The following is a 288,358-nucleotide window of genomic DNA, read 5'->3' as shown; positions in this document are numbered from 1 at the left end:
TCATCTTTAACAGCATTCATTGTAAACACCTCTGGTGTCCCACATGACATTCCCTGGCCCCTGCTCTGAGTCGCAGTCATGCTGGACAGTGCTCCTGGGGCCAACCAGGCACGTGCCACGTATCTCTCAGGGCCTTGTCGAAGGCCACGCAGCTTCTTCAATCAGGATGCTCACTAAGTGGTCACGTTTCCAAGGGTTTCTGTCAATCAATGGATGACAAGGGCAAGTTTCTGGTTCTGCTTCTAAGGGAGTTAGAAGTAAGACAGTTGATGATAAAGTTGACCTAGAAACCACAGTGAGGATGGGAGACCAGCATTCGACCACTCTGCAGTCAGGCGGCTACAGTGACCACACTGTGACTGGTAAGTGAGCTAGGAATACTACAGGAGGCGAGGGAGGGGTGATGCTTTTCATAAGTGGGGAGGTGAGGGAGGCTCTTTCAAAAGCCCTGATTTGTGATATGTGAGGGTCATTTACAACTGGATGTTGAAGGATCAGGTCATGTATCACCACTAGCAGTCGAATAAAATAGGGACAATGGGCATCATGAAGATTGTGAATTTATCTGGTTTTGTGAATGGCTTTGAATTCATGGAGGAAATGAAGACAATGATAGACTCCCTTCTCTAAGCAGATGGTGATTTTTTGCAGCCAAGGAAAGGCTATTGGGGGCTTAATTCTCTAAAATGACAGCACTGCCAAGGGGGTGTCCACAGTCATGGTGGACAGTGCCCTCCGGGGCCAACTAAGCACATATACCACATATATCAGTGGTGTCACTCCCAGTGGGCCAATTATGTCAGTCAGAAAATGAATAGGCAAGTATCTGGACTCTGATATTGGGACAGATACAGATGGGTGAATTGCCTGAGGACTTTGAGCTCCCACACGTGCCCAAGTTCCACATCGTTCCTTCATCCTGCTCCTCCTCCTTGGTGGAGCCGTGGAGCCGAGGCTCGAGATTCTCGAGAGTCCAAGGTTTTGCTCCCTCATGGAGTTCAGCCAATAACCAGAGTCATGGCAGAACTTCGCCCAGGAGGGAACTATTCTGGCTGTTTCCAACCCTAGGATGAAATAGGTTTTTTAAGCTGATGGACTGGTAAGAGTTGATTAGTGCTCACAGGCAGTGGAACATGAACAGGGGTCGGGGGTGGTGAAAGTGTTCAACCAAGTGGGGCAGAGTGCAGAATGAAAGGCTGGGCCAGGAGATCTGTTGACCTAGGAGCGCTTTCCTCTGCCAGGGCAATGTAAGCCCCTCCTAGGTGCCTCTACCACGACTCCCGGAAGCCTGGGTTTGGTGATGGGCTTCAGTAAACGAGTTGAAGCTACCATGACTGTCTTGCTGACATGTGGGGTGGGGTGGGTGGAGGAGGGGGAGAGAATGTTAGATTGGTTTTATTACATGGGATCAGAAAATCCACTTCTTCACTAAGAAATCCCAGAGGACACTTTCTTTAATGAAGCCATGAAGAATGAACTCCAGTGGGACACACTAATATTGTGATGCTTAGTGGTGGCTGTCCCCTGAAGGCTAGTGTTGACAATTGAGTAGACTGCCATGGGACTGGGTGGGCAATGACAGGTGAGTGGAAAATCATAGGCCATGAGGAGACTCTTAGGCATTAGAGATAAGTCATCTACCGTCACCACAATGAGCTGCAGGGTTAGAATGGCAGTCAGGTGGCCTTAACTTACAGGGATCTCTGGTGATGACTTAGACTACGGTGTTTCTAAGATGAGAGATGAGTTAACTAGGATATTTCTTGACTTGTAGATCCAAGAATATAAGAGTGAAATAAAATAAAATCAAAAACTAGCAGGAGGAAATCTCTTTGCTAATGGCATAAATAGAAATGTTAGTTTCTCATCCTGTTTCAAAATTAGACCCAGATGTCAAACCATCTTGCAATCAATTGAAAGCCAGGTCACCTAGAGGAGAATTTTGTAAATCATTGTAGAATATGTATTAAATATACCCTATTTTCTCCAATGAGACTTGAACTAGTTAACTATATATTGGGGGACTTTTGATGGATGTGAGATGCAGGGTTCCAAATGGCACGGATACTGAAAGAACCAGACTGCTATCATGACCATGGAATATAGGAGATAATGGAACTCATTGACAATGCATGTAAACGAGTCCACAGCCCTCCTGTCCGCTGTCTCCTAATGGAATTTCAGGGATTAGCACTTTCTTCCAACTTAAGAGACACAGTGGCTTTAATCCATACCCATTCAGCTCACTTTCTCGGTTTGTGGAAAACAGGTAAATCATAGCATCTGTGGGTGAACTACTGTAATCTTAACCAAATTGCATCCGCAATTGCTGCTGTTGCACCAGATGTGGTATTTTTATTGGATCAGGAAACATAGGCTGTGGTTCCTGATATACGACCATTGATCTGGTAAACATGTTTCTTTTAATCTATATTAGTAAACAGAATCCAAAGCAGGTGTTTTATGAGAGGAAAAGAGAATGCATACACTTTCTTCTCTCACAGCTATATCTGTGGCTCCTTGTCACATTGTAGTCTGCAGTCTCTTTGATAATTCTGACGTTCAACAAAATTACCATGGTCACTGTGGTGATTATACCATGCTAATCAAATAATTGGAAAGAGGGCTGGGGATGTGGTGCAGTGGAAGAGCCCTTGCCCAGCATCCTCCAAGCCCCGGGTTTGATCACAGGCACCACAAAAGTAAATCAAATCAGATAGGATGAAAGGGATGCGGCCAGTATCCTGGATGCCTTATAAAATATATGTGTACAAGGATGGGAGACGAGCCCTGTAAAAATGGAGGGAATTGCCGAATTAATGAAATGAGGGGGATGTCTTGTGGCTTTCTGGAATATTTCCTCAAGGTAAAGGACAAATCATGACTTGCACTACTTAATTTTTAGAAAAATAAACAATGTTTGGCTTGGTGCAACTGAGCATATCTGGATTCTGGAGGCACTGCCTACCACACTTGGGGATATCCCCTTTAATGATTATTTGATCATTTGAAAGTTTTACAGCTTTGAGTGAGGTTCGATGTAAGACAGATTCTTCATCAGATCTACGCTATTGGATACGTTTTCCTGGTACTCAAAGTACAGCACCCAGCCATTCCAGTGGTGTCATGTGGAGAAAGAGAGAGAGAGAGAGAGAGAGAGAGAGAGAGAGAGAGAGAGAGAGAGAGAGTTGTTGCCATGTCCCTGGCCACCTGGAGGAAGCTGATACCTTTAACAAGAAAAAAAACACCATTTGACTGACCAAGTACAGGGATCCAGTGGAGGCTTTGTAGTGGCTGCATATCTTCCTATGATGCATCGAGTAACTGTGAAGTTGGAGCTGCCCACTGGGAGAGAGGTCTGACAAACATACCAAGTCATAGATCTGCCCGATACAGGAACAATTCATGGCAGGCTGGAAATTACTTATCAGGGTTTGGGTCTAAACAGGATGAAAGGATGGTGTGTCACCATTGTACTAAGACCTTTCATCTGTTTCTGCCTCATGGAGATTTCTCTTCAACTAGCTGCTGAAGTGGGGGAGAAATTGGGCCAATATGTTAGTGCCAGCCAAATATGGGATCCTGATACACTGCAGCCCCACACGGGAGTAGCTCTAAAAGATATTGAAGAGAGGAAATCTTTCCATTAGCGGGACTGTGAACACCACACCTGGTTTTCTCTTTTCTTGGAGGGAAAAATAGATTGAAGTAAGACTGTCTACAGTTTCCTGTGCAAAAGTTTCATGGTTTAACTCCTTTTTCAAGAATAAATAAGCAAGCTATGTCCTGCAAGTCAAACCTGGCCCACTGCCTATTTTTGTATGGTCTATGAGTTTTAAATGTCTTTTATATTTTAAAATGTGGGAAAAATTTTTAAAAAGAATATTTCAAGTGGTATGAAAATCATAAAATTTTTGTATTTGTAAAGATTAATTAAAGCATCACTACGCTTATTTATTCAGGTAATCTACACAGCTCTTTTTGTGCTACAAAGACAGAACTGAATGGTTGAAGAAGAGACCAGAAAACCTAAAACATTTACTAGGTGGCTTTTACAGGAAAAGCCTATGGATTTCAACAAGGGCTTAGGAGAAGAATTAACAGGGTATTATAGGCAGGGACATCTGCATTGACTTTGGGAATAGATACCGACTTCTTGTGTCTCATGTGAATGCCTGATAAAAAGCATACACTTCAGAGGAGGTACGGAGCAGCCAGGGTGGGGATGATCCCTCTGTTCTGTGTCACCCAGACTCTGCGCTCAGCATATGCTTGCCCTGAGGGTCCACACACTGAACAGCCAGGTGTGCTACTCACTTTCCATTGCTGTGGGTAAAGTACCTGAGACAATCAAGTTAAAGGAGGAAAGACCATGGTTGGTTGGACATGTGGTGAGGGAGCACATCTGGCATGGAGGGTATAGTGAAGCAAAGTTGCTACCTCCTGGCAGCCAGGAAGCCAAGAAAGAGAGAAGAAGGGCAGGGCTTCCACTTTGGCCTTCAAGGGCCTGCCTCCAGTGACCTCACTTCCTCCCATCAGGAGGCCCAACCTTCTAAACTTCCCACCTCTGGGGGACATTTAAGATCCAAGCCATGGCACCATGATAGCATATGTGAAGACTCTTCATGGGTCCAGTCGTATTGACTTTCTCCTACCAAGGACTCTGTCTTTGCTACCTGGCTTATCAGCCACACAGTCCAGTTCCGTATCATTGGTATTATACGGTGTTGGCAGACCAGCATGGTGGGGCAGGGATCTACTCTTACTGAAGTTGGTACCCACTCCAGATTTGTATTTGCCTGCTCCACCTGCAGCATGGGACACTATTTTCAGGTAGTGAAACTGCAAGAGTTTCCAGAATGTCAGACTTACTGATGTGGGAACCACTGAAGCAAATCCTCAGACACTGCAGCAGATCTGTTGTCAACAGGCACTCTGTTAGAGCTTTGGAATGGCCTGTTGAAATCACAGCTTGTCTGCCTGGGGATGATGTGACACAAGGCTTAGCTGCTGTCCTTCAGAATGCCTTTCACTTGGTCAGACTTCCATTGTGTATGTCAATATCTTTAATAGTCAGATTATGAGGGTTCAGGGACTAAAGGGGATTGACCTTTCATAATACGATTGTAATGACCCACTCTAGAATTTGTGCTTTTTGTCCCCATCACTGTAGCTTTATGGATTAGAGAGAGCTTCTGGTTCCCAAGCTTGTCATCAGAGATACACTAAGGATTCCACATATACTGAAGTCATGACTATCGGTGGAAACTGATAGTTCCCCTTCACTGACAAGAACCCTCTGTTATAGGCCTCAGTATTCTAGAACTGGCAGTGAAGGAGGAGAAATTATGGCTTTGCACTCAGCGCTGGCTCTGGGTACTGTGGATTACTGCATGAAATCTTCTATGTCAAGAAGTTTTGGAGGTCGGCCACCAGTTTGAGAAGTTCTTGACAGAGTGGTTTTGAAGTGCGACGGCAATGGAGAAGATGGGTCTGATGGGTGGAGTCAGATCCAGGGGCCCACATCCGATTTGGGCCACGATCCGATCGACTGAAAGCTCTTTGCGAGTTCCGACTCCCATTGGCACTTAGGTACCAACTTAATTGTGAGGTGTGTTTCTCTCCACATCTCTTTCTTTGGTCACAGGAACTCAGTCATTATACAAATAAAACCTCGAAGTGGGGGGAGTCAGTGCTAGGAAGTTGACCTCCAGCCAAAAGGGGGCAGGGACAGTGCACAAAGGCCCTCTCCCATCCTTCCATAAAGAAATCCAGGGAGGCAGGATGGGAAACTGAGTGCATTGCCTGTCACATCAGTCCCATCCATCAGTACCCCATGTCATTGAACTCACCTCCCGTCTCCCTCTTCCTCATTCAGGTTCTCCGAAATCACTTCCAAAACAGATATCCTACCCTGCAATTCAGTGCAAGGCACGTGCACAAAGCTTTGTCTTGACTTTCCTTCCAAGTAATTCAAACCAGGATACTATCACGTAAAATACGGAGAGTTAGAGAATTTCTGGGTGCTCAGAACTACGATTCTTTTCCTTTGTGACTTGTGTGTTGTGTTTTGAAGGTGAAGCCCCAATACACTTCAAGATTATGAGGATCTTTGCCTTTATTTTCTTTTAATATTTTTATAGGCTTTTCTCTGGCTATTGCTCACTTATTTTTGTGAATTTTATCATATGAATTTAGCATTATTTTTCATAAATTTGTAGCCAGCTATCTGTTTGCCTAGTTCCTTTTCTTTACAAATTGGATTTGAATGTTGCTTGCAAAGGATATGGAAAATAGGCCCCAGAGAACTTCCTTTATCCACAATAGTTCCCCTACCCACCCTCCTGCCGTGTGTGGAGAGATGGTTTGTGGTAAATTGGAGCTTTGTCTTTGCAGCAGACGAAATAGAATTCTGGGCCTCAGCTGGAGGGAAGGCAGGAAGGGAAAATAGAGAGTACAGAAGGGGCTCACACCTGGCCCTGCCTATAGCTGAACTGGCTGTCCCCAGTACTGAGCCCCAATAATCTCTATCCACACCCTTTGAAGGACATGGAAAATAACCACCCTCCAGCGGAAGGGGAGAGTAATGGGCTCTGAACTTGTAGCGATTTTCCTTATCTACAACCATTCCCCTGACGGCCAAGGTTTCTCTCCAGCTGTAATCAACATGTTTCCTTCTAGGACTCTAAACCCTATAAAAGTCAGACCCTTGTTGTAGCCAGTTGCCATTTTTCCCTCTTGAAAATGTGTCCCTCTCCTGCTTAATAAAGCATTGCTGGTCCCTTGAGCTCGGCCTTCATTTCCTCTTTCTTTTTGTATTCTTTTTCATGTGCTTCTAGCTTGTAGACATGGTTCTAACCTACGTTTTATTATGATTTTTTTTTGTTCACATCACAGTATTTTAATTCTTTACAGTGCATTTTGATATCTGATACAGTCTGCATCTGCTGAGTGACCAGAATCATGTCCTAAGACACACAGTTAGAATCAGCAAGGCTCAAAGTCAAGGAGTCAAAAGTTCTAGTCAAGATTCAGGAACCCTGAGAAGATTCTCTTTCTGGGACAGAGTGTTCAGCTTGGAAGGCAGAGTGGAGACCATCAAAGGCTGGCATGGCCAGCTGGAGAATGAGGTGTGCTGGCATCATGCTGTGGTAGACCCCCTCCTGATGCTTCCGGAACGCTCCCCACCTTCGCAGGGTTCTGGGCACCTTGTGTCCAGTCACTCCAGGGTCTATAAGCAAACTGTTCATGAAAGCATTTTATTTTGTCTGTCAACAGCTCTGAGGAGTTTGCACAGAAAGGCAATACGGAGCATTGTTAAATGATTTAAGTGTTGAATATAATTGGCTGTTAATAATAATAAGTAAAGTGGAAGCTCTCCAAATTAACTTCTCATCCCTGTTAATTACCACTTTGGGTAATAAGGTGAGATGATTCTGACTCTCCCACAGATATATGGATTTTTTTTGAGAAGTAGAATAATATAATTACAAATCAACTAACCTAGCTCTTCAGTATCAGGTGATGTCTATCAACTTTTAGTGCTAAGAATAACTCAAGAGCCTATGGTTTTATATATTAGCAAAAGGAATTATTTGTACTAGTCTTATTATAATATATGAATAATATAATTTAGAAGATTTTTTGTTTCAATAAACACCATGTATATGCTTATTTATTGCAAAGATAATGACAGGCAGGGGTAGGTAATTGTCAGAAGAGATAGGAATCTATCTATCACAGATTAAAAGCAGGAAGTGAAGTAGTATCTGCCATACTAATTGAAGTAAGCAAATGGGTATAAAAAAATGTGTGAGATAATGAGTTTATTTCCTGACACAGCAGTATAGTCAAAGAGACTCTAGCAAAAGTGCCATGAGCCACGTGAAGCATGAAACCAGAGAAGAGTTTAGTCACCCTTGACAGAGTAAAAATTGTATTGGGTAGAGCCAGCTGCAGAGAAAATTTAAAAACAGAAATTGATGCACAGAGAGGATAATCAATGAAAAACTATCATATTGAGCAGGTGGCTCACTAGTCTATAATAACCAGAGTGAGAATAATTAAAGATGTTTGTATTCAGTACTAACAAGAATATCCCCATCCTGGAAAGAAAATAGTAAAGAGAATAATGAGCATGCAGAGATAAAGCTTCTCATTTTATTTTATTAGAGAGATGAGCTGTAAATAAAATATTAATAAAATAAAGGAAGAATGAATTAAAGGTATTGATATTATGAAATAGTACAATTACAAGTACAATTTAATGAGAATGAAATTCTAGGGAAATAATTATGACATTCACACATTAACACTGGTTCATCAACATTAATTCTTGTATTCTAAACACCACCATATGAAAAATTATGGCTCATTGGTTACTTTAAAGCATTTGGAAAGAAGTCTATTTTAATCAGCTTTTTAAAAAATTCTAATTTGTTATATATGACAGAAGAATGCATTATAATTCATATTACACATATAGAGCACAAATGTTCATATCTCTGGTTGTACACAAAGAAGAGTCACACAATTCATGTCTTCACATGTACTTAGGGTAATGATGTCCATCTCATTCCACCATCTTTCCTATCCCCATGCCCCCTCCCTTCCTCTCCCATCCCTTTGCCCTATCTAGAGTTTGTCTAATTCTCCCATGATCCCCCCTCCCAACCCCATTATGAATCAGCATCCTTATTGATATCAGATGGCATTTGGTTTTTTGGGATTGGCTTACTTCACTTGGCATTATCTTCTCCAACTCCATCCATTTACCTGCAAATGCCATGATTTTATTCCCTCTTATTTCTGAGTAATATTGCATTGTGTATATACCACATTTTCTTTATCCATTCATCTACTGAAGGGCATCTAGGTTGACTCCACAGTTTAGCTATTGTGAATTGTGCTGCTATAAACATTGATGTGGCTGTGTCCCTGTATCATGCTGTTTTTAAGTCCTTTGGGTATAGAACTAAGAGTGAGTTAGCTGGGTCAAATGGTGGTTCCATTCCAAGTCCAAGGACTCCCCACACTCCTTTCCACATTGGCTGTACCAATTTGCAGTCCCACCAGCAATGTGTGAGTGTGCCTTTCCCCACATCATCACCAACACTTATTGTTGTTTGTATTCTTAATAGCTGCCATTCTGACTGGAGTGAGATGAAATCTTAGAGTAGTTTGATTTTCATTTCTCTAATTTCTGGAGATGTTGAACATTTTTTTCCATTTATTTGTTGATTGATTATATATCTTCTTCTGAGAAGTGTCTGTTCAGCTCCTTGATCCATTTATTGATTGAGTTATTTGGTTTTTTTTTTTTTTTGGTGTTAATATTTTTGGAGTTCTTTATGTATCCTCTAGATTGGTGCTCTATCTGATGTGCATGTGGTAAAAATTTGCTCCCAAATGTAGGCAATCTATTCACATCACTGATTATTTCTTTTGCTAAGAAGCTTTTTAGTTTGAATCCTTCCCGCTTATTTATTCTTGATTTCAGTTCTTATACTATATAGGTCTTAATAAGGAAGTTGGGGCCTAATCCAACATGATGAGGAGATTTGGGCCAACTTATTCTTCTATTAGGCACAGTGTCTCTGGTTTAATTCCTAGGTCCTTGATCCTCCTTGATTTGAGTTTTGTGCATGGTGAGAGATAGGGGTTTAAATTTATTTTGTTGCATATGGATTTCCAGTTTTCTAGTACCATTTGTTGAAAAAGCTATCTTTTCTTAATGTATGTTTAGGCACCTTTGTCTAATATAACTGTAATTATGTGGATTTGTCTCTGTGTCCTCTATTATGTACTATTGGTCTACACATCTATTTTGGTGTTAATACCATGCTGGTTTTTTTGGTTTTTTTTTTTTTTTTTTACTATTGCTCTGTAGTTATAGTTCAAGGTCTGGCATAGTGATGCCACCTGCTTCACTCTTGTTGCTAAGGATTGCTTTTGCTATTCTGGGTCTCTTACTTTTCCAGATGAATTTCATGACTGCTTTTTCTATTTTTGTGAGGAATGTCATTGGGATTTTGAATGGAATTGCATATCTGTATAGTGCTCTTGGTAGTATGGTCATTTTGACAGTATTAATTCTGTCTATCCAAGAACAGGTAGATCTTTCCATCTTCTAAGGTCTTCTTTAAGTTCTTTCTTTAGGGTTCTGTAGTTTTCATTGTAGAGGTCTTCACCTCTTCCATTAAGTTGTTTCCTAAATATTTTTTTTGAGGCTATATTAAATAGGATAGTTTTCCTCCTTTCCATTTCAGAGGATTTGTCACTGATATACAGAAATGCCTTTGATTCATGGGAGTTGATTTTATCATTTCATTTACTAGTTCTAGAAGTTTTCTGGTGGAATTTTTTGAGTCTTCTAGATGTAGAATTATATCATCTGCAAATAGTAATAATTTGAGTTCTTCTTTTCCTATCCATATCCCTTTAATTTATTTCATCTTTGTAATTTCTCTGACTAGATTTTAAGAACTATGTTAAATAGAAATGGTGAAAGAGGGCATCTCTGTCTTATTTCCGTCTTTAGAGGGAATGCCTTCAATTTTTATCCATTTAGAATGATGTTGGCCTGGGGCTTAGTCTGGATAGCTTTTATGATTTGAGATATGTTCCTATTATCCCTATTTTTCTAGTGTTTTGAACATGAAGGGCTGCTGTATTTTGTCTAATGCTTTTCTGCATCTATTTGGAAGATCATATGTTTCTTTTTGTTAAGTCTATTGATGTGATGAATTACATTTATTGATTTCCATCAGTTGAACCAAACTTGCATCCCTGGGATGAACCCTACTTGGTCATGGTGCATGATCTTTTTGATATGTTTTTGTATTCTATTTGCCAGAATTTCATTAAGAATTTTTGCATCTATGTTCATTAGAGATATTGGTCTGAAGTTTTTTTCTTTTTCTTTGTTGTGTTGTTACCTGGTCGTGGGATCAGGGTGATATTGGCCTCATAAGATGAGTTTGGAAGTGTTCCCTATTTTTCTATTTCATGAAATAATTTGAGGAGTATTGGGGTTAGTTCTTCTTTAAAGGTCTTGTAGAACTCAGCTCTGTGTCCATTTGGTCCTGGGCTTTCCTTGGTTGGTAGGCTTCTACTTCCATTCTTGAAATTGATCTGTTTCAATTGTGTATATCATCCTGATTCAATTTGGGCAAATCATATGACTCTAGAAAAATTTTAATGTCTTCAATACTTTCTATTTTATTGGAGTACAAGTTTTCAAAATAATTTCTAATTATCTTCTGCATTTCTGTAGTGTCCATTGTGATATTTCCTTTTTCATCACGAATGTTAGTAATTTGAGTTTTCTTTTCTTTTTCTAGGGCTTTGAGATGTAATGTTAGGTCCTTTATTTGTTGATTTTTTTCTTCTTTTAGGGAATGAACTCCATGCAATGAACTTTCCTCTTAGTACTGTCTTCATGGTGTCCCAGAGAATTTGATATGTTGTATCAGTGTTCTGATTAAAAATTCTAAGAATTTTTTAATCTCCTTCTTGATGTCTTTTGCAACCCATTGTTCATTCAGTAGCATATTATTTAGTCTTCAGGTGTTGGAGTAGTTTTTATTTTTTATTTTATCATTGATTTCTAATTTAATTCTATTATGATCTGATAAAATGCAGGGTAGTATCTCTGCTTTTTTGTATTTGCTAAGAGTTGCTTTGTGGAATAATCTATTTTAGAGAAGGAGCCATGTGCTGCTGAGAAGAAAGTGTATTCACTTGTTGAAGGATGAAATATTCTATATATCTCAGTTAAGTCTAAGTTATTGGTTGTATTATTGAGTTCTATAGTTTCCCTGTTTAGCTTTTGTTTGGAAGATCTATCCAGTGGTGAAAGAGATGTGTTAAAATCACCCAGATTGTTCTCTTGTGGTCTATTTGACTCTTAAACTTGAAAAGAGTTTGTCTGATGAACATAGATGCTCTATTGTTTGAGACATATATATTTATAATTGTGGTCTTGTTGGTGCATGGTCCCCTGAGCAGTATGTAATGTCCTCCTTTATCTTTTTAAATTAACTTTACCTTAAAGTCTACTTTATTTGATATGAGGATGGAAACCCCTGCTTGCTTCCACAGTCCACGTGAGTGGTATGACTTTTCCCAATTTTGACCTTCAGTCTGTGGATGTCTTTTCCTATGAGATGAGTCTTTTTGAGGCAGCATATTTTGGGGTCTTTTTTTGATCCCATCTGCTAGTCTGTGTCTTTTGATTGGTGAGTTTAGGCCATTAACATTCAGGGTTATTATTTAGACATGATTTGTATTTATGGTCATATTTGTTTATTTTTGGTATTTAACTTGACTTGATTTCTTCTTTGGTTAGCTTTTCCTTTAGTGTAATACCTCCCTTTGTTGATTTTAATTGTTCCTTTTTGTTTCCTCCTCATGGAATATTTTGCCAAGGATGTTCTGTAGTGCAGGCTTTCTAGTTGTAAATTCTTTTAACTTTTGTTTATTGTAGAAGGTTTTTATTTCATCTTCAAATCTAAAGCTTAATTTTTCTGGATACAAGTTGGCATCCATTTTCTTTCAGAGCTTGATGTATGTTGTTCCAGGATCTTCTATCTTTCAGGGTCTGGGTTGAAAATTTTGCACACAATATAATTGGTTTCTCCCTCTATGTAAGCTGATTTCTTTCTTTTGTGGCTTTTAAAATTCTGTCCTTATCCTGTGGGCTAGACATTTTTGTTATAATGTGCCTCTGTGTGGATCTTTGTACATTTGGCATCCTGTAAGCATCTTGTATTTGGTTTTCTAATTCATTTTTCATGTTTGGAAAATGTTCTGATTTATTTCATTGAATAGATTGTTGTTTCCTTTGGTTTGGAACTCTATGACTTTCTCTCTCCCAATAACTCTTAAATTTGGCCTTTTTATGCTATCCTGTTTCTTGAATGTTCTGCTCATGGTTTCTTACCATGTTCACTGTGTGGTCTACATTCTTTTCAAGATTATATATTTTGTCTTCATTGCCTGAGGTCCTGTATTCCAAGTGGTCTAATCTGTTGGTGATGCTTTCAATTGAACTTTTAATTTGGTTCATTGTTTCTTTCATTTTAAGGACTTCTGTGTTTTTGTGAACCTTGGGCTCCCTATTGAAGTAATTTTTTGCTTCCTATATTTGTTATGTAGCTCTTTATTCAAATGCTTTTTTGCCGCCTGTATTTGCTATTTTTTATCATCCTTTAGTTCACAGAACATTTGAATCATGTACATCCTGAACGCCTTCTCTGTCATTTCTTCTGCTGTGCTGGCCATGGTTTTTAATCATGTGGTAGCTTGGTTTGTTTGGGGCACTTTTTTCTCTCGTCTTTTTCTGTTTTTCCTGTATCTTCCCTTCTAGCTCTGTGGATCCGAGACATTACCACTCTTCCCTATAGACTTATAGTGCCTCTGCAGGGTGCCAATACCTCTCCTTTGGGGGGAAGGACAATGTTAACAGATCCCAGTATGTACAATATACAGCCTTATACCAAATAGTTGCTATTAAGACATTTACAGTTTGGTTATAATATACAGAAATGGTGAATTCAATTATTATCTACATTACAAACAGTAGGTTTGCAAAAGGATTTACAGTTTCTGATGGTGAACAAAGAACAGGGGCTGAGGTGTTGGATGATATGCTGAGGAGGTAGGAGGTGAAGATATAGAGTTATCATATCTTAGGAAGTGTGAAAGAGGAATCTAAAGAAGAAAGTAGCAGGAGAAGAGAGAGGAAGTAATTTTGAGTAGACAAGTAAGCAGGAAGACAGTAGAGTACATAAAATAGACACACATCAATATTAAGAAAAATAAAATATGTAAGAATAGTAAAAATAGGAGAAATTAGGAGGATATAAAACACAACTGTTATATACTATTCAGAATTAGGATACTGGGGTCAGTATCCTAATTCATGCAAAGTACTTGGTTTCATATATGTTGGGGATGTGAGGGTAGGAGAATAGAGAAAAAAGAAACTTGAAGAAATAAGGGTTGTTTAGGTTGGAGATCAGTATCTTTCCTGCTTCCCTTCTTATGTGCTCATCTGTTGTTAGCTAGTATCTCCACCCTCAGGATGGTGCAGGTTACCAGGGTGGGGGTGTTGGTCTTGTGTGCATGGCACCAGGAAGTGGGGTATGTCACCCACCAACCCAGATGGGAGACTGCACCTCAAGGATCTCCTTTGGGGCCCGCTGGTGTGATGTGCATGCCTGGTCTTATCTCCTTATCTCGCCTGTAGACGTCACAGTTCCTGGTCTCTCTTCATTATTCTCTAAACTGTATTATACTCACCCTCCCCTGACTACTTCCTAATCAGGGACCTTTCTCTCCAGAGGTCTTGTGTGTGGTGCTCTGAGGGCTGTGCACCTGTAGCAGAGGGCTGTTTGTATTGGGCAGTCTCTGGGCTGGGTTAGCAGCTGCTGGGGAGAAGGGGGAGTTAGAAACAATGGGTACCTGGCCAGCCAGGAGTTCACCAAACAAGTTGGTGATGAAAGGGACCGAAGATGGAGGTGGCTGTCTTCAGCCATGGGGTGTCAAGTCGGGTGTGGGGAGCTGGGCAATGGTGCTGGGTGATGTGTTCAGAGGTGAACCCTGTAGTAGAGCTGTGGATGTCTTCAGAGCCTGTGCCATGTCCCCAGGTGCAGGCAGCCTACCACATGCCGAGGATCAAGGCAGTTGCTTCAGAGTCCCAAGATGGAGGCAACTGGGGGAGCCCCACGTTGGTAGATGAGGGTCTACACAGGAGTGGTGGTTGGCGTTCCTGTGGTGGGTAGCTGCCAGGTGTCCTTCATGGGATCAGCATCCTGGATTTCTGCACAGGTGGGTGGCCCGGAGTTCTGTACAGGTGCTAATGCTGGTGGTCCTACTCAGGCACCTGGTCGTCCTGCATGGGTGAGTAGTCAGGGGTCCTACTCTGACACTGAGGCCTAGAGCCCTGCACCGGCACAGCCACCACGATTCCTGTGCAGTTCCCACTACTTGTATCCCAGGTCATGGAGCGACACAGAATGCTGCCTCCCTCTGGCCCGACATTTTGGATCTGAGCTTTTTTTTTTTTTTTTTCCCTTGATGCTGCAAACAAAAGAACTGACAAGAACAATTTTAAGGAGGGATAGTTCATTTGGGGGCTCACAGTTTCAGAGGGGGTTAACAGATGGTTAACCCCCTTCATTGGGGCCTAAGCTGAATACCGTGGTGGAAGTCTGTGGCTAAGGGAAGCAGCAGGGGACATAGTACCAGGAATCAGAGAAGGAGAGATAAAGACTTCTCTCACCAAGGACAAATATACAACCCAAAGGCACACCCTCAATGTCCACCTCCTCCAGCCACACCTTGCCTGCCTAAATTACCTGTTAATCTCCATCAGGAGTTAATACACTGATTAAGGTAAGAGTCTCATAACCCAGTCATTTTATTGCTAAACATTCTTGCATTGCCTCACACATAATTTTTTTGGGGAGACATTTCATTCTAAACCATAAGAAGGTCTTATTTATAAATCAAATATATTATGCAAATCAGAATGGAATTGTTACCAGTAAAAAAAAATTATGGTCAATTTTAACAATAAATTGAATGCTAACATTGATCATTAAGGTATTGCTTTCTTTTGCCTATTCAAGAAAATATTTAGGCTATATATTTGAGGATAGAGACTTCATTTTTTATCAGGAAGCATTAAAATATTTTGTGAGCTGAGGTCAGATCCTGTGCCATAATTAATGAACAATTTTCAAATTAAACTAGTGTTGCAAAGATTCAAATTTCTTTTGAAAAGACAGAATCAAAGTGATCAGCACTTATGAATAATTAGCTTTTATACATCACAGTAATGCCAGAATGCTCATGTATGGGAAAGAACTGTTTCTAATTCTGACAGAGTGGCATCTACATCATTGGTCATGCATTGCAATTCAGTTCTACAAGAATTTTCTACAGGGAAGATGGCAAAACTTCTTTCTTTGCTGACAAATGCATAGATGGTTATGATAGCTTGGTTGCCATCAGTGCAGAAATGGCCCGTCCTTTTTGTTGTTTTGTTTCTAGTTTTTATACTTATTGAAGTTCCATCAGCACTGGGAAGGCTGTTTTTTTACAGAAGATACTACAGATCAAAATCAAAACCACGAGGCCAAAGATCTCCAAGCTTTATTAAAGCCAAAGCATTGCATGTTCTCTGCTGGACACTCAGCAGGTTTCCACTGAAGGAATGAGAAAGAGTACTCTGTCCCCGAGCTGGGCCCCACCTGCAGTGTGGAACTTCAGCAGGTCCTCTACGTTCTCAAGAGTCCCACCTTCTCTCAGCTAATTCTCTTACCATTAGTATGCACACTTAGATAAATGCTTAGCTCCTACCAACATCTGAGTACGTCTCCAGTACTCAGAAATCTGTGAGTGATCTCTTGACCACAGCACAAGTGATAGCCAAATGACAGACAGGTAATTGAAGAAGGCAAATCTTTATATTGCAATATGATCAAACTTGTCTGAAAATTTTAGCAGCGTTTTACCAAACCACCTGTAGCAGCAAAAATGCAATGTTGTCTTCCCCCAAAGTAGGAGAATGGCTAACATGGAAGGTGTGGAAAATTAACGGCAGTGCCAGCATGAGGAATGAGGTATTCATGAGTATGTGCAGGATATCAACAGAAAAAGATCATGAAATTTCATCTAGGCATCCATAATTCTATAGTTGGATTCCTGAAAGACTTGTTACCAAAAGTTCTCTCTCATTTGGGAAAGCTGAAAGATGTCACCTTCATAGATGAAGAGAGTAGAATGGAGGTCACTAGAGACTAGGAAGGGTAGGAGGAGGCAGGGAGAGAAGGAGGTTGAAAGACACGTCCCAGAATAGGGAGGAATTGCTTCTAGTGTTCTGTAGCACATGGATGTAACCGTTAGTAGCAGAAAGACCGCATTCATAATGAAATAGGTCAAAAGCCAATGTTATGGTTTGGATGTGAGGTGGCCCCCAAAAGCTCACGTGTGAGACAACGCAAGAAGGTTCAGAGGAGAAATTATGGGATTGTGAGAGGCTAAACCCAAACCAGCACATTAATCCCCGATGGGATTAACAGAGTGGTGACTGGAGGCAGGGGGTGTGTGGCTGGAGGAAGCGGTTAATTGGGGGCATGGCTATGGAGTGTATATTTTGTATCTGGAGCTGGAATCTCTTTCTCTGCTTCTTGGTCACCCTGATGTGAGCTGCTTTCCTCTGCCACCCTCTCCAACGCGATGTTCAGCCAAGGAATGGAGCTGGCCTTCTGGACTAAGACCTCTGAAACCGTGAGCCCTCAAGTAAACCTGTCCTCCCCTACAGTTGCGCTGGTCAGATCCTTTAGTCACAGCAGCCAACAAGCTGACTAAACAATCAACATGTATACACACATACCACGACAGGTGGTGGATTGGTAATTCTCTGCCACCAGCTTTAGGACTGCCTTCATCAGAAATACTGTGGCAGACAACCTAATTTTTTGATGAGATCAATCAAAACTGTGATGGGTCACCACTGTATATTCTGTCACCCAAGATGCTGAGATTCTTGTGACATTTTACCTTTCAAAAATGCAGATGTCCAAAAGGGACATTTTACCACTTACTGAGGGAGTTTCAATGTTCTCATGTATATGCATATACAAAGCTAACACCGTGATAATGACCTTCCAAATTTTCTTTTTTTTAATTGATTTTTTAAAATTTAGATACGACAGCAGAATGCATTACAATTCTAATTACACATGTATAGCACAATTTTTCATATCTCTGGTTGTATACAAATTATATTCACACCAACTCATGTCTTCATACGTGTACTTTGGATAATAATGTCCATCACATTCCACCATCATTTCTAATCCTATGCCCTCTCCCTTCCCTCTCACCCCTCTGCCCTATCTAGAGTTCCTCTATTCCTCCCATATTCCCTCTCCCTAACCCACTATGAATCAGCCTCCTCATATCAGAGAAAACATTCGGCATTTGTGTTTTGGGGATTGGCTTACTTCACTTAGCATTATCTTCTTGAACTCCAACCATTTACCTGCAAAGGCCATGATTTTATTCTCTTTTATTGCTGAGTAATATTTCAATGTGTAGATACGCCACATTTTTTTTATCCATTCATCTGTTGAAGGGCACCTAGGTTGGTTCCACAGTTGAGCTATTGTGAATTGTGCTGCTATAAACATTGATGTGGCTGTGTCCCTGTAGTGTGCTGTTTTTAAGTCCTTTGGGTATAGACCGAGGAGAGGGATAGCTGATGGCCTTCCAAGTTTTCAAAAAAATAAAAAATAAAAATAAAAATGCATGAAACAAATTAGAACCCTCACAAAGCCTTCATACTTTCAGTGTGGGAATTCACTTTAGTCAGTTTTTTTTTGCTGCTGTGACCAAAAGACCTGAGAAGAACAATTAGAAGAGGAAGAGTTTATTTGGGGGCTCATGGTTTCAGAGCCCCTAGATAGCTGGATCCATTTCTTGGGGCTTGAGGGAAGGCAAGACATCAGGGCATAAGAGTGTGGTGGTGAAGGAAAACACCTCTGGTCATGATGATCAGAAGCAGAGAGAGGCTCTGCTCAACAAGAACAAAATATAAACCCCAAATGCATACCCCCAGGGAACCCACCTTTTCCAGCCACACCCTTACCTGCCTACAGTCACCACCAACTAAATCATGATCAGGAGATTAATGCACTGGTTAGGCCAAACCCCTATAATCCAATCATTTCATCTCTAAACTTTTTTGCTTTGCCTTACATGAGCTTTTGGGTACACTTAATATCTAAACCATAACAGAATCAGTGTGATGAAGATATTTACAGCACAGAAAATTATAAAAAGAGAATGTGGGTAATTTAAATTGATAGCAAAATATCTTTTAAAAAGACAAAATGAGGGGCTGAGGTTGTGGCTCAGTGGTAGAGTGCTCGCCTAGCACATGTGAGGCCCTGGGTTCGATCCTCAGCAACACATAAAAATAGATAAATAAAATAAAGATATTGTGCCCAACTACAACTAAAAAAATTTTTTTTAAAAAGACAAAAAGAACACAACAAAACAACAACAAAACTAAAAAGGAAATTCAAAATATGAAACAGTGTATTGCAGGAGTAGGTTAAGGGCATTGCACGGTGGGTCTGGAGCTGGCCCAGATCACTGTGTTCACACGATGAACAGCTGCTTTTCTCCTCCCGATGTTTCTGTCTTGGAAGAAGCTTCTCCACCTGTCCACTTGACTCACTAATCTCTGGAAACTTTCTCAGAAACACACTCAAACTGCTAGTCACATTGCCACTGTCAAGAGAACAACAGAAAATAGGCTAAACACTTGCAGAGAATTTGGTATTCAACCCGCACATCTACCTTCCTTTTATTCCCTGCAACAGGAATGGCACTTTTGGGGATTTTGACTTTCAGAATGTCTCCATTGTAGATTTGAATATTTAGGGATTGTGATTTTCAGGATTTTAGACTTTAGGAAATTCAACATTTGAGATTATGGCATTGAGATGGTGTCTTTTGAGAAAATGATTGGCACTGCTCTGACACAACATAAAAACAACATAATTATGTGTATTGTTTTTGCCCTTGAAGTACAAAGATATGATAATATCATTTTAATAAAATATAGCATCAAAATAAATTACAATAGAATTCGCACTTTCCAAAGCTCGACAAGAACCACATTTATACAATTTGATCATTCAGTTTCTGGAAGTAGCCGTGTGGGACTAAGCAGGACATTTCTCCTGTTTGTTTCATGGACATGGTCAATTAACGGGGAACAACAGTAGTCCCTGTAAAGCAAGTTTTAATTTAGAATTAATCTATTTGACTAGCTCTGTAGGTATGATGTTTGATTTAGATATGAGGTATCCCCCCAAAACTCATGTGTGAGAAAATAAAGAATGTTCAGAGGTGAAAAGTTGGGTTATGAGGGAGTCTTAACCTAATTAGTGGATTAATCCACTGATATGACTTAACTGGGTGGCCACCGTAGGCAGGTAGGGTGTGGTCAGGAAGCAGGTCACCAGGGTGTGCCTTCGGAGTTTATATTTTGTCCCTGATGAGCAGAGCTGTCCTGCTTCCTGGCTGTCATGTCCTGAGCTGATTTTCTTTCCCTCACCTTTCTGCCATGATGTTCTGCCTCACCTTGGGCCAAGACCTATGGAGTTGATCAACCATGGACTGAGCCTCTGAAACCAGGAGCCAAAATAACCTTTTTCTTCTCTATGTTGTTCTTGTCAGGTCTTTTGGTCAACAATGAAAGCCTTACTAACACATATTTAAAAGGCTTACACTATAGGAGACACATTTTGGTGTGGTAAATTTTGTATTTGGGTTTTGGTTTCAATGATAATTGGATGTTTCTATTAGTCTATTTTGGCATGTGGATTGACACTTCATAACTAAGTCCTCCATTCTTCCTTCTAGTGGAGTCTTTGATTTCTTGTCTATGATTACACTAGGGCTTGAAAACTACCTGAAGAGACAGGAACTTTACTTTCATATGTTCCAGGGCACTTTGGCTACTGCTAAGTTGACATATCCTAAAATCAAAATGCTAATATTCAACATCCACTATGGTATTCATATGTAATTATATTTATCAATTACTTCAAAACTTTATTCTCTGCAATAATTTACAATTGACAGCTGTTTTCATAAACTTTGACTTGATTTTTAAGTCAATCAATTCAGACTCTGTTATGACAAAAATGGCTTGGTATAACAGAGCAATTTGTAACAGGCTAATGAGAAAAGAGGAGAGGCAAATTTGATCTAAGAATGAGGCACTTAAGCCAGAGGAAGTCCAAAGAGCTCCACAAGGAATTATTTTAAACAGGTTTCATGTTAATTTGAATAGGGAAGAGCTGTGAAAGAATCACTAGAGAAGTATTTGTTATACTAAATTTAAAAGACCTGTGTTTTATCATTTAGTACTGCATTTATGTACCAACCTCTGTGATGGTTCATTAGCAGTAAGTGTAATGGCACATTTTCAGTGAAGAATTTTCAAAATGACATTTTATAATTTATTTTGGTATACATTCTCAGACTGGCCCATCAATATACTGGAGTAATATATGTTAAAAGCTCATTATTTAGATCTAGCAAAGAAATTCTCTCTAAATATGAAACTAGTACCATTAATTTTAATTTTATTAGATAAATAATTTTGGTTTTGACTTTCATATATTTTATCCATGAGCTATAAATAGATTTATTATTGGTTTTATGCTTATATTTATTGTAGGATACATTATAATAAAAGTAGCATGTCAATACTGGAAAGCTGGTAGAATTTTTCCTTCTAAATGTATTTTCATGTATTTGTGTCTGAACTAGGAGGTAATAGAATATTTTAATGCTTCAAGCTTAATGTTAGGAAATTCCATGCCTGTGTATTTGTGTGGCTGTAGTGTCAAGTAATTTTGTCTTGGGAACCACTGTGAGCTGGTTCCTCTAGAATTATATTGGGTGATTTTTAGAAGAAAGACCAGGAAGTTATAGAGACAGGAAAGAGGGTGGTAGCATACCTAGAAAACACTGTTGGTACTTCAATCAATCAATATGTGAATGAAAAGGTCATCTGTGATCAAGTACAAAAGGTATTTGATAGAGTAGTTCTCTGTCTTAAACAATAACCTGCTAAGATGGTCCAAAGTACACTCATTTAAAAAAATTTTTACATTTAAATTATTTGGAAAAGCTATTTTCTAACTTATTACCCATTCAGAAAATCCTTGGAATGGGATTAAATATTTTGAACAGATCTAAGTTGTGAAAGAGGTCTTCAGTTTTTTTTTCATCCAAAAATAAAAGATTGAGGTCAAAGGATAAAGGACAATATGGTTTGGACTTTAAATGGAGAAAGAACAGAGACAAAGGGAAAATGAGCTGGCATTATATGCCCACATGAATGGCAGTAATTAAGCTCTGCAGTATCATTAGATATGATAACAATAATTTGTAGTCTTTCATGGAGTTTCACATGCAAGGCATACAGAACCACAGGATAGCAGGACCCTTAATATTTTTCATTGTTATTTTTCTAAGGAAATAATGGCATTCAATTGTCATGAAATGGGGAGATACACAACACAAATTTGGATTCTCATCTCTACAGAAGAAAAGATTGGGTATTTTATGCCTTTTAACCATCTGAGAAATGTATGGCAGCAATAAAATGCTAACAAGGTATTGAGGCGAATACTTCTAAGAGTACAGTATTTAAATTTATAAAAATTAATTTAGCATTATATTAAACATTGAGTTAATGTTACTACCAACTTAACACCTGAACTGTGACATATTATGCCGTAGTGTTAAATCTAATCAGGAATATTTCAATTTTTGATTGTGGTAAATCAATCATTAATTAAATCAAAGTTTCTAGTGCTGTGGTTAGTGGAAACTCCTGGATGGATACTTTAGAAATGCATAGTCCATGGCAGGAAATGATAGATATCTTAAATTGTTAAATATTTTATTTAAATCAATATAATGGTCTAACCTAGTGGGTATATGTTTATTTTCTCTCTTGGTCATTCAATTAAAATGAAGTTCTCATTTTTATTTAGTTAGGTACTTTATGAGAGTATTCTAACAATTAAATTAGATTTTTTTCCTTAAAATTAGAGCTCTGAGTCTTCAAATGCCCCAGTTGATCATAGTGAATAACAAATTCCAGTTTCAAATTGAATTTTCAAATGCAAATGTTGAAGGAGTTAGATTCTTTAGCATAGTGCTAAGAGATTTCCCAAACATACCAGATGCCCGTGTTTGAGGGCCTGCCTTAGAAAAACTTGACTGCAGTCTCCCAGGACCTGAAGCAAAGGTGGAGAGTGTCATACATTTAAATAGATTGTAAGAGTTACAAAAGGTCATGGAGCTAATTGTACCTTCCTCAAGGATAGCCAGAGAGTGACCTGCTGTGGTTTATGCTCAGGTGGGATTTCTATTCATCTCATACCATGATTTTCATTGTCTGGCTACTTCCAGTTTAGATAATCTTCTGTTGATGTTCTAGCCAGTAAAATACAACAACAGATCTGCCCTGATGTTATCTGGTTCTTACATTAATTACTGGATACTCCACTTTTAGCCAAATTTCAAAATTTCTTTCTACCTATATTGATAACCACTCTAAAAATATTCCAAGGTTATGAGAATACAATTAGTCTCTCCTTTGAAAATAAAACTTGAGCTTCACAGAAGAAGGTCAGAAATAGTTCTGGTATATCCATTAGAGGCTGTTAAACTCAGAATGTCATCCAAAGAGTAGCACGTGTACCTGCTAAACAAGGAGATAGGCTGAATGTGGAACACAGGACCCGAAATACCTGTGTCTATCTGATTGGGACTTCCAGAGTTTGGGAAGTTCAATCCTTTTTCTTCCCACTGTTTTTACTCTGCTACACAGGCCTATGTGTCCCCCACTTCTGACGTTTTTGCAGTCTGGCGCATTCTTGATGATTTGGAGAATCAGCTCTGAAGCCTACTAACATACCCGTGCATTCTCCTGCCTTGTTCCTTGTTAATCTTTTCAAAGATACTTGGTTAGGGGATAAGCAATGTAGTAGTCCTGGGAGTGTGGGTATTAAACTGGATTCCATGGTGTTGTCATGATGCAGAGAGGACATGGAAACATGTGGGATGAGAGTCAGGGGTCTTTGGAGACTGATTGGATGGATAGATAGAGTACTCAATAGCAATGTAGAAGAGCATGCCATTTGTGAGACGGAGACCTTGAGGAGGAACACAGAGGGCTTGGGATAATGAGTGAGCAACGTGAATTCAGATAGAGTCCATAGGTTTGAGGACTCTGCCGCATTCTAGTGGAGATTCCACAGGCCCCGTGATACGTAGGCTTGTGAAAATGGCCTTGGCTGGAGGAATAAACTTGGGATTCATGAGTCTAAGAACTGGGGTCCCAAACTAATGGAGCAATAGACCAATTACAATGTGTATTTGGCAGCATCACCACTAAAAGAATGGGCAGAGGAAGATCATCTTGAAGGCAGGTTCCAGATGACCTTGGGCAGCCCAGCTCTTCCCCCTCTGGCTTGAAATTCTCAGGCAAAGTGTGCCAAGAACGAAGCACACTGAGAAAAGGGGGACACACCCAGGACAACCTGGCCTGTGCTCTCCTCCGAGGCCCAGTGGGTCTAGGGTACGTGGGGCTCCTGAGCTGCAGTGAGATGTGGGGCATGGTTAGATGTGACGCTCTGGCCTGGGCAGCTTTCCTGAGCTGGGTCACCAGCATGCCATGGATCCCGGGCTCCTGTTTGTTCTTGGTGCCTGTCTGTGAGTAACAGATCTGCTTTGCCTGACTTGCGTGCATGTTTCGTCCCATCAGACTTGTGTCATTGGTAGAACTTCCACAGAACGATGGAGAAAGGTCCTGAGAGAGAGACCATTGATGGACTACAGGGGAACCTTGTCCAAACCCAGATCCCCTGCCCCGGCCCGTCTCGCCCTCAGGTTCCAGACCTGGTTTGGGAAGACGTGGCTGATCACCCTTCACCCCAGGGGAGTGAACCTGGTTTCCCTTCCCCGGCCATGGGGATCATTCCTCTGCAGACTTGCTTAGGATCCCTACCAGGGCTAATTACAGTGTTCTCTTTCACTGTGAGGCTCACTAAGTCTAAGGAGGGAATATTTATTATCAAATTTTAAGTGACTGAAAGCAAATTTTCCAGAGTACCTGAGAATGACCAGCTGACAATGTTCCCTCCATTGTCACGAGTGTCCTGAGGGCCCAAGGCCTTTGTGGTACCCTTAACTGTAAAGCAGGGGTGATAATATTGACCTTGTGGGTGGAGATTATGACTATCCAAGGACAAACATGGAAGGATCTAGCACGGTCTCGATACGTATCAGACTCATGTTGAGAGACCAACATGACGGTACTTATTCGCTCTTGGTAATCTCAGTGTTATAGGGAGCCACTCAGAAAACACTCAAAGACCTAATTTGAAACAAATTAGAAAGCTTTATTTACCTGGCCAGGGACTGTCACCCGTAGAGACTGACACTCTGTGGGAGAACAGCAGTTTTCTGGCCTGTGTCTTGGGAACTTAAGGACGAAGACCATGGCTCAGGGACTTTTTGAGCATCATGCAAGCAAGGCAACCACAGAAGCTAAGACAGCAGTGAGCAGGCAACTCGGACAGCACGTCTTGGGTTTAAGCAGGTGTTAGACAACGTCCTGGGTTCCAGCAGGTGGTCAGCAGAGACGAGAATCTACCTCAATGTCATATAGGTCACCAAGACCACCGTAGCCTGGGTTGAGTACATTTTGTGGGGTTCAAAGCACAGAAGGCAATACACTGTTCTGAATTTAGCAGAAAACAGGTTTCATTTTGTCTATTCAGAATTGGGTCCTGCAGCTGTCTCTTCATGGGAGCAGTGACAGAAAAATTAAGGTGGAGTCTAGAACAGCTAGATGGAGTCCCTACCGCCACCTGTTTGCTCCCATAACCATAGTGACTGCATTCTTGCTACTCCAGCAAGGAGGGAGCTGTTACAAGAGGTCAGATAGTTTTACCATGGCAATTGCTTTCCATAACCAGTACTAGTAACTTATTTAATGCTTACTTAAGACTATAGTTAACTTATGGCCCCCACACACATATTTACCTATCATTTTATTTCTGTTATCTTACCTTACCTTACTTATCAAAATCTTATTCCTATAATCTATAACCTATACCTATAACTTATTGATTGTATTGATCAGTCCACACCAAAACATCAGGACTTTGAAGATTTTCCAAATATTTTTCAGTGGAGGAGAGTTCAAATATAGATTAAATGTGGGAGCGATTAAAGCAATGCATTAGCTATCAGAAATATAATAGAATTTCCATATAATCTGGATCCTTGAGTTATTAGCTTTCTTTAAGGCTCTTGGTTACCCGAAGACTTATAAGATTTTTTCTTTTTTCTATACTGACTTTTCCAAGTTGGCTAAGTTTTTCATTTTTCAGACAATTACCTCTTCAATGAACTCCAGGCCCAGGGTTAAAGTGAGTGATACTGAAAAAATACATAGAGATGAAGACAAAGCTGCACACTCAAAAAGCAGGATTTATATCTGAAATCGTCTTCCAAGTGAGTGAAAGGAAACCATTTAGGTATTTCTACAATGTTATTTGCCTTCCAAGTTGGCAGCTTGTATTACTTGTAGATCTTTTTGCTAATGATAAATTTATACTTGGTAAAGATAAAAAAAATAAAGAAAAAGAAAACTAGTTTGGGAAGTTCTGAAGTATTTCAAATATGTTTTCTTCAATTGCACCTAATCTAGACTGTGTGTAATGTTTCTTATTTCTGTGTTTTTCTCTATTGTTACTAATGGGATTTCTTACCATTATTCAGGCTAAGAGAATTAATGCATAGTCATGATGGGTTGGTTCTTCTTTAGGTTATTTATTATAAGATGGTGTATGTACAGTGCTGATTATTTAAATTGAAAAATTGTACTTCCATAACATGCAATTTGACAATAAAGGAAAAACCAATTTTAAAAATTTTCCAACAATTTAGGTTCCTAGTGTATCTTGAAAAATGTTTGTAAGATCAAATTTTTATTAGCTAGAAGAGTTGGCAAACACGCCTCTGTAGGTAGGATGTTAAAATTAGGAAAAAAGTGAAGTCAGGTTGCTTTGATCATTTTTGTTATGGTTTGGATCTGAGGTCTCCTCCAAAAGCTCACCTGTGAGACAATGCAAGAGGGTTCAGAGAGAAGAAATGATTCCCTTGTGACAGGCTGTTTTATTAGTTTATTTATATATGACAGCAGAATGCATTACAATTCATATTACATATATAGAGCACAATTTTTCATATCTCTGGTTGTATATTCAATTCGTGTCTTCATACATGTACTTTGGATAGTAATGATCATCACATTCCACCATCATTAACTACCCCATGCCCCCCCTTCCTCTCCAACCCCTCTTCCCTATCTAGAGTTTGTCTATTCCTCCCATGCTCCCCCTCTCTACTCTACTATGAATCAGCCTCCTTATATCAAAGAAAACATTTGGAATTTTGTTTTTTGGGATTGGCTAACTTAAATTAGCATTATCTTCTCTAACTCCATCCATTGGCCTGCAAATGCCATGATTTTATTCTCTTTTATTGCTGAGTAATATTCCACTGTGTATATTTGACACATTTTTTAATCCATTCATCTGTTGAAGGGCACCTAGGTTGGTTCCACAGTTTAGCTATTATGAATTGTGCTGCTATAAACATTGATGTGGCTGTGTCCCTGTAGTATGCTGTTTTTCAATTAGATGAAAGAAATTAAAGGGATACACATAGGAAAAGAAGAACTCAAATTGGCACTATTTGCTGATGATATGATTCTATACCTGGAAGACCCTAAAAGTTCCACCAGAAAACTCCTAGAACTAGTAAATGAATTCAGCAAAGTAGCAGGATATAAAATCAACACCCCCCCAAAAAAAAATCAACACCCATAAATCAAAGGCATTTCTGTATATCAGTGACAAATCCTCAGAAAGGGAAATGAAGAAAACTACCCCATTCTCAATAGCCTCAAACAAAACAAAACGAAACAAACAAAAAATGACAACTTGGAAATCAACTTAACAAAAGAGGTGAAAGATCTATATAATGAAAATTACAAAACCTTCTGTTTTTTGGTGGTGGTACTTGGGGGTTGAACCCAGGGCCTTAGTGCATATGAGACAAGCTCTCTACCACCTGACTATGTCCGCATGCCTGGGCTGTGAGATTCTTAACCAATCAATGAATTAATATCTGATGGGATTAACTGGGTGGTAACTGGAAGCAGGTGGGGTGCAGCTGGAGGAAGTGGGCGTGGCTAGGAGGTGTACATATTTGCAATCTGCAGTGGAGTCTCTCTCTGCTTCCTGGTCACGGTGGTGGGAGCTGCTTCCCTCCACATACTCTTCCACCACGGTGTTCTGCCTCGCCTTGACCCTGAGCAATGGAGCTGCCTTCTGTGGACCAAGACCTCTGAGACTGTGAGCCCCTAAATAAACCTTTCCTCCTTTGCAGTTGTTCTGGTCGGGTGCTTTAGTCACAGCAGTAAAAAGATGACTGAGACGGTTTTGAAGGCATAAACCCGGTCAAAGTCTTTAACCAAAGAAGAATGAGCGTTGATAAGAGCATTTAGCTCTTGATGATTACTGGCAGAAATGAGGGGCCGGAGGTGCAGTTCCTCAGGCAGTTGTGGCCCTGTGGTCTCTAGGCCCTCCTGCAGTAGCCCCTGACCTGAAAGCTCAGGTGCCGTGTCCATGGCTAGACTGAATGTGTCATCACTGGACTGTGGAATAAGATCCACACAGCTGATTCAGGGTTAGCTGTGGGAAGCAGTGATCTATGCTAAAGAAGAGGCTTGTCAGGTCACTTGTGATGGAGAAGGTCAGCCCTAGGTCCCGTCTAAAGGAAAACAGGGGTTCTGAAACCTGGCACCATCAACCACGTCCTGTGCCACATAAATGAACCAGTTAGCCTCAGAAGCCAGTTTGCTTGGGAATATTATGCTTTAGTACTTCCTTTTTTTGTTGTAAGACACAAAGAATCAGCAAGATTTCAAAACAGAAGATGGGGAAGGGGGTCTTACCTGTTATGCTGGCAAGATTTTTATACCTGTGAATTAGTTTTGCTGAGCAAACATATGATATGTTACCAAATGCAGTATTTGAAAAGATCCCAAGGGCAATCCCAACAACATACGAGTGTGCTTTCCCCCTCATTCCCCCAAATTCATTATTATTTGTATTGATAATTGCTGTTCTGACTGGAGTGAGATGAAATCTCAATGTAGTTTTGAATTGCATTTCCCTGATTGCTATTTTATTAAAATTTATTTATTGGCCATTTGTATTACTTTTTTTTTTTTTGGAGAAATGTCTGCTTAGTTCTTTTGTCCATTTGTTAATTATTATTTTTTTGGGGTGTGTGTGTGTGTGTGTGTGATGTTTTTTGAATTCTTTATATATTATGGATATTAATGGGCTATCTGAGGAGTAGGGGGCAAAGATCTTCTCCCATTCTGTAGACTCTCTCTTCACACAACGTTTTTACTTTGCTGTGCAGAAGTTTTTTAATTTGATGCCATCCCACTTACTGTTTTTTGGTTTTATTTCTTACACTTTAGGAATCTTCCTAAGGAAGTTGGTGTCTGTGCCAATATGTTGGAGTATTGACCCTACATTTTCTTCTCGCATTAGCAGCATTTCTTCCAATTCCCAGATCTTTGATCCACTTTGAGTTGACCTTTGTTAGTGTGAGAGAGATAAGGGGTCAAGTTTCCTTCTATTTTTTTAATATATATTTTTTAGTTGTAGTTGGACACAATACCTTCATTTTATTTACTTATTTTTATATGGTGCTGAGGATTGAACCCAGTGCCCTGCACATGCCAGGTGAGCGCTCTACCACTGAGCCACAACTCCAGCCCAAATTTCCTTCTTCTACATATAGATTTCCAATTTTTTCCAGCACCATTTTTTTAAAAAGTCTACCTTTCCTCCAACATATATTTTTGATACCTTTGTCTACAGTTAACTGTATCTATGTGAGTTTTTCTTCTGTTCGGTTTTCATGTCTGTTTGGGTGCCAACTTCACAAGACTAAAAATAAAGAAATAAACAAACAAATAAATAAATACTGGGATGTTACTCAGTGATAAAGCACCCCTGGGTTCTATCCTCAGTACCTAAATAAATAAATAAATAAATATCGGTTAAAGAAATCCAGATTTCAGAATGATTAAAATAATTTCCCAGGGATTTTATAAACTTTAACCACTTGTAAGAAATTTATCAACTTTTTCTTACCACTGTAAACAGTTTAATATGACGACTAGATGCATGGCTATATTGGGCAGATGAGCCAGGTTCATTTGATGTATTCTCTTGGATATTGGGTTGAGATGTAGGTGCATTGATCTAACTTATCTGAGTGCCTACTGTGTACCATGCTCTGAAGTGGATAAAGGATTGCACAGTTAATGAAACAGACAAGTTCAATGGTCCTTTCTCAAACAGAGAGAAACAAGAAAGAGAATATCGTTTCAAAAAAAATGTGGTAAATTAAACAAGGGTGTGACTGCTATAGTCCAGATCTCGAATGTCCACCAGGGGTCCATGTGTTAGGGCACAGGGGTTGGTCCTGAGCTTGGTGCTCTTGGTGCCTTTAGGAGTTGGGGTCCTGAAGTTGGAGGAGGCCAGGTCATTGAGGGCGTGTCCTTGTAGGGGACAGTGGGACCTCTGCCGCTTCTTGTCTCTCTTTTCCGCTTTCTGGCTGCCATGAGGTCAGCATCTTTGCTCTCTGATGATATTCTGCCTCTCCTTGGGCCCCAAAGCAATTGACCATGGGTCTCCAAAACTATGCCTGGACATAAACCTTTCCTCCTTGAAGTTTATTCATCTCAGAAATTGTCACAGTGATGGCAAGATGACTCACACACGGTTAGAGATTGAAAACACTAAATGGGGAATTCGGGAGGCACTTTCCAAGGAGATAACCTTGGCCAGAGACCTCAGTTTTAGGAGGGAGCCAGTTCCATGAAGCCTGGAGGTGCTTCCAGGGGGGAATGTGTTGGAATGGATATGAATGTACATGGTATGTATTGGTAAGCAATGACACTGAGGCAGGAAAGAGCCAGCGAGTGTAAGAATTAGGCAAGCCTCACTTAATCAAGCCTAGGAGTACTTTCTGACATATAAAGTTTAAATCGGATAGTTTTTTGCAGTAAGGTGATGGCTTGGCGTTTTCAGGAGCAGGTCTCTGTATCCTATTGAGCACTGCTGTGTAGCACTGGCTCCCGAGAGGCAGTCAATGCATTTGCAGGAATTTGCAAGCTACTTACTAAAAAGAGAGATTATTAAAATTCAACTTTTTTTGAATTAGCAACCTGTGTTAAAAACAAAGATCAAAGCACTGAAAACTCATCATTGCCTGATCACTTTTCTGTATTTTGCTCATAGCCACGCCCCTGAGGTTGCTTCTGTCCATTGGAACTGTGTGTTGGAAAGGCCATTGATGACCTGCCCACTGCACCTCTCCTCCTAACTTGATGCTGCGTAAGGTCACACCATCAGCTTTACATACTCTGTGGTGGGAACAAGGACACCCAGGAGATGGGCAAATGCTACCCGTGAGGGCACCCCTCTTCTTTCCTGAGGGTACCCCTCTTCTCCTATGGGAGCTGGCTGTTAAACGTGCCACAGCAAACTCCTGCTCTTGAGCTTCTCTCTGTGGCGGCTGCAGGTCTGCTAGGGTCTCTGTTCTGACTTCCATGCAGGGAGGGAAGGGGGAAGTTTTGGGGATGGGGAAGGAGTGAGATAGGGGTGTGGTTAAAGATGACTCCTGAATCAGAAAAGCCCAGACAGAAGCTTCACAAGGTGATGACTGGCAGAGGGGGCGGGAGCTGAGAGTGGACAGGCCAGTGGGGGCTGCCTGAGTTTTGAGGAGTGCGGGTCCTGGGACCAGAGGACAGGAGGGAGAAGGCTGCGGATGGGGAGGGCGAGGAGCAAGGAGATCAGAGCTCTGGTGATTGGTATTCGCCCTTCTGTTCAGTACCCGGTGGATCTCTTCATACTTTGTTAAATCTTCTTCTACCACACAATCTCCAAGACTTCAGAGCATTCTGTGCGTTATTCAGTTCCTTGACTAAAGGGAATTCACTTAATGACTTAGAGTGTCTTAATATTATTTGGTTTTCAGTATTTACTATTCATGATCCACAACCCAGGCCACATTTACTGGTGCTTCTGGGGGAGGGGGGGTGGAGGGACAAGAGATAATCTGGTTAAAAGGAGAAATTGGAATTATTGTCGGGGGAAAATGGCTATTTTCAGGTTTTGATTATGGTATTTCATCTGGGAAGTATAAAGGAAAAAATTAGAAAATAAAAGACAAATTTGACACCTTAGCCGTAAGCTTCTGCATTAAAATAAGAGGAAAATAATGTTCATCTATCAGGGGAAATAGGTTACAAGCCGAAGCACGCAAGCCTCTTCGCACAATCAAATGTACTGCCCAAAAGGAATTAATGGACTTCTCCTTATTTTCATTGAAATAAGGTTAGAGACTCCAGCTCTGGCAAAAATTTAGCAACTGAATGCCCAATTGAATTAATTGAACTTCCCTGGGAAGGAGAATTCTAGTTATTGCTTTTCTATTTTCCTAAACTTATTGCTGTTAAATTACAATAGGCACTTAAAACCCAGGCAAGCATTGGCTGTGGCACTGAGATTTCCCAAGCTGCTCAGTTCCTGGGCCAACTACCTAGGAGAAAAGGTCTCTGACTTAGCTACCTGTCCAAGTTGAAAAGTCCATCAATTTTAGAGCTTTGCGTTTCGAAGAATGAACATAAAGAAGGGTTTTAATGTGGGAAGCATGAGGTCTTTCTGTTTCAGAGTATATATTTTTTTTCCTTTCCTATAAGATTCTTGTAACAATTGAGCAGTGTCCAACCTGTCAGCAAAGATAATTTCTAGCCTTAAAGAAGACTGATCTTAAATGCATGCCAGGGGAATGATGGGTCATGAAAAATCAGGATGAAGGTAAATGTTGCTCATCTCTTCCCATTGAGAAAGAGTGCCATTTAAATTAAAGAATCAGGTTCTCACCGCTTTTCAATGAGGTGTCAAAGTAGGGCAGACTTTTCACATGGGACCAGAAACGTGATGGAGTCAAGATTTTTTTCCCGTGTTGTCACCAACAGGTTGCCTGAAATAAATACTCCATTTTAAAAAGAAATCTGACTGCTATCTGCTCTGTGCTTTTTAAATGATCATTTCATTTTTATTTCGTAGAGTTCAGCATTTTCTCTGCAAGGGCTACATTTCTGGTCAGAAAGAAAATCTTAAAGTGGGATCCAATAGTGAGAGAATGTTAGAGAAAGTCCTGTACATATCATTTCAGACGCCAGAATTACAGATGATGTGTTAACCTGTGACATGCTATTCTGTTCTTACATTTTTCGATAAGTCAGGAATTCTAAGAATAATATAAGTGTGAAAATCATAGACAAATTGTTTCTTCTGAGAGATTTTCCATCTACCTAGTTGCAGTCCAAAGAGAATGAAGACCCCTGCAACTGTTACCTCTTTGGAAAACTTCTTGACATTTCTCTTAAAAAAAAATGATTGGCTGCATTTTGAATTTTTTTTACGTTACTTCTCCAAATCATTTATTGGATGTTTAAAATGTGTGAGCTATTCTTCCCAGCTCTTTATTGGCATTGTCTCATTTAATCTTCACAACAATTTTACAAGATAGTAATAGTCTTTCTTACAAATGAAGAAATTGGGGCCTGAGGAGCCTTATCCGTGCTGCACAGCCAATGAGCAGTAGAATTCCAAGACAGCTCATTCTTGGAGTCATTACAACGTATCGTTTTCCAACAAAAACCATACAGGCAAAATGGTAGGAAAAAGAGAGCTGTATTACAATAAATCCACCATATATTGGGCTAAACCCTCACCATCTGAGTCCTTGGTTCACATTAATATGGCCAAGAGGTGGGAAGGGGTGGGGCCAGACCCTGTATGGGTTTGTGTGCTTTTACCAGGGAGTGGAGAGGACATGCAGAACCCATGTAGAGAAGAAAGGGACTAGGAAGCCAAGAAGAAGATTGGACTGTGTGGATTTTAATAGCCAAAATGACCCAGAAGCAATTTTGAAAATGTCTATATCCTGCAGGAGGCAATGGCTATGGGTGGGTGTTATCTACGTATGCTGGCATCTAAAGCTCTCAACAACACTCATGACTCATTTCCAGATTCTAGAAGTCCTAGAGATCTCTCTCTGAAGAAAAGAGAGGACTCCAACTATTTTGGATTTCCTACCAGTCTAGAGGTTGTGCATAGTGAACTGATTTAATCAGGGTAAAAAACAAATGGCATTCTTAAAAAAATTTTGTATGCCATAATAATAATAATAATACATGTATTGATTTGTGTGTGTTGAGCCAACCTGGCATCCCTGGGATGACCCACTTGATCATGGTGTATATCTGGGAAATAATGTCTTAAATTCTAAGAAGAGTACAGACCCTTCCCTGTTAAGATTAGTGGCCACAGGACAGCCTGGGGTGCAGTGACTTAAGAAAATGGACAGAGAACACAGAAGATGAAGAAAAACTTCTGCTGGACTCTCAAGATCTTTGTCAAAGTAGATGGTACCTTTTCTTGGGAAGCCAACCTTAGCAATGTCATGCTGGCTTTACACGGCAGACTCCACTCCAAAACATTGCCATGTTTTACTTTGGTGAATGGTCTACGTTTTAACATTGAGTCTACTTCTTGCATTTGTATATGGCTTTCCTCATAGCAATGAAAAGTTCTTTACCAATATATGCAGAAAAATAAGAGCTCATTTGTATTTACTATAGAAACTTGTTGGAACTTGTGAATTAGGTGTGATTAAAAAAATCAATAAAATTAGGCAAAAAAAACACCCCAAACCCCAAACTGACAGCTAAAAAACAAATTTTTATTATTATTTTTATAATTTCTAATTTAACATATAATCATTATACCTATTTTGGAGTAAAATATATTTTTATTATGAGTAATTATAGATCAGAGCAGATACCAAGCTTTTCAAAGAAGAATGGAGTTTCCCAAGAGAAATCACGATGAAGAAAGAGATGTGAGAATTTTCCAGAAGGAACTGGGCTGAGGATCACTTAAATCTCTGCGGCACGTTCCCTGTGCTGGGATAGATGCAATTAGTAAGACAGAAGTTCAGTGCAATGTCTGTCCCCAGCAGATGTACTGTGGTGTTTGTGTCACACGAAACCAGGAAATGGAGGAGTAACTGTTTCATGAAATTGCAACATTTGGGGAAAAAAAAAATGGTCTTAAATATCAACCAAAATATTAAAATGTCATATTTTTTTCCTGTTAATTTTTATGGAAAGTTTGTCTTCTTAAACATAAACACCAAACTTCTAGTAACCCTGCAATATCCTATTTCTACCTTTTGCAAAATTTCCCCTAAATTATAAAATGTTAATAGAGAAAATGAAGGGAAATATCAAATAGTAATATAGCACTTGAAACTTTACAAATCTCTCTATTGGAAAAAGTTAAAAATCCGTCATTTTTGAAGCCAGCATTTTGAGTAAATTGTGAACTGTGTCTGTTTTGCTATGTAGCAGAAATATTTTCTTATGTGTTTATGGGTATCAACATATATGGGAACATCTTTGTGAACTATTGTGCCGTTTTAAAAAGAAACAAAGAACAAGGTAATTAAATGATGGTATTAGTCCATATGCTGATTTGTTTAAGAAAAATCTATAGCTTTGGAATAAGAAAGGTAAAACAAAATGCTATTATTGTGAATATATTATTAGCTACTAATAAATTTAAAAGCATAATTAAAAGACCAGAATATTCTATAACAGCTATAGATTTGTGATACTTTAGTTAATAATATTCAGATAAAATGCAACTGATTCTAACGTATTTAAATCAGGGGTTTACACTGAAAGTGTGGAAAACTGGGCATTCACATTAGGGTGTACATAGTTATGATCCAAAGTAAAACCCGGGAATTTCATGAACCTTTTCTTGACTGTGATGAAATAAAAGACTTGACCATCCCTGGGAAGAAAAATAAATGGATCCACCATATTTTTTTGACCACAATTCATTTCAGGCTTGGGTTGATGGACTTTTCTCCCTGAAACACAATCATGGGGAAGAAAATGAATTTCTTTCTCTTTGGGTAGGAAAAAGGAAAATTAAAAAACAAAAACAAACTTTTGGGTGAATAATGAGTATGGTCTAATTCAAAGAGAAAAGGAATAAATGTTTATGTGCTATTGACATGGTAGAGAAATTGCCTTAATACCACTAAAGTTTCTATATTCTTGCACATATGCACACACAAATATAAAACTTATGCATCTTATAAATAGTCACAAGAGGTGGTCTTTTTAGGATTCTTTAAATGGCTGTGTATATCTAGTGTCCTTTTCAGACGTTAAGCATGTTTGGGATGTGGTCTGTGCTGCACTAGCCCTTTAAAATCATGAATGGCAGGTGTCCTGACTTTCATCCAACTCCAGATATATCTGCATGATGATCTTCTGTATTCCAGTGTTGACTACAGAGTGCTGGTGAGTGAAGTTGTGAGGATCTTGACACTAAAGACATTAAACTTTGGGATTTTTTTAAAAAAACTTTATCCCTACTTTTGCTCAGACTGAGTATAAAAATAGATGGCACTTAGGAGAAGAGCAGCTTGCCTTTGGGGATCATCAGGTCTGAGCGCCCTCACGGGTTGCATGGCACTGTGCAATACATGGCTAACATCTTGTCGATTTTTTCCATGCTTCACGTACCTGACTTCATAGGTGGAGTTTTTCTCTAGAATGGTTGAGCTACTCTTTGGAGTCACACAGGGTAAAATTCCAGACCCATGCAGTCCTGTGTGCTTGTGCCTCCATTAGAGACAGTCACGCTGGGCCATAATTTCCTCTAACATTGTGGCTTGATGACGTGCGGGTTGACTTTCTTCTTAACAGACCTGGGGGAGGGGAGAAGAGAAGCAATTTGGGGTTTGATGAGGTGCCTGGCTGACAGTCAGGCCTGGATTTCTAAAATGTCCTGAAGCTAAATTCAGAAGAAATAGAGTTGATTTTTGGTAGGTTCCTGCTGCCTTTTGAATGGCACTTTATCCGCTGCTATTGGTTTTGATAGGACTATTATATAACCTGTTATTATTAAGTTCTATAACCTTGGGCAGTCTGTGACTGTGAACTTTCTCCTGATAACTGGTTCAGATGCTTTTTTACTATTTTAGTCTTGGGGCAGACTCAGGATCATACTCTCCATAAAGTTCTGCTTTATCAATTTTCACTAATTGCTCTGAATTGCAATTAAAATTTATTTGGACATGGAAGAGCCTTGCACATTCCTAAATGTCCAGCTAAGGCCATTTATTAATGATTAAAATGTCATAGGATGCCAAGAGCAAACAAGAAGAAGATGAATATCTCCTATGTTGGTAACATTTTCTTCACCTTCCTGTCCTATCATATAGATTAATGTGTTGTTTTGGGAAAGGGCTGAAATTGGATAATACTCAGAAAGGCTGAGCTGAGGAGAAAAGGCTTTCTTGGAACCTATATGTCTTCATAAAAACATGTTGACTTTTGAGACACGTGGGAGTGTGGCATGGTCTGTTTTACTGTGGCTCATAGGCTGCAGAAAGGCTTTGTGTCTCCAAGGTTGCTGCCGTCCAGAGCAAGCTTTGCTTTTGTTACAGTTACCCTAGACTAACAGCTACACTGTATGGGTTGGTGACAGAGGAGCCACAATATGGAATGGAAAATCTAGTTGAAATAATACCCAACTGAACTGCAAATTAAAGCAAGTAATATAAATACCAAGCTCACAGTTCCTCTTGCCTAATCAGTGCAGTGTTTAGAGTAGGTGAAAGATGAGCAAGATCACAGCATGTGTGAAGCTGTTCCTTCTGAAGACAATGTCTGCTACAACTGAGCTCATGACGTACTATGAACTAGGAAAGATGGTCACATATGCAGTAGTGGAAAGATATTCTGAGTTAAATAAAGAGAGTCTAGTGGAAATAACAATAAATGAAGGAACCAAGACAATTAAAACTGGCCCTGGTGAATGTTGGAGGGGAAACTTTGGCTTGTATCTTATGCTTCAAAGTTTTCAACGAATGAATAAGTTTTTAGGGCTGAAGCATATACATTTGAAAAGGGTTGGTTGCAAAAAGTGAAAGATACTTACCGTATTAGAAAGCATGAGAAGTAAATACCACTTTGACTTAGTTAGACATTTTAATTTTTTTGGCACCCAGAGGCACTTTACCACGGAGCCACATCCCCAATCCTTTTTGTTTTTGATTTTGAGACTGAGTCTAGCTAATTTGCCAGGGGCCTCACTAAGTTGCTTCCTGAAGCTGGCCTTGAACTTACAATCCTCCTACCTCAATCCCCGGAGTCACTGTGATTACAGGTGTGTGCCATCATGCCTGGCTTTAAACCGATTTTCAAATTACATTTATTACCTTGAAAAATTGGTAGTCCAGAGTTAAGGCTCCCCAATGGTCCCAATCAATGACAACTCAGTTTCCCCTCTTAGATACTCTTTCCTTTTTAAGAGAGCTGCGAGATGGATTGAATTACACTGGCTTCGTAAGCAGGAAAGCCTTCAGGGGGAAAAGAAGCTGTTCCTTCTGAAGAGCAAGGTGTGGTGTCTAAAACGTGTTTGGAACCTCCCTTTCATGTCATTGGAGAGACAAGTGCATCGAAAAAACACCCCAAGTGGATGAGGGTGGGATTGGCGTGAAATCCACAAGGTGCCCTGAATTCCATGGGCTCACGTGTGAGAGACAACAAATAAACCAATTTGGAGTCATTTGGAGGAGTTGGATTCTGCTGTGATAACAAGCAGCTTTGAATTCTCAGGAGCCCAGTGCCAGCAGGTCTGATTTCTCCCTCGCTGCTGCACATCACTGAGTCCTCGCTCTGGGAGCCAGGCTGCAGGAGCACCTCCCGTGGGGAGCAGTGCTGGCCTTGGGGAACTACACTGGCTTTTCAAAAACACACGTGATTTCGGCATAAACTGCATGCGATCATAGGCACCAGTGCAAAGTATTAAGAGCAGTGAGTTTTCATCAACGTCTACATCTGGGAGACGATTCCATGATCAAGGTATAGAAACTCTCCTCCATCCCTCTTGACCCTCTCAGGCCATCCCTCCCTCCACTCCCTGTATCAGGTGACAGACTGCTTTGATTTTTGTTATAGATGCATTTGTATGTTCTAGAAGTTCATATAAATGGAAGAACACAGAATGTTCTCTGTCTGGCTTCTTTCATTCAGCAGATTTGGAAGTTCGCCCTGCTGTGGCAGGTGTCAGTAGTCGCTTCTGCTTTGAACTCTGTGAGCTGATTTGTGTGACCATGCACCGATGCATCCCATTTTGTTTATCCCTTCACTCAACTTCAGGTAATTCCCTGTCTTTCTTATTTTGAGTAAAGCTGTGATGAATGTTCATCTATGCACGGATGCATGCTTTCTTTTCTCTTGAGTATGTTCAGTGGAATGACTGGGTCATAGGATGGTTTTTTGTTTAATTCGGAAGAACTGCCGGTTTTTCAAAGTGGTCTTACAGCTCTACATTCTTGTCGGGCATGGTGGTACAGGTCTGTAATCCCAGAGGCTCCGGAGCCTGAGGCAGGAGACTCTGAACTTCAAAGCCAGCCTCAGCTATTAAGTGAGACCCTGTCTCAAAATAAAAGAAAAAAAGGGCTGGGGATGTGTCTCAGTGGTTAAGCACCTCTCCCTTCAATCCCTGGTGCCAAAAAAAGTAAAAGAAAGAAAGAAAAAAAAATTACGATCTTTATATTCTCACTCTCTGTGAGTGTGAGTTCATTTTTTTTTCTCATATATTTTACCAGCACTTCATATTGTCAGCCTTTCAAAATCCAACCATTCTAATGTATGTCTACTATGGTTTAAGTTGCATTTCTCTAATGACTAATGATTTTGAGCATCTCACGTGTTTACTGCCATTCACATAATTATTTATGTGAAGCCTCTGTTCAGTCTTATCACTCATTTCCCCATTTTGTCTCAAGTGCTACTTGCTATGGTCAGAATTTGCATGGCTTCTGTGGTTTCATTATTTTAAATGTTTTGAGACTGATGTTATGGGCTCTTTAGCCTGTCGAATGTAGGAAGTATACTTGTGCGGTTTGGGGCCGGTGACAGTATGGAATGCCATATACATGAGGCTAACACACATGGGCATCTACAGAGGGTCACGTATGTTGGTGGCGGTGTTTGAATCCTGTCGTCATTGATTTTTGTGTGGATGATTATTCAGTTGCTGAGAAAGTTGCATTAAATTTTTTCACTCTGATTATAAATTTGTATATTTCTCCCTTCGATTCTGTCAAGTCATGCTTTATTTTGAAAATTTGTCATTAGATGGTTATGCTGTCTTCTAACTAGTACTTTGATCATTGTGAAGTGCCCCTCTGTGTCTCTTAGCAGACATCTTGTCTTAAAGTGCATTTCCTCTAACCTGAAGACCGCCATGCCTGCCTACTGAGGCTTACTACTTGCACAGTATATCTTCTTCCATGGTTTAATTTCAATATATCTATGTCTCTATTTTTGAAGTGTGTCTCTATTTTTTTAGAGAGAGAGAATTTTTTAATATATATATATATATATATATATATATATACATATATATATTTATATTTAGTTTTTGGTGGACACAACATCTTTATTTTTTTTTAATGTGGTGCTGATGATCAAACCCAGTGCCCTGTGCATGCCAGGCGAGCACATTACCACTTAAGCCACATCCCCAGCCCATGTCTCTATTTTTGAACTGTGTCTCTTGTAGAAAGCATGCAAATGGTTCTTTTTTTCCCTTCCCTTCTGAAAACTACTGCCTTTAATTGGAATAATTAATTCCCTGGCTTTTTTTCCTCCAGCAGTAGGATTGAACAGGGTTGCCTTACCACTGAGCTACCTGTCTAGCCTTTAAAAAAAAATATTGACAAAGACAGGCCTTGCACTTGTGATCCTTGGCCCTGCAAGTGGCTGGGATTATAGATGTGGACATTGCACATGACAGTTCCTTAACATTTAAGTAGTTATTGATATGGATGACTTAAGTCTATCTTATTTCTTCTATTTGCTTTGAGTTTTTTGTTTGTTTGTTCTTCTATTATTCATTAACTATATATTGTTTGAATATATATTAGAATTTTATTAAATTTCCTGTTAGATTTAGATATTGCTCTGCAATTTTTAGTGATAGCTTTAAGACTTAAAATACATATTTTTTAACCTCTCATAAGTATACTTGTATAATATTTTAACACTTATTACCTGATGTAGAAAACTCCTGACCACAGAGATAATGTTTATACCTCTGTGACCATTGTCCTTTATGTTGGCAAAGTTAGTAAACTTTCATGTTATTAATCCCCTAATATGATTATTTGCTTTAAAATTCATATGCATTTAAAAGAGATTATAAGCAAAATATAATTTATAGTTTCATATTCACCTGAGATTTATTATTTCTGATGCTTTTCATCTCTTCTTAATGACCCAAGATTCCCTCTGGTACTATTTCTCTTTAACCTAAAGAGCTTCTTACAGCATTTTAAGAGGGGAGTGTGATTTGGTTAGTAGTAAATCCTCAGGTTTTTTTAATGGGAAAATTCCTTTATTTGTCCTTTATTCATTATAGATTTTTGATGGGTGCAGATATCTTTTATGACTTTATAAAGATGCTGTTTCATTTTTTTCTGACTTCTGTCATCTTTGATTAAAAGTCCATTAAAAATGTTGTTTTTCCATATGTGATATGTTGATTTTTCTCTGACTGCCTTCAAAAATTTCTCTTTATTTTTGGTTTTTACCATTTTCTCTGGATGAAGCTTGGTATGGTTTTCTTTGCATGCATGTACTTTGATAGTTACAGGGCTTCTTGAGCAGGTAAATTCATGTATTTCACCAAACTTAAAAAATTTTCACCATTATGAATATATGCTTTCATTCCCATTTTTTATTCCTCTCTGTGACTCCAATTGCATGTGTGTAAGACTTTGTAAATATTTTCCCTGAAGTTCTGTTTATTTTTTATTTTTTTCTGTAATTTTCTTTTAATTGGATGTTTTCTCAAATATTATAACTGCTGTGATGTGGAAACTCTGGATTCTCTTACATTGCTCCAAAAATACTGGTATTTTTATTTCAGGAGAAGATAGTTTTCCTATATTCAATTAGAAAATTCTAACATATTTAGTGAGTTGTAGCCAAATCTGTCTTTTGTTTCAGGTTAATTATAAGCTTGTTTGAGTCTATGCTGATCAGTCATGCTTTAAATATCAGACAAAGACTTGGAAAGGGCTTATTCTCAGAACCTAGAGTTTCTCTTACCTTCTCTCTGTCCCTTGGTTTCCCTTTTGCTTTCCATTGTTATGGTGGCTCCAGGCTCTGTCCTCTGCATTTTCAGATCAGAAAGACAGTAGGTTCCTGACAAAGTTTACTTTCATGCTATGACTGTGATAGGTCCTCAATGTTGGGCTATAATGATGTGAACCCATCTGGGCATTGTCTTTTCTTTGAAGCTTTGACTCATTTAAAATTCATTAGCTTTTTTGTTTGTTTGCTGTTAATCTGGAGCTTTTGGATAATTCTTTTCTTTTAGTTTTGTTGAGGGCTTACAGTAGTTATCTATTTATTTTTTAGTGCTGAGGATCAAACCCAGTGATTAAATAACTTCTTTGGGCTTCCAAAGAATAGTATAAATATTCTTCAGTAATTTATAAACTATAACATAATAATTATCCCCTAATAGGCCTTGTAGAAGCATATTCCACTGTATCAGAATAAGAAATCTGCTTTAGCTTAAAGCTTCTGCCTGAAACTGACAAAATGACTTAAACTCACATTTCTCTTCCTAAATCAAATTTCCTGGAGGCCCATGTCAAAAAGATGTCCGGGATGGTGATTCTGCAGATGTGTCCAGTGGAAGACAAGGACCGCATGCTTTTAAATAGCCTCGAAGACTGTCACCTCTCAGAGGTATGGAAGGTGGGTATGTCCCCGAAGGTAGGAAAATGTGAGATGCAGTGGTCACGGAGAGCCAGTCCTATGTCAGGTTTCAACTTTGTGGAACATATTCATGCACATTTGTATACTAAGATCATAAATTTTAAAAAATATTTATTAGTTGTCAATAGATTATTTATTTATTTAAAGAGCTGAGGATCAAACCCAGGGCCTCACACAAGCCAGGCAAGCACTCTATCACTGAACCCCAGCCCAAGCTAATACATTTTTAAGGAGATAAATCTGAATACTTGGAAAAAGAATCAAAAGGCAGTAGACTGGCAGCAAAAAGATTGTTTTCATAGTAACTTACAGATCCTATAGTTAGACTATCTTCTTATTCTCTAGTCTGCTGATGAAAGAAATATTTGATAAATATGAGAAAGAATAATCCTGGAGTGACTATAATGGTTATAAAATAAATTTTAATTATAGTAGATATTCATAAAAATTTTATTTAGAACATTCTCTTAAGAGAATTTATGGTATACATCAGATGTAATTTAGAAATTATTAGTTTAATGAAGTGTAAAGGCCAAGTTTAAGTGTCTAATAGTGATTAAATAACTTATTTGGGCTTCCAAAGAATAATATAAATGTTCTTCAGTAGTTTATAAACTATATAACATAATAATTATCCCCTAATAGGACATAATATGCAAAATCTAAATTTAGAAATAAATGCCTTTATCAGATAAGGTTTCTAAAAATGTATGTCCATCTCAATCTTTCCAAATAAGTCTTTTGCAAATTAAAGCTCAGGCTGAATTTCTTAACTGAGGTTTTCATATTTTGCCAATGATATCAATATGACATCAGATCTCATACTTTATTACTTACGTTTTAGTTATGTGTACTGAATTGTGTCTTTTTATATCTGTCTTTATTAAGGAGGCTCTATGAATTACTTTGTCTTATCTTTTGTTCTTTTTTCCTGTTGAGGTTTTTTTTTTTTTCTTAATGATTTCTTTTTTTAAATATATATTTTAGTTGTTGATGGACCTTTATTTTATTTATTTTTATGTGGTGCTGAGAATCAAACCCAGTGCCTCACACATGCTAGGCAAGCACTCTACTTCTGAGTTACAGGGATTCTTTGTATATTCTGAGCCTTAGCCATTTGTCAGCTATCCCTATTGTAATTATTTTTCTTCACTGTGGCTTTTCACTTGACATTACTTATGTTCTTTGATGAACAAATTTTATCATATTATAGGGTCAATTTAAATCAGTATATTTTCCCCGCATAGATTGTTTTTATGTACCACAGTAATAAAATTTATTAAGATTTTTCTAAAACCTTTCCTAAATATCTAACAGTTTTTCCTGCCCATTTTTTCTGTGGTTAATATGCCCAGGTTTTATTCTTTTTGGGTTGTGTGTAAGGGACCTACAGCTTTGCATTTGGGTAAACCATTATCTGAGCAATTTTTCTCCAATGTGCACATCCTTGCCTGCCCCTGACTTAGGGAACCAGCTCAGATGAACACCAATTTCTCCCAGAACCTTGTGTATGTGTGTTGGCTCTACCATTTTCTCTCTTTAAATTATTGGAAATTTTCTCGAGGAGAAATGTATCCCCTCCGAATTACATTCTTATAGTACTTTCCCATTGACTGTGAGACGTGTGACTGTGAGATGTGTTTAATCACTTCCCAGGAACAGAACACAGCAGAGATTATGGAAAGGCAGTGACTTTCATCTGAGACACTCTCCCACTACCCATTGCTCAAGGGAAAATGTGCATTCAGAGAGCCTCATCCAGGGTCTTTGTCAAGGGATGGAGGTCTCCAGTCAGTAGCCAGGGAGAAGCCAAGGCTGAAGAACTCCCAAGCATGAAAGCGTGGAAGCCAGTTGTCCCCCAGGTGAGCCTCAAGTACACCCAGCTCCAAACATATCTTGATTTCACCTGAGTAGGGACCTTGAGCCTGACACACCGGTTCTATCACACTCAGATATCTGAGTAAAGAGACTGAGGTTATAAATGTTTGCTCTTTTATGTTGCTAAATTTGGAGGAAATTTGTTATTCACCATATATTACTAACGTAACTCCTCTTTCTGTTTTCAACTACAACCACCATCTTAAAAGTGGTGTTCTTAGGAGAAGAAGAAGACTTTGATATAAAGATAGACTCTTAGGCTTCTATCAGACCTACTGAATCAGTTTTCAGCTTAACAATTTCCCCAAGTGATATACTACCAATGAAACTCCACCTCATATATAACCCCAAGAATGGAATCCCAATTAGAATGTTATACTCCATATATATATATATATATATAATGTCAAAATACATTCTGCTATCATGTATATCTAAAAAGAACAAATTTTAAAAATTGGGTAGCTAATAAAATATTTGAGATGTTCTGGTCTAGGAAGAATTGTTGTTTTCCAGAGGTAGTATAGTTATCAAAAACTTGATTGGTCATAAATAAGTCAGGACTAATGATAATAGATGATATTTCTCAGAATAGAAAAATTAAATATGCTGCTGCAAAATTTTCCCACTGGGGACCGACTGTCATGCCATTAACCACGGAGAACTGGAACTTTGAAATGCAAAAAATCAATGGTGAATTCATTAATTTACTTCCATGAAGTAAACTTTGACAAGATAAGTGATAGAGGAGCAAAACACAAGGAGGCAAGGATTTGATGATGCATAGAAGAGCTGTTTGAGACTGAGAAACGCCATTTGTTAACCTTGGAGATAGGAGAAACAGGAAAAGCAATAAGCATAATACTATGAGCACATATGAAAGGGTTTCTTCTCTGGTATGTATTTATGCTCATAAATGCCAGGCGTTGACCACCATTGCATTGATTTTTGTTCTTGAATTGAGTCTGTGACAGCCAATGTTTTTTGATATGTTCCATTCTGTCAGGACCTCTAAGGCCCCACTCTCTAAGGATGCTGTGTCAGTCTTATTCTTTGTAGCAAACTAACAACTTTGGGGTCATCTTAACGCCTGCCTTTTCTGAGTTCAGAAAAAATGCCGATCATGGTCATTTTTTCTTATATGCAAACCATTTGCTTAAATACAGTCTTTAGAAAGTTAAAGTTTTAAATAACTACCACTTCAATGTCTATGATTTTGAGAAAGAATATAATTATGTTTATAATTTTTCTCCTTTAAGTTTAAGGTTCTTATAAAAATGCATGTTTAAAATGATTTGTTGAAGAAATGTATGTCTCTTAATAGAGATTTAGTTAAATGAATTATGCTACTCTGTATAATGGAATACTCAGCACTGTTGAAGACATTAAATTAAAATAAATTATAAACTAGAATGAATGGCACAACATCATGGCATGAATATCATGATCTTGTTAGTTTACGTCTCTTGTGGCATTACAGATGCTTTTATACTTTCATCCATAGTTGCTAAATGTTTCATTCATATTATTTAAATTTTTTTAAAAAATTCTATATTATATGTTTTCTATATTTATAGTAATGTATAATTATTATGAACCACAAGCTTAATATTATATGTTGTCATTGCCTTTTTAAAATATTACTCCATTTAGTTGCCAAAAGATTTCATTTTTTCCAAGATGGGATTGTTTATCCTCCATGTGTCTACTTAGCATTCTTTATATATGTAGCTCTATACATAAAAAATAAACTTGATAAATATTCGCTGGCCATCTAAATACAGTTTTATTGTTTGTTATGGTAGATTTCATACATAAAAGAAAGTGTCATATGACAAAACTACGAAATTACTGTAAAGTCACAAATGCATTCTCTTTTGTGAGAAGCGCAGATGCATTGAGTAGCAAGCCAGTCATAGCTTGAGTATCTTAGACCTTTCCCAACGAGGAAAAGCAGGGGCTGTCCTCACTGGGAAGTCATTATTCTGGCTGTGGCTTTGCTCTCCTTGATTGCTGTGATCTTGCCCAACCATTACTTTAGCTGTTGTCTTGTCATGACACACAGCCCGGGGACAAGATGGAAATGAAGGCCAGAGGGTAACTGGTTCACCATGCACCCTGTTAGGGTTAAAATGTGAGGTGTCCCCCAAAAGCTCAGGTGTGAGACAGTGCAAGAAAGTTCAGAGGTGAAATGATGGGGTTATATGAGAGCCTGAACCTTTTCAGTGCGTCAATCCCTGATAAGAATTAGCAGAGTGGTGACAGTAGGCAGGAAGGGTGTGGCTGCAGGAGGTGGGTCATTGGGGGCGTGCCTTTGGGGTCTATATTTTGTGAGGTGAATTCAGTCTCTCTCTGCTTCCTGGTGGTCGTGTCCTGACCTGCTTTCCTCCACCACACTCTCCCACCCTGGTGTTGTGCCTCACCTCGAGCCCCAAGCAACAGAGTCAGCTGTTTCTGAACTGAGATTTCTGAAACTGTGAGCCCCTAAATAAACTCTTCCTCTTCTAAAATTGTTCTTGTCACATCTTTCGGTCACAGAATCAAAAAAGCTTACTGAAACACACCCATTCTGGAGAGGCACCCCCAACCCAACACCGACATCTTATTTTCCATGGTAAGTTGAATTCCTAAGGTAGAATTCATACCCATGGTAATAACTAGTGGAAGAGCAGGAGCTCTGTGCAGACAGCAGTGCTGAGGCCTGGGAACGTCCACAGTGACAGGTAGGTGGGTTCCTCCTGCAGAAGCCTGCCTCGCAGAAGGGCAGGCTGGAGACCAAGGGAGTAAAGAAAGGGTGGTGAGAAGGAGGGCCATGAATACGACTCTGGACTTGCTATCACTCGGAGAGCAGATACTGTACGTCTATTTAAATTGATCATTTGCTGTGGCAGGAACATGTTTATAGTTTAAACTGAATTTTCCTTTTTTTTTTCTAGTTCCTCTTCCTTGCATAGAGCATATTTGTAGACATTAATTTTTAAATTTCATTTTTTGGGGGCAATAAGAATATCAAGACACTTTGTAACAAATGAAGTTAGATGAAGACCATTTGGAGATTTTGAACTTGACCCTGGAGGCCAAAAATGATGTGATCTTTTGTGAGAATGTGCTTTTTGTTTTATTAGGGTTGATTCCATTGCATTAAGTGGGATTTTTTTTTAAATACTTTTATGTGAAAAGAAGAATACTGATGATAGTTTCTAAAAGGAATGGAGTTTTTTTGGGAGAATTCAGATTATTTTTTGTCTTATCAAAGTTGCAACCAATATCCAGACAATTTTCTACCTCATGGGTTTGACTGGAGGCAGTGAAATCCTCTTAGAATAAAACTAAAAACAACACAACAGAACCACTAACGGCCACAACCAAAGTACTCACTGTCCTGCTCTCCTTTGTAACGACACTCGCATGGGATCAGGCTCAGCAAACCAGAGGCAGCCATTCTGTATTTTGAAGCAAGTGCTACTGTACGGCTGCACAAAGAGCAAGAGAAATGAAACAAAAAATGGCAGGAAAAGAGCAAAACAACAACAAAATCCCAAGCAAACGAATGAAGATGAGTTTTGTGATCACCACAGCCAGCAGCTGTGCCCCGTGTCTGCAGCGCAGGAGTGTGCACAGAGGTGACCAGGGCTGGCATTGTGGCCACCATGTGCCCATGTCTCCAGCCTCTTTCAGGGTATTGCTTCTTCTAGTGGTTAAGGCTGTTTCTTCTTCCATTCTTTTAAAAGTTCTTCATTTCCTTTTTTATAAAAAGCCATCTCTGACAGTAAAAACAAACAAACAAAACAAACAAACAAGACAACTATAAGATAGTGCAAAATGTATTTTCTCTGTACACTTTGAAGAAATAAATGCTTTTTATAAATAACCACAATAGAATAATAAAACCATGAGGCTCACATTGATATGCCGTTACTATCTGATGCTAGGCCCCACTTAAGTTCATCACCATCCCAGGGCTTTGTGGAAAGAAGGTACTGTCTGGCAGAACATATTGTCTCTGTTCTGCATTTCTCTTTAATTTCCTTCTGTTGGGGACAATTCCTCTGTTTTTTTTTCTTTCCCTTCATGACTTTGAAACTTTTCAATAAAAGTTATTTGATAGAAATGCTCCTTAATGTTTATTTGTCTGGTCTGTTTGTCCTTATGATTATGATTAGTTTCAGGCTGTGCATATCCTAGTGGACAGCATACCATTTCAATATGTTCCATTACTGGTGAGGATAATTTTGATCAGTGGAATAAGGTGATTTCTGCGGGTCTTAGAAAGTTAGCTTACTTTATGAAATGAATACTTAATAAAGGAGTACATTGAGACCTTGTGAATATCCCAGGAAACTTTCATTTAATCATTTATTTATTAAATGGAATATGGATGTATGCATTCCTATTTTGATGGATTTGGATTTTAAGTTTTTTATTTGTTTTGATTGTCTTTGATCTGGCCAGTGAGAGCCCTTTTCTAATGATGACGATGATTTTCTTATTATTTCAGCACTTTCTTCTTTTCTGGCATTAGAAGTTCTTTCAAGCTCATCAATGACTCTCTTTGCTCAAACCTTGGAATTCACTTTTTCTCCAGTGCTTTTTGTTCCCTTTAGTGGGAATGATACTTAGAAACCAATTCAGTGAGTTTATATCTTGCCTTGGAGTCTGGCCTGCTAGGAGCAAATAAGAGAGGGTGGAATTCAGCACTGCTCTGCAAGTTCGCAAAAGGATCAAAACTAGTTTATTTTGTCTGTCTAGGAGGGAAGAAGTGCAGAGGACTTATTCTTAGCAGTTTGAAAGCCCCTCCATGGATCTAGGTTTTCTCAGGGAAGCTTTATTTCTTCGAAGAGTAAACAAGAAAGAAAAGGGCAGGTGCCCCCTTACAGCTAGCACTGTTTTGTGTCAGGGGGGAACGGTATAGGGGCAAGGCTTTCCTGCAGGAAGGAGGCAGGGTGTGAAGGAATCAGCCTTCAACTTTACAGCTTGTGCCCAGGGGCTCATGTCTCTCTGGTCGCATAGCAAGTATGGCAAACAGGTGACAGTCTTTCCTCATCAAAACCTGGGAGAGGCAAGAGGTTCCTCATGCTTGCAGACAACAAAGCAAATGTACAAAAATGATGTCGAGTGAAAAAAAAGACAATTAGAGGAAGAAACAAATCTTTAATATCAAATCCAAAAGAAATGGAGATTTGTGAATGCCTGAACAAAATTTCAAAATAATCATCGCAAAGAAGCTCAGTGAGAGGATAGGAGAACAAAGATTAAACAATGGAAGTTTAAAATAGTGCAAGAATGAAATGAGAATATTGATACAAAGATGGAGGTGATTTTTAAGAAAAAGTGTCAAAGATTCTGGAGGTAAAAATTCAATAATTGAAACAAATAAGTGATGACGGGGCTTAAAGGCAGACTTGATCAAACACAAAACAATCAGTGAACATGAAGTTATCAGAAAGGAACACAAAGGAGAATAAAAACGTTCTAAATCTGGAGGGAAAAGGAGATGTCCATGTTCCTGAAGTCAAAATGTGCCACAGTCTGGCTGGGCACAAATCACGAGCCACTGAAGCAGGAACAAACTTTATTTCTGAACTCCACCAGCACACTCCACACATGCTGCCTGGGAACCCTCCCAAACGCCACCCACGAGGCTTCTCCAGGAACCACCAAACGGAAATCCCTCCTCCAGCACTTCCCCAACCAATGGGAACTCTCCAGGAATCCCCGCAAGAACTCCAAAGTAGTGGCCCAGGTGGACAGTAAAGTTGTAATATACAATTGAATCAATCCAGCATCATCTTAATGCCTCACCTCTCAACCAATACTATCGACAAAATGCCAGGGGCCATTCCGACTCTGCTGTGGCTCTCAGCGAAAATGACTTTGACTAGGTCATGTTTAAAGAGAGACCATAATAATCAAAATTTTAAAAGTCTTGAAGACAGCAAGAGAAAAGCAACTGTCACATGAAAGGAAACCTCCATAAAACAGAGAGAACTGCTCAGCAGAGATCATGTAGACCAGAAGACAGTGGGATGATATATTTAAAGTGATACGGGAAAAAATCTGCCAACAAAGAATACTAGACTCAGCAAGAGTATCTTTCAGAACTAGAGAAGTGATAAAGACTGTACCCACCAACAAAAACAGAGGATTCATTGCTGGTAGACCTTCCTTACAAGAAATGCTAAAGGATGCCCTTCACCCTGAAATGAAAAGATTCTAATTACCAGCAGGGAACTATACAAAGAATAAAACTTATCGGTAAAGTGCATATTCTGTCAGTCATAGAATATTCTAATAGTATTATAATAGTACATGTTATTATCTAGTATAAAAGTTAGATGTCAAAAGCATTTAGAAATTAGAACTATAATAATTAATGGGTGCACAATAAAAGGTGAAAATTGCATTTTTCACTAACAAAGTGTGTATAGTTGGGAAAAGTAAAAGTAGAGTATTTATGTGTAATTGGTTATGAGATTAACACATTTTAAGCAAACCTCTTGGTAAACACAAAATATGCACAGTAGATACACAAAACACAAAGGGAAGTCAAAGCATTCTACCACCCAAAACGAAAAAATATCAAAGGGGAGAGAGCAAGAGGGGCATAAAGAAACAGTTACTAAAAAACAGTTAAAGTTATGAATGAAATGTCCATAATAAGACCTCACCTATTAATAATTACATTAAATATAAGTTGAGTAAATTCTTCAATCAAACCATACAGTAGCTGAATAGACAAACAAACAATCCCCCCAAATGGACCAAAACAAGGTCCAGTTTTATACCACCTGCAGGGGATTCACTTTAAGGACACATAGTGAAAGTGAAGGGTAAGAAGATTTCATGTATACATAGTAACCAACATAGAGTGGGAGTGGCTATTCTTAAACAAGACAGTCTTTCAGTCAAGAAGTGTCACAAAAGACAAAGAAGGTCATTATTTAATGATAAAGGTCAATTCATACCAGGAAGATACAATAATTATACATATATGCGTATCCAATATTGAATTCTCTAAATGAAGTCAAGTCAATACTAACAGATCTAAAGGGAGAAATAGATACCAATAAGATAATAGTAGAGAACTTCAATACCCCACTTTCAACAAGGGATAAATCATTGCAGACAGAAAATCAATAGGGAAATGTTGGCTTTGAACGACTCTAGACTTAAAGGACCTACCAGATACACACGAACACTTCACCCAGCAGGAGCGAAATGCTTATTCCTCTCCATGCACAAGGAGTATTCTTCAGGAGAGCTCCGATGTTGGGCAATAAACACACTGCAACACATTTAAGAAGATTGAAACCACGTCAAGCATGTTTAATGACCACTGTGGTTTGAAACTACTTATCAGTAATAGCAAGAAATTAGAAAATTCGCAAAAAATGTGGAACCTGAATCATACACTATGGACATCCAGTGAATAAAATAAGAACTTAAGAAAGGAAATAAAAATATTGAGAACAAATGAAAACAGAAATGCAACGTACCATCGTGCATTGGATGCAGCAAAAGTAGTTTTAGGAAGAAGTTTTAGCAATGCACACCTAAATAAGATTACACGATGAAAATTATTTGCCATAAGGGAAACAAATCTTTTCACTGTGGCAACACAGAAGAACGTGGAAGACTCTTTACTAAGTGAAAGGAGCCAGACACAGACAAATATTACCTGATCCCACTTACATGTATAATCTAGAAAAGTGAAAAAAGTTCAACTCAGAAGCAGAGTACAATGATGACTTCCAGGGGCTGCAGGTTGAGGGTGGGGAAAGAACACCAAGTTTGATTATGTAGAATGTGGTAAGCTCGGGAGCTCTGGTGTACGTCATGGTGACTACAGTTAATAACGCTATACTTATACCTAAAAACTTCAAGAGACTACATCTTAAGTATTCTCAACATACAAACACCAAAAGCAATTATGTGAGATGAAGGATATGTTAATTAGCTTGATTGGGGTAATCATTTCACAATGCATATGTATATCAAAACATCATGCTGTACAATTTAATATATACAACTTCTATTTGTCAATCATACCTCAATAAAGTTGGGAAAAGAAACACGCCAGCTATCTGCTCTCAGTGTTCTAAGATTCACCTTGTAATTATTGTCTAAGAAGAAATAAGTGCAATAAAAAATAAATATTTGAAGAAACACCATTACATTGACAAATCTACAAAGTTAAACAGAAAATCGTCCCCAGAGAAAATGAAATGCAAGAAAAAAGAAGAGAAGGTTAAGGAATTAATCTAATTTGTGACTGTGGGACATGAGGTAATATTTCATATATAAACCAGAACAAGTTACTATGAAAAAGCAAAGCAAGAAGGAAGGGGAGAAGAAAGGACTACCACCTGGGTTTTACCTAGAACAGGGAGCACATTGGTGAAGCTTTTCTGGAATTCCTGTTGTTATTTTTCCCATTCCATAGATGAGCAATGACCAATTTTTCCTCTCAAAGCACGCATCTAGTTTCTTTACACATTAATACCCTTAAACAGAAACAAATAAATAACAACAACAACAAAACCCCACAACTATAACTTGTACATAGAGAAAATTGGCATGGTGGTAGAAAATGCAGGCTTTGGAGCGTGGGATCTGACTTCTTGGGTTGGAATACATGCTCTATCAGCTTTAGATGTGTGAACTTGGCACATTACTTACCCTCTAACTTTGTCTTTTTTTGATAACTTCCACATCTGTGAAATGGGGACTATTTTGTAATACAGCTATCATTGTAATGAAGTGGCAATATTGGTTTGCTAATGAGTGCTTAATGTGTGATAAGTTCTGCTCTAGTATTATAACAATGTTAATTTATTTATGGGCTCAGAGCATACATCTGCTATGAATTTTCCCTAATAATATATTGTACAATTTCGATTATACAGTCGAAATTTCCAAAGGTGTGTTAATGGATATGAACACATTTCAAAGTTCTAATATATTATTCCAGCATGCTAGAAGACCATTTTTCACCATCTCTGGGCTGGGTGTATCTGTGGACCAGTGATGGGGAGCAACAACATAGAGCTCTAGCAAGACAATCACCTCCAAGGGATTTTAGGGCTTCAATAGGAGGAGGTTGACAAAGCAGGCAAGAAATCCACAACACAGGCACAAGCCACCATGATTCAGAAGCAATTCAACTTTTTGCCCAAGTATTTGACATCAGGAAAGGGACAAATTCTCAGACGTGGTTCACTTTGTTGGTCAGGCAGGTAGACGTCAGAGGAAGAACTGGCAGTACTAAGAGGAAGGGTGGAAGAAAGGAAACTGCCTGGTGTGGCAGTTTGATGGCACACCTGACACCTCCCACAGGTGGGAGACCTGCCATCACGTCCCACACGCCACCCTCTGGACACCCACAGCATCACTGAGATCGGTTTTACTTTCCCACTAATATAACTGAGGACGTATGAAGATTTTTCCAAATGACACCTTGTAGAGATCTATGCTAAAGGTTTGGTTTTGGACTCACCTTCCCAACTCCCATCCCAGTAGCATTGACATAGCATGTCATCTTTACATCACGCACCCATATTACATCCCTATTTTCTTTGGTTACATTAATCTCTCATTCTTTCTCACACAAACATACCCGTGGGTGAGCTATGCTTTCATGATTCAATTTTCACTGACCATTTAATCATTCTTTAAAATATTTACCTTCCATGAAAAAACAATGTAGGGTAGGTGAATGATAGTTTTATAATTAATCACTATTAATGATGAAGTCAAAGAATTTGTAATATTCTTTGATATCCCTTGTTATTAATTTGAAACCAACTTTCAAGTGCATTCAACCTTGAGTTAGAAAGTTCAACCTGGGGGAAAGCCACACAATCTCTGTCTCCCTCTGTCTCTGTCTCTCTTTCACACACACATCCTCTACATCATTTCTGTTGACAGGAAATTTGAGATAAAAACCCAAGTATGTTCTTTTTTTTCCTTTAAACACAATACCTTTATTTTATTTATAATTACGTGGTGCCGAGTATCGAACCCAGGGCCTTGCATGTGCTAGGCGTGTGCTCTACTGCTGAGCCACAACTCCAGCTCCCCCAAGCATGTTCTTTAGATGCCTGATTCAGTTCTTAAACCTGGGATGTTGACAGAAAACAGTACTAGAAGTAAATTTAAATTTCATTTGTTTATCACCTCTCTCACAAACCATTGGTTTCTTATGGTTTCAAATAATTGTCATTTGCTTAAGAGAAGAATTGATCAGGTAGGAGGAAGACAAGAGGAGACATGTCCCTCCTGAATAATTTATAGTATTATTCTTCTACATTCCAAGATTACTATGATGATTATTAATTTGTCAGTCAAGTAAAAATTGTTATTCATGTTTCTTTTTGCATGTCAAAGTGCATTGCTAATTTATAAGCATAAAGCTATATTAATCTGTTTTCCCACCTACACAGTGTCAATAAGATCTCATTTTTGGCCTTGCAAATGGAAAGCACAGCTTCACTAATTGGTTGGATGAAACTGCAGTCCTAATACCTCAAGGTATTCAGTCAATCGCTTTTCATTTCAGTAAAGGTCAAGAATATGTACACCCATGCAAATGTGTTTTTCACATTGGGAAAATAGATGGGTTAAAGTGATGCAGTGGTTAGAAATGTTGAATACTGGTAGTCTAGTAAAACGTTGCTAGTAAATATTTCATAATAACCTTCAAACAATGGCCATTATTAATAGGATTTTAGTGATTAATATCTTCATAATCCATTTTATCATCTTTAATGAAATTGCTCATGGAAGAAATGAGAATTTTAGATATAAAAAGCTTTATGCCTTTCACGCATCTGTGTAGACATGTGACAAATTCAATTTTTGTTTTCATTTCTTTTAATTTGATTTACTTAGTTGACTTTTATGTTGACATATGATCTTAATGTTTACCTGAAACTAATCAATGATAATCTTGCTGCATATTTGTAGCTAAGAAACAACCACAGTAGGAAGGGATTATTGATTCTCAATATTCATATTGCCTTAAAACTTCATTTATTAATGTGGAAATTTCTGAAGTGATTGTGCAAGGCCATGTGTGCGTTTCTCTCCTTTGGGGATTTAGTGCAGCATATTTCAACACATTAATTCTCATAGAAATCACAACTCCTTGATAACAGATGGTTCTGCATCTTGACTCCTGCAATGACCGATCCTCACATTTCTGAGGCTGTGAACATTTCCTCCTCATTCAGCTCTTCAGATGTGTCTACCCAAGGGTGCTGGGCTGTTCAGGGTGCAAGTGACAAAGGCCAACCTCTTCCTTCAGTCCTGCAGGCAAGCTCCCTATCATTATCTGAACTTCCGTATCTTATGCAGATGATAGTCCACCAAATCAGCAAGGCCTTTGTAAACAGGAGCTCTAGAAATAGGCTTGATAACAGCTAGGAGCAGCAAGTTCCATGTACTGTCTTTATCCTTTGCCATGAATCAAGGTCTGGTGTTTAGAGGTGCCCATAATTCTTCCTCAAAAATTAAGCACAGAACAATAATAAAATAATCTCTAGATACAATTACAGCTGACATTTCCACACATCTCTCAAACTTAGTGCCAGGTGTCTTAGTCAACTGGGGCTGCCCTAACAAAATGTCATAAATGGATGACTTAGAATAAACATTTGTTTTTCTCGGGTTTGAAAGGCAGAATATCCAAGCTCCAGGTGCTAGCAGATTTGCTGTTTGGAAAGAGCCCATTTTCTGGTTCATGGATGTTTGTCATTTCTCTGTGTCCTCACATAGCAGAAAGGGCAACACATCCCTCTGGGGACCCGTTTATAAATGCACTGATCCTGTTCATCAGGATTTTCCCTCATGGCTTAACCACCTGTCAGAGCCCCACCTCCACATACATCACATTCAGGACCAGGTTTCAAGCTATGAATCTGGAGACGACATATTCAGTCTATGGCACAGGAAAAGATATTTTTGCCCAATTTCATAGATTTGTTTCTCTTTGTTCTTGCCTACTTGCCACCTACTCAGAAAAGCTGGTCTACCCAACTTTCATATTTCAAAATTATCAAACTACATCCACATATGGGTGCTCCCCACTTCACCAAGCTGAATCACACCCTTTCTGCTACCTTTGCATCCTACCTGAGCCAGCAGCAGAGCTCAGCACAGCGCCTCGCAGGCTGGATCCCATCCTCCTCTGGTTTCCTCTGCAAGGCACCATCCTGATTTTGCAACCACATTTTGATCACTCATTCCTCATTTCCTCTGCACAGCCTCATCTAACTTCAGAGTTGTTCAGTTCTTCAGGACATGACCACGTCCATGGATATTGTGCAGTGAAAGTCCCATCTCTGTGTAGATAACTCTTGAATTGGTAACTCCTTTCCTATCTTTCACTGGTTCCCAAAGGGAGTCTGCTTGTCTGTTTGACTTCTTCACATTCATGTCCCTCCAGAATCCACTTGTGCAAACCTAATCCCCAACATGGTGGTATCTCCAGGTGGGTCCTATGGAGATGATATGTCATGAGGATGGAGTCCTCGGAGATGGGGTTAGTGCCTTTGTAAGAGTCCTTAGGAAATGTGTTTCTTCCACCATGTGAGGACACAGCCAGAGGTGCCATATTTGATAAAAACAAAACCTTACCATATGCTGAACTCACTGGCACTTGGATCTCCTACTTCTAGCAGCTATTCACAATACGAGTCTGTTTTCTATAACCAGTCTAAGGCATTTTTTTATAGAAAGTGATACCAGGCTTGGAGATCAGGAGTGGGCCCTTGTTCCCTGGTGTTGAAGAAATGCCTGGGCAAGCGGAGAAAGCAAGTTCCACTTAAGAAAGTGATAGAGACAGACTTCTCTGAAGAGAAGGGGCTCCAGAGGTGGGAGTCCATGGGAGTGGGTGTGTCTTGCTCTTTAATAGACCCAGAACTCCTGCCTTCTCTTTCTTCTCCATGTAAGTGCCTAAGGGCAGGAAGGAACAGGAGCCTGGGGGTAACTGTTAGCAACCCATGGAGCTGGGAAGTGTGATCCTGGAGGTTAACTGTTAGTAACCCATTGTCTTTCCTTGGATAACCAGCCCTCATCCTCCCAACCCCCATCATTCATTAGACACTCACTGCCTCACTTTCATCCTCTGCCTCAGTTTGCCTAGGAATGTGAGTATCCTAGCCAGGTAAGGGCTGTAAGCAGATTGCTTTTTTGCAAAGAAATCGTGTGGAGAGTCGGCACGGGGGGCTTACTTTATAGAATTATTCTCTTAACCTCATGTTCCCATCATCTTCATCAATCTGTCTCCTTACAAAAGTACTAAGGCAATATTCATAACTTTTCTTCCCCACACCTCCAGCCTAGCACCTATCTCCCCTACCCCACCTCTGCTGCTCAGTATCTTGAGGGTTAGTTACTACATGCCAGACAAAGTACTCAGAGCCTCATCAAAGTCTTAGGAAGTAATAGTAAATGAGATGGAGATGATTCTAGCTCTCAAGCTATTCATATTTTAAAGGAGAGACAAACGAAACAAAACAGAGGCAAATAAAATAGTTATCATAGTTCACAATTATTTCATGAAGAATTGGGAAATGGAGGTAAGAGCTGACATTGAATATTATTTAAAAATAGAAAAGTTTTCTTTACTCCTGATTTCTTTCTTTTTTTTTTTTTTTTTTTTTTTAATTTTTTCAGCCTCTGGCTTCTTTCCACCTTCCTTGGTTCTGTCTTAGGAGCTGTTGAGTTCAGCCCAATGCATGGCCATCTGCCTCTCTCCGGCCTTCCTCTGGGAAGCACACTTTACTGTACTGAAGGAATCCTCATGATGTGCAAGTTTGGAAGCAGGTTCTGTCCTGGGGAAAACTTGCTTCTGCTTAACCCCTTCCCTTCCTCCTGCCTTGAGATACCTCCTGTCTGTAGGGAGCAGAGCTCTTCACAGCTCACTACCTCCCATTTTAATGGCATCCCTCCTGCTTTCCCTAGATAACAGCTGCTCCTGGTGAGTTTGGAAAAGCTTTCAGATTTGTGGCTGTGATCTCAAAGACTTCAACATCTAGAGCAGAAATTGGCAAAAACAGCTCATGGTTTAAATTTGGTCTATGGCCTGTTTTGTATTTTAAAGGTTGCATAAAAAACAGATGAATATGACACTGACATTCCACATGCCTTGCAAAGCCTAAAATATTTACTGCCTGGACCTTTAACTGCCCCCAACCCCCCAAATGTTTTTTGACTCTAAAAATGGAGCCAGGAATCTTGAAAAATAAACTGGTAATAAAATTTTAGAAGAATAAAATACATATGTATAAATTTGGCTTCTGGCCAACCAAGGTGGAGATTTTGAATGTTGGTGGTGTTTATTGAATATAGACCTTGGTCATTTTTGACTTTGCAGTTTTTAGAAATATTATCTGCTAATGTGGCCGATTTTTATAAATATGCAGTTAGCTTTTAACTCCTGAAGGGAGTTTCAGTGAACCTTAGATTATATGAAATTTGGTACGTCTTAAAGGTCAAAATGCTTTACAGTAGATTATTTTCTGTTTTTACTGGTCACTGGTTGTTTAAATAGAGGGAGAGACCTGGTCCTCTTCCAAGATCTGGGGGTCAGCAGCATGCTTGGTCCTCAGCAAAGGAGTGGGGCTCAAACACAACTGTGGGTATAAAAGTCTACAGGACACATGCAGGGTAAGTCTAGCAAGATGTGCATGGAGGGAAAGTGCAGGACACAGGCAGGGGTAACATGAGGTGTGGCGCCCCCTGGCTGTGGCAACTCCTAGAGTACATAATAATCTCCCCATAAAGGGGCCCATCCTTATCAAAACAGGGCTAAGACAGGGTCACCTGCTGCAGTCTCACCTACATGAACACTTGTGTTGCACCTGGACCTCAGAGGGGTAGGGGAGGCCATGGTAAATAGCACCTTTGAGGCACAGATTCAATCCAGGACAGCTTCTATGACATGAGGATCCTGAACAATATTTGCCACGCTTACTGTGTTTCTTGATTAGGTCTGTAGTGGAGAACTTAAAGGCAGCTAAATCCTACTGGGTGTGAGGCTCTGCATTTAAACTGTTAGTTTCTGTCTAGGTAGAAGCTGTAAATCAGTTGCTTCAAATTTTGTGTTTCTTTGTGTCTGATCTGTTTTCAGGATGAGGACAGAATGTGAAGAGCCAGACTTTGAAATTTGTTTTTTCCAAATTTCAAGAGATATGCATTCCCATGTGAACACTAGAATTGACAGATATATTGAAAGAGAAACCTCTTACAGGTGCCAGATTCCACAGGTCTAAGCAATTCCACTGTGAATGGCAGTAGGAACTGCCCCAAGGCCTTGGACCAAGGATGCTTGATCCTGGAGAATTGCAGCTTATGTCACAAGATGGAACTCTAGTCAGGTCAGAAGGAACGATCAAAAGTCCTAAAACCAAGATGCCCAAGATGCACCTCAGGCACATCTTGGATGTGGAAGAAGGGTGGTCAGGTAAGAAGTGGCGAGTCCTGGGGCGGTCACTGCAAATTTCCAAGCCTCAAAGGAATGCAGAAATTATTGCTTAATCCTACTTCCTACTCCCTGCCACAACACACATGTTTTGGAGAAGGGAGTTTGAACAGATGTTTGTCTCCACAGTTTGGTAGAGACATGGTGCCCAAATTAATCTTTTGTGGTGATTTTTCCAGGTCATGGATTTTGGACCATAGTGTCTTGGTGAGGTGGAAACCAAGATATTATTTTCTTTCTTTTGTTTCTGAGTCTACTCTCTCTGTTTCCTGCCCCTCTAACAGTGAGTTTCTGAACATTTTTTGGCAATATTAAACCTAAGATCAGAGTATAATATCCTGGCTCGGATAATTGTCTGAAGACTTCAGGATTTGCTTTCATTTCATTTTGTGACTAAGGAATTCCATTAACTCTCTAACTGCAAATTACAGACTCAAGAGCATCTTGGCTGGGAACTGCTTTGACTTCAGTGGTCTTTCTCCCACAAAGTCTTTGATTGACCAAATTTTAGTCAAGCTCCTGAGGTTTCTCCTTGGCCTCATTGTGCACTTGCTTGTAAAATCCAGTTTTAGGGAAGAAAACTCTGCTAAGACAGTTAAATAAGAACCTCCCACCCCTGACATCTGATCAGCCTTATCTAGTCACCCTTGACCTCTGATCCACTTCTTCCTCCTTCACCATCTCCCAGGTGAGGACTGCTCACCCTGTCTTTGTCAAAAATCCTCTTAGGTTGGTTTAGGTGGAAACTCCTTGACCCCCGACATTTTCTCTTGGTAATTTTCTTTCCACTGACCTCTGCCCACCAGCTCCTTAGCTGTAAAATTCCCATTTATCATTGCTGTATTTGGTGTTGAACCCATTTCTCTCTCTCCCCTGAAGCAAAATCCTGGTGAGTGGTTCCTGTACCTACTGAGACGATCCAGAAGAAAGTCTTCCTTATTATGGTTTGACAAATATAACTGAATATTCTTCAACCCTTCCATTCTCAAGGAAACCTACCTCCACAAAGGTGTCAAGGCCCTTCTGTTGGAGACTGGACAAAGCAAGAAACTGAGAAGCATGAATTTTGGGTTTGAATTTTTCTCAATGTTAGGAACAAAGACAACATACTTTGATTTGAAATGTTTGCTATAGAGATGTTCTCTGTTTCTCTTTCTTTGCTGAGTGGTAGAATGTGCTGCCATGTGAGATCCCGTGACTCAGTTTAATCCCTGCCTTGAGAGAAGCAGATTGGCATGTGAAATTCAGTGATATCCGAAACACTCATGTTTTAGAGGGAGCTCCCGGCGGATTCAGTGACTAACTCTGTATCTAAGTTAGTTTCCCATTTCTTCCTTATCTTTCCAGCATCAACTCATTTTCTATCTTTTTTTTTCTTTTTCTGTCCTGTGAGCCCAGAATACATTGAACATACATTTTGTCCATATTTTAAACTGTGTGGGTGCATGATGGTATTTTATAAACAATATTATCCAAAATGAAAGTCTTTCCGATGTATTCTTTACAATGCTAATGGACAAATGTTTTTGAAACATAGTTTTGAATATTTGATCCTTATTTTTAAAGACATCTCATAATGACATCTCTGCAGTCTTTACATAAAATCTATACTCCTAAAGAAACATGTGAATTCTGGTCTCTATTTCTCCAAACTTGACCCTTATGCATTTCCCTGCAACTGCCAATTTTTGGCCATACTGGCCTCACTTTGTTGCTTGGCATTTGCTAGTTCCCTGTGGTGATTCTGGGCTCCCTGGGACTCTCACAGTGCCTGGTGCTGTGTCTGGAGAGCTTGCTTCACAGCTTTCGCCACCGTTTGCGAGTGTCTGCCTGCGCTGGCACTAGCTTCCCTAATATTAGTTCTTCCACCAGATTGCAAGTTTCTTGAGGGCAGGAACATGTTTATTCATATTCTTAAAAAATTAGAGCTCTACACTGAACACAGAGAAGGACTCAAAAGACATTCTGGGGAATGAATGAATGAATTTGTGGGAAAATGGAATCTTGTAACTGATAACTGATAACATTTCTTTAAGATTTAAACCAAAAGCGTCTGAAAACCTAGTATGTCCAGATTCAAAGTTTTCCTAAGGAGAATTGAGTGATCTTTGAGATGTCTAATAACAATAATTACCAAAAGCATGCTTGGATTTCCATTTTACAATATATAGTTTCAGATCCTTAAGAATCAATAAATGTTGATTGGCAAGGGTGAGAAACGTTTAAGAAAGTCTTTGATTAAGTACTATTTTTGTTCTGCTCTTATTCAAGCATGGACTCTAATGTTACAATGATTCTTCTTTTTTCATTCTCCAGGTTTTTCTTTTTCTTTTTCTTTCTTTTTTTTTTTTTTTGGTTAAATAACATATCCTGGCTCTCTTGTTCAAGTACAAAATTTCCCAAGGGCATGAAATTGCATTTAAATTCAACCTAGTTTTTATATTCCAGAATGATTCCTAGAAAGGAGGGGGAAGAAACATTTAAAGTAGAAGAATTACACAGAGTATATTGACTGTACTTAGCCAAAAGAAAAATGCTTTTTACAAAGAATTCTAACATTTGCAAGAAACCACTTAAGTCAGAGCACGGGTTGCTGCATATTTTCACAGGAAATCTTCTTCCAGTTGGAACCAGACCTTCCACTTACCCAATTGACTCTCTCAACTGCTATCCCTGCTGCCCAGTCCCCCACACTCAGCTGAAGTGCAGACTTCTCACAATGTCCACGATTTAATTAAGTGAAACAGCCTAATTGTATCAGAAAGATACTTTTGTCCAATATTGAAACATATTAGTAATATTTGTGAATATTTACATTTTCTTAAACATATTTTTAGGGAACTTCCCTGGTGGCAACTCAGTTACCAGGTTTTTCTGTCACTTAGTTTCTCAGAATTGCACTGTTAAATTAGCAAAGGACCTCAGCTACGCAAGTACTGTCTTGAAACACACATACACATTAGTTTTATTATTTATTAGATTGTAATCCTCTCTTGGCTCTGCCTTTTAGAATCCATTCCTATGCGGTTTACCCATTTTTACATGTAAGCACTGAGAAATCTTGGTGACGTATAAATAAAGGGGAATGGAGAGAGATTTTCAGGAAGAGTCTCACTTAACTCCATGAACCCTTTCTCATATCAAAATCGCCAGGACCTATCATCAAAAATGTTTCATGGTCAGTTAGCAAAACAGCTGGGTGATGTGTCTCTCCTCTTGCCTCCTTCTTTTACTTCCTTGTTAACAAAAAAGAATTGGATTTGCAAAAGAATTTGTTACAATTATTAGAGTTACATCATAAGATACATATAATTCTTTAATGATGCATTTTATGCTTAAAGTTAATTTTCAATCCGATATAGTCAGAAAACAGAAATATTCTTCATTTAACTGTAGCTTACCAATATGCTATTTTGGATAAACTGCTCTTATGTTAGCAAACACATTAAATATACCTTTGGAAAAACCTTGGGATTTCAGATTTAACTCATTCAATTTTAGAAAGTGTCTGTCAAGAAACTTATGTGGCAAAACCAGTTCCTTTTGATTTGGCCAGTCAGCCAAATCAGACTTAGTCCCTGTCAGAAAAATTTTGGTTTTATTTTTCAATTCAGTGAATGTGTTAATATATTTCACTGTGACAACCATCTCACTTCGGAATTTAAAGACAGTTAAGGAATGGATCCTTGAAGAGTTTGGTTGCTAAGTGAAATAAGGCATGTCACCTTCAATATTTGTTACCGATAATAATTTATTTGCTGGCACAAAGCTCGGCATCAAGAAGATTGCATTTTTGACAACAGTAAAGAGGTAGGAGAGGTGAGGCAGTAAATGAAAATATTTAATTAATTCTACTCCTATGCAGCTTGGCTACCAAGATAATAACCATGCTTTTCTAAAGATAGAGGCCCCTGGAGGTCTTGGTGTTATTGTTTGGATCTGAGGTGTCCCCCACAGCACCATTAATGCAAGACTATTCAGAGGTGAGATGACTGGATTGTGAGAGCTGTCACCCAATTGGCCCATCCTAGGATGAACGGACTGGCTGGGTGGTGACTGTAGGCTGGAGAGGCATGGCTGCTGGAGGTGCCTCACTGGGTTCCTCTTCCCTGTGAGGGTTCCTCTTCCCCTCTCCTTCTCTCCTGCTTCCTGGCTGCCATAAAAGCAGCAGTGCTCCTCTGCCAGACCCTTTCACCATGATGCGTGCCTCACCTTAGTCCAAAAGCAATGGAGGGCTGAACCTCTGAAACCAGGAGCCAAAGTAGACATTTCCTCCTCCAAGTTGTCCCGATTAGGTATTTTGGTCACAGCCACACAAAGTTGACTCACACAGGTGTCTTCATTAAAAAACTTAAAGATTGATACTAATACTAATACATTGTCTTTCTTTCTTTCTTTCTTTTTTCTTTCTTTCTATATCAAGAGACAGACTTGAGCAAAGCATTTTAAAATAGATGTAAAGTGAAAGACAGGAAGGGTGGACTGGTCAGGGGTGTGGTGGTCAATGTTTAATTGGCTGTCTGATGAAAGTGTGTGTGTATATACTTACCTAAGTTCATTATAAAGTTTACTGATGTGAAGGATACATAGCACAACATTTAAAAATAAAAATAGCTGATACAAAGTATACCTGGTGTCAAATTTGCAAATAATAAAACATGTAATACTCTTTATTATAAGTTTCCACAGAGGGAATCGATTGTCATAGGATGTTTTTGTTGATTTTTGCCAAACTCTTGCATCCATGGCCAATCCTCATTGGCAACTGATGAATGAGTACAGTTCTGACATGCATGTTGATGGATAATTTGTTTACAGTAACAAGAAAGATGAATGTGAAACAACAAAGACATATGTCGAAAATGACTCTTTTGTCAATGATATGAGTGATTTCTTTGCTGAAACAGAATACAGTTTTCAAATCCTGGAGGAATATTTTCTTTTTTCTTTTTTTGTACAAGGCACTATGTAATGAATACTTAAATTTAATTTGATTATTAATATTTTCTCTTTCACTTTTTAAATATAGCTAATTAACAGACAATAAGCCAAGCCCGCCTTTGTGGTGCCTGTTGACTTCCTTGTTGATGCTGGGCTGCCACAGTGATGTTACTTTTGGATGCAGAGTTGGGATGAGATGTGCTGTGGAGCATCAGTATAGAATATTTCTAGTTAACCAAGATCGTAGATGCAAGTAATCTCCAATATGTAGATAATGGCAAAGAGGTGAAATTACTGGGAAGTAATGAGTCTTGAGTATTTTTTCCCTAACTTTCATTTTCAATGCACTTTATTCAATCATAATTTTATGTAATTTCTACTCGTGCTTGTGTTTAATGATTAGTTTGCAAAGTTTCTGAAAATTTAACAAGTAGTTTCCACTAGCCAGTGTGAACCAGTTCCAGCCCACCACTGGGTAGAAGAGAAACATGTATAGACCTGGAAGAATCAAGTTTGTTGAAGAACTAAAAAGGACTCATGTTAATGAAAATACATTCTGAGTTCTTGGGTAGATTGGAACTGAACTGATGGCAACAACACTATGTTATTGAATAGGAAGATCAAAGTTTCCAAAAATCAGACTTGGCCAAAAGTTTTCTGACATATTATTTGGTAAGTGAAAAGAACAAGTTGTGACAGTGTCAATATTTCCAAATATTCAATGGATATTCTGTTGAAAATCCCAGTGCTAGCTCCTCAGCTACCTGATCTTAAAATTCATTTGGAAGAAAAAATTTAGCCAGAGAGATTTGAAAAAGAACATTACAGGAAAAGTTGCCCTACAGATTGTTTATTATTTTGTCAATATTGTCCTATATATTATAGTCGAGAGGGGATAATTTCTATTTTTTTGACAACTGCTTCGGTACAGAGATATATGGAAATCATAAGCAGCTCACTTCGTAGCAGTTATATAACTCTGACACACATAGTGGATTGGGGAAAGGTATAACTAAGTGATAGCAATACTGACACAAAAGGAGGCACATTGGTAATGAAGCAGAATTGAGTTGAGAAGCAGATCCATGCATATGTGGAAACTTTGTCCATCATTGTGGTGATTTAAGCTAGAAGAACAGTGCTGTGAAATACATCTGTTTAAAGCTGTATCCCCAACTTCACACCATATGTAAAAAATTCAACACAGACTGCATGTTTATGTGTGCAAAAAATTTAAAAGAATATAGGATAATATTTTTTATAAACTTGGGTAGAGGAGAGGAAGTATTTCCTAATTAAACTATCAAGGAAATTACTGATATAGCTGTTTATATAAAAGTTTAGAATTACTTTAAATAAAAAATGACATAAAATATAAAAGATGAGTGTTTCTGGGAGAATTACCATTTGCTAAATATATTCCAGGCAAAGGTTTCTGTTTGCTGTTGTTTTGGGTTTTGATTTTTGTTTTTCTTTTATATTTTGGTCAAAAGTTCTCCAACATATTGTTTGGTAAGTGAAAAGAACAAGTTGTGACAGTGTCAATTGCATAGATGTTAAATATTTCACAAATAAAAACATTAAGCTATAAAATGTTTATACATTCACATTTCTACTGGATGTGGTGATGAAGGAGAATTTTATTTTTTACTGTACATAGTTCTACACATATATATTTTTGTAAGAAGTATTCCATGTATTACTTTATTAATTAAATAAATGAATCCCATGTTATAAAATCATCACGGTCTGGATTGCTTTGCTGCCAGCCTCTCATTCTTGTTAAGATGCGGAGTCTTCCCGCTGCAGCTTGCATTTGGAATAGGATCTGAACCATCTTGGTTAAGGCAGGTCGTGTTTAGGCATTTCCTTCCACCAACAGTACATCCTGTACCCACTGAGCCACCCTCCAAGTCCATGTGCTTATTGATTTTCCACCTTCGGGGAAATGCTTTTTCATAGGATCTTACCTGGATAAACTTCCGTTAGCAGGCCAGGGTCCTATCAGCCTCGACCTCTACCCCGGAGTCCAGTGTGCCGGGGCATCTTACCTGTGCACCCGAGGCATGGAGCAGGGATCATTGGCTTCACCCCAGTTGCACTCATCCCGTGACTGAGTTAAACTACCAGCCTCAGATGCATCTGGATGTCCTCTGTCTTGCCACACTTGCCCATTAGCTCTGAGCTACCCCAGAGGAAAGTCAGGTGTGCTGAGGCTGAGACGTAGCACATCACGCCCATGGCCTGCTGCTGCAGTGGCTGCCCAACCCACAGCCCAGGTGGCTCCTTTGGCCCCGTTTGGGTCTGATCCCAGCTTCTTTCTCTTCTCCACCAGCCAAGTCCTGGACATTTTTCATTTGCCCCCCAGTTTTGCCTTTATCCATTTCCATCTTGCTTTGTGTCTTGGGAAGCTGAATTTTATGGGATGGTCTGAAAAGTGCAGGGTATTTATTCCTCTGCTTGTCTCTCCCGACAGAACCAAAGCTTTTCTACAAGGTCTCTCCTGGGGCTATAAGTTTCCCGGGTTCCTGGGAACTGCCTCTGCCCTTTATTTCTTCAAGTTCCGAGAGAGTAGCTGTTGTCTGAACAGGGATTCAACCACCCCCGTGAGTTTTCCCTAAGCTTTGTTAGTTGATCACTCACTAAAGTCTCTTTGGCTGTGTGTGTGTGTGTGTGTGTGTGTGTGTGTGTGTGTGTGTGTGTCCGGTGTCCTGCCAGCACTGACTGCAGGGTATTAGGGCAGTGGGTCAGGCTCCAGCACATGTACTCTGAGGTATGGCAACAAAGGGAGCAGAAGCCCCAACCCTTGACTTTGAAGTTTAAGACCTCCGCCTGTTAAACTATAGGCGATGACTAAATAATTCAATGCAGGTCATAAAATGAATCTTGTCTAATCACTACCGTTTCATGAATACTGGGCACTTGATCTTTCTTTAGCTTTTGGTGAAAGAGGAAAGGGTATTTTAGAATTTATGTTAATACTGGTAAAATGGGCATTAAAACTAATTATACTTCAAAACAGTATTAATTTTGAACTCTGAATACTCTTAACATCATGCTCCCTCTGTTCGGCATCGTGTTTTCATTCCATTTCTTTTTAATCATTGTATTTCCCACAGAGTGGTGGGCCACACTGCTTTTGTGTCTTCCCTCAATAGACAGTCATGTTATTTCCTCCCAGGGACGCTGTGGTAGCTTTCTGTCCACTGCCCATGTTCAGCGGATGCTCTGTTTGACAATCTGAATAAAAGGCAAACTGATGTCACTGGAGCTGTGTCTGGTCTTCCTTTTGGTAGTGCACCTCTATTCAGAAATAAGTTCTGAGTATCTGTCGCACACAGGACATTGTTTTAGGTACAAGGTTTTCATGCAGCAAAAAATTCATGGTCAATGTAGTTTTCACTGCGAGGTGAAGCCATTGAGCTTTCATTGGCAAAAACCAAAATTGAAAGAGCAAACGCCTGAGGGAAGAGTCTCCATGCCTTGTCGTTTTAGTGCACATCAAAACATATTCTCATGATGCTGTTTCTATGGAAAAATGCACTCCAAGAATTAACCAAATTCTAAGTGTATGCTTGGCTTTCGATCTCTTGAAATTGAAAACTGTTTCTCTGTGACCCCTTTTAACATCTAGAAGAAGATGCTCTGAAAGCTTATAAATCAAGGTTAACAATCAGAACTATTAAAAAAAGGTAATTTAATCCTTGCTTTAAATCATTTTTTGACATTTCTCTTTCCTTTCAAATGATAAAGGAAAAACAAATGGAGGTCCAGAAATTAATTAACTATAGACTCTCACACCAAACAAGTCTTCATCATTTTCCTAAATTTCAAATCAGAAAGAAACTTGGTGTCTGTAGAGTAAGAAGGTGAAACCTGTCTTGCCGATGGATGCTTCTGGAATTTTCCTTTTTGGGAGCTGAGGAACCAGAGGGCAGCTCCACTGTCCATGATGATGCCACTCACTGTTCCATAGGAGGAGAGCGAAAGTTCTCAGAAGAGCTGATGGTCTGTCTTGAAGTATGTCGACAGGTCACTCGTAATACGAAACTCCTTCCAGGCTCCCTAGTTGGGGGAGCAGTGTCCATTGTTAACTTTAGCTAAGTAGAGATTCTCTGTTCCTGCAAAAGGAGTCATTTATCAACTCCTAATACAACTTTTGGCAAAAAATCTTAAATGTCATTCTTCATATACAGCAATGAATTTTTATTTAGTTCTTTAAAATTGTTTTTTTTTTCTTTCATCTCTATTATCTTATTTTAAACAAGGAGTTGTAGCTCCTGGGGTAATTCAAGGTTTTCTTTGTACCCAGTCTATTTTCCTCTTCAAAGGCCTCGGAAGACAGATGATGAAGTTTGAATCACTTCGTTTCTGTGGGAGAACAGCAGAGCCGTCTAATAAGTCTTTTTTCTATTTCTGAAAACTTCATCTTCCCAGAGGGGATGTGGTATATGGCCACTTGGTCCACCACATTTCCAGCATTTATCACTGTCATTTAGAAGCTCGCCTTCTATCCCTGCCGGGGCATGTGCGTCCGTTCTTGAAAATGTCTCTTATTTTAGATCAAAAGTGTGTTTGTTTCTGTTTGTTTCTCAGCCGAGCTGGCTGTAGACAGGCTGTTGTTTTTCAGCGGGACTTTCTTTATTCATGGGGTTGACCTTCCTACATTTGTGTTGGAAAAATATCTCCTATTCATAAAAGCAGCTGCATCGAGGAGGGGACTGGAACTTTGAACTCTGCTTTCCAACTCAGCTTTGAAAACATCAGCCCTCTTTAGAACATTATTTACAATGGGCCGATACTCTCAGAACTACATTCACAATGTCTTGAGTGATAAATTATTGTATTGGTTGATTCTTAGCTTATTTATAAACATTTATGCATCTTAATAGGCACTGAAAAATCTCAGAAAGTGTGTATTACAAATATCTGGTAATTTGATTTAAAGGTATTTTTGTCACAAAGTATCAGTTCAATGTAGAAAAGAAACAGATAACTGGAGGTTTGCTGGATAGTAAATCTGCCTAGACATTTCTCTCTAGTGGAAAACTGATTATCTCCCAAACATCTGTTTTAGCCCCTTTCTACTTTTGAGTTATGGCAAAGAAAGTTGTTACTTCTACGCCAGTGTGTAACTGATAAACAATTTGGGCAAAATCAACTCAGTCCTGATTGGTAATCCCACACTGTGGGGCCTAGCAGTTAGTTCAATCATGGGTATGCCCAGTACTAAGCCAAAGAATGCAAGGCGATCTCCTGGCTAACTGCTCCACCCGAGGATGGAACCATTAACAAGCACTTGTGTTCTTTAGGTATGGAAGGCAAATATAATTTCTCCATCTTTGGATGTAAATGAAGGAATGCATAGCTCCAGTGTCATGCAACCGTCACAGATTAGCTACATCATGAATGGTGACACCCACCAATTTTGAAGTATACAGAGAGCCTGCTGAAACCCAGTGATCCAGAATATAACAAAGCTGCTGCCAGCAGCCATCTTGTGACTGTGAGGCTGCCAATCTCAGGACAAAGTTATATCAGAATGCAGCTCAGGTAATTCTAAAACAAGGGATACCTGCAAACAATTACTTTTTAAATAATGGCATTAGTATATTTATGCTATTAAAGATAATATAGTAAACTTTATGTTCTTTTCAATTTATCCCTGAAAAATTAGAAAACCTAAAAGGGATCTAAACTTCTGTAAAACATTCACCACTAAAAACTATTAGTTATTAAATAATATCTCTACTCTGGAAAAATCATGAAAAACAGTCAAGAGTTTAGAGTCATGTGTTTTCTTCTAATTAATGTTCCAATTTTAGAGATTAATGCAATAACTTGGTGCCAATTAGCATTGTTCACTTTCTTCTTGTCTCCATATATTTTCTTATTTTGAAAAGTTCCACACTATTTCTATTCTTTTGTACACCACAGGCCCATGGTTTTGGTCTTGGTTCTACACGTGGATGTCTCATTGCTCACCACCTTCGCCTTCCCATGGCTCCCCCAGTTCTGACTTATTTATCTAGTACATTTTTTGATCAGCTGCATGTCCTTGTTGAGTGCTATTTTTATCCAAGTGGGCGTATGGTGTTATATTCTTATGTGAGTCATTGTAGGGATTATATGTCCCCAGTTGTATAATTAAATGACAACCAGATATTATCAAAGAACAAATTTTCAACAAATTGAGCATGAGATCTAGCTGATTTTTCTTAGTGACTCATAAATCAGGCAACATCCCTTCTATGACATCAAAAGCCACTCTCCGAGGAGGGATAGGACTGTTAGTCTTTGTTAAAAAGCATAAGCAGGACCAAGGATCAGCAAAGTGCAAAAGCAATTGCTTAGCATCCAGTTACTTGAGGTTACTTTTCTATAAGGTCAAAACAGAGGCTTCCATATCTTGCTGGTCCAGGCTGACCAGGCCTTTTGGATTGATTGCTGTCAATTTTCTGGTGTTGGAAAACTGACCTGTTCAGTTTGGTCACATCGCATGAGTTATTCCAATATGGTCTGGTCTGGCCTGTGGGGCCTAGAGTAGGAACTTAGTTTGAAATGATGACCTCTTGTAAATTTTATTTAACAATATACTTTGATTTGGACATTTTTTTTCACTACTTTTTAAAATTGTTCTTTTTTAGTTATATGTAAGAGTTAATCTATTTTGATGTATTTATACAGCATGGACTATCTCTTATTCTAATTAGGATCCCAGTCCTGTACACGATGTTGAGATTCACTGTGGGGTATTCCTAGGTGTGCGTAGGGAAGTTATGTCAGATTCCTTCCACTGTCTTTCCCATTCCCATCCCCGCTCCCTTCCCACGCCTCTTTTTCTTGAAACTCCATAAACAGTGCTTTAACTTTTACCTGCATTGAATACCATTAAGGAGGTTTGAGGCTGATTTAATTTCCCCCTCTTATAGAGGACTTCTGTTTTTAGTTGAATGGTGGAAGATTCTTTCTTTACTCTTGAATATTGGATGCGATTTGTTTTCATCTCAGTCACTCTACATCAGATTTCCCAGACACACATTTCTTCCAGTTGGCACATCAGTGTTATTTCCCTGTTATACGTATGGGTGCTTTCCTGTTCTTTTTGTTTGTCTGTCTTTCTGTAGTCTTTGCTTAATGAACACCAATTACCTTTATGCTGTTTATTCCTTAGTTATCCTTCATATCCATCGTCCTAGCTCAGTTCTCTTAATCTTGATCTCTGCCTGCTCTCTCTCTGTGATCACGTTGATTGCCTTGAGTTTTTTTTTTTTTTAATACAACACTAATTTTATTTCATTTTAGCCATGTCTGTCCTGATCCTGCTATTTATTTAGTTTGCCTATTGGATCAGAAATTGTGTTTGGTTCCCAATTTATTTTCTTAGTTCATAACCCCTGTCTTTTTATTTTGCTTTTCTATCATCTCAAATTTGAGCTCCCACATTCTCCTTCTTCTTTGGAAACTTAATTGAATTCCTTTATTGAGAATTTTAACAGAGCAAAACGTTGGCATAAATTCCGTCGGTGTTGGATTATGTGTTTTATTGAAATTATTTTTTCTCTTGTGTACTTGTGCATTTTTATGCCTCATCTTTTTCATCTGGCTCATGATGAATTTAAGTAGCTGCATTCAGATTCTGTTGTAAGGAAGTATGAGCCAACCCTTTGATACCTGATGTCCTTCTGACGTTGTATCAAATGTTCCCTTTCTTCCCAGTGCTACCAGAAGAGTCCGATTTCCCACCTTAAGTGATTTTGAGATTCATGTTGTGACTCTGATTTTGGACTTCACATTCAATGGCCATGGGAACCTGTAGTTGGACTTCACCTTCCTACCATAACAAGGTGTGTTCTGAGTAGCAAATGGTCCCAGAATGGGGTATGTATAGAGCAGAGTCAACCTCAGTCCTCATCCTTGAACCAACCTGAGACTCCTGGCTGGCCCCAGGGGAGTCAGAGCCATTTTGTTGATCCGTGAGTGGCAGAGATAAAGGTCGTTTGCAATCACCCACGGTTATTTAGCACTACCATTGCAAAAGCTAAGTCATCTTTCTAATTTATTTAGAACCAGTGGGTTTTTGTTCTTCAACTGCAGGCTTTCCATGTTCTCTTATCAGGCCTCTGACTGTAAAAGTGGGGAAGAGAACAGAGTGACAGATCTTCCAAGGGACGGTCTCCATGGAAGACACGCTCTGCTCTGCTCTGAGATCCCACTAGACGTCTAGATCAGGAAAACACTTCATTCCTCCAGCCTTGACAGCTTTCCCTTGGTAGCACAGTGCCCTGGGTGACGGCCGTTCTTGGTGGCCCCCATGGTGGCCTGTGTTCATGAAGAGGTCTTGCCTTGGCATTTAGGGGCTTTTACTTTTGAGAATTTTCTTCTCCTTTCTCCGGGGTGCTTGACCATCGATTAACCTGCTTATTGTCAAATTGAAAGATATCAATACAAATTCTTAGGCCATTTCTGAGACACACTTCTCTCCTAGCCACGGACTCCAGGGAAGGGATTAAAGCCATCCTGTGTGACCTGCATCAAGTCACACAGGCCTGGTCAGCTTCATTTTCTTCCTGCTTGTGAGATGAGCTCCTTGGCTTGCTACAGAAGATTTTTATTAATTTTTTTAAAATTATTCATTTGTTTATCTGATGTGTTATATTTGTATTAGGCAATGAAACGTCATCATCAATCCTACTTGATTCTCGAGTCCTAGCTCTGCAAGTTTTAGGTAGAAGTGCATATGTGGAGGTTACACAGCTCCTGGACACAAGTTCAGAAATGGGTATTTTTGTGTAGGGCATGTATTGCCATTTTTGACAAAGATCTAGCTGAGAATGCACTTTTTAAATAAAAATAAATTGAACGTCATATATCAATGTATTTCAGTTGACTTTGAAACCATCCTCCTTTTATATTTTATTTCTCTAATTCTCTGTTTAGAACCACAACAGAAATTACAGCTCTATATTAATATAACAGAATCAAAGAATAGCACTTGGACAAAGAAGACACAAAAACCCCCATGGTTTTTTTTTTTTGTTTATTTATTTTTTATCTCATACTATATGATTAATTCATAGGAATTAAGAGAAAAATCAGATAAAATGAGACCTTTAACATTTGTCATCAGTGTATTATACGTGAGTTGATTAATGAATACCTCCCTTATGCTAGTTACCATTTGATATTATAACAGAATATATTATTTCTTCCTGACTTCAACCTAACCCAACATGTTCAAAGAGGTATGGTAGTGCTGCCTGACCTCGGAGTTTTCAAACACCCCATTTGGAATGAACTTAAGTGTTTATACTTCTAGTGTATCAGCAAATAGAGGAAATGGCTTAGTAGAAGCATCTTTCATCTGAAAATGGTAAAGGGATTTTTATCAATATTTGTTGGAATTAGTGTGCAGGGGATTAGGTTATTCATTATACAAAGATAATATTTACTTTAGAAATTGGTCTTCTTTGCAAAGTCAAGCTTTAATGGGGAGTGAGGGAGGAAGGAAGAATGATTAGTATGCATATCAATTTTTTACAGTTCTCTTGAATTACCTCAAATAATCTATAACTTGAAAAAATGACTAAAATTTCTCCAAATGCATCCAACCAAATGACAGTGATTGGAATAACTGTTTATAATGCAATATAGCAATAAATGACCACAGATAGAAGAAAACTATCTCTTGTTGACTGGCATAGCATCATTTAATATTTAAATCAGCCATAATTATTGGCAAGCTGAAGTGTTCACTAATGGTTTGCTGAGCAACAAAATAGCACATTTAACAGCATGAAAATATTATACCACAACATCATCTTGAGTAATGGGTATTGCCTGGAAGTAGAATTTAGGTTGATTTACCCAAGAGAAATTATTGAATTAATGCAACAAAGACTTCAAATTCTTAGCTTGTGAGATTTTTGTTGTTGTTTCTTCTGCCCTTGAACTCTGCTTTCTCTCAAGTTATTAATTTACAACAATAATTTTGTAATTTCTTAATTATCAATGAAAAGGTGGCAGTGTGTTTGTTATGATTGCAAGTCACTTGCTGAAGACTGGCAGACAACGAACATGCTAAGTGAACGTTCTATTTTAGCAGACTTCTGTTGTGTATCTTACTCATGCTTTGAGTTGGGTTAATGTACAATTCCTTTTAGGTCAGAAGGAAAGTGCTATATGAATTATTCTATAGCACTTGAAAACTTACCAAATTATTTAGGTATCTAACAGAAAGAATTAGATGCATGTGTTATCTTTCCAAAACTTTTAATTCCAAGACTCTCTGGACAAAATATTTGATCCAAATTCCAGGGATAATTTGAGAGTAAAAATAAACTTCTGCTTAAGAGCTGACCTGACTCTCCTTTAACAGACATCTCAAGGTGTGCTCACAGAGCAAGCTGTCACTGCACCGGGCCAGCGGTGACATTTTGAAATGATGTGGTTGTGGAAGTTCCTGTAGGCAGTTGCTGCTTGCTTTGTTAAATTGCACACATTTTTCAGTCAAGCATTTTCCTGGCTGCATCAAAGGTGTTGAGTAACCGTGTTAACCTTGGTGTGTTTTGGCAATAGGAGATCAAGTAAAAGTCAATAAATGTCTACCACAGCCCTGATAAACTCCAAGGGCACAAGTGGAGGTGTTTATGGGCTGCAAGGGACAATTTGGTCAAGTGTAAGTTTCCCTTCAAATTGCTTATTGCCATTTTAGTGTTAGCAGAACATATTTTAAGTCACTTCTTTGACAGAACATATTGGTTGGCATTGCGTAGGCTTCTGTGTTTTTATGAGACAGATGGCAATTACCCATTTTTGTGCACTGTTATCTTTTAGCTGCAAGTATCACATTTACTGATGAACTGGACTTTGCTCTATTTTTTTTTCCAATTTGAGCAGTTCCACCTTATAAAATCTCTTTGCAAAGAATATTACGATGAATTCTGGTGAAATAATAGCATTAAATGTTATAAGAAGCAAGAGATTTTAAAAATGGGTTTGCATGTATGATGGAGTTTCTTTCTTTGAACTGATTTTCTTTTGCTGTGGGATTGTTTTAGAAGGCTGACCATAGTTTATACACATGCAGGTATCTCCTAACAAGAGGAAACCATCTGTTATTCTTTTAACTTTTCAGAAGGCAAAAATACATTAAAAATATTACTTGGGCTTTAACTTGCAGTCATATTCTTCTTCTGAAAAGTAAACTCTCATACAGAAATTATAAAGAATATAAACCTACTATAATTTCTAATATTTAAGTCCTTAAATATTGGTCTCAACACTTCTTTCTAAAAATGAAATTTAAAATCTATGATCCTTTGAAGTAAATATTAAAACTGGCATATTTTAATATCCATCAAAATGTGAAGGATAAAATAATCCATGACACACCTCTGTTACGGTTTGGATATTACCTGTCCCCCAAAGCTATTGTTAATGCAGAAATATCCAGAAGTGAGCTGCAACCTAATCAGTGCATTGTATGAACTGACTGAGTGGTAACTGCAGGCAGGTGACATTGCTGGAGGAGGTAGGTCACTTGGGGCATGTCCTGGAGGCCCCTTCCTTGAGGCCCACTCCCCTTCTGTCTGTTTCTTCCTGGCTGCCAGGAGTTGACCCTTCTGCCATGATTTGCTTCCTTACCTTGAGTCCAGAGCAATGCCATCAGCCCACCATGTATTGAGACCCCTGAAACCACAAGCCCAAACAAATTTTTGCTCTCTCTTTTTTTCTTGTCATGTTTATTGGTCACAGTGATGATAAGATACCAAGCCCAATATCTTTCTCTCACATTGTTCTAACCCAAGAGAAAGCTGTTTTGATTTCTTTAAATTTCCAGCATCATATTTTTTAATTTTGGTTATAGAGCCTGATATGCACCAAGTATCTAAAAATGTGTGAGCAGAACAAAAGGGAAGTTTTAATGTTTGAAATCTACTTAGAATAAAACACTTTCCTCCTCTGTTTAGTGATTCTGAAAGACATTTAAATTGTTCTCACGATTTCAATATTTGCAGATCTTGATACAATCTGATATTCTCCTTCTTTTTTAAGGCAGCTTCTGCAGTAACAACGTTTGCCTGACTATGAAACGGAATCACCTCTGCTTTTGGAAGAGGAGCAAAAGCTTGTTCTAGGTGTGTATAGATTTAGCTAGCCTGGATTGCAGATGGTCTTTACTCTAGAGCCCACAGCTTCTGCTAGGGCCCTGATCCATCCCGGGGAGCTTCAGGAGTGGCCCCTGATACCTTGGGACAGTTACAGATGCCTGAACTGCTTTGTCACCAATACCTTCACTTCTTATCCCATTCACACCCTAATCTCTTCCATTATTTTTGAAACTGTTTCTTTACACCACCAATCACTTCCCGTTTGCCCAGACCAGTGGTTTATTCCTGACCTTTACCCTCCTTTGTCTCTGCCCTCTGAGACTCTGGACTGCCCTCTTCCTCTGTTCTCCCCTCCTTGGGCCTCAAGGTCACTGGCTTTCCCTGGAGGTCTGCTCTTCTTCAGTGTCCTCTAGCCAGGCCTCATTCACTGCATCCTGTGACCCTCCCTCTGTGTGGCTGGCTGCAGAGCATTAGTCTCTGTGCTCACCTTCTCGTGGTCTAGGTCTTTGGTTCCAGTGCTCAGTCCTGCACGTGGGCTCCTTGGTGTCCCTTAGGCCTCTCAGACTCAGCTGCTGTCCTGTGCCCAGGCCACACCGTTTTCCCTTTTGCTTTATGCACTGTCAGCCTGGCCAGCCCCATTTAACCTGATGTTGGGAAGCTCTTTTTATGTCCTCTGTCTCCCAAGAGAGTACCACTCACAGTCAGTCATCGTGTCTTGGAAATTCCCTGTCCCAAATGTTTCTCCAGTCTGCCTTCTCCTTGCCATTCAGTTTGGCCATCACCCACCCCCTCTTGCTTGTTATAACTACTAGATAATTGATCTTTCTACCTCCAATATTTCTTCTGCCTCCATTTAAACTGTATAGCAACTCCAAAATTTCAGTCTTCCTAAAAGAACCAATCCTGTCACTTTTTTTGACCAAAACTTTGGCCCACTTATTGGGTAAAAGTTCCTCTTTCTTTCTGGTAGCCGAGTGGATACTTGGAATCTTCACATGTCTGGTGAGGACTTTCTCCTGATCCATTTTCTGGACCCCGTGTCTCATCTCCAATTTTTTATGCACATGTTCTATTTTACACATTTTATTCATAATATTTTATGGATAAAATATTTGACTAGTTGATTGAGAATCACAAACCATTGGGATATGTATATAGAATGGCTTTATTTTCCCCCTAGACCTGCTCTCAGTTTTTTTCCTACTATACCATCCTTGTTTTAGGGGTCTCACCTCTTTTAATGACATGGGGCAATTTCTGAATGGGGAGGTAATTTCCGTGCTTTAAAAGTCCAATTTCACTTGAAGATTTAATCCTGATTCAGGTTCTTTCATCCTTCCAGCATGGGACTGAGCCTCAGCTCTGCTGACTTGAAGCGGGGATGAGGGTTGGTTTTGGGGTCTGCTTTTCACAAACAGCCTGTCTCCCCACTCTGTGGCCCCCATTTCTGGCGACTCCAATGTGGGATGGAAGAGCAAGAGGGAAAAGAAAGATATTCTTTTACGTACTTGGGGGAAGTTTTTGGTTCCTCCTTGTGTGGCTCTGTCTCTGGGCTTCCTGGGGGCAGGTGGAGTGTCCGCAGAAGAGCTCTTCTGTCTGTGCAGCTCCTCCGGATGGCTGGCCACACTTCCTGGCTCCCCCCAGCAGCTGGAATCACCACAACACATTCTTTTGACAAGTGAGCCTCTTTCTTCCACCAGTCTAGAGACCCCATACAACCTGCCCCGAAGGGCCAGTTCTCAGTCTTGCCGGTACCTGTGGGGACAAGGCTTTCCACAGAGAGTGGTCAGGCCCCTTCACTGTCCGGAAGTCTTCCCTGATGTACCTCCCTCTATTCAGTCCTTCCTACGAAATGGCATGTATACCCCAGATGGTCATTTAGGAAACAGAAAGCCTAGATCCCTGTTTTGGTATGGCCAGGGGAAGATGGGCAAGGGTATGGCGCCTCTACCTGACAAGGTCACAAGAGTTAGAGCTGCTCTCCATTGCCTGCTGATGGCCTTCTGGGGATGCCACTCCTCTAGTGGGGGCTTCTTCTTCCGCAGTCCTGCACTGTCCATTCTGGTACCTGTTGACCATGTGTGGACACTGAGTACCCGAGAGCTGTTCATAATTGACATTCATGGTACACGTAACGCACATGCAGTGTGAAAAGCTTAGGATAAAAAGAGGATTTAAATCACTGTCTTATATTTAATAGCTGTTAAAAATGTTTAGAATATGTAGTTTAAAAACTATGTCATCGAAATTAATTCTACTTTTATTTCTTTTTATCCATGTGGCTATGAGTAAATTTTAAATGATATTTGTGGCTTATGCTGGGGTTCAGTAGGTGCTACTCCCAAATATGGTGCCTTGGCATTTGAGAAAATAGCAGAGGCAGGAAACTGCTCTCATCTTCTCCTGGGAAGCGGGTGATAAAAGCACAGGAAGAATTTTCTACCTTTTCCTGAAGAAAGTCTTAAGATCCTCAGGGGAGAGGTGCCCTCCCTGTTCCCAGAGCAAAGTTATATGTTCAGCTCTGAAGATGAACAGTCTTAGAGGAGATCTGCTGAATGTCCCCTCATTTGTCACCACGAGATTGCAGTCTTCATCCAGAAGCTTTTTTTTTTCCCATGCCTGTCTGCATTTCATCAAACCTAAGTAGAAATATTCAACTTTAACCATTTCTTTGTGTCTTTATTTCCTGATGAAGGCTCCCATGTCAAGTACAATTATTATTGTGAATTTGTATGTGTTTCTCTTGGTAATCTTTTTTTTGTTGTTGTTATAGGAGCCTCAGCTATAGACAGCATGTTTAGTGAAAAAGATATTTTCCTCTCCTAAACTTGCATTATATGCTTACCGGATGATTTACAAAGAGGCAATATCAATTAAATTAGATAGGGAGCTAATTTAGTTCTAATCGTTTTTGTCCAATGAGTTCTGATAACTTAAAACATGGGAACTTGGTATCTTTTGTTTTCAGATTTTGGACTTCAGTAACAATTCAGAGATCATGAACAGTAACATAAAGATCTTACTGAGACATTTCCTTTCAGTTATACTCTTTGGTGCTCAAGCATGGGTCAGGAATTGAGCTGTTCTTTTCATACCACCTAAGTTTGTAGCATAAGCTGCATGAAAACTATGAGAATCAAAATGGACTCATTCTTGTCAAGTTTTGACCACTGACCAAGCCAACGAATAAATAAAGCTGGGAGGTCATAGAGGAGGGGATCTCATCTGAGTATATGTGATAGGAAGAAGCATCCATAAAGACACTACCAGAACCACAACCTTGCACAAAGCCCAGTGCAGTCTGACACCCCAAAGTACTTCGCAAGGATATCTCCCCAACAACTGTCTCTGTTAAAATTCTTTTAAAAATCCTTATAGCCAAGGATCATTGCTTCAAAACATCTCCTTTTGCCCTGAGCATCTCATCTTGCCTCAACCTCCTCAAATACACTCACAGTTTTCTAGGACATGTCTACCCCATTGAAGTTCTCTGCTGTTCCCAAATTAATGTCGTGTTCTTAGGAGAAACTCTGTCCCACTGAAGGTTAAGGAGATATTTTTGAATTTGCAATCCTAATAAAAATTAAAATGGATATAAAATATATACTGTAATTGAAGTCAGCCAATGTTAATGCTAGAAATCAAAACAGTGTTACAAAGTTTTGTGGTAAAGTTTATTGTAATGGTATGAGTTGTTTTCATCATGATTATTAGTTTTATTGACCTATTGCAATTATTTCTCTAAACTAATCTCAAAATACATCCTATCCTGCAATTAGCTTTGATTTCTCGTCAATCTTTACTTAGTGCACTGGGAAACCTGGTTAAAATGTATGTGTGTCAATGGGGTGATAGGTTATGATACTAAACAGAATTCACATTTTTAAAAGTTGAATAACATTCTAAAAATTTGTAAACATCAATAATCATTAACTATATAATTATGGTGAATTTATCTCTTTAGAAAGTCATGCAGAATTGCCACAGCAGCAGCAAGTCTATCAAGGTAACCTCTATTCCCTCATGATAGTCATTACGAAATATTTAAACACATCCTTAAGACGAAGTTGTCCTTTCCTTCTGCCTAGATGTCACATAATTCTTGGTGAAAGAAATGTCTAAAAATACTCTCCTTCCCCATCTAATTGAGTCTATATGCGAGGGGGCTGTAATTGGTATTCTGATTGCACTTGGATTCCTCATCAGACCCATTTTTGTTTCAATACCGTCATGATCACAGTTTTACATTATCATACTTAAAGCCCTTGTGATATATGCAGAGAAAGTGGTAAAAGATGAGTGTTAAAATTGTGGTTCTTAGAAAAAAAAATACACCAGGGTTTCTGAGAAGGATGCGTAGCCACGAAATAATAAAAAAAAGAAATAAGTAGCAGTAATAAATGAGAAGCTAAAAATGGAACAGAAAGGTGACATTCCACATTCAAAATGTAAAACTTTGACATTTTCTTATTATTGATCTAGCATATGCAATCTATTTGACACTAGTGGAAAGCCATAATATTTTAGAATTTTTGTTAGATTTCCCACTGGAAGCATGAAGGTCCATTTTTGTTGCTCTTTTCTTTCTTGCTTTCTTTTTTTTTTTTTTTTTGGCCTGAAGGAATTTATATTGTAATGGAAGATTCTTCGAAAGAATAAAACAGATGATTGAGACAGCTCTTTCTTCTTTTCAGTTGCTATTTTGAGCAGCTAAATTCTGGCCACAATACATTACTCAACACTGTCACTTCTATTTAAAGGGTTTCTAAGAAACCTGAAATTACTTTAAAATATATATAATTGAGAAAATAAGTACATAGATTTTATTTAGCATGTAAACTCATGAAAATATATGTAGCACAGATTTATCCACACATATTCATATATATAAACATTCTTTAAAACAAAAAGTAGATTGTTTGAATTAATTCTGAAAAATTTCATAACCCAAAGTTTCATAGGTTAGGTAAAAATTGAACATTTGTCTAAATTTGGATAAGCAATTTTGTGGTATAGAACCAGAGACTGAAATACAGAGAAAATAAGTGAATTTTATGGTCTCATAATATCTGTTGAGGGGTCATTAAACAGGAAAACGAAAAGGTTTTTAAAAACTTTTGAGCTCTTCAGACATCTAAGATCGATGTCGCTGTGAGGGTCATACACTGTCATTAATATCCGATCTCTTACTAAATAAATATCATTATTGTATATATGACTCTGTGAAACTTGATCTCTTAAAATGATACCTCCTTTTATGGTTCTTTAAGTAGTGAAACAGATTCTAATTTATTCCGTAACATATCCTTCTCTTGGAAAAATCTTTAAAATGGGGTCAAACACTCTTTTGGGAGAAACAGTTGTTGATACTTCTCCAACAGAAGGTGATTTACTAGATTTTATATTTACTTCCAGTCTTTGCTTTAAAAGTCTTGCACCTAAGGTTGGTGTCCCTCAAAAGTGATTGGCAAAGATGCACCCTCTTGATCCTGTGTGCTTAGATTGAAGGGTGGGCAATTTTGAATCGAATATTTGACTTATCTTTGTTGAAATATAAATTTGCTATTAACCTCTCATGGTTAAAAAATAAACAAAACTGGCCAGGCCTGATGGTGCATGCTTGTAATCCCAGCAGCTCAGGAGGCTGAGGCGGGAGCATCACGTGTGCAAAGCCAGCTTCAGCAAGAGCAAGGAGCTAAGCGACTCAGTGAGACCCTGTATATAAATAAAATAAAAAATGGGGCTGGGGATGTGGCTCAGTGGTCAAGTGCCCCTGATTTCAATCCCTGGTACTGATAAACCAACCAACCAACCAACCAACCAAAAATGTTAGAAGACAAAATAAATGTTCAGATTCCATGGTGGTAGCAGCTCAGAAATGAACCTCAGAATCTGGATGTTAAAATTCTTCTAGGTAAATTTGATGCAGCCAGTCTGAAATCAGTCCTTAATCCATGTGGAAGAATCAGTCCTACAGGTACTCAACGATCTCTTTATTTTAAGAGAATCATTAGAAATTTACATACTTAAGGCTTTGTCTTTTGTCTTCACATAAGAATAAAACAGATGATTGAGACAGCTCTTTTTTCTTTTCAGTTGATATTTTGAGCAGCTAAATTCTGACCACAATACATTACTCAACACTGTCTTAGTTGGTGATTTCAAAGGTTAATGTTAATATTTTCAGTTTTAGTCTTCATCTATTCAGTGGTAGTCTCTTCATGTTTGGTTGGATATACCCTCTTATTTCTGGAATGCCCTGGTGTCAAGCAGGTTAATTTAGGTACTTGAAACTAGCTATAAATAAAGAGTAGCTTCTATATCTAAAGGGAGATCATGAATTCCAACTTACAAACATTTATCAACCCTTTTCCTCTATTCTACACTCAATTCCTGGGAAATTCTAATAAGTTTCTCATTTCTGGCCTTCTTTTCTTCCTTCCTTCTTTATTCACAAAATATCTTTCTATGGGATGATGGGAACAGGGAGAGGGGCTGGTCTCTTACACTGAGTAAAATATTTAACCTTTAGACCATGATACCCATGAACCTCAATGGCACAAATTCAATTTACCTTATTAGCCCCACCTCCCAACGTCTAATTCTCCCAGGTCAAATTCTCAATTAGACCTCCATGCTTCATTGGACGGAGAATCTGGGGGCTGAACCCAGGGATTCTCACAGTCCAGGCCAGCCCTTCACTGCTGAGCAACCCTCCACGGACCTCCAAGCTCTCATTTGTCCTGCTCCTATTGGCTGGCATGCTTGCTCTTTGTCTTCCTGCTGAAGATGAACTCATTCTTCAAAGACCAACTAAGATGAGAACGTGTCCTCTGACTCTACCAGAAGGAACTTCACTGAGTTCTTACAGCATTTGGGATTTTAAGTAACATGTTATATTTGGGTTACTAATTTATATGTGCTATAACACAGAACTAAGCATTTCCTGTAGCAGTAATGACTTCTTGGAGTTTAGCAAAACATAAATAACATACGAAAATTTTACAACTCTTTTCTACAACTAATAGCGCCCAAAGAGCAAAGACTCTATCAGCCTTTTTTTTTTTTTTTTTTTTTTAACCACTTTTCAGTAGAATCTTCATCCTTTGTCCTTAGATTCCATTCTGGCACATTATGAGCATCTAATAAATAGTTATTTATTGAATGAATTTCTATAAATAAGAAACGAAGTTAAGGGTCTTTGGCAAAATTACCACGATTCAACATTATAGTAGGGATTCTAGCCAATGCAATAGCACAAGAAGCAGCAGCAATGGATGTAAATACTAGGAAATAAATGACAAAAAAAAAACCACATTAATTGCATATGTTGTTATTGCCATCTAGAAAAAAAACAGAATTAATTCACAGCTGTGTAGCACAATGAGAGAATTCATCAACATAGAAAAACATAAAATGTACACAGGCACACACACACACATTCACACAACTAAATTTTTTCCTGTATGACAATAATAAATTAGGAAATGTAATTATATTCTCAAGAGCAACAAATATTCTAAAGTACCTTGAAGTAAACCTAACAGGCAGTACATAGGACTATTATGATAAAAGCTGAAAAACTTTACTAATAGCTATAAAACATCCTAAACAAATGAAGTGACAGATTAGTAAGACAAACTATTTTATATACTCCTCACGTTATCTGAAAGGTCAATTCAATTCCAATATAAGTCAGAACTGGATTCCTCCTGGGACTTGAAACCTGATTCTAAAGTTTAAAGTAACTAAAAGTAACTAAAAGAAAAAGGTGGTTCTTAAGTGTTCCCTGTTAAATCCAAACATTTCATAATATTGCATAAAGTACTGTTGTTGATGCAACAATATACAAAGAGATGTCCGGAAATAATCCACCAAATATATGGAAACTGACCACATGGAAGAAAGACTTTCAAATATATGAAGAATAAAAATGAAAAAATGGTTTATAAATAGTATGAAATATTTATGTAGGAAATTATCAGTAAGGAGATTATAAACAACCAAATAAAATTGGACAAAAATAAAACTACAGCAATAATCACAAAGGACAATATATGAAATTAAGTAAAATGTATGCAATAATCAAGGAAATTTAAATGGGAACAAAAGAAGAATGATTTTGCTTCAAATTCACTCTTTTTTTTTGTACTGGGGATTGAACTTGGGTGCATTCAGCCCCTGAGCCACAACCCCAGCCCTATTTTGTATTTTATTTAGAGCACCTAGCTTTTGATGAGGCTGGCTTGGAACTCGTGATCCTACTGCTTCAGCCTCCGGAGTTCTGGGATTACAGGTGTGCACCTCTGTGCCTGGCGAAGTTCACACTTTGGGGAGATTTTTCTTCCATTTTCTTGTTGGAAGTTTTCTGTTGCTCCTTGTTTCACTAAAGTTAAGTGAATGTTTCTGATTTTTAATTCTTCTTGCAGGTTTAAGAAGATTGCTAAAAGAACAAGAGAAAGTGCCAAACTTATTCTTCTTTGAATTGGGAAGTCAGTGTATTACTCTCAGTTTTAAAATTGATAATTAAATATTAATTAATAATTCAGGGCTGGGGATGTGGCTCAAGTGGTAGTGTGCTCGCCTGGCATGCATGCGGCCCAGGTTCGATCCTCAGCACCACATACAAACAAAGATGTTTTGTCCACCGAAAACTAAAAAATAAATATTAAAAAAAATTCTCTCTCTCTCTCTCTCAAAAAAAAAAAAGAATTCAATGATTAACATCCCCCCATCTGATTTGTGGTTCAAAATTATGTTTATGTGGAGAATTGGCTGTAGATTTGTAAGTGAAAATTTAGATATAGGCTAGACAAGAAATACAAAATTTGGAGCTTTATATGTACAATCTGTGAAATAGTTACTTTTCTTGAATTTTAAACCATATAAATTTAAAATCTGGATAAAAGTGTACATACATAGTACAAAACTATTTTAGTGCCAAGAGTGAAATTAATCTTTGGGTGTTATTAATTATTCTTACTTACATTTTGGCAGATTTTTTTTTCATTTAATAATATGGATCACATACAGTCTCAAAGGATACACAGAAAACCCATTGCAGATGTGCTAGAATACCCATAGAAAGCTAACCTTCCTCTTAGCTGTGGCAAGGAAGCCAAACAACTAACATGGACTAGAGTGTCACATTGTAATTGCATTTTCCTCCAAATAAGCCATGACATCCCACTAAATAATTATACAGTCCTTTTCAGGATGGAGGAGCAATTAGGTAGCTGTGACTTAAATATTCTGTGAGTCATTCAATTTTAGGATATTTTTAATTGATGCATAGAAACTGTACTTATTTATGTCATACAGTGTGACATACACTGTGTGTACACAAGATGCCAAGATCAGATCAGGATCATTGGCAGAGCCATCACCTCAATCATTTATCATTTCTTTGTGTTGGTAACATTCAAAATATGCTCCATGAGTTCTTTGGAAATAGGCATTAATGGTTGTCAACCCAAGGTTATCCTACTATACAGTAGGACACAGAGTTACTCTGGGAATATTACTGCACCCTTTTATCAGTCCGCAGTCCCCTATCTGTCTCCTCCTGCCTCTATCCTTTGCAACCTCTGTAATCACTTTTCTATTCTCTTCTTCTATTCAACCAACTGTTTCAGCTTCTTCATAAAGAGGAGAACATGGAAGATTTCTCATTCTGTGCCTGATATTGTACTTAATGTAATGTCTTCCATGCTCAGCTGATTTTTTTTAATTTGGTAAAAAGAACATGTCATGAAAACTACATTTTAAATAAGGTTTCCATTGTGCAGAGCAATATTAATAACAACATGCATGTTGTTGTACAGCCCATCTCTAGAACTTTCTCATCTTGCTTGACCAAACTCTATGCCCACTAGAAGAAACTCATTTCTCCCTTTCCCAGCCCTGGGCCACTGCTGTTCCCCTTTCTGCTTGTGCGAGTTTGCCTACTTTAGATAACTTATGTAACTAGAATCCGGTGGTACTTGACCTTCTGTGACTGTTTGCTTTAGCACGAGTCCTCAAGGCCACTCACATCAGAGAGCATGACCACACTCTTCTTTCCTAACAGCCTTCCCTGGACAGCATGGATAAGATTCTGCTGAATGTAATGCTACATTCTCTGTATCCATACCTCCATTAATGGACATGGTGCTTGTGTGGCCACTAGTGGACAGCACTGCAGTGGACTTGGGAATGTCTTTGAGATCCTGCTTTCAGTTCTTTTAGATAAATACCCAGAAGTTGGATGACTGGTTAGATGGTAGTTCTATTTTTAATCTAATTTTTTTCTTTCAAATTTTTGAAGTACCTTTATACTGTTTACCTAATATTCATAGTGGTCTCTTATAAGCTTTTTAAAATACATTATAAAATCACTTATGATGCTTCCTCTTTAATTTCTGATTTTTTTCTTTCACTTAGGTCTTCTCTATTTTTAGTTTTAGCCAAAGATTCATCAGCTTCATTGATATCTTTAAAAATGAACTCTTGGTTTTATGATCTTTTCTATCATTTATCTGCTCCGTATTTTATTTAACTCTGTTCTAGTTGTTACCATTTCCTTCTTTTGGAAAACTTTTTGGACTTAGTTTGTTGTTCTTTTTCTGTCTCTTTGAGGCTTAAAGTTGTGTTGCTTATGTAAAATGATACTTCTTTTTTAATGTTGGCATGTTTCACTCTAAACTTCTATCTTGCTTCAGCTTTCATTGCATTCCATATATTTTATCATGTTGTGTGTTTTTTTATAAGAAGATAGTTTTAAATTTCCTTTTTTATTTCTTTTTGACTGTTCAGTTGTCCAAGAATTCATTTGAACATATTTCTGAGTCTTCTTTCTTCTAGTGACTTCTTATTTCATTCCATTGTGGTCACAGTACATACTGGTAGTTTCCAATCTTCCTACATTTCTTAAGCTTCTTTTGTGACCTAACATGTGACTTATCCTGGATAATAATAACCTGTATGTACCTGAAATAATGTGGATTCTGCTGGTGCTTGCTGCTAGAGTTTGTATATGCTTATTATATAGTCCATTTGGTCTATAGTATTTTTCAAGTTCTCTATTTCCTTATTAATCTTCCCTCTGGATATTCTATCTATTATGCAATATGAGCTGTTGAAATTGTATAAATATCATAAATATCCAAAACAATTTCAGCATGGCCATTGGTTACAGGAGGGGGTCTGAGTTTTTAAAGGTCTGAGAGTTAATCATAGCAAAAATTTTAGTGTGACTTAATCATTTAGAGACTTGGGCAGTCAGAAAACTAGTTGCGCAGGTTAAAAATCTAACTCAAGAAAACAGTTTTAAAAGCTTGAATTCATTCTAATTCAGGGAAGCAGTCGTAAAAGCTTGAGATTTATTGTTACTGGGATGAAAATTTAGAGTCCAGAGTTCATTTGTTTGCCCTTCAGGACTCAGTGTTACTGGGAAAGGGTAGAAGCTTGGGGCTCACTGCTTATGTCCTTCCTCCAGGCCCCATTGTTACCCAGAGGTTCACTATTTGCTTTTCTCCCTCCAGGACTCCTTGGCCATGGGAAATGGTGAAAGTTCAGGGCTCAGTGTTCAGTATGCGCCTCCTCCCTGCAGGACCATGGTCACTGGGAAGGGATGAATATTTGCCTCTCACCCCCTCCCTCCTCTCGGCCCCGCTGCCCTTCCTTCTCCCTAGGGCTGTCTTGGGAGATGCTATTTTTTCATTTCCTTCAGAAATCTAATCTTATTATTTCTTTGCTGTCTATTTCTCCTGTGAGTCTGTCAAGAGGTACTTCATGTATTTTGATGCTCTGATATTTAGTTTATTTGTGTTAATAAGTATTACATCTTCCTGGTGAGTTGATTATTTCACCATTCTCTGATGCCCTATGTCTCTCTTTGTCTGGTAATGTATTTTCCCTCATTTTTGAAGGACAATTTTGTTTGATATATTCTTCTTGTTTTTTTTTTTTTAACAGAACACTTTGAGTTTATCATTCCATTCTGTCTGCAACATTTCTTCTGAGAAGTATTCTTAAGAGACTTTCCTTGTACATAATGAGTTGCTTTGGTTTGCACACTTAAAAAATCTCTAACTATTTATGTGATTATAAAATATCTTGGCACAGACAATTTGCAGTTCATTCTATTGGGTTCTGGTGGTTTTCTTGAATCTTAATGGTCATTTCCTCCCTCAGATTTGGGGAATTTTCTGCCATTGTATCTTGAATTATATTTTCTTACTCTTTCTTGTTTTTCTCTTATGATTCATATAATGCATATATTGATCCATTTGATAGTGCTCTGTAAGTACTTTGGATTTGTTACTCTTTTCCCTCATTTTTCTTCCTTCTCTGATTTGATGATTTCAAATGACTTGATTTTGCGTCATTGAGCTTTTTACTTACTTGTTCAAGTTAGCTGTTGAAACTGTGCAGTGAAATTTTCAATTCATTTGTGTTTTTCAACTCAAATTACTGCCTTTCAATTTTTATTTCTTTGTTGATATTTTTACTCCATTCATCATTTTCCAATCTTATTGAACATACTTATGATGATTGTTTTAAATTGTTTGTCAAATAGTTCAAATACCTCTGTTTCTTCTTTTGGATCAGTTTCTAGGGATTTATTTTGTTTCTTTGATTGAGTCTTATTTTCCTTTTCTTTCTTTTGATTAGTTCAAGTTACCTTGTAATTTTGTGTGCTTTATAAATTTGCATTGGGATCCACACTTTTGAAAATGGCAAACTGCTCTTCTGGTATTTGATGACTAGGTCTACAAATGGAAAGACCTCTGCTAATCAATCCAGCTAAAGATCCCAGGGTTCCTCCTAAATCTGCTGTGTTGTTGTGTCTTCTCTGGATTTGTGTGTGCACATAGAGGGCATGCTAATGTCCTTTCATAATTGTTCCTAATCCCTTGCTTTCCTTCATGTCTACCTGCAAGTACTGCATCTTCTTCAGAGTTGCCAGAAGCCACCACGTTCGATTTTTATTCTCAGTAACCATGTAGTTTTTGTTAAATCCTGCAGTACTTTAAGTTGCATTAGAGAAATTGGTTATTGGAGCAACATCTCCAAAAGCTGAAACATTGGATGCATGGTGGATTCTTCTTTCCCCTTCAGGGAAGAAGAGATCCTTCAGAAGGTGAAATGGATTCTCTCTTCCATCCTGTGGAACTTTATGAGTAGCAACTAGTCACCTAACTCTTATTGTCACTAACCCCTAGGATGCTATGGTATGTTGGGTTCCCCATTCATGCTCTGAGACAGATGAGATGGAAAGTAGTTTCTTAGATAGCCTCTGAAAGCCTGGAATGCTGGATGCATACTCCAGTTCTTCTTCTTCTGGGAGGAGCTGAGAGGGTTTTCCTCCACTTAGTCCCTGATCAGCTTGTTGGAAAGGATATGGAAAGTCAGTACTATTTCAAGCTGTCACCCTCACACTTGGGAGCTCCCAACCTGGTACCCTTCCTGTCAGTGCTTAGATTTAGCAAGACAGAAACCACTACTTCAGGCAGTCCACCTAAAATCTGAATATTGCATATATATTTCACTCCTTTTATTTTCCTCCCTAGGGATAAGGCAAGAACAGCTGAGCAGTAAGGAAAGGATATAATGAGTAAGTGTCATGAATTTTCCTACCTGCCTCAATGAGGCTAGTTTCACATTTGCCTGGGGGTACAGGAGCTCTTTAATTGGTTTCTGAATTTCTCACAAAGGGAATTAGTCCACGTATTGTCTTTTAGTTGTCTCCATGGGCAATGAGCATGGGGGCTTCCCATTCCATTAACTTGATGATGTCATATCCCATCATTAGATTTTTGTGTAATAAATTTCCTCTTATTGTCAATTTGTCAAACACTGTTACTTGCCAGTTTCTTTTTGTTTCATTGTGCTTAATGTTATTTTTTTTAAAAAAATGAAAACACACTATTTTTATAAAATTATTGTGGAATAAACCATGGATCCAAACACAATAATTGTCTTCATTTATGCAGATGTTTAAACTCTCTCCTTTTGGACTCCAGAATAGCTACCTAAGGTTTAAACAATAAAGTACCCCTCTTTATATTTCTAACTCTCTTTATGTATTTATTGGCAAACTATATCTTATTAGATTTTTCAATAGTTTATTGCAAAACAAAATTACTTTGGCACAGAAAAGTACTTTTTAAGACTCAAAATCATTAGTAACATATTAGTTATTTCAATATTCCTTAAATTGTAAAAAATACATCTGTGATTTGCTCTTGTCACACCAAGCTGTTTTGTCTTAATGTCCTGGTAAGGCAGAGCAGGGTAAGTAAAGGATGGGTCACCCTATGAGAGGTGGGGGTGCCCCAGGCAAGCACTAGCAGAAGCAAAGATGGAAGTTGAAAATTTTGTATCTTTGCTTAAAAATTTTGATTTTATTTATAATAAATGTTCTATTTTATATTTGCTGTTTCAGTAGGTTAATGGATTACACAATGGAAGTGACTTAATCTCAGGAAAAATAAAGTTAGTGAAGAAGTTTTTTATTGACAAAGATTGATTTTGTTAAGTACAAACCATTAAGTGTTATTAAATGCATACAAGTTATTTCCAAAAACAAACAAACAAAACAAACAAACAAAAACAAAAAAGTTGACCTGCTGAGCACGTAATAGCACGTCTTCTGCATGTCTGCTGTGCGTTTTTCAAGAAAGTTTTGTGTTTTTTTGTGTTTCTCAGTGAAGTGTGTTTTCAGAAGCAATAAGAGGTGGCAATCATAGCTTTTATAAAATCTATTGTCTGAGTCTTGATTTTCAATGAAGAATAAGCATCATTTTGCGATTTTTAAATTGATTGAACTCCCCCTGACTTCAAATCCTCTAAAATCCTTTGAGATCAAATAATTAGAAATTCTTACTTTCCTGCTAGAGAGGAATCAGTCTAAATCAGCACTAGAGCGTGTGTGTTGAGAATCAACCTAACAAGTATGTCGAACCATGCTACTCTTCTTGTTCCTTCCATACACTGATCTCAAATTAGTAAGTAGAAATAAGCATGTACTATTCAACATAAATTATTATGCACTGTAAGTGATCCAATCCATCTACATCAAATCTTCCTACTAATGTACATGACTCACACACATATTTCTTTGGGGTGGTCTTAAATGCCTTGGTGGGCTTTAATTTTAGGAATGTACTTGAAATGTTATTTGTAGATACAGATGCTTTTTCTCTGGCTTATTACATTATCATTGTACACTGGATCCAGAATGAAATATTCTCATGCCCTGAACAAACAGACCACAAATAAAACCATAAAGAAACAGAATAGGGTTACTGTTCTGGTTTGGGTGATTCATTCTACATATCAAAGGAATGTTGGATTTTTGCAAATACCGATCAGGAAAGATGCCCTGGAATGCAGGTGATTCTCTGGACTATCTTCTGGTAGTTTTATGTCCCATGTGAGAAAGGGAATTATCCTGCCCCCAAAGTAATCAAAACTTGAAGATTCACATCCTTCGTGAATAGAGGTTTTTGATCCCCTTAGAAGATCAAGAATCCCAATAAGAACTAGAAAGGACAAAGGAGAGGAAAGTTGGAGGCAATTTTATAAAAAGTGAAGGGAAATCAGTAAATAGAGGAAAGGGAACAGGGAGTGTGACTTGGGGTGGGGAGGGGTGCCCGGGGGGATGTTGGCCCAATTATATTGTTATATCACGTTCATGTGTCAACAAATCTCACTATTATGCATATCCATGGTGCACCAATAAAAAATGAGCGAAAAAAGTAAAATAAAAAATTTTAAAATCCAAGTCAAAAAAAAAAAAAAGAATCCAAATAAATCAAGGAGTTGGCTCAAGGCCAAGGGACCATAAAATGTGCAGGAAAAGAAAAATTATAAATGTCACCAATATGACTCATTCCTGAGTTGTTACCTGAGGCAGTTTAGCCTATTCCACTTCTAGGTATGTGTGCTTCTTTTTAGCCCATTTCCTCCTTTCCATTTAATTTTATTCAAGGATATTGTTCATTATTATCTTCAGCATAGCATATCGTTTGCAGAATACTTAGATGTGCATGTGTCTTAATTCAAGGAGCAATTAGCATTAGAAAAAGATGAGAATGGCGGCTCTCACCCAGAAAAGGTACAAAGATTGTTCGGGAGTATTGGCCCCCATTTTTTTTTTTTGAGAAGATGATTGACCTTGATGGTATGAAAGATAGTCTTACATTTTTTTTTAGTTTTATTGATTTTATTTTTCAAATACATGGCAGCAGAATGCATCACAATTTTTATTATACATATAGAGTACAATTTTTCTTATCTCTGTATATAGAGTATGTTCACTCCAATTCATGCCTTTATACGCGTACTTTGTTCTTTGCATTACAATTCTTATTACACAAATATACCACAATTTTTCATATCTCTGTTTATATATAAAATATGTTGACACTCAATTCAATTCTTCATATATGTATCTTGGATAATGATGTCCATCATATTCCACTCCCTTGCTAATCCCCTGTCCCTTCCTTCCCCTCCCATCCCTCTTCCCTATCTAGAATTCATCTAATCCTCCCATGCTCCCCCTCCCTACCCCACTATGAGTGATGGGGTGGTCTCACATTATAGAGCAAAAGGGCTTCTTCACCAGGGTTGTAATGAAGCTCAGATCCACTAGGCAGAATGTTTATGGATGCTGAGGACCTGAAGTAATTGACTCAGTTACCAAGTATTTTTCTCAGATTTAACTCCTTCCTTCTGAAGTGAGCTGTAGGGTGTTGGTCTGAGATTCTGCAAGTTACATTTGATCTCTGTCAGCTGTTTATTAATAGAATCTTCTACTAGGATTTAATAAAGGAAGGTTAGAAAGTAGGAAGAGGGAGGAAGACATCCGTCCTTACTGTAATTTAAAATGTTCCCCAAGGTTGACGTGTTGGACACTTGATCCCCATGCCACAGTGCTGGGTGGTGGGCCTTACGTGAGACTTTTAGTCTTGAGCACTCTATTTAGGTCTCTATTAATGCCTTTCTTGTGAGAGTGGGAGTGTTATAAAGGGGGGTTCAGCCCCCTCTTGTAAGCTCATTCTCTCTCAAGTGGTTCCTTTAGGTTTCTTAGATGCAGTGGGAATGACATAGAAAGAAGTCCTTAGCCAAATGGTGGTACTCTACTTCCCAATTTCTGGAAATGTGAAAAAGAAATTGCCATCCCTTGTAAGTTACCCAGGCTCAGGTATTCTGTTACAGTAGCACAAAATGAACGGAGACAGTCTTTCCTATTTCCTGTCAGTTACTCCATCAGGCAGTTTTCGTGCAGGACTGCAGAGACTGATTCAGGAGTGACTGGTCGACTCCCAGAGCTTTCACATCCCTCCTTCTCAGAGGACCCTGCCACAATCAGGCCCCCTTCTCAGAAGGCCGAGTCCCTACTTCCTCCGTCTTTTCTCCAGGCTTCCTAAAAACTGCTTCACTGGACAGCACTCTTTCCTCAGGGCTGTAAGTCCCAGTTCTGTGGGTCCATCTCCCAAACTTCCCCAGGACCTGCAGACATTTGCAAGAGCCTCACCCCATGGAGTCTAGCTCCCTGGGCCCTCTGATACGCTTCTCCAAGCTTCTCAGTTCTGACGACCCAGCTTCTCCCTTCTGCCGTTAGCCCTAAGAAGGACTGTGCGTCCTACACGCATTACCTAGCTCCTACCTAGTGTTTCTTTCCCCTTTTAGTCCACAGTGAGTGTGCATACAGGTATTTATAATGAACTATGTCTGCTAAAATAAGCTATTTTCTTCCTTCAGTGGACATCGATTGTTAAAATCAAAGTGATTTTAACAATAGCCTCCTGCTATTTTCATTTCAATTCTCTTGTAGTATTTGGCCCAGTGTAATCTTGCATATATAAGTTTAGAATTATCATTTATATTTTATATTCCTATGCTCAACCTCTGTGTATACTTATATATGAGGATTTTTTATTTTGTAAGCAACATATAGTTAAAAATTTCAAATACAGTTTGGCATTATTTTGTCCTTTAATTCAACTATTTAAACCTGTCCATTCTTTCTTCAAAATTTTTTTTTGTTGTTTCTTTTCTTTTGGAGGGGGATTGAGTATACTTAAAATTATAATTTTTATATTAATTCATTGTTTTTATTAGCTTCATAATTTACTTATTTTATATGTTTAGTATGTCCTAGATAGTAAATATCATAACCCTTCACTTTATTAAATCTAGTATATTAGTACTTTCAAGCATATAGTTATTCACCTTCTTCCAGCCATGCCAACAAATATTTTCACTCTGTAGATAAGTTAACCCTCTCAGGACATTGTTGTTGGTGGTGTTCAATCAATATTTATTTTGATTTGCCATGTCATGATCTTTTCTGTTACTTTGCATCCACTCCTGCATTTCTGAATTCCCAGCGGGATCATTTTCCCACCCATCAATGAAGCACCCTTTAGTATTTTCTAAGTATGGATTTGAGGTGACAAATTCTTGCAAAATTTTCTGCTATTTTCTTTCAGCATTTGACGATATCATTCCTTATCATCAAGTCCCTTTCTTACAGAGTCTTTTATCTTATGTTTTTTTCTCTTTAGTTGGCTGTCACTCTTATGATTGCTCCCTTGCAGATAATGTGCACATCTTTTCTGTGGCTATTTTTTTCCCCATTTCTCCTGCTTGTTTTCAGTTTTCAACAGCTTTGTGAAGATTTTATTAGGTGTGATTTCCCAGTTCATAACCCTTGGGCTTCAGATTCATAACATACTTCAATCTGTAGCTTTACTGTCCTTTTTAATCCTTATAGTTTCTTTGTGGAACTACAATTATAAAAACGTTAAATGTTTTCAGAGTGTCCCAAATGTTTGGAAGGTTGTTTTTTTTTTTAATTTGTTTACCTTTATTGGCCTTAATCTGGATATTTTGTTTTGATTTTCAATTTAATATTGGCTCTTCTGTTTTTTTTTCTAATCAGATTTAACCCATTCTTTGCACTATGATTTCAGCTATTAAAATTTTAGTCCTAGAATTTTTAGTTAGTTAATTTTTTGAGTTTTATTTAGTTGATTTTTGATTCTTGTTCACATTCTTTATTTTGTTTTTTAATTCTTTGAATATGTTAACTGCTCTTATTTTATTTAAAAGATCTCACCTAATAAGTCAATTTTCTGGGTTTGTCATGGGTCTGTTTCTATCATAATTTGTATTCTTGGTTTATAGTTAAGTGTTTCATTCTTATGTTGGGTTATTTTTATTAAACACCAGATATGCAATATTGAAATTGAAGACGTGAGTTGATGCTTTGGATGATGTTATCCCTCTCCTAAGGGACCTGGCTTAGTCTTAGACAGACAGGTAGGCTAGGATATTAGCTGTTCCCAATAACTTAATGCAATCATGAATTCAAAAGACTTGAATTTGGTGTCCAGGTCTCACAAGGGTTGATCTATTTCAAATTTACTCTTATTCTTCGGGAGTGACCATTTTGAGTCAAGACTAAATGCTTTTGGTCTTTGTCAGGTCCTATCTTTATTTCTGAACTCTAAATTCCAAATCTTCCCCAGTTCTATAAGTCTCTCTAAAGTTTGCTCAGCTATACCTATGTATTTTTTTTTTTAATTTGCAGTAAGGGGGATTGAACCCTGTGTTCCATGAACGCTAGGCAAGTGCTCCACCACCAAGCTACATCCCAGTCCTTTGTACACATTTTTTGGGGGGTGGGGAGGGCCTGGAAGCCTTGAGGCAAGCAGCAGTATCAAATTCTAAATTTATATTCTGGACAGTTTTCTCCCTTAGCCTCAGCCCTGAAAAGCTTTATTGACATAATAATTTCTTAATATATTTACAAAAATTAAAAGAAAACACTTTCTGTGGATTTAATAACTATTCTCTTTAAGGGAGTTGATGGAAAACAAAATGTTCTAGCATGTTCACTCACAAGAATTCTCATTGTCTCAAAATAAAGATGCCACGGACAGTACTCTCTGCTTTTTACCTATTGCCCCAAGGCAAGGAAGGAAGTGATAGTTTATCATAGCGACCTGGCTAAAAAGCATAGTTCTTATAGATAAGGGTAGACAATGAGAGTAGTGTACTCCAATTTGAAAATAAACTTCTTCATAGAATTCAACTGTGAAATTAAAGACTTAGGCATGAGACCAACCAGAGCGGAGCATGTCTATTCCTGGCAGATTGACAAATGTCAGCCTGGACATAAAGGCCTCTCTTGCATCTGAAGGTGGGGCTGTAAGCAGGGGAGACAGACGGAGCGGAAAGTCCCTGGGATCAGACGCTGCTCCCCAAGCCTTGTCAAGTTCTTAGAGACACTTACCTCAGTATTATATAGCCTTCCTGGTCAACAAATTAATTTCTATATGTACCTGAAGGCTTCCTGATATTTGCTGTTGAAGTCCTCAGAATTCCATTCTCCACCAGTAAATTAGGATTGACCTTGGTTTCTGCCCCTCGTGTACCCCCTCCCCGCTCATTCTGCCAATAGTGGAATGGCTTCTGCTTCCTCTTCACTCTTCTCTGAGTTTTCCAATTGGTCTTGCTCATCTTCCGTACATTGGCCTAGGTTTTTCTTGGATCATGGCCTGTCCTGTTTGTTTTTAATCGTTTCCTGGAAATTGTCTTATTTTAATTACTTTCAGTCACTTCAATGTAGTCTGAGAAGGAAAGAGGTAATCATAATTACTAGTTGTTCATCTTGAATTCAAATTCCAACTTAATTTGTCTTAATACAGCTTCCCCCCCCAAAATCCACTTAATATTTATGAAGCTATATTTCTCAGAAGAGGATTTAATGGAATTGAAGATGAATTTTACTTTGTAATTTATTATTTTGTTAACTCTGTAATTTATTGTTAGGTGAACATTATAGTCGAAGACAAATAACCTTTTAATGGTTCTTCTAACCAAAATTTCTGAACTTTTTTTTTTTTTTTTTTTTAGCTCTTGTGAATAGATTATACTTTTGTTTCAGGAATAAAGGAAGAACAATCTAGATTCCAGGAGTTGGACTAGTGTAATTAAATAATCTTTTATGAGGTTCATCAATAAAAATTCCCTCTGTTAATTTATGAAGGAGAAAGTTGAAAAATACATTTTAGCAATCAAAATTTAAGCTAGATATCAGCGTCACACTTTGCTATGTTTCATAGGTTGGCAATGGTGCACTTTCTTTGTAAAGCTTAAATTGCATACTAAATAATGACAGTGACATTTTATTTTATTTTATTTTTTTAAAAGAGAGAGAGAGAGAGAATTTTAATATTTACTTTTTAGTTTTCGGCAGACACAACATCTTTATTTGTATGTGGTGCTAAGGATGGAACCCAGGCTGCACGCATGCCAGGTGAGTGCACTACCACTTGAGCCACATCCCCAACCCCAACATTTTATTTTTAAAATAATAAACTCTTTCTTTTAAAGATGTAATGTAAGTATTTCTATCAGATAATTGAATTTTAGTTTCTACCTCTGTGCATGGGCAAGGGTTGGTATATTTTTTTCAGTTTTTTTTGTGTGTGTGTGTGAGTGTGTGTGAAGAAAGTATAGATCCATGAAAAGTGATAGCAACATAATAATGCAGAGCTGGTTGGACAACATGCATTCTTTTTTCTGAAATCAGTAAGGAGAGTGTGATCCTGTTTTTGCTTGAGGCAAATCTCCATTCCACAGCAGACAAGAGCTCAACTGGCAGGGGCGTCCATGAGAGGGGCTTCCCATCAGTGGCTACCCCAGGTGATGAGCTATACCAGTGCTGGGAGAGGCTAATTAAATTAACTGTGGAAGGTGACAAGATGAGAGTGCAATCCTGTGCTCCAAAGTCTTCCCGTGACCCTCGAGGCCAGCATGGCTCAGTCTCTCCTCTTCAGCATCTCACGCACGCTCAGTACCTGGCATGTGATACCTGGTTCCTTTCCGTCTTCTCGGAAGCTGTGATGTGAATATTTGACTTGTTCTTTGATTGATGAGTGCCGCAGGACAGAAATGTAATTGCTTTGACTATGCTGCAGTAAATGGATATTCCCTTTGGAAACTCAACTGGCTTCATTTAGACCCAAACATGCCAAGCAGATGCGGATGATCAACTCCCAGCATATGATACGAGCGGATATCTTTCTCTTTTATGTTCCATTTTTAATGTAATAGCAAACTAACATCTGTTGTTCTGAGCATCACAAATCTGTTCTTTTCAATGTAAAGGTTTGCTGAGCATTGATATTTTACTAAGAATAGAATGTGTGTGGCAATTAGGCTGCGCCACATTTTTATGTCAATTCAAATGTTCTTTGGAAAGGTCATTGTTGTGTGTGTGTAACCTACTGAGCTGTGCTGCTGTGACGGATGTAGTTACAAGGTAAGATGATGTAAATGGGGGTGCTCTGGGGAGTGCATAAAGGAGCAGAGAAGAAAGAGCATTGGTGTTTGAGGGGTAATCCAGTACTGTCTGCACCTTCTCACACATTCCCAGAGTTTAGGCTTCATGGAACACAAGAAATGTTACTCCATTCTCTAAGAATTTGAATATCTGCTATGACATCCTTTGATACATTTGAGAGCCTTTTCTAGCTCTCAATTTAGACCCTGGAGTACAGTAAGTTATGGAACCACGGGCTGCAACGTTCTTTCTTAGTGCAATAAAGACACTAGAATAGACAAAGCAGGACACATCAAGAATTTAAAAATCACTTTAATATGAAGAGTATTATTTTTAATGGTAAGTTAACTCATAGTTTTAGATAGTGGTACAAATCAGTCTAGATCACTGCATAAGATACACCTGTTAATTTGTTTTTCTGATGAAAAATATTGTTCATATTGTAAGTCTCTGTGTGTTGCAGGCACTAACACTGTTGGCTGCTGAAAGAACAAGATGAAATAGTACCACTCCAGGCTTTAGAGCATGGAATGTAGATGATCCACCAGAATCTGAGTATTCTACATCATTCACATGCTACTTTTCAAAATATGTCAAAAAAAAGAAAAAAAGAAAACAAATATACCTGAACACAGAATAAGACAATTCCTCAAAATATATATATATTTTTTAAATAGAAGCTTTCACTAACTAGGATACCTGAAACAGTGGCTTTGGGTATTATGTCCAATTGCCAGTCCCATCTTTCAGTCCTACACTACAATAGCTTTTATGTCTAAAAATTCTCTTTTATCTAATAGCTTATAGATAAATGTGTCTATACATATGTACTCAGGAGAATAATAAAATTATAAACTTTAGGAAGATGTTGGAGAATCAACTGAAGCAAGAAAAATTTGCAGGACTGAAAAGCTTGTTCTTTGATTTAATCAATCAAATGAAGCATCTGTTATGCCATAGGATACAATAACATTATAAGGGGAAAGTCAGGGATGTGGCAATGCGTCGCTGAGTTTTCCAAGGCTATCAGGCATTCTTCTTGAGAATGATTGGAACTGTCAAGACACAAAAGAGTGGCTGGGACATTGAGGTGGTGATTTATATTTCATGCTGCCCTGGGCAGAGACAGGAGCAGCAACATGAAATAGTAAAAGGAGGTTTAGATCAGGTCAGATGCTATGAAGGAGACATGTTTGCACAGAGTGGATAGCTTCATACTGTTTTTTCAATGAGATATTCAGAGTTTCAGATAATAGTAATTAAAAAGCTACAAATGATATGACATTTAGGTTACTTCTATTGATTGTAATTTTGAAATATATTATTAGTAACTATTAAATAAACTGTAGCATTACATAAATTGATATTTTTTAATTGGCAGATGCTCTGAGCAGAAAGTTGTCGTCATCTAGGACAAATAATGCCCAGGAGACAAGGAAGGAGCAGAGGGTTCTTAAGTTCAGTTGTGTGATGTTGGGCCCATGGAGGACGATGGAAATTAGGCCCAGGTAGTACTTGAGTTTTTAGAATACATCTAAGTTCTTAGAAAATATCTATCCCTTTCAAAAATGCAAAACCTAGCTTAACAAAATATCAGAAAGAATATTTTCCATTAGGGAACCCAACCCCTATTGTATTTGCTCTGCTTTTTAAATTACTCAATATTTTGGGGACCCAAGATTTTGTCTAGAATTTACATGACCATTTAGCAAGTATTCTCATAGACACCAGGAAATGTTGTCCAGTTCTTTTCTCTTAAAGCATGATCTGAATATTATATATAGTGTTATTGGCCTTAACTCTGCTTTTATAACTGACGTACTGAAAGAAATTGGAAAATTGAATGAAAACTCTGCCCAAGTATTGAATTGCCACCCACAGTCCAATCTGACTTGCCAAAGCTATGATCATGATGCACCCAACAGCTAGATTTGTGCACCTGATTTTAAAGTGGAGTTTACTCTCCCTTACCTTGAATGGATCATACCTAGAAATATTTTTCCCATTACCCAGTTTATTTCAGTTACTATAGAGAAATTATGTCAGGATGTAATTATTTTATAAACTATAAAGTAGAAGAGAGAAGATTAATAGAAATAGATTTTGAATTTTTCAGTATTCTGGCTACCTCTGTTAATGGTTGTCTGCATTGGAATCTGAGAGCATCATAGTTTGCATGAATCATTCTACAGTCCTGAGGGTTTTCACCTGCTCTCCAACAGGACAGAATACATGTGACTGATGGAACTGTCAGCTAGGTTGAGGGCCCTTCACAAGGGCAGTACCTGTGTGGTCAGCCCCTGTTTACCCACTAAAGAAAGCTAATGGAACACAACCAAGGGAGGGTTTAAGAACCACCTTGAACCATGCCAAATCAATGTTTCATAGCAAATCACTGCATGGATTTTGGCACTCTTGGTATTTTAAGGGACAAATTATTTCTGACATACCATTGCATTATTATACTGAATAGAACTACCAGTGAATTTGTCAATTGTTTTTCCTATGGTTTGACAGTAGCATATCTTCCAATTTAAGGTTACGGTCAGACATGCATTGGAATGGCCTCATTGGCTGGAGGTGCTGCAGCAGACACTTCAGCTGGGGGATTCCGTAGGCAGCCCTGCAAGGCATCATTTAATTCACTGCAGCGTTTTGTTTTTTTTTCCCTGAAAGTTGCCCAAGATTCCTCCAAAATTGAACATGCATCTCAAAGATCTGTTATTTTCAGAATTCAAACACTGACATATTGAGAGAGTAACTGAAATGGTGTTGAATAAACACAAAGTTTTTGAGTTGCACAGAGTTCTCAGCCTTAGGGGGCACATAATCTAGAGAAAGTAAATATAATATGAGGTATGACATAAAGTTTGCTTCAGGAGCACAGGTAGTTCTTATATTCCGTAATTCTTTTCTTGTATGTGCAGTTTTCTATAAAAATTAGAATAAAATTCTAAAATATGAGGAGCTAATCCTATTTTTCTTCATAAACATATCACCGAACTCTGCAAATTGGCCATAAAAGAGAATATCTCTTTTTTCTTTCTTTCCCTGGACGCAGGGGGGCCTTGAATTTAGCTTTCACTTTGGGGATCTTTCTGTTACCTCTCTGTTATTGAGCTAGCATTGGCACTGGTGGGAGAAGAACGTAAATGTGACAAAGAGAGCATGAAAGTCCAATCACTCCATGAAGATGGCTATGCTGCTGAGAGAATTACCTTCGGTGTAGGGTTGCCCACTGTATATGTGTTCATTCATTTTTTTTCTTATAACAATCTAGTGAGTTGGGCACTACTATCAAGTTCCATTTTACAGATGAGAAAACAGAGACTTAAACAAATAATGTCATTTTGCCAGATTTATAGAGGTATATCTAAATTGCCAAAGAGATTTGAATTCTAATATGCTAGTATATCTGTCAAGTACATTCAGACCCCAAATAAAGACTGTTTTGAGAAGAAAATCAAATAAATATATTAACATGGTTATAGACCAAACTTTTCTAAAATGTTTTACAGAAGATAGTAACAGATATTTTGAAAAATATCTAAATGAAAAAGTACATCCATGTGTCTGTAAGACTGGAAACATAAGCCTAAATAAAATTCACCAAGTTTCTTTATTGTTTGATTCTTCAGAACATTAACTAGGAGGATCTCCAAAAGGAGATTATGTTATATAATGTTTCCTAGACTGTTTGTGCACTGAACTCTTTTTCCTCAGAAACTTGCTTTGAAAAATAATCTAGATAAGTCTGATTTCCAAGGTAAATAATCTGTTCAGAATGATTTAACTGTTCTACTAGGTCTGGGATCTACTAGAACGTGGGATTCTTCTCTTTGAGGTCTAGATCTTTTTTACTCTCTGAGGTAGGCTTACAGATTAATGGCCTCAATCAACATTGCCCATTGGAGTTCATACCAGTGTTGGAGATCCCCACCCACAGTTTTGATAGTTCCTTACTAGGACTCAACAGCACTTTCTGAAGCTATTATGCATGGTTATAGTTCATGACTGTGAGAAGATAAAGATTAAAATTAGTACAGAAAAAAGGAACATGAGAAAAAACCCAGGAAATACAATGAACAAGATCTGAAGTGCTTTTTCCCAGTGAAATGGTGTGGACATATTTATTTCTTTCACAAGCCACGTATGTGGGAGAAAGTATGTACTTCAGACATAGTTATACCCACATGGGAAAACCTGTTGAAGGTTGCTGGCCCGGGTTATCACTGGGGATCACTGCTTGCCTATGGAAGTGATCTCATCTACTCACATTGCAGCCTCCCAGAGAAAAACACAGCCATAAGTTGCATTTGTTAACATAGACTATGTGGCTGGGTACAGTGGTACAAACCTGTAATCCCTGTAGCTTGAGAGGCGGAGACAGGGGGATCTCAAGTTCAAAGACAGTCTCAGCAACTTAGGGAGGCCCTAAGAGAGTGTGTCTAGGAATGATTGGCATGTGGGATAGCCAACTGAAATGGAAACCCTCCCTAAACATTGGCAGCACTGTCCAATAGGATGATGGCCCGGATGGAATAAAAGTTGGAAGAACAAGGAAGCAGCAGCAGATACAAGCTCGATTCTTCCTGAATGGTTTCGTGATTGCTGCTGGGATCATCTGAGGATATCAGACTCGTGCTTCTTCACTCTTCCAAAGCAGACTCTGCCAGTGATTCCCCAGAAGCCTGTGGTCTTGAACCAAGGTAGCACCTTTGATCCCTCTTGTACCGGGGCTTCAGCCTTTTGGCCTGCGCAGCTACTGGTTCCTCCAGCTCTCCATCCTGCGGACGGTCATTGTGGACTATCCAGCTTCTGGTCGCATAAGCCAACCTAATAAATCCCCTTTTTACAAAATATGCTTCTTGTTGATTCTGTTCCTCTAGAGAACCCTAATACAATAAATAAGTGAATAAAAATTTTAAAAAGCTGATAGTTATATGAATAGAGTACAAAATGAACTGTGAGGCAAAGGTAGTGCCACAGATAAAAGATAAGCCAATATAAGGATGGAAGGTTCCGTTTACTGGAAAGATACACCACTTCAACACACAAGTGCACCTGGATGTCACCTACAAAGGGATAAAGAAATGTGACTGTACTAGTGAAAAATAGACAAATTCATAATCATAGTGGGAGAATTAAACAAAATTTACTTAGAATCCAAAAGAGTAAAAAAATATCATTTAATGTTTGGAGCATCAAATCCACTTACAATCATAAGTTTTCCTTCTGGAATTAAGTAGTCATTTCTTGCAGTGATATAGATAGATAAATAGCCACATATAGAAATTATGAAAAAGGAGAACTGAGAAGGAGTGTTTGCCCCACCAGATCCTGGAACAGACTCTAAGACCATTTTATTGAATTCATCCTAGCAATTTTGTATGATCAGTGTAACAATGTAATAGAGGTTCCAGAATGAGATTTATATTATGAAGCATAAAATTTAAAAAAGAGAGTTTAATTTTGAGTGAAAACAGTTAACTAGCTAAATGAATGATGTTGATGTAACTGATCATCAGAAAGAAAATTAAAATGGAAACTTCTTAGTCACATTGGGTTGAGAAAAAGAACACTTGAACCAAGACTAAAACATAGAAACTACAAGGGAAAGAAATCATACTAAAACTGCACACCATTTAAAGATTACTTTGGACTTCAAAAGATAAAACATTAAAATTACAGATGTGAGAAAATATTTGCACATGATGACAAAGGGTTAATGTTTTATGAAAAGTAAAAAGCTGAGAGAGAGAGCTCATGTAATTTGATATAAAAGTACAATTAAGTTCTTCTTCTCAAAAAGGGAAAAATAGCAAAGGATATAATTAGAAAATTCACAAAGGGTAAGAAAACATATTAGAGGATGCTCAAATTCAATAGTATTAGGACAATATAAAAACATCAGTAAGATGTCATAAGTAATCCATCAGACTGTGAAAAACTCAAGAAGGGTAGTTCACTTATTGCTAATAAGAGTGTGGGGTAAAGAGAATTTCCATATTTTGCTGTTAGAATTCTCAAATATTATAGGCCTTTTAGATGCTGTTGGTGGCAAATTTTTAAAGACATGGAAATAATCCTTATATGCATGAAGCTTTAAGTATGAAAAGAAATCCTATAGAGTTTTGTAGAGTCTGTGGATAGAGATTGACCTCGGTAGTGCGACAGCCTGTCGGTTTAAAGGAAAAAAATCAAAACACAAGGTAGAAGACCTCTTTGGCCTTGTCACCACTGCCACCACCCCCACGGACTCTGGCCTTAGAAGGTAGACTTTCTTCTGTTCGTGAGGTCCTCTGAGATCTCTATGCCTCTCACATCTGCTTTGGCCTAGAGTAATTTTCATTCTTGCCCTGTCCAGCTTCACAATTCCTTTTAATTAGCAGCCCCTCTTTTGTACCTTCTCTGATGCTTTGATTTTTGATTCCCTTCTGCTACCATAACTATTTGTTTCTATGGCAACCAGAATATTCTTGATATTATCTTGTAATCAATTATTAACTTCATGTCTCTTCCACTATATATTCGAAACTCCCTAATAAGGACAGTGACCATGTGTTTATTTACTGTGTATATCCAATCCCTAAGGACTAGCTCGTATTCAATAAGTTCCCCTTGCAACATAGCCAGGAACTAAGTAAGCTTTAAAGAGCCTTGTGATCCTGACACTGGAGTCAATCACTCTGTTCTCAGTTCTGAACATGATCACTGAGTCATACAGAAGCTTAATAAATATTTACAGAATAAATTTTTTAATGATTCTGCTAGGAACAGCTATTTCCAATAGAAGCAGTATCTATAGTAAAAATGCTTTCTAACATCCATAACCAAGTTAATCCTTAGAAGGAAGGTGTCCACATTATGCTCTTGGAACCCAGATGCATGCCTCGCCATCATTATCTAGGTCCAGTACTGAACCCCGAGCTCAACTTAACTATTCCAGAAGTTCTGACTTGAAGGCATCCGGATCTACACTGTAGATACAGACATTTCCAATGCACAGAACAAGCATGCATCTTAGTTGCAAGCAATTAGAGCTAACTCTGGCAATGTTAATTTAAAACTGAAACTAAGTTTATTTCAAGGCTATTGAAGCTCATAGAATCTGGTGATGCACTGTGTATAGAAGAAATTATGGGAGGGAGGTAGGAAGACTGGGCAACAGAAGTCACAACCAGTATGACACGAGAACAGGCATCACTGTGTGCTATTGCTACTGATAGCCATGCATCTGACCTCCAAGCCCCCCTGACATGCCCTGGCACAGTGAGATGGAGCATCTGACTCCTGCAATAGCAAGAGGTGGCCATGTTGTCCAGGGAGATCAGGATGTTAATGGTGAGAAACTCTAGGGCACTGGGCAGCCAAAAAAGGGACAGAGTTCAAGGTCAGAGGGTTTTGATACAAGGTGTTACCCACCAATGGGACAGACCACCACATCCCCCAACCCTAAAACTGAGTCAAGTCAGGAATTGATAACAGTGTCTCAAGAGAGGAATCCAAATTTGTTCATAACAAAATGTTGCCGCACATGTTAACAATATGATGTGTCACCCCCTTGGACTTCAAAGGACATCAGAGACCAGAGTGTGAGAATGCAAGGATGAACTTTAAAAAAAAATGTTTAGTCTTGGTAACTATAATTTTAGAACCCTTAGAATCAATCTGACATGTCACCTGCTATTACACAGATTGTGTGCCTTTTAGGTACAGGGGCCCAACCACACTATAAATTTTAAAGAAATGTAACAAAAGGGAGACATTTCAGGAGGTGCTGGAGAGGGCTTGGGTTTCCTGGGTGTGTGTGGCAGGAATGTCCTTGCCAAACTACTTCACCTTCAGCTGGCGCAGAAGCACTCGGCAGGCTGGACACAGGGGTATAACTTAGCTCTCCAGGCAGCCTTGTATCTAACACTGTGAAAGAAGACGGAACAAAGGGGAAAGAAAACATTTTCTAATTCCTTAATTAGCATTTCTTAGAATATTTCATAAACTAAATCCAGAAACTTTTCATTTGGAGAATTTGGTTGGTATCATTAAAGTAAATGGAATAGATGAAGAAAAATCTTAGTATAGAGCCTAAATTTTTTTTTTGCATTTGAATAAAACATAGGAAAGAAAACATTGCAAATGAGCAAGTAGCTATCCATGGAAATGTGTCAAAGTTGTTCACAAATTCGGTAGGAGAATTATCTCATCAGGGTTTAGTATTTTGAGCAATGATATTGATAGATATGGAATCCTCACTTAATTCAGAAATATACTTACATCCGAATTTGTGATAATTTTATATATACAGTGATGAGACTAATATACACATGCAGCATAAGACCTCTTATGGTTACAGTGTCAGGTAGGTGTAGGAGTGTTTCCATATGTCCATGCTCATGAGGGTAAGGAGGAAGTGACATTTATCACTGTGCAGATAGTTTCTCACTTTGACAGTGTGGCTCACTGTGACTCCTAAAGTTCTTGCTAACTTTCATGCTAAATGGAGAACATTACTTGTGATATTATATGCTGAGAGTAATTAGCAAATTTGGTTGATGAGGTTATTTTGGGCAGAATTAAATGAACATGAGGGAATTGGCTTCTCCGGGTCCTAGAGTGACTGGTGTTGGTGTAAATGTACCCTTGGCGAGTCAGCCTTGTACAGAGATAGATGCATGATTCAGTGCTTTTTGAATTTCCACGTATTTTAGGCTTAGATCAATTGCTTTGTTAACTTTATAATTCATTCTATTCTGGGATTCATTTTGTAACATTCACACCAAAATGATGTCTTGTGATTTGGTGTGAATATAAACAATCTATCTGGGCAGTTCAATTAATTCACCATAAGCCTGGTTTAATGACAGCAATTATTGTTGACAGTGAAGCTTCCTTGAGTGAAATGACTCTTTTCAAGATGTAAGAATTAATCTTTCTACCTATAACTTTAGGAATTCAAAGAAGAAAAAACAATTCAGAATTCTCATATTTAAAAAGCAACTATTGCATAGATTGGCTCCAAAATCTCTGAGACATGTTTAATATCAGTTCACAAAGACTTAATATTCTCAAGAGAAAAAGAGCTCTAGACACACAAAATAAAGTCATGAGAGTCTCATTCTCAGTGAGCAGCCCTGTGAAGGAGAGAAGACCATTGTTCCTTCAGTCTCCACTGGTCCTTAATAAGTACCTGCATATGAGAAAATCACAAGAGAAAAGGAGGGAAAGAGTGGGAGAGAAAGGAAGGAAGAAGGAAGGAAGAAAGAGAGGGAGGAAGGGAAGGAAGGGAAGGGGAGACGAAGTGATGGAGAAACAGGACTGAGGAAGGGAGGTGTTCTTAAAGGGGGAGAAGTAACAGATGACCTAAGTACTAGAGAGATCGGGCAGCAAGGTTTATACTAACTGGGAGGGAAGTACTGAAAAGCTAGTGGGAAAGGGGGGGACAAGCTCAAAAGGAGAAAGCTTAATGGAGACCTCATCTAAAGGAAATGGAAAATTCCAGAAGTCAAATGGAGAGACTGGAAAAAGAGAAATGTAATTTTAGAAATAAATAATTATTAAAATGTGGTCAACAGTAAACTGTACACAGCAAATGAATAGATCAGTAAAATAGAAAACAAGCCACAGGAAGCATATAAATCGAAGTGTGAGAAGCAAAGAGAGAAGTGAAAAGGAAACTCTATTCAAGAAACAGGAAGCAATAGGAAACAATTCTCAATTGTTTTTCTTCTTTGAATTATTAAAGTTATAGGTAGAAAGATTAATTCCTACTTGAGTCTATGGGGCAAAAGAAACCTCTGAGCAATCATGATGGAGACCTGTGAAAACCTGGTAAAGGTTATGAACCCACAGGTCCAAACAGCTCGGCAAATCTCAAGCCAGGGAAACACAAGTCGTGACGACACTAAGCCTGTTGGAGCCAAGCTGCTGAACCCAGAGAGAAAGAAGAAACTTTGGAAATAGCCCGGGGAGTAGGGAGGAAGACACATTTCAAACTTAGAAAAAGGGGCGGAAATAAAATTGCATTTCTCCCTGAATACTGAGGGCCAGATGCCAGGGAAGCCATACCTTTAGAGTGAGGAAAGAAAGAGCTATCAACAAACTCTATGTTCACCAAAAAATATTTTCCAAAAATGAAGGAAAAATTAAGAAATTCTTGCAGAGACAATAGCTGAGAGTTTCTGTCAGCTTTGTTTAAGAAATGCTGTAAGTTCTCTAGGCTAAAGGGTGATGATACTAGGGTAAGGCCCCGAAATCTCTAAGAAGAAACGAAGATCATCAGCCCAAGTAACTCTCTGGGCACATTTTCAGTGCCTCTGAAAATCTCTCTCTCTCTCTGTGTGCAATTATATTTCTTTGAAAGACTATTAGCTATTTAAGGCTGAACTATAATAAGGTAGTGTGGGTTTGCGGTATATATAGGAGGGGACCGTAGGACCAGACAAGGCAAGGGGTGGGCAGTTAAGATGAGACGCTGGTGCTCTTCGTGAAGTGGCATAATATTGAAGAGCTCCCAGTGAGCTCTCCAAGAAGGGACTCATCAGGAGTGTCCTTGGCATCCCGTTTGTGGAACAGAGGGACTTAAATGGGATCAGGGAGAAGGAGATTTTCAATGAAGAACCAGTGAAAGCCTCATGCATCCTCCTGTGAGTGTTTGGAGCTGCCATGGTCTTTCGGATGTGTTCTGGATTGGAAGAGAGCCTGGCCTTTTCACCCGTCAGGAGCCGTCTTAGATACTGACATCTCCTGAAAGGGGACGGAGCTTTGAAGAGGCTGTTTTCTTCCACGGAGGTCATCCCTGAGATAACTGACAGCTGAGGACTGTTTTATAATTGCATAAGCCACAGCAGGGGCCATGAGGTCTTAATTTCTGAAGGAGGAGCTGGGCAGTACAAGAGAGAGAAGTGTGTGTGTGTGTGTGTGTGTGTGTGTGTGTGTGTGTGTGTGTGTGTGTAGAAATTAACGGAAGGTACACACCAGAATCTTAATATTGGTCACCTCAGAGACTGGAATTGGGGTGTATGCAAATATTAATTTTACCTTTATATAGCTTTTCACTATCACATCTTTAACAAATGTAACATTTGCCAATATTCTTTAAATTTCGTAAAGATTCTCACAATGGAATTTTAATTCCATGATTCTCCTGCATTCCATGTTCACTATACTTCTTGGAACTCTGTATTTTTTTTGTATTTCTTGAGACACAATGGTCATCATCATACCAATCACAGCTTAAAGAAAAAAAATTAATTCTTTAACAACTTTATCAAATTTGAAAAAGATTTTCTGTATTCTGTACATCAGATTTTCTTCTCATTTTTAAAGCTGTGAGTGGGAGAAAAATCCTATTCTTACTTCTTGGTTGCCAACCACAGATAAGTCTCTTTGAGCAGAAAACCAATTAGAAGTTATTCTTATGCTATGGTTGGATGTAAGAATGCTTTCAAATTAAAAAAAAAAAAAGAAGAAAGTCACAAAGCTTCCTGCACCATTAGTGAATAATAGATTTCCTTTGGTTTGAGGTAGAATTTGAATTAAATTAATAGCTTTGTGGCATTTCAGTTTTTTAAAAAATCAGTAATTCTGAATTACGGATTGTACGAGTTTATGGAGAAAACTAAACGTAGCCCAAGATGAATAACCGAAAGAGCTGCAGGAGGGCAGAATGATTTCCTCCATCACAGGTATGTCAGAACACTTCTGTTTTCTCCCATCGTAAAGGAACTATGAGGACAAATGTGGAAGTAACTATTAACTACTAGCATTAATAGTCTATTATTTTAAAGGGAAATTTGATAAGAGACTAAATATTATGGCTGTGACTGGATTTATGAATAAGAATCATGTACAGATATTTCTCCAACACAGGCAATATACAACAATTGTTTGTTGATAGGGCTATTTAAAATTCCTTCTTAGTATTACTAAATTTAAGCCACAATTTCCTCTTAACGGTAGTGTATTTCCTCACTCCAAGCATGTATGTGTATGCTATTGAAAATCATATTTGTGTTGCAAAGTAGTTATTTGGGATGCAACAAATATCTCAACAATAGATTTTGAAATATTTTATTTTGTTTTTTCAAAGGTAAAGTATTCCTGTATTTTCTGTGACAAACTAACACCACCGTATACCATCTTGAATGCAATATTGATTATATCACTTTGTAAAATCTTCTGCCTGAAGTTTATGTTACTGACTCTAGCATCTTATTGGTCTGATAATTGCATTTCAATTTGCCTTGGGAAACCATGCCTGGATTAATTGAGTCATTACTGTTAAAGTTGGTAATAAACAATAATAGGAAATATTTGTCTGTTCAAGTGCTGTTATTGCCTTTAACCATTTTGAATTATTAAACCATCCAAATCAATACTGCTCACTTATTTTTAATAATGAGTTCAATGACATAAAAGTAAACAGTTTGAGGGAATGGCTTTCTCTTTGAATCCCACCCTGTGTTGCTCTGTATGCAGAGTGCAGGGCAAACTTGAAGCAGCTTTTGGCAGTTTTAAAATTATTGTTAATTAACTTTTCTGCTCAAATTCCTGCAAGCTCAACTCTACTTGATGAGTTATCATGCTTCAGTCAATAAATCTTGAAGTAATTTCATAAACATAGTTATTTAACCTAAATTGGATTCTCCATCAATCGAGACAAATCAATTTTTAAATGCCATAGATTGTGAATTTTAATAATATTGGTTTATACTTTTATCGGTTCACACTTCAAAAACTTCACACTCATGCATTATAATATTTTTGCAGAGAAGTACTGAAATAGAATTATTATTAATAGCTATATATATAGTATATGCTTAAAATATATTTATTTATCAAAATTGTTATGTAACAAAGATATACTGTAGTATAGAACAATGAGAAATGAGTTATGAATCAGGAGCCTGAGCTTAGTTCCAACTCTGCCACTTAAAATTTGCAAGAATGCAAACTAGTCCTTTAATTTACAGAGGCTCAGTTTATGTCTTGGCAAAATAGAAATAATGCATTGAATACTTGTAAAGATCAAGAGTTAATGTATCAGAAGTACCTTAGAAAGCAGTAAGAATTTTACATAAATGGGATTATTTTTATTGCCTATTATTTTTGTCTTTCTCATGAATTTAAATTTGTTAAATTCATGTTCTATATAGTGTTAGTTATTTTATATGACTACAATGACTCTAAATTTGTTTCCAAGTTAATCATGGGCTGAGTATAAATATATTTTACAATTTATTAAAGATTTAATCTGTTTTGCTTCAGGGGTTTCTATCTTTATAAATAAGATATAGAAAATGATCTCTTAGAAAAATATGAAAGGAAGCTTCCAGATTAAACACTTTCTGGGTTAAAACTGTAATATTTGATTCTACAAGAATTTAAGCAGCAGTGATTATTTGGTTTGGTTAATAGGTAAATAAATTATTCTCAAAGGAATATATGCATAAAATACATATTACATCAGATAAAGAAAGTCAATAAAATTCTAAAGAAAACAGTTCATTATCTTCTCAGAACTAGGGGATAGGAGAGAAAATCATGTGTTTTGTTTCTTGTAGGTCTTCATTGTATTAGGCATGATTTAGCCATTCATTCATTTATTAATTCAGCTATATATTGACTACGTGTTTCATGTTCATGGCTAGGTGCTAATTATGCAAGGACATGGAAGGATGGTTTGGTTCTGGGATCCTCCTGGTACAGTTGCTGGGGCCAACTTGTAAGAAATGAATACATCAATGTGCCATGTGCCTCAGGGTGCATATCTGAGACACTAAAGACGCATCAAGGGGAGATGTAGTTGAAAATGTCAGGACACCTTTCAAGAGGAAGGGATATTTAGAGCCAGCTGTAACTGATCCGTGTTACACAAAGCCTTCCATTTGTATTTCAGTTTCTTAATTTCCTTTTCTAGTGAAGGATATTTCAGTACTATATTTTGTTAAACCCACACTATGATTTTTATTATTCTGCTTCTATCACATAGATATTAGGTTCTATCTTCTAGTTTCACTTTATTAACTTACAGAGAATTTCAATGGTGCAACAGACTCAAATTTGTTCCTGGAAGATTCTGGGCCAGGAAGCAGGTATGTGGGCTTCAGTGTGGGATTTCCTTAGACAATCTATTTTCCCAACAAGTTCTTAATTGCATCCAAATTCAGAGAGGACAGAAATCCAAATATATATATATATATATACATATCCATATATATGTGTGTGTGTATATATATATATATATATATATATAATTCATATTTTAATTTTATATACCCACTAATTTCTAACCAACTTCATATTCAGATTTGGAACTGAAAGCTGATTATAAAGGAGGCAGAGAGAAGGTGGTGGGGGAGAGGGAGAGTGGTGAGGGAAGATGTTTTAATTGTTCGTATTCACTCCAGTTACCAGTACAATTCACTGGATCTAGAGTACTGAAGGAAAAAGAAATTCTGTGTTTCCAAGGGGAGATGGGATTCTTGTTGCTGAATTTGTGAAAGTTGCTCATGAACTGAATGTTTTCAATCCATCATGAAGCTTCAAATGTCTTTTTTTTTTAACCAGAATATGACTATATGGCTAAGGTCTTAAAAAGGTAGGAACCTATGAAATTCAAAAGATGAAATTTATTCAGGTATGGAAGTTGTACTGGTGAGAACTTTGCTCATAGTTCAAGGCATTTGTAAGTTCTTTTCTGGTCTCAAGGCTTGCTTTTTCTCAGACGTGGTCCTCTTCTCTACCCATGATTTCTGGGGCAGTGTAAGAGAGATTCTTTGTATTCATGGAATGCCCCCCTTTCTTTTCCTTATATCACTCTAGCTTCTGAATATGATCAAAAAGTTCAACCCTTGACTTTCCGAGTCCAGCGTATTTCACTTAGCATGATGTTCTCTGGTTCCATCCATTTACAAGCAAATGCCATAATTTCATTCTTTGTGTCTGAGTAAAACGACTCCATTGTGTATATATGCCACATTTTCTTTATCTGTTCATCTATTCACAGACATCTGGGTTGATTTCATAGTTTGGCCATTGTGAATTGCACTGCTGTGAACATTGATGTGTGGGAGCTGGGATTGTGGCTCAGTGACAGAGTGTTTGCCTCGCCTGTGTGAGGCACTGGGTTCAATCCTCAGCACCACACAAAAATACATAAATAAAAAATAAAGGTATAGTGTCCAATGACAACTAAAATAACAAATTGATGTGCCTGTATCACTACAGAAGGGTGGTTTCAGTTTTTTGGGGGGGATAGCTGGGTCATATGATGGTTCCATTCATAGTCTTTGGGGGAATTTCCATACTGCTTTCCAAAGTGGAAGTACTAATTTGCAATCCAAGCAACAATGTTTGAATGTATTTTTCCCCTAAAAACGTTGCCAGCATTTATTATGATTTGTATAACTGCCATTCTAACTGGAGTGAGGTGAAATCTCAATATAACTTTGATTTGAGTTTCCCTAATTGCCAGAGATGTTGAATATTTAAAAAATATATTTGTTAGCCATTTGGATTTCTTCTTTTGAGAAATGTCTGTTTACTTCTTTTTCTCATTTATTTATGGGATTATTTGGGGTTTGGGGCAGGGGGTGTTAAGTTTTGAGTTTTATATATTCTGCAAATTAATTCTCTGTCAGAGGAATAACTGGTAAAGATTTTTCCCATTCTGTAGACTCTCTCTTCATGCTCTTACCTGTTTACGTTCTTATGCAGAAAGTTCCTAATTTGATGCTGTCCCACTCATTGACTCTTGGTTTTATTTCCTGAGTGTTAGGTGTCTTGTTAAGATGTTGGTGCCTATGCCAATACGTTGAACTGATGAATCTGTTTTTTTCTGGCAGTTGTAAAGTTTCTGTTCCAAGTCCTAGGTTTTTGATACACTTTGAGTTGACTTTTTGCAGGATAAAGGATGGGGATTTAGTTCTATTCTTCTGCACATGGATATCCAGTTTTCCCCACACCATTTGTTTAAAAGGCTATCTTTTTCTACCATATGTTTTTGGCACCCTGGTTGAATATCAGATAATTGTATATATGTAGGTTTTCTCTGTGCTTTTTTTCTATTCTATTGGTCTTTGTGTCTATATTAATGGTAACACCATGCTGTTTTTGTTATTATATCTCTGTAGTATAATTTGAGAAAAGTATTGTGATTCCTTAAGCATCAGTCTTCTTTGGCTCTCTCGTGTATTTTATTTTTCCAAATGTATTTCAGGACTGTTTTTTGTTCTGACTTCTGTGAATGATGTCATTGGAATTTTGATGGTGATTGTGTGGAATCTTTATAATGCTTTTGGTAGTATGGCCATTTTGAAATTAATTCTGTCTATCCAAGAACATGGGGCATCTTTCCATCTTATAAGGTCTTCTTCAATTTGTTTCTTCAGTTTTCTCTGGTTTTCATTATAGAAGTCTTTCACCCTCTTGGTCAGATTTATTCCTAAGTATTGTATTGTATCATATCATATTTCATTTCATCTCATTTATTTTGATGTTATTGTGAATGGGATAGTTTTCCTGATTTCTTCCTCAGCAGATTCATTATTGGAGTATAGGAAAACTATTAATTTTTGTGTGTTCATCTTGTATCCTGCATTTGTATTTTTGTGTGTTCTTCTTGTATCCTGCTACTTTATGAACTTGTTTATCAGCTGTAGAAGTCTTCTGGTGGAGATTTTTGGTCTTCTAGATATGGTTGATGTTGTCAACAAACAGATAATTTGATTTCTTCTTTTCTTATTGAATCCCTTTAATTTCCTTCACTTGACTGTTTGCTTTGGCAACAGTTTCAATAACTACAATGAACATGAGTTGTGAGAGTAGGATTCTTGTCTTGTAACTAATTTCAGAGAAAATGCTTTTAGCTGTTCTCCAATTCAGTATGAGGATGTTTTTGTGTTCATTATATATATCCTTTAAAATGTTGAAGTAATTTCCTTCAATTCCTAGTTGCTCCTGAATTTTTAACATGAATGGGGGCTAGATTTTGTCAAAGTCTTTTCCATATCTATTGAGATGATCATGTGATTCTTTTCTTTAATTTTATCTATGCAGTGGATTATACTTATTGATTTGTGTATGTTGAAACCACCATGCATCCTTGGGTGAAACCTACTTGATCAAGGTATACCAACTTAATGTGTTCTTTAATGGGATTTGCCAATATTTAATTAAGGATTTTTGCCTCTATGTTTATCAGTGATATCGGTCTGTGGTTTTACTTACTTGATGTGTCTTAGACTGGTATTGATAGTGGCTTCATAGAATGACTTGGATAGTTTTCTGTTTCTTTCTCTTTCATGGAATAATTTGAAGAAGATTAACTTTAGTTGTTTAAAAGTTTGGTAGAACTTGGCTGAGAATTCATCTGGTCTTTGGATATTCTTGTTGGAAGGTTTTAAATTGTTGCTTCAATCTCATTGTTTTATATTGGTCTGTTTAGTTTTTCAATTTAAATAGGTCATATTTGTCCAGAAATTTGTCAATATTATCTGTTTTCCATTTTACTTAGAGTATAAATTTCAAAACAGTTTCTAATGACCTTATGGAGTTTAGAAACATCTTTGGTGATGTCTCTTTTTTCAATTCTAATTTTCTTTTATTTTGGTCTTCCTTCTTTTGGTTAGTTTGACTGAGGGTTTATCAAACTTGTTTATCTTTTCAAAGAACCAACTCGTTGTGTCATTGAGTTTTTTTATTCTAAAGTTCATTAATTTTGACTCTGGTTTTAATTATTTTCTGTCTTCTACTAATTTTAGGATTAGTTTTTGTTTTTCTTTTCTAGGGTCTTGAAGTGTAATCTTTTAGATTATTTACTTGGGTCTTTTTTTCTTTCTTTTTTTTTTTTTTAGTTGTAGTTAGACACAGTATCTTTATTTATTTTTATGTGGTGCTTAGAATCAAGCCCAGTGCCTCCTACGTTCGAGGTGGGTGCTCTACCACTGAGCTACAGCCCCAGCCCACTTGGGTCTTTCTTTTCCTTTTTTTTTTTTATTTTTATTTTTTAGTGAAAATACTCAATGATATCACTTTTCTCTTAGAACTGCCTTAGTTCTGTCCCATAAATTTTGATATTTTATAACTTTTTTCTCTAGGAATTTTAAAAAATTCTCCCCTGATTTCTTTTATGGCCTATTTATCATTCAAAATGTATTATTTAATATCCAGGTATTAAGATAATTTCTGCATTTTATCTTGTGATTTATTTCTATTTTCATCCCTTTATGATCAAAAAAGAATGCAAATAATTATCTCTATTTTTAAAAAATTTTCCAAGATTTGCTTTGAAAAATATGGTCTGTTTTAGAGATGGTTTCATGGGTAGCTGAGAAGGAAGTGAATTCAGTTGTTGATGGATTAATTATTTTGTAGATGTCTCTTAGGTTCATTTGATTAATAGCATTTTAAAATTTGGAGATGCCTTTACTTAGTTTATATGACCTATCTACTGGTGTGAGTGGTGTTTTGAAGTTACCCAGTATTATCATATTGGGGTCTATTTGATTCTTTATATTGAGTAGGTTCACAAATATTTGGGGAATAAATATTTACAATCATTATATCTTGTTGTTGAATGATTCCCTTAATCAGTATAAAATGACCTTCTTTTTTTCTTCTAATTAATTTTGTCTTCAATTTTGCTTTGTAAGATTTGAAAGTAGGTGCAGCTGCTGGCTTTAGATCTCCATTTGCATCATATCCTTTTCCCATCTTTTCACCTTCATCTTGCAGATGTCTTTGTCTGTAAGGTGAGTCTCTTGTAAACAGCATATGGTTGGGTCTTATTTTTTAATGTATTCTGCCAATCTGGTCTTTTTATTGGGATCTTTAAACATTTACATTCAGTGTTACTATAAAGAGATGATTTTCATTTTCTGCCATTTTGATTTATTTCTAATGCTTAATTCAGATTTTGTTCTCCTTTACTTGACTATCCTTCTAGTGAGATTTATCCATACATATTTCTCATATTCTCATATTTCTTTGCCATTTCTTCTGCATAAAATATTTTATTGAATAGGTTTTGTAGTGTTGGCTTAGTGATTATTAATTATTTTAGATTCTGCTTATAATGGGAAGTTTTTATTGTATCGTCATCTCTGAAGGATAGTTTTGCTGAATATAACAATCTTGTTTGGTAACGATTATATTTCAAGGCTTAGTATGTATTATTCCAAGCCCTTCTGGTTTTAGGGTCTGGGTTGTGAAATCAGTAAAAAGTCTATTTTGTTTACCTCTAAATGTTACCTGCTGTTTTTTGTTTGTTTGATTGGTGTGTGTGTGTGTGTGTGTGTGTGTGTGTGTGTGTGTTTTAGAATTCTATTTTGTTTTGTTTATAAGACATTTTAATTATAATGTGTTTTGGAATAAATATTACCTTGTCTCTTTGGAGTTCTAAATGCCTATTGTATTAGGATTTTCATCTTATTCCTAAGGTTTGAAAATTTTTCACATATTATTTCATTGAAAATGTTGTACTTTCTTTAGTTTTTTTGGTTCTTTCCTCTCTGACAATGATTCTTAGATTTGGTCTCTTGATGTTATCCCAGATTTCTTAAATATTCTGGTGACGGTCTTAACACCTTTATTGTTAACTTTATTTTTTAAGATCATATACTTTCTCTTTGAGGCCTGAGGATCTGTCTTCTATGTGGTGTAATCTGTTGGTGACGCTTTCAACTGAATTTTTGAATTGTTTTATTGAATTCTTTGTTTTCAGAATATCTGTTTGGTTCTTTTTCAGAATCACTCTCTTTATTGAAAAGTTCTTTCACTTCCTATATATTCTCTCTTAGTTCATTCTTCTAACTTCTTTAGTTCATTGAAGATTTCAATTATTATTTTTCTAAATTATTTTCCTGACATTTCCTCCACTGTACTGTTCATAGGTTTAGTTGAGTTGTGAACTATTTGGGGTACCTTGTTCATTTGCTTTTCACATTGTTAGTATTTCTATCTATCTTCTGAGGTGATTTCTACTTTTATATATGGGATATTTTAGTGAGCTGCCTTAACTATGCTATATGTCCCGGGTTGAACAAATGTCTTGGTGTCAATATTTTTACTCAATTTGAATTGACTACTATGTCTAGTCTCTTTCTTCATTGAGAGGAGGTACTAACCCCCAGTAATTGCAACTGCTTCCGAAGAGTGCCTTATACTAATAATTCTTAAAAAAATAAATAAATAAAAACAAAAACAAACAAACAAACAAACAAAAAAACTATGTTCTCCAACAGTCCACTAATCTGAATGGTAAATTGAGTTGATTTTGTTGAATTGGTTAAGAAATTAGATAATTATGAAAGTAAAATTGCTCTTAAACTATATTTGACTCTATTGTCAGCTGTTTTCTCACTGCTTTGATTCTGGGCTTTGGAGGAGTTAAGACTGTTTGTTTGTGAGTTTTTCTTGCTGAGGTTTTTGAAATAGAGTGACTTCATTCTGGGGGTTCAGATACTGTGCAGTTTGTTTATTCTCAGCTCCGACAAAAAGTGGTCAAACTCTTCCGGGCACGCCTGTATGCAGTTTTGCTGCAGGGTTTTACTTCTTTCTTGGCTGGCCAGCTCCGGCTCACACCTCTTCTGGAGGTCTCAGACCATTTGCTGGGGGAGGAGAGTGGAATATGACAGTCTATCCTCTGACCCTTTCTGGGCTTGGAAGAGATGACTCAGATCACCAGATTTGATTTTTTTTTTTAAGAGAGAGAGAGAGAGAGAGAGAGAGAGAGAGAGAGAGAGAGAGAGAGAGAGAGAGAGAATTTTTTAATATTTATTTTTCAGTTTTTGGTGGACACAACATCTTTATTTTATTTTATGTGGTGCTGAGGATGGAACCCATGCCAGGCGAGCACGTTACCGCTTGAGCCACATCCCCAGCCCAACCAGATTTGATCTTAATTTAATTGGTGTTCTCTCTGAACACACACGTCAGTATTAGCCAGGCTTTTTATCCCAAAGCTCAGATTGCCTGTTTGCAAGTGTCTACTTGGGAAGTTATGGTTGCTGGGTTGAGCTCTAAATAGAACTTTTGGACCTTGTTTGGGGTATCTACTCTGGAGTAATTAAATCCTTGTATCCTTGGGGCTGGGTACATGTCAACCTTGAGACGTGTCTGGGTTACTAACATGTCCCCAGAGTTCTCTTTGTTGGGCAGGATGACAGACCACTTTGGATAGAAGGTGCATGACAGGTTTCCTTTAACCTCCCTGCCAGCAAATCTAAAGTCTCTGTCCCTAAATGTAATCTTGTTCAATTTCCCTGATGCTTTTAGCTAGTTGTTTGCACTACAGAATTCAAAGGAAGAGCAGCTTGCACTTTCCTGTGTACCTGTGCCTTAAACCCCACTGGATCCCCTCTTCTCTGTTTGGGGATCATGATTTGCCAGGTGTGCTTTGGTCACACAGCAGCACTGTGTGACAGAGTGTCAGGATTTGCCAAGGACTCTTGAGTTCCCATTGGGACAAGATTCCGCTCAAACTCCTCCGGTTAGATCTCCACCTCAGTTGTTCACTTACAAGTTGGAAAACATGGAGCACACTTCAAATGCCGGTTTCCTGTGCCGTCTTTGTTTCAGTTAAGTACATTCTGCTTTCCACAGGTGTTTGTGGGCCAGATTTGTCTACTGTCTCTCTCTCCCTTTGTGAAGACACAGCACCATGGCTGCTGTCAACTGCAGGGTATTCCCCATATCCTCTGTGCACCACGCCAGAATATCTAGAATTTTGTGAATCTCTGACAGAAAAATAGTGATTTGTGATGATTTTCTTCTGACACTCACCTCATTATGAAGCAGCATTCTTGCCATTTCAATTCCAAACAGTAGAGCAAGTGAGAAGTGAATTCCTTCTCTACTCTGCCATCTCAGACCCTTTGGTTCTTAGGTTGTTTTGAAATGAATACCGAATTTCACTTTTAGAAAGTGTCGGTTTTTCAATGCACTGATTATTTCCTACCAAGATTAATTAAGCTCCACACTATTTGTTCTTATTTTCCATGTCATTTGTTGACACTCATTTTTCTTCTCTATAACACTGTAAACTAGGTAAGATTTAAATAATGTAATTTTGTATTGGAAAGGGCAAGCCAAAAATATTCATTATGGAGTGGCTAAACAGAGTTTAGGTTGAGTTGTTAACTGCTTTGTATGTGTATGTGTTGGGTTGTGGGGGATGCCGGGAATTGAACCTATACTAGGCAAGTTAACTGAGTTAACTCCCAGCCCAGTTATTAACTAATTTGTTAGCAAATTGTGAGAAATGCCTCTCAGATATTCTAGGTCAATATATTATCCATGTTGCTCTTTCACCCTTCTTTGGCCATTTGATGAATTAATAGTTAAAAATTGAGCTTTATTCTCTCTGTATTAGACCTGTACTGAGTATTTTCAAGCATTATCTCATTCAATCCTCAGAGGAGACCTGCAGAGGTCCCCCTATTAGAGATACTGAACTGAGGCAGAGCCAAGTTGAGCAACTTGCTACTATCACAGCCTGGGGGTGTGGACCAATGTCATAGCAGGCTCAGTGTGACTGTGAAAGTGGCTTCTTCATCCTTGTCTACACTCCCAAATCAGCAGAGAAAAAGACCATGTCCAAAAGATAGAATTAAAGAATTATGTGCACATATTACATATATTTTTACTGTATACTATTAAACACAAATGGTAACATGCATGCTTTTTTATGGGATTTTTTTTCTCTACTCAGGAATATTTATAAACATTATTTCTCTATTGGGCTACATTTCCTACTTGACAAGATATAATAATGATGTCATAGTATAATAAATCATCATTTGAACATTTTTATTGCATAGACTTTTTACATCATAAAGACATGAATTCTTGTTGATACACTTATAATTATATTTTTCAGATGGATTTTTGGAAAAAGAATTTTATAAAAAAAAGAGTTTGGGTATATTCTCTTAAATTCACTTAACACTCAAATGAAGAGACCATTCCTTGGGTAACCCTTAGTATATCATGCCATGTACTACCCCTCTGATAAACACAACATTGTTCTAGTTAATAGGACAGTGTAAAGTTGATAGTTAATTACTCTTAATTAGTTTATATTACATGGGAAAGATTTTTGTTTGTTTGTTTCAAATGCAATTTAGGTACTAAATTAGTTGACTTTGAGCTAATAAAAATAAAAATTCTTCTGGACAGATTTAACCCATTAAAAACTTCAATGAGCCCACAAGGCTTGCAGTGATTCTGTTTTTCTCACAAGAAGCTGACTGAGTGTATAAATATAATATATGTTTATCAGTCATATATTTATATACACACCCACGAAGATTCAAATAGGTCAGCTGATTTTCCCAAAGTTCTACAACTCGTGTCAGAACTGGGATTTCAACTAAATAATCTGAGTCTAAAGCCAGGATCCTCAACTTCAGTGATATAAGAGGATAGGCATGTGAGGTAAGAATGTCACAAGCTTAGAGAAAGAAATATTTCTCAGAAACAGTTGAACCTTTTTGTATATAGCTCTGCAAAACATGCACACACATTATATTAACAACCAAGGATTTCTGTGAGCAACCTAAAAACACTTGCCTTCAGTTTAGGTCAGTTCAGGCTTTCCCCAGTAAAAAGTAGGTGAATATGACACATTTAAGCAATTAAAAGGAATTTGGAGGCAGTTTTTGCACCGAAAGGAACTGTGTACTCAAAAATTTTAAAGGCAAACCTTCATCCTTTATTGATTGATCACCCCAGTGTGTAAAGATCTGAACCTCTGTTTGGTTCCAGAGGATGCCTGACATATAGCAATTTCTGGCCTAGAGTGGTTTGATTTCCTGATATTGAAAAGATGCTGACAGTTTGAATTTTCAAATTAATTTTACAAATTATACAGTTTTGTTGTTGTCATTGAAGGAAAGAAAAAAAAAGTACAGAGGCAGGAGAAATTTCCAAGCACTTTAAGTCATTTATGATAAGGAATGTGCTACAGTATGGCACTATAATGTTTCTATCATGCTTCATACTATTATACATTTAGTATATACTTATGGCTGAGCATTTTAAGACTGATGAAATATAGTAACTTGTTTACATATTAACTAGACCCATAAATACTTTTGGAGAAAATGTTCTTGTATATGACACATACTTGCTGAATCATCTGTATTGGGTTTTCTGTTTGTGAATTAAGTAACTTATGTGACAAAGAATGGAAGAAAAGTTCTCCATGTAATCTTAACTCAATTATCCATTGTTATTATCATACTGATGTGCTTTAATTTTTTCCCCTGACATTAGTCCCAAGTGTTCATTATTCATGAATTCATTAAAGTATCCTTATTATTCTTATAATCACACATTGAAAAAATATATTAATCAGTATTATAATTCCTATTCAAATATTTATCAATGTTTTATGAAAACCTGTATGTTGGAGCTAGCATATTTTAATTTAAGTTTCAGTAAGATAATTAAAATAGCTTATGTTGTAAACATTACTAGAGATATAAAATATTTTTAGGAAATTTTAAATGCTTTTTTTCTTTAAATGTGCTAGTATTAAAAAAAGACTAAAAGCAGTCCTTTGATCACTTTTATTTAATTTCTCTTTATGTTTACTTTGGATAAGTTTGAAAATCCCTCCTTTTCTGATTTTCGAGGATGGTCAATATGAAGTTTATCCATAGCATTTGTGACCATCTATAACTCTCCAGAGGTAATTTGAGTTGAATATTCAAACACTGTTGGAAGTGGTTTGTAAATACATTTCAGGACATGTGGTATTTTTGCATATAATTTCATATCACTTTGTTTTACAAAACTGTAAAATCAATAGACAGGTTGTTTGTTTTATTTTGTAGTCCATCTTTAAAATCATGTTTTAACTTTTTGTCATTAAAATTTTGCTTATAGACTTTCAATTTTAGCTCTGACTTATAAACCTTGGAAATTGTCATTATTGACCTTATTATTGACCTTATAATTTAAAAAAATGGTGAGAAAGGGAAAATTAATAAGTTTTTTGTTTATGTGCCCACAGCAAACTGTCATTCCCCTGTCTGGAGATGCATCCAAAAATAGACAAAAAAGGGAGTTTTACCTAAGAGCTTCTTCTTTGAAGAAGACGTTGGAACTACAAAATGAGAGGACCAACTCAGTGACATTGTTACAAAATTGCTAAAAATTAACTGTAAACCAGTGTAACAGTGAGTTGTCTGGGGCTCAAAGTTTTAGCGATCTCAGTCCACAGATGACTGAATGCATTGCTCTGGGTCTGAGGTGAGGAAAAGGATTATGGATATCATGGTGGAAGGGTATGGAGAAAAAAGCAGCTCAGAACATGACATCAGGAAGGAGAGAGAGAGAGAGAGAGAGAGAGAGAGAGAGAGAGAGAGAGAGAGAGAGAGAGAGAGAGAGAGAGACCTCAGTGCCAGACAACTCTAGGTCACTGTGGCTCATGCTGACTGGTTCTAATTGGATTCCTAACCATAAATTCTTAAAAATGTCATAGTAGTAAGAATTATTCTTACCTCCCTGAATTTCAGGATCTGGGGTAAACTTGTTCCTTTTTTTTTTTTTTTACCTATTTGCAGAACATTTGAAATAGGGATTTTTTTTTCCCTTTCTCATGGCTCTTCCTTCCAGTTAGTTTTCATGCTAAGACATTTTCTGTTTTTACAAAGACATTGCCTGTGTTTGTTCTTCTTGTTTTAGAAGATGTTTAAGTGAAAGGTTCAGAATCCCTTTTCATCATTATCTTGAAACCAAAAGTCCACAGTTGGCTTCTCAGGAGTCATTGTTATTTAAAGGTTCATCTCCTTTGACAATGTTATAAAAGCGGGTACCTGGAAATGTCTATGACATCATTTATCCATGATGAAAATGGCATTTCTAGCAAAGAGGACCATTTCATGACATTCCAAAATATTTTATATTTCCTGAAGGAAAATACAAAATATTTTAGATCTTTCACATTTTTCTGTCTTTTTGTGCCATTCTATCTTTCACACCGGTAGTATACAGGTTCTCTTCTAAAATAAATAAAAGGTGAAATAAAGAGTTGCATATCAAAAATTTAAAATTTAAGTTAACAATTGGTCAAAATTTACCCCAGTGTATGAGGTATGAATCATAGACATAACCATGGAAAAGCTGAAGAATGAATGCTATTCGATAAAGAACTGAAACAGAAAAGGTATTCAAATACATCTGAATGGCCACATGTCAGCAACATAATGACCTTGCAGCAGCATGACTACACATAAACTGACCTCTTACTAAAACAAAGACTCCTTCTTCTCCTCTTCCTTCCCTCTCTCCTACTCCTTTACTCCTTCATCATAAACTTATTGGTTACTCTTAGTCTGGCAGTTTTCTGGGTGTGGAGAATCTAGAAGTGAGTAAACACAAGTATTTGTTCCCCTGCTGCTCACATTCAAGTATAGGGGATAATAATTGGCTCATCTTAATATTATTTACTGTGAGCCAGGATATTTCTTTGTTCTCAATGCTTCTTAACTCATATGGCCCATCAAAACCTGATAGGAGATATTGACATATTGACTATTAAAGTAACTTAATTTCTCTGTACCATGTACCATGAAATTATAAAAAAATTATTTAAAATGTATATTAGCCAATTTCATAAAATGATTTTTTTCTAGCACTCATATTAATTTAAAATGACTCATTTGTGGTTTATCTATTTTTGTATAAATAGATCCCACATGTTTGCAGTTTTCTTAATGAAAAATAATAGCTGTACAAAATTTTATTTTGTTCCCAAACACATGGGTAAATTTCCCATGGATTGTATAAAAACACTCATACATTGGAAGGTAGAATCTCAAAATAATGATAACAATCATAGCCATAAGTGGATTTAAAATGTGCTCTTTTTCTAAGCCAGAAACCCATAATCAACAAAAACCTGGGCGATGCATCTCCATGTTTTACCTGGTAGGTTTCCTTTTTTATTCCACAAGCCCAAACTCTTCTTCTGCCTTAGTATCTGAAAGAGAAAAGAAGATAAAACAGAAGAAAAGTGAAGCACAGCCAAGGGCTCTCTAAACCCAGCGCTCCCTACTGCCCTGCATCCATCACCTACGCACTGTCCCTCTTGGTGGGCAGGTGTTGCCTGTTTCCTTCTGAGGTAGCAGATGGCCCTTTGGGAGGCACTATTTGCACTCAAGGGTCCTGCTTCCACCTGGGCTCTCAACACCTGCTCACCTTTTCCATCTATGCTCTGGAGGATTGTTATTATTGTTGCACGGTTAGCAAGATGGACAGTAGCCTCTGATGCACTGACCCTGCCTCCGTCCAACATGTGGTTTTCCGTTCAGAGTAACATTAGCCCTCCAGACGGGAGTCTTGCCTGCCCTTTCTCCACAGGCTTCTGACCAGTAACCATCAAGCTTCTTAGGCACTCATCACACTCAAGACACAGCAAAAAATAAAAAAGTAAATCATTTCTATGACTTTTACAAACACTTAAGAAACAAACAATTTCCTTCTTCTTTTAGGCATTTCTTTTTGTAAAGTAAAATTTTGGATAGAGAAGAGAATGAGTGGCACCTGGAAAAGTCTGTTAGTGGCACATAAGTACACAGTTACAGACGAGCGGCACCACCTTTGTTCCTGGGTGAGGACTAGTGTATTTCCTACAGTTTGACACAACTCCCAAACTAGACCATAAACCATCGCATTCATCCAGACTTCCACGTGACCACTCCTTTGTAGCATGGTGCATTACTGTTCACCAAGAGACAAGATCACATCCCTAAGCTATCTAAAGCCAGGGCTCACTTGCTTACTAGAGATCATTATATTTAATACATGAAGGATGCTTTAATCTGAGAACAGAATAATATCATTAATAGGATTGCTGAATATTTCAATGATATTCTAATTTTGTTACAGGTTCTTGGAAGATAATCCCTGTGCTGTTGTATTCAGTTGGACAGAATTACTGTGCCTCATAAAACTGTCAAGTTAATCTGGGTCATAGACGTTGGACAGGCAAATAAAAATGAAATTATTGTTCCCCAAATTGGAGATTATAGATCTCCTACAGAACTAGAATTTATAGCCTTAATCCCTCAATTTAGATGAGCATTGTTAGCTGCCTTGATACTATTTTTTTAATATCAAGGTCAGTATCTCATCTTCTGCATCAGAAATACTTTGAAAAATTATGATTTGGGGGACCTTCTATGTGCTGTAAAAGTCAGAGAAATGACCCAGCAGTTCTGTGTTTTTTCTTCTTAGAGATATGAAAGTGGAATTAGAAACTATGCATTTATAGGCTAAAAATAAGCTCCTGAAGCTTATTTTCAATCACATTTTCTAACAAATTCAAACCACTCAGTCTCTCTTAAGGGAATTCATCACTATGGTTATTTCTCCACTCAACCCATCCTTCTAAATCTCTAAAAAATGGAAGAACAATTTATGACATTAAGAGTGTTTACCGAGGCTGTTGCAGGAAGCCTTGACCTTTAGCTCAAGCTCTCCTCTGCAGGTGAGGTGACTATTTCATTTCATAACCCAGCAAGAAAAAATATGAAGAAAAGTCATGAGCAAATATGATCAAGTATGCTACACCATTATTTTAATCAGATGATGCTAATTGCTTTCATTTTTGTATTTTGAGGATAAAATTAAATAGCTTTTTATGAAATGTAATTTGTAATTTGTATGGTGGGTTCTTATGTCAGTGGGGATTGGAGATTGCTGAGCATCTTTTTATTTAACATTTTAAATAATCTCTTTTTTGATCTCAAACTCTGAAATTGAAGAGTGGGTAAGACCAGCTTCTAAAATCATTGTTTTAATTAATGATCTTGTGATTTGCAAGTATAAATTTCATTGGTAATTAATTGTTTCTCATCCTAATCCAGCTCAGAATAAAGTCTGTAATTTGTAGAATTATGTAAATAGTAGAGGGTTCAATGACAAAGGATTGACTCATGATGGACATGAAAACAGAAGAATAGATGGCCTTCAAGTATCAGTTGCTGTTATTCCTGTATTTTAACTTATAAAATATATATTAAAAGGTACAAACAGATTGTATACACTTTGGAAAGTATGAAAAGATTACCATACATGATTTAAAAAAATAATTCTCTTTAAGAATATATAACTTTTATGCTTATGTCCTTTTATGATTTTGACAACTGCTATTAGGGGTTTTATCTCATCTTAATCCTAGGTACATGTTTGATGGAATGAGTTCATTATGCCTATTTTATACATGAGATCTGACTCATAAAGTTAAAAGAAATACATTTTCAATGTCATGCAGCTGGTAATTGATGGGTTTCAAACAGGTTTTTCAACTATTAGGAAAAAATCCCTTAACGTTTTCACCGGCACTTCAAATTGGTAAACCTAGTTATGTAAAGATGACATTTGAAACGTTACAGATCTTGACCCACAAGAAACTGTCTTAAGAAATGTAACTCAGTGTGTATAGACGACCTGCTCCGTGTGCCTGGCATTTTTCTGTTTATGGATAAGCACGTACAGATGAAACCTGAGCTCTGATTCCAAGAAGCACACAGTTGGAGGGACAGGTAAATGATGGGTTGTGACAGAGTGAACAGCTGATAATTAAGGAATGTACAGGAAATCCAGGGGAGGGGAGAGTTGGCTTTTCCTGTGTTGGGAAGGCCTCCTGGAGGGCATAATGTCTGAGATGTAGTTTCAGGGACCTCATTTTCCCATAAATTATCAAGTTGCCCAGGTTTGTGAAATGAGAAACAAATGAAGTTCACGTACAATATGCAGTTTTTCTTCTTTTTTCTAGTTTCTACTCCAAGATATTCCTATATTCACTGCATGAGTTGATCATAAAAGTGGCCCCCCATTGTCTAAGACACAAACCAGCCATACTGATTGCTCTCTCTGACACGTTCTTATATCAGCACACTCTTCCCATGTCTCTGGCTACACCATCTCTTGGCTACACCATTGAAAATATCTATTGTATGGTCTCCTCTGCGCCATTACCAGAATATTTTTCTAAAATGAAAATCTGGTTTCACCATGTGGTCTAAAACTCTCTGGTGGATTTCCAGGATCTTTGAAATAAAAGCCAAGGTTTTTGATAAATCAGTAAACTTTTTGGTAATATTGAGACTAATGTTCCATTATTCAGAGCAGAAGGTGGGGTATAGATTTGGAGGATGTTGTGGTTTGTATCTTAAATGTCCCTCAATGCTTCATCTGCTGAAGGCTTGGATGCCTTCAGCAGATGAAGATGGGTTGAGAGATGGGAGGGTCTTTCTTGGAGGCAGCATTTGGTGGAAGTTAGGTCATTTGGTGCATGTCCTGAAGGGAACATTAGGCACACACTCCTTCTTCTCTCTTTGCTTTCTGGTAGTCATGATATGAACGGACCTTCTCCACCACGCACTTCCTACCATGATGTTCTGTTTGCCACAGGCCCCAAAGCCATTGGCTGAAACCTCCAGAACTATGACATTTAAGTTGCTAAGCAGGACCTTGTCAGCCTTGTCCAGCCCTCCATCTTTATCTCCTGCACAGTACCAGACACTTGATAGTGCTCACTGACTGTATTAGTGCACTTGTACAAAAGTTATAATTAATACACTAGCATTTACAAATAGCATGCAGTAATAAAAATCTTCTATTTATTGAGCACAGGTCGTCATGCTAATTGTTTTCATTATCTTTAAATACTTACATTATCCTTAATGTCTATATTTACGTTACGCTTTATTTCTAGGATGTTGCCCAAGGATTATTATGTTATTTTATGGGTGCAACTAAGACTTAGGTTAGAAATCTCGACTAACAGCACCTAACTAATAAGTGGCAGAACTGAGATTCAAAACCAGATCTTCTTGGCTCTAAAATCATTCATTTACTACAACCTGCTCCTGTTTCCTGTGTCTTGAAGGTATCATCTGACTGTAGTTATTTATTAAATTACCAAAAGGTCTTATTTATAAAATGTATTACCCAATATCAAAGGAAACTTCATGTGTCTACATTATCCTGTTTTTCCCTCCTTCTCACCTAAATATATTGTTTCTAATAACTGAAAAGGGTTTCAAGAGCATTTTTTGAAGGGGTTAGGGATTGGAGACCATTGCTACCTATGTATCACCATTTTTTTTTGTAGTGGATTTTCTAATAGAAATGAACATGCAGATTCTATCAGAATCCCCTGCCCCCAAATTTCCATTTCTGCAGTATCTGTATTTTCCTAATGTTTTTTAATAGATTAGAAAACTATTTTTATTGGGCTTGCTTGATGGATTAACATAACAGTTTATGACATTACATTGGCTCTTATTAGAAATGTATCTATTCTTTTAATGAATTCTACTAGGACTAGCTTAAATTCCAGAAAAAAATATATTAAAAAAGTCCAAAGCTCTAATAATTTCTGAAGGAATTAATTAGAATGAGAACTGGCTACTCACCACAACTGAGGAATCAGATATTAGTAATTGTGGTTATTATTGGTATTTTTTTTGCCTACTATATTATTTGTGTTTTTGTTTTATATTATATTTCTTTGTATATCTATCTTTTAAAAACAGCCTATTTTGTTTAAAATTTTAAAGTTTTTAAAACAGTTTGAATATCTATTCATTTAAAATATTCTATTTTTAAAATAAATATATTTCTTAACTTTGTATTTTTTCCAAGTACTGTTATTATTGGATCTCATAAACACATGGCTTTGTTTATGATTTTATTATAAATGGTATAATTCAAAATTCTGGTTACATTTTAACCCAATAATTACTTAGATGCATATTTTTATTATTAATTTATTTTTATATTACATTATAGGGAAGTAGTATGGTATGGATGGTATCCACATTTTAGAAATTATAGGTTTTTTTCCCTCTCTGAGCTCAGATATGCTTACTTTACAAATGATTCCTAGGCATTTAAATAATCATAGCTTTTCTTTCTATATCTTTAGTTAATATTATTATTTTAAGTTTAGCTTTCAATTTTATTTATTTTTCTTCAATAAATTTTTATTTACTGAGAAAGTCTTGCTGGCTGTGCTGGTCCAATAGACTTTGAATTCATCAATTATATTGCATATCTGTCAATGATATAATATGCATTGGATAAAAGTTCATTATAGTATAGCTAATATGAACACAGAACTTTTAACAAAATAAAGTATATATCTTCATCACATTTGACCTTTAGTTATATATTTCTGTTACACAATATTGCTAATTTTGCTCTATCTGCTATTTCACTACTGACCCTCCTCTGTATGTCCATGGAGTGCCGCCTGCCTGTCTGCACCCTCTCGGGTGTAGTACTAGCGGGCTGCCCAGAGAGGGTGCAGCACCCAGTGTGTGAATGAGTGGATGAACTCATTTTGAGAAATCTTGCAAGGAAACAGGGAAGGGGAGAGTTTAGTGGAAGGACAAATAGCACTTATTTCACACATACTATTGTGCTAATTGTTTTAAAATATATTACTTTTTTATTAATAGAAATTAATAAACAAATATGATCAAACTGTGGTTCAGAAAGGTTAAGTAACTAGCCCTAAAATCATGCAGATAGCAACTGACGGAACTAGGCATCAAACTTCAAAGGTCACTGTTTCTTCCATTCTATAAATATTTATTCACACATGCCAGTATCTTAAGAAATAACGGGGAATAAGTAGGAGGCTTCATGAATTTATTTGGAAAAAATCCATGTGAGAATCTTGGAACGTCTCATAATGAGTCTCTGATGGATTTTTGGTAGTAGTCTTTGTTTTTTTCTTAATTTTATTTAAAAATGATACTTAAAAAATTGTATATATTAATGGGGGCAATGTGATGTTTTGATGGGTAGGCAATGTGTGCAATGTTTAGATGAAGTTAGCAACATCTATCTTCTTAAGTATTAATCGCTTCTTTATGGTGAAAACTCAAAATCTTTTCTAGCTTTTTGAAATGCATAGCACATTATTGTTATTTATAGTCTCCCTACTGTGAGTAGCATACAAGAGCTTCTTGCTGCTAAGTGTCCATAGTACCCACCCATCAGCCTTTCCCTATTCCTCCCTCAGCCCACTCTCCTCAGCTCCTGGTAACAACCAGTTCCCTCTCAACATCCATGTGATCTACTTTTTTTATCATCTACATGTAAGTGAGATGAGAACATGTGCTACTTGTCTTTTTGTGCCTGACTTATGTCAACACAGTGATCTCCAGTTCCATCAATTTTATTATAAATAACAGGATTTCATTCTTTTTATAGCAGAATGGTATTCTGCTGTTTCTAGGTATCACATTTTCCTTATGCATTTATCAGCTAACAGGCACTTTGGTGTTTCCATTTCTTGGCTATTGTGAATCCAGCTGCAATGAAGGGGGGTACAGATATCCCTTTGACATGCAAGCTTCCCTTCCTTTTGATATACACTCAGTAGTGGGCTTGCTGGATCACACGGCAGCTCTAATTTTCATTTTATTTTTAGGAACCTCTGTTTTCCATAGCAGCTATACCGATTTACACTTCCAGCAACAGTTTGCAAGAATTCCCTTTCCTTCACATCCTTACCAACACTCTATCTTTTGTCCTTCTGATGATGCCATTCTTATTGTACGAAGTGATATTTCATTGGGTGTTGCTTGGTATTTCTCTGATGATTTGTGAGGTTGAGTATTTTTTCATACGTGTTTTGGAAACTTTGATGTCATCTTTTGACATATGTTTATTTAGGTCTATTGCCCATTTTCTAATCAGGTTATTTTTATCTATCTATTTATCTATTTATTGCTATTGAATTTTTAATTTTTTTTGTACCAGGAATTAAACCCAGGGGTGCTTAACCAAGGAGCCAAATCCCCACCTCTGTTTTATATTTTATTTAGAGACAAGGTCTGTCTGAGTTGCTTAGAGCCTCACTAAGTTGCTGAGACTGGTTTTGAACTCACAATTCTCCTGTTCAGCCTCCCAAGCCACTAGGATTACAGGTGTGCGTCACCCTACCCAGCCTGCTACTGAGTTTTTAAGAGTTCTTTATATTCTAGATATTAACCTCTGTCAGATGTATACCTTGCAGATATTTTCTCCCATTCTGTGTTTTGTCTCTTTACACTGTTGTTTCTATCAATGAGCAGAAACTTCTAGTTCGATGTAATAAATTTGTTTATATTTGTTTTATTTTCCTATGCCTTTGGGTCCTGATAGAAAAAAAATCCTTGTCCATTTAAAAATCCTGAGTCATTTCTTCTGTGTATTCTTGTGGTAGTTCATAGTTAAGGTGTTGCACTTAAATCTATGAATTCACTTTGAGTTGATTTTTCTTACTGGTCAGAGATAGGAGTTTAGTGTCACTCTTCAATGTGGGAATGTCCAATTTTCCTAGCACCATTTATTGAAGAGTCTTTTTTTCCAAATCATGTTCTTTGTCAAGAATTAGTTGGCTATAGATGTGTGGATTTACTCCTAGGTTCTTTAATCTGTACCCCTGAATTGGATATCTATATTTATGCCAATACCACACTGTTTTGATTACTATAGCTTTGTAGTAAAATTGAAGTCAGCTATTACAGTGTTTGCTGCTTTGTTTTTGTTTAAGATTGTTTTTGTTTAGATTTGTCTATTCGTTAGTCAATAGATGCCTGGGTGATACTTATTTGGTTTTGTATAAATTTTAGGATTTTTTTTTCTAGCTTTGTGGAGAATGTCATTGGCAATACAGTGGGGATTGCACTGAATCTAGGATCACTTTGGGTAGTGTGAACATTTTAACACTGTGGATTCTTCCTTTTGGCCCCTTGAACTTTTCCCAGGGTGACATTTGCTTTGACACCTTGTCTGTTGAAAACACTATCAAAATCAAGATATATATATATATATATATATATATATATATATATATATATATATATATTGTCTGTACTTGCTCTTCATTCTTTACAAAATTCAGTAAAAATCAGTGAAGAAGACACTTTGGTGAAGAAGAGCAGAGTTATTATGTTTATCTTTTTTAAAAGAAGAAATCAACCCTCAACATGCTCTGCAGTGAGGTCTTGTATAAGATTAAATTTTAAAAAGTGTTCTGGTGGAGAAAGTCTTTTTACCCCACTTTTAGCCATAGGCTCAAGGTAGACTCTCTTTGAAAAGGTTAGGGTAACATGAAAATTTGTAGGTAGACACATATTTGGAGGAGGGTGCTGGGGGAATTTTAACTATTGGGAGAGAAAAAACAATAGGAATCAAGAAACACGCATTCAAAAGAGAAAAGCTAGGTACAAAGGATAAAAGGTACTTATTCTTCTCATTCACTTCCTTAGGATAACCCTGGATCTACTGCGTGTTTGGAGGGAGGAATTAAGATCAGATGAGACACAGCTGGTGGAACCACTGTTGTTCATAACTGCTCATGGTGGTTTAAATATTTTTAATGTAACCGAAAGAAAAGGTTGTTAGTTATTTTGATGGCTTCTTCTGTCTCACCAGAAAATTTTCCTGATTTCCATTGGATATTGACTGAAAATAACTTCTTCCTTTTTGTTTTCCCTTCAGTGTACTGCTATTTATCTAGCATCTTCATACGGATGTTTTCCTTTTTCTTTAAAAGTAAAAAAGGGCAGTGCGTGCAAGTAGGACACAGTTTTTTCCCTCCAATGTTAAAAAAAAAACACAATATTTGCATATTTTTCAAATTGCTTTGTGTGCTCTCTGAAGCAGTGTTAAGCAAATCAGCACATTTATCTAAGGAAGAAGTCATATCCTAAAATACTCTGAGAAACCTAACTTGTTAAAGAGCTTCTAGTGTTCATAGGCTTCTACTTGGAAAAAAAAAAAAACCTACAAAATACAAGACCCAAATTCAAACAAGTGAATGGCTTCCTTCAGGACACTTGAGCAGATTTTAAAAAAAGTGTATTCAAATATAAAAATTAAAAATTGAATACTCTGGGAAGAATTCCTACTATTTGATGTGAATGTGATCTAAATTGGGAAGAAAAAAGTAACAGAGGAGATTCAACCCAGCAGATTTGATAAAATATTTTTCATTCCTCTGATCTCTGGGAATAAATATTAAATCAAACTCTAGTTGTTTTTTTGAAAATCTGCCATCAAATCAAAACACACAATATTTGACTTTTTTTTAAACACAGGAATATTTCTTTTTCAATATGTATTTTTTTCTCTTTTTGGTCAAATCTATGTGAAGCCTAGTCTACAGCACAATATATAAACACCACAAGGCAGCCACTTTTAATCAGTCATTTTGGTCCCTGTTGTTGGAACTGCTCCTTCAAATACAGAACATAATAAGGGTGTGTTATCTCTTCCATTAATTTTAGTACCACAACAAACGATTTTTAAGCATTAATTCAAAGTAGTCAGTTCATATGAAAAAAAAATAGAATTTCTTTTTGAAATAGGTCCTTCCTTCCTCTGGGTATTTTGGATGTGGGCACTTGCTGGTACCTGAAAGTGGTACTCCACAGTGGCTTCCCGCCAAGGCCACCCTGCCTGGAGGTTACATCAAAAGCATCAACAGCAACAGATTTCTCTTCACATTCACTCTGTCTGACAGTTTAGATTAGAAATATCTACCAGCTGTTCCATTTCCTACCTTTCTTGGTTTTGGTAAGGTGACAAATATAACAGATTTATCAACATTTTTTTTTTCTATAGCTAAAATGTCAGAGTCAGCTTTCCAAATATGACAAAAAAATCCTAGTTTTTAAAAGATGTCAGGACTTCAAGCACATTGCATTTTTTTTTAAAATAATGAGGCTGTCCACAAAGTTAAACAGAAATATTAACTCATTTTTTTTAAGTACGAGAGGAGGAAAAAAAACACATTACAGTGTGTTTTATTAAAATTCAGAACAATATAGTATTTGTAGAAAAGGGAAAAAGGAAAAGGAAAACCAGGGTCAAGACTACTTTGTAGATAAAATATAGCTTAACAGAGAAAAGGATTGAGGTGAATGATAACAAAAGGCATTTGTTGAGTTCTTTGAAATTTACTCTTTTCATAAGTCTTAACTTTTTTTTGTTGTTTCCTATTTTTAAAACAAAAATAATACTTTCCCTTTGTATCTGTAAGGACTCTAAGTTAGAATGAAGAAGCTTTGTATATTGTAAAGCATTACTCAAATGAAAAAGATTGTCTGCTCTTTGAAGGCATTGGTTGAGCAGTTTCTAAAAACCACGATTAAGAGAGTCAGAATATTTTTCATTCTTGCCCATATTTGCCAATTTTTCCTATATTTCCCAAATTCCCTTTTTCCCATGCCAGACTCTAAGGGAGACTCCATCTTTCCAGCCAGGAATGCAGTGGAGAGACCTGAATCAGGGTCCTGCTGGGCAGCAGGACCACAGGATGCAGGATGGGGCAAAGGCAGAGCGGCAGGCACACGTCTTCAGGCAGAAGCACTAGCAGGCGCCCGCATCCACGATACCCCGACAGTTTAAAGGGTCTAGACAACTTTATCAGAATGTGACGAGTCTGAAGTGTCAGGGTAGTTACTGTTCTTGCCACCAGGGAGGATGGCAGAGGTGGTTTGCTTCTTGCCCTTTGCCCCCCTGGAGATCAGCTTGCAGAACCAAGGGGCAGTCCTAGGGCAGGACTGATGGGGCTGAATGTTGGTTGTATCATTTCTAGCCTGACTCACTTTGACAGGGTGTGTCCTGGTGACAGTGACTGGGCGAAGGTGCCCCCGCTTCCTCTAGGAGACTTAATTATCCACTGACCAGAGGCACAACAGAACTCCTTTTCTGGGAAATAAAAGCCACTGCAAATCTGGGAGACAATAGCGCTTCAGTCTTCGGGGAGCTTCTCTGGAGAAGGCTCCTGCATGTACATGACATTTGAAAGGCCTGCAACCATAATTCAGGAAGACAATTTATATCATCTTAATGATCCCTGAATTATTTCAATTATATAACCAGCCTCTCAAACAAGACAGTGCTTCAAGAAGGTACAGACACATTAGCCAGACATCTCAGAACGACAGCATTAGAAGAAACTTTAGCCAAAAATCATCTCAAACAAATAATCTCTTTAAATAGCAGCTCAGCAAAACCCTGCCAGACCAGCAGGGCAGACACAAAAGGCGTTTTGATGAAGGAGAAAATACCCAGTTTTGGGGGTGAAAGAGACTCTGGGTCCGGCTCTGTCTTTTACTGTGTGGCTGGAGGCGAGTCATTTTACCTTCCTGACCTATTTAGAATGCAAGGAAGAATGATATGTTTTCCACTGGGTTCAACTGAGCATGAGGTGAGCCAATGTGCATAAAGCAGCAAAGAACATGCTTAATAATTGGCCGCTTTCTTCCCAGCCCTTTACCCGGCTAGGATCTGCCTTCTGCCTTTAAGAACTGCCACAAGCTACATGACCTCAAGGAAAGCACTTAACCTCTCTTGGTCTCAAGTCCTTTGAATGTAAAATGAGAACCTTGGACTGATTGATTCTAAGGTCCCTCCAAGGATACTTTTCACTAAAATATGAAACGTCATGGTGAAGTTCTGGAGCTGGTACCTTTGCTTTCGTCCCAGCCGTTATCATAGGCTTGGCTGGGCTAGACATAATCACTATTTCCCTTTGGAGTCAGGAGACAAACTAAAATGCCAGTGTTCTTGAATAATTTATTTGACTCCTAGAATTAGTACATTATCATTGTTGCTATGGAAGAAGTAATTTACATTTTGAAAGGGTATTTTACTTCTGTTATCTCTGAATGTATTTTAATCCTTTTACTACTTTGGAGACGTGACTCCATTATTTTATGTCAATACATCCCATACTGGGTCCTTGGGTGGGGTCAGCTATTATCTTCCATGTCTGATGAGGTTAACACACGGGAACTAAGTGCTCATATGCAGATAATGAATGTGAACCAATTTCCAGAGTGCACCCATCTTAGTAGCCCCTAAGTTTTTGTTTGCTTTCTGTTAGTGTGATCTATAGCTTACGTATACACAAAGTTTAGTTTATGTATACACAATAGTTTACGTATACACAAAGTTTAGTAATGAAAAACGGAGGTTGGATTGGAGAATATGTAGCACTGTGGAAAGATATATTTGGTAGTCAGACAGACACTCAAATCTAGTCTCTGTCACTTATCAGCACGTGACCCTGGCTGGTCACTATACTAATCTGAATTCCAGTTCCTTTCCATATAAAATGAGAATACTACTGAGCTCCAAACTGACTATGACACTAAATGAGAACATACTTATGAAAAGACCTTTTAAATATTTCTCTACAACATTGTATTGCATATTTTCATTAGGAAGGTGAGTTGATTACTATCTGTCCATTCTAGGAGACTTTAGCATAGGGAGGGTTATAATGCAAGAGAAGGTGGCCGTACCTGCACGTTAGAGAAGGACACTTGGAGACCAACAGCAGTAGCTGGAAGTTTGTCAGAAAAAGTGCCTTGAAATTAATGAGATGGTCAAGAGAGCACTGTACAGTACTGAAGGAAGCCAAAGCTCTGTAAGCAGGTGCGAGAGATGCCCTCTGAGTCCTCGGACTCCCTGATTTAGAATGGGGCTTGTGGTCTAGATGTTCATTTTCCAGTGTTTCACTTTCCCTTGTTCTAGAACCATGGTAGGGCTGCTCCTTTGAAATAAAAGTGGCCTGTGACTTGCTTTAGCCTATGAGGTGTGCATGGTTGTGACTTGCCCTTATGGCCACATGGTGGTCACTCCCTCAACCAGCCCCTGCCTCCATGAGGATAATGTGGAGCAGAGGACCCTCCTGACCAGTGAAAGCCATGAAAAACAGGGGTTGGAGGGGAAGGGAAGGCACATGAGGTTAGAAATGATGGTGGAACCTGATGATCATTATTATCCTCAGTACATGTAGCGTATGAAGACATGAATTGGTGTGAATGTACTTTGTATACAACCAGGGATATGGAAAATTGTGTTGTATATGTGTAATAAGAATTGTAATGCATTCTGCTCTCATATAAATAAAAATAAATAGATGAAATATAAAAAAAGAAAATAAATAAATAGCTGTAGTCTTATACCAGAAAAAAGGAAGAAAGAAAGCTATGAAAAACAAACCAAGAATGAGCCTGTGCTGTCCTGACACATTTTATGTAACTCTTGTGAACCTATATAAACTAGGGTCTCCTGACATATAGGATAAGTTAAGATAATTAACTCATCCAGAGGTTTTTAAGAATTTCTGCACTTTCCCTCAAGTGAGAAGCCAGAAGCAAGGGATGGAGAAGATCTTAACCTGAGGGGCCCTGTGGGGCGTGGGGCGTGTGAATGTAGAGAAGTGGCCCCTTCAGAGAAAGAGCTCTTCCTAGATGGGTGCCTGTGTCATGCTGCACCTGCAGGTCAAGACTGGCAGCCTGAGTCCTGCCCACTGCCAGAGGCGGCTCCCATTGTTAATGTTCTACCCCGTCACAGTTGGAGAGGGTGGTCACTACATGTGCTGTATGCTCAAGGGGAACCTTGCAATCTTTTGAGGCTCTCATTTATTACACAGATGAAATGCCCTGGGGAACACAGAGACAGTGTTGCTTGGGTGCATTCTTATCAGTGAGACCAAGATCACTGCATGCAAGGGGAAGGTGACCTCTCCTGCTGACCAGTCCACGCACATGCTGCAAGACTTGCCTGCACTGTCATCGCAGCCCACTGCCTCTCCAGCCTCCTCTCCTGCAATGCTCTCCTTTGTTCCTGTTTCGCTTCCTTCCTCCCAGTGAAAGCCAGCTGTCTTCCTAACGTCCTCTCAACTGTCTCTCACCCCCCCACCCACCAGGGCCCATAAGATAGTCAGAGAAGCTACCCATCATATTATGCACTTTCCCTTTGCAGCACCTACCATGACTTTTTGTTTTTTTAAAAATTAGTTTGGTAATTGTCTGATTAGTGATCATCTCTTTCATAAATTCAATGTCTACCTGGGTGGAGGGCGGTAGTGTTTCCATCAGTGTGCGCAGACAGTGCCTGACTCTCACGTGCCTCAACAGCTATTTGTTAAGTGAATAATGAATGCGAGTCACTCCGGTGGCCATCTGACATGCCGTTTTATCAACCATCTCAAGCTCTGTGAGATATGGAGCTATCTCTTCATTTTCAAAATGAGGACTGGTTAAAAGATTTACTCCAAATGTTGCACGTAGAAGGCAAAACTGTATTTTGTATCCATGTTTATCTGACTTCAAAGCCTGTGATCTTTCTTTAGCCTGCCTCTGCCTCGCCGGAGACTAAAGAAATGCTTTAATTTTGAGGGAGTTAATAATGCATGGGACCTGAATTGAATATAATTTTATGCCACTCTGCTCTAGAAGAATTTTTTATTATCCAGCTGTAGCTTTGTGCCTTCATCTCTTATCAAAAAGAGGTAATTATCTTCATTAGTAGGCAGCCCCTTTACTCCCAGATAACTTTGATGCAGTTGGTAAACCTCTATTTTCTTTACTCCTTGCTCCCTGTGAACTCCCATCTTCAAAAGCTGTCAGTTTGCAACCAGATGGCCAACTATTATTCACTCTTTAAGTTCCTCTGCAGCCATGCATCACCAGGTCCATCAGCAAACAGTAACATATGAAAACATATTGTCTCATCTTTAGTGTCTCCAAATGTCGCTTTAACATTTGTTATTCCACTCCGGTTCCTAATTAAAGAAAGCTCATTTCCAATTCCCCTGACTGATATCTACCATTTCAATAATGCCCTTTATGTTTGTCCTAGAATATTCATCATTGTCTTGTTAGTGCTGTTGTTTTCAAATAAAATGGGAACCAGCAGAGCCCTTTCTTGACTCTTCTGTACTCTGCGATCATTTATTTCTATCTGGTACCCTCTCTACCTTAGGCTGTGATTCTGCCCTGGCTGCGTTTGCAGTGACATCCGCCACCTGAAACCTGACGGACGTGTTACCTTTATAAGCTCTTTATCGCACTGGATCCGTCGACTGCTGCTGCCAGCCTGAGCAGGCTCTTTCGGCAGCTCCCTGTTACCTTCTCTCCACGGGACTTCGCAGGGCACTTTATCTCACCGGCTCAGCCTGCCCCACTCTCTGCTCAGGTTCCTGAGGTCTAATACCTCGCGTGTCATTCATTTTTCTCTCATATTCACTGAGCCTCTTAAGAAGATCAGCTCGTCTCTGTGATTTAATATCTAGTTCTTAATTTTATACCTAGGAGATAATACTCAAAGAGAATCATTCGTACCTTCTCCCTTCTGTTTGAGAGGCACTTGATCCTATCACTGTGACATTGATTTGCTTTTTTTGAATTTGTTGCCATTTAAAATAAATTAAAATTTTGTCTTAGCTTGTAATCAGATGACAGTAGCAGCATGAATCCACCTAACTTTAAAGATCTAGAGAGAGCCATTTGCTTGAATAATAGGTCAACTTAAATAAACGTCACTTTGAGTGAACACAGTAGGGCTGGAACCAGTGTTTCCATGGTTGTGACACTGCTGTTAAGAATTAAAGGGTGTGACCATGAGAGAAATTCCTTTTCTGGGCACAGCGAGTTCCTGGGAGTGTGTGGCTTTTTAAAAGATTTGATGGCAAGAAGCAGGTTATATTTCCTTGGGTGAGTAGCCTCAAAGATGGGATGAATGGCAGGGTGACTTCCTTAGAAGAGGAGTGAGTTCCAGGTCCCTGTTCCCATGGGCTTGAGCTGTTGATATCCTGTGAGGCCATCAGTTCAAATATTGATAAATCTTACTCAAGTCACAGGAGTAGACCTTGTTGAATTGCCACATGGAAATTAGTTTTCTTGACTAGGAATGAAACCAGATCAGAAATGGACCCAGGTTAGGGATTTGAGAATGTGGCCTTGGATGTAGCTATATTTTGCCTATCATGTCTGAGCAAATGATTTTTATTTGAAACCTTATTTTCAAAGAAAATAGGTATATTTGCTGAGGGTTTGGTGAATTAGAAAATAGGAGGCATCAATCAAATTAAAGGCAAGACAAACTTATTCAACATGACTTTGGCCAACACAGATTTAGCAGAGTAATATTTTTAGACTTTTACAACGAAAAGTAGCAATACATTGAAATATACCACAAGTTGCATTAACATAAGAATACTGTCTAGCTGCACTTGGCATTGGCCAGCACAAGGTGAAATCCCGTGAGAAATACAGATCAAATGTGAGTCCCACATTCCAAAATTGGGCAGTGGGGAAATAAAGAACACAAGGAACGGCCACAGTGGCATGGAATTTGGAAAGTAGATCATGACTATTCATTCATGGGTAAATTCATCTGACTCCCTGCCTATTTCTGTAGATGCAGAGAGAAATATGACAAACACAGATATTAAAAGACAGTTGAAAATCACAATGAGATGATTAATGTAAGTGGAGGTAAGTAGAGAAAACAGGAGGATCTATAGGAAGGAGCTTAATCAAGTTCTGGAATCCAAAGAGACAGTGTGTGGAAGTCGAAGGAATGAAATGAATTATATATGCCAGAGAGGCATGAATTATTCTGGGTGAAAGACTCAGCAGATCAGAGGAAACATGGTGCCACAAGGAACTGAAGGCAGGTCGGGATGTTTGGTGAGTAAATTCAGGCGAGAAGAGGAGGAACAGGCACCGTAGCTTGCACTTTTAATTCTAGGGAAAATGACCCAGAGTTTATGCAACTGCACCACTGCAGTGGGAGACAGTCATGGTAGTGCATCTAAATTACATAGTCAGAGTGTGACTCCTTCAAGTATCTGCGGTGATTCTCCAGAAAGGTGACTTATGGGGTTTGAGTTTATAGTCATATTTGCGAAGAATACTCTGGGTGATACATGCTGTGTCTCTGTGTGTGTGTACTGAAATACCCATACACATATTCATCATTCATAAATTAATTCTTATTATATGTATTATATGATGTATGTATGTATACACATACTTCTTTATTCATTCACAAATGAATACTTATTATATACAAATTATGTGCCAGGAATGGCTCTATTTATTACTGAAGGATTCCGGAATTAAGATAGTCAAAGTCCCCCTAATTATGGAGTTTCCATTCTAGTATGAGGTAAATAGAAAAAATAATTTATCACTAAGTAAATATTATTTCAAATGCTGGTAAGTATCATGAAGAAAAGGGGCTAACATTTCTAGGTTTATTTGAAAGATCCAAAGGATCAGACCTGTGAACTTCTAGGGGCTCATGGCATTGGGAACAGCATCCATGAGCCCCAGGAAGAAATGTTCTGTGTATAAGGAACAAAAAGGTGAGTGTTGCTGGAGCCTGTGAAAAGCATATGCAAGAGAAAGTGGACCACTGGGCTCAACAGAGTTTAGTAGGGACCCAGTCACACAAGGCTTTGTGGGGGTGACTAAAAGAACTGGGTGTGTGGACAGGGGCAAGGTGAAGCAATGGAACACGGAATAGAGTGGTCAGTTCCACAGTTGAAAAGCAATTCTGTGCCACTGCAGTTACCAAAGTAGGGGTAATAGTTGTTAAGAGAGGGAATGTCTGGCTCCACGAAGTGTCCAGCCAGGAACAGAGCTGCTGTCAGCACAACTGTTTATTTGAAGCCAGAGGGAGGATCCACCGCTCTGTGTGAAAGGCAGAGAGAGTTTGCCTCCAAAGTGTCTTTCTATTGTAATGTTTTCAGTGAATTGGGGGAAAATAAAGTGCATAAATGCTTCCTAGATCCACCATGAGCAGCTTCTGTGCAGTATGGCTGTGGACATGGTGGGTACGGTGTGCATACTGAAGATGAAGAGGAGTCGGTGTTTCTGCCATTCTGAAGGCCTGATTTCTTTTTAAGCTAGTGGGCTGTGGGCTCTGCTTTGTGATGGTGTTGGGCTAACATAATTCTGTTTTGTTTTCATTGGTTAACAATAGAAAAATGTAGGATATTTCTACAAAAAAAAATTTAAAGTAAGATAATCAGTCTTTACAACAGGGAAAAAAAAATCACATTTCCAAATGAAACACACCAATTTTTTCTTTTTCTTGCGTGTTCTCCCTCCCTCCCTGCCTCCCTCCCTCCCTTCCTTTTTTTCAACTTTATATGTTTTTCAGTCTGCTTTTTCAGATTACATATGTGGCTTTCACATCTGTTAGTTTGTTCAAAAGGGAGCATCATGATATTTCTTTTTCTTTTTTATTAAAAAATTTAAACTATTATTATTAATACATATTAATTATATGAATTAACGAGCTTCACTGTGACATTTCCGTACATAAATATATCATTCTTTGATTATATCCTCCCCTCTTCTCCTTCTGTCCCCTGTTCTTCCCTTTTCTGCCCTTCAATTTTTGGTTCATCGGTTTCTGTTTGTTTCTGCATATGAGAGAACATTAAATATTTGTTGTTCTGGGTCTGGCTCACTTTACTTAACATAATGTCTTTCCTTTCCATCCATTTTCTTGCAAACAGCTGGATTCCATTCCTCTTTACAGCAGAAGGGTACCCAATTGTGCATATATACTGTCTTTTCTTTTTCCATTCACCTGGTGATGGACACCTGGGCTGATTCCCTACTTAGCTAATGTGCATGGTGCCGTGATGAACGTGGGCATGCAGGTCTCTTTTGCATATGGACTTCATTTTCTTTTGAGACATATCCGGGAAGGTACACCTGGCCTATATGGCAGTTCTCTTTGTGGTTTTGTTAAAGAACCCCCACACTGTTTTCTCCAGTGGCTGCACTAGTTCACATTACCACCAACAGCACGTGAGGCTTCCTTTTCTCTCTACAACCTGGTCAACATTTCTTACTTTTTTAAAAAAAATAATAGTTATTTTAACTGGAATAAAATAGAATCTTAGAGTTTTTTCATATATGTTTTGGACATTTGTACTTCCTCTTTTGGGAATTGTTTATTGAGATCATTGGATTGTTTGATTTTTGTTGTGAATTTTTTGAGTTATTTTTATATTCTATACATAAGTCATCTTTTAGATAAAGATTCGTCAAAAATTTTCTTCCATTCTGTGAGTTCACTCTCTTTTTATTGTTTCCTTTGCTGGGCACAAGCTTTTTAATTTGATGTAATCCCATTTGTCAATTCTTGCTTTGGGAGACCATTGCTTGTGCCACTATCTTGAAGTGTTTTCTTCTAGAATTTTAAAGTTTCAGGTCTTATATTAGGGTCTTTGATCCATTCTGAGTTTATTTTTGTACAGGGTGAGAGACATGGATTAAGTTTCAATCTTCTGCATTTGGATATCCAATTTTCCCCAGCACCATTTATTGAAGAGACTTTCCTTTCTCCAAAGTATTTTTTTTATCTTTGTCAAGAATCAGTTGACTGAAAAATGTGTGAATCTATTTCTAGATCTTCTCTTCTGTTCTATTGACAAAATAGAAAAACAGATATATGTCTCTTTTTAATGTCAGTACATATTGTTCTTGCTACTATAGCTCTGTAGTATGCTTTGAAATCAGGTATATGATGCCTCTAGGATTGCTCCTTTTGCATAAGATGGATTTCACAATTCAGGGTCTTTAATATTTCCAAATGGATTTTATAATTTTTCTATTCCTTTGATGCATGTCATTGGTGTTTTGATGGTGATTGCATTGAATCTGTAGATTTATTTGTGTTGGATGGACTTTTTAACAATATTAATTCTCCCAATCCATGTACATGGAAGGTCTTTTTACCTTCTAAAATTTTCCTCAATTTATTTCTTCAGTGTTTTCTAATGTTTATTGTAGCAATTTTTCACATCCTAAGGTATATTTCTCCTAGGTATCTTATTTTTTGTGTCTGAGTTTGTGGCTGTTGTGAGTGGGATTGCTTTTCTGATTTCTTTGTCAGAAGTTCAGTTCATTATTGTTGTATATAAAATCTACTGATTTTCATATATTGATTTATATTCTACTGCATTAGTGAGTTTGTTGTAAAAATCTTTTGGTTGCATGTTTAGGATTGTCTACGTATAGAATCATATCATCTGCAAACAGCAATAATTTGACTTCCTTATTTCATATTCTTATGCCTTTTATTTCTTTCTCTTGCCTCATTTTTATGGGTAGAATTTCCACTACTGTATTAAATATGAGTGGTAAAAGTGGACATTCTTATCTTGTTTCTAAAGTTAGAGGAAATGCTTTCAGTTTCCCCTCTCCCACCTTTAGTAGAATATTAGCAATGGGTTTGTCATATAAATCCTCTACTGTCTTGGTGTATGGTTTTTCTATGACTGATTTATTGAGGGATTTTATCAGAAGAAATAGTGTTGTTGTTTTCCTTTGCTATTTTTGTGGTGCTGGAGATTGAACCTGGGGCCTCATGCATGCTAGGTAACTGCTCTAACACTGAACTACATCCCCAGCCATTTTGGGGGGGGATGCTGATAGGGTCTGGCTAAGTTGCCCACTCTGCCCTGGAATTTGCCATCCTCTTGCCTATGTGCCACTGTACCCGGAAGGATGTTCAATTTTGTCAAAGACTATTCTTCATCTGTTGAGATAATAATGTTGTTTTTATTTTTGATTCTACTAATACACTTTTATTATGCTTATTGATTTTGCATATGTTGAACCATCCTTGCATGCATGGAATGGAACCATCCTGATTATGGTGTATGATCTTTTAATGTGCTGTTGAATTTTGTTTGCAGGTATTTTTCTAATGATTCTTGCATCTATGTTCATCAGGGATATTGGTCTATAATTTCCTTTTGTTTTGTTGTCTTCTTGTCAATATTTGGTAGCAGGGTAAAAGTGGCTTCTTAGAATTTGGAAGGGTTTCTCTCCTTTTTGTTTCAGGGAATAGTTTGAGAAGCATGGTGTTAATTCTTCTTTAAAAGTTAGTAAAATTCAGCAAATAGCCTATCTGGTCCTAGAATTTTCTTTGCTATTAATCTTATTTGTTGTCACTGATCTATTTATGTTTTTTAATTCTCTTTTTATCTTAATTTTAATAGGTTATGTTTTTTCAAGAAATTAGTCCATTTAGTCTGAATTTTCCAATTTTTAATAGATGTTTTTCAAAATGTTTCATAATGATCGTTTGGATTTTAGTGGTATCTGTTGTAATATCACCTTTGTCATCCCTAATTTTATTTGTGTCTTTTCTCTCTTTCTTTTTGCTGGTGTAGTTTAAGGTTTGTTAATTTTGTTTATATTTTCAAAGAACCAACTTTCAGTTTCATCAATCCTTCATGTTGCTTTTAGTATCCATTTTGTTTATTTCTGCTCTGATCTTTATTCTTTCTTTCTTTTCTTCTATTAACTTTGCATTTGGCTTCTATTTGTTTTTCTAAGACTTTGAGATGTATTGTTATTTGAGAAGTCTCTATTTTTTTTTGAGGGAGATGCTCATTGCTATGAAATTTCCTCAATATTCTGCTGTGTCCCAGTTGTATTGGTATCTTGTATTTACATTGTTCCTTGATTAAAAATAATTGTTAAATTTCTTCCCAGATTTTCTCTACTACCCACTGTTTCTTCAAAATGTGTTGTTGATTCTCTATGTGTTTGTGTCATTTCTGCCATTTCTTTTACTGTTAATTTTTTGCTTCATTCTGGTTTGAGCAGATAAGATGTCAGAAATCATTTAAATTTTTTTTTAACTGTTAAGACTTGCTTTGTGGACTAATATATGGTACATTTGGGGAAAAGTTTTACATACTTATGAAAAGAATGTATTCAATAGCTATTGGATGGATTGTTCTGTAAACGTCTGTGCAGTTCATTGGATCTATTGGTGAGATGGGCTGTTTATCATTATTATTGTATTAGGGTCTATCATCTCACCCTATGTCTAGTAGTACTTTTGTTGTTTTTAAATTGAGTGCTCTGACATTCAGTGCATATATATTTTAAGCATTATACCTTCTTAATGTATTGGTCCTTCGATCCTTGTCTCTTATAACTGGTTTTGTCTTAAAGTCTATTTTGTTGGATATATAATATAACTGTTTTTGCTCGCTTTCAGGCTCACATACTTGGAATATTTCTTTCTCTATCCTTTCACTTTCAGTCTCGGTATATCTTTGCAGCTGAGGTGAGTTTCTTGTATGCAGCATATTGTTGAGTTTTGTTTTTTAATTTATTTAGTCAGTCTGTGTTTTTTGATTGTAGAATTAAGACTATCTTCAGAGTTATTTGGAAAGATACAAGCTTATTCTTGTTGCTTTATTGATTTTTTTCTTCTGTTTTTATTTTACTATTCACTGTCTGTTTCTTCCTTTCTTATTCATCTTAGAAGTTTGCCGGTTTACTGCATTGATGTCTGATTCTCCTATTTCTCATTAGCATATCTACTCTTCTAGTGGAATTTGTTATTTCACATGCTTTCAAAATTGTGTTTGTCTTTCTGCTTCGTCTGAGGGTAGAATTGACTTAAACATCTATAATGTTGGTATAGTGGTTATGAATTCCTTAAGTTTATTTTTATCTTCAATTCTAAAAGATATCCTTGCTGGGTATAATAATAATAATTTTGGCAGACAGTATATTCTTTCATGATTTAAAATAAACCATTCTTTGCCCTCCTGGAAATTAGAATTTTTTGTGAACAATCCGCTGTTAGTCTAACGAGTTTACCTTTAAATGTAAATTGGCACTTCTCTCATGAAACATTTCATATTTTTTCTTGTTCTATGCTTTTGACAATTTAATTATAATATATCATGCAGAGGCTCTCTTCTGGTCCTGTCTCTTGGGGATTCTAAATGCATCCTGTACTTGGATGTCCATGTCTTTCTCAAGATTTGGGAAATTTCCCACCATCATTTCACTGAAGATGCTTCCTATGCCCTCACCATATAGTTCTTCTCCCTCCAGTATTCTGGTCATGTGGACATTCAATCTCTTATGACTAACAATAATTTTTCCTTGTTCACATTGGTCATAGAAAGAAAAATGTGACATTTCACACACACACACACACACACACACACATACCGTTTTATACAGAACAATCAGACTCTCTAACAGAAAAAAAATAAGAATTTTCACATTTCTAAATAAAAAAGCAGAGTTTTTCTTTTTCCTTTCCTCCCTTCCTTCCTTTTTTTCTTATACATTTTCCATCTGCTTTTTTGGATTTACTTATGATCTTCATATCTGTTAGTAAGTTCAAGAAGGAACATCATAATCTAAGATTACATTTGTCATATATCTAATAAGATAGCATTTAGCCAATTACATACAAGTCATATTTTGGTGTCATTGTATGGGTTGGCTGTAGATGATTATTTCAAGTAATGGGAATAAGGGTGAAGGATTAGCTCATGGAGCATCTCCTAGGAATAAGCTTCAATACCTTCCCATTGATGGTAGGACACAGACAGTAGTTTTCCTCTGGGTTTCCATCAAACTTCATGCTCTTGACCCCATAGCTTTTCAAGCACATCTTCTCACAAAAAATTTTGAAACTAACAATTACAGATTAGATAAATTTCTAATTTCAAAAAAATACATGAGCGTTTGTATGTATTTGTTTTAAGTATCTAACCTATCTTTCTCAGTTCAGTAAATAATGGAACTGGACATAAGTAAGACCCCTTTACCTGGGGATTTTAAAAAGACACTTGCCAATTCTTTACTATGGTATTGTCAAAAGTTATTTTTCACACTTAAATATATTATTTCACATAGAGTACCATTTATTTAGGAAGCACTGCATTCTGACATGATATAAGATAGCTTCTATGTAAGAAATAGTATTTTTAAGAATTTCATGGACAGAAGAATTTCTTTAGGACCAATTTTGCCTGTGTTTCAGAATTCACTTTGTTTTACATTAGTTTGTGTCCATTTAGTACAGGATAAAAGTAGAATTCTTTTGCAACACAGAGAATTTTGTGAATTAGCGAAATAATTGAACAGGTGATGGATTTTTTTCTCTGTGCTTCACTGCCCCCCAGCATTATTGAGGTACAATTAGCAAGTAAAATTTGTATTATTTTAGGTGTGTAACTTGCTATCTTGATACACATATGCTTCCTTGAAATGATCACCACAATCAAGCTAATACATTAGTGCTTTGAGCTGGCCTGTAATATTACATTAGAAGTATAAACAGAGGGCTTCCAGCTTTGTCAAAGCATACTTTGTATTTTCTTTTACTGGCTGACAGTGTTCCAGGGAGAACTCTTAGAATAAGTCAAAGTGTAATATTACTTTAAAGTTACAAAGTTCTTCTTGTGCATTGAAATACTAAAGGGATCTTCCTGGTTAAAATTAATAAAACAAAAGCAAATAAATCCTGAAATAATAAAGTAAATCAAAGAACTAGAGGTTGATCTTTTTATAGGACTAATCAATGAAAAATTAGCATAATTTAAATATCTTCCTGGATTTCTCAACCTTGACATTATGATTTCAGTTTTTTATGTTTTCTTAAAGTAGCACCGATTGCTTTGATGCCTTAGCACTATGTTCTATCATCTGTATGTTTTACTTTTTGGTGTTTGGAATTTCTTTAATTATAGTATAAAAGAGGGTAGAGGGAGTATCTTTTGCATAATATACAGCATGACAATATGAATCAATTATGGAAAACAGCTATAAATAATTCAAAAAATTTTTTTGAACAATTGGGTCTTAGATATAATTTTCAATGTCCTTGAGAAAGAGTTTCCAAATGGATTTTCATCACTATAAAGTGAATAAGAGCCTTCATTTTCCCATAAAAGTCTTTGTGGAAAATTTCAGCTTCAAGAATTAAATATGAAGAAAGTTGTATAGACTTATGTTCCCTGTGCTAAAATTATGTTAGAAATGAAAGTGCCTGAAAACAGAGATAACGCAATGCAAATTGGTCTTTGCATGTCATTAACCTGACATCTACAATGTGCTTTGCTCAATTTCAATATTTAATAAGTGTCCAATTTCTTAAGTATGAATAAAAATTAGAAACAATAACAAGTAAGTTACTTTTCAATAAATAGACATATCCTCACTGATTTAAGAATAGTAATTGGGTGTAGCACATTAACTGAATAGCCTAGAGCAATTTTATAATAATCTTCTAAGAGCTTAGGAAAAAAATCAACCCTTTATTACTTTTAACACACTGCAGTTACTGCTTCTCTTAATTCATTTTAGTGAGCTGTCAATAAATTTCACTCCATTAGATGCAGCATTTAATTAGCTCCAGGTTATGTGATTTCTAAGTTTGGGGCTATTCCATGTATCTATCTAGTAAATGTTACCAGTAGAGACATAAATATAGTTAATCTATAGTCAGTAGTAGACTATTATTTTTCATTTCTGGGATATCACACTTTCAAAACTGCTGTTTCTGATTATTTTCTGAACTCTTTTACTATATTATGTGTGAACAGGACTGGGTACAAAATGTGTGGTTCCTAATGCAAAATGAAATCCTGGAGCTTTCTTTAGAATTACTAAGAAATTTAAAAATGGCAACAGTAGGATCAGGGTGGAGCTCTTTTGAGGGAGACTGCTGCAGAGGTCACGTGTTCATGAGGTCAGTCTTGTGTGACAGTATAATGTATGTTATACCTGAACAATCTGTCAATCTGTGATATGTTAAAATTATATCCTTAATAAGAACTACTGCTATATAAATACAGGTGATCAGAGATCAACCCACTATCTATAAAGGCAGGAATTTTGTATTGTTGTTTTTTTTTTTTCAGCAAAAGTGGTTCAAGTTTATGATGTAATCAGAACAGTCCTTAGAAAAAGATATAAACTACCCTTCAATCGAGTGTTTGCATTGAAGATCTATATCTCAGAGTGAATAACAATACTAGGTATAATTTTTTTGAATTTCTACATCCTATTGTGAATCAAGAGACTGTTCAAGATAATCAAGCTTTTCTTTGGAGTTGATGTGGTGTGAAATGCTGGTTGTCTTCTCCATTCTTCTGTCCATTTCCATATCAAAATACTGGCAGAGTGATTTGCTCAAAAGCTATACTTATATCCTCCTTGAAGAAGAGTGAGTTTTAATAAAATGATGCCATTGCTTTTCTCCATGGCTGTGGCAACTGTGATGGCTGAAGTGTTCTGTAAGATTCAGATGGCCACCGTGTGCACGGTAGACACACACAGCTTATGTCAGAGCAAGTAGACAAAATAATCCCACCTCCTCCATGGCTTTAAAGAGCTTCCAGACCAGCACCAGATGCCTGTGTGAATAAGCAGTTGGATCTCTGCAACTGTGTCTATTAGTTGCAGCATAATTTCAGCTGATATAAGAGCTAACATTTCTTTCATTTTTAATTTTTTTAACAAAATGTATTTTATTGTATCCTACTGTAGTGAAAATGAGTTAATTTAAGGCATCTATATATTAACATAGAGCAGAGAAAAATCATCCAAAATAAAATAAACAAAACAACTTCATTTTGTTAGAATAGTATTTAAATCTGGCTACGTGTGTGTGTGTCTGTCTGTGTATCTTTGTGTGTGTGTGTGTGTGTGTGTGTGTGTGTGTGTGTGTTGCTATTTTGTGCAGGAGATTAGATATTTTATTTTGTTTTGCATTTGTTTCATGTTTTTATGCTATACTGTCTTATTTTCTTGGTTTCTTGTAACCAGTTACAAATTTTCCTTAGTTTTCATGCATTCATCTAAGCAGTGAGCCAAAATTATGATGTAAAAATGAATCAGGTACAATATTTTCCCTTAAGTAATTTAAAGTGCAATCCTAAAAATATAAGAACCAAAATAGAAGGGAAAATTTTATGGGTCTCCACTAAGGCAAATGGCTTACTTCCTAAGAAAACTAGGAGGGCTGGCAAACATCAGCTCAGAGAAATACCTTGAATAATCCTGAAATCTAACAGCCTTATCCTACCATTAAATAAATAAAATCTTGTTTTTTGACTTTCCCCCATATTTATAAGTAAAAAAAAAATTTACATTAAATCTATAAACTCTTCCCCTTGTTTTAGTCATCTTTTTCATCACTGTGCCCAAAAGACCAGACAAGAAAACACAGAGGAGGCAAAGTTTATTTTGGTTCATGGTTTCAGAGGTCTCAGTGCATAGATGGCTGACTCCATAGCACTGGGCCCACACGAAGGGCACATCATGGTGGAAGGGCCCAGCAGAGGAAAGCTGCTCTGGACAGAGTGATCAAGAAACAGAGAGAGCGAGCGAGCTCTGCTTCCTAGGGACAGTATGTAAATTCCAAAGGTACCCTCCCAGAGCCCTACTTCCTCCTGCCACACCCTTCTGCCATGATGCTCTGCCTCACCTTGGACCCAGAGCTGTGGATTCAGCCAGCTACACACACATAGTCCTGGGATCCAGTTGCATATACTCAACACTAACAAAAATTGCATGACTCAGTTTTTTGAAAAACAGAGCAAAACTAAACAAAACCCTCTGAGTACTAATAGGGACCATGAAATCTCCACACTCCCACTACTGCCAGCTCCACTCTACATGCTGATCTTGAGCCTCAGGGTAGTCTATGCCTGTGGTGGGTGAGTGAAGGTGAGTGAGCTCTGGGTTTCTTTGGAGTTACATGGAAAACACCAACACTGGCATACGGGAGCCTTGAGACAGAGGGTGGAGTGCCCTGGGAAATTTCTGTTCTCAGAATTGTAGAATCTGTGGTGACATGGCCTACTCCAAGGATACCTGGTTTCTCTGGGCACAAAGCCAATGAAGAGTAGGGCCAAGCTCTACCAGACCCAAGGGGTGGGTAGTCTAGGTAGAATAGAGATTTGTTAGGGAGTTTTTACAAATCCGGCAACTTGCTTTTTACTCATTAGCAGCCTATAAGTGACGAGATCATTCTATTTTGCCAGTCCCTGTAGCACTTCTGTGGATTGAGAATGATAACTTCAGCCTCACGAGCTGGGCCACATGAGTTTCAGCCAATCTAAACTGGACATCAATCAGAGAGCGTGAACAGTCTGCAGAGAAGGCCATTATCCATCCAACATAGCTAGTTGCTACATGTGATAGTTAAATACACCGACAAGGGTACATTGGGAAATAAAGTACTACACTAAAACTAAATTTAGATAAAATAAACTTACAATGAAAAATATGATTTGTCAAGTAAACTGCATAATAGATCATTTATATGTAGGATATTCAGTTGAGGTCCGATCATTGGTATGGAAAATTATGTGTAAGAAATATCTCAAAGACCAGAATATGGAGGTAAAAACTCATGAAAGAACGGAAAAGATGTAGAAGATAGATTCTGATGAACTAATAAGTGATTTACAGTTTCCAAGAACAGCAGGAATTAATGTAAATTGATAATTAAAGAAACGATAGAAGAAAATCTTATTGAGGAAAAGGAAGAACTTAGACTCATTTATTTGACTATGCTTATCAACTTCTCTACTAGACTGAACAGAAATGGGTCCCAATTAGATATGATATACTAAATTTCTTGAATTCTAGTGAGAACTAGAACTAGTGTCTTCGAGGTTTTCTATTTTACTGGAGTACAAATTTTCAAAATAGTCTTGCTCCTTATCTCTTTGTTGGTGTGATCAATGGATGCCTGTATTTATTTGTTCTCTTATCTCTTTGTTGGAGTGATCAATTTTTGCCTATATTTGCTCACTTAGGTCATTCTTTAATTTGTAGATCATTTTAATTGTGTACATTCTGAACTTGTTCTCTGACATTTCATCAACTGCTCTGTCCATGGATTCTATTACTGTAGTATCTTCATGTTTGGGGGACACTTTCCTCCCTTCCTTTTTCATTTTGTCTATGTGTCTTCTTTTCTTGCAGTGCAGATCTGAGGTATTACAGTCTCTACCCTATAATCTTGTACTGTCCCTGTGGATTACCTATAACTCCCTTTGGTCTCGGGCTTCTTAGTCCCCAGCTGGTGTCTCCCAATAAATGGTACTGCAAATAAAGGTGGTGGTGGCAATAGCAGAGGTAACTCAAGATAGCATGGGGGTGTCCCAATATGACTGCAGCCAGTTTCAGAATTGAGTGAAAGGGTGGGTTGCCTCTTCAGAGATGCAGCTGCCTCCAGGCCTTGTCTGTTGTCCCAAGGTGGAGGCTCCAGTGTGGGGAGGGCTATGGTGACGGCTGCAGTGTCCCACAATGGAGGTGGGCTAGACCTGGCTCTGCTGTGGGTCAGCAGGGTGGTCCTGGGCCAGGGTATGTGGGCTGCAGGGTGGGTCTACCAGTTGGCAGGGTGGTCCTGGGTCTAACCTTGGCCTTGGCTCCTGCACTGGTTGGTGGGGGTGGTCTGTTTGTTTATTAATTCAAATACTTTCTACATATTTTTAATAGTTTTACATTTTTTTATAGAGTTCAAGGCTAATAATATGGCAGGGAAATTTTGTTGAGTGAATATATGGGCCTTTTTTTTTGTAAGTGAAAGATCACATTGTGCATCACAAATTATCAGAAGGCAAGAGAGATAAGTCGTAAACATAAACAACTCAGCATGATAAACAAACGGAAGGAAGAACACCACTAAGGAAAGCACACACAATATCACAAGGTCTTTCTTGATGTGTTTATATGATTTTCCTGTTTTTCCATTCCTGCAACAGAATTACTCATGTGGCAATATTTTAGCAGCAATTACACTGAGTCAAAATTTCTGACATGGCAAGTATTTTGTCCAAATTTTGCACACAAAAATATGTGCCCACTTATAGGATTTCCTCATAGCTAAATTATTATTGCAAAGTCAGTGCCTATATGCAAAGTAGGTGTGAGCAATCATCATTATTCCAAACATTTTAAAATTTTTTTAAAAAGATTTATTATTTTTAAGTCTTAGGTTTGCATTTCACCATCTGAATGCCACACGTGGAAATGCAAAGGGATTCATAGTATTTAATCAAATGAAATGTTTAGTAAAGGAAATTAAATATAAGCTATTTCTTCCTGAAACCATTTTGCTATCCTCAATAAAGAGGATGGTAGTTTTCTTAATATCCACTCTACCGAACAATATAAATGGAACAGACCAAAAATCCTTCCCCTCCCTAGAATATGACCTGAGTGGCAAAGAAATCTTACAGCTTTAAACTGTAAATCAAAAGAAGCTAGGAAAAAGCTTAGAGAACGGTGTGCTTCCAGGTATGACTTCTCTGACAAAGTGTAAAGGTCTCAGGAATTAAAAGAAAAAAAAAAAATTTTTCTCTACCCTCAATGGCATAGTACTTTTCTAGACAATTCTTGCCCAATATTAAATTAAAAATTGAAATTCATAGTGAGCCAGAGACACAAAGGACATATAAATACATATGGCTTCTGTGAAACAGACGAGCACAGTGGCATTTTAAAGTCAAACTTTATGTATGTGAGTTAGAAATGAAGGAATGTAAATACCGGGTTGTAATTTGCATCCATTTGGAAATCAGAAATGGAGCCTCATAAATTTCATATTAAATGATACATAAATATCATAGGTTAGAGGACACATTTTCAAAGCAATGTTATGCTCCAAAAGTGAAATTCACTGAAGCTCGTGAAATGAATAGAATTAATGCCCCAGGTATTAAACTGGAAATATAATCTGTGGATATTTAAAGGAGACGCTAAAAAAGCCTATGATATTTTCTGCAGGGCATGTAAACAAGTTTCTAAATTTGGCAGTGATATTGTGTTCACCTAATTTCCTTCCAAGTTTCAAACGGATCTCCAGACTTGAGAGGGCTAAGCGGTTCTCTGAAGCAGTGTGCCAATCATCTTGTGAGGGTCGCTACATGTTAGAGAATGTCAGCTGCATCCTCCCTGCCTCTACCAGAGCCGCTGGAGTTGTGACCAAGCTTTGATGAAGGGCCAGGTAAGGTGGCACTGGGTGGTCCTGGGTGAGGCAGGGACAGTTGCATCCAAGATACCCGATAACACCACTTTTCAGTTGTACCTTGCCCTCATGGTGCACAAAAAAGAAGTGGAACCTCACCCAGGTCACCCCGAGTCTGCTTGTGGAGAGTTCTCATTTCTAAAATGCATTTCCACTGTCTGCATTAAACACTGTCAGACCGTGTTATGGATTGCTGGTGGCCCTGGTCCATATATAAGGCAGCCTCACTTTCACGTTATTTTACTTTTCTTCTCCTGTTCCCCTTCAAGTCTTTTTTTTTTTTTTTTTACTCTCTGCCCCTCCCCTAACATACTCTTCACTGTCTACACCTTTAACATACTGCCTGTTGGAGAGGAAGGCCACTGCTCTCTTGGGGGACCAGTGCTGGTTCTCTCTTTTGTAAGGCTGCCCTGCACGGCGCTCTCCATGGCCGGCTCCTTGGCTGTGTTGGCATTATTTAGGAGAGTGCTTCTGAGTTTCACCACAATGCTACCCTTGGGGGCCTTCATCCTCTGTCTTAAGGTGGTGCTCTTTCATAAAGAAATCCATTCAATTCTTCAGATACAAACTGTCTTTTAAATGTGGTTCAGACCTTTCTTTTATTTGAATTCAATTCTATAATAAAGTTACTTTCATTTTTGCAAAGTACAGAGAATAAGTCTCAATGGAAAAAATTCCTCTTCGTTTGGTTTAAGACAGATGAATAATAAAGAGAGAGAAAGATAACTGGATTGTTAAAATTTGACTGCAAAGAGAAGATGATTTCAACTCGAGAGCTGTCAGCACAGAACAGAGGAAGGATGACAAAATAGGAATCAGAGACACTCCAGGAAAGTGAGGGTTTTGAACGAACATCTAATAATACTGAACAACCTGTGGACATTTTGAAAACATTAAGAGATTGGTATCTAAAAACATCTTTCTCTATACTTTGTGTTTTGTGCAGAGTATGTGACTAAGACACAGTAATTCATGTAAATGCTCAAATATCCTTCATTTATCATTAAAGCACTGTAGGAACTTGAAATAGACAATGACAGAAAATAAACTCACATATGCAAAGAATTTCTTTTGTGTTGTGAAAATTTATAAATAATCATGTATAATCACTCATATAAAGGATATCACTGTACTTTTAAGATCTTTATTTTTTCTTTTCTTTTTTTCAACTGGTTGCTGCTCTAGTTTGGACCTTAAATGTCCCCCAAAGGTCCCTGTAGTAAAGTTTTGGCCCCCAGCAGAGTGCTATTGGGAGGTGGTGGAACCCTCAAAAGGGGGGACCCACCTAGTCTTCTACCTATTAATGAAGTGACTTTGAAGGAGCTGGTGTGACCCCAGTGTCTTCCTCTCTCTGTCTCTTTCACTTCTCAGCCATGACATGAGTAGTTTTTCTCAGCCATGCACTCCCCACCATGCTGTGCTGCCTGACCACAGACTCGAAAGCAGTGAAGCCAATGAATCATCGACTTAAGTCTCTAAAACTGCGATCAAAAACAGGCCTTTTCTCTGTATAAATTTATTATCCCAGGTAATATTTATAGTGACCGAAAGGTGATGAACAGAGAAAGCTGCTACCAAGAAGTGTGTAGCTTCTGCTACAACTGAGATAACAAGGCGAGGCCTTTGGGATTGGTTTTCAGGAGGAGTTTGGAAAAGTCTGGAGAAGTGGGCTAGGAATGCAGACAGTAAAGACTGTGCTGATGGGGGTTCATATGGAAATGAGGGTTCCATTATAAATTGGACTAGAGGGCATCCTTGTTCCACAGTGGCAAAGACATCTGTGTGCACTTTGCCCATGTCCTGATATTTTGTGGAAGAGTGAGCTTAGAGGTAGCATTTAGACTACAGCATGGGTATTACTGGCTGCTTTTAGTGAGAATCAGAAACAAAGGGAAGCAGAGCAGAAAGATCTAAAAATTTTTTGGCCTGACTGGAAAGGTAATACTTATTCACAAGCACAACCCATGAAGGGGTGCAGCTGCCCAAGAGATTAGAACCATTCAAAAGTGTTGCACACAAGGACAGTAGGGAAGAGGCTTATAGGGAATCTCAGAAATCAGCAAGGCTGCAGCCATCAGAGGCTCAGAGATGTGGAAACACAATTTGTTTCAAAGGCTTTTCAGGACAGAGAATCTTTTGAAAAGAAAACCCTGGGGTGCCCTGCTCACCTGGGACCACCTAGCTGTCAAGGCACTGAGAGACAACTTCAGCCCTGGATTGGGTAGACCCAAGTGCAGTTCTCCGTGGCAGCAGACCTTGGTACCATCTGCCTGATGCTTGGTACCATCTACAGGTATGCAGAATGCAAGGGTTTCAGAGTTGTGTGGGCTTCCACAGAGATTTCTGTGTCAAGTCTGAGAGGCCATGCGGCGTGTTGTGGGGTCAGAGTTACTGCAAAATCCCCTGCCAGAATGACACAGGACAAAACTGTGAGTGTGAAACTGAAGCTGAATTTCAGACCCCAGGAAGTTAGAGATGCCAGGAACATAGAACCCTGCTGACCAAAGCTGCCCAGAAGCGTGGCCATGTGTGCTGTTACCCGAAAAGCCATAGGATTGTGCTTCTTGAGGCCTTAGGAGCCCACGTCCTGTTATGATGGACAAACAGGTGTAGGACTTAATATCTGCCCTACTGGGTTTCTATCTTAGTTTGGGTCAGTTTCTTTCTATTCCCCCAACCCTCTGTTTTGGAATGGCAATAGATACTCTATGCCTGTCCCATTGTGTCTTGGAAGCATGTATCTGGTTTTTCAAAATTTTTACAGGGGCTCACAGATGAGTTTGCCTTGAGCCCCAGAGATTTTGTGCCTGGACATTTAAGCAGTGCTAGATCAGTGAGGACTTTGGAGACTCCTGGAGGTGAACTGAATACATTTTGAATTGTGAGATCGACAGAAATTTTGGGAGCCAGAGGCAAAATGCTATAGTTTAGATCTTAACTGTCACCTAAAGGTACATGTGGGAAAGTCTTGGTCTCTGGTGTGGCACTATTGGGAAATGAGGCCCAGTGGAAGGACATTGAGTCATTGGAGGTTTGCCTTTGAAGGAGATAGTGGTACTCCAGCCTCTTCCCCTTCCTTTCTTTTGCTTCTTGGACACTAAATGATGCTTTTGCATCTTGATGTCCCCTACCATGACCTGTTGCCTCACCACAGGCTCCAAAGCAATGATATATATATCAGCTGATGATGGATCGAAACCTCTCAAACTGTGAACCAAAATAAACCTCTCTCTCTTTTTCTCTCTCTAGATGTGTAGATTTATTTTTCTAACATCAAAATATCTTTATGTTCCTGGAACAAATGCTAACTTGTCATAATATAAAATTCTTCCCATGTATGACTGAGTTGTACTAAATAGATAATATTTAAATTTATATCAATATTCGATATTGAAATACATAGATAGTTGTCTTTTCATAACTAATAATAGGTTTTTGAATTGTAGTTATGCTGGTTTCTTGAAAATTTGTGAGCCTTTCTATTTTTCGACATGTTTTGAAATATTTTAAGTAAATTTGGAAGTATCTACTCCTTGGAAATTATGAGTCAACTAGTTCCATTGCTTTGTCAACAGAGTATTTTAATTACTTTTCAAAAATTATGAATTTCTGCTTTGTGAATTGTCAGTTTGTCAACTTATATTTTGTTGGGTAATTTCATTTTCTTTGAATTTCAAATTTAATTCCATAGAATTATAAGCATATGAAATGTTATAAATCTTTTTCTTACTTGTATTTAGAACTTCTTTCTCATTCCTAAAACTTCTGAGCTGGGCGTGGTGGTGCACACCTGTAATCCTAGTGGCTCTGGAGCCTGAGACAGGAGGATCTTGAGTTCAAAGCCAGCCTCGGCAATGGCAAGGCATTAGCAACCCAGTGAGACCCTGTCCCTAAATAAAATACAAAAAAAGGACTGGGGATGTGGCTCAGAGATTAAGTGACACTGAGTTCAATCTCCAGTACAAAAAAAAACCAACTTCTTGCTTCTGTCTGTTCATGGCACAAAACTGCTATTTATTCATATTTTAAATTTGTGGTCAAATTCAAATTTAGAAAAAAATGATGAAGGTACAAGTGTTGCACCTTATTGGAAAATTAAATGCATTTTGCAAAATTATCAGACAACATAAAATGCCCTGCATGTACATATTTGGCCCTGGTGATAATAAACAGGAGCTTACCATTGTTTTTACTTTATTATAATTCCACATTTTGAAAAATGAAGATAGGAAAACCTGTATGTGTAATTGTAATGGTATTTCTGAATGTTTGCCTGTTCTCCAATCTTTAGTATTGAAACCAAATCATCAATGGTGTTAAGACCCGTGGTAGATGATTAGAACATGAATGTGGGACTTCCTGAATGAAATAGCACTCTTATAACATAGACCCTAGAGAGTTGCTTTGCCCCTTCTTCCATGCAAGGATAGAGTGAAAGGGACAATTTATGAACCAGAAAGATTTTATCACTAGACACAAAATCTGTTAGTGTCTTAATCATGGACTTTCTACCTCCAAAACTATGAAAAACAAACTTTATTGTTTATAATCTGCCCAGTTTATAGTATTTTGTTATAGAAGTCCAAATGGATTAAGACATGTAATCTTATTTTCATTAAAGTACAGAGTGATTTTTGTTGTAATTCTTAAGGTTTTTGCTTCATTATTTCTGAAACAGAAGTTTAGAATAATGGGTTATGCACACCAAACACCCTGCAATCTTACATGTTCCTTTCCAAATGATGTTAACGATATTTGAATTCATCTGACAGCTATCTTTTTGAGTGTATATGAGGAAGTAGATGATATTTGGTTGTCACTGGAAATTTGGTCCAACTATGAGAACTACATTTATTCCTTGATTTAGATTACAAGAGGAAAAATCTATCTTAAAGGTATTGATATGTGTGCATACACGCATATGTTGAAGGTTTTTTTTTTTTAAATAATCCAAGTTCATGAGAAGTCATAATTTTCTTAGCAAATATCTTGGCTATCACTCCTTGGAACACTGTAGACCTTCTTGGCTGATAGATATGGAACACTTTTGCAACAACCCCTTCTTTGGGGACCTTAATGTTTATGCAGGTTCAACCTATTCTCAAACGTTTACTTCTCAGTATCCACATGTGTACAACCTGAAAATGCAGGGTGAGTCCTTGCCCCCTGGGGAAAGTAGCTGAGAGGTAACTCTCTCTCCTTCCCCCTCGGGTGGGAGGAGCAGTCTTCTGAGGCCATCCTCCTCCTTGATGGTGGTCTCCTGGCCATTCCAGGACTGTCTTTAATACTCCTATCTGCCTTCTGCACCTGCCCAATCCTTTTATATAGAGTATTTTTATTTTAGTTGTACCTTGTTGTCTAAAGAGGATTTTATATGTATATCAATTTCATCAAAATCTCTGACAGATGTTTTCTATTCAAGTATTTTCTATTTTCACATTTGTATGTGAAGTTGCATGCTTTAGACATCCAACTATTAATAATACCTAATTTTTTTCATTGATAAAACTCAATATCATTTAATGCCATCATTTCCATCATTAATGTACAAGAGCATTTCTTTTACATTATAGATGAACAGTTAAGACCTCCAACTCCTAAGGAACATTTTTCCAGAACCTATTTTCTAAGGAAAGAGTTTCCTTAGAGTCTTCACACCCCAAAAGGGAGTTTACCAAAAGCTTTATAAGACAGAAAAATGCACAGAATGGTAACATAAAGATTTAGTGAAAATATTTTTTAAACTTCAAGGAAAAAGGGGTTTTAAATTTCTGAACCTTTCTAAATTAAGTCCAAGAAGTTTATTGATTATAAATTATTTACTCTAACAATGGTATGTAAAATATTATCCAGTACCTGGTCTTCCTAATTGCAATTTTGCATTTTTGTTTTTTATTTCCCACTCCCCTTGTTTTAAACTCCCGATGTCATGTAGACTCCCAGAGTCTCTGGTCATATTTACCTCCCAGTGGACTTAATTTTCTCAGGTTTCTCAAGCATTTCTAGCCATTAAGTGAAATCTTCAGTGGGCCTTCCCTCAAGCCATAATCAGGCTGGTGATTACACTGCACATTACTGCTTAAACAGTTTACTCTGAACCAATAGCACGGCAGTGCTGCCGTACAGGGCACTTACCTGCAAGTCCCCAGAACCCATTATTCCTGAAACACTGAGAAATTGTGTATTTAATATGGATTCCAGATTTTAAAGTTGAAAACACTAAAAACTCCAAAAATTATTTTGTTAAATTTAGCACCTATAACTAGTTTAGACCCCAGAGTGAATCTGTGTAAATATTTATCATTAATGTCTGCAAACGATTGTTGTGCATTCAGAGGAGTGATTTTATAGACACGGTTAGAGTTTCAGGGACTGGTTCTGATGTGCCCTTAAGGAGCTCACAACCTCAGAAGGAGTTTACAGACTATAAAATTACCTTTGTTGATTGCCTGGAAACCCCAGGTACTTTGATTCCTAATCTATCCATTTAGTTTGGGTTTGAAAGGCATTAAGAAGAAGAAAATAAGTCAGATATTTTTGGAATATTTAAAAATTTAGGAATTGTAGTCTATAAAATGCAAACCATTTCCAGTTGCCTGTTGGGTGTAATTCCAAGCAGATTTTCGGAAATCATTTTTTTTTTCTAAAATTCTGCATTATTTATATTTAGGAAGTGAGATTTATCAAACATCACCTCACAAATACAGATCAATTCCTTGCATTGACACAATTTGTACAAATGCATCTATGTGTCTACTTATTTATTAAATGTTTAATGAAATTCTGCCACAGAGCACAAATTGTGCCAAACAGGAAGAATTCAACAGTGGACGAAGAAGGGGTTAATACCTGATTTCCGGAGACTTCCATTCTCTTGATAGAAAATGGCGATCAATGAGCAAACGGTGTGGAAAGTAATTACAGATGGCTTAAATGAAGTACAGGGAGCTGTGTTAGGGAGCACGTGAGGTCAAACTTGAGATGGCGTGGTCAGGAAAAGTTCACAACCGAAGTGTATGTAGGCTGGAAAAGATAGGTGACTAAGAAAAGAGATGGGCAAAAACTGAGAAAAACACTGCCAGGAGAGTCAGGTGCCAGCTAAATGACTTCCAGCCCCTTCCAGACTGCACTGAGTGAGTGGGTTCCAAGTGAAGAAATGACAGAGGCAGAGGGCATACGGAAGGCCAGTATTAAAGTATTAAAAAGTGATCAACGTCACCAATCGTCAGGGAAACGCAAATCGACACCACTGTCACATATCCCCGGAGTCCAGTAAGAATGGCCATTACCCAAAAGGTGGCAATGGCACATGCTGCGAGGAGGGGGAGGAAGGGGAAGCCCTGCCCAATTCTGATGGGAATCATATCAGTACAACCATTGCAGAAAAGAGCATGAAGTTTCCTAGAAAAAATAAAAAGGAAACTTACAATAGATTCCAGCAATCCCTCCCCTGGGTATATATATCCAAAGGAAACAAAATTAATGTGTTCAAAAGAAACCCACACTCCATGACAACACTACTCCCAATACCCGGAGACGGAAACAGCCTAAGTGTCCATCCACCCGGGTCCACGTACTGCTCAGCCACACGAAGGAATGAATCCCTGTCACGTGCCACCACATGGATGGAACTGGAGATCACCAGGTTAACTGAGATGAGCCAGGCACAGAAAGACAAGTAACATAACACATGCTCACACTCCTACGTAGAAGATTAAAAAACAGCAGTAAATCTCCTAGAAGCTGAGAGTGGGACAGTGGTTACCAGGGCTATCGTGAGTCAGGGGAGTAGGGACAGGGAGAGCTCGACCAGTGAGTCCTCGGTTACAGCTAGAAACGAGCGAGATGTTCTGTGCACTGATGTTCCACAGGGTAACTATAGACCACGAAAGTGTACTGTGCATTTTAAGAGATGAATTTGAATCATGAGATAGATGTGTTTAACCTGATGTAAACATTATAATGTATATGTGTATTGAAATCTCACATGACACCCTATAAAATGTACATCTTTTAGTGTTTTAATGTATCAGTTAAAAAATAAGAGAAACGATGGCGATAGAAGCAGAAGCCAATTCATTCAAAGCTTGCAACCATGATGAGGAATTTCCATTTTCTTCAAAATTCAGTGAGAAATCAATGTAAGATTTTGAACTTAGATTAGTATGAAAACATGACCAGGTAGATTGTTTGCTAAACAGCCATTAAAATAGGCTTCAGCCCAGTGTATATGTTTCTTTGGGAAGTGTAATTGAAACGAATACAGGATATGAGAAGGTTCACCTGAAAGGTTAATTATTGCCAAATGAAAGGATGATCAGCTGGGATCTACCCATTAGGATCACATGACTCTAGATCTGAGGATGTGAGGAAAGAAAGTACTAGAAAGTACTAGAGTACCAAGAAAGTACTAGAGAGGTTGTAGTGTTATTCAAATTACATAATAAGGAAAAGCGTATCTGATGAAATTTAATATGGAATAGAAAAATAATAAAAATTCTGTGTTGTAGCTAGGCACAGTGGTGCATGACTGTAATCTCAATAGCTCAGGAGACTGAGGCAGGAGGATGTTGAGTTCAAAGCCAGCCTCAGCAATGGCGAGGTGCTGAGCAACTCAGTGAGACCCTGTCTCTAAATAAAATACAAAATAAGGCTGGGGATGTGGCTCAGTGGTCGAGTGCCCTGAGTTCAATCCCCTGTACCAAAAAGAAAAAAAAAAGAAAAAGAAAAAGAAGAGAAAAAAATTCTGTATCTGAGACAAAGAAAATGAGTACTGGGGAAAATAAGTAGAAACAATGAGAAAGATACTTCTTTTTAAAAAGGATAGTTAGAGAAGAAAGAATAAGTGACTTGTTACCTGTGAGTGAATTAAAGTGACTCTACGCAGCTGTGAGCTTATAAAAGGGAGAGAGAGGATTCTATGGGACCTACCCCAGCTGATCTGCAGTGAGTGTGTATATATCGCCTTCTAATAGCTATTGCAATTAAATTATGAATAATAATTGGAAATATGATGCTGGGAATGTGTTGAATGAAGGGGCAAGTACTCAAGATTGTAGTCTAGAATCTGCCCAGGCTGGGATTGAGTGAGCTGAGGAAATTTCCATTTGAAGGTACTTCTGCAGTGTTCCTCACAGGTACAAAGATCTAAAAGTGAGGGATGAAGGGTGATGTTCTCATGTGCGTCATTTAATCCATCAAAATCATCAACAGTCATGTAAGCAACCATCAGACAGTTGAGGTGACAGTGCCAACTACAGAGGAGAAGGCTTCAGGGCAGCGAGTGCAGGCCTGGAGAGGCAAAGTAGAAAAGAAATGCAGAGAAAAAGAAAATCAGGAAAGAGATAATTCCCTGATAGAAAAATTGAAGTCTAATGCAGAAAAAAAAGCAGCCACATCCTAAATGTAGAAAGATCTGTCCAAGTGATTATGTAAATGAAATGAAGGGGTCAAAGGTTGAGGTTTCTTACAAGCAAAAATGCGAAAGGCATTATCTCATGTCAGACCGGGGTTCATTGCTAGAAAATGATTAGAATCATTGCTGCAAAGTCAAGAGGTGTCCAAGTGGAGAATTGGGCTTATGAAAAACAATAACAGAATTAATGAAGGGGCTTTAACCTTTAAGTTCAACACATATTTAATTCTGTTTGTCTGAGCAAAACTTAAATATAAGGGAAGTAATTTATTGTTAAAGCCATGTAAAGTGCAATGATTATTATGCTAATAAGCCTGGAGAAGTAAAATCTCTTGCTTTATAAATGTCATAGATTAAAAATGGATTGTGCTAATAATTAGAGCAATGACGATTTTATGATTTTAACACAGATCATTTTACTCCAGCTTTAATTGTATTTTTTAATTTAACAATTTTATTTTAATTATGGGGAGTCATATATAATTATTTTGAACTTCACGAAATTATTTCCATGTACAGCAGTTTAAAGCCGTACACCAGATATTTAAAAGACATGAATCTCTTCACAATGCCGGTTGAAGGTTTTTCTAAAAGAATGGATGGTTTAAAAATTATATAAGAGAACTTTTATATGAGGACAATTTTCTTTAACAGTTGCTGCTTTGGATTCTCTATCTTGAAATGAAGGCTGTTCATGCTTAAGTGGCTCTTATATTTGGAATCAATTATCTCTGGTATTTGCAATTAGCACACTGGTCACTTTTTAGTTTCTCTGAGTTTGAAATATTCAGATTAGGTAGACGAAATTAACTCATTTGTGACCTTTCACATGCATAATGTGCATTTCCAAGATTTCAGATTATCTTTGAAAGCAATTCAATTTTGTAAGTGAACCGGATGCAGAGAGTTGGGTTGGGCTGCGTTTGGGAGAAGAGGAATATTTTATACTACATTAAAAAACTCTACTAACTTTACCACCTAAATATTTCTGAAATGACTTCCCTCCTCACCCCTTCATACAGACCACAATTATCCCAGTTCAGGCCTGAGTCTTTCACATCCCCGACTCTCTGCGTTCAGGTTCTCCTGCTCACTTTGGCCTGAGTATCCAAACAGCTCTCACTTCTTCAATTATTTCTTCCTAAACTGCTGTGTCATCCCCGTGTTCCCACTGATGAAACCCTATTTGGGTCACATTACCTAATCAGGGAAGGTGACCCTGTCTCTGGGTAAGGACTCGTCAATGATCATTTCAGGAGAGACATGTGACAGTTCTAGCTAATGAGACATAAAACAAAAGGGGTGGGGTGCGGGGAGTAAGCTGGGACTTTTCCTGGAAGGTTTCTTTGGAGACAGGTGGGTTTGGTGGGGGGAGGGTGACTAGAAAGGACAGCCCTTCTTTGAATGCCAGGCATGTCATGTCTAGATGTGATTCCTACCTGTGTTGTAGGATAAACCACTCGAGAAAGAGAAACTATTGAGGAATCATAGAGGAAAAAAAAAAAAAGAATCATAGAGAACTTGAGCCAAAGTCTTAGTTTGCAGAGCCCAGAGCCCTTCCTGCTGATAACCTTCTTGTCATTTGACATAGTCGTTCTCCTTCCTATTTAAAACATCTGAGTTATTTAAATCTCTCTCAACTGCTATACACAGAACAGTAGAGCTGAAGAGAGTAAAATGATTAGTAGCAGAAGCTTGAGACATGGAGCAACCTATTCTGTTTTTCTTTACTTAAATCATTGCTCATGCTCTCTAAAGGATAGCTGCAAACACACAGAGAGATTACAAACTCCCTGATTTGATGGAAACAGCCACACGTGAGAGGAAAGCAGTGGTGGTGGTTTGGAGTACCTGCACAAATGGTAAGCCTACCTTTTATTAATTCTGATTTTTAAAAATGTGACTTGGAAAAAAGTGAACATATTCCATTCTTTTTGCTGTTAGAAAATCACCACTAACTTCGTGGTTTCGTGATACATGTGTATTGTCACATAGGTTCCATGGGCCAAGGCTGTGAACAGCACTTTCCTGGGTCCCCTTTTCAAGGTCTCTCCAGATTAGAGTAATTTGTTGGTCGAGGCTGAGGCTGCATTCTGCTTGGGAGTTTTGATTGAGGGAGAATCCCCCCCTAGCCCATTCAGGTTGTTGGCAGAGCTGACAGGAGTGAAGAGCATTTCTGTGACTCAGGTAACAGGCTTCTTGCTGGCCATTGTGGAAGCTGCCCTTAGGAGCCACAGGTGGCCTGCAGTTCCTTGCCACTTGGCACTCTCCATGGAAACACCTCTAGAGGCCCTTCCTGAAGGGCAGCAGGAGGCCTCCTGTGTGCTCACAAGACATCCTGATAATCCCACCCTAGCCTCCTCCCAGCACCTGGGCACATTCTGTTGGTTAGAAGAAAGTCACTGGCTTCATTCTCATTTAAGGAGGAAGAAATCATCAGGGTGTGACACCTGGGGAGGCCTTGTGGGTCATCTTAGAATTGCATCTGCTGTAATGAAACCCATAAGTCAGTGAACACCATTGGTACAACAGGCAGAAGCGACTTAGATGTTATTCAAAAGCACTGGGACCTAGAGCAACAGGGAGAAATCTTTGTGATGTTCCATTCTTTACATACCTTCCACAAGTATACTAATGAAAGTTCTATAATATATCATAAAACATAATAATAATGTATAATAAAACATCTAAGCCACAGTTGAGAGAGTTAACACTGTTGGATGTTTTCAATGGTGTTTATATTTTATATACACACTGTATCTTTCAGAAGGATGTGAAACAAACCACAAGACTATGCTAAAATGTTGGTTAACATTGCTCTTGTGTTGACCTGGCTCCGTCTCATTTACCCTCTTTTTCCTACCAAAACAAATATTTTTATACTTATATTAACTTGATATTTAGTGAAGAAATTTGAGGTCCTGGGTTCAATCCCCAGTACCTCCCAAACAAATAAAACTTGATTGTTTTTCTAATTATAGCAAAGAGAATATTTTGAAATGGTTGAAGTTAATGAGACAAAATACAAGGATAACTCTGATGATCTATTGCTATGGGTTGAATCTTTCTTCTTTCCCCAAATTCAAATGTTGAAATCCTACTACCCAATGTGCATCAGCAGGTGGAGCTCTGGGAGGAGATTGGGATTGGGATTAGGTAAAGGGCGGAGCTCTCATGAGTGGGATTAGTCCCCAGATGAGCCAGGAGACAGCCAACTTCTCCCTACTCTTGGCCATGTAGTGTGCAATAAGAGGTCTCCTGTAGTTTTGAGGAAGTGTCCCTCCCTGACACTGAACCCACCAGTCCTGTTCACCAGCACGGTTGTAGGTCTCACATTTAAGAAAACCTGAGTTAATTCACATATGTAGAGCACTTTTGAATATCAGCTTTTCTTAAGCTTTTAATAGCTTTGCATTTACACAAAACTGGGTAAGATTTATGAAGCCTGAGCTCTAGTTTTCTGCTGGGAACTATGTTCTCTAATAAGAAATATGTGTACATAATCTCATTTAATCCTTAGACTAACTTTCTAATGTGTGCTCTAGGGCCATCTTCAATATATGGGTGAAGCCACATTGGAGTAAAGGAGTTAGGTAACCTGCCCAAGGATATAGAGATACTAATTTTCAGATTCCAGACTGCCTCAGGAAGTCTGACTTTAGAGCTCACATACTGTTACAATGCCCTCATCTTTCAAAGAACAGAAATAACTTTGCCTAAGATGGGTTATAGCCACTGTAAATAAGGGTCCTACTAAATGCAAATAGGAAGGCATTTGTTCATGCAGATGGCAGATACAACTCTTTAATTACTTGGATTAATTGATGCATGAGCCATAGGGAGTGTATTGTCCATAACCTTGAGATCTATTTCTGGAAAAGTTTTGCTTTCCTTTGGAGGTGCTAAATTTGTTTCCATTTTTCTTCTGTCCTTATGTTGATTCCAGACATATGAGGTTATGCTTACCTCCTTCAATTTTGCAGGGTAGGTATAGTAGAAAGAGACTTTCATTTAGGATAGAGCGTCTCATTGGGTAGGTGCATTGGTTTTGGTTATAGAGGAGTTCAAAAGTATAGTCTGTGTGATGTTGTCATCTCTGATTGACATCAGTGTTATCCATAAATACCTTAAGAACCTATCTAGACTGGGGCAGTTCATGACGTCAGCCATGTGGCTTTGCAGATGCACGTTAGTTTTCAAAGTGCATGTCCTCAGGTTCCTCAGAGATGAGTGCTTGTGGAACTTGTGGTACTCAGGCTTGCGGTGGCACAGTCTCGGTGGTACAGGATATGGAGAGGACTGTCCCCAGGTCCCTCAGGGAAAGAACCAGTGATGCCGACTGTTGTGCACCAAGTTTCCTACAGGATGTGAAGGAGAACCTCCCTGGGATCCTTAGGATGAATGTGGGAGATGCCTGTGTCTGTGGCAATAGCCGCCATCATCTGGAGCCACCACATGGAATGGAAGATTCCCCAGCGCCTTCAGGATGAGCACAGGTGTCACTGGGGTCTGTGGCATCAGGAATTGTGAGCTCATACTGTGGAACACAAGGAGGGTAACTGCAGTTGGTGCTGGGGCCGGTAGCAGTGTTAGCTATTTTTGTAGAATTATGGGAAGGGGATGATACCTTATCCCCACCTTATCCTGTCCCAAGTGGTATTTGGGACTTTTAGCACAAGTGACTGTATCCCCAAGTCCATCAGCTTTGCAGGAGACCTTCCTGGCCACATGTGCAGGTACCATTTGGGCTTGTGGCACTGGGGTCCATGAGGCAGGAGGTGCAGTGCTCCTCTAATCCCTGTGCTGGAGCACTGGTGGTCCCAGGGCTTGCACCTGTGGGTTGGGAGCTGCAGGGTATGAATGGGATGAAGCCTGTGACATTGGTAACCATGGTCCTGGGGCTTGGAGACACGAGGGGACCTTCCCTGGTCCCCAGGCACAACCTTGAATGATGCTGGTGGTTTTTGCAGGCTTGAGCTGGGAAGGAGAATCTTTCTCTGACTGTTTTGGCATTAATGCAGTTTGGGATATTCATGCTCATGTTGATATCAAGAGGCATAAATAAAAGCATGTTGGATAATAATAAAGGTAATATTTAATGTTAAAGGGACTAATTTAGTCTATATTTAGAGTTTCCCTTTGGAATAAAGAATGGAATTGGACATTGTCTAGTATGATGCAATGTATAAAACAGAGGGTTTTGTGAGCTCAGTTTTCCTCTGCCTTTTCTATGATTCTCCAGAGTAATCACCTGTAGATGAAGTGAGACTGATATTGCCAGAAACAAATTAGAATATTTCCAAAACTAACGTTGGGCAGGAAAAACCTCTAAAGAAAGAACTTACGAAAGTGTACAGAAAGCATCATTTTGGGTGAATATTTCACTTGAAAATTCATTTAGTGACCTCGGAAGGATGTTGGGAGAGAGCACTACGGTTTTGTAAATAGCTTTCAATATGAAATGTGATAGGTATTTTGGAATTGTCTGAAAAGCAATCTTGAAACTTCGAGCAAAGTTAAAAAAAAGAAAATGTCTATGGTATTTGTGGATGTCTCCTAAACTATAGAAAACTGAAAGTTTTTAGAAAGTTTTGTTGCCTAAAAAAAGAGGTCCATTCAGGCAAGGATGTTTTCCACTAACAGAAGAAGAGACTTTTAGGACAGAAGGGTTAGGAATGTACTCTATGATATTTACTGAATCTGAACCCTCAGTTTTCAATATTTTATGTTTAACTGCCTGTAGTTAGTTTTTCAATAAATCTAAATTGTGAAAATTAAACTCTTTAATTACTGAGAAACAACTAAATAGCCTTTAAAGTTTTAAATACAGAAGGAATTTATTTCACTAAACTAAGCAATGCAAATCTTTTTGTTTGTGTGTGTATTGTAAATTGATAAACCTAATGGGAAGCCTTGGCAAAGTTCCTATCCAATGGAATATTTTCATCAACAGTCATTTATTAACAAATAATGATGCTGCCTCTGTATTCAAAGGAGGTGAAATGAACACTGTCAAACATAGTTTTCTCAATCTTCCAAATACCAAAATGTTGCCTCCTCATAACAGCTATGTAATTGGTGGCATGAGTTTATCATCGTTTCTCTCCCAACTCAAACAAAGTTATTCAGCTTGTGGGTAAATATAAGCCTTTTTGATTTAATATGAGAAAAAATGTCTTTTAAGGGCAGGCTCAGTAATGTTTCCTTTGGTATAAAAATGTAGCAATTATTGGTAAACAAAGAGATGAACAATATCAGTTGATTAAATGAGTTTCCTTTTTAAGTTACAAAATCTGTCTCTATCAAGGGACATCTGAGAGAAATAAACAGCTTTTGAAAAAACGCAAAGCATGTCCTCTCTCATCACACAGTTAGGTCAGTGGGGATTCACTCTTTATTTGAGGGATCATTTGGATTCTGCTGTCTATTGGCCACTATGGAAAATCGATTTTGAAATGAAAATGAAAATAAAAATCTATTTTTATACTGATAATTAGTTCAAACTACATTTTAACATTCTGATTAGTAATTAGACAAAATTATTCTGTGCAGATTAATAGCTATTTAGTATCATCAGGAAAAGGTGCATTTGTTAAACATCCAATCTTACATTTCTCAATTTTTCTCTTCAATAATTGGCTTTAGAATAAAAATAATTTCAATATGACTGTGTGTGTGTGCATGTGTGTGTGTGTGTGTGTGTGTAATTTGCATGTATGTTTAAAAATAAATGTGGCCTAAAGTTTTGCCCAAAGATTATTTAATAAAAGAATCATTTATCTTTTTGACATCTGTCTCTGAGAGATGTTAAAACATTTATATTTCTATAGTTAAATATTTGATACAAAAAGAAATATTAAAAGAAAACATCTGTCAATAATTTCACCAAACCACTTTGTTTTGTCTTGTTCTCTTTGTTTTTGAGTGTATCTTGATACATGTCATATTACAATTTTCTATTTTGGCTTATTTGCCTAATGTTTGAGTATGAATATTTTGTTATGGTTTTTGTCATTTTTATCTTAATGACCTCACAACATTTGAGATTGGCTAGCATATTAATATCATTTTTAATTTTGTGATATTGTAATGGACATAGTTTTGTTTGTATTCATTACACATTAGTTACGGTATGGATCTTTTCTTACATTTAAACATTTTGGTTTTTTATAAGAGAATTTTCCTCTCTCTCTCTCTCTCTCTCTCTCTCTCTCTCTCTCTCTCTCTCTCTCTCTCTCTCTTCTCTCTCTCTCTCTCTCTCACTTTCCCTCTCCATCCCCCACCTTCCTCTCTCTTTCTCTCTCTCTCTCTCTCTCTTTCCCTCTCCATCCCCCACCTTCCTCCCCCCCCCTCTCTTTTCCTTTGAAATTTTTCAGGACAACCACTCAAAGAAATGTGAATTTTAGAGATTTGACCTGGGAGCAGAAGGAGAAAGTCTTGATATTGCTCTTTGCAAAAATGAATAGTTTTATTCCTCAGTAACTCTTTATTTCTGCAGTGAAATTTCAAGTTGTCATCCAACCTAGAAACCACAGAGGAACAATGAGCTCTTTCTTACTTAGAATTAAAGGAACTATATGGAAGGACCAGAAAATATAAAAGAGTCCTACTGCTTAGCTACCGAAACTCCCAGAGGTGAGAACGGCAGAGGAATGAATAACACAAAAACAAAAGGGGAATTGGACTTAAAGGGGAGAGAAGCTTGATCTTCCATGTTTAAGGTGATGCTTATTATATAAACACCTTTCCAGTTAGCCTTCTCATTTCCTTTTAAACGCCCAGCCCTTTCTCTAGCCCTACCAAGGTGCTTCGGGCACTCACGAGCACCCTCTCCCAGGGCTTTCAGTATTTATCATGATTTTATGTACATGGCCTCAGACTTTGAAACCCCTCTCTGACCACAGCCTCTGATCTGCCTCCTCAATCAGCCCCTTTCTTCTATTGAACAAATGCTCTGCCCCTGGGTTCAGCTCTTGTCTTTCCTGCTCCTTGGAGTGTAAAGCCCCCCACTGACTTCATTTTCCGTGGAATCACATCGCAGTCTAAAATGGCTTTTGCATTCACCAATACCTTAAAACTCTGCAGACTGTCTGCTTTGGATAGTAAGTTCCTCCATGTGCTGCTATTGGTCTTGTCCAGTTAATTGATTTCTCAGTCTCTTAGTTTATGCACCAAGTGGAAATTACAAGGACCTTTCTTCTAGGCTTACTGTGAGGACTAAATGAGATAACACAGGGTAACAGGGGACAGCAATGCCTGGAAGTCACTGCCCAGCCCACATAGACAGTATTTCATTCCATGACACCTACCCTGGCAAATCGTACACTGGGTACATTCTGCTGTCTATTTTCTTCGTAGTTACAAATTGCTCAGTGTTGCTGAATTGTAATCTTGTATTTTAGCTGCAGTACAAGTTATTGTTAAAATGTTGTATCTTGCTGTGTTATTATGTATTTTACATAAGATGACTATGAATCATAATGCTTATTATCCAAAACGGAAAAATATTTGAGGGGAAGGAGGTGTTACTAAGAATGCTGCCTTGGGCCTGTGCACTTCCTCCTCACCGTGTACAAACTGGCTTCCGATTGCACTGTCCGAGAACAGTTCAACTTTGTGTTTTCATCATGCTCAACAGTTATGGAGCCCATGTGTGGTTTGGTGATGCTGATTACCTTGTGTCTGTGGCAGACTCTGCCCCCCATCCATGGTGACGATGTGAATTTGAATCCCCCTTCGATCTCCTTCTTATGTTGTTCCTTTTTCTTCACCTCTTCCTGCCTTCTCTTTAGGGCCTGCCATCCTCTTCTGTATTATTTCTCTTCGGGAGCTCAACCTCCTCAGTTATAACTGTCTGCAGTCAAGAGAATCCACCTCTGTATTTCTTGCCCCATCTTCCCGCCGTGTTCCTGCTAAAGAGAGCCACTCCATGGGTACTCTGGTACGTCCTATTTGCCCCTTCAGGATATCGCTTCTAATGCTCATCCTTTGTCTGGGTGTTTCATTCACTTTAACGGCATCACTACTTACTTAGTCATTTAGTCTCCCAACTTGAGTCATTATAAATGACTCATCTCTTTCTTAATTTACCATCTGGGCAACACATATTTAATATTTTCTTTTTGGAGGGTGCTTTTCTGCATACTGGTGATATAATGACTAATATGTTCCTGAATGTTGAAACTTTCACTCTAGTGGGCAATAAATAAGCATAAATTATAAATGATTATATAAAACCTAATTTGGGATAATACAAGTTATTTTGAAGATCTTAACACAGGTAAACATGTTACAGTAACTGGAGTGTTAAATTAGGTAATTAGGGAAGATTTCATGAAGTTGATGACTTTATAGCTGAGATTCAAGGAATTCAAAATATACTGTCCCGTGAAAATCAGAGGGAAGAGTAATTCAAGGGAAAGAGCCCAAAGTGCAAAGTCCCTATGATGGGACCCCATTGATTGAACTGCAGGAGCCAGTGGAGGCTGAAGCCAAGCAAGCCAGGGCAGAGGGGTGTAAGGTTGGAGATGGGGACAGGGCTGAGGTCATGAAATGTCTTTTAGGTCTTAATGAGAACAGGTACAGGCAAACAGGTACATTATCTTTTTTTTATGTTTCTAAAAGTTGATTCAAGTGTATAATGTGGGGAATGCACTCACAAATTAACAAGACGCTAAGAGACTTTTGGAGTAGCCTTACTGATGGTAGTTTGGCTTAGAGTGGCAACAGTGGAGTAAATTATGGCTATATCTTAGAGTTGGTTGAGTGATAGGTTTTAATGGGAGTAGGATGAAGGAGAAAGACTTTTGCGATGGGGTCACTAATGATGTCTTTTACTAAGATGAGAAAGAATAGACAAGCAAAGATATGACTACTCATCAAGAGTTCAATTTCTAGACATTTATGAGGAATGGAAATACTAATACTAAGTAGGCAGTTGACTGGGCTTGGGCCTCAGTGGAATCTTCAGACACAGGAAGAATGGAAATATGGTGGTGTGGAAGCCAAAGGAATGGCATTTCACAAGAGCCTACTTACTTCAGTGGTCTACTCAATCAGGTGGGAACAGACCTCTGATCATGGTGCAAGGTGATGTGCCATTTTGTTGCTTCAGTAGACTTGCAGCCTAGGTGCCTCATTAGAACGAGTAAAGAAAGACTATAAATATGAAGTGGAAACTATTGATTTTTATACCCAATGGCTCTGCATCAAGTTTCTGCTTACCATTTCCTCTGCATTAGTTCTTTCTGCATTCCCATGTCTTCTGCCCTAATTCAGACCCTATTATTTACTTCCTGAACCTTTGATATGGTCTCTGGATTGCTTCTTGCCTGTAAAGTTATGTCTCTCCCCTGCAGAAAGCTTCCCCATTATCTAGACTCATTGACTCATCTTCTTAAAATGTCTTTCCTGGTAAACCATCAATTATCCTGTAAGGACTTGAAATTTTTCTATGAATATGAAAAGATGAGACCTTTTGTTCACATATATTTCATACGTTTGAAATATGAGATTAACTTATTTTCACAGAAATTCTATTACATCCATAATAATTATCAACTTTTTAATAATGGACTACAAGTACTCTGTTGGACTATTGGTCTAGGCAAACATTCTTTTAGCGGGGACTAATTTGTCTTGACAAAGGTATTTTCATATAAATTGCATTTTATTAGTTAAATTTTTTGAATTTACATTTTTATTGTAACTAGGATATTGCTTTATTGTATCCTCAATTCACAGAAAGGAGTCAATGGCTTAGCAGTCACTCACTGGTGCATGAAGGTAGTAATAAAATAGGATCATAAATACCATAAGACTGCTAGTCATAAATACAAACAATGATCAATTGTGTTAAGATAAAGAATGTGAATTTTGTTATGAGAAGAAAGGTTTTGAGCATGAATGGTTTCATAAAGGTAGCAACAAACGAAAATAACAAACAAAAATTTCAAAGGAGGATCTTAAATTAGATTTGTTGAACTAGTAACCATTTACACTGTTTCAAACATTTGGCAAATAATTGCGTAGAATTTTCATAGTTTATTTGCCAATTTAAAGCAATGATTTTAAATATTATTTAAATAATGACCTCTCTGATAACCCAATTGAGTTTTACCTGAACAGGATAAAAAAAAAATCATCATCTTATTATGTGAAATTAATTAATTTTGTCCAAATAAGAAAGAGGAAAGCAAAATTCAGGTTGTCAAAGTTTTAGCACATTTTAGTTTCAGTAATAAAGTACATAAGAGCCTTACAAGCCAACTAATGGTGTTATCTGAGGAAAACCAAAGACACTCCAGGGAAAATGCAGTTCTCCATTGACATGGCAGTGACTGGAGGAGCTGTGGCCATGCAGTACCGAGCCATCAGCTACACTGCCAGTTGTGGGGGAAACTCTGTATGTGGTGTGCATGATAAAGAGAAGGATTCCACGTAGTTTGTTCTGGTGATCGATGAAAAACTACAGTGCAAGAGCAGAGTTTTCTCATTTAGTTAGAGATTGTATTATGCCTTGAATGGAGTGGTTATAATATGGTGCCAACATATGCACAGTTTATTCTTGAGATAGTGATAGACAACCACTATCTGGCTCTCTGGTTTTATGATATCAACTTTGTAAATTCCATACAGGAGAAATATCCATGCAGTATTTGTCTTTATGTGTCTAGTTTACTTCACTTAAATTATTTTCTACAGGTTAATTCATGTTGCTGCAAATGAGAAACATTCTTTTTATGTCTGAAAACTGATGCACTGTGTGTGTGTGTGTGTGTGTGTGTGTGTGTGTGTGTGTGTGTATGCGCACATGTGCGTGCTTTCTGTATTCACCTGTTGGTGGGCATCCCCATTTTGGGGCTCTTGTGAACAGTGCTACAATAACCATGGAAGTGCAGAGTACCTCTTTGACATATTGATTTCACTTTCTTTGGAAATATAGCCGGTGTAGGGACTGCTGGATCGTATAAGTTCCCTATTGACTTCTTTAAGGAATCTTCATACTTTGAGCCATAATAGCTCTTCTCAACTGCATTCCCACCCAAAGTATAATATCCTCACAGAATTTGCCATCCTTTGTCCTTTTGGGAATAGGCACTGTAATTGGAATAAGGTAAGTGTCTCAATGTGGTTTTGAGTTGCATTTCCCTAATGATTAGTCATGTTTAGAATTTTTCATATATGGGTGGCCATTTGTATGCCTTCTTTTGAAGAGTGTCTTTGCCCCATTTTCAAATCAGATCATTTCTTTTTTACTATTGAATTGTTTGAGTCACTTAAATATTCTTGTTATCAATTCTTTGTCAAATGCATAGTTTGTAAATATTCTCTCCCATTTTGTAGGTTTTGCTCTTCACTGTTGATTATTTTCTCGGCTGTGAAGAAGCATTTTAGTTTGATGTAATCCTATTAGTCAATTTTTGCTTTTTGCTTGTGGTTTTAAATACTTGTTCATAAAATCCTTGTTAAAACTAATGTCTTTAAGTGTTTTTTTTCCCTAAGTTTCCTTTTAGCAATTCTATAGTTTTGATCTTATGTTTAGGTATTTAATAATTTTGAGTTGATGTATACATATGGTAAGAGATAGAGGTCCATATTCATTTTTTGGCATGTGGATATATAGTTCTTCCAGCAGCATTTATGAGATGATGCCTATGAGAGAGAACATTCAAACTTTTGTTTTCTGAGTCTGGCTTTTTTCACTTTGCATGATGTTATTTAGTTCTATCCATTTACCAGCCCATGGCATAATTTCATTCTTCTTTGTGGCTGAGTAAGTTTCATTGTATATACATACCACATTTTCTTTATATAGTCATCTGTTGACAGACACCTGGACTAGTTCCATGTCTTCAATAATGTGAATTGCATTACTATAAGCATTGATGTGCCTATATCACTATAGTATGGTGATTTCAGTTCTTTGGGGTATATGAAAAGGAGTAGGATAGCTGGATTCCTAGTCTTTTGAGAAATCTCCATACTGCTTTCCAAAGTGGTCATGCTAAACTGCAGACCCACCAATCGTGTATGTGTGTACTTTTCCCCCTACAACCTTGCCAGCATTTATTATGTGTATTCTTGATTATCACCATTTTAACTAGATTGAGATGAAATTTAAATATAATTTTTATAATGCATTTTTCTGATTGCTAGGAGTGTTGAACATTTTTTCATATATTTCATACATTTGTATTTCTTCTTTTGAGAAGTGTCTTTTTCAATTTTTTCACCATTTATTGATTTCATTTGTTCATTTTGTGCTGAGATTTTGAGTTCTTTATATATGATAGGTATTAACTTTATAATAATTCTGTTGAAAAAGTAGCTGTTAAAGACATTCTCCCATTCTGTAGGTTCTCTCTTCACACTCTCTTGTTTTCTTTGCTGTGTGGAGCTTTTTAATTTGATGGCATCCCACTCCTGGATTCTTGGTTTTATTTACTGAAATTTAAGGAATTTGGTGCCAATATATTGGACTGTTGAGCCTAGGTTTTCTTCCAGCAGTTTCAAAGTTTCTGATCTAATTCCTAGGTTTTTGATTTATTTTGATTTGACTTCTGTGTGGAGTAAAATAGAGGGACTTAGCTTCCTTCTTTTACATATGTATTTTGAGTTTTTCCAACACCATTTATTAAAAAGGCTATCTATCTTCTCCAACATATTTTTGGTACTTTTTAAGTATCAGATGACTGACTGTATCTATCTGAGTTGGTTTCTGTGTTCTGTATTCTATTCCATTGGCTTTTATGTCTGTTTTTATTCCAATGCCATGTTCTTTGTGTTATATTAGCTCTGTAGTATAATCTGAGATCCGATATAGTGATGTCTCCAGCATTGTTCTTCTTGCTCAGCATTGCTTGAGCTATTCTGCATCTTTTATTCTTCCAGATAAATTTTAGAACTATTTGTTCTAGTTCTGTGAAGAATATCACTGGTATATTGATGGGGATTGCATTCACTCTCTACAACATATTTGGTAATATGGCCAGTTTATTAAATTTACTATAAAGAGAACTATGGTGCTGATAGTTAGCTTACCAGTGGCTCCGTTCATTTAGAACACTTATTGTCTTCACTTGATGATGAAATAAATCTGTTACACTTTTTGATAAATATATGTATTTATCAAATATATTTATATATAAATCAGACATACTATTTAAGGTCTATAAAATCTGTTGAAGTAACTAAATTTATCTAAGGAATGATTTAGGTATGTTTTGTAGCAATATGAATTGATTCATTTCACCAGGAAGTTTTGATTTTGATATTTTTTAACTTAGAGTCTGGTAGGACAGTGTCAATGGACCTTGTTTAGGAATAGTCAATAAATTCTACTCAAGTGTAAGGCAACTGATTGACAGAATCAGTAAAAACAAGCTACCATTCCCCATAAATGCCATTTATGAAACAAAATGGAAGACGAGGGAGATGCTCACTTCTGTAACTCTAGGTAACCATTAGGTTGAATCTCATGAAATCACAGAGGTTCCACTGTTTTGGACTGACAAAAAGTGAAAAAAAAATTGACTGATCTCAGCAAACAATATGGCTGCTTTAAAACATTTAGAAATATTGGATAAAATACAAACAATATTTATAAATACATATCTCAATTAATAAGGGAGTAAGGAAAAGCCCAGGAAGCCATAATGTAAGAGAAAGTTGCATGATATGTGGGAGCTGAGGCAGTGCCTGGGACCTTCTGTGGGTGCTGGATGATGCAGGACACCAGGATGCAGGGCTTCTACGTTGTTCCCTCAGGCATGGGGCACCAGGCTGGGCTGACTGGAGTCTGATGATATGGCGAAAGGCCAGGCGGTTTGAATGCCCTTGCCTACTCCTGTGCTCTCAGGAAAACAACAACAACAACAACAACAAAAAGGTTGAGGAGTTCTTCACTGAAACCTTGCCTTTGTAAACTGTTGAGGTTTCCATTTTTACTGTCAGAGACACCCTGCACATCTACGTCTAGCAAATTCATTTCTCTTTAACCACACTAGCAGGGGAAGATGCAAACCCAGTGCTTTCCATAAACAGAGCACTCCCAGACTGTGGCAGGTTCTCACAAAACAACAACAACAACAACAAAAACCTTCCCTTAAAATTCATTCACAGCCCCAAGTGGAAAAAAGAAACTGTGCTCACTAAGAACCAGCAGAGACAGAACAACACAATTAAACAGAATTATTAGATGATGAAATTCTAAGCTATAAAATATAATGATGTATAAGTGTCTTCAAAGATGAAATATGGGATTTGAAGCACAAGGAAGAAACACGAGGTCCTCAAAATAATCAGAGCAGAATGGATTTTGAAATAAACCCGTGAGAACTTAGAGAAATTTAAATAATAGAAGAGTTAAGTAGAGGGTTAGACACATCTGTCCAAAAAGCACAATCTGGAAACAAGAGCTGAATGTGTTACTCGGGACGAGGCACAGAGAGAGAAAATGAAAGCAGTTTTGGAAGACTTTGGGGAGGAAGGAAGATAGAACTACATGTGGCCAGTGGATGAGAGAGAGTAAATATAAAGCCTAGGAAAGGGATGATATGAAAAACCTAATTCCTGAAAATTCTCAGCAGTTGAACAAAGTCTTGATTTCTTATGCTCATGAACCTTGGAGAATCCCGCACAATGAATAAAAGGAAATCCACATCCAGCCACACTTCAATGCAGAACACTCAAGCAACACTGTGCTGTTTAAAAGCAATTACACATAAATATTATTCACAAAAAATAAAATCAGGAAATTTACTAACACCAATAATGAAAGCAGATGACAATGAATTACAATAATGAAAACCAAAAGTAGCAACTTAAAAATTTATATTTAATCATTAGCTAAATTTTATGTCCTGATCAACATTTATTATGGAAATGGTAATGAAACAAATTACATTTTAGGAAAACAAACAGCATGTGTGACGAATGTAAACAAATTCTCAACAAAATATATATTTAATGTTATTATACCATGGGAGGCAGAAATTGAGTGTCCAGAGAGAAGGACTAAAATACAAATAAAATCTGTGAACAAAGAAACAGAAAATCAAGGCTTCTGTAAAGAATGTTGCTGGATAAATAATAATAACAATAATGAATCATTTGACTCACGTGCTGAAGAATCTTCCTTCCCACCTCTGCTTGTCAGTGATGTCAGATGTTGATCTTCATCTTTCATCTGCCCTAAATGGGATGGGGGTTACAGCAATAATTAACATTATTAGTAGGTATTTTGTTTTGGTATCCTAAAGATGCAGGCTCTGGGACCAGGATGTGGGATTGATTCCTTGACAGGAAGCCGATTCTGGGAACCAGTGGAAGTGCCAAATGTAGGCAGCAAGAGGGGTAATACCAGTAGCATTGATGGTGGAGGTACCACCGTGGGCACCTGGACGTTAAGCTCTCTGAGGAACTGGGAGAGTCAGCATAAAGAATACACAGCTCTGCTTTTTTTTTTTTTTTCCTCCTGAACTGCAAGGAATTTAGAGTATTTAGGCACCACCTCTGTAGGCCACTGCTCAAGGGTACTAGGGTTGAGGACATTAATTCTGCACAACTTCTGGCTGCCTGCCCTGAACACAGACAGAACAGGCTCCACTAGCCAGAGGACGCCCTCAGCAAAACACTGTAGATGTGGATGCCCAGTGTTTTAAGGAGGCATTAACTGTTCAGGGTAGGTGGATATGAGTTGAGTTCTGAGAATACTATTACAGGATAGGTTTTAGTTTCTTGCTTTTTTTTTTTTTTTAACCAGTCCTTCTTGTCTTTCTAGATTCTGCCCTCTACCAATGCATGGCACATTTTTGCTAAACTCTGAGCTCTTCTTTTCTCTCCACTCAGTGATGATGGATTCATATTATTCCTTTGCTTTTTTGGAGAAAAAAAAGAAAAAGAAAAACTAAACATCTCCTACTTAAAGAAACGGGTGCACTTTTCCGGAAGACATTTTACCACTATCATGCTTACTCAAAGGTAAGGTCAAGAGGTGCCCTGCCCTCCTTCTGAACTTTTCTACAGATGCCTGCACCCAGTATCTGAGCCCCAGTGTGTGTCAAAACGGGGAGTTGCCTGAGACGGTTCTGATGGCAAAGTGACTTTCAAGAATGTCACTCATGACTCTAGGGACACCAGACAACTAAGCTGGGGTAGTTTTGTATCCGTTGCAGAACAGGAAGAAAGCAAATTTGCTGGAGTGGTGGGAAGTCCTGATTGCTGATGTTGAGGAATCTTGGTAAATCTTAGAAGGAATTAAAAAGTAATTCACATATACACACACTTTAGTGAAATACAGAGCATTGGAGAAGCACTCTTTTTTCCCTCCTTTTTTAATTAAGCTGAGTGTAAGATAAGGATCAAGAAGAGTGGTGAAGTCAGACTTATGTCAACCATGAAAATCTGGGATTGAAATCTGCTTTGGAACACTGTTTAGCATCCCCAACTGGAGTTGAGATATAACAGAAAAGTCGTAGCACATGTTTCTTCCAAGAAACACTATGCTTGCTTAACAGTTTATCGTGTTTTACCTTCTCCTAAGACATCCCTGCTTTATCTCAGAATAAAGGTCAAGAACATTCCCTCTTTTTAAAAGTTCACTTAACAACACTTCCAAGCTAAGACGCATCCTCCTGTTGTTCAATATGTCCAGTGCCAAATGTTGTGTGTGTGAGTGTGCATGTGGGTGAGTCACAATTTTTTTTTAAGTTGCAAGAGATAAAAATCCAAACTACAGAGACTGAAAGGGAATTTATCATTTCATATAATTGGCTGAGGGAGGAGGCTCTGCCATGGGGTAAACTTACATAAGCATCACAGGATCAAGGGGTTCAGATGTCTTGTGGACACACTCCTCTCACTGCATTTTCTCAGTGCTGGCTTTCTTCTGAGATGATCTTCTCTTATGTCTGCCAAAGAAGTCAGGCCAGTGGTCAGCACTAGCTTCAGGCTTTTATTGTCCTAGGAAAATGAAGTACTCTCCCAGGAAAAGAGAAAACGTATTTCCCCAAACATTCAAGCAAAACTGCAGGGATGCTGTGTTACCCTACTGTGTTTCCACTCAACCTCAGTGTGGCCAGGGAGGTAGGGTCTGTGGGAGCAAAGACGGGCTCACTGGCCTGCCCACCTTGGGGAAGGAAGGATTTCCCACAGGGAGAACACTTGAGTCAGCAGAAGGAAGATGACATGGAAATTGAACAAGAAGCTAGCCATTTTATCTTACTTAGAAGATAAAAGATATGCATATGAAGGTAAATATTTTAAATTGGAATTTGGGGCTAGTATGGAGGGGCATGTGTTCATTAGAGTTTAATAAGAGAAAACAAAAAGAACACTCAATGGTTTCAGCAGAATTTCATTTTGTATGTTTAGTTAGGAGGCTCTCATTCCATTAAATTTTACATATAATCAAACCTTATTTATTTCCCTTGAAGTGAATGGAAACAGAAATGTGCATCATTGTTTTGATAACTGTAGGTAGTGTTTACAATGCACATTATTGATAACATGTTCTCAAGCTTCTTTTACACTTAAAGTTGAATACAAAGATGACTGACAGCAGTGGAAATAAAATCCTTTTAACCCAATCTCAAGTGGTTGCACATATTGTTTGGCTGTGATGGGATTCCGTTAATATCAATATATTTCTGTAAATCTCCTTCTCAGTTCACTTGATCAAAAGAAAATAGGAGAGAAATCTAGTCCCCCAGTAGTTAATTAGCACATAAAAATCATATTTGAGAACAGAAGGAGAGAAAGAGACGTGCCATTTTCTTACCATTTCAATTCCTTTGAGTTCTGCGAACTTGTTGGGTGTTATACACATGACTGGATTAACTTCAATTTATACCTCTCTGGTTTCCTATCTTTCTATTCAATATATTAATAAAACATCTATACATATGTCTTATGGTGCATTGCTTACGTGTGTGTGTGTGTGTGTGTATACACCTGAGTGAGTGTAGACACACATATTTCCCATGCATGTGTTGAATGTTCTCACACATTCTCAGCTCCTGAGGACTGGTGCAGCAGGCCACCCATATCCTTTTGGCTAGTGACCATTAGTGTGTTGTGCTACAAATGCCTTCAGCCAAATACCCACTCCTGGACACAGCACAGAAAATGCTCAGATGTGTCATTTTTCACTGTTGCTCTCTGCCTTTAATTTCGTTCTCTGCAAAGCATTGCTGACCCAAAATGAGACTACATAAAGAAATAAAAAGTAAAATTCATAGTGCTGACCCATCAAAAGATGAAAAAGAAAGTTTTGACTGAAACCTAAGAGAGAAATGATATAGTCCAACTGAACACAAAATGCAGTTGCCCATTTGTGATTGATGGAAATCAGCTGCCATTATAAGGAGCATCCTAGGTATTACAGATGGGTGAATAGATTGGCAATTGTTTGGACAGTAGATGGAAGAAATGCCAGAGGCATGTTGTGATTTCAAAATATCTGGAGGGAATATAAAAGGTATCTCTAGTACCTGAAAGAGATGCCAGAGGCATGTTGTGATTTCAAAATATCTGGAGGGAATATAAAAGGTATCTCTAGTACCTGAAAGAGATGCCAGAGGCATGTTGTGATTTCAAAATATCTGGAGGGAATATAAAAGGTATCTCTAGTACCTGAAAGAGACCATCATGAGAAAGCTGCAAAGCTGTGGAGACGAGGTGGGTAGCTCGAAGGAAGCCTTCTCTGACTGTAACTAACACACTCCTGACCCCCTTGGGGGGTGCAAAGCCAGTGGGCACCGTCAAGAGCTAAACCAGTGAAGGAAGAGGGAAACTGACACCTGTTTATACAGGGAGGCTCCCTGTCACAGTTGGAGGAAGCCACATTGCGAGCACACCCAGTTGGAGCTCCTGCTCCTGCCTCTATTAACCTCAGCGTGGAGAACTGAGTGTCACAGCAGCAAAGTTCACTCTGGGCCTCCTCGGAGAGCATATCAGAGTGATCCAGAGATTTTAGCTAGTTCCTTGTAGGTTTCCCCAGAGGGCTTTAGGCAGCAAAAGAGCCGCTTGAAGGAGTATTAATAGTCATTGAAAGGGCAGCCACTCTGGACTCCCTTGGAAGGACAGAAGAATGCCCCCAAAAGTATCACTCTGGCAGCCAAAAAACCCAGTTTGTTTCTATTTATTTAAATAGAATTGTTCTGAGTACTCAATTTCACAAATAAATAAGTAACATGGAGAACAATTATTCTGTATGCCAGAATATTAAACAATGCAATTCAGAGTCTTACTTAAAAATAAACAAGTGTGAAAAATGATTTCTTAATAATAACGACTTACATTATTAGGATATAGCACATATTTTACATATCACATGTTTAATGCATTCTACCACTGCTAGGTGTGTAAATATTTTTTGTGAACCACTTGATCTTTTCAAAACATTAAAGCAGAATTTTTTATAAAAATGTTATTTGTGCATGCATTAATAAAAATGACCATTTGCCTCATTTTTCTTTTCTTTTTAAGAATACATTCTTTACAGAGGCTCTCCTGAAAGCAAAGTAAGCCTACCAATGATTGTTTCTAAAAATAATATATTAATGACAGCCATATTCTGCCATGGTATAATGCAATGCCAGAAATTCCTTTTTGGTAACAAAAGAGGAAAGACAATGAAACCAGGAACTCTTAGTTGACATTTCTTTTCCTCTTTCTAATTTTTATAAAAAGGGAGCATCAATTTAATCATAACTTTTTTATTTATACTTCATCATGTACAACTGAAAATTTTAATCACTATTCATCTTAAAAATTCATGCAATTATATTGAAAGAGTTTCTATATGTACAGACTGTTCTCAGACAGTTTCATGTATTTACTCATGAAGAAAGAGCTGCAATGAATGATATTTGCCTAATGTGGGGAGTGAATGTTCACATGGGGAAGGCTGTGTCTTACACATTAACTAGTGATGACCTGAGATCAAAGACAGCACCTTATGGAACTTCATCTTTCAAGGTAGCATAGTAGGTCTGAGATGTCAAATAAAACCTTCCAAAAGTGAAATTTAAGCTACAATAATGGCCCATCAAAACTGTCAAGTTAGCTCTCCAAGTGATTGAGACATACATATGTGTGTGTGTATACACACACACACACACACACACACACACACACACACACACATACACATATAATTGATGATTTCAAAAGCTCTGGGAAAATAAAATAGTTCCAGAAAAAAAATTGGCCAAAAGCAATTCAAAAATATAAACTTAGCCCAAGCTGTGTGGACAGCAGCTGCCCACCTCAGGTTCTGCAAACAAAGCGACAGACCTTCCAGAAGACAGCACGAGGGACAGGTCAAAACCTTACTCCACTCCTAAGCAGGAATTTGAATCAAGCAACTATAATTCTCTTGTTTTCTTACACATACCTCCTTCTAAAACTCTGAATTCTTGGAGTCTAGAGTAGGCACACTCCTCTTGAATGTGCAAAAGCACAAAGATACAGATTTGGCATACAGCAGAACATGTCAAGTCGTAAGAGCATGCAAGGCTGTGGTGTCGGCAAATCACTGATTATGTAAAATTAATTAGCATAATTCTGATCAGAACAATTCTTTCTCTGTAACAGTTTGTTGGAATTAATAATAATAAGACTTTAAAAAAATTCTTAACGTGTGCCTCCAACTCTACTGTAAGCATTAAAAATAGAGCTGTGAAATCTTCGTGAAGTCTGAGCTGAGCGCTCTCTGCTTCCCTTCTGGGAGAGAGAGATGAGGAGGCAAAGACAAGCTTATGGAGGATATTTAATTAAAATCAGAAAGTACATTAAAATAGAAATATTAACTAAGTGAAAAATCTCTTTTCATTTCCACTAAATCAGAAACAATTTAAAGACTGAAATGGAAACCAGAAGAAAAGAAAGAAGAAAAACTTCCTTTAATTGCTCTGAATTTTTCCATTGTGTTTCTGGATTTCTGACCCTGGCACACTACTGACCTTAACTTGTTACAAATATATGTGCATTTGTTCTTTTATTCATGGAGTCATTCGTTTATGGATTGATACATTCTTCCCTCCATTTATTTATTTAACATTTTTCTGTTATTTGTTGGATCCTGAGCTATATACATTGGACAAGAAGTTGCTCCTGGCCTGGTCTCTACTCTCAGATTACTCAAATTGACTGACAAGTGTGTAAGTCGGCATATAATAAAATATGGTGCAATTTAACGTGCTCAAGAGGAGCCCAGAGTGTTTAAATCTACCTGTGTTTGTTTTCTAGATGTGGTAAAGGAAGATTGCAAAGAGAGGATGCTCTTTGAACTATTTCTTATGGTTTAATATTTACCAGTTTCTACAAAATCTATACTTGAAGAGGAAACATATTTCAAGGAACATTGACACTTGCAGATAATTAGAAATGAAAAATTTGAGGCTAATTTCCTATTATGTTTCACATTACTGCATATTTCAAGCAATAGGTAGTCAGATTTATATGTAATGAATAACGGCAAATGGAATAACAATTTCTAAAGAAACTGTGATTGTATTTAAAATGATGTCAGTCTTGACCACAAGGCCAAAAATATAAATGCCATAAGTTACTAAAAAAGCATCAAACTTCCCTCCACGGTTATTTCATACTTACTAAGCAGGAAGTGGTCAATGAAAGGATCATGGTCTCTAGCTTATTAATAAGAGCTGGGATAGGTTTATTTCTCTGTCTGCTTGGCACACACATGGGGCTACAACCCTGAGAGGAAATTATGAGAAGAGGGCTTCCTGCCGAGGAGGTTCTGGAAGTAGATACTTTTCTATGAGATTGCCACTGCATGGTACTAACATTGATGGAAAGAAACTACATGCCAGAAGAAATGCTTCTGGTAAGAGAAAAAATCCTTGGGCACTAAGAAAATGCCGGCCCAGTGTATTAACCATGATTCTTGACACTGAGTACAAAGAAAACTCTCCCTGGCCTCTGGTACCACCATTCCCTTCCCTTTTTCTTTGAGATCAACATTTTCAGATTCCTCATGAGTGAGATCATGAGGTACTTCTCTTTCTATGCCTGGTTTATTTGGAGAAATACCTTAAAAGTTTGAAATATCTTATTTTCTGGTTTGTGGAGTATATTTTTACTCATTAGCAGTAGTATCTAGTAGAGACTTAAGTTAGTAGACTCCATTGACAACTGAACTACTCTTTTATTAACATATTATTTGACCCTCATTTAAAACAGACATGTACAGCAGGAGAACCCTTCTTTTGTCCAAGACACATTTCACATTTGCCTCTCTTACTCTACAAAGTCAGTTCATGGCAATGGTTTAGTTTTCACTAACAGGAAAAGATGAATGAATGTGAGAGGAAACCATCTGGGTTTTTAGGCAAAAACATTTGGTGGGATATGACCTTGGCTTGGATTGCCCACACCGCAGAGATTGAGGTGAAGCATTATTCGTGGGCACTTGGTTTGCAAATGCCATCCCAGGGAGCAGAAGTGAGGGGGAGAGACCAGGTGAAACAGGAAAGAGGACCTGTCAGGCAAGGATGGTCATGAGTCTGCCACTCTCTGTTGGAAAGCCTGCCAGGGGACCTTCTGGAAGTCAGGTATGACCTGTGAATGCCATGCATTTGTGAACATTTTGCTGTATTGTGTGAATGTAGGGTGCATTTGCCTTGTTGAGGCTGGGGCAGCTGGGCAGAGCAGGGAAGCTGTGCAAGGCTGACCTGGACACCTGCAGGGAGGAAGGAAGATGGTGAAGTGATTGCAAAGTGGGACAAAAGAAACACCTAGATGCTGTGTGCTTCTTTTTAGTTTGTAAAAGCTAAATGACCAAATTTGTAAGTGCTGCAAGCAGATTTTTTTTTTTTTTGAGCGAAATGTAGCAGATACATATGGCCCAGCTGTGAACTTTGACCATGTTCCTTCATTTACAGTAAATTCCACTGGCCACTTTCCCTCCTCCAAGCCTTTCCTAAGGGAGGAAGCCTGAACTATTTAGTTTACATTTCGCAAGCATTTGGTATCAGGAAAGTTTTAGACTCTTTAAATCCATTGAAGATATCATATTCACCTTGTTAAAATTTTTTAAATTTGTTTTAATGCACTTAAAAATAAAACATACTTCATGTTAACAACAATGTTTTATATAAAAAAAAACCTATATTGTTCAGTCCTGAAAAATAATATAGCTGGATTTCATATCTGGTATTTTGTTTGTTTATTTTTAAGCCTTTCTGATTATTGATATATGCTACTTAGACCAGACAGACAGTTTTATTTGCCAGAGGGTAAATGAGAACCAGAGAGGCAGCTTACTGAATGCAAAGAAGGGCAATGTTTATCATCTGCAATTAGTAACTAACCACCTCTCACCAGTTACCTAAGACTAATGTTGAGGCTTTGCAATCGAACTCGCCAATGAAAATAATATGCCACAATACATTATACTGTCATGCATATCTACAAAGAAGCAATAAAAAATAGAAATCAAAGGAAATCAAAAAGAAGAAAAGAAAGGATATCATTCACACACCATGTTCCTTCTTATGCGAGAAGGCTCTCGTGAACTTTTTCCAGTAATTGTTACTGGACAGCACAGACCAGTGGCTCTGGGAAACAGATTTCAAGGTTTCTATTCTTTCTTAATAACTCATGTAGCTAAAATTGAAAGAAAGACCACTCCATTGTTCCTTCAAGTGTGTGTGAATCCATATTTATTGTTTATTTTGTTATTTTATACCATTTCCTCTGAAATCAACAAGTATTCTTGATCTGTCTCTACTTTTTTTCTTTATTTTTTGTTCTTTTCAGCTATGCCTGACAGTAGAGTATATTTTGATACATTGATACAAACATAAAGTACATCTTTTTCTAATTAGAATCTAATTAGGATCCTCTCACCTTCCCTTGCTTTCATTTCCCTTTGTTTTATCTACTGAACTTCTTTTTATTGGTGCATTATAATATATCAAATAGTGGGATTCATAATGGCATATTCACACATGCACATAATTTGATCAATCTCATTCCTCAGTATCTTCCATTTCCTTCCCCACCTCCCTGACCTTCATCTGCTTGCTCTATGCTATTGATCGCCCATATGTGTGTGTGTGTGTGTGTGTGTGTGTGTGTGTGTGTGTGTATGTATGTATATTTCCCACAAGGATATATAGTTCCTTGTGGGACATTTGCATATGGACATAGTATAATTTGGTAGATTTCATTCCCCAGTTCTTCTGCATGTCTTCTTCTCCTCCCTCCCTCTTTATCCTATTCCTCTACTTTATTGCTCTTCCTTCTATTTTTGTGAGATCCAATGTCTCCCCACCGCCCCCTCCATATTTGAGAGAAAACATTTGATTCTTTACTTTCTGAGTCTGACTTATTTCAATTAGCGTGGTGTTCTTCCATTCCATTCATTTACCAGTAAATGACATAATTTCATAATTATATTTTTTATGGTCGAATAAAACTCCATTGTGTATATATGCCACTTTTTAAAAATTGATTGACCTGTTGGCTGACACCTAGACTGGTTCCATAGCTTGGCTATTCTGAATTGCAGTGCTACACACATTGGTATGCACTATGCCATTGGTATCACTGTAGTATCACTGTAGTGTGCTGATTTTAGGACTTTGGGGTAGATATCAAGCAATGGGTAGCTGGGTCCTCTGGGTCTTTCGAGGAATCTCCATACTGCTTTCCAAAGTGATCATAAGATTTCCCACCAACAATGTATGAATGTACATTTTCTCCACATTCTCTCTAGCAATTATTGTTATTTGTCTTCACCGTAACCGACATTCTAATGGGGGTGAGATGAAATCTCAGTTTAATTTTGATTTGTATGTTCCTTATTGTTAAGGGTGGGGGACCTTTTTTCATACACTTGTTGGTCATTTGTATTTCTTCTTTTGAGGAATGTCTGTTTAGATAATTTTCCAATTTATTAATTTGGGTCATTTGTGGCTGATGGTGATTTTTTTTTTTTTTGTACTGGGGATTGAACTCAGGGTACTTGACTGCTGAGCCACATCCCCAGCCCTATTTTGTATTTATTTAAAAACAAGGTCTCATTGAGTTGCTTAATACCTCACTGTTGCTGAGGCTGGCTTTGAACTCATGATCCTCCTATCTCAGCCTCCCAAACTGCTGGTATTACAGGCATGTGCCACCACACCCAGCTACTGTTGGTATTTTTGAGTTCTGTATATATTCTGTGTATTAATACTCTGTTGGTGGAGTAACTGGTAAAGACTGTCTCTCATTCTGTACGCCCTCCCCCTTCATTATTCTTTCATTCACAGGTTGTCAAATCATGATCATTAAGGTGCTTATAAGATTATTTTTTTTTCTTTTTCATGCACACATCTTACAACCTTAAGTATAACCATAATAACTTAGAGACTCAATGCATATATATTTTTTCCCCTAATCTGACCAACATAGGCCAGCATTAGAATTGAAATGGTCTTTGACTACGATCTTGTTAAATTAAAAGGTTTGGCATCCTCAAGTCTAACGAGCTGGGAAGTTCCCATATTTTCCACAAGTAGTTTTCAGTGCCTGTATACTACTCCTACATACACAGGATTTACAGAGAAAATGCCCTGGAGGGAATCTATGTACTAATTAATTTCAAAGTCATAATGTACAGTCAAGAAATATATCTTTAAAATAATTGGATTAGCTAGATTAAATCTCAATTTAATAGGAAAAGAAATTTTAAATTCCATTTAGATGTCAGATTAACAATGCAAATTCACCTGGAGAGAAAAGCCTTACTTTGAATACACTGTGACAGATAAGAAAAAAATACTTCAGTGTTTTAGTTTTTATGCTTGTTTATATAGTTCCAAGCATATGATGCTATAACTTAGGCTTTTAAATCCTTTCAGGTCATTTTATGAAACTTCTGTCAAAATATTCAGAGCTCTGACAAGAGAGATATTAATTCCAAAATATCACCGATACAAGTGTTATGGAAAGCAGAACTATTTTTGTGGCTAGGTCCATCCACTGAGAGAAATATAAGCACTGTTTTCTTTGTCTCTGATTTTCAGTAAATTCACAGATGTTGGTTTCAGACCACTTCTGTTCGCCCTTTCAGCTTACTCTTTAGTATGCCCTCTCACAGCCCAGGGACATTTTTGGTCCATTTACCCACTGAACTTCACTCTCTCTGACCTTTGTATTTCCTACTCCTGACCCAGCTTTAACGCCAAGGTCAATCATGCCTATGACTCCTCTGCACATAGCCTTGTCGACCTGTGGCTCTCCTCCTTGTTCTACTCTCTGGCTAAATCCTAGCCTGGTGAGGTACACCTCTACTTATATGGGCTGGCCCCTGCAGAATGAGTACACACTTATGTCTCAACTGTAAGTTCACATTATTTACCTCCAGGGCCCCTCCAGCTTCAGTAATCACACCTTATTCCCAAGTCACTCCCCATTCTTATCTTTCTAAGTTACTATTTCACAGCCTCTTTCTCCTCAGTTCTTCCAAAACTTTCTCTATCATTCTCACAGATCTTACCTTGTAATTCACTATTAGAAGCTGTCAGAAGAAAATTTCCACCAGGATAGCATCCTACATTAACTCTAAGCCCACGCTCTTTTCCTTTTCTCCTGCATCTCATTTTATATTACAGATGAACTCTTTGTGCTTGCGCTAAGATGAAGAGCAATGCTTGTGCACCAGGTGTGGGCTTCTGGTCTACCAAGTGCCGCTCCCCCTCTCTATCTCAGACTCGGGTTCCCTCTCTATTGGATCACGGCCATTCACATATAGACATGCTGTTATGTGACCCATTTGAAAAAGTCCATGCTGGATAGCACTTCATCTCCAACTCCTGTCTTAAGTATCTCCTACAGTTAACAGCAAATTCTTCAACACTTTTCGTTCTTATCTATTCTATTCTCTCTCAAACCCTAAAATCTGTTTTTTTCTCCTACAGGATTCTTCTGAAAATTCCTCATGTAGCTAACCAGTAACCTCTGCTTTGTTAAATCCAGTGGTCAATTCTTGCTATTCATCCTGTTGTACGCTATATCATTTGATTTACTTGCTCTCTCCTCCCTGAAGTAAGTAACCCACTGTCTCTTAGTTCTCCCATCGTATTGGTTGTCATTGTCAGTCTTTGTTGGGTTTCCCAAGTTCCAGCCATGAACTTTCCTACCCTCTCTGTTCTTGTCCATTGCCTATTTCATCTTGCTCCAGTGTTTGAAGTCCCATCTGTACATCTCTGGCTAGGAGTTCATAGTAGCCAGACAGAACATGATTGTTTTATTCTCTTTCTTTACGTAGAGTGTAAGCCATCGTTGCTAATGCTGTGTGGGTCCCCATCACCTCAATGCTAGGATACTGAGGATCCTTCTTAGATCTGGCCCAGGAAATCAGATTCAGGGAAGGGAAGAGACAATAATGAGAAAAAACAGGGAGTAAAAGAGAAAGAAAATCAAGAGCCTCTGGGTTAAGCTTAAGAACTGAATTGTTACAGTAGTAATATATTTAGCCAACAATTTCAAATAGTCACAGTTACTGGGGACAAAATATCCACAGAAGATTCTAAAGGATACAAAGTGATACAAAGTTGTGAAATTCCAAACATTAAACAAATTATTTTAAACAGATTTGCTGAACCCCAGCAGGGTAGGGATCATCTGATTATGATAAAATTTTCATAGCTTTAATTTATTTATGTTACAAACTAATAAAAATCTACAATATTTTATGTTCTTAAGGAAAAAAAATATATTAGTTTATGTTCTCAAGTTTTGCATACCTGGTATGGCCTCTGGACAGTTCTCTCACACTTCTAATGGACTCTGCTCCTTTTCTAGGAGAGCGGATTACACCGAGGCTTAGTGAGTGGCCCTCCTCCTCTAGGCAGCTTCCATCCTCATTTTTCTCTGCTTCTGGTGACAAGTTGCATTGCGCCAGCCTCCTGTCCTAGATGTCTCCGGCCATACCTGTGCCTGCATCTCTTGTAGGGACGCTCCGCTGTCTTCACCAGTCTGGCGGCTTCCTCAGTACCACAGAGCAGCACAGTGCTAGTTCCATCTCAGTGGCCTTTGTCAAGGAACCGTTGGGCAGTGAGATTTCCAGGTGTCTACCAAATTCCTGTGAGCCCAAAGGCGGGTGCTTCTACAACACCCCTTCCCTATTCTCTTCACCATGGCTCTCAGGAAAGGGAGAAAGGGCTGAGATTGGTCAATAATTAATTTACTCAAAATAATTTTGCAAGACTTTCAACCTAGAAGAAGGAGGACAAAACAGATGACCCTAAGGAAGATCAAAGCTATTCTTCAGTTACTCTTAAATACTAGAGCTTTTACCACTGTTGAGATCTCTCCTCTCAATCCACTGCCTTCTGCAGCTGTCCCACTTTCCCATAACACCTGCTCATTGTCACCGTTCGTTCCTTCACCTGTTCTAATGTTTGGAGCATCTGTGAACACTGAGTTCCTTTTACACAGGCAGTGACACATCTTGGCAGGATTGTAAGATAAGAGAAAGCATACTAAGACCAGGTTCAGAAAGTATAGTTATCTTCCTGCTGAACTTCTTATTAATTGCATATATTTAAGCAAATTTTTTTAGCTTTTATGATATCCCCAGAGAGACATGTATTTTTAAGGGTGAATCTTAGAGTAATATAAGAATTACATAAAAATCATATAGTTGTATAGTGACATAATAATATAGGGCATTGTTTTATTATTTTATTTTTATTGTTTTTACTAAGTCATTGTTGTACCTTTGAAAGCTGATATCTCATTTTCAGCCTGGGCTCCTTAGTGATCCTGAGTTTATCTAACTTTATCTTGTCAGGCACTTGATGGAGTTTATTCTTCCTGTTTCACGGCTCAAATTACTCTTTTGATGTTTCTAATAAACATCTGGGACAGGAGCATGATATCTGTAAACTTCACACTAAGACTTTTATTTCCTCATGTAAGAAACAATGTTGGTGTTTGTAGAGATGATGTTAACATTTTTGTAATACATTTATGTCTCTAAATTATTGAGGAAGTTTTAGAAAGTACATCCATACACAAAGAGCATAAAAATCATTCATAGACCAAGGAAATAGAAAACCAGTTAAGAATCTGGCATACAGACATCTGTAAGAATGACCACATATTTAATCAAAATGTGAACCTATAATGTAAACTATTTTACCACTCTTCTCTCCCTTTTTAATACTTGTTAGTAAAAGATGATACATCACTTTGGAGAAAACTTCCACAACATCATTTAATGAATACGTGGAATTCATAAAATAGATGTTCTATAATTTATTTAACTGCCCTCTCATATTGCAGTATTGGCTATTTTCCATTTTTATTGTAATAAACAATGCTGCAATGAACATTATATACATAAATCTTTATGCACATCCTTAATCATTTCTTTAGGATAAATTACTAGAAACAAAATTGCTGTCAAAGCATATGCATATTTTATTTATTTATTGTAACCTAGTTTTTAATCATAAAGTAATAAATGTAGTGTGGAAACAATGAGTACATAGGAGTAAAAAATAAAGTAGAAGTAGGCACTTGCCCAGTGTCACACTGCAGAGATGAACACTTTAGGGTACTTCAAAAATCTTTCTCACAATTCTGTATTGATATTAAAGTTTATTTAAATATACATATTTATCCTTGTTAATACATTGGGCTCATGTGTTCTTATTTTTCATGTAATGTAGTTCAGAAATATTTTCTCACAATTTTGACTTTTTCTTTTTATCTATTCCATGATATTTTATTAAAAAGTTCTACAATATTTTATTGAGCCTGTCCTTTCTTGATAATTATTTGGGTTATTCTTTTTGCCTTTATAACTGCTATTGTAATAGGTATGCATGTTCAATATTTTTTTCATTTTGAAGTAAAAACAATGATCTTTTTAGAATATCGAATAATTTTTTTCATGTAATACACTCTGATTTGGGGGTTTCACAGAAATAGTTCTAAAATGTAATGTTAAATGAGTACCTCTATGTTCAATTCAAATACCGAAAGCATCCCTCTATCCTCCAGGGGGCTATTGGATTGGTAAATTATGCTTTGCTTCTCAATTACTATTGAACGTGTGAGAAAGGCCCTGGTAGCTCCGACCCTGTCTGGTTGACTGTCTCCACCGCGCTCAACCTGGTTCTAGGTGTAGGGGAGGGAACCTGGGCCCCGCCAGCAGGATCTCCTGCCCTCATGCTGCCTACGTTCCTGTGAGAAGGAGAGGTGGTGGGAGAGTCCTGCGGAGGAGACAGCGCAGCAGAGAGAATCCCCAGGGCTGGGTGCGAGACGTAGACGTGAGTAAAGTTCAGAACCCAACTCCCAGAAGGGGAGATAGTTCTAGATGATGTGAGTTGACCCGATTCAGCCACCTGAAAGGCCTCAAGAGCAGAGCTGAGGCGTCCTGGAGAAGGAAGACTCTCCTGTGTGGCCTGTTGCCTCTCCCTGTGCTGGACAGCTCTGGGCTTCCCTCCCTGGTGGTGCGTCCTGAGCATCCCAGCCTGCCTAATGCTTCAGGATGAATCCTAGTGTGAACCTACTGGTCTCTTTCTGTGGTTCAAGACTGATAGATGCACTAAACATAGTGGGTTATTCATGTGAATCTGCAATCTCATGCATTTATACACTAATGGACAAAACACACCTGTGACTGAGAACGATGATGTTGACACTACAGTGATCTTTGGATGAGTCTTCTGTCTCATCCTGGTCTCCTTCTGGGCAATCTCGACAATTAATGGAAAAACTAGAGGGCAAATCAGCACATGCGCAGAGAAATTAGACAATACCCGCAACCAGCAGGCTCTAGCTCACATTTGTAGACCACTCCACACAACCACCACGGAGAATACGTTCTTTTTAAACTTCCATGGAACCTATGTCAAAGTCGAACACAACACGGGCCATGAAACTAACTTCAACAGATTTAACAGAATTGGAATCAGAGAGTGATACCTGGCCACAATGGAATCAAACGAGAAATCAATCACAGGCAGATAATAAAAACACTGCCATACACTTGGAAAGGAAGGGACAACATATAAGTAATTCAGGGTTAGAAAATAATGCCTCAAATGGAATCTACAAACACATGGAACTAAATGAAAAACTAGTTCTGAAAGTTGTGTCCTCCCTTCAAGATCATATGTTGAAATCCTCACCCACAAGATACTTAGTATCAAAAATTGAGAAGTGATTAGATCATAATATATATGTATATATTAGATTAGATCATAATATATATGTGTGTGGATATATATATATTATGCCAGAAGACAGGAATTTGTTTTCACTATAAAGAAATGATAATTGTTTGAGGAATAGGTATGTTGTACTTGTATTGACACATTCACATAGTACTCTGTATGTATAAATTTATGTATTAGTTTAGAATTTTTAAAAAAAATTTAAAAACAATTTCTCAAAAGTTAATAATTGGAAGTTGAACAGCCCAGTTAGAGTGTGGGTAAAGGTGCAAACATTTCACTGGAGAGGACACATGGATTACAGATTAACACAAGAAAATATCTTCAACATCATTAGCATTGGGAAAATACAATTTAAAATGATGATGAGATATCAATATTTATCCAAATAGCTAAAAGAAAACATAGTGAGAGCACTGAATGCCGGGGAGGATGGGGGGAAACCGGGTCACTCATGGGTGCAGGAGGGAGTGTAAAATGCAAGAGAAACTCTAGAAAATAGCTAGGCAGTTTGTTTAAAAATAACCCAGCAGGTGCGGTAGCATATGCCTGTGATGCCATCAACTTGGGAACCTAAGGGAGGCCAGCTTCAGCAACATAGTGAGACCTTATCTTATTAAAGAGGGTGGCTGGGGGTGCAGCTCAGTGGTATAGTACCCCTGGGTTCAATTCCCGGCATGCAAAAAAAAAAAAATTAAAAACAAACCAGGAAACTTCAATATACCCCAGTAATTTTCCTCTTAGATAATTATCTAAGATAAATTAAAACTTATTGCCCCATAAAAACCTCTGCACAAATATTGATAGTAGTTTATTCTTAATGGCTAAAACTAGAAAACAACACAGATGTCCTCCAATGTGTAAATAATCAGATTGTGATACAACCATACCTGGAAATCCCTCAGCAATGAACAATTGATGCATAGAGCTTTAATAAATCTTCAGAGAATTTGGATGAGTAACAAAACCATTATAGCTAGGCAATATTTTGAAATGATAAAATCATGGACATGAAGAATAGATAAGTGGTTTCTGGGAGGTAGGGAGGTGGGAGAATGAGTGTTCTTGGCCAGAGGAAGGGTGTATAATTACAGAAGGGCAACAGGAGAGACTTGTGGTGGATAAGCACAGGGGCTTGGCTGGATTGATGTCAATGTCTTGATTATGATACTGAACCATAATTTTGCAAGATGGGAAGAATGGGTAAAGGGTCTGTGGAATTTCCATATTCTTTCTTTCAACAGCATAGGATTTATGATTTTCTCAAAATCAAAAGATTGATTTGTAAAAACTAAATTTATAACATTGGCAATCTGTATAATATCATTTGTAAATGCACTTGATTTTTATAAGTGCTAAAAATGCTAGCTTTTTCCTATGGTAGTTTTTGTGTCTATAATCTAGTGCCACTATTTTCTATCTATTTGACCTTACCCATTTGTTCACTGATTATTATTTCACAATTCAAATCCCTTATGACAATATAAATTGATTTTATTACATAAGATTTTTATTCCTTAACACTATTTTTTAGCCTAAAATATAGTTAAGTATATGCTTTTCCAGAATATCTTCCAAAATTTCTTAATTCTAATACAAACTACACAATTAAAATAGCAGGAATAATCCATGTGTCATTAAAAATTATTTTGTCCATAATAGTAGAATAAGGAAATATAATGCATTAACTATGCCTTGAGTATTTCTAAATATGCAAACAAAATTAAAATCCTTCGAATATGTGACCTTTGTGGAAGTTTAATAGGATACTCTATGAAGATATACGTTGGCTTTTGGTAGTTGGTCAAACAATTTTAATTAAAGCAGTTTCCTTATGGGGCAATCATATCACTCATGAAAGTCTGAAATATGTATTTAAGATATCCTATGGCTGTATTAATTCAAGTCTGTTGTGTAAGAAAGACAAAAATAATAGTTGCACTCTTATCAGTTGGAGTATCTGTTCAGCAGGTACATAACTTTTTGTGAAAGAAAGTTTGCCTATGGTTTCATAGAAATAGTCACATGAACTTTGGTGAAATTTTGCAAATGCCACTCTTAAGAGAAGTACCACTAGCAGTAACCTGACATTTATAACTACTCTAAATAATGCAACAAAAGCATTTTCAAGGTTCATGTGCATCTTGTCATGTGCAAACTTTGCAGTTCTCTTCAATAATTTAGCTTGTTTAGATACATTTCACTGAATCACATTTTTTGAACTGAAGCATACATTATCTTGCAAGTCAGTGAAGCATTTTGTAGGAAGCCATGCTCTGGGTTCTCTGCTGACCCTCTCTGTTTGGCCTGTCTGGTTCTCGATCAGGTGCCAGAGTCTTGGTAGGTAAGAGTGTTTGTGGGCCACACACTTTAATTAAGCAAAGTTGTGCTTACCTAATTAAATGTCTGAGAAGAATCTGAAGTCTTAGAAGTTTGAATGTTCATGTTGGCAACTATTTCTTTCACTAACTCTTTCTTGAAACCCTGATTTGGACTCCTTTATGCTCAATTTACGTGACTACATCACAGTTTCACACTGCCTTTCTAGTTTAATGGTCTCTGATCATTAGTTTTTAATCCTAACCCTGCTCTCTCTCTAATAGTGATAGAATATTAAGCAATTTTCTTAATATCTTAGGTGAAGTAAGGCACTTAACCCTGTACTAGGCATATAGTAATTGCTCGGCAAAAGATAGCTTTTACCTACTATTATTATTATAACTATTTGTATAACTAATATTAGTGTTACTATCAATACTCTATCCACTACTACTTTGATTCCAGGAAAGCGAAAGGATTACTATAGAAATGTAAAAACACATTTGGCAGATTTTATTGTGGAAGGAGGCATTCAGAGATTTCTTATGTCATGTTGAAGTTTTATGATTCAAAGATGGAAAACCCCTTCTATCAGGCATTGCTAATCATTCAGACCAATATGAGAACATTTTAGTTGTCCTATAAGTAGATGTTTCATTTATTATGTTTTGACTTTTATGACTTTTATAGATAGAAAAGTTCAAATAGTATCTAATGTCGGTCATCACCCAAAAAATTCCTTTGCCTTGGAATTGTATTAGTTTAAGAGCTATATCTTTCTTGTAATATGAACATGAATATGAAAAAAACTCATTTTGTCTAAATCCATTTGAATGGAAGAATTTCAATGGCTATTTATTTCTTAAAATGGTTACTTTTGAGAAAGAAGTAGCAGTCAAAATTTTCAAAGTGAGAACAGTAGATATTTGAAATAAATGGAATATGTGTAAAATGTATATTTTAACATGTAATCCCAGAGGAACTTTAATTCCAAATACATCTATTATCTAAGGTAAACTCCCCCCCTTTGTTTCTTATTGACATTGGTTCCAATTCAAAGTAAAATTTCATGTTTTTCAATTCCCAAAATGTTATTGTTGCAAGTTAATCAAGAATCTATTGTAGCGTGTTCATGCTTACATAGAATTTTTCCCTGTTATAGAATTCATTCGGCAATCATTTGTTGAATAACTTTTAAATACGAATTAATATACTAAATATGGAATTTGCACAATTCCATCAGATAAAAATAATTGTTACACAATCTGTTCTCTATCCTTTCATCATCTATAATAGAATTTACTTTCTATAATTTCATTAATATATATTTTGATCCCTATATTCTCAAAATGAAAATTTAATCATAATATTCCAAAAACAAAGTTCTGGAACCTTTCTTAATTTGCTGGAAGGACATGAATGCCGTGCTATTGCAATGGCTTAAGTGATTCAGCAAATGAAAAGTTTAACTACCAAGGTTGCCGAAGGCCGTGGCACTTCTGTGCTGTGTCTGCCTCCAAGCTTCATCTGTTGCAGAGAAAGAAACTGTAACTAACTAGCAACCTCTCTATCAGGGTGTGAAACGTGGAACTTAGTTTTTCCAATGACTCAACAATTTCTAAATTTCTTGGGAGACTTTAAGAGCTAAGCAGTAGGCACTTTTTGCATGTCTGAGGTAACTGTTTCATGTTTACCAAACAAGAATGCCTCTCTGAACAATTCAAACTTAATTTTTAACAATTTAAACAATTTTTGAAAAAAAAAATTGAATGTTTAAAAAGCATGTCTGTGCATACTTATTTTTAGAATGTTGTAAATTTAAAATAAAGAATTATTTTCATGTTTCCTTCAAGGAGATATAATTAAAGTATAACTTTCATCATTATAGTATCTAAATTTTTTCACCTTGAAGGCAATTATTGAAATTTATGCAATATACATAAAAAAAACTTGAGATGGCTTAGAATAGATGACATATAAACAGTAGGGTTGTTGAAATAATAACAGGCCAAAAGATAGGTAGCAAGGAAAAGGAGATTAATCATTGCAGTCTCCAAAAGAAGTTTGCCATTGACCAATATAATAGAGAATACAGTTTATAAACCTTTGAAAAAATGTTTTGAGTATTTTTTGGTCTCCTACTGGATCATTCAATTCAACACTCTACCGATACTGAAAGCAGAATGTCAATTACAACTTAATGAAATATGTCACTGGGGAGCGGAAGTGGCATGGTCTGTCACCCCCAATCTCAGGTACCAGGATTTCGTTATCTAGATCAATGTTTCTCAGACAACATTAAATACAAGTATCACTTGGAAAGCTTGTACAAATGCACAGGTTCTCCTCGGAGATGTTTTGATTTAGTGAGGACCAGAAATCTATCTAAACGGATTCTCCAGGAAATTCTGAGGCAGCTGGCCAAAAGGGAAGGTTTTCAGATGATTCATCTACATGATGTATTGTATTTCATGGCCTAATATGTCATCAACTGTGAGATGGATCTCTAAGCACTTCTAGAAAAAAATTAATATAATTATACTATCTGGTTGATTATAAGGTGAGTATTAATTTTAAAAAATTTACAAATATTCTTGGAATTTTATATTATATATATATATATTTTATATATTATATATATATACATATATATTTTTATCCCTTATCTCTGCCAAGTTTTGACATCAGCTGAATAGCAGTTAAAAAACTGAATTCTTAAAATGATTCAGCAAACCCAATTCATATTTTTATACCCTGTACTCTTCGAGGAGTTTTAATAGGTGGTTCCATAGCTTAGAGGAGAAGAGTAGGTATTCAGTAGATTAGACAAAGGGGAATGAAGGGAAGTGAGGGAGAATAGGAAAAGGAAAGACACGGAATGATTCCAAAATAACTTTCCTATGTACTTATATGAAAACACCATAGTGAATCCCTCCATCATGTACATCCATAAGAATGGGGTACTAGTTAGAATAAGACATATTCTATGCTTGTATAATTCTATCAAAATGAACTTGACTGTCATGTATAACTAAAAAGAACCAATAAAGAAATTAAAACTAGAGAAAAAAAATTTGCTAGGTATCTGCTCCTATTATCTTTTGCTGAATTAAAAGGAAGGAAGGAAGGAAGGAAGGAAGAAAGGAAGGAAGGAAGGAAGGAAGGAAGGAAGGAAGGAAGGAAGGAAGGAAGGAAGGAAGGAAGGAAGGAAACACTACTCCCAAACCCAGTACCGTTCAATAGGGAAATTACTATTTTTCTTTGTTCTCTGAATTGATTGGACTTTTCTGAATGCTCTGACTTGGGGACTCTGGTGCAGTTAACAGTTAAATGCTGGCTGGAGCTACAGTCAAATTAGGCTCAATTGAGTTGGACTTCCAAGACTGCTCAATCATGAGCTGGCAGTTAACACTAGCTATTGGCTTAAAATTCAGCTGGAGGCTTTCAAGGCCAGCGTCTGCCTTGGCCCCTCTCTGTGGCTTGGGCTTCCTAGCACAGAATCTGTTTTCTGAGATGGAGCATTCGGCGAGTGAGTGGTCCAAGGGGCTCAGCCTACAGCTGCGCAGCTTTGCCTGACCCAGGTGCTGGTTGTTGTGACTGTAGTATCTCCTCCCTGCGTGCCTTTGGTTGAGGGTGAGTCATAATCAGACTACTCCAAGGAAAAGGATGGCATATGGTGGAGATGGCCAGAAAGCACGGCTCACTGAAGCACCATCTTTGGAATGATCTTCTCTGTTACTTAATTAAAGATACTATATTTTCTGGGCTCAGTGGCACATGCCTGTAATCCCAGAGGCTTAGGAGACTGAAGCAGGAGGATTGTGAGTTCTAAGCCAGTCTCAGCAATTTAGCACAGCCCTAAGCAACTCAGTGAGACCCTGTCTGTAGGTTAAAAAAAAAAAATACAAAAAAGGGCGAGGGAGGTGGTTTAGTTGCTGAGTGCCCCTAAATTCAATCCCAAGTAAAGAACTTAAAAAAAAAAGTATTTATTTAAAAATAGAGAAGATATTGAGTTACTAAGTACAGTTGATTATTTTGAAAACTCACAGAGATGGACACATTTCAAGAACTGTGGACGTTTTTCATTAGTGAACTGGAACCCTGGCAAATTTGTCCTCTAAAGGTTGCCCTTTCCATAGCTAGTTGCATAAAGACTGGCATCTGCTTTTTCAGTCCGTTTGGTCAGTGAAAAATCTTGAAAGCAAAGGTCACTCTGGGCTCCCAGAATTCTTCCACCCTCGTGTCATACTTTTCCTTTTTTTTTTTCTGTTTTTCATTTCCCCCCTCTTCCTTTCCAACACAGCTAGAATCTGGGGGAGGGGATTCACTGGTCATTTCAAAGTGACATTAGCATACCTGATTTGGAAACCAAGAGACAGCATATCAACCAGCTCTGGGCAAGCTACCATGTGCTAATAATGTGCTAAGTGCTTCTACATTTCCTGTCCAATTGAATAAATGCCTGAAGCTACTATGCTTATTCTCTTGAGGAAACTAAGGCTAAGGGAAAAGTTAAAAAACAAAACAAAATAGAACAAAAAAAAACCCAAAACATAAACAAAAGTGGTGGAATTATATCAGATGGTGTCTCTGTGAGAACTAATGTATAGTTACCTAAGAAGGCATATTGGAGTTTTGTTCCAGTTGCTTCTTAGGGCAGCTCCTGATTTATGGTAATGCCATTTAAAACTATTAGTGTTACTGCAGTGTTTCCCCAACCTCCCACCCCCGCCCTGCTGGTTTTGAGTGCTATCTGGCTGTTGTCCTGTCTGGGGACCTATCCACAATTTGTTTTTATAGCCACATGATAAGCCTCATAATGACACTTCACCATTGAGCTCTTCTGCCTTCCCAAGGTGACCTAGTCACATTCCAGTTACCCAATGAGATGCTTCCTGCGTTCTAAGCTGTCTACCTGTGACCCTCCATGAAGGCACTGACCTGGCTCAGTCTTTGCTCTGCTCTCTCCCTGTCTGTCACCACCAAACTTCAGGCTGTGGTCATGCCGCACCTCCCTCCTAGGACCTGTGAGCACTGTAAACCCTTCCATTTTCTATGCCTCCCTGAGTGCAGTTTCTGTGGCTGTGCTGAAGCAATCCTGGAGGAACCCACGATAGGGACACACTCCTCCATTTACAACAGATAGTTTGTCTGACTCAGGAGGAGACTTGTGTTCCTTTTGCTGCTGTGGCAGAGAAAATGCATGCTGCTCTTCTTGGTGCTGTATCGGGTGGTCCAAATCATCTTAAAGGAGAGGTAGAAAGTAGCCAGGTTTTGTGTTGTTTGAGAACAGGTTTTGATACCCTAAGATTCCAGTATTATCCGTTCTGATGTTCGTAGTGACATAATATCACAATGTTGAAATCAATGTTATGTGTCAGGACAGTGGGATTTATGGTGAGATCTAAGAGCTTATCCCAAAGATAATAGGATTCAGGAAATTTAAGATCAATCAATAAATTAACACCACTGTCTTATGCTATGTTTTTCTGAATTGTCTCTACTTTGATTGTTTGCTATAGCAATTTCTTTTTCCAGCTTTTGAAGGTGAAAGAAATGTTACCTAGAGCTCAGACAGAGTGTTTTGCAGAGAGTTGAGTGTGTGGTTTAGGAATGATAAAAAGAAATGGTCTTGTTAAGAATTTGTTGGAGATGAGCACAATTCCTCTCTGGACAGTCCATGTCAGTTTGTCTGGTAACTTAGCTGAAGCCCTTAAAACCTTGTTTCACACAGGTCAGCAAACAGCTGCCCTGCTCTCTCTCACAGTGGTGACCTCCGAGTCTTTATCATGTTCCCAGTAAGCAGAAATATCCAGACCTAGCCTATAAAGTAGCTGCTGAGATTCACAGCAGACTTATAATTATGAGCTTTTTGTCTCCATTTCCTCTTTCAACAAACACCATGTGCACAGTTATTATGTGTGAATGATGACCCGTGTCTCCAAGGATCTTATTGTCTAGGGGAAATACAGGACAACAGGCAATAAAATATGGGAGGCTAAGAACTATGCGACATGGAAAGTACAAAGATCTAGGGAAACACAAAGCAGGGGTATCCTGCCTAGCATCTGAAGTCAGGAAGTCCTCCCAGAGGACTTGCACCTGAAGGACAATTTAGAGTTTATCCAGCCAAAGGAGATTAACAAGGAGAATGAGCATCCTGTCCAGCAGAACCAGTTTACATGTTCACACAAGAAGGGAAGAAGAGATGGAGGCTCCCATGGGCGGGGTGGGGAGATGGTCATCCTGCATGTGACACTGATAGCAGGCATCAAGGTGGGTTAGTGTTGGGGATGCCAGCAAGGGTCACATCATGCACCCAGGGACCCATGCTAAGCATCTTCCACCTTATCCTGAAGGTAAGGGGTGCCAATAAACCTTTTTAAGTGAGGGCAGAGTTGACCAGCTTTGCAATAAATAAATGTTGTCCCTCAGCTGGCGAATTGGAGAGTAGACTGGTAGACAGAAAGGGAGAGAGTGACTGAAGGTGACGTAAGTGGCCTTGGAAAATACTTTCTGGCCGTTTAAGCATGTGAGAATTTGGGGAGCAGAGTTATTTATTTGTTCATTAATTCAATAGAAACGCACCACCTCCCTGTTCTAGCTCAAATTTCTGCCTATTAGCAGTGGTCAAATCAGGCATCTTACATAAACCACATGGGTTTATGACTATAAATGATTATGTATCAGGTACTTTTGATGAGATAGAGAAGGAGCAGGGAAAGCATGACTTTGTGTAGAGTGGCCACAGAAACATGCACGCTCCCCCCCTCATTTCTTTCAGGATACTTCTGTTGGAAAAAAAGTTTGGAATGTTGGTTTATCTATTCGCTCCATATTCATTTAGTGCCTCTGTTTATTAGGACTCAAAAACTCTGTGGCAGTGTCGTGCAGGTTCAGAGGCAGGAAAGACCAGTCCTGCAGCAGTTTGTCAGTCAAGGTAAAGGTGAAAGGTTTGGATGTTTTTGCTGGAAACGATGTGACCACTGTAGTGTTTTGATTAAAAATTCAATGTGGTCATATTTGAGTTTTTAAAAGATCATTCTAACTGTAGTAAAAGAATAAAGTGACTAGCAGAACCAGAAGGAGTTCTCTTTAACTAAAGGGAAAAGAACAGATTTTTCTTTCTTACCCATTAGTAGTGATGGCTGAATTTCTTTCCATTCAAGGGAAAGTAATATTTAAAGCTACGAGTGAAGGACTTTATTTTACCAACTTAAAAAAAATGTGCTTGGGTTAAAAGATAATCTGTTTTAAAAATGTATACATGTAGTATCAATAACAACAATTTATTGTTGAGCTCTTGACGTATTTTCAGACCCATAAACAAATTTCCTATGAATATACCTTTTCCTCTTGATTGATGGACTTTTCCTGAAGGCCAAGGTGAATACATGTTAACTACGTGAATTCATCAAAGAAATCCTAATGTAACTGCGGCTATTTTGGTTCAAATAAAGTATAATATGATGTTTATCTATGATGTTTGATTGGTAGAAAATATGCATTTCCTTACCAAAGCTAAAAGATATAATTTTGTTTTTGCTTCCAAAAACATCCAACCACTTATTCACATTTTATACAGTGGGATGTTAAAATGTTTGTTTGTATAACATCATACAAGAAAATATCTTAATACAGCCTTGGCCATATTAAAAATTCCTCATGTGCCATATTGTTCAGATGGCATGTTTATGAATAAGTTTTCAAAGCTCCATATGCACAAATATGAAATACAAAGTCTGTCTCCAAATACTAAGAATACAGCTCATTCCACATTTGCCGGTTTATAGTGCTAACATTTATCTGCATCTCCAGATCCCAAGATTTGCAAATGAGATAATTCTGTGTCAGTATGCCGCCAAGTATAAACAGCTGGCTCTCTTTGGCGAGCGGAACATCATCTGAACATTTAATCTAGCCTTTGCTCTAGAATGCCTTTCATCATCAGAATTTAGGGAGGGACAGTTGCTGGGCATGTTGCAAATGCACTATTCTCTAGAGCCTTACAGTTCATAGATTCTCTGGATAACTGTAATAATAAGAGACGTGACAAGGACAAGGTATTAATATTAAGCACTGTGAATAGAATCTTCTGAACCCATAAGAGGGTCATTTCAGGGAAAACTCTGAAATTTTAAATAGGTAGTTTAATATAGCAATCCTATAAATTTCAGTGAAGTTTTGAAGAGCCACCACATATAAAAATACATAGTGAGGGTCTCAAAGATTTTCACCATCAACATGATGAAGCATATAAATAAAATAACCAAATATTACCCCCCACGCACACCAATTCCCAGAAATGCACATACAAAACACACCTGCCATTCTTTCACAAGTGGAAGAGTGTAAATCAGCACTGACCGCCTCTCATGCATCCTGGAGGTGGCATGTAACACTTGTCTTAAGGCTCGGATTGTCTGTGCTCTCCCAAGGACCAGGCCAGTGCAGACCAGCAGAACCTTCAGCAACAATGAAAATGTTCTGTCTCTACTATCCAATATGGTGGCCGAGAGCCACTGTAGCATGTGCGGCAAATGCATTTGCGGAAACACACTTGAAGTTAAATTTAATTTAAATTAATGAAAACAACTTCACCAAGGTATAGCTAGTGGCTAGCACTTTTGACACACATGATTAGCCATGAGAAGCATCTTTCTCTCTGTCACTATAGGACCCAGGACACCAATGCAAAACTGTCCTACAGGTCCTTTAGCCCGGCTTCACAAGATGACACTGAGACTGAGACCCCCCAAAGCAGTACTGCCAGACCCCACCTCAGTTATCTCAGGAGATAACAAGCCATCTTGGAAGACTCCACAGAGCCACTAGTCATTCCAAAAACTCGCTCAGAAGTGACAGTAGCTTATAGGAGGGGAATATTTTAGCTACCCAAATGATCAATAATCATTGTCTTGCCTGAAAATCAAATGTTTAACAGGAAAATTATGGTAAGAGGCAATAAACTTACTGTTGATAGTATAGGTGTCTCTTGATGGTGCTTCAAAATGTTTGTTTTTGTTTCAACAATTGTGAATTATTTATCTTACTACAAAGATACTAAGAGCTTTGATTTTCCTACATTTTTAACCCTAAAGAGTAAGCTTATAAAGTCATCTTAATTTATTAGTTTAATAATTTCTTCAAAGCAATTTAAGTGGAAATTAAAATACATATATTAATAACACAGAACACATCAACAGCAAAACGAAGAATAAAAACTTCAGGGGAGATATGATTCTCTTACAAGCCATAATTGCTGAAATGTACTTGAGATATTGAGATATTTAATCAAAATGACTTCCATAAAAGCAAATATTTACTGGATATATTCTATAGTTCAGACACTAAACTGGTTTATATGGATTGTATCCTTTAATTAATCTACTGAATGGTTGTTAGCACTATTTCCATTTTGTAGATGAGGATGTTGGGACTTAGAAATCTGAAGTAATCCTCTTAAATTTACCTAGCAAATAAATGGACTGGCCAGAATCTGGATATAGGTTTGTACAAATCCTTTTTTAAACTAATTGAATGAAAAATTCAGTAAATCAAAATTGATTTCACTTGGCATCATAGTCAGAATGAGAATTTTCTGTAGAAAAAGAATGACTTCTTGCAAGAAGACAAATTGGCAACAGAAAATGTGAATTCAGACACTGAGTGTGCACGTATTAATAGGCACTTCCATGGTAGGACATGTGACGCTATTTTTTTTGTGTGTGTGTGTGTGTGTGTAATTGGAATATAACACACCCGATTTGTGACAATGAAGCCAGCTCTATTGTTGGAGTTGTGACACTAGGGAATCTGAAGGGTCCAGGGGCACCCTGGCGCCTGATGTCATTTAAACCTCTGATTTGCCTCCGAGCTGGAGAGCTGTGTGTGTCCACTTGCCAGCTTGGCCAGGTGCAGGACTTCATCTCTGAAATCAATGTAGAGCTACTTCCAGAGGAATTGAAAAAGCATTTCCTTTCTTCCCTGACAAGAAGTCATTACCAGTTGCTTTGGGGGAGAGGGTCAGAAAACTCATGAAAAGCATGAGGCCATTATTTACTTTCAGTACTCCAAGCCCAGGTCTGAAAGGACAGATAATACGTTTTGCTCATGAGCAGGAAGTCTCATTGTGACTCTCGGCCAGTTTTAAAAACACAGAACCCAGCTCAGAACATGGATTGTGTTGTGGACACGGTTCTCATTTTTCACCTATTTGAGATTTTTATTGTGCTGGTTACCCGGGACCTTAATGTAATGTGCGTGTCGTGTTGGACTGGAGTGTGTTTTCCTTCACTGCTATTCTAGTGATGGTTTGCTGCTGGTAATGTCATGATTAGGAGAAGATAACATTAGAAGGAGTTTTGACAATATCTATTTAAAACAGAGCAAAGGAGAAGAATATAAAATCACCTTTTTCTCGGCTAACTGAATATTTAGACAACATTTTGTTTCAACTTCTCTTTCTGACAAAGAGAGGCAAATAACAGTGTCATTGTCATGCTGAAAACTGTGATAGATGGGTTTGAGTGTTACCCCTACTTTGGATCTGCTGCCTACCAGCTGAATCATTTGGGGTAAATTCCTTAATCTCTGGGTTTACACGCCTACCTGTCTACAAATGGGGATTATAAACTGTCTTTTTTTTTTTTTTTAGGAGAGAGGGAGAGAGAGAGAGAGAATTTTAAAATATTTATTTATTTTTTAGTTTTCGGCAGACACAACATCTTTGTATGTGGTACTGAGGATCGAACCGGGCCGCACACATGCCAGGCAAGCACGCTACCGCATGAGCCACAACTATTTTTATAGTGAAGATCAAATGAAATACTGAATTTAAAAGTAAATGGTGAAAACATAGAAGTGAGAGAGTGTTATTATCATAAAGAAATGTACATTTAGCGTTTTTACTGTAGAATTTTATGCTTTTATTCTTTCTCACCATTAAGCATGTAAAAATGCCTAACTTCTTTGATTCTTGAAATTTTACTGTAGAGATTGGGAAAGGAAGAAGCTAACAGCATGCTGATTTTATTTCAATAGTCAAGGGACCACAAAATGAATTTTGTGGAAAAAAAAATAAACCCCAAACCTGCTTTATCCAGATTATTACAGAAAGTACAATTTTGCTGGTCTAACACGTCATTAGCGATTTTATCCATGATCTTTATCTAAAGGATTAGCAAGGGGAAGGTTACTAACATCTGTGGGTTTACATCAATATTTCTTTTTCTCCTTGTGAGTTTAATACATATTCAGAATAGAGGGAATAATCAGATCAATGTCATATAAAGACGTTCCAAGAATATCCTTTGCGTTAGCAGTAGAAACATGGAGTTCTGAAAAGGCTGTAGAAGAGATTAGGAAACTTTCCTCTGCTTCTGGGAACTATCATTTTGAGTCTGAAAGGAACTCAGTTGGAAAGTATGGATCTTCACAGAAGATGTGTGTGGTATGTGCGTAATAGTGTGTCCCACCCTGGTCCCTGTCCTCCCCCAAATTGGAAACAGGTTGGATGAGAACAGAAGCATAATGATTCTCATGGGGGAAATAAGTTTTGACTGAGTGAATTGATTAGAGAAGGACAAGTGCAAAAGTAAGTTCCGAAGGAGATAGGTAAGGAAAGTATTTTAAGCAAACGAGCCCTTCCGTCCGTTTGCAAATCTTGTCATAGAGTCAGAGGTACCAGTTCTCAGAAGTTGATGCAGCTGAACATCTGGATTGTCATCTGAATTCTAGGTCTAGCTCTCTTTGCTTTGCTTTCTTTCTTGCCAAGATGCACTTTCCTGAGAAGTTACCTGGGGCCACCTCTGTTGCTCTGGCAGTGGAGGGCAGCTGATGTCCGGTGGCCCTCTGTCACGGAAGAAGGCAGCTCCTGGAAGAGATCTCAGCTTGGGAGGCACTGGGCAGCTCCAGTTTCAGCAAACGCAGAATATACATGATGAAGTTGCCAAGTTCCACTGTCCTTCTGTGGGGGCTCTTGGTCACCTGGCCCCTTTTGGTCTACATTAACTTGTTCATCTGCTTTTTAAAACCATGTGCACAATTCACATGCTATTGTCACATGTCATACAACGTCAGTGGTGTAGGTAAGCATGTTCATGTGTGTGCGTGTGGAATTGTGACAGTACCTCAGGTTGTGACCAAAATCCTCTCACCTTTGTGTCACATTGTTAAGGGAAAGTTTCAGGGTCCATTTTCCCCTTTCGACCCTTAATGGCCTCATACTGGTCTCTCTCTTCCCATGACACAGGAGTCTTCTTCTTATTCTTTCAGTACCTTCTGCTGGACCAAGAATTTTGTACAGTTGGATCATTACTTCAGGGCTCCCCTGTCAGTGACATTCAAGGACTTCTGAATTGATGTTCTGATTTAACCTGATTACACGATATTGCACAGGATCGGAGTAGGGAAGAGAGGCACATTCTTAAAATATCCAAAGCTTTTGTGCATTTTTGTTTATAGAGCACACATTGTAGACCATGACTTGAGTTGTTGGGATAGTGATTTCTTTTTTTTTTTTTTTTTTACCACTTTTGGATAGTTTCTCAGGTCACACCATGTTACTTATTCACATTTTAAACAGTTCTTGGTTGAATTAGGTGTTATTGTGATGTGGGTGACAGAATCTAATGAAAGAATGAATTCTTGACGTCCTACCTGAAATTGAAAGTTTAGTTTGCATAGGCCTGGAATACGTTTCTGATATGACATGCATTTTATTTGTTACATGAATATAATTTTATATCATGCACTTTATGTGAGAATTTTAGTTTTCTGATATAGCACTCTTTATAGATTTGGTAATTATTGAGTTCAGGAGCTTTGACTTGTCCTTCATTGTATCCCTCACACTAGCATAGGATCTAGAACACAAACGAACACATGTCTACTGAGCTGAGTAGACAACCAGTTACTTCTATAAACTCCTTTCTATACACAAAATAAGTCTGACTAATGTATATCCATCCTTTGATCAGTTGATATTCCCCCCCAAGTTCCTCTTGTTCAGTGGGTGATTAAGACAGTCCCTCTGTACTGACCAAGACAGACACAGTGCTAAGTTCAGGAGGGGTGCTGGAAAGTCTCTGCAATGGAGTCTGAGCAGAGTACCATGCGTAAAGCAAGGAAGGGCTGCTTAGCCCTCTGGAGGGGAGTGCAAGCACCGCACACAAGCGCAGCCTTCAACCCAGAGGTGATGTTGGAGCTCAGGTCTGGAAGTTGGCCATGTTTGCCTGTGAAGCAAGGTGGCAGTCACTGGGAAAGGGTAAGCACATTTGGAACCTCGGTAGTCAGTGATCATCTGGGGAAAATGAAAGGTCCACTCCTATAGCTTACTCAGGGCTTCCACCCTACTTCAGTTCTGACATCGTTTCTGTGGGTTTCCCCCAACTCCCCAAACCAACTCCCCAAAAAACCCTACTGGGTGCACCTTGATTCAGCTCAGTTCTGAAACTAACTACCTGGAGTTCAGAGTCCTCCCAGATCAAGGGAGCAAGACTCCACCTGAGAACCAATCAGAAGTCCAGGTTGTCCCCTGTTTTGATGAATAACTGGCTCTACACTGGGGCATCGTGCAACCTCCTGCTCAGGTTGGATTATCTGCTGGAGAGCTCACAAAACCCAGAGAGAGGCTACCATGTGTGTCAGTTTATCACAAAGGGTAAGGCAAAGAACAACCATGAATAGTCAGATGGAGAGGGACGTGGGAGAAGATCTGGACAATTCCAAATACCTGGAGCTCTCAGCACCTGGATGTCTTCACCAATGTGAATGCTCTCCAGTTTAGTCTTTTAGAGATTTACATGGAGGCTTCATCCTGTAGACGTGACTATCTAAACCCAGAGGTCTTGCCCTTTGTCTACCTAGAGGATGGGGTGAGGCTTCGAATCCCATGCTTCCAATCATCGCTTAGTCTGCTCTCTGGATCAACATCCATGCAGAATCTATCTTGGACTCCATGAATCACATTATGAGAAGAAAAAAATGCTTCTATTACCAGAAATTAACCGGGAATCAGGGTCATAGACCAAGTTAGACCAAAAGATACACCTAGCAGCCCTTTGGCTCAGGAAATTACAGGGATTTTAGGGCCTGTTCCAGAAACTGGGGGAAGAGACTAGACATTTTTTATCATGTCGCAATAACTATGTGATAGACGGTGAATAATGATCCTTCATGTGTAGGGATCAGCATGAGGAACAGCACTCCAAGAACTATTATTGCTGGGTCCTGACGGGAGCACAGGCTTGAGGGCAGATTCACAGGAGAGGTACTGAGAGGTGGTGGCCATGGACCAGACCTCAAGGTCGTCTTGTATTCCAGGGGAAACAAAACTCATGTTGTCACGTTACCTAGAAATTTCCTGTGTCACCATTAATGCTTCCTTCTATCTTCTACTGATTGAATTAACTCTATTTTAACATGTTTTTGCTTCACTTTCCTTTTTCACCTTCTTTTTCCTGTTATTGGTACTACCATCTTGGTCATTCCTTCGAGTTCTCATTCGACCCACATTTTCAGTGCCATTTAGGTCCTGAGCACTGTTGTAGCCACAGGGAAACAGTCATGCACAAGACAAAGCCTTGGCCTCCTCAACCTCATGTCTTTGGGGGACAAAGGTGATTAATCCACAAATTTGTAATTAAATCTACACTGAAATGTCAGGAAGGGAGAAGACCTGTGATGGGCGGCGAAGTGGGGTACAGAAGTGGCAAGTTGTGGAAGGTACCCCGCTAGATGAGGTGCCAGGCAGCTTGCTGAGGAGGTGACACTGCAGGTGTGACATGGACAGATCCATGAACAACCACGAGAGTGCTGAGGAGAAGGACGTCCAGGCAGAGCCGCGAGGGGAGAGGGATGGACCCAGCTCCTGTGAGGTGGCCATGCGCATCGCCCCCGACGCCCATCTCTCAAGTCACGCAGACTCCCTGTTTGCCCATGGTCATGGAAGTTCTGCTTCCGTTGTTCTGACCCTGGCAGGCACAGGTGTAAACGGTGGGACACGGAGAGTGCCAGGTGTTCTAGTCTATCACTCTCCACCCACGGAGAAGAAACTGGGGTTTCCACCAGGTGTTCTGAAGGACTTCTTTAGAATATGTACTAGGCATCTTAAGAAATGTGAGAAGATATTCAGATAAAATGCAGACATCAGGTGTAGTCCCGTTATCAATGTCATTGAATTAAAAAACATGCCCTGGGGACCTCTAGTGATGTGGTTGTGACTAAAGAAGCATTACTTCCTCTTGCACCTGTTTTGAAACACAGTTAGTATCATTTAATACTGCACTGTGCAACACAGGACGCAGCAGAACAGACTACCTGAGACATCTCTAGAAATGGAGTGTTTTTATATACATTGTAATGAAGTCCATTCGTTATTAGAATTAAATAAAGCTTTATAAAAACATCTTATCCCTTAAAAGGATTCTTGGCTGGTGTCTTTCTAACTATTCTTTGATTAATTTAAGAGAGGCTTTATATTTCACTCTTGGCTTGTTGATTTACTTTGGAATATTGTCACATTTCTTGAAAAAAGCTGTAATTTTTGACCGGCAGCTGTAAATACTTTAAAAAGCATTTTGAAGATGGCATTTGTCATGGTTAGAGTGACTTCCTTCTCTCCATTTAGCAACCCCTCTTGCAAATGATACAGTATTTCTTAAGAGCATTACCTGGTCAAACATTGTTAAAATGTAAATAAAATAAATAAAATAGAATTTGAATCCACAGGGTGCCTCTAATAGCTTTTCCTTCCTGACAGAGAGCTCACAGGGACTTCATCTAACCAGCTGATTTTTATAAGATTGCAAAGACCAAGTCATTTGCTTGTGCTGCTCACCACTGTCCTATCTTTTTAATTCCAGAGTCAGTGGGCAATACCAATACTTATGAATTACATGTTAAACAGGAATTTATGAATTATGGATGACTGGGATGGTTATTGGTATTTAAAGGCATCATACTTCATTCTGAATATTAATAGGAATGAAAGACTAGAGGAATACAGTTACCAAAAAATTAATATTTCAAAGCAGGATAGCTTCTTGAAGCCACGGGATCTATTATATAAAAGAATTATAGTTAATTCATTTAGTGGAAATGTCCAAAACAATAAAAAAAAATAGAGATGAGGACTCACCCTTTAAAGCCTTTTATTTTTATTCAATTTAGACAAATTTAGTTTGGACAATAAGTAAAAAGATGGCCAAATAAAAATTGTCCTGTGTTGTGACAGCGTCTATTCATCTATTATTTCTTTGTGTGGTTTTATGATTGTTAAAAGCAAGATTGTACGACCAGGTGAAATGTAACAAAAATGTAACACAAAATTTAAATTCTAAGTGCTGAGGTCACTTATGAGAAAATAAGGACGTATATTCATTCAACACTTGTGAGATGACATGGTGAACTATTGAGTTCACTGTTCACCTTAGTTAAGTTGGTGCACAGTGAAGGTGGTGCCTTCTGCCTCCTGGGATTTGTGGTTTTCCTCCTAAACTGGCATCATCCAAAGTGGGAATTTGTTCTCCTAAAAGGATGGATCTTGCTCACCAACCTACAGAAGCTAATAAACCAGAATAGGAATATCAAGTTGTGAACTACTGTGCAGATAGAAATAAACGAGCAACGCCAGGAAGATGAGGAGGCGCAGGCCTCCTGAAAAGTGCTCTGGATTCCTACAGCAATGCCATTTATTACTTAGTCATCAAACGTGGGATATCTGATATCCCAACATTTCTCCAGACAGTGATGAAAAAACCACACAGGGCATAGTCTCTGCCATCATGGAGCCGACTGACCAGTGGGAAAAACAACCAAGGAAAAATAAGCTGTGGAGTGGGAAGAGGGTCGCAGCCCTGAGTAGGGATCTGGGAACGAGGTTCAGTGGAAGTCCTCAGAAGTTAGCTGGCTGCAGAAAAGAATTTGCCATCCTGGGCACCTTGGTCCCTGGACCTGTGGCTGTCCTGGTCCTGCACGAGGTGGAGGTTCCAAATGCCAGGGCCTCACCTCAGACCAGAGACCTCCTCTCTGCTGGTCCCATTCATCCTTAGCAACTAGTTCTATTTTTTACTGTGCATTTAGTTATTCTTTCATCCAGCAAATACCTCCAGCACCTACTGTGTGCCAGGCACTTAAAAGGTCCTGGACATTCATTCAGTCACAAACATAAAGTCGTTGACCAGCATAGAGCTTAGAATTGATTTCAAAGTACCCCCAGACCCATGCACCCCTTCAGTTACTTTTCTGTTTCTCTACTACGCTGACTGATATTTCTATAATGCTTTCTGTGTCTCCTCTCTCAGTTCTTAGCTATTTGAATCTCTCCACCCCACTCCTCTTGATGATGTCAAAACAATCTTCTTGTGTCAAAGTCAGTGACTGTGTCTCTACCTCCTCTTGTCCTCTCTCTCAGCAGAGTGGGCACATTGCCTCACTCCTGCTTCTTTAGGCTCAAAAGACAGAACCTTCCTCTTCCTCTGTCTTTCTGGCTCCTCCTTCCTCATCTCCCGCCCGGACCTGCTGATCTCGCTTTGCCCAACTCCAAATGTCGTGAAGATTTTGGCTCAGCCCGACTTCTCACCTCCTGTGTTGATTCACCCCATTGCATCTATTTCCTCCTTGTTGTCTCTGGGGAATGGATGGTCCCCATTTCTGAAAGCATTGATTTGGGGACACAGGAAACAAATGGGAGGGTGGATGCCAAGATTAAATTGACATTTCTAAAAGATTATTTGGCAATCTCCTGATTGGTTTTCTTAGTGTATGTTTGTGATTGGACGAGTGAAGACAGTCGAAGGATCTTAACCATAAACACAGACGTTATGCTCTATGTCTGGGCATGCTCACTACCGCCCTGGGAGCCTTTCTAACTGGAGCACCTACAAAACTGATCGCCATTAGTTTTCTTGGGTTTCTTCCTTCTGCAGTGTGTACATTGTACATCTTTCTATCAGGAGGGGCATTATAATTCATTACTTTATAACTTCCCTTTATGTATCCATAGTCCATTTATCCTGGGGATGTTCCTGAGGCATCTTACTGTGGAGACAGACATAGAAATATTAGTCTTTTTACAACATTAAAAACCTTTTTTTAATGAGCAATCCTTTGTAAGCGTGGTACCCTGATTGTGTGATGTTGTTTTTCTAGTCCCTTTAATGGGTCTTGGAGACATTCTAGGAATTCTCACTACTCTGTTCATAACTGACTCATCTTTCTGTTCTGACACCATTATATCTATTTTGAATTATCTGCCCCCAGCACACTGCACCAATCCAGTGATGTGCTAGTTTCTCTGGGTTTCTAGATGGGAATGGCCAGTGAAGAATATGGTCTTTATTATAAGATGATATACAAAGGATGACACTTTCCTGAACACTGATAACATTGTTCTGAGTGTTTCATTACTTAACCTCCACGAGAAGGCCCTGCAGAAGTCAAATAGCCTGTTTTGTCCTGAACTAGCAAGGCCCACGTCTGTCCCCAGAGCCTGCATTCTTGGTCATCAAGCTTCTTTATAAAAGAAGATTTACACCAGTCGGACAGCTCCAAATCGATGTCATCAGAACTGAACATATTGTGATGGACTCCTGTTGTCAGTGTGCCTGGGAGGGCTCAATGTGGGGGTGAAGCAATGTGGGGGTCTGAGTGGCAGGAGGACAACTCTACACAGGGTGGACCTTTCCTCCCTGCCTCACTTGAAGTGTTCACAACTCATTGCACTCTGCCACCTGGAGCTCTGGACCTGTTATAATTTAGACACTGGAGGAGGATAGCCAGTCTTGTCTTTAAACACATACAGGAGATAACATATTAGCATCTTTGGATGAATCTGACCAATGTTTGTAGTTAAAATGGGATGATTCAGCCCCTCCTAATTTAGTGCGCATCAGTAATGATTTTATCCATGAATTATTTGGATAGTTATTTCAACTCCACTATTTAATATGCCTTTATGTAAAGACACATAAAAAAAAGGCATTCAAAGTAGAGACTATTAACTTGAGTCGATTACTTGGCTATCTCCAAGGAAAGGAATGTGTTTTTAGAATAACAAGTTAGCTAATTATGGCTTTGTCTGTATGATGTTATTACGTCTGCCATTTGGGAATCAATTGATTTTGTTCCCTGTCTTTGCAGGTGACAAAAGTTCCTTCCAGGAAAGAATCAAGGGTATTCTTTCCTTGAATTGCTCTCCTTTCTGGTTCTGTTGCAGCATGTCTATATCTTCTTGTTTCTCCACTTGGACTTTCTATTATAATTTGACAAAGTACATGTCAGAATCTGTCTTGGGTCACGTTTCCTTACCCAGAGGACATTCCAATCCCAGTGACAGCCACCAGGGTCATCTTGCCCATAACTCCCAACCCTTCCCAAGAATCTCATTGTTCTCATCCGTTTATGTCCCTCTCTTTCTGAGAACAGCTTTGTGTGTGTTCTTGCAGTTACCTGATTCTTTTCTTAGAAGACATCTTGCTATCCTGCCAGACGATTCTTGATAAATGCTGGAAGTAACCTCCTTTCCCCCTGGTAATTTTTGCCTTTAAACTTGTTTGAAATTTTTTTTTTTTTTTTTTTTGAGATCTGTAAGAGCCGGGAGCCTGGCTCAGTCTGTGTTTGTCAAATGGCAACTCAGATCTCTCTTTTGTATCTTACTCAGCCTGTGCCTCAGTTTCCCTTAAGGGTTGACGTTTGTTTTAGGTCTTGCTGTAGAGCTCACATGGAGATTTTCTATATTGAGGTGATAACTCAGCAGTGTGCAGGAAAGAGTTTTATTTTGTCACTCAGGTGTCGATCTGTAGGCTACAGTTTAAACTTGAGCCTTAATATTTATTTCTGCTGCTGTTTGCGTGCATATTGGGGAGGAGGCAACTGGAAGGCTCAAAGAATAGGAATAAAGAAAAGTAAACAAGAAGAAAACAAAATGCTCCAGCAAGAGGGTTTTTTTTTGCTATTTTTAATAAACTTTAGTTTTCAAGGTAAGACTTGAGGTAGGGTGACGGAGACAAACTCTCGCCCCAGGGACAGAGAGTCTGGAACTTAAGCCAATCTGAATTCTATTTTTGAGGTGAGGACCTAAGCAAGGCAACTGGAGGTGGGGGACTTAAGAAGGGAGTGAAGCAAGGCCCGAAACTGCAGTTCACTTTCCGGTGGACCTGAACTAGGCTCAGGAGGCCCAGAGAAGGTGCTGCATGGAAATAGGAGAGTTCACGGAGAGGTGATGGTCAAGAGAAGACCCCCATTTTCCTACTTCATCCAGTATTAGTGCTTTCAAATAGGATCCCTTGTGGTAATTAAATAATCTGTTACGTTTTGAACAAAGGATGAATTACACATGAAACAGCTAACAAAATAAACCTACAGATATTTAGATGTCCTAGTGAGAGAAATTCCAGAGCCACAACAGAATGTAGCCTTAAATATAGAAGAACACACCAGTGGCCGGAGGAAATTGTCAAGGTAACCAGGAAAGGCGGGGAGTGGAACTGACATTTTTAGACCACTTTTGTGCATTAAGCATTGTAGCAAGTTATAATATTCATTTGGTCTCTGGTTCTATTTTATCCTGACAATATCTCTGTGAGGTTTATTGTCATCATCTCAATTTTTAAAGGTGTTATGATTTACTTAACATCATCTTATTTTTAAGATAGCAATGGAAGTCTTACTGTAGACTGGTGATTTTCAAAGATCACACTGTTCCACTGCTCTTGATATTCTTGTTAAAATGAGAAAATCATGCTTATCCTATGAATAAGTCTACTCTTTGCAATTAATGTTCCCCAAAGTTTTGAGCATCCACTTTAATTTTATGTGTATTCATAATCTATTCTTTTATAAAATGTGTAACTACAAAAATTCATATATAGTGAAACATGAAACTTTGAATGTATGAATTAAAGATAATTAGAAGGGCTACTGTTTCCTTATTGTGTCCTCAGTACTTGTCTAGTTGGATCTGTTCAGTGTTACCAATGCGAAAGCCTGAATGTGGATTATATAACTACAACAACATCTCCATATTCTTTAAGTCTCTTCATCAGGTAACAATAACCATAAATCTGCTATGTGATCAGCAAATCTTCATTTGTGATATCACTCACAATTTGCTAAAGGACATGCATAAATTGATCTATTGAGAGAAGATTCCACCTGCAATCTATTATTCTAGAAAGTTGGAGTGGAGCTGTATGCACTACTGAAGAGAGATGTATTAAAAGATATGATGCAAAGATATCTGTTGCTCTTGGATCTTTACAAGACCTGAAGTGCTCATTTTTGATAGATATTCTCTCCATCTTCAACTGACAGGGATTTTCAGGTAATTTATTCTTACCTAGAGTAGTTAATTAGTTCCTCCCCTTTGTCTTTTTTCTTCAAATTGCTGGAAGGTGATGGAAGGGGAAATCAACAGGCCAAGGGACCAGAGATGTGATACACAGAGACTGAAGTTGTAATTACAGTCTCCGTGCTGAGCCTTCGAGAGGATGCCCTCCGTGAAGTTAGCTCTGTTTTGTCAGTACTCCTACATGAACACTTGGCAGTCAGTTCTGCTGCTTTGGGCTTTCAGCATATAAAACAGACAAAGTCACTAATATCAGATTGGAGCTGCTTTGCATCTGCAGTGACAAATCCTATTTTAGAAATATGCATGAGCGTGAGGATCAGATCAAGCTTTTAACATTTACATTTTTTTTTTCCAGCAGGGAAGTCTCTGATCCTCTCCTAATTTACCTGTTGTTGATTTCCTGAATCTTTTAAATCCCTTGCAACTGACGATGGTCTCTCCATCAGAGAAGCAATTAACCAAATTCCTGACTACAGTGTATGCGGCATCTGTTATAAAAGTATAAAAGGTTAACTTAAATCCCAGCACACAAAGGAGATGTCAGACCAGAACAAATCGGCATAGAGAATTATCTGGAGGGAATACAAGGTTAAGGTGGAGCATATGTACAGTGAAGAGGATGTTTGTGACTAGTGGAATTTGTTTTTCAGACTGCAAAGACGGGAAGGTTAGGAATGACATGTCTATTATGAATCAACATAATTCATATTCTGCAGCTTTTTACCTGACAAAAGAAAATGTGCCTTCTTTTTCCCTATGCAACACAAAATCCAAACAAAGAGTACAGAGGTGTCAACTCTCATCTAACTTGAATGTTTAGGTACTTTTTAATTTTTTTTTCAAAGAAACAGAACAATTTCAAGAAGACCGTGCATGTATTACCCGAGGTAGGTAGATTAATTAAGCAGATTACAAAAAAAGCAACCCCCACCAGTTTGTTTTTATAGATATGCCTCATTTTTAAGTTATTGTAAAATAGAAGATAACACTTATTAAAACACCATAAATGCAAAACTAACAATTAGGAATTAAATGGGGTGGAGTATTACCACCCTTTAGGGTGAGTTATGTAGTGGATTTGATGGCCACAAGCTTTTAATATTCATCCTGTTGACGAGCAGGATGTTCTAGTCCCCTCTGCGACTGTTCAGTGTGCCCTGTCAGTGACGTGTCAGTGACATAGAGTAGAAGTGATTCCGTGCCAGTTCCTGGGTCATGGCCTTACAGACTAATAACTTCCACTTTCTGTCCCTCAAGTCCCTTGACCTAAGCCACAGTAAAAGCGCATCTGTCCTCCTGGAAAGACTGTGTGGTGGAGACGCCCTGAGATCACACAGCGAGAGAGAGAGTCCAGTAGAACCCAGGCCTGCCGAGACACCAGGGCTCTGTAAAGCTGCCTGGGTCCTGGAGACCAGCCCAGCTCTCGTCTGAATCCTACCATGTGACCCAAGTTCCATCGCTAGGAGCCAACAGCTGCTCAGGATGGTTCTGAACCAATTTCTACCCTCTAAAACTATAAGGTCTATTAAAAGCTGGTTATGCTAAGCCACTAAATTTGGGAGGTGTTTTGTTGAAGTGTGGGATAAGTAGGCTACAGTATATGACTAATTTCATTATTTTTAGAAATTTTTTTAAGAATCAGGACATATGCAACTTAAGATGAAAACATTTTAAAAGTGAAAATGATCTATGACAAAAGGGAAATCCAAAGTATTACGTCAGAGTGGCCCATTCTAAGGTAGGCTCCCACCTGATGCTATTATACAGAGAGGCCAGGAAGAGAGGCTACTGCAGTATCTCTGCCTCCTCATCATTGTGATGAGTGAGTGAGACGAGTTTCCTTTAGTTTCTTCATCTAAACAGTCGTCCCAAATCTCTGCATTGGAAGATGTTCCCTATAACATCTGTGAGTTGACTGTCATACGTGTGTCAGAGCAATCAGCCCACAGGCTCTATTTTTGTGAACTGAAAATTCATTATCCAGATAGTTCAATTTCTGAATCCTTGCAAATCTCTGTGGAATTCCTAGGGAAGTAAAATGGACTTCTCCCCCTGCTCGTTTTCTCATTCAACTCCTTCTTTTCTGTCTGTACCCCTTTTACTCTCTGAACTCCTGATTCCATGAAAGTAGTTCCCCTGGTGAATCATTTTGTCATTTTCCTGGACACTATTTCACATAGTTATAAATAGAGTTCTTATTATTCTTGTTGTTATTTGCAATTGAAATTTTATGAAAACTCCTTTATTTAATTGGTACTCTAATAAAGGTGTTTTAGTCAGCTTTCTGTTACTGTAACAAAATGCAAGAGATAATCAATTTACAAAGCGAAATGATGAACTTGGGCTCAAAGTTTTGGAAGTGTCAGCTCATGTTTGATTGGCCCCATTGTTTTTCAGCAAACAGTGTTTAAACATATCATGTTGGGAGGGATTGGTGTATGGAAACTGAACAACTCATGGCCAGGAAGCCAAAGAGAGGGAGAAGAGGCCACACTTTCACTGTGCTCTGTAAGGGCACACCCCTAATGACCTACAAATCTCCCCCAAGGCCCCCCTTCTTAAAAGTGCTCCCCAACAGTGCCACCCTGGGGAACAACCCTTTGCAACATGGACTTTGGGTAACTTTCAACATCCAAACTATAACAGAAGGTTTGATTTGATAACCATTTTACAGTAATTAGGCCATATACTCCCAGTACATTCCCCTTCCAGGTACCTCCATTATAGCAAACTCAGTTGTCACTTGTCTTGTAAAGAAAATTTTCTCCTACTTTTTACTGATTTTAAGTGCACTTTTTTTTTGTATCCAAAGATTTATTAATGGAATTTGATAATTCTGAAGCAATATTTCAAAATTCATGTCCAGTAGACCCAGGGGAACTGGCAAGAGGTTAGTTTCCATCTTTATCGTTTTCCTCTCCCTTATGTTTCTGCAAGTAAAAGGAAAATAAATAGATAAATAAGTAAATTAAAGGACAGTTTCCAGATCCTCCCTGGTTCTAGGATACGATTAAGAAGGCAGACTCTTATCCAGTTCAGAATTTTACTAATGATTTCAAGGTCATGGATAATAAAGAGGCTCTGATGAAGGGAAGAGGGCTCCGGATATTGGTCTTCGATGGGATGTGCCTCTGTGTCCAAGAACAAGAGCAACCTCAGAAGTGAGGCTCTGGGGGCCATCTCCTCACCTAGCAGGAGGCGGCGTTGGAATACGGGACACTTCCTTGCTTCACCCCAGACAGCTGTGTCCTTGTGTGCCCTTCTCCAGGAAGCCTCGCAGATCAGAGAGCCGGGTTTTATTTACTAAAAATCACCCTCAACCAGCAACCTTCTGCTAATGAGTGGCATTCTCTACTCATGGACTGCTCCTTTAGAAAATGCCATTGGTGTGTCAACCATGTCACCTGGCTTCTTTCTCCTCTGAGAGACAGTAACTCTGGTCATGTGAGTGGCTTGATCAGGCCCGGATGCCCTGGCAACGCTCTGTCTCTCCCTCTGCACTGGACTTCATTTACTGTGGCTCACTTCACAGTCCACTAGCTCAGTCTTTACCTATAACAACTGGCATGGAATCACTCCCACTCTATACAGCATTGTTGCAACAACACCTGAAAAATACCTGCAATAAGAGATATATAAAAATATCAGATATTACTGTAAGAGCTATAAATACTTTAGGGAGGTGGATGTAGCATTTGTGGACCATGTGTGGGTTCCTGGGCTTGACCCCCAGCACCACACTCACACCCACAAAAAAAAAAAATTTTAAAAAGGACCTATAAATATTTTAACATAGCATAATTGTCATGTTCCACACATATAAACAAAGAAGCTTTGGAATTTTGAAGAGTATTGTTGATATTAATAAAAATAGAGGTTATGACTCACCTAATGTGAGTCTGACTCACCTAATGAAGAAGCATTGAAAATGTTTACATTGTTCTTGTGTGGAATAATAACTCTGACAATCATTTCAAACAAATCTATTACCAACAATTTCTAAAAATCAAAAAAATTAGAAATTGTTTGAAAAAATCAACAGCAACAAAAAGCCACTATCACATCATTTTCATAGTATTTTAGAATTTAGAGAGTGAAACAGTATATGGTTTTAAACATTTTGATTTGTACACACATTCACTTTACCATATTGTTTGTTAAATATTTGGAATATTGTTCTTACATACAAAGAGAAATTGTAATCGCCTTTTCCTTGGGAAAGTTTACTAGTTTATTAGAAATACAACTCTTTATGGATGAAGGTAAAGGCAAGAATAGTGCCAAAGACAGTATATGGAGACAACTCAAAGCACCTCCATGATGTGAACTGACATGTCTTATCCTATAAGTTTCTTATCACCACAGTTTTATTCTTTTGAAGTCGTCAGGCCATTTTTATATGAGTAGAAATGTTGGGACCGATGACTGCAGTTTTCCTTTTGTCTCTCATTTTTTTTTTAAGAGAAAATTTTACCTTTATTCTCACTCCAAGATACAGCTCTTGAAAATGTACATTTTTTTGTTGAGCAAATAAATGACATCCCCAAAGAGTAGCTCATCAGTTTTCCATCATTATAGTGGGTTTCTCATTTGTAGAGTTTTATGTAAATGGGATCTGGAGTAGGAGCATTTTTTTGCAACAGATTTCCTGAGTCAGCATACAGTATTCTACCTTATCCATAGAAGATACATTCCAAGTCTCCCAGTAAAGGCTTGAAATCTCCACCAAACCCTCTATGCATCGTTTTGTCCTGCAGATACATACAGAAGTCTAATGCTGTTTGTACCTTAACTAAGCATTTATCACTCACAATGACTGTAACTTTTCAGTTTAAAGTACAATAGCAAAACTAGAATAAATTTTTATTTTCTACTTCACAATTTTATGGATTGATTTCTTTTTCCTATAGATATTAGTGACTATAGTATGTGATTACTTCATTAAAGTCAAAAACTTTGACCTTTGCACTTAAAAGAAGCACTGTATGTCTTTTCTGTGGCAAATCTGAATTGCCAACATTGCTACAGATGTGCATTGAAACCCTTATTAAGTAAAATAAATATTACTTGAATACATGGACTGTGGTACTTCTATAGTTAATGTGATAACTAGGAAATCTACTAAGTGACTAATGGGGAGGTAGCATATACAGGGTGGATAAGCTGGAAAAATGGGTGACAGATGTTCAGGGAGAGTGCATGATTTTTAAAACTTATGAATTGCTTATTTCTATAGTTTTCCACTTAGTATTTATGGCCCACAGTTAACTCTATGTGCACAGTCAGCTGTGTTACATACTGGAAACCATAGAAGGATAAATACTCTTAACAAAATACACTATAATTAGTAGATGAAATAAATTAATCATGTAATTTATAGCTACTGGATAGTATTGTGGTATTCATAAATTTACCCCCGCTGTATAAATTTGACTACTTCTATGATGATCAATTTTGCTAAGTTTTTGTCTTAACGATTAACACTTCTACCTATCAATAGTGTATCTACTATTGGAAAAAAATTAACTTCTATGTAACAGTAGCTTTTGTCTTTTTTCTGTTTTCTTGTTTTTCTTCTGATGAGCTGCAGTGGGTGGACTTTCTTCAGAAACTGAAACTTACGTAATTTGAGAATGCTTCTTGAGAAAAAGAACATATATTTATGAGTCTAAATTCATTTAGAAAGTATATATCTATTTGACACAAGAGAAAAAGTGACAACCGATTCCTGTCACTTTGGAGTGTGTAAATCTCACAGATGGTGACATCAAGGAGCTTGTGTTTCACTCTGTGGGTCTTGTCTCCCTGGAACACCTGGAAACTCCCACAGAGTCTCACCCTCCAAGGGACTATTCAAAAAGAAGACAATAGATTCATGCTTCATTTCTCTGTGTTCTTTGCACTCTTTTTTCCCATTTCTTTTTTTGGAGCATTATACTTTTACTCTCTGGTGGGATTTGTCATTTTATATTTATATAGGTGCACACTGTCCCAATATGATTTGGCCAATATCCTTCCCCAGCATTTTCTCTTTCTTGTTCCTCTTGCCTCCCCCTGACCCCTTGAAAATTTTTGTGACATCCCCTATAACTTTCTTTTCCTTTTTCTTCTTGCTTCCACATATGAGATAAAACATGACCCTTGACTTTTGAAGTTTGGTTTATCTCTTTGACATAATGTTCTCACGTTTCATTTATCTTCCTGAAAATGTCATTGCTTCATTCTTTATAACTGAATAAAATTCCATTGTATATATACACCAGATTGTCTTTATGTGTTCATCCACAAACAGAGAACTAGTCTGGTTCCGTAGTTTGGCTACTGTGAACTGTGCTGCAGTGAACACTGGATGTGTGTGTCACTATAGTACATTCATATAGTGTGATTGTTTGGGGGATGAACACTGCAGAGTGGTATAGCTGGGTCCTCTGAGGGTTCCAGTCCTACACTTTCAGGGACCTCCACACTGATTTCCATAGTGTTATACTGATATGCAATCCCACCAACAATGTAAAAGTGTTTCTTTTTCTCTAGCATTTATTATTGTTTGTATTCTTGATTATTGCTATTCTAGCTGGAGTGAGATGAAATCTCAATGTAGTTTTGATTTTCATTTCCCTAAGAGCTAATAATGTAGAAACTTTTTTCATACATTTGCATTTCTTCTGTTGAAAAGTGTCAATTTAGTGTATTTGTCCACTTATTAATTAGGTGTGTGCGCACACACACACACACACGTGTGTGTTTAGTTTTTTACATATTCTGGACCTTGGCCAGAAGACTAGCTAGCAAAGATTTTTCCCCATTCTGTAGGTTCTCTCTTCACATTCTGAATTATTTCCTTTGCTGTGCCAGAAGCTTTCTCTTAATACTACTTCATTTATTAACTATTGGCATTATTTCCTGAGTCCTACTGAGAAAGTTGTTGCCTATGCCTATATGTTGGAGTAACGTGCTCTTATTTTTCTCTATGAGTTGCATGGTTTCTGGTATAATTCAACAGCTCTATGATCCATTTTGAGTTGATTTTTGTACAGGGATAAGTATCTATTATTATTCTTCTACATGTAAATAACCATATGTTTTCTAAGGACCATTTGTTAAAAATGCTGTATTTCTCCAGTATATGTTTTTAGCACCTTTGTCAAGGATCAGATGAATGTATCTGTGTGGGTTTTTCTGTGTCTTCTATTCTATACCATTGGTCTGTGTGTCTGTTTTTATGAAGTTTTTGTTAATATAGCTCAATAGTATAATTTGAAGTCAGGTGTTATGATACTTACAGCATTTTTTTTTTTTTTTTTTTGCTTAGAATTGCTTTAATCATTCTAGAAATGGGATGCTTTACCTGATATCTTTTTGGGCTATCATTGGAGTTTAGGAAATCTATTTGATTTATGGGTATTTATATTGTATTCTGCTACTTTGCTAAAGTCATTTATAAGTTCTAGAAGTCTTTTAGTGGAGTTTTTTGGGTTTTCTAAGTATAGGATCATGTAATGGGCAAACAGAGAGAGTTTGCCTTTTTCTTTTCCTATCTGTATCCCTTTGATTTCTTTCTCTTGTCTTCAGTAAGACAAGAGAAATTCTGGTTAATTTTATGAGTTATATATTAAATAGGAAGGTTGAGAGTGGGCAGCCTGGTCTTATTCCTGATTTTAGAGGAAATGCTTTTAGTTTTTCTCCATTTTTTATGATGTTGGCTTTAGGTTTGTCATAAAAAGTCTTTATGATGTGGAGGTAAGTTCCATTTACCCCTTGCTTCTCCAACATTTTTAACATGAATGAGTGTGAGATTTTATCAAAGGTCTTTTCTGCATCAATCATACGATCATGTGATTCTTGTCCATAATTCTGTTTAAGGGGTGAATTACATTTATTCATTTGCATATCTTGAATTAACCTTGCAACTCTGTAATGAAACCCACTTAATCATGAAATATTATATTCCTGATATATTTTTAATATGGTTTGCTAATATTTATCAAAGATTTTTGCATCTATGTTCATCCCCTGTTGAACATTGGTCTATAGTTTTCTTTCCTTGATATGTCTTTAACTGGTTTTGGTATCAGGGTTATACTGACTTCATAGAATATATTTGGGAGTTGTTGTTGTTTAGATATGAGATGTCTCCCAAAAGCGCATGAGATAATGCAAGAAAGTGTAGAGATGGAATGATTGAATTATAAAAGTTTTAACCTAATCAGCACATTAATCCCCTGTTAGGGATTAACTAACTGGTCACTCACTATATGCAGGTGTGACTGGAGGAGGGGCATGGTTGATGGTGTGCCTTTGGGCTTATATTTTGTAACCTGAGCCTAGTTTCTTGCTGCTTCTTGGGTGCTGTGTTCCTAGTTGCTTTCCTACACCACATTCTTCCATCTTGATGTTCTACCTCACCTCCAGCACAGAGGAATAGAGTCAGCTATCTATGGACGGAGACCACTGAAACTGTGAGGCACCAAATAAACTTCTCCTCCTTTATTTTGTTCTTATCAGATCTTTTGTTTACAATAGCAAAAAAAAAAAGTTGACTGAAACAGGATTATTCACTCCCTTTCAATTTCACTGAATAATTTGAAGAAGACTGGTGTTAATTCTTTTTTAAAGGTCTGATAGAACTCAGCTGAGAATTCATCTGTCCTGAAATTTTCTTTTTTGGAAGACTTTTAACCACTATTTCAATTTCATTGTTTGATATTAGTCTAAGTTTTGTTATATCTTCCTGGTTCAATTTGGACAGGACATATGTGTCAATAAATTTTTCAATATCTTGTAGATTTTCCAGTTTATTGGAGGATACATTTTCAAAATAGGTTCTGATGATTCTCTGGATCTTAAAAGGGTTTGTGGTGATATCTTCTTTTTTTATCTCTAATTTTATTGATTTGTGTCTTCTCTTTCTTTTGGTTAGTTTGACTAAAGAAGTATATCAAGGTATTGTTGTGTTTTTTTGTTTGTTTGTGGTGCTGGGGATTGAACTCAGGGCCTTGTGCATGCAAGGCAAACACTCTACTAACTGAGCTATGTCTCCAGCCCAAGAAGTAGCAATCTTATTTATTCTTTTGAGGAACCAGCTATTCATTGCAATGATACTATCTATTATTTTTTAAATTCTCAATTTTATTAATTTTATCTCTAATCTCTTAAATTATTTCCTGTCTTCTTCTGATTTTAGAATTCATTTTTTCTTCTTTTTCTAAGAACTTGAGGTATAACATAAGCTTATTTATTTGGGATCTATGTTTTTTCAAACATAGGCATTCAGTGCTATATTTTTTTCTTAGAACTGCTTTCATATTGTCCCTGCAATTTTTATATGTTCTATCTATCTCTCTTCTCATTTTTTCTAAGAATTTCTCATTTTTTCTTTAATCCATTCCTCATTTTAGAGAGTATTGTTTGATCTCCATGAATATATGTGGTTTCTATTATTTTTCTGGCTGTTGATTTCTAGTTTCATTCCATTATAGCCTAATAGGCTGCATGGGATTGTATTGATTTTATGTTTTTTTTTTTTTTTTTTTTTTTTTGTGTGTGTGTGTGTGTGTGTTTGTAGGGGGGTGGGATAAGTTTTCCTTTGTGCCCTAGAATGTGGTCTATTTTGAAGAAAGTTCCATGAGCCACTAAGAAGGAAGTAAATTCAGCTCTTTTGGGGTAAAACATTCTGTAGATGTCTATTAGGTTCTTTTGATTTATAGTATTATTTAGGTTAGAAATACCTTTATTGATTTTATGTTTTGATGACCTGTCTATTGGTGACAAGGGTTTGTTGAAATCACCCAGTATTGTGTTTGGGTCTATCTAGAATTTAATGTCATTGAGTATTTTTTTTCATGTAATTGGGTGCACTAACATTTGGGGCATAAATATTTATTATTATTATATCTCTAGTTGGATTATTCCCTTTACCAGGATGTCGTGAACTTCTTTGTCTCTGCTGATTAATTTTTACTTGATATTTGTTTTTTCAGGTATGAGAATATTTTTTTCCTGCTTGTTTTTGCAGCCTGTGTGCATAGAATATATATTTTTTCTTACTTTTCCCTTTAGCCTGTGGTGGGTATATTTGCCTATGAGTTTCTTGTAACAGCACATAGTTGGATCTTGTTTTTTGATCCATTCTGCTAATCTCTGTCTTTTAGTTGGGGTGTTGAGACCATTAACGTTCAGTGTTAGTCATGAGTATCTCTTGATTTAGAAATTTAAAAGAGAAGGAGAATTCTTCTAATTAGGCTTCAAATAAAAATTATCTAAGCCAGCCTTACTTGAAAATTTGTACCTATATTTGATTCTCAATTTTGTTTTTGAATTGTTTTAGAACATAGAGAATTTAATTTAATTTTTAAAAATAAAATTTAAATTTCATCAACCCCTACTTAAAAGTCTCCATGGATTTCAACAGAAACTTGAATAAAGCCCAAGTACCTTGGCATGGCCTACAAGGTCAAGCAGTATCTACCACTTAACTACCTCTGTATCTTTGCCACATTCTATTCTCTCTCTTGCCACTATGGATTTATTTTAAATATACAAAAGTAATTTATTCTTTGTAGTTTTCACAATTGCTCTTTTTCCTTCCTTGGAATGGTCTCACCCTTGAACATTATTTTGTTTTTAACCACAGAAATGGTGAAATGCTGAAGCCCTTTCCTTGCAATTTTAGTCATCTCTCCCCTACACACCACTGCTTTCTAGCTGCTTACAATATTTATTTATTTTTTCTGAATGCTAATCACTATTTAAAATGATCATATACAAGTGTTCATATGAATAGCGTTTGTTTGTTTGTTTGTTTTTTTCAGTTTCAATAGGTCAGGGATTATTTGTGCTATTAACTCTCTCATCAGTTCCTATCTGAGCACCTCCCAGAGCAGGAAATGCATGAACTCCCAATGCAACCATGCAATGTAGATTTCCATTTCGGGATGATCTGACTGCTAGAGAATTCCTCCACAGATTGAGGTGAGTTGTATAAGTGTGTTTACTTCTATCCAGGAAGGAGATTACCTAGAGAAGCCTGGCAGCATAAATTACACGATAAACGTTATGATGTTCCTGGTAATACTGACAGTGGATTGAACTTCCTTTACTATTATGTACCTTTAGTAGCTTAGAAATTCTTTTCTGTACACCTTATATTTTGATAATTTGTCATCTATATTGTGAGTGTGGAATTTGTGGTAAACATGGTTGAATGTCCCAGGGCCAACTGGTAAATATTTAGCAATCACATCTCTAAATATGAAGCCAACATAGAATACTTGTTGATGTTAGTTTACTTTAATGAGAACCATGAAAGAGAGATAACAGAGACGGATGTGGAAATTCTATTCATTTGTCAATGACAAGGTGATTATGTAGCTGAATTGGATAATAGTTTTTGAATACTAGAAGGGTCTTTTTGTTATTTAGAATGGAATAGCTAAAAGTATATACACCTTTTGAAGTTTAATTGCAATACAAAAACTAGATACCAGGAAAACATTTGATCTTAATATGCTTTAGAAACACTGTTTCCTCCACTTTCTTAACTGTGGACTACCAGGGCACATACATAAAGACCCAGTTAGTTTGTACCATTTTCTGATTTCTGTGGTGTATCTAGTTCCATCTTGTTAGATGAATAACAAGATACCAATGTGATATCACTGAACAGAAAGTCATGAAGACATATGCAGAAGAACATCATTTATCTCATTTTTACCATGCAGATAAAATTAAAATAGTTTTTATAGATAATAGGAAACTTTAAATGATTAAGAGTAATTTTCAGCATTTGTCGCCTCTGTTTTTTCTTATAATTTAACTGTAAGTTTGCTTTTGATAATTTGCTTTTGATAATGTCTGCTTTTGTCCATTGGTTCATAAAAGTCCAGAAAGTTTGTCAGTCAGCTCTTGTGAACCTGTAGGAGCTGGGTGACTACCGGAGCTACCATCACAAAGATTTCTCGCCACTTTTTACACACTTGAGGCCATAGGAGATATAAACAATTTTCCAATGAGAGTTTTTGCTCTTTTCTCTTTTCTATCTTGCTGAAAAAAAAAATAGATTCAGGGGCTGAAATTTCAATCACCTCATTACTTTAAAGAGAAAACAAACAATGCATATCCAGTGGACAGACCATGTTTTACTGCTGAAATAGTGAGAGTAACCATGATTCTAGACCTCTGCCATGTGGACGAAATTTAATTACTGTGATTAGATCTTCCATTACTAGTAGAAGGAGGTATTCCTAAATAATGTAGGACCTATAACAATATTCAGAATTTCGGCCAATTCTGAGTCTTCATACAGCATAATAATTTATAAAGACAAAGATTGACTTCATTATTTTGAATATTGTTATTCATTTGTAATATCCTGGTTAAGATTTTTCGGTCTGTTTTAAACTTATTCAGGATATAACAGCATTTTTGGTTTGTTTGTTTTGTTTTGTTTTGTAGTTGTAGATGGACAGCATGCCTTTATTTTATTTATGTGGTGCTAAGCATTAAACCCAGTGCCTCACACATACTAGGCAAGTGCTCCACCACTGATCTACAGCCTCAACCCCATGAGCAGCATTTTTTTTTTAAAGAGAGAGTGAGAGAGGAGAGAGAGAGAGAGAGAGAGAGAGAGAGAGAGAGAGAGAGAGAGAGGATTTTTAATATTTATTTTTTAGTTCTCGGCGGACACAACATCTTTGTTGGTATGTGGTGCTGAGGATCGAACCCGGGCCACAAGCATGCCAGGCGAGCGCACTACCGCTTGAGCCACATTCCCAGCCCCTGAGCAGCATTTTAATAAATATTGAATATATATGCAAAGAGTTGAGTTGGCCTTATGAATGTTTTCCCCAAAGTCTATCTTGTCATCAGTGAAAGACACTTCTATAAGTACAGTCCACTTATAAATTTCTTCCAAAAATTTCTGATAATTTATAGTATCATAAGACTCAGAAATTTAATGTTAGAGAAAGCTAGAAAGTCCATATTGTATGAAATAGGGAGAACTCCTAAAATATGCCCCTTGTTGAACCAGGAATGAAGAGTATGGAGAATTAGGAGGCCTCTGTTTTTGATCTTAAAATTTTCCAAAATAGTTAAACTGTTACTTATTTTATGTAGATATTTAGATCATGGCATAGGTCTGTGTAGGTTATTTTTTATAGTATTTATTAAAATATTTGAAGTTAAAGAAAGTTAAGCTCTATGCTTGAAAGAAGGAAAAACAACTTATGAGCTTGTTAAATACCGAGAGATAGTTCATGCCAACATGATTTAAAGTGTTTGGAAATTTTAACATCTGGAAAAACCTAAACTCTCATGTCTCAATCTGGAGTTAATGTGATCATAACCAAAATTGGGAGAATTAGCCAGACAGATGTTTGACATAGCTGAATATTATGCCCCTCTACCTGAGCTGCCTGCAAGCAATTCTGTTTGACTATCTCTGACTGAAGAAGGCTTCTCTCATTGTGAAGACATAATTGTGTCAATGCAAGGTACAGGAAGATGATAATGATTACCTCCCAATGAGAGCTCTTAGAGTCTTCTTCAGTACAGAGTCCATTACAGTGATGTTAAAATAAAGAAGTAACTCCTAAAAGTCAGTTATTCCTAGACTTATATGGGATTTCCATGAATATGGGGTGTGTAACTCAAGGATTTCATGACTGCTCATATTGATATTAGACCAATGAAATAGGCGACTTGCTTAAGCATGCTCTAAGGAGAGAATGCAGGATCTTTGAGATGTTCTTTTCATAAAAATCAAAAATTTGTAATGACAAAAGCCAATCAACTAAAAGATAACACAAAATATAAAAGGACTTAGAAAAATTGTTTTAAATTTGAGGACTTTCTGAGCATTGGAATATTTTTAAAAAATAACAAAAATGTGAACAATATCTAGGTTTAGCTATATAAAGGTTTCAAATCTAGTTAGAAAAAAAATTATGAAAACAATGTGAACATAATGAGATGATTTGGTAAATTGTGAAATGATCACCACAGTCAATTTAATTAACATATCTGTCACTTCACATGGTTACTATTTGTGTGTATGTGTATGGTGGAATAGGTAAGGACCCTTAAGATCCACTTTATTATCAAATTCCAAGTAACAACACAGTATTAACTACAAGTATTAACTGGAATCACCATGATGTACATTAGACACCAAGAACATACTCCTCTTTGCTATGGTCTGAAAATGTAGTGTAATCCAAAAGCTCACACATGAGACAATACAGACAATTTCAGAGGTGAAATGATTAGATTACAAGAGTTGTAACCTAATCAGTGTATTGATCCTCTTGATGGATTAACTGGAGTAGATGTAGGCAGGATGTGGCTGGAAGAAATAGATCACTGGGGACATGCTTTTGGGGTTCATACTTTGCCCCTGGAGAGCAGAGCTCTCTCTGCTTCCTGATGGTCATATCTTGAGCTAATTTCCTCTGCCATGGCCTCTGCCATGATGTTCTTCTTCACCTTGGACCCAGGGCTATGGAGTCAGCCCATCATGAACTGAAAGTCTGAAACTTGAGCCAAAATACACTTTTCTTCCTCTGTGATCTTCTTATCAGGTCTTTTAGTGACAGCAACAGAAATACTGACTAAAGCAATCTTATAACTGAAACTTTGTCTTAAATATTTCAAATAATATTTTTTATAAATATTGTATAAATATCTATGTTAAAGAATGTTTTGTGTTTGTATTCTTAGATACTTATTATAAATGTGCTCAGTTATACATTTGTCTGAATCATGTGCTGGAGCAAAATAGTTTGGATTTTACACAGGGGCAAAATAACAAATGGATTACTTGAGATGGAAGTGAGTATTCTGGTAGTGCTAATGGGAAAAGATTATAGTATGGTCAGAAGGGAGCTGGGGTGCATATGGGTGCTAATGAGGCAGGTTTTGATAGGGGGGTGGTGAGACTTAGGATCTACTTTGAAGGGAGGACTCATAGCTATAAAGTATGAAGGAGGAGAAGAATCAGGTGGTGGTTCCATTATTTTGTAATTAGAATGCCTTTAGCTCATACTATGCTATATTCCATAGGTTTATATATATTGGAATTGGTAGGTCTAATCCAATATATCTGAATTAAAATTTGAATCCTATATGTGCACATGGCATGCATTATTTTAACAAACAATTCCACATAGTTTCAGGACACATCTGATGATACTGGTTAAATTTGTGGTTGTTTTGTATGTGCATGGAGAAGACAGGGTCACTAAGACTTGATCCTCTGTGAGTACCCTAACACCTCTAAGAATCCTGAGTGGGAGGTAATGGCCAAGTTATTTGGGAACCATAGGCTGGATCCCAGTCTCCATGAAACTCCTAGCTTTCCTGAGGGGTCCTGAACTCTGGGAAAGCATTGAATTTATCTTGCCCCAATTTGGACATGAACCTTGCCTCACATAATGTCTTTTCAGCTCTGCCAACATGTCATTGCTGGATGTCAACATGTCATTGCTGGATGTCAACATGTCATTGCTGGATGTCTCCATGGCCAGACTCAGACAGTAAAGTTCTCTCGTTGTGGTCTGGAAAAAAGTTGTTCAAAATTTTAAGTCTCATTCCTTTTTAGACAGACATGGAAGCCTTACTCTTTATTTCCTTTCCTTTCTTTGTTTCAGTCCAGAGGCCATTATTTTAGAATCTACTATGCCAGGAACTCATAACAGCAGCTTGGGTTCCTTCCCTTGCCCTTTGGCTCTCACAGTTTGTGCTCCTCTGGGGGAAACAGGCCTGTGCTTTGGTTGAACCCAGCTCCTTTCTCTTTGGCTTCCTTCCTCCCTTTCTTTTCTTTTTCTTTTTTTTCCCCTGATCATGTATTTTTAGGAGGCTATCTGGGCTCTTGAGCGCTCCATCTGCTCAATACACACTTTAATTCTCTTAGCAAGAATCCCGCTCTTACCTGTGATCCACAACAACGCCAACCTCACGTGGGAGGACCACAGACTCTTTGGGGTTTGGGCAGTCCTTGGATGCCTGGGATACCTCTCCCGTAGATGCACATGTGTGTAGCCAAAGGGACAGCTCCTTGTTCTCTAAGATGCCAGGAAGACACGCATGGGGTGCCTCTCCTCTTCCCCTTTATTTTTGTGATTTTTGGCAAATTACTTGGAAGATGGCAGTTGTGACACAAAGACACTCTCAGGCCTTTTGAGTACATAGGACCCCTCCCTCTCCAACCTCAAGATCATGGAGGGAGCCACCTCTAAGCCTCCTAGGGGAAGTCACTAGCCTCTTGCACCCACAGGCCTTCTGCATCCGGGCTCAAAACACTCCCAACTCTTGGCGTCTCACAATGTCAACTAGAAGAGTCAGGGAATTAAGAGATAAGCAAAATATTTTCTCCTCCAAATCTTAGAGATAAGATTTAACTCATTGATTCAATATATGAGCAGCCCTAGGATCACTCCCAGATTGCTGGAAGCCCTACTCTTCTTGCATGCTCCAGAAATCCAGACAACTCAAAAGAGAATTAAACAATTTTGAATCATCATCTAAAAATAAAGGATAAAAAGAGAAAGTAGGCTACACGGAAGAAAGTGAGAGAAAGTGCGTTTGATGCCAAAAGCTGACGTCCAAAACCTGGACACTTTAGCTCCTTGACACCAGTGGCCTTTTGGACCCAAATGATAGACTGTTCTCCTTTGGGTTAGAGTTTGGGGTGAGAAAAATAAAGGCATCGCAACACAATACTACCTCTGCTTTTTACTTAAAAAAGGCTAAGGGTTTAAATGGTTAAGAGAAAATACAGAGTCTGGTTATAATCACGGATTGCTTTATAGCTCACATCTTTCCTAGGGGCACATTCTGTTCTTCATTTCCTTTACTTGTTCTTTGGTCTGCAGTTCTGAACAGCAATTCGCTGCAGAGATGCCTGAGTTAAGGAGTGAGGGAAATCATTTCAGCTTAAGCATGTTAAGTTTGGATGAAGGCACAGAATTCTAGAAGAAATTGAAACTTACAATTGTGCCTAATTGGCTTTAACCCTTCCCCATATTGTGTGGAAGCACATTGGGTAATAATACATACTGTTACACTGTGCAGATGTTAAAATGTGAAATCCTTTAAGTGCAAAGCACTTGTCAGTCCATCAACGATTCAAATTGTCAGAGATGTATCAGCCAACCCTAACTACCCTCTGCAGGCAATCTGGAGCCAGCCTGCTGTTTAATAACCAGCATTTAACAAGAAATAACATGTAGATGTGGTGTGTGGTTTAAAACATTGTGTTAAGCGTCATTAAAACTCAGTCTCCTAAGAGCCTTATTAAAAGAGTCCTTTCCTCGCCATAATAAAACATTTCTCTGTGACTGTTTCGATCTAGCTGCTAACAATACAAACAAAATGCCTCTTAATTTAGCATCCCACTAGAGGGCCATTGTGACTGTAGAACTGTGAAGGCAGGAAGAAAAAACAACCCTAAACCACCCTTCCCAAATCCCACCTAATCAGTGAAACTACAGCACTAGGAGCCTTTGATTTTCAGATTTATTTTCACAGTTTTTTTTTCTCCCTTCTTCTTCTTTTATTCTCTCTGCATGGTTATTATTTGGGGCTGTGTCTTTTGTTCAGGGCGAGGGAAGGTTGCTGATGACTTAGAAATGGGCCTTGCACCATGGAGTTAGCATTCTGTGGTTGTGGGACGGGCTGATTCCATTCTCAAGATAATGCACATGGGAAACCTCTCCTGTTAGGGTTCATGTGATTCCCATGCTAACATGTACTTGAAGAGAAAATGAAATTTGCTTACCCTGCAATTAGCCTAAGTCTTCCCATCCTGTTATTATGAGAGAAAAATACATGCATAATTATGTCAATTAATAGAGATAATAATTCACATCTTCTGTGACAGAAGTATATAGGATATCCGATTCTGTTTCAGATCTTCCTCCTCTGAAATGCGTATGCCAGTTTCCTCTGTACACTGCTTCGTAGACAGTTTCGGAGTCGACAATATTGATAGAACACAGTAATATTTTGATAGAAGATGCTAACGAATTAGGTTTAGGAAGATCTCATTCTAATATTTTGATTTTCTGAAGACCTCTTCTAACCTGCAGGACTTCAAGTGACCCGTGGATAGGCAGTACTGTACTTGGCCAGCTGATTGAACTTGTTCTTTTCTTTCCTTTGAAATGGACTAAAAGGGATATAATCTTTTTTTATTTCATTTTTAGATAATCTTCACTATAGGATTGAGACAAAATGTCATTCATGAGGCATATATTTTTACTTATGCTCTATCAAAATATTGGAGGAAAAAGAATTTGTAGCCTAAATTTCCCCGAAACAGAATAAAGGTTTTTGAAACTGAATGGCCTATGTCACTAAATTATATAAGGATATAGGATGCAGTATCTGAGATTCAACAATGCATTTAATCACTTTTTAGTTAATGGAAGATGATTTACCTTTTAAATGTGGTTGAATATAGGGATCATAAATATTGAAGTTGTCTCATAGAATATGCACATTTTTAATTCTATTTTTAATAATATGAGCTATAAGGATTATCCTTAATATTAATTGGTAAGCCATTTAAATAAATGAGGTTACTCTTCCTATAAACACTGTTTGAATAGTTTCTCTTGATACAAAGATCATGAAGGTTCAAACAGTGTTCCCTTGTGAAAGGATGACTCAAAAACATGTATTTCTTTACTGCATTTTTCCCAACATCTCAGAGGACAAGACCCATAAAAACTCTGGGGAATCCAGCATTTCTTTAAACCAGCTCTACTGAAGGCACAGGTTGGTGGGGATTGGTGTCAGGATGAGAGATTGAATTACTTGTAAAAGTGACTTCTCAGGAGTGTACTCAGCACCCTTTAGAGAGAAATGATGTATTTTCACTCTTTATCTTATCTATGAATAGGTAGCGCTGTGAATTCACTACCTTTTCACCACGTTTAAATTCACTCAGGGCCCCATAAAATCTGCCAGTTGATTCCCACGAGGCCCTCTGGGGACAGAGCCATTAGTGAAGTGAACAATGTAATTAGAGTCTAGACTGTGAAATCCATTCACAGTAGCAGGATATGAGACATTACCTGCACCCAACTGTGGTTTTATTTTGGAATCTCTCCATGTCATGCTCCTATGTGACATTTTCCTTGTGTGCCACTTCCTGTTCTCAGGCACCATGTGTTAAGTTACACCACAGTCTGTCTTGATAGAAAGTATATCCTCTCAAGTCAACCCATAAGAAAGGCCTTATGGAATACACAGATTTAGGTCATTGTGCTTGAGCTCTTATAAGTAAAATTTCACAAAGAGCTTATGATGAATTTCCAGCAAAGGGGAAGCTCACAACATAACTTGATGTCCTGTCAGTTGTTGATATGCAATTAAATAAAAAATATCCATGCTGAAATGTAAATTTATACTCATTTAGAATAATTTTTTAAATCTTATTCTTAGGAGGAGTAAGAGTTCAATGAAGAGTGGTATAGACCACCTCTGAGGACGTTAAAGAAGGAATAGTTTTTGAAGAACACTGTGATGCAAACACCTGAAAGAACAGTATGTTTGGCAGCTAACAGAATGAAGATATGCTTTTGACTATGTAGAATTTACAGATTATGGGAAAATTATCCTGGATGCTAGATGGATAGACTAATGCAAGAATGAAGGAAACAAATAATGTTAGAAGACAGAGAGGCTTGGTGAATGGAGAGGATGCTAGTAGAAGAAAGAGTATTTCCCATTTCAGCACTCCCAAGCAGAACAGAGAGTTACTCCGGAGCAAAGCAGACACACCTCTCCAGGCAGTTGGGGTGGTGACACTCAACTCCTGTTATTGAATCTCAATTGCATTGAAAGGATGGGTGTTCAGTAGGTCTCGGTCTGAAGGCAGGGAATGAGGACAGGGCGCTGTCAATTACCAGAATGGGAGTCCACAAACTATGTCCATAGAATAAATTATGCCATGTGATTGTATTTGTAAGAACTACAAGCTAAGGACATGTACATGATTGGGCTGGGGTTACGACTCAGCGGTAGAGCGTTCACCTCACACGTGCCAGACCTTGGGTTCAATCCTCAGCACACATAAAAATTGATAAGTGAAATAAAGGTTAAAAAAAAAAAAAGGACGTGTACATGATTGAAAAAGCATCAAAAGAAGAACAACATTTGTATTAACTGCTTTACAATATGTCATACAGTCTTCTAAAAATCTTTGCATCTGTGAGCTCATTCAAACTTTAAAACCATCTTGTTAAAGTAGGAACTGTAACTCAACTTTAGATGAGGAAGTTGAGATTTCTGGATTAGTCAAAGATTGTATGGCCAGTGAGCAGTTCTGCTGGAATTGGAACTCGGAGAGCCCTGCCACGGAAGCCATGCTTTGTACCTATTTTCCTACATGAACGTTTCCTGGACTTGGTGAAGGCGGTCTCTAACTATGAACCAGAGGTACAGGAAACACCTTCTGGTTTACGCCTGGATGAAGATCATCGGCATCTTGTTTCCAGGAAGACTCAGAGGCCGTGGTTCCAGTCCAATGGGAGGAAACTGACTCTGAAACCAGTTAATCAAAATGTTGGTCTCCCACCGCAATCTCATCTTCTCTCTAGCAAACCTGTACTATAAAATCATACTTATTTTATTTTTAATTCTATCAGTGGATGATTTGTGGACTTTTTTCTTTTGTTGTATGTGTACCTTTATAGTATAGTCCACAAAGCCTAAGATATTTACTATCGGACAGTTTACAGAAGTTTAATGATGCCAGACCAAGAATAATCTGTAAATTACTCAATCCCAATTAAAAAGCAGGATAATAGTGGAATACACATGACCTTGACGATGACCAATATCTGATATGATCCACTGAATCATTTTGCATTTTTAGTAAGTCTTTGATTCATTTTTTTTATCACTCCTTGTCTTACTAACTAGAGGAACCAAACAAGACTGTGTCTCAGAGCAGAGAGTTTGCTTTCTCCATCGGGGATCTGGCCAGTGGGAAACACATCTGTTCTTGCTGTTTGAGGTTTCTCTGAGAGCTTGTTCCTCCCACACAACCAATATCAATTGTCCTCTGTGCATATACTCACTTCATCTCTGCCAGATTTTACCAGATGTTAGTTGTGTTACTGAGAAAGGAAGATGGACAAGATCCAAAATCTCAGATCAGGTCTCTCCTGCCAACACTCACCTCAATTCCTAGGGGATACATAAATACAGCAAAATCCCTATGTAAAGAATCTCACATTGACAACTTCAGTGTCAATCAAATATTATCCCAGGGTGCTCCTGCTGTTATCTTCACATAAAAAAAAAAAGGTCTAGCAAGACATCTTTATGGTGTATCACCGAAACCAGGACTATAATGAATTCTTCTTAATTCACTTTCAATTTTTCTAACATCTACATGTCAAAGTGAACATGAGCTTGATGATGTGGCTGATGTAAATGGCAAGTGCCATTAAACCTAGACCATTAATTCCTTGTCCAAAAAGTGCTGAGCCAAGGAGAGAAAGTTGTCAAGGGACACAGCCAGGAGAATAAATTAGTCAAACTCCTCTTTCTCCTCACACCTGTCTCCAGAGATCTCCAAAGACTGACCCTGAAGCCAGAGGGTATCAGGCCAATAAGCAGGGTAGGGAGAGGCAGGGGGTAAAACTGAAAGGTCTCATAGAAGATATCCGTCCCTGCTGTCCTGTCAAGATTTGTAGACAAATGCCACCTAAATCGTAAACAAATGCCACCTGTGTTTATGTGCTTGTCTTTGCACTTGACCTCCAAAGTGAAGCTCACTCAGTCTGGCCCAGGGGTCATTAGCAGGCAGTAGAGAGCTGTGGAGGGAAAGAGTCAGGGTGAGGAGGGGCTGTACTTCATGCATGGAAAAACCAGGAGATTGAGCAGGGTTACAGCCACGGATGAAGCATTGTTCTCTTTTTTTGTTTTCATTTTCACAACAGATGGTTGAATGAAAAACGTCTATAAACACAGAATACTGATTTAATAATGGAATATTATCAGCACAGTTCATTTAGAATATGTAATTAGATTTCATCCCTGATTATATCTGCAAATACCTCCTAAGAAAATAACAGCTTAATAGCTTAATTTTGGTTCAGTAGCCATTTCGAGACTTTGACACTTAATTTTTCTGTAGAATTATAGTCTATGAAAACAACACACATTAATAAGTTGGAACTTACCCAGTCCTACATTATTCTAGGAAAGTAAGCAGCACTGACATTGTAGGTACTTTCGTTTTTAAAAAAAAAAAATCTATTAAACTGTGGAATAGAGAAACTAGCAATCATCAATTTGGGGTCATATATTAAAGTAAAGTAATAAAACTGATACTTCAAAACTTCTATTTTGAATGATGTAGAAGTAATACTACTAAAATGTTTATATCAATGATACTGCTAATAACTTATAAAAATATAAAGGTCCTACTTAGAGAAAAAATGTATTGTTTCTGTTGGGAGATGTTACAGATTCTTCTAAGATTTAATTTGCAAATCAATTCAAAGATAGAAGATGTTTGTGTAGACTAGAAATCAGTAATTAATATAATAGATATTCATCTCCTTGTTTCAAGAACTGTATATCTGTTCTCATATTATGTGGCCTCTCCAAAATGAGATCACACAAGAGGCTCATCTGGTTTGTGATCATCTGAACTTGCCATAAGTTTTTCTCATTATTTTTTGAAGCTAACTCTCTTTTTTAGATGTATTTTTAAAATGTTTTCAAATGCAGGTATTCGTATTTACCGTATTATACTCTTTTGTTTTGTTTTGAGTCAGTTATTCTATTTGATAATACTTTTCACATTAATTCAACCATCTGGGACATTGACTATTCCTCCTCTTTCTCTAATTTTGATGAGGACAGAAGGAAGGCAGAACCATGTGTTGTGTCAGTGAAGACATTCCCACAGGCTGACAGCGATCACTTTAACAGCAACACTTCTCAGTGGAAATAACTGCATGGTTTTGAAACTTATTTTTCTTTTCAAGATTCTGATCAATGCCTATCCTTAATATTTATGAAGACCTTTCTCTGAAAGACAGTGAACCAGGTGATGGTAATGGACATGAAAAAGCCATGATATCTACTCACAAAGATCTCACAGTGTAGTTACCAAATGGTCACATTAAAATGGTCACTTACATAGGCTTGGTATCATTAGAACAGTAGAAAACTGCATATGGAAGTTGGTGCCCAGAAGATTCACTTGGAAGAGTATATATAGAGGTCTGGAGGCCAAGGGAATGGGTGTATGGCTAGCTTTCCATGTTGGAAACTGTAAATCAGGAATCTTTCTAAATTAGATGCACACTCACTTAATCTCTATGTTATTACAAGACCCTTTGGGATGGGTCTTTAGGTCGAATACTCAGCACTTTGTGAACTTGGGTAAGGACACTGGTATTCTCTCTCTGCAACCTGTGTTTTTTTGGATCAAATTTGAATACCCTTAAATGCAAAAATTAAGGGTGACTTATTCTGACCAGCTACAGGGAACAAGCAATAGGTGATTGAAGATGGAAAATAAATTACGCAATACGTATTTAAGAAAGAAGATTCCAGAATCAGTTTGAAAAGTGGAATGGAAAAGCATATTGAAAAAGAATGGAGATTTTGAGGGTTTTGTTTGTTTATTTGTTTTTGTTCTTTTTACTTTATTCGTCAAAATGATATTGAGGTGAAAAAGCCCAGAACTTGGGCAAGGATTATTCTCCTTGGTCATTTCTACCTCCGTGTTCTACACCTGGCTTAAGAACTGGATCAGAGGAACTTCTAAAAACGTGTTCAGTCCAGCCCTCTGCATTTGAGCCTTTGGAGGACCTTCCAGACAAAACCCATAACAAATAGAGACTCAGAATTTTATTTGTTTGGTTCAGGATGTGTGATTCCCCTAAAAGTGGCATACCACATGTAGAAAAAACAGTTAATCAGAGTATAGAAAATAGAGTATTAAAAACTCCATATAGAAAGTAATATTTGAGGGAGATTAGGGAAACATCAATTTACTGGCTGTGATTAGGATCATTCATTTAGTTTAAAATATAAGGGGAGTGGTCCCTGGAGCAATCAGGTAAATGGCCTGGTTGTTGTATAGAGATAAGCAGGGGAAGAAGTTGACTGGAGGGCAATGTATTTAGCTGCATTCCACTTGCAGAACTTGGAGGAGAAAAACCAAGCCTATGATGGCAAGAATCAATTCCCCCACTCACCTCTCATCTCACGGAATCCCTTCTACTTGCTATCAATGAAAGCTACTGGCTCCGCAATATTTTTGCCGACTTTTGATTCCATGGTTGCTCATGACAACTTGCAGAGTTTCTTGATGTCTAGGATTTTATTCTCCTAAAATACAGATTTGGTTTTCTCGGGTCCTAGTTAGTTTGCCCTTTCCCATCTTAGCACCAACTTCATACTGTGGCAATCCCAGTATGAGCCTGAGCACTCAACCGCCGGGCTTAACCAGAACTCTTCACATGGAGTGCAAGGGTCATCTCCCTCAAAGTTCTCACCACACCTCAAGCCAGATTTTGATGCATCTTCCTCTCCTTGTCCTACATCTATCCCAAAGTCCCGGTGGATTTTCCTCTACTACAAAAGTTGAAGGTTTCCTTGCATGGAAATGGAAGGAGACCCTCATGATTATACAAAATTACATAAAGAGGAAGTGAGGAGAAAGGGAATAAAAGGGAAGAAATGAATTACAGTAGATGGGGTAGAGAGAGAAGAGGGGAGGGGAGGGGAGAAGGGAGGGGGGATAGTAGAGGATAGGAAGGGCAGCAGAATACAACAGTCACTAGTATGGCACTATGTAAAAACGTGGATGTGAAACCGATGTGATTCTGCAATCTGTATACGTGGTAAAAATGGGAGTTCATAACCCACTTGAATCAAATGTATGAAATATGATATGTCAAGAGCTTCGTAATGTTTTGAACAACTAATAATAAAAAAAAAAGTTGAAGGTTGTTGGGCAATTTGTCACACTCCCCAGGATCACCTAAGAGTAGTATGGTCTTGCTTACCAGACACATTTCCAATACACATTCCATGAGATTTGCTTCCATGGCACATTTGCATTCTCTCCTGGAATGGGAATATTTACAATGCATTAGCTCTTTCACTCATTCACATTCATACATATGACACGGGGGGTGCAGAAGTATATGTTGTGACTAAAGGCTTCATATTGGCTCACAGCCTTCAGGAAGAACACAACAAATTAATTCATTGTGATTTTTAAAAATCATATGCATTCTTAATATGAATTATTTGTTTAATTAACACCTTCTGCCTTAACAAGGGGTGTTAGCATATGGAAGCATCTGCTGAGCTTGGCCTCCTGATGTGAAATGCAAGATTTCTGAAATTTAAACATTTTGCACAGATATATGAACATATTCAATGGCTATGATCAGCATAGTTCTCATATAACCAAATGGTTTTGTGGATAAAACTGTAAAAAGCATCACAATTCATGATGAGATAAAGCCTCATTCTGTATATAATTTCTCAGTGTTGTCTTGAGCTCCAGTCTGTAACAACTAATTATTCCCGTCACCACAGCAATGGAGTTTGTCAGACAGTTGGATTAACCAGGAAAAATTAGCTCTAATTTGAGAAAGCTTCAGAGAGGATGTGATTTTGTATAATAAGAAATGGAATGATAGCCCTCTACCCATAAATCACGTGTTAGTCAGCTTTGTGTTCCTGTGACTGAAGAGCCAGGAAAATTAATGTAGAAGAGGACGAATTTGTTTTGGTTCATAGTTTCAGTCCATGGTCGGTTGGCTCCGTTGCTTTTGAACTGAGACAAGGCGGAATATCATGGCTGAAGGGTGTGGTAGAGAAAAGCTTCTCACTTCATGCTAGCCAGAAAGCAGAGAGAGATGAGACAGAGACGGAGACAGAGATGGAGAGGTGCCAGGGGTAAGAGAAACCCTTCCAGAGCACACCCCCTGTGACCTAGTCCTCCTGCTAGGTCCCACCTCCTGCATTTCTATCATCTTCTGTTTTATTCAGCCTTTTTGCTGCTGTGACCAAAGGATCTGACCAGAACAATTTTAAAGGAGGAAACGTTTATTTGAGGGCTTACAGTTTCAGAAGTCTTAGTCCATAGAAATACGGCTCCATTCCTCAGGGCTCAAGATGAAGCTGAACGCCATGGTGGAGTGTGAGGCAGAGGGAAGCAGCTCACACAAGATCAGAAAGCAGAGAGAGACTCCACGCTCCAGATGCAAATATATATTCAAAGCCACACCCCAATTCCCACTTCCTCCAGCCACACCCAACCGCTTCAGTTAATTTCATCAGGGATTAATTCATTGATTAGCTGAGGCTATAATTCAATCATTTCTCCCCTAAACCTTCTTGCATTGTCTCATGTGAGATTTGGGGGGACACCTTACATCCAAATCATAAATAACATCTACCAGTGGTTCATTTAAATTAGCAATCCATCAGATAAATTAGTGCTCTGATGAAGCTAGGGCCCCTGAGATCCAATCACGTCCTAAAAGCACCCCCTGCCTCTGCACATCATTGAATTGGGGACCAAAACTTTAGTACATGAGCCTTTGGGGGGGGTGCATTCCAGATAAAATCCATCACAAAAAGAGAATCAGAGAATCAGAATCTTATTTATTTGGTTCAGGATGTGTGATGTCCTTAGAGGAGATGTAGTACATATAGAAAAATCTCAATAGAGTATAAAATATATAAATAAAAATTTATATTCAAGGGAGGATAGGGAACATTGACTTAATGTCTCAGATTAGGAGTTTTACTTTAGTTTGAATGGTCATGGGGGGGTAGGTGGGGGCTTGTAACAGAATGAATAAATGGATTGATTTCTAATAAAAATTAGCAGCGGAAGAAGTTGACTGTAGGTCAACAGCATATTAAGGAGTGAAACCAAGTCTATGATGGCAAGAATCAAAAAGAAATGCATAGACACCAGAAATATCTGAGGGGAAAAAGCTAAAATAAGTGAGTTATTCTTTTAATCCTCTGAAACTGTGACTACATTAACAGCATTAATAAAAGACGAGGTTTTAGAGAAGAAAAGAGGTCTTGCAATTGAGAGTAAGGAAAAATATTTTGACATGCAGAAATATTTGGTTTTAAATATTGATATGTGAGTAGAATATTTTTTAAAGGGCCAAAGTAAAAAAAAAACCATAACTCAAATATCAATCAATGGAAATATTCAGACTCTGGATATTACTGGCAGGTAGACCAGATGCTGCAAATTTCCAATTCTGCTGCACAGCTTTTCCAATTTTATTGCTAAAATTGGCTCTTTCTAGGAGCTCCTAGCCTGTCATGTGTGCCCATGTGTGCCTGCGTGTGCATGCGTGTTGCCTGCCTCTGCATGCGTGTGCATGCACTCATGCTATTTCTGTCTTCTTGCAGCTCTTTTTCTGTTTTGTGGTGCTAAGCTTCAGCATTGAAAAACAGACAACAGCAGGTTGAGTGCTAAATGTAGAATGTAAAAATAGAAGCAGCAGACTCAATGATGTGGTGAAATGTATAAAACTTCAGGACTAGGGGAAGGGAGCAACTATTCTTTTTCCAATATTTGCTTAAAAAGATGTAATGAAGTTAGGCATAACCATTTGCCATGTAATTAAGATTAAAAAATAGCAATCAAGGGAAGGGAGAGGAAGGGGAGGGGACATGGGGACAGGAAAGCTGGCAAAAGAGATGGACACCATTACCCTAGGTACATGTATGACGGCATATATAGTGTGACGCTACATCATGTACAACCATAGAAATGTCAAGTTGTGCTGCAATTGTGTACAATGAATCAAAATGCATTCTGCTGTCATATACCTAATTAAAATAAATTAGTTAATTTAAAAGATAGCAATCAGTTTTGAAAAATTGTCAGACTCCAGTAACCACCCCAAGTCACACCGTGTCCTCACTCGATAGTCCCTGAGGGATAGTGAGAGCTCAGCCCCAAGTAGAAGCGGGTTCAGACTTCAGGCTGGGAACATTGCCATCTCATAGTTGTGGCCATCGTAAGGAGAAAGTAGGAACTGACCACGGCAGGAGGGCAAATGACATTGTGGCCTTGGAGGCTTAGGAAAACAAGTATCTTCATGTATGTGGGTGAAAATGTTATTTTAATGAAATACCACTTCTTGAAACTTAGGTTCAAGCATAAATTTATGATTTATTTTATATGTCACACTAATGGAACAAGTAAGAGAACGTTGGATTTGGGGGAAGAATAAAGAGAAGCTCAATACTGGACAATCTTGAAATTCCCTTGTTCATAAAAAGGCGAACTGCTTAACTCTAATGGGAACAGAATAGAAACTCTACCCACAGAGAAGGGAGTTGTGGCCCTTTCCTGAAAGCCTCAAATAGGAGCTAACTATCCGAGTCTTTATTTTGTTTTAGTTTTGTGCTGTATACTCCACCCCAACTTCACATCCAACAAAGTGATTCCTGACGATTGGCCAACCCCTTTCCTTGGTTTTCCGCTGGGGACATTCTGTGAAGCTCATTTCTCCTTTAGCCCTCTGTGCTGTGTGCAGAGCCGACTTTCTGCTACTTGTCTGATTTTTTAAGCCATTGATTTGTGTTTCCTATGACGTCAATTTTTATTTTCACGTTGATATTTTTTATTTGACCAGTAATAATCCTGGGAAGTGATTTCCTACGTGGAAGCTGGGTAGCCTCTGGGTGAGCTGGTTTCCAGACAGCTCAGCCCTGGAAGTCCTTTTCTGTGTCTATTCACCTGCACTGCTCAGGCTTAGGCCTTCTCCTTTCCTGGAAACTGGCCCCAGGCCCCTCCTGAGGCCCATTTCAAGGCGCTCGGCCCCTCCTCAGCTCCTCCACTACCCTGCTTTCACCTTCCAGAAAGGCTCCAGAGACACCTCATTTTCATTCCAGTTCAAGCTCTGTTGTCCAGGTGTGATGGTCCTGAAGGTCCTGAAGCCCAGGTCTGACTCCTTAGCAACCGAACAGGACTTTGGCTTCCTTGAGAGCATCAAGTTTCAACCGGAGAGAGAAAGGACGAACATTCAGAAATCACTTTCCTTGTACGACACATAAAACAAAGAAAATAAAACAAACAGCCAGCTTTCCATATTACTGTAATCTAAACAAGTTCAATAAAATATTTGCTAAGTGATATGCATGCAGATAAAGCTTTCTCTCTGATCACCTTCCCTGCAGCTTGAGGTGGACCTGTGAGCCAGTTCTGTGCCCAAGGAGGAGGAAAGTTACCTAGTCATGTTGGTAGAGGGTTCTGGGATGTTCTTTTTTTTCTTTCCTTATAAAATGATCAAATGAATCTAAGTGTGGATATGATACTTGCGATGCAGCATCCTTTGTGACCATGCAGATGGAAATTCATACTATGAAAATTGTGAAGCAAAAAGATGGAAATTCCTGGATCCTCAATGACCTCTGTGCAGGTACAAAACCACCAGCAATTGTCTATCTTCTTGTACTCCTTCCTGAGTCAGAAGAATTTGCTTGCTCTATTATTTGTCTGGTTTTTTTTGTTGTTGTTGCTTGCTATCAGAGTCTTCCTAATGTACTGTGTTCAATGTACTTCATCTGCCAAATCATCAGACCCATGAGAACATGCACAGACCATGACTGTAGGGAATCCACATCTATGTCTGTGAATCTCAGCATCCCTTGGTGGGAAAAAGTCTTTTAAACTTCAGCTGCATCTTTGGTTCAAACACAAATTTATAGGGTCATAAAAAGGAGTAGGGATGGGACACTGATCTCTTCCCCCACTCCACAGAGGCCATTTGGATAGAATCATTTTCTGTCGGTGGTTAAAATCAGTCATGCAGATTCACATTGTCTCTATTCTAGTTCAAAGGACAAATTCAGACACATCTGAACCCCTGCTTTGTCCAGGTTGAGAGGTCTGGTTTATGTATTTTATCCATGAAATTTTATTTGACTAAATAATACATAGGTGTCAGGGTGCTTTTCGAGAAGTCTCAAGTACAGCTCTTTATTATCAAGGGCTGAGCTCCTTGGAGGCCTCCATCTGTACTTGAGGAGCTAAGTTCCTTTCCCAGGGTTGGTTTCGCCTCTGGATGCTCATCCAGGCTTTGAGGTCGCCATCATCCTATCGTCATTTCCTTTCCTTCCAACACTGACTCTGCGCGCTCCTAGGGGCTCAGACTGTGGGGAACTTCCCTGTGGATTATTATCGCCTCTCCTTCCAGCTGAAAGTCCTTTCCCACTTGGTTGTACTTCATTTAGCCCCCTAAAGTTTTCCTCTTCATTTAAAGCCTGTCGCCATCTTGGAGGCTATCTTCAACTTCCAACTATTCCTTCCTTGTGTGACAAGATTACCTTTTAAGACAAATGTGCCAGACACCATATACATTGCAAATATTATAGTTTGAATTCAGGTTCTTCGTTTTAGACATAGCATGCCTGAAATTATTAAAAATGTGTAAGGTTAGAACTATTTTTAGAATATTTAGACATTCAGTTCGCACAACTGACTTTTGTATCTCTAAAATCGTGTAATCCCATTGGTCGAGAAAGGAGAAACTTGTGCCTCACCAGGGAATGATGGAATTCCTGCCTATATAGTTAATTTATTTTAAAAAGGCGAAAACATAAAATTTCATGTATAAAACATTTAAATTATTCAGTAATTTTGAAACAATTCAAACTATTTTAAAATATATGTTTCTTTAGAAACCAGTGTTTCCCATGGTCACAGCCAGTGAATGCATTGTAATCAACATGGTTGTCATAAGGTTTGAGCTGTGCCTGTGCAGTGGAGAGAACATGGGATTTCAAAGGTTTTAAAGCTGGGATTGCATGTCACCTCTGCCATCTTCTGGCTCTGTCACCCTCCGTGCAGCCCTTCACCTTGTTGAACCTCAATGATCTTAATTATCAATGGTGATAATAGCTACTTAGTATTTGAAAGTACTAAGTAGTTTCTTTTTAAAAAACGACTAATTTTTTAGTTCTGCAAATCAATTTTCTTGCATCTCAGAATAATTTAAAAATTTGGAATTCATGCTCCTGTTCTGTGCTTGTGTTTATTATAAGTCTTTCCCCTTCCCCTGATCTGCGGCTTCAGTTACTTGATATTTAAAAACTATATTGACAATTGCGCTGTAGAACTTGTTAGCTTGTTGACTTAACTGTCAAATGCCTAAGACAGAGGGTTTGACGTATTGAAGCATTCAGATGTAGGTTAAACTTACTTGATATGTGTTCTTTTTTTTTTTTCTTCAGATTTTAAAATTAAAAATAGCCACCATGGTCTCTCTCTTTTTCATGGTTACTGGCATTTGTTGGAATCTTTTGCACTTGGCATCACCTGTTACCTAAGCTCTGCCTGTCAAATAGTCCAGTATGCATAAGGTTTCCCTGGTGTGATAACTCACTGGGCTCCTATTTAAAGCATTGCTGGATCTCTGGCGATAAAACTCTGGTGCCTGCCTCACCCTGCTGCTTGGACCTGGTCTTACCTGTGGCTGTGGTAGACATTGTCTTTGAACCTTGGTTCGCCTCGTGCTGACTTTTCAAGTGGCCATTCATATTTCGGTGTCTTGCTCGGAGAGCTCTCTGGCACCACAAGAATCTACTTAATACACACTGTCATGTTTTAGATGAACAATTCCGGACAGCCTTGTTTTCTCTGTTTCTCAAAAGATTTCAGAAGGGCCAACGACTGGTATCATAGTGGTGACCTCCATCTATATTCCCTGTTAAGCTTTTTGTCCTTCTGTGTCTCATTCTAAGCCCCCTTTCTCCTGCTGCATGAGATCATCTATCACATAAAGTGCCTGCACCCAAGTCCTTATCTGACACTCTGCTTCCTGGGAAATCCAGCCAAGATCAGAATAGCCCCTTGTGTTCTGTTAAGGACTTGCTCCTGGTTATACAGTGGCTCCAGGAACGGTTCTGAGAAGGCACCACAAGCTCACCATGCTGAAGACCAGCGTGGGTGTGCGGAGGACAGGATTAGGTGGATCCAAAGGGGAGTGATCCTACTATTGTTCTTCATGGGCGGGCCCCTTGTAGGACCCCTGCTGACAACTGAGCAAGTCTGATTTTTTTCCTAAAAGGAATTTGCTGTGCATGTAGTCAAATAGTCTCAGGCCAACAGCACAGCTCCCGGCCCACCCACCAGTGACCTGGATCTGCTGGGTGGAGAACCTCAAGTCAGAACACCAAATGTGACACTTGGTTCAACCCGTCAAGATAAAGTAAGGAACGCTGTGCTTCAGAAGCTGCGTAAGAGTCCAAGACTCATGCAGAGAATGTGGCTACTAAGCCCATTTACTGGGACGATTCCCAGCAGTTTTGTCTAATGTCCTGTGATTTGTGACTCCTCTGCTCCTCTTTGCCAAGTGAAAGGAGCTGATCACTTCACTTGCCCATCTGGGGGAAAAAGACTTGACCAAAATGGATCAGAATTCCTCTACTTTTGAACAATTGCCTCACTTTGTTAATGTGCTAGAGGCGCCTGATGTTCACAGTGGTTAAGGAAAGAAGAAGGATTATTGTACGCTGCCATTCCTCTTGGGACATCTGAGTGATTTCCATAGGACCACTAAGATTCTTCTGGCTCAGCAGGATTTTGTAGAGAGAGAATTCTTGTCATATTAGACTTCCATTCTTCATTGTATCTTCATTGTAAAAAAAAAAAAATGAGACATCAACTCAAATCATCCATTATAAGACAAAATAGAAGATGCTTTTATTTTCCATATTTCTGAAGCAGTTAAAGTAGAACAAAGAGGAAAACTACTTTTAATTTTCAGATACACAAGTTACTAGATAAATGGTGATCATAGAAATGTTTTAACTTTTTTTTTTATATTAATCCTGGAAAATGAAGCCGTCCTGTGATACCGATTCAGTTAGTATAAGGATCTGTGGAGGAGTTTCGCCACAGCAGTGGAGTAGTCCTGGGAGTCCTAGGCAGCCTTCACACCCCAGCTCTATCACCTCATGACCAGTGATCTGAGCAAGTCGAGCAGGCTCCCTGTTTCCCATTCTGATAATTGAGTGGTGAGCTTGAAACAGTCTCCAAGGCCCTGCCAGGCTCCAACAATCTTATTTAGCTCACAAACAGCCCAAATGTTCATAAAATAGTCTGGAATTGACAGTACATGAGTAATCAGATTCTTAAGTGAACAAAATGAGTCATTTTGGGGTATTTACACTAAACATTTAATGATCATTTTATTCCTCTCAAAATGCATATTTATTTTTAGTCTGTGCACTGAGGTGTAGATTTAAGTGTTGCTGGCATGAAGGCTTTGGCCATTTTTATAAAAGAATGATACTCTTGGGGGATTAAAAATTCTAAGATGCAAAAAGGTCTGGGAAATGTAAATTATATTTTAGAGAACTGACTGATTTTGCAATTGTCAAATGCATTTACATTCACATTCACAATAGATTTCATTAGAGATTCTTAGCATATTTTTACCATATGATTAAAACTTTTATAATGTTTGAAGACATCTCTCCTAGAGGAAGAAATGTAACAGAAACAGATGTAGAAATCAAATAATATATGTAACTTCTAACAATCATAAAGTGTTATATGAATATAAAGAGGTAACAAAATAAGTACAAAGTAGTTACAAAAGTGTGAGAAATGTTTCTAACTAAACTTTAAAAAAGTCAAAGTAACCTGTTTGACACTCTGCTCTTATTTTCACCCTTGGTTTTCAGCAGTCACAAGTTAGAATTTCATGCCTTCCAGATGCTGGCTTTACTAACATGCTGACTTGGCCCAAGGAGGGGCAAAGTTGACCAATTTCTGTGGTGCAGAGTGCTATGTGTCTTTCTAGGTCATCTCTTGGTAGGAAAACAAAGTCACGGAGCTAGGTGAGTTATTGTGGGGTAGAGAAAGGGATTGTACTTGTACCCTAAGGATGACTGAATGGAAATTGGGAACAACTGTATCAGAGTACAAAAGCAATATAACTATCAAAGATGGAGATGGAGTCCACAAAGACAAGACCACCTTCCCAGTATTGGGACAGATAGCAGTTGAGTCCTCGAGAACCTGCAATGCAGAGATTTATCAGCATGTTCCAGCCTGCAGCCTGCCCCTAGCCACATCCTGCTCTCTCCAGGAGAATCTGTAAAGAGGTTCATAAGCGCTCCTCAGCCAGCCGCAGGTACCTCCATCATGAAGGCCTGGGTCTGGAGAGTGCCAGGCAGGAAATCAGCACCCTGGCCTCCTGCAGATTTTGGACCATTCAATTGTGATGAGGGAAAACATCGCGGGGGTTCGACTAATTGCGCCTCATCATGAGCACATGTGCTGATTTCAATGCTCAGTAAATCAGTAAATCTGCTGGCATAATAAATATTGAGTCCTAAAAATTATGCATGACTCATAAAGGAAAAATAAAAAATCAACAAAATGAAATAATGAACTTAGAATAAAGAATACATTTTATAGATGAGCTATTTTATTTCAAAATTGTTATTTTGAATTGCTCTCCTAGCTACCTGTGGAGAAAAATATTTTACTTTATCTCTCAATAATCAAGCTACTTGTTCTCTTCCTTTCTGTCTGATCATTCCAGGCTTGGTTAAAGTGGGCATTTTAGGCATAATAGGAGCAGCCTCTGCGCCGTGTATATGACTGAGGAGTTAGGATCCAGGAATGATGAGAGGTAAGCTGTGCTTGGTAAATGGCATTAGTTTTTCTGCAATTCTGGTGTTATAATTCTGTGCCCCATGTCAGTCTGCTCCCTATGTGCAGAAGGTAGAATTAGATTCAATGAGGCAATAGAAAAATCAGCATTAGAATGTAGATTCCCCGGAGTTCACTCAATCTCTGCGTTCACTGAGCCATGTCATTTCTGAGGTGGTTCTGAGTGAGTCTGAGCATCTTGCAGGCATGTGAAACATCTGTCATCTAGGCCTAGAGAGGGAGCATGCGTGGACATAACCTTATGCTCTATGAATGTTCATGTTTCTAAACAGATGATTTTTAAATAATGTAATAAGCATCTACTAAATATATACTAAGCAATCTTGTATAAAAATAAATCCCAAGTTAAAAAAGAAATAGAATAAGATATGATATCTGTGCAGAGGACTTGAAGATTTATAGTCTGATATTTCATTATGACCATTATCTGACTTTTTTCAACCCATGTAGATTCTCTGTGTGTCTACATTGGGAATCGGTGGTTATTTTTGTGTTGATATAAGCAGCTTTTATTATAGGAATTATCAATGGAATACTTATACTTCTATCCTAAGTTTGAACTTAATATACAAAAATCCCTCCCAAATAAAAATCCTTCCAAATAAGTACGACTGTTACCCCTGATTTCAGTAATACACAACCTTGACAACTTGTAGAGGACTAAATGCTGTTTAGAGGAAATCTGTTTTCTGTTGGTCAATGCCATCGACTTCAGAAAATATCTGAAAAAAGAGATTGCTGCCTTTTTTCCCCCAGTATTCCCACAAAGTTCTTCTTTATTTCATTAAAACCAATTAGGCTTATTGCACGGACAGAGATTAATAATGCTAAATGCCAATGATGTGTCTGCTTTGAAAAAACTATTGAGCCGAAGAGTAAATAGCAATACAATAAAAATGCCCTGACAGCTTGCTTGCAGAAACACAGAGAGCGGTGAGATAGCAGGAAGAGTAAAGAAGGAGATAATAATGGTTGATCACTAAATTGATTTCAGTAGTTTATGTTCCCAGAAAATCAGCTAAATATACGGACGGAAAATAAAGAGAATCAAAAAGAAATGATGGGAGGTTGTGGCTCTTGGGTACAATCTCTGACAGAAGTGGACACTCTTGATATTGTTCTCAAGAATGTTTTGAAGTAAAATAGTGACCTTTCCTCTGCTTTATGGATTAAAATTTCATTAATTAGCAACATCCTTTAAAAGCCTTGTAGTCCTTTAAGCATATGGGCTGTAGTTTTTCTGTTTCTTTTTTTCTTTTTCTTTTTCTTTTTTTTAAGCTAGAGTCTATAAGAAATCCTTCACTATGCAGCAAAACATCACGTAAGAATTAGGTTTCTCTAGTTGGAAACTAAGGGGACTGGCCAGGGGAGGGATCAGCAGCCAAGACAAGGGACTACTCTTGCCTCCACAGTCTTTTTCTAGGTCCCATATGCTAAGAAAGAAAAAAAAAAGGTTTTTAAATGAGACAAAAAAATAAATCTCCAAAGCAGAATAATATTCTGTGCTGTGTGACAATCACATGAAACTCACATATCATTGCTCATAAGTAATCTGTGTTGGAACGCAGCCACCCCCATCCATTTCTACGTTTCCCACAATGGCTGTGAACTGCAGGGGCAGAGTTGAGCAATTGCCAGAGTGAGCATGGGGGGACCTCACAGTCTAAAAGAGTAACTATCTGGCTCTTCACAGAAAATGCTCACAGACACTTGGGTTGGACAGTTATCTAAGAATGAGTTTGGGGCTTTAATTTTAGTGTCAAATGACTTTCTTGACTCACAAATAATGATGAAGAGAGGAAGGAATGCTGATGAGAAGACAAATGAAAATGGGGAAAAGTTGAGTTTTATTTACAAAATCGAGAAGTTCTTCATTTATTATTATTATTAGGATTGTACAGAGAGAGAGAATATGGTGGCAGTAGGGTGGGGGGATTCTGTGGGGAAATGACAAGTACCCATGTTGCAGAACAGGGCAGCAGCCTAGAAATCACTGCCAGTGTTGAGGTTGCAGCCTTCAGTCCAAAGACAGTCTGCTGATTCCTTCCATGAACGTCCTTCCTGCTGTGACATCAGACCAAACAAGCAGGTGCCGTGGCCCGCGGTGATGACTCTGAAAGAAGCCCTCCCATTCTGGAGTGACAAAACCAGGTTAGTAAGGCTATTTTTCAGGGATGTTGGTGAATAGCTTTTCTATTTAAACAGAGGCCAATGGGATGGCTTGGCCTCATTTTCGGGTTGGAAATGGACACACAATACATTGAAGAAGGAAAAACATTTTGAAAAGAATTTTAATGCATACTTTCGAATAATGAATCAACCCAAAATTTCATAAACATAGAGCATGAGTTAGAGCTTGGGAAACTTTTCTTCTTCATTTTTCAGGATCAAATACATATTTTTCAGGACTATGCTTCTGCATGTTATTTGTTACTCCATTCATATATAATGATAATAGATATAACCGTTATTATGGTGTCTTAGTGGACCAGGGCTTCAGGAAAAAGTGCTTAAAAGGGTTAAATGGCAGGAATTTATTTTCTCATAGCTCTGGAATTCAGAGCATAAGGTCAAGTTGGTGACCAAGTTGCTTTCTCTCACAACCTCTCTCCTTGCAGATGGCCCTCCTACTGTATCCTTATTTGGTCACCTCTGGCATTGGGTGGTGTCTATATTCTAATCTCCTCCTTTTACTATTTCTATTGGGTTAGGATACAGCCATTTGGTCTCACTTTAACTCAGTCATCTTTGGAAAACCTTATCAGCAGGTACAGTCATACTTTGAGGGAATAGAGGTTAGGATTCCAACATGAACTGGAGGATGGAGACACCATTCAGCCCATACCACCTGACAAGTATTTCCATCTCCTAATGGAAAATTAGCAGGTTTGATCTTTTTTTTTAAAAAAAAAAGAAACCCTAAAATGTTTTGCAGAACCCATGACCTGTGAGTGCTAGGCAAGTGCACTTTCTCTGAGCTACTGAACTTCTGTCATATTGACTGCTCCCGATCAGTATCAACTGGGAAATTTTGAGAAATGAACATTATCATATTACTGAATAATAAATTCTGGGATGGATCCCAGAAATCTGTAATTTAGCTAGCCTTTCAGAAGGTTCTGGTGCATACTGAAGTTTGTGAGGATAGAATGGAGAAGGTGAGAAGGCAGAAAATTGCCACATAATGTGTAGCTCCCTTCAACAGGATGGCTGTTTACATTAGCATGAGGCAAATAAGAGACACTTTCTGGAAGAAGCCATTTGTCATCAATTTTTTAATAAAGATAGAAGCCTACTTTCAGATGACCTTAGCATTTTTTAAAAAATCACAAGTAAGTACAACATTCACCTCATGGCTTTTAATTTCTCTCAAATCTGTCTCAAAACCTGTCACCACCTGTTAGGCAAAGGCCACTCATATCACAGCATACATCATACTCTGCAGGGAGGCGGAAGCCTCAAGTTCAGCCCTAGTAGAGTGATGTTTAAGCCGACATTGTGGTTCTCAAATTTCAAGCCCTCTGCCAGGTCCACAGTGCATGCTCTATTTTGACTCCTTGCCTTTAAACACAGAGTCAAGCTCCTGCTTAGCAAAGTATAAACTAAGGATGAAAGAGCAGTCTCTGCAGAGGAGATGCAGGTTCACAGGCTCACTTCTGCTTCTTCACAGGGATTTGGATGGAGTGCCTCATCCCTCTGCATCTCGGTGTTCTCTGCAAAACGGGGATGATAACAATTAGGTAACTGAAGTGTTCAAGTAAGGATTGAAAAAAATCACTTAGCCATATGCTTGGCACATTAAAAGGAGTTAATAAATGCTAGATTTTTCTTAGTGGAATTCACAGTTCTATTTCTGTTTTATTAATATTGTTTCAGTACAGCAGCATCCCAGTGTAACATTTCATTATTAACAATTAAATCAACAAGTGGGATGCTCTTTTGATTGCCAGTGACTTCAATAGATGAACTGTTATAATTTACTATTTTATGAGAATACACACTACTCCACAATATTAAGGACACTGCAGTCATACGAACTGTTGCACACATACGGTTCCAGACCTGAGGTGCAAACGGCTCTTTCCATTATTAGGATCGTATTTAGTGATGTTTGTTTCCCTACAACTAGATATGGAGTCTACTGAAAGATTTTAGCATCAATGCATATACATATAGATCAATACAATCAAAGGTATTTTCTCAGACTTTCTAAAGTTCTTGCACACCACTGAGAAGGTAGAAATGACTTTCTTCTGGATCATCTGGGATTTAGAAATCATGATTTTCTCCCTATTTTCAAGCAGCCAGGATCTTTTTGAGACCTAAGTCTGCTCCAGGAGCCTTATTTCTGCCTTGTCTCCTGAGATCTAATTATTCTATCTTCTGAATTTTTATAAGCTGCTACTCTCTACCTGCTCTTATGTACTCTATCCCTTGTGGATCCATTCTCTTGATGATTTGACTATAGAGCAGAGACAACATTTTTCAACAGCAAAACCTCTTTACTTCCTACGTTGCAGAAACAATGCATAGACATTTTTCTTTAAATAAGCTGTTACTTTTTTTTTTTTTAACTTTGGATCTCCAAAAAGTAGAAACATAAGGCAGACAAAAAGAGAAACAGTTGTTGACCTTATGTCTGCAGTTATTACATCCTTATAACTAGCAGTATTCTTGGACTAAATATATTAAGCCTGGAGCATTTAGGAGTTATTCAGAGGCTCATCACATATAGTAATTTATAACATTTCAAGACATGAATACAGAGTCGAAGCTTGGAAATCTTACTAACAGAAAACCCAACAAAAGACAGGCAGTTAATTCCCAGATTCTAAGCCTTCTCTTCTAAACCTATGATACATGCCAGCTTTGGCCTTCCTGCCAGGGTGTAGACAGGAGAATGACAGTCAAATTCCTTAGGAAAACACCACAGGGTGGATAAGAGCGGAGGTTTTGCAGCTCACATGCGTTTTTCTTCCTTTTAAAATTGCATTTGTTGGTTTATTTGAATTGTTTCAGCCTCTCTCTTGACGGCTTCCTGTAGATGGCTCCTTGCTTGAGATCCACAGGGCAGCTGTAGGATGCCTGGTATGGTGTCAACCGTTCACACTTTAAACGTACATAAAAAGTAAATGAGGAAGGTGCTTACAGTCCCAGGTAACTGTGAGAGTGCTTATATGGTTTTCCCTGAGTCCCATCATATCCTCGGTCCCGAGGGAAAATGGAGGAATGTGGTCAGAAAGACACAATGGGCTAATTTATGTACCCAATTAAGAGCCAGGGAAATGGAGATGAGGCAAACCCCCAAAACATAGCGGGGGGATTCTAAGAAAACCTGGGGTCCTGGGATAAGGAAGGGGGAGATGGGGACCAGACAGGAAACAGAGGTTCACATCCAGGGCAGAGAGCCTTAGAGGGTAATGGGTCCAGGGACAGCAGCGACATCCACCTCAGCCCTGCGTGGCCATGGGACCTGCGTTCAGCTCCAGTCCCGTGTGCGTGTGGTTAGTGGTAGAAAGGTTTTTGTCCTGATGGAATATGACTCATTGGCAGGTTGTGAAGGGAAGCTGAAAGGGAGAAGGAGGGGAGCTGGCACATTTGGAGGTGAAGATCTCCGACTCTTCTGTTAGGAATATCCAGGGTCAATTCTATTGTCTTTTATTTCTGTTGGAAACATTTTTCCAGACCTTGCCTGAAAATTAAAGGGATGCTAGACAACTTCCCAGCCACAGTGGTGAGGACAAACAGCCAAAGCCCACTCTGCTCTAGAGGCCACCTGCCTTTCCGAAGATGAACAGGGTCAGAGCCTCACGGAACTCGGTCCAAACCGATTGTTTGTGCTAACCCTTTGATTCTGTGCTTGCTGTCTTCATTTTATTTTTAGGCAGCGCAATAAAGCATCTCTCCCATCTGTGTTGTCCTATTTAACCCCTAGGTTAGGTGTTATCTAAGCTGTTTGCAACAGCTTCCCCGCTTACTCCCTGAAGATCCATTTTCCTCATCAATTTATATCCTTAAAATTTTTGATGTATCTACCAAAAAAAACCTCTTAAGGGTTTACTTGCCCTCAGCTCTATCACCATAATTGACCTCAATGTCCTGACTCCCTACGCAATCTGCTCTCCTGATGATTCCTTTGGAAAAGAAGCACCAGGCACGGTCCCCTGCTGCTCTCGGGGCCATTTCCTGTGCTGCCTGGGGATTCCCTCCTTCCTACCCCTCCAGTCCCAGCTGCCGAGTTGCTCAGGCTACTGGGGTCTTCCTGAATCCTGGCTTTGCTCCCATATTGTGATGCCTGGACTGTTCCTCCTTTGAGAGAGCTCCTTGTTCCCCATCACGTAAGTCTGAATTCGGGGCTCAGCTCTTCAAGGAATTCTTCTGTCATCTTTTAATCTTTCCCAAGTCGTTCTGTTGTTTTTTTTTTATATCTATCTCATATCTACAGCCGTAAGTATTGATATCTATTTCTCTCTCTCTCTCAATACACACACACACATGTATCTGTTTTCTTGCTTATGATCTGTCTATGCCACAGTGAGAATGTGGTCACAGGTGGGCTATATTATGGCTCCGGAAAGTAACTTAAATAACAAACGATAGGAAAAATTGTTGCACCCTCTCCAAAGACCCCGTGAATTGATCTATTTGGGCCAAGCACCAAAGGCAACCCCCACACACCTGCATACACCCAGAACAGGAGGCCAGTCCTAAAAACAGAACCTTACGTTTTCTGATATTTTGTGAAAGGACCAAAGAGTTACATCAACATTTCTTGTGACTTGAACTAATTGAAAGCAAATGTAAACGAACCAAGTATTAACCTTCACGCCCTTATTGTAGTATGTAAACTTAAAAAATGGCATTGTTTGAAAAAAAAACATCACAAGATCAGCAGATAGAAAAGCGATATTTTCTGAACAATTAAGAAAGAGAACTCAAGAATTACTTGCCTAAGCAGGTCTATAATGCAGATAAATTTGGTTTGTTTTGTAAGCAGATGCTTAGAAGACTTATTTATTGCAATTCAAAATACTTATTTAATTCTATTTTTATCACTTTTGCCACAAAACCTATTTCATGTCATTGAGTTTACACACAAGTGTCCTATCATATTTTTTTTCTGATTTATACAAATCTTAGAGTTGGGAAAAATCACTTGTATGACTATCTATTTATATTACAAGAGTGCTTATAGCGTTATCTTACTTCATAATTTAGGGTATAAATGTTGATCCCTGATCAATTCCCAGAAGGTAATTATCAAAATCTCCATCTGTAGGCAACACGGATTTAGTTTAAGAGTCTGCTTTGTCCTTCACATTCACACTGTGCCCACTTCGTTCACAAAGGTCAGGATCTCCTGGCTCACGTAGATGCATCTTGACTTCTTCTGTTCTTGCCTAGACCCATTCCACTCACTGCCTGCAGCTATATCAGGCTGGCTGCTGGTTTAAATAAAGCATGGCATAGATGACACATGTCATCTGAGTTGGCAATTTTGCTGAAGCCCCAAGCCCACATGCTCGGGTGGCATGTTACTTCATTTGTAGTGAAGATATTTAGGATAAAATAATTTTTATTTTCTCACTCAGTCACCTGTACAAGGAGTTAGACCCCTACTGTATGGCCAAAAAAGGATCTTTCCTGGAGTCAGTTCAAGGTGATGGAGATTCAGGTCTCAGTGGAGTGCTGTCATCAGCAATGTGATACCTCTTGTGTGGCTTAGAGCAAGGCCTTGGTGGGCATCAAGCCTTCCAAGTGAATGCTCACTTTAGAGAGGTGAAGTGTGGCTCAAGGGGTGATTTATCTTAGATTTGTCTGCTGAAACATGAAATCCTTTCAATTAAGTGTAATACAGTAACTTGAATAAATCTTCTGTCTACTTGTGGCCTAGAAAACCCAATCTGGTAGGCCTGCGACCCAAGATCACCACTCTGAGTGTCGGTGTTATAGCTTACAAAGGTCATCATTTCCCAGAATGCAAGTCACCCTTAGGCAGCATGGGTCATATAAACATAATCACATTTCCCTTCCATTTGACTCAGTTCCAGTATAAGCCAAATTGCTCTCTTCAATCTGCTTTTGCTTGATCTGATGGCCACTCTTCACCATGTCAAATGATAACCTCATTGCTGCATTCCGGAAACAAGGGTTGTGGCTTCTTTTGTTCCAGGAGAACTGATAAAGGTGATTGCCATGACGAAATCTGTACACCAAAAGGTGGGATTACCATGACAGGTCCTCTACAGACAAGCTGAGAGATGAAAGCCTATGTATCACTTCTTTATTCCTGGAAAAGAAGGCATGTCCACTTCTCCTTGTTAGGGCAAAGATCTTCTTCTATTCATTAAAACACAATGCCTAATGCATGATAAAACATTGCAACCATAAATGTTTATGGGCTTAAAAGAGGAACTTCAGAATACACAAATTAGAGCAAATACAGGTAATTCTACCAAAGTAGTAAAAGATTTTAACAACCTATTTTCCGTATTTAGAGAGCCACTCAAGACAGGTTGGTAGGGCATGAAAATAAGAAGACAAATAGAACAATGAATAGAATAGAAAGTCTAGAAAGAGACCCACACATATATGGTAAGTGGACTTTTGACAAATGTATCATGGGTAATTCATGAGTAGGTGAAAATTTTGCCAGCAAATAGTGCTAGAACTGGATAAGTCACAGGAAGTGGGAAGAACAGAGAAGCAGGGAATAAATGTCAAGGCTTATATCATGCCATGCTCAAAAAATTAACTTGAAAGCATTATGGTAGTGGTGAGTTTTGGTTGTCAATTTTGATGGACTGAGAGATGCCTAGAAATTGGTAAAGCATGCTTCTAAGTGTGTCTGTAACAGTGTTTCCAGCAAAGATTGGTATGTGGGTGAGCAAACTAGGAAGGGAAACTCACCCTGAATGAGGGTCATACCACTCAAATAGGCTTGGAGTTCCTGTGGAACACAAAGCAGAAGTGGTACAATATTCTATTGATTGTGCTGATGATCTCATAGGTAGATCCACCAAAACTCACTGAATTATATACTTTCAATGGGTGCAGACTATGGCACAAAAGATAAACCTCAATGAAGTTAGTTTAAAGACAGCAATGCTAGGGTCTGAGTTCACATTTGGATACAAAGCAACCTTGCCAGTTAGTGTTCAGTTCTCTCTGTGTGCATATACAACCTCATGATGCAAGCTGGCATTTTGCTGATGTGGGAGAACCGCATGGACACATTCATCCCCTCTGTCGCCATCAAAGAGCTACCTCTGCAGTCTCCAGTTCATCATCTGCATGCTCTAAAATGCCAGAACTGCTACTTTTTGAGAATACGTGATTGGCATTATCTCAGGCTGCTTAATCTATTTTTGTTTTCATCACTGTGTACATTCCAATAAGCTATTCAAGATTCCACGATGGAAAGAGAAAGAAGCTAAATGAATTTATTTCAGTGGATATTGCCATTTCCCCGTCTGTCTCTATTCCTGTCCTCCTTGGGCAGTTACATCTTGTGCTCAGAGGACCGCCCCCTGTTCTTTGTCCCTTACTTTATAAAGCATTCTTTTACATAGTGTAGTTTTGCATCATAGTCTGGTTAAGTATAATTAGTTGATATCTTGCCAGAGATAACAGGTCTTGGACTTGCAGAAAACCATTCATGTAGTTATTTTCTGTGTGTCTATTTTTAGACTTGCCCCTTTAAAGTGTCTGTTCATTTTATTACTTGAAAATGCAAGGATTGTAATCTCAGTTTAGTAATTTGAGCTAAGATTTAATTATGAAGCCATTCTTCCTTCCCTTTCACAGAAAAAAAATAAATCAATAGAATTTTTCATGTGGCTCAAGAAGAAAGGGACTATGAACAAGGTGGTAAGCATTACCTTGGCAACATAATATTTGTATTTATTCACTTATTGAATTTTCCACCAGATATTTTTCAATGTAGCACATTGAAAATGCTGCTATTTTTCTTGCTTGGGTTTATTTATATCACATCTACATGCATTTAAATTTAACTCTGTTATTCCACAGAGGATTCAATTGTTCTTTTTGTCAACTACTAACATTTGTTTGATGGTTTCAAACTCACTTTTTTTTATTGTTATCCTTGCAATTAATTTAAACAGTATGTTTATAATCAGTTTGTCTCTGGGAGTGAATTTTTTTTTTCTGACTACCTGATTTTGTAAGAGTATTTCCAATTAGGATTTTGGAAAAAAAATATTTCCAAATAACTTTTCTGAGTTCTTCTTTTCTTATTAATTTTTTTTAAATTATGAAATTAATTATGAAATTAGTTCACCTTCAGCTTTCACGTTTTGTTTTCCTTTTTCTGTTTCCTATTTAATCACAATTTGTCTCCAGTATGGCTTACTAAGGTGAGCATGGTCCAGTTCCCTACTACCTAGTTGTGACCGGAGGCAAGGTTTTTTAATTATGCTAAGGCTTATGCATCACATGGGACTAGAGATAGTTAAGTTACAATGTGGTTTTGGGCAGTAACTAGTAAGTACTAGTCCCCTGTGCTTACTGATGTACATTCCTTTCCACTGCCCTGACCCTCATTCTAATCCCCAGCCTTGCTACTTCCATTCACGCATCATCAGTGAAAACAAAGGTCCCCACCTTTCCCCCCTTTTAGCTGACTTATGTAGAATTACAAAATGCTCTTAGTTCTTACATTGCAATTACTTGCTCTTTTACATGTCCCTAATTTATTTTATTATCCACAACACAAGGCTGACCTTTGCAGAAGTTACAATCTTGATACTGTTGTTTTACTGTTTTCCTTTTTTCCTAGATGTATTAATCATACATTCCATAATTCCAACATTTAATTGCTACCGCAGCATCCTTATTCATTTCCTGTTATATTTGTTTGAATGGTGAAAATGAAAGTAGAAATTGAGAGAACAATATTGATACTATCGATTGAGCAATTCTTCCAAGAACATCATCCATATTTGATGCACACTGTTTTACTTCCTGAATTATTAAGGTCTTAAATTTCATAATCATCATTTTTATAATAGAAAATACAATGTTTGGCCAAAAAAAATGGAATGAAATAATCTGAAGATAAGTATTTTGTTCAGTTGAATGGGGCAGGATCTCTCTGTTATCTCTCATTTAATATCATGTATTTTTAGTGTTAAATATACTCTGTTAATCTGCCCCTGGTTCCCAGTTTCATTGTGTTTAATGAGCAATTGAGATTAGTGAAGACTTATTTAAATATACATTCCCTTCCATGACACAGTATTCCTTAATTTATTTCTGAAGCAGTTAAAATTTAGGACTGTAGGAGCTGCTCAATTCATGAGAGCTGTTTTTAATGAAAAATACCTAAGATAATTCCAAATAATGATTTTTTTTCAAATAATGATGATAAGGAAGCATAGACGATTTCACAGGTCCCAGTGCACCTCAGGGATGGACTCACTTGCCTGTTTTGCTTGGGGAAAAAGAAAACATACAAAGGAAAAGAGGCCAGATGAACAGTTTTGCCACAATTAGTGGTGATGCATGTAGTGAGCGGCTAAGTATCCGTGACTAATAGAGATAGACAGGGCTGTCTCTTGCTAATCACCCAATATATTGGCCTGTCCATAGGAGAAAGGAGTGATGATATCAAAAAGAACAGTCAGCTATTACCAGGGCAAACTCTGTCAAGAGTGTCTGGGAGTGATTAGACGGAAGGACAGAGAGAAAATGTATAGCAGTGTTAATTATCTTTAAATAAGAAGACATTTTTATGCACTCATAGGTTTGCATGGAAAGATTCTCTGTTTTCTCTTGCCAGATGCATTTTTATAAAGACTTCCTACTTTATTAGGTCACAAAATTTGTGTCACAAATTAATGGTAGTTGTTGTTTCTCACAATATTGTAAAGCACTTAAAACTTTGTAACTATTCCATATTTCTAAACAATCGTTAAGTGCTAATTATAGTCCAGTATCAGATCAAGTGCAGAACAAAGGATGGAGCCAAAAGAGGCAGGTGGATTGAGTTTCTGTCATACAGGAATGCAGTTCTGTTTGTTTTCGAGCTCCCATTATTTATGTAAACATGCAATTAAGTCTTAGTTCATAATTCATAAGTGATTCCTTTCTGCCAAACACAGGTTTAACTTTTAAGTTCTGCTTTTGTTGCGGAGCATTCTATTTAGATTCCATTTCAGGTATTCAGCAAATACCTTTGTCAGAGATTTCATTGTTGAAAATTAACTTTCATCTGGGTAGTCACCAAATCATTCCCTTTCCCTCATTATTAGAGTTTTGGGAAATGCCTTCTTTTTAGGGTGGTTGTTTAAATCTATCGCCTCAAAGAGAAATACAAAAATTCATAAAGGAAATTGTTCATAAATTAATAAATATTCAAATGTCATAACTCTAGTACTCTAGGTTTCTGAGAGGGCAGAGAGTTCAGTAGGACCAAGGTGGTGAATGAGGTCCAGGGAGAGGCAAAGATGTGTGCAGAGACTTCCCACTGGTGTGATTTTTCCTATCAGCTCTTAGAAAAATGCAAACCATATTAAACAACAAGAGGGGATTAAGAATGTCGAGGATTCTGAGAGAGAACTTCCTGTGAACAAACATCCAGGATGCTTAACAAGGGGAGCGTTTTAGGTCAGAGGATGCAAAGAGACAGAGGTGCAGGATGGAAAAGTCCAGAGATGTAAGGTGCAACCTGAAGACCAGAGGTAAGGCAATTGTGCTGCAAATGCAATTCATGCCAAATGAGTAGATTTCAGCTGTTCTTTCCGTAGAAACAAAAACTACAGGTAGCTACATGAGAGGTCAAATGTAGTAATTGACTTCACAGTAGCAACAACAGTTTACTATCTGCATTGTGTTGTATACTCCAAATACACATGATGAAATTCATTTACTTTTGTAAAAAGAGAAGGTTTTAGATGGCGATTGCAAATTAAGAAATTTTCCTTGGTCATAGGTAAGATTTAGCTCACATTTATTTATAATGAGTATGTGAATCTTGGGGAATCTGAGTCTATAAAGATTTTTTATAAATTGATTTTTCCTTCCTTCCTTCCTTCCTTCCTTCCTTCCTTCCTTCCTTCCTTCCTTTCTTTCTTTCTTTCTTTCTTTCTTTTTCTTTTTTTATCAAGGAGGTCTACAGGCAATGTTGTAGCTGGTTTGGATTTTGAAGGAGGGATGGTTTGTCAGAGGAAGAGCAAATCTGTGGTTTGAATATCATATTGGGAAGCCAGAATTTTACCTCAGATCTGCAAAATATGTGCTTGGAACAGTCAGTTGGTCAGTAGGTCCTTTGAATGAGCTGGTAAGCAGGAAAGCTGTGATTACCCCACTATGATGAAATGCTTTCCATCCAGAGGATGTTTCAGGTCCTACACTTGAAGTGACTTGTCAGAAATATTCCCTGGATTTAGCTACAGGCTGCAATGCATTTCTGACCGGACTGTGATTCTGTTTGACATGAAATAGGTGGGGATACGGGACAGTGATTCCTATGAAAAGATTTAAACACAGGGCAAATGGTCAAGACCAACAAAATAGAAAGCTTCTCATTTCACAGCTTGCAAATCCTGCCACCAAAATCTCTTACACTATATCCCTACATTTCATTTCAGGAACATTCTCTGTAACATTATCTTGATAGCTTAAGACCTGCTGGAATAGATGATAGAAAGTCATGGGGTACAAGCTATGTAAAACTAATTAAAAAGTTCAGCAAGTTCCCAGATGTAGTTCATCTGCTTCTCTTCAACAGACTCACATACCAGGGCCAATCCCTGTCTACTGCTCCTGAAGTCCATCTGTTTCTCCCCAGGCTGCATCTTCCCTGTCCTGGAATATTGCCATACTTCCTAATCGCCCCCTCCCCCAACTGTTCCCAGACCTTTCTAGTTTTTCTCCACTCCGCAGCTGAAGTCATTTCTCTAATGTAGGATTGTAGCACCTCTATTTAAGATCTTACCATTCTCCCTAGTTTTGCTTGGTAAAGAACTCCAGGGCCTCTCTCAACCTCTCTTTACCTCTCTAGTCTTCCACTGCTTACTGAACACAAGTATCTTTGACTCTAGAATGAAGGAAAACTCTTCTGCTCCTCATCTCTACCCTCTTCACGGCCACCTGGCTGATTCCAGATTCCTCTTGTCACTTTTTATCAAAAGGTTTATTGTTCCCTTTAAGCTAGTTTACATATGCCTCCCTTTGCTCCCAAGCACCCTGTACCTGTTTTTGCCTATTTAAAATATTCAAAGGATCCCTTAATCACCTGCTTCTTTCCACAGAGCATACCCATGTCCACAACTTGGTCATGATTGTGGCTCTGGTGTGAGGTCACTGCGTGGTCCAGAGCAGGTGATGAATAAGGGTCCAGGAACTGAAGCAATGTAACACTACTGCATAATGATTTTTTAGTTTCCTTGGCCACGAGGAAATAACAACATCAATTTTAGATGATTTTCTAGGCATCAAACTTTGTTTTATCCTGAAATAACGAAGACAGTGTCTGATAATATTAAGCTATTTACTGAGCCTCCCTCCAGCAGAAATCTTCCTGATCTGGCTTTGCAGAGACAGTCTGCCTATCTTAAATGTCTACAGTGGTTTTCTCACTCAGAAATTTTCCTGATCCAGCTCTCCAGAGACACTCAGCCCTTCTTTAAACAACCCCTCTTCTGGCTCTTAACTCCCTGCAGCCTTGACCTTCACCTACCGTCTCCTTGTGATCCCTCTTGTTCCCACACCTACGTCCACAGGGACTGAGACTTTTTTCTAAAGTGTGTTTTGTTTTCTTCTAAAACTGGGTTATCAAAAATGCCACATATGAATCTCTTTCAATAGCATATATATAAATGAATATAAAGCAAAATGGTTTATGTAAATCTCTCTATACATATGTATAGCATATATATATGTGTGTGTGTGTGTGTGTGTGTGTGTGTGTGTGTGTGTGTGTGTGTTTGGGGAGAGACACATGTGGTTTTAGCCATTACAGAAAGGATTGTGTGTTCTTAGACCATGAGCATTGCAGGCAGACATAGCACAAAATCTGTAGCTGACATTTATGACTACCTTAAAATTTAATAGGTATCAAAGCCTCGGTGTATTTTTATGAATGACAAGTCAAATTCAAAGCAAATAATTGCAGAAGCTCAAATGTCTTTGAATTTTATTTTTATTTTTAATAATTAAACACTATTTTACAAGTCTTTTAAAATGGAATGATGTAGGCTCTGTACACAGTGTTTCATAGACAGGTTTCTAACGATGCAGTTGTAAAGGAAGCGAGTGAGATGTAAGGCTGTCATTTTATACAGGTAGGGTTTTTTTTTTTTTTCCTTCTGTAACATTTGTATCTTCTTTATTTCCCCCCAGATAGCCTTTGGGTAAGTGACATTTCTAGAAGCCACCAGAAGACAGATAACAGCATCTGATTACTTTAGGGTTAATCGTTAGCAACATGGTTGTACTAGTGACATTGTTTATAGTGTCCAATTAAATGCCAATTTAATGACACTCCACATTTAAACTGCAGTGCAGAGCCTTTGTGTAGTTCCAGCCCAGAGGATTGACCAGCTGTCCACCTTGCTGACCCTCCACATGCCTTCCCTTCCATGTTTCAAGGATACAGGTAATTGCTCGTCCTAAAGGAGACCCAGACAAGCTATTGTCTAGCTGCATGCACAAAGCCTTCTTAATAGGAAATGAATTGGCACTCTCCATAGTGACAAACACCCAACAGCAAACTGGGTCTGGGAGTTCATACGGTAGGAATTCTGTTTTATGAAGCCTTGGCTGAGTATCCCGCTCAACATTTGCAGCTTTTTATTACACCTTGCATTTTGAGCTGAATGATGACTGCATTAGACTGACTAAGCAGCTGCAGGGTTATCTCTTCCACCCAACCAATTCACTTGGGCTTTTGCAAATAGGGTTTTTGAGCCCGAAAAGTCCTTGCATTCCAGCAGAGAGAGCAGGCAAACCGACCAAGCACGAATACATGGCTACCATGGAACTGCCGATAATTGGCATCTAAAGAAACCAATTTGAACCATAGTGCTGCTACTGAAATGTGTCTTTTACTAATAGATTTCTATAAATATACCCTCTTTTGTTCATTCAAATATCCCTAGGTGAAAGAAAATAAAGTTAAGGCCTTTTGTTCCTCCCCCTGATGCACTTGCTACTTGTTTGACTATATGTTTAGAGAAGAACTTGAATGGAAATAGGCCAATAACAAGATACAATAACACCCCCTCCTTACCCTTTCAACAAATACAATAGATAAGAGGGGACTAGGTGACAAGCGTGTTGTTTCTGCTAATGATGACAGATGGGAGAGAAGCCTCCATGTTGGAAGACTGCACCATCCAGTGGGAAAGTCGGCTAAGCAAAGAAACATGATGCAGCGTGGAAGTGACTGTCACCTTGGTGGCATTGCCCTGGGTAATACAGGGATAGAAAAGAGAGGGATTTCCCCACCAATACAAGCAGTAAATTCAAGAAAAAAAAAGTGGATTTAATTGCCAATCCGAGTGACTTCAGCCTTTGGTTCTTACAACTGTACTGTCAGCTTCCAGAATATAAATTTTTAAATATACCCTATATCACCTTCCAGAGATGTCTGTGCTGCTCCGTGATAGGTGATGTGACAACAGTATCAAACTGAGTAAAATGAGCATTAACTATCTTATTGAAACTCCCTAGCACAGCACTCAGCAGCATTGGCATATAGCTATTATGAGCATTTTGCAAAATCTTCTTGATGGAAGAGGATCAAATGATTTTTAATAAGAATATATATATATATGAAATATATATATATGAAATATATAAATATGCATATGTAAAGAAAGCATGAGAGAGAGATAAGATGGAAGAGAATCATTTATCAGATATTAATACTGCAGTAGACCTTCCAAAAAATCCAACTTGATGGTAAGTCATATTTTGAGAAATTTTATTTTAACTGCATGATTTAAAAAGATGCCAACACTTGAGTACACTAGTTTTTAATCAGTACATACACCTTTGTTTTATTATCACTTCTGGCTATTCAAGTGAAAATTTAATTAAATGTTTTTACTTGAATAAATAATCTGATAAAAATGAGATTAGTGATGTCTAGTGACTGGAGGGAACTGTCTGTGGTGATTGATAGCTCTGAGAATGTGATGCCGAATCTTATTTTCCACTCTTTCCTGACCCTTGAGTGGCATTTGATTACAGTTTCAACAGACTGAATCCCAACACTGAATCAGGATTCCCCAGATTTCAGGTTGATTATTTGAATTATTAATACATTTTAATTTGTGAAACATTGTCATCAGTGCTTCATGTAAAATCTCTTCCTTATTTCATTTTGTTTTATCCTAGTCCCTATTTCCCATTCCTTCTTTGGTAACCATCCAATGAGGTCAATTTTGTTCTTTGTATTTGTGCATACCCTTGAAGAATGGCATGGTTGTACTACACTTATTCTTTTTGTTCTTTCCTCTTTTGTTGTTAAGTACATGTTATTAGAAATGTGATATTGTAGTCATTTTCTTTCTTCCTTGCTTCCTTCAACACTAGTGTTTTGATGGATTCATGTGGTTATATGAGTCCCTGGATCATTTATTTTGGCTAATTCATATTGTCATATGTATAGCCAAGAATGTGATCTTTTTTTATACCATAGGCTTCTTGCATAATTAAGTTCAGTAAATATTGTCATGCTGTTCTCCAGAAGGTCTGGGGTGGTTTACAAGAACACCAGAATATGAGGTGGATTCCATTATCCTATTGCTTACAAAGGAAGAATTTTAACATAGACTCATGTGCAAATACCTCTAGAAATAAACATTACCAGCTTATATCATATGATATGTACTTTAATCAAAATAGCTTGGTAAATCTGGGACAAAAAGCTGCTTTATAAATATTTCTTCAATGAGTTGAGCTAAGCACAGTGGACTCCTTGTTCTGTCCTCTGTGAGCCAGGTCACCTCGGACAGATTACTGGATCTCCTGGTTTGGTCATCTTTGAAATGGATGTAGTAATATCCATTTCATGAGGAGGTTAAAATGATTAAACGAGGCTGGCCCAGTGGCGCACAACTGTGATCCCAGCTCTTTGGGAGGCAGAGGCATGATGATCGAAAGTTCAAAGCCAGCCTCAGCAACTTAGTGAGGCCCTAAGCATCTCAATGAGACCCTGTCTCAAAATAAAAAATAAAAAGATCTGGGATGTGTCTCAGTGGTTAAGTGTTCCTGGATTCAATCTCCTCTACCAAAAAAAGAAAAAAGAAAAGAAAGATAGATGAGATAGCTTAGTGCTTGAGAAAATTTAAACATTTTAAACATTCAGGAATCATAAGTACAAGTTATTGCTGTTGTTATTTTTATTTTTATCACTGTTTTTATTCAGCAGTGCCATAGTTTTAAAAATGCAAGGAAGGGACATTGTTAGTTTTGAGAAGTAAGGCAAACACACACACAGTCTCTCTCAAATACCGTTCCCACCAGAGTGCCTCTGGTTCTTAAAATTTTTAAACTACAGAGAATGCATTCATTGTCAACATACTTACAGATCATGTTTACATAGGGAATTTTATATTTATTTACATTTGGAAACAAAATGCAATCACTTTTGAAAAACCAAGGTAAAGCAAACATTCAAGGAACATTTTAAATGCATTAGTAAAATGTTACAATTGCACACATATATTTTGAAAAGAACAGTGTGTGTCCACAAAGGACTTGGGTACCAGGAATATTTCTGGCTCTAGGAGCAACTGTAGATCATACTCATTGGGAGCCATTCTCTGCCCCACGCAAGTGTCCTCAGTGTAACCAGAAGGCTTCCAAAGGCAACTCTTAGTTGAACTTTGCATTATACAGAAAGGTCCTCAAATTGGGGAAAAAATGAATAAGAGAACACATAGATGAAAAAACACAGTGGTGCAAAAGCTATTAGCATATGTAAAAGCAACTGTTTGCAGTAATCATCAGTTATTTGATAATCAGGAAGCAATATTTTATCATGTTGCATACAAGCACACTTTTTTATGAGAATTTTTGTTTTTTTACTTACATTCAGAAAACAAGTTGGGTCTTTTTTAATATAAGATATAGACTTTTTAGGAACTGAATGATATAATACTGGAGAATGTGTGTGTCCTCTATACCCCCCCCCAAAAAAAATTATCTTACATTTATAAATGTTACAAGATTTCACTGCTGATTCCTGCCCAGGACCTTTCAGGGCATCACGTGAGCAGAAGGCTCAAAAGGTTGGGCTTCACCAATTTCATGATAAACCAAACATTAGAATTGGGATTGGTGTATAAATGCATCATTATTCTTTCCTTTTTACAGAGTGGGAAATAGGTTCCCGGTTAGCATCTCTGCCAGAGAGCATCTGATTCACTGAAACATATCGCTAATAGACATGAGGGAAGATACCTGTTCTAAAATAGAGGTGGATTAAAAACAAACAACAACAAAGAAAAGAAAAGGAAAAAAAGAAAAATAACAACAACAGGAGAGAGAGGGCTTCAGGTAGTCCTTGCAGCCAGGCTACCAGTTCTGCGTTTTCGTTTCTATGTTTTTGCTGTTAATAAGCATGTCAGCCTTGAATTCACCATTTAACTCATACTTAAATACATTATGTGGAGTTAATTTGTCCCCTGGCCCTTGATAAAACTTCTGCAGCTTCCATGACTCAATATTTGAAAATTAAAATTCCCAGCCCTATCCTTTGTAAATTAAAATTTCAAAGGTGAGTTCTATTGTCCTTTTCTTCCTCTCTTATCCCCTCAATTCCTTTTCTCCTCCCATCATGGATGTGTTCTGACTTCTTCTGAATTTGGAGTGTGAGGCAAAGGGGTGGGTAAGAGGCCGGAGAGTTCTGGACTCCCGCCAGCCTGGTGATCCAGTGGTGGCTGTCTCCCTGTCCCCCACATTGGCTGCATTGCAGTTTCCTGGACAGAGTGAGTGAGTCTCCCCAAACTGGTAACACCCTCTTTCCTTACCCTTCCTTATCCTTAATCATTCCCTGATTCTCTTTTCCTAGGTGTTTGCTCTTCATGAAAGTCAACACCAACAGGGCTCAAGGTGACCTCTTGCTGCTGGACCATCTCCTCCAGCCTAAACCCTCAGATACGCTTTGCCCTGTGCACTCTCCCTCCCACCATAGCACCTGCTGCTTCAAAGCAGGAAGCCAGTCCACCTTTCCCCTGTTTGCCAGAAAACAGTCAGAAACCAGACTCCTAGGCCACAAAGCTGCAAGGGGCACATTTTTATTTTCCAAATGGCAAATAACAAAACCCCTCTGCTTTCTTACCACTTAGGGGCTGTGTGAGGTTAGAAATCATGAGCACACCACCTGCTCATTGCAGAAACGCCCTTTTTTATATTTATAACCTGTAAATTGGGAAACGGTTTTAGAGATTAAATGTCTTGTTTCGTATACTCTTCTTTGAAAGAGTTTTATCCTGAAGAGGTAACTCACTTTAAATGCTTATTGATTATCTCCGTACTTTATCTAAAGCATTCATAAGAAATGACATACTTTTTGAAACCTAGATATTTTTAGCATAGATTTTTCCAGTCTGCATCTGGTAAATAAAGAACACGGAGCATTTGTATGATTCTTCCTGTATTCATATCATGGTATACTTAGTCCTCTGTTTAACAGGAATTTAAATGCTTGCTTTATAAATGGTCTTTGTCATTTCTTCTTAATACAATGTCAATCATAGCTTTATAGATATTATCACACTAGTGTCTTTCATGTAGTGTGATAAATGTCATTGGAATTTAGTTCTAACCTGAAACAATGGGGTCGCAATGCCTCAGGGAAAGATATTTGTCTTTTAACTGGTAAGAGATATGAATGATCTTCCAGTTTTGTTTGACTTTTTTCTGTTGGGAAGAAAGTTAACTATTTTGGCTTGCTATAAAATATGTGTGTCTTAATCACAGTTGTGTCAACTTTTATGAAGGATATGAGAAATGGGACACACACACACACACACACACACACACACAGGGAGAGAGAGAGAGAGAGAGAGAGAGAGAGAGAGAGAGAGAGAGAGAGATTAAGACTTTTTTCAAGTAATGCCATAGAATGATCAAGAAGCTGAAAGAAAACCGACAATCAAAAAGGTTAAAAAAAAAACATGAAACACACACATTAAAAATGAGTATTTAAAAAAAGAAGAAGAAATTACAGGAAATATGAACAGATATTTCCACCCCTTAAAATTTATCAGGATCCTCTGCATATATGACAGAAACAATAGAACTGCTTTGTGAATTTCATGTTTATTTTTTCTCTGTGCATAAAATTTATGTCTAAGGGACTCAAGATATAATTAAATTTATTGTATTACATGTGCATTAACAAGGGCTTGCATTTAAAATGGACCATATTTTTTTGCAGAGGGAGAAACCTCACCCTTTCATACAACAATAATTCTCTCATTCCACTGTATTCTGTTCAGTACGTTAAGCACAGCGTAGATGAAGTTAAATTTAAACAATATCAGATTGCTAGCAGGGAGGGTCACGCGAAGGAGGCCACAGGTTCATCATTTTCCACTTGGTAGGGAAGTGGCCTTTGTCCTGAGGCTGGTGTCGAGCCCTCATACAGTCAAGCACCTGCTGGTGTCCCTAGGTCCGTGCTGTCTGTCTCCTGCTAATCAGACCTATTTTGCCTAAGTCATGTTCAGAGGGTGCCAATGAGAGTTTTCTCTCTTTCTTTCTTTTAAGGTTTTCCAACCCTAGTATTTACTGTGCTGTTGAGAAACAAAAATCTTTAACAAATCAAGAAAATCAAGCTTCTTACTTGCAGAAAGGGCTGTTCCTTGTTTTGAAAACTCAGACTTGACTCTTCATTCAGCACATTTCTTGGCCTTCACAATACAGTGGTCCTTGTGTGCACACAGCACCACCTATAACAAGTGCCACACATAACAAGGGCCGCACTTGCTGATTGATTTGAGGCATTTCTCTTAATCCCATGTAGAATTACAGTAATCCAGTTTGATGAATTTTTACTCATGCATTGGCATTTAGATTAATGTAACTGGTAATCTTAGTCCACTTATTTTCCAAGTTCCATACTTTGACATTCTTATTTGCTTGATTTACAAATTTTGGTTTTATATGAAATGCAAGGACATAAGAAATTGAAATGCTATAGTTTAACGACAAAGTTTTAAATCTAGAGAGGATAACAATGCAGAGAGTTTAGAATAATTTCTTAGTTTTACCGTTAAGAAACATGAGGTGGTGTATGTAGAACCAAGGCTGATCATGACTGACCACCTCCAGAACACAAGCATCTCAGCCACCTCTCATCTGGGGCTCTGTCCGCCACACTGCCACCACATCTGAGAAGTAAAAGAGAAATGTATTTCCCAGCCTCAAGTCATCTGAAATGTACTGAAAACAAGCATAAACCAATAAGTTATACTGCTTGAGGCCTGCTTGCAGTTATTCTTATTCATAAATAACACTTCACACATAGTAAATGCTTGATAAATATTTGTTGAAATGAATTAAATTTATTCAAGGATAAATATAGTGTAACACATCTTTCCAAAGCTTCACACAATAATATCAATTCATGAATTTTGCAACTCTAGGTTCTACCTACTTAGTATCAGTACCTTTCCTTTACCTGAAAGGAGAGACCACAAAGCACCTGTGCTCAGGAACACATCACCTGGTGTTATTTGGCAATGAGCCAAGGACATCCATGTAGGTCTCTGTGGTGTCCACCATTGAATCTGTGCTCCTAGGGCAGTGCATCCTCCATCCACCTTATCCTTCCCCAAGGTCCAAGATAGGGACAGAAGTGGGGAGAGTAGTTCTCTCCTCGTGTTTCTGTGATTCTCCTCCTCCTGGTCCTGAAGCAGTGGGCTGGTGAGTCTGGCTGCAGGGTCTGGAGCTCCTGTTCCACGGGGTGTGACAGTGACATTCCATCCCAGACACTCTCCGTTAGGGCAAGAGGAAAAATGGCCATTTCGAGAAAATGGAGAAGATTGATGCAGTATGTTTGTGTCTTCTTTTGTCTCAGTGTATTGTATTGTCTTTGTGATGAGAATATGGAAGGGGTGAGAGGTAAATTACTAAGGGAAGGAGGCACCCCAGTGGAACCAAGAGCAGTTAGGGCATGTGTTGATGGAAGCCCAGGAACTCTAGTCAGAAAGAAAAAGAAAGTTCAGAAGAAGAAAGATTAGCAGGAAAAAAGTTGCAGCAAAAGGCTATTTCTGAATACTTTTTGTTACCAGAGAGTGCGTCAATCGGTGCAGCAGCTGCCACGTGCGCGAGCCTGTCACGGTGCAGCAAGGACTTTCCAAGCAGCGGCAGAGGCTCTTCCCTGCCCCCTGCCCGGGGAGTGGGATGCCACTGCGAGAGCTCAAATCCAGACCTGACCCGGAGGCTCAGTCTCACAGGCTCTTGCTACCTGTGCCCAGTGTCAGTTTGAGTCTGGAACACTCCCAGACTCTCCCCAGGGCCATCTGGGGCTGCCCAGGACCTGCAGGCAGAAGAAGGCCCTCGACCCTGAAGTTTGATCATTTCCAAGGCCAGTAACTACAATGGCTCTCCCACACCTGGAGGCTGATGAGTAATGAGCACCATTAAGGCTTATTTCAAATGTAAAAAACCTTGAGATAATGTACTAAATTGTTCAGAAGGTTGTTTTCTTAGTGGAATGCTACAGGATTTTCTTTAGCCATCCGGAGTTCCTGCCTTCCTCCCAGTGCCAGTAAAGACGAAAGTGGAAGAATTTCCAGTGTTGCTGAGAACCAGAGGAGACTTCGGATCAAGCTAGCTGCCTGCATAACTTACCTGGACTGTGATTCAAGCCAGCTGCCTGCAGAACTTACCTGGACTGTGATTTACCTGGACTGTGAGTTAATCTATTGAGACACTGCTTTACCTGGACTGAGACAACAAACTGTAATCTACAACAAATTGTAACTCGGTATCTTTGCTAAGGGGGTCAATGCTGGTATAATTTTTCCAAAGGCTTCTTACTTGGAGCCATCAATTGGCTTGGTATTGTGGCATTTTGTATCCTCCCCTTCTGCTTGTAGCAGATTATTTATGGTGTTTCTGTAAAAACCACTATGGTGGTTATTTAAATTAAACAAAAAGGGGAAATGTTAGAGTCTGTAAACAAGTCAGGATGGCGCCTGGCATTTTGCCAGGGGGAGTGGTTTGTGAAGTAACACCAGGGAGCCATTAAGTGTGGAGATTCCTTATTGGTTGACTGCTGTATCGAGTTTATGTTAATTAAGATAAGCTGTGTGGGATGTATATATACCCCTCCTGTCCTACAATAAACGGCTCCCACTCCTGCTGTATCAATCTACACAAGTTGTTTGTCACACCCCCCCCCCCCCCCGTTATTTTGCTGCAGCCAGACTGCAGCAACTCTCCTCCACTCTCCAAGTACAGTGCACAAAAAGGAAAAATACCTTTCATCTTAAGGCAAACAAACAAAATTTGCATATAAATTAGTTTAATTGATTGATTGCTTTTGAGGAGATACAATAGAAAGGACTTTATCTTTTCTTTTTAGAAATATCAGAGTCATAGCTCCAGATTTCCACACCAACTCAGTACAATAAAAGAGGGAGACTTTTCATTGGAGGATATGTATTATTTTACTTGTCCTTTGTATTTTTATATTTACTTATTAATCTGAGACTTGTGGCCTTGTTTTGAAAAGCTATAAGACACCATTCAGTGTTTGGGATTCTATGAGGTATGTCTCCTCTGTGTTTTGCTGCATTACGAACGCCCCTAGACCCTCACTGGCTTACAACACTTTCTTGCTCATGGACTTCTGGTCAGCTGTGGCTGGAGAGGCTTGGAGGGCTATGTTGTAGGGGACCTAACTCAAGTCGCATCAGATTCGCTCAGGGTTTCTTCCATTCCAGGACCAATGGCTGGAGCCACCCTATTCTTCTCATGGTGATGTCAAAAGGATAGCATCTAAAGCCAACTATCCAGGGTTGTTCAATGCCTCTACCTTCATCACATTTGGTGACGTGTTATTAACTGAAGCAAGTCACATTACTCAGCCCAAAGTCAGGGACTGAGGTTGGACCCTCTACCCGCTCTCCTTGAAGGCGCTGTAGAGCTGGGAGACCACAGGATTGGGTACGATCCTATGATAACTAGGGGGACAAGAGCTGAGGACATGAATCCACTTCACTACACTTGTCCATAATGCCAGTGACTGTGGTGATTGATAGTGATAATGACTTTGATGATGACGATCACAATGATATACGAAAGCTTTCTTTTCCCACCTCTCTACATTTGCTTTTTTCACTCTGAAATTTTTACCCTTAATCCTAAAGGGCGAATAAACCAGCCTAGCAGGAATTTATTTTCTCCCATGAACAATTAAAGGACATTTTAATTTGGGGAGATAAAGAAAAAATAATTCCTCCCAAGTGAAAAAGTGCGTGAAATTTCCTCCCAAGTGAAAAAGAGTGTGTGAAACTAGATGTGTCCCCATCAGAGACAACAAAGGGGAGGTTTGCTATAGAATGGGAGGCCCAAATGAACCTCTTCCTTTGCCCCTAGGCTTGGATGTTAAGAGAGAGGAGTATGGTCTAAAATTTGTAAAATCAGAAAAGCCTGTAAGAGACAAAGAATCCAGTCACAGAAAGTCAAGGGACATATGTCCTCTTAAAAATTTTTTTTAAAAGGGACCTCATGAAAATAAAAGGGGGATTAGAAGAATTGAAGGAGGCCATCTGGGGGAGGGGGAGGGGGAGGCAAGAGCAGGCACTGTGGGATAAAACTGACGCAATGATGTCAGGTGCATAATGGATATTGCACAATGAATCCCTGCTCTTATGGATGACCACAACGAACAGCCACCACAACAAAAAAGTGAAAATACAGGCTGCGGTGTTTTGTGCTTAGATGACAAGAGCCTAACACCACAGGGACAAGGGTTCCTTCTCCCCATATTTTGGGCTTTGGAAAGAAGTGGCTTGAGAGGTAAAGGGGAGTGAAGCCTGTGAGTTAGAGAAGGGGGGACCTTCTAGATCCGACAGCACAGGTAACATTGGCAATCCCCAGTTTAGAGGTTCAGTGACTTACACAGGAGGAGGGAGGAGAAGAATAGTACAACTTGGGGTGAGCTACTCACATCCTTGTTGAGAACATTCATGGAAAGAACTTACTGCAGGCTATTTTCATTCAACTTAGCATGTTCTGATGAATTATGGCTTATGTTGGTATTAATGGTATCAGTGTGTATCACCATCACTATTCACATGTTATTGTGTAACATTTCATTGATATGTCAGAATGATGAACTCTGACAATTAATTCTTTTGTTCATGAAAGGGATATGGTTACTCACCTCCATTGACTTTGCTTAGTATAAAGTAAAGGAAACAAATTGGAACTTTCTTAGGAAATAAGGAGGAATAAATAGCTTACTAGATCAATAAAAAATTATTGCCATTTGGAAAAGAATTTGCCCAATGTGCGAAAATTTGCTTGGCACTTCTAAGTTTTTATGTTTCCATAATATGCTACATAAATGCTAGAATTTATTTATTGCCTTCAAGTTGGAAGAAAATAAAAGTCTCCCCATCAGTACCACAGAATTGTATTCCAATACTTTCATCACCTGAGGGGCATTCCACAGGCTGTAAAATCCTCAATAAAATTGTAAACCTCATTGAATTGTCTCACACTGAGTTGAATATCAATAAAAGTACAATTTCATTGGCAAGAGCTGGCTGGCAAAAATGGGTAACACATTGCTTTACATTATCATAGTTTAATATCTTTACCAGGCACTGTCCCTTGGGTTCTCTCTTTTAACCTACCATTTCTCAGGAATGTTCTTAGGAATCTCACCTACTCTCGTGCTTTAAGCAGTAGTGAATCCTGAAATTATTTCTCGACCTGCATTTCAGATTCCTTGATACTCTTACCTATCCCACAAGGAGATGAACTTTGGCAGCTTCAAAAAACAAATCCCTTCATTTCTCATCCCTAAATGTTTTTCCTCTTGACTATTTCATTTCTTCTCAGTAGATCTTGTTTCTTCTTTTTTTAAAACCTAGACTTATTACCTTTCTTCCACTTTTCTATAATCAAGACAAATTCTATGTCTATGATATATCAATATATCCAATTTTAGACTTTCACTTCTAATTCTTTAGTTCTTTGAAGAGTCTTTCCAAATGTAATTCTCGGGCTGACTCCTGCCTTCTTAATTCGTCAGCAGTGTCTCATCACCAATCAGTCTTCCTGAGCAGCAGCCCCTCTGCTGTTCCACGCCTCATCTATTTTGGGGTTCACTTTAAATTCTATTAGTACCATTACAATTTTTCTAGCATCTTAACTATATATAGTCTGAGTCATGTGGATTTCCTTATAAATTTTACCCCTCTAGTATTAAGTTACTCACATAATTAATCTTCTTAAAAATGTGATCAATTTTGTATTTTTCTCCCATTCCCCCTAAACAGGCAAAAAAAAAAAAAAAATTGAGTGTGATACCAAGGATAGTGAGTTACTCATTGTCTATTTCCAAGCTGGAACTGCACATAAAAGATGAACAGTAAATGCTTCCTAAATTTAATCAGCAACTCTACTCAGGCCCTGTGGAGTAATACTTTATTTTCCAATAAAATTTTTTCCCTATTTTTCTTCCCATGGTTATGCAAGTAAAAAATTACCTAGGGTCACATTACTACCTGGGAATATAAATACTCACCAATAACTATTGATATTCTTTTGCTTTGATTTATTGGAAAGCATTTTTTCCCCTAAACTGACAAAGACATCAATTGCTTCCGTTAGGACAAAGTGACTACTAAAAATACTGGAGTTTGTGCTTTCACCAAGGAGCTGGAATATCTTATCAGAAGCTCCCGCCTGTGGCAGACTCAGGTGCCGCTGTCTTTCACAGAGCAGGTGTTGTGCTTTGAGTGGATTCATTTGGATGATCATTGATATTAACAATGGTATATTTTTGGTAAAAGTGAATAAAGCTTTCTAGATTGTCTTCAAATTCAGTACGTCCTCAATTAACAAGAAAAACGGGCCAATATACTATCCATGCATGCCATAAATATTTAGCAAGGTGCACTCCACATTTGCTGTTTGCTTCCCTCTATTACCCAGGCTCAACCGACTTGTGCTCTGGTCCCATGACAGCTAGCACTGAACACACGATGACTCGTGCATCTGCTGTGAAAATAAAATGAAGTGGGGTGCATTTGGGATGATCTTATATTTTCCAAGCTATTTTTTTTTTTGGATTGCATGGTTCCCATAGCACATACCCTCTCTTGCTTCTGCTTCAGGAATTGACATTAAATAATGCAAGAAACTTGTGTCAAAATGGACCACGAACAATCCGAGGAGCAGAACAAGAAGAGAGTATATTTGTTCTAGCACACCCTCCATTATTCCAAACCTCTTAACAGCAATAATGAAATATCTAGAAAGAGTTTCCAGATATAAACGGAATTTAATTCTTTTCTCAGAAAGAGGGATTTGTTCATAATTCACCAAAGAAGACTGGGTTGATAAGTTATTTCAGTCTCAGAGTGACAAAATTGGGCTCAGAGGAATTTAGTTTCCCTTTCAATCTGGATGATTCACATGGAGCTAAATAGGTGAAATGAAAACACATCTGATTGAGTACAAATTGTTACCTTGGGAATATTATGGGGGTTGAATATCAGGGAAAATTCATCATGCGAAGGGCTTTGCTCATGGTTTGATATGAGTGGAAGGTGTGGGCAGATACAGGAAGTACCCAGAGCTTTTATTCTTGTTGCTATGACATCAGCAGTGAGGCTACACACCCCACATAAATGTGAGACATGCTTTCAGAGAATCCCTTATACATTTGTTTTTAAAAAGCCAACCTTTATGTAAACCACTTAGTGCCATCAAATGCAAATGCTTGAGTGAAGTTATGGGTCACACTATGGGTCCATAGCAGACCAGTTTTGCCCATTGCTGTCTAATTTTGGCCACCGACATGCAGCAGGTATTTGGGAGATGTGATCTCATGCAGACATTTCCATTGGCACCTTTTGGAGGAGTGTGAGTGGTGTTCTGCACAGGAGAGCTTCATTATGTGTTTATAAATATATTCTTTTTATTATAGTAAAATACAGATTTAAAAACCTGGAACATATTTACAATTGCATAGAAGAAAGCAACATTTCTCTGTAATCCTGAGACTCATTGATAGCATTTTATGGCTGCACATGGGTTTACTATATATATGTGCACAATCAAACATGTACAATCAAACAAAAATGTGTTGAAAGCATGCATGAATCATGCCTTTCAATATGTGTATGTGTGTAAATACTTAGGTATACAGAGGTGCATGTGAGCATTCATTTGAATGATGCATTTATCATGTTATACTGTTATTGGAACTTTTCCCATGCCACTAATTATGATAAAAACACAACATTAATAAGCACATAATAGTCTGAGGATAGATATACTCTAATTCTTCTACTCTCCTATTATGAAGCATGGATTTTTTTTTTCAGTTTTCATTATCATAAATTATGTTGTAATGAATTAACTTCTAAAGAAAGCTAATATTATATACACTATACTGAACTATCTTTCAAACCTTACCGTATTCATCAAGCTTATTGTTTTCATAGCAAAGATAATTATTTTAACTAATTGGCTGATTTATTAGTCTAAAATATTCCTAAAATCCAGCATTTAAAAAAATTCTGATGTTTTCTCTTTTATAAACTATCCCATATAATTTACTTACAATGAATTTACTAGCTACATTTGAAGCTATTGGTCCTCATCTAATTTCTTAGTCCTCCTCATCTAGCTGCGTGTGTTTGTCTGTTTGGGGTTTTTCAGTGGATCCTGTCTAGTATCTCCTTTCTAATATTTCTTTCTGATCTGGTTTTCTTTCCTGGAACTTTGCACAGTACCCAGGATGTACTACTCAGTTCTTCTCCTGGCCTTTCTTATCTGAGGAACTCCTTTATTTTAATGTCTCTAACAACCAATGGCACACATATTCAGCCATTTTTGTTAACACATTTCTCTTCCTATTGGCAAAAGACCCTTGAATCAGTCAACACATTTTATGATTTTCCCTTTATGCTTAATATAGTGCTACTTGACTATATATGTGCAAATATTTGCAAAGTACTTTATAACATATTTATAGACATGATATAATATGAATACATCATTTAAATTAACCTTCAAAATATTTGATAAGATTGCTATTGTTAACTTCATTTCCCAAATAAATAATGTGAGGTCCCTGGAGTGCTAAGGTAATTTGCCAAGGTGTATGTGGCTGTAAAGAGCAGATAAAATGTATTTTACTATTCATTCTCATCATAATGCATACATTGCACGCAGGATATTACCAAATTTATAAACCGCTTCTTTGTAAGTCAGTTGTTTGTTTCTTATTGCCTGATCCAATATTCAACATAGAACTTAATCATGGATTTTAGTGATGGTTCTGTGAGAAAACAATTTAGAACTTTCACCTGGAATGTGGGGTGGTGCAGGGTGCCCTTGCTGACTGTGTGGTTCTCTACCGGGCTGCTTCTCTTTCTAACATGCAGAGCCTGTTCTTATAACGGGGACTTAGAGGCTGATTTTTCTTAAAACCTGACTCTTCACTTGGGCCTGCTGCTGTCTTAAACTTTGGGTCAGATTCTTGCTCAACTTGCATGTAGACATATTACTCACTAGGGATTGTCTGTCTAGAAGCTGGTCATAGAGGGCAATCAGCCCTAAATCTACTTAAAGTCTCCCATCCACCTTCAAGGCTGAAGGCACCAAGATAGGCATAAATAAGGTCCTTTCAAGATTCCTGAAGAAGCAAATCTTGTTGGAAGATAAGCTCATGATGGGAACTAAGACCGGCCCCCACACCACCCATCCAAGCTGGAGAATCACCTCCTGATGGAACCAAATTGCTTCCTCGAGCAACTAAGTAACTCTCCTGACTCTAAAATCCCCAGATCACAGTTCTGAGGCAGGATAGAAAACTTATAGATAGGATAGGAGACACACACACACACACACACACACACACACACACACACGCACAGGCACACACACAGAGCCCTCAGCCTGCCTTCCTGATGCTCTGCAGTCCAGCTGTTAAGACTGAGGCTCTGATACACACACATACACACACACACACACACACACACACACACACACACACACACACACTTTTAA

At 38.0% G+C, this 288,358-nt stretch overlaps 1 long non-coding RNA gene across 1 annotated transcript; it reads left to right on the top strand.

The window, feature by feature from the left end:
• The first annotated feature begins 110,638 nt into the window (after positions 1 to 110,638).
• LOC120892597 (uncharacterized) lies at positions 110,639 to 274,216 on the top strand. The gene is made up of 6 exons (XR_013426165.1): positions 110,639 to 111,118; positions 156,918 to 157,076; positions 256,983 to 257,072; positions 259,083 to 259,264; positions 272,640 to 272,735; positions 273,438 to 274,216. It is a non-coding gene; the product is annotated as an uncharacterized LOC120892597 (long non-coding RNA).
• The last annotated feature ends 14,142 nt before the right edge of the window (positions 274,217 to 288,358 follow it).

Source organism: Ictidomys tridecemlineatus, chromosome 9, assembly GCF_052094955.1.
Source record: "Ictidomys tridecemlineatus isolate mIctTri1 chromosome 9, mIctTri1.hap1, whole genome shotgun sequence".
Taxonomy (NCBI): Eukaryota; Metazoa; Chordata; class Mammalia; order Rodentia; family Sciuridae; genus Ictidomys; species Ictidomys tridecemlineatus.
Note: the sequence above shows the minus strand (reverse complement) of the source record. Positions and strands in the feature narration are given on the sequence as shown.